The 282,501-nt window shown below is 42.5% G+C and overlaps 15 protein-coding genes and 1 long non-coding RNA gene across 29 annotated transcripts in view; 7 read left to right on the forward strand and 9 right to left on the reverse strand.

Moving 5' to 3' along the window:
• Window positions 1–5,423: 5,423 nt before the first annotated feature.
• Window positions 5,424–23,927, reverse strand: kif4 (kinesin family member 4). Its single transcript, XM_029769663.1, has 30 exons — window positions 23,663–23,927; window positions 23,205–23,366; window positions 22,977–23,091; window positions 22,679–22,869; window positions 22,345–22,443; window positions 22,083–22,249; window positions 21,776–21,870; window positions 21,454–21,576; window positions 20,470–20,645; window positions 20,302–20,363; window positions 19,452–19,584; window positions 19,200–19,258; window positions 18,806–18,911; window positions 18,376–18,498; window positions 17,999–18,172; window positions 17,707–17,810; window positions 17,350–17,494; window positions 16,996–17,106; window positions 16,768–16,851; window positions 15,976–16,089; window positions 15,474–15,629; window positions 13,125–13,222; window positions 9,733–9,862; window positions 9,230–9,511; window positions 8,902–8,979; window positions 6,807–6,908; window positions 6,485–6,652; window positions 6,217–6,342; window positions 5,966–6,085; window positions 5,424–5,744 (listed from the first exon to the last, which is right to left on the reverse strand). Exons 2-30 carry the CDS (start codon window positions 23,325–23,327, stop codon window positions 5,592–5,594), a joined length of 3,717 nt encoding a protein of 1,238 aa, XP_029625523.1. The 5' UTR covers window positions 23,328–23,366; window positions 23,663–23,927; the 3' UTR covers window positions 5,424–5,591.
• Window positions 23,928–24,054: 127 nt separating this feature from the next.
• On the reverse strand, window positions 24,055–25,637 carry LOC115204251 (28S ribosomal protein S12, mitochondrial). Its single transcript, XM_029769664.1, has 3 exons — window positions 25,504–25,637; window positions 25,323–25,373; window positions 24,055–24,743 (listed from the first exon to the last, which is right to left on the reverse strand). The coding sequence occupies exons 2-3, from the start codon at window positions 25,369–25,371 to the stop codon at window positions 24,358–24,360; spliced, it is 435 nt and encodes a 144-aa protein (XP_029625524.1). The 5' UTR covers window positions 25,372–25,373; window positions 25,504–25,637; the 3' UTR covers window positions 24,055–24,357.
• Window positions 25,638–34,568: 8,931 nt separating this feature from the next.
• LOC115202620 (neuronal PAS domain-containing protein 4A-like) lies at window positions 34,569–38,301 on the reverse strand. The gene is made up of 7 exons (XM_029766709.1): window positions 38,127–38,301; window positions 37,532–37,683; window positions 37,328–37,406; window positions 36,753–37,068; window positions 36,538–36,647; window positions 36,260–36,395; window positions 34,569–36,126 (listed from the first exon to the last, which is right to left on the reverse strand). Exons 1-7 carry the CDS (start codon window positions 38,299–38,301, stop codon window positions 34,569–34,571), a joined length of 2,526 nt encoding a protein of 841 aa, XP_029622569.1.
• Window positions 38,302–45,936: 7,635 nt separating this feature from the next.
• LOC115204252 (EGF-containing fibulin-like extracellular matrix protein 2) lies at window positions 45,937–55,069 on the reverse strand. 6 transcript variants are annotated; one of them, XM_029769668.1, is made up of 13 exons: window positions 54,617–55,069; window positions 54,415–54,525; window positions 54,070–54,269; window positions 52,056–52,322; window positions 51,752–51,800; window positions 51,278–51,490; window positions 50,272–50,394; window positions 49,289–49,405; window positions 48,978–49,097; window positions 48,685–48,804; window positions 48,317–48,455; window positions 47,975–48,170; window positions 45,937–46,878 (listed from the first exon to the last, which is right to left on the reverse strand). In XM_029769668.1, the coding sequence occupies exons 4-13, from the start codon at window positions 52,158–52,160 to the stop codon at window positions 46,717–46,719; spliced, it is 1,344 nt and encodes a 447-aa protein (XP_029625528.1). In that variant the 5' UTR covers window positions 52,161–52,322; window positions 54,070–54,269; window positions 54,415–54,525; window positions 54,617–55,069; the 3' UTR covers window positions 45,937–46,716. The 6 variants fall into 6 exon arrangements, with proteins under 6 accessions (XP_029625528.1, XP_029625526.1, XP_029625527.1 ...); XM_029769666.1 differs by having other exon boundaries at window positions 54,070–54,525; XM_029769667.1 differs by having other exon boundaries at window positions 54,415–55,069.
• A 666-nt stretch (window positions 55,070–55,735) lies between these two features.
• On the reverse strand, window positions 55,736–72,473 carry LOC115204253 (acidic fibroblast growth factor intracellular-binding protein B). Of its 4 annotated transcripts, XM_029769673.1 has the most exons (12): window positions 71,601–72,473; window positions 71,446–71,498; window positions 65,792–65,884; window positions 65,385–65,583; window positions 62,126–62,252; window positions 61,665–61,765; window positions 61,272–61,405; window positions 59,429–59,537; window positions 59,231–59,294; window positions 58,763–58,849; window positions 56,242–56,339; window positions 55,736–56,160 (listed from the first exon to the last, which is right to left on the reverse strand). In XM_029769673.1, exons 1-12 carry the CDS (start codon window positions 71,612–71,614, stop codon window positions 56,091–56,093), a joined length of 1,149 nt encoding a protein of 382 aa, XP_029625533.1. In that variant the 5' UTR covers window positions 71,615–72,473; the 3' UTR covers window positions 55,736–56,090. The 4 variants fall into 4 exon arrangements, with proteins under 4 accessions (XP_029625533.1, XP_029625532.1, XP_029625534.1 ...); XM_029769672.1 differs by lacking the exons at window positions 71,446–71,498; window positions 71,601–72,473 and adding an exon at window positions 66,388–66,698; XM_029769674.1 differs by lacking the exons at window positions 55,736–56,160; window positions 56,242–56,339; window positions 71,446–71,498; window positions 71,601–72,473 and adding an exon at window positions 66,388–66,698 and having other exon boundaries at window positions 59,470–59,537.
• Window positions 67,214–68,763, forward strand: LOC115204254 (coiled-coil domain-containing protein 85B). Its single transcript, XM_029769676.1, has one exon. The coding sequence runs from the start codon at window positions 67,594–67,596 to the stop codon at window positions 68,191–68,193; it is 600 nt and encodes a 199-aa protein (XP_029625536.1). The 5' UTR covers window positions 67,214–67,593; the 3' UTR covers window positions 68,194–68,763.
• Window positions 72,474–73,822: 1,349 nt separating the features above from the next.
• LOC115204256 (cofilin-2) lies at window positions 73,823–78,092 on the forward strand. Its single transcript, XM_029769678.1, has 4 exons — window positions 73,823–73,932; window positions 76,429–76,739; window positions 76,848–76,924; window positions 77,033–78,092. The coding sequence occupies exons 1-4, from the start codon at window positions 73,930–73,932 to the stop codon at window positions 77,143–77,145; spliced, it is 504 nt and encodes a 167-aa protein (XP_029625538.1). The 5' UTR covers window positions 73,823–73,929; the 3' UTR covers window positions 77,146–78,092.
• A 53-nt stretch (window positions 78,093–78,145) lies between these two features.
• LOC115204255 (transmembrane protein 151B) lies at window positions 78,146–85,949 on the forward strand. Its single transcript, XM_029769677.1, has 2 exons — window positions 78,146–79,216; window positions 82,376–85,949. Exons 1-2 carry the CDS (start codon window positions 79,157–79,159, stop codon window positions 84,038–84,040), a joined length of 1,725 nt encoding a protein of 574 aa, XP_029625537.1. The 5' UTR covers window positions 78,146–79,156; the 3' UTR covers window positions 84,041–85,949.
• A 3,048-nt stretch (window positions 85,950–88,997) lies between these two features.
• LOC115204258 (uncharacterized) lies at window positions 88,998–98,064 on the reverse strand. The gene is made up of 4 exons (XR_003880341.1): window positions 97,767–98,064; window positions 89,860–89,996; window positions 89,647–89,722; window positions 88,998–89,491 (listed from the first exon to the last, which is right to left on the reverse strand). It is a non-coding gene; the product is annotated as an uncharacterized LOC115204258 (long non-coding RNA).
• On the forward strand, window positions 97,082–102,612 carry LOC115204257 (4F2 cell-surface antigen heavy chain). The gene is made up of 9 exons (XM_029769680.1): window positions 97,082–97,405; window positions 98,244–98,487; window positions 98,612–98,802; window positions 100,092–100,265; window positions 100,391–100,485; window positions 100,597–100,733; window positions 101,035–101,350; window positions 101,491–101,553; window positions 101,639–102,612. The coding sequence occupies exons 2-9, from the start codon at window positions 98,270–98,272 to the stop codon at window positions 101,984–101,986; spliced, it is 1,542 nt and encodes a 513-aa protein (XP_029625540.1). The 5' UTR covers window positions 97,082–97,405; window positions 98,244–98,269; the 3' UTR covers window positions 101,987–102,612.
• A 1,550-nt stretch (window positions 102,613–104,162) lies between these two features.
• LOC115204259 (calmodulin) lies at window positions 104,163–108,141 on the forward strand. Of its 3 annotated transcripts, none has more exons than XM_029769683.1 (6): window positions 104,163–104,642; window positions 105,929–105,959; window positions 106,058–106,201; window positions 106,359–106,465; window positions 106,702–106,837; window positions 108,097–108,141. In XM_029769683.1, exons 1-6 carry the CDS (start codon window positions 104,640–104,642, stop codon window positions 108,123–108,125), a joined length of 450 nt encoding a protein of 149 aa, XP_029625543.1. In that variant the 5' UTR covers window positions 104,163–104,639; the 3' UTR covers window positions 108,126–108,141. The 3 variants fall into 3 exon arrangements, with proteins under 3 accessions (XP_029625543.1, XP_029625541.1, XP_029625542.1); XM_029769681.1 differs by lacking the exon at window positions 104,163–104,642 and adding an exon at window positions 104,786–105,028; XM_029769682.1 differs by lacking the exons at window positions 104,163–104,642; window positions 108,097–108,141 and adding exons at window positions 104,790–105,028; window positions 107,513–107,862.
• A 5,026-nt stretch (window positions 108,142–113,167) lies between these two features.
• LOC115204260 (pyruvate carboxylase, mitochondrial) lies at window positions 113,168–234,452 on the forward strand. Of its 3 annotated transcripts, XM_029769685.1 has the most exons (22): window positions 113,168–113,488; window positions 113,945–114,017; window positions 119,865–120,006; window positions 120,151–120,335; window positions 120,443–120,608; window positions 120,750–120,895; window positions 120,993–121,110; window positions 121,201–121,352; window positions 132,727–132,845; window positions 142,764–142,926; window positions 189,320–189,502; window positions 214,853–214,997; window positions 220,440–220,529; window positions 220,658–220,879; window positions 221,562–221,718; window positions 221,912–222,152; window positions 222,322–222,571; window positions 227,627–227,871; window positions 230,421–230,600; window positions 231,513–231,761; window positions 231,876–232,016; window positions 232,192–232,443. In XM_029769685.1, exons 3-22 carry the CDS (start codon window positions 119,865–119,867, stop codon window positions 232,441–232,443), a joined length of 3,546 nt encoding a protein of 1,181 aa, XP_029625545.1. In that variant the 5' UTR covers window positions 113,168–113,488; window positions 113,945–114,017. The 3 variants fall into 3 exon arrangements, with proteins under 3 accessions (XP_029625545.1, XP_029625546.1, XP_029625547.1); XM_029769686.1 differs by lacking the exon at window positions 113,945–114,017; XM_029769687.1 differs by lacking the exons at window positions 113,168–113,488; window positions 113,945–114,017 and having other exon boundaries at window positions 232,192–234,452.
• On the reverse strand, window positions 196,008–212,064 carry LOC115204261 (leucine-rich repeat and fibronectin type-III domain-containing protein 4). Of its 2 annotated transcripts, XM_029769688.1 has the most exons (3): window positions 211,275–212,064; window positions 203,745–205,446; window positions 196,008–197,442 (listed from the first exon to the last, which is right to left on the reverse strand). In XM_029769688.1, exons 2-3 carry the CDS (start codon window positions 205,421–205,423, stop codon window positions 196,350–196,352), a joined length of 2,772 nt encoding a protein of 923 aa, XP_029625548.1. In that variant the 5' UTR covers window positions 205,424–205,446; window positions 211,275–212,064; the 3' UTR covers window positions 196,008–196,349. The 2 variants fall into 2 exon arrangements, with proteins under 2 accessions (XP_029625548.1, XP_029625550.1); XM_029769690.1 differs by lacking the exon at window positions 211,275–212,064 and having other exon boundaries at window positions 203,745–205,460.
• Window positions 234,453–241,838: 7,386 nt separating the features above from the next.
• Window positions 241,839–246,043, forward strand: LOC115204262 (peptidyl-prolyl cis-trans isomerase FKBP2). The gene is made up of 6 exons (XM_029769691.1): window positions 241,839–241,983; window positions 242,450–242,607; window positions 244,083–244,195; window positions 244,394–244,440; window positions 245,166–245,201; window positions 245,328–246,043. The coding sequence occupies exons 2-6, from the start codon at window positions 242,452–242,454 to the stop codon at window positions 245,387–245,389; spliced, it is 414 nt and encodes a 137-aa protein (XP_029625551.1). The 5' UTR covers window positions 241,839–241,983; window positions 242,450–242,451; the 3' UTR covers window positions 245,390–246,043.
• Window positions 246,044–246,123: 80 nt separating this feature from the next.
• Window positions 246,124–250,602, reverse strand: LOC115204263 (protein phosphatase 1 regulatory subunit 14B). Its single transcript, XM_029769692.1, has 4 exons — window positions 249,882–250,602; window positions 248,181–248,264; window positions 247,938–247,970; window positions 246,124–247,738 (listed from the first exon to the last, which is right to left on the reverse strand). Exons 1-4 carry the CDS (start codon window positions 250,074–250,076, stop codon window positions 247,652–247,654), a joined length of 399 nt encoding a protein of 132 aa, XP_029625552.1. The 5' UTR covers window positions 250,077–250,602; the 3' UTR covers window positions 246,124–247,651.
• A 24,154-nt stretch (window positions 250,603–274,756) lies between these two features.
• Window positions 274,757–282,501, reverse strand: part of LOC115204264 (sodium/calcium exchanger 1-like) — a 64,837-nt gene continuing 57,092 nt past the window's right edge. Inside the window, exons 5-9 of the mRNA XM_029769693.1 lie at window positions 281,969–282,075; window positions 280,467–280,585; window positions 277,520–277,619; window positions 276,686–276,958; window positions 274,757–276,551 (exon numbers count right to left, since the gene is read on the reverse strand). Of these exons, the coding sequence (XP_029625553.1) occupies window positions 276,172–276,551; window positions 276,686–276,958; window positions 277,520–277,619; window positions 280,467–280,585; window positions 281,969–282,075 (979 nt within the window). The 3' untranslated portion in view covers window positions 274,757–276,171. The remainder of the gene's footprint in view (window positions 276,552–276,685; window positions 276,959–277,519; window positions 277,620–280,466; window positions 280,586–281,968; window positions 282,076–282,501) is intronic.

Here is a 282,501-nt window from a genome sequence, read left to right on the forward strand (position 1 = left end):
GGAGAACTTGCACAATTGGTGGCTGACTAAATACTTTTTTGCCCCACTGTATCCAGAAACAGATTAAACAGCATGATCATTACACAGGTGAACCTTGTGCTGGGGGGGCAATAAAAGACCATTCTAAAAGTTGTAGTTTTGTCACACAACGCCACAGATGCCTCAAGTTGAGGGAGTGTGCAAATGAGCATGCGGACTGCAGGAATGCCCACCAAGCTGCCTCCAATGTCATTTTAGAGAATTTGGCAATACGTCCAAACCGGCCTCACAACCGCAGACCATGTGTAACCACTCCAGCCCAGGACTGCCAAATCCGGCTTTTTCACCTGCAGGATCGTCTGAGACCAGCCACCCGGACAGTTGTTGAAACTGTGGGTTTGCACAACCGAAGAACTTCTGCACAAACTGTCAGAAATTGTCTCAGGAAAGCTCATCTGCAGGCTCATTGTCCTCACCCGGGTCTTGACCTGACTTCAGTTTGGCGTCATAACTGACTTCAGTGGGCAAATGCTCAACTTCGATGGCCACTGGCATACTAGAGCAGTGTGCTCTTCATAGATAAATCCTGGTTTCAAATACCGGGCAGATGGCCACTGAACTCTGGAGCTATTTTAAAATCCCCAAATGGCCTCATGGTGACATCCCTAAGTAGTGCCCTTCCTGTCCTGCAGATCAGTTCAGAAGGACGACTGCATCTTTGATGTGTCTGGGTGGTTTTATACGTCAGTGCTAAACCCTAACCTTACCCTTACCATTTTAAATTTCAACTTCAATGGGGTAGGGACGTTCCAAGGATTCTGGATAGCACGGACCATTTAAAACATCAACAGCATAATTATTAACTTGACCATGCTTAAAGATACAGTAAATGTTTGATTTGTAAAAAGTTCAAGAGGGGTGTAGTCTTTCTATATGCACTGTACATAATTTAAAAAAAGTATACTTGTCTTTTAAAAATGATAAATACAATTAATAGCATAGTCCCACTTGCTATTCACGTTAGGCTGAGCATCACACCATGAACATGCACACCCACACAATACGACAAGAGCAGTTTGAAAATGTGTGCCATCAGCATTCCTTCCACTTGACAGCTACATTCTTCTGTGCACAGGCTGCTGCCGCATTTCTCAATATTTCGAGCAGGGGTGTGGCAACGAGACTCAGCCGCAAGCCGATTTGTATCAGAGCGGATGGTTTGGGGCCAGAACATAATTATAATAATTTGTACCCAACATTTTGACCACAACTAAGCCCAACGAGAAAGAGCATTTGAAAAGAACAGTCATTTCATACCTTGATTACATGGAGACACTATCATGTCTCTTTTATTCCTGGGAATACTTGAACAGATTTCCTAAATTGAAACAAATTTGTAGCCGAATTCCTGGCGATTGTTTTCCTGGAACACTTGTTTTTTTATTAGCTAAATCAAGTTAAGTGGCCAAAACTGGCCATCTCCCAGAAATGTATTTACATCGTATGTCATCACCGTAAGTCAAAACTGGCCATCTCCCAGAAATGTATTTACATCGTATGTCATCACCGTAAGTCAAAACTGGCCATCTCCCAGAAATGTATTTACATCGTATGTCATCACCGTAAGTCAAAACTGGCCATCTCCCAGAAATGTATTTACATCGTATGTCATCACCGTAAGCCAAAACTGGCCATCTCCCAGAAATGTATTTACATCGTATGTCATCACCGTAAGTCAAAACTGGCCATCTCCCAGAAATGTATTTACATCGTATGTCATCACCGTAAGTCAAAACTGGCCATCTCCCAGAAATGTATTTACATCGTATGTCATCACCGTAAGTCAAAACTGGCCATCTCCCAGAAATGTATTTACATCGTATGTCATCACCGTAAGTCAAAACTGGCCATCTCCCAGAAATGTATTTACATCGTATGTCATCACCGTAAGCCAAAACTGGCCATCTCCTAGAAATGTATTTACATCGTATGTCATCACCGTAAGTCAAAACTGGCCATCTCCCAGAAATGTATTTACATCGTATGTCATCACCGTAAGCCAAAACTGGCCATCTCCCAGAAATGTATTTACATCGTATGTCATCACCGTAAGTCAAAACTGGCCATCTCCCAGAAATGTATTTACATCGTATGTCATCACCGTAAGTCAAAACTGGCCATCTCCCAGAAATGTATTTACATCGTATGTCATCACCGTAAGTCAAAACTGTGACAGTCACAGGAGACATGGGTTCAGCATTGTCATTCTCATGTGCAGTTGGAAGTCAGCATTCTCCATATTCCAGGAAGGTAGTTGATCCTCTGTTGCCTGCCAAAGGAATCTTTTAACAGTTGGATAGCTGCAGAGTGATAAACACCAGATTGTGCCAGATATAATTCAGATTTCATGTGTTGTACTCAAATTGGAAATATTTTTCATACATGACATTCAAGAAGTAATGTGCTGCATTACTTTATCCACACTTCTACAAGTTTAATGCCAGCTGTTTAATAAAGAAAGTGCCTCCAAGAACCTTATAAAAGTGCACTTGTGATCTATGTAATGGGCTCAATGATGGTTGTAATGGTAAACAATTCCAACATTATTAAAGGGCAAGAAGAGGAATTAAGAAACATTAGCTGGGGAGATATCTATGTTTTGGCTAGATGTGAGCGACAGGCCTCCAGGTGCTCTTAATAAGAAACCCATTTCTTCCAGACAGATGGATATGAGTCATACATCTTATTCCTTCCCAGGCAGAGGAGCATGGTCCTCACTGACAAATACACCAGACATTCAGGTCAGTAGAGATTTCTCTTGCAGAATTTTCCCCCCCCGATTAAATCAAACTGTTTGTACTCAAACATGTAGGCTACAAAATTATTGCCATATCCGGCAACCTGTCAACCAATTCATACTTATCATGGTGACATCTACCTCCATATCTCAAGTGAGCTCCATTTTACTGATGTGTATAAAAAAAAAACAGCAGGTTTGAAAACATTATACAAATTGCATGTTTGAATAAGCTATGATAAGAAAATATTTGGATCACAATTCAAGCATGCTTGGCCCAATCAGACACCGACAGAACAAACCAATAGCCCTAATCTACGGATTTCACATGACTGTGAATACAAATATGCATCTGTTGGCCAGATACCTGGATCAGAAAAAAAGTCAGTATCTGGTGTGACCATTTGCCTCATGCAGTGCGACATCTGGAATGTTGTCCCACTCCTCTTCAATGGCTGTGCGAAGTTGCTGGATATTGGTGGGAACTGGAACACGCTGTCGTACATGTTGATCCAGAGCATCCCAAACATGCTCAATTACATTTTTCAGCTTCCAGGAATTGTGTACAGATCCTTGCGACATGGGGCCGTGCATTATCATGCTGAAACATGAGGTGATTGCAGCAGATGAATGGCACGACAATGTGCCTCAGGATCCCATCACGGTATCTCTGTGCATTCAACTTGCCATCAATAAAATGTAATTGTGTTCGTTGTCCATAGCTTATGCCTGCCCATACCATAAACCCACCGCCACCATGGGGCACTCTTAACAACGTTGACATCAGCAAACCGCTTGCCCTCACGGCGCCATACACGCTGTCTGCCCGGTACAGTTGAAACCGGCATTCATTGGCCATCGAAGGTGAGCATTTGCCCACTGAAGTCTGTTACGACGCCAAACTGCAGTCAGGTCAAAACCATGGTGAGGACAACGAGCAAACAGATGAGCTTCTGACAGTTTGTACAGAAATTCTTCAGTTGGAGAAAACCCCAGTTTCTTCAGCTGTCCGGGTGGCTGGTCTCAGACAATCCCGCAGGTGAAGAAGCCGGATGTGGATGTCCTGGGCTAGCGTGGCTACATGTGGTCTTCGGTTGCGAGGCGGGTTGGGACATACTGCCAAATTCTCTTAAACGACATTGGAGGTGGCTTATGGTAGAGAAATTAACATTCAATTCTCTGGCAACTGCTCTGGTGGACATTCCGCAGTCAGCTTGCGAATTGCACGCTCCCTCAAAACTTGTGTTTTGACAGAACTGCACATTTTAAATTAGCCTTTATTGTCCCCAGCACAAGGTCCACCTGTGTAATGATCATGTTTAATTCAGCTTCTTGATATGCCACACATCAGGTGGATGGATTATATTGGCAAAGAAGAAATGCTCACTAACAGGGATGTAAACAAATTTGTGCAAACAATTTGAGCAAAATAAGCTTTTTGTGCGTATGGAAAATTTCTGGGATCTTTTATTTCAGCTCATGAAACATGGGACAAACACTTCACATGTTGCGTTTTGTTCAGTGTAATTTCTACTGAACATAGGACTCGTTTGAATTTTCTGCAGACACTGACTGCATTATAAAATCACCTCTGCTCAATTAGCTCAAAAAGAGCCATGTACAGATCCAACACAAACCTCACTCTGAATGGCCTTATCAGTCACATATCATATAGAACATATCCCTTCAAGTGGGCATTAATCATCAGATAACACAATCCAATTTTGGATGAACAATAAGGAAACTCAATTAAAAACAGTCTGGTCAAATATAAGAGTATTTGGGCAGGACATAAGCAGGGCCTCAGGCTAGGATATTAGTCATTTTTTGTCTCAACTTAAAATTTTCCAGACTTCATATCATCCAAACCACTCTGGGCCGTTGTCAATTTCAGCAAAAGGTATTTGGTTTCAAAGTGCTCTCAGACTCACTACCATTTTTAATTTGGGCCTATGCTGCGTTTATATGGGACAATCTTTTCACACTACTTCGATACAAAAGTGATTCTCGTAGCAGGTTAGGAAGGCATTTCCCTTAACCTTAACCGCGGTCTCCTAACCTGCTGCGTAAGTTCTACTTACCTGCTACAAAAAAAAGTCACTTCGGTATCGAAGTTTTTCTCCTCTATATAGTCACATTGCTTTGATTGAGTCTTAAAATGGCAGCAGTTCAGATTCAGAGTGGATGTCATGTTAACTCTGGACTGAAGCATTAAAAAGGTTGGGAGCGAAGTGTAAACACTGCAATAGTCTTCAATAGGAATGCTAAGAACAACGTTGCAAAGCTGGGTGATCATTTGATTTGTCAGAGGTTTTTTGTTAGATAACTGCAAGTTAAGAATGTTTGATTTATTAACTATGGAACAAAAACAATTTTCCACAGAAAATAAAAATCATGAATTATTAATTTATGATAACAAAAAAATGTGTATTAAAAATGATCAATTTCTATTGATAGAAAATCAGTTACATACAACTATTAAACGTTTATATGTCAAGTGACAAATAATTCCCTAGTATGATTGTCTAATTAAAAATTGTCTCGTTAAATGTATTTTAGCCCTCATAATTAGGCCATTTACTGCAGTTCACAGTAAGTGAATTTCTGTGTCCTCTAAGATTTAGACCGATAAAAGAGTGATGTCTCATTTAGAATCAATTGCTACACTTTATTACAAGGAACGTAAAAGAGGACATTTAAAAGACATTGAAAAATGACCAACAAAACACTGAAAAAACAAACAGATAAAAGGACTATCCTATAGCAGAGGCTAAGATCTTGCATGTCTTGTCTATACTAGCATGCCTTGCCCACCTTAAGACTCTTCCCTGATGGGTGTACATCCAGAGAAAAAGCTGTTCTGGAAGCTAGTAAGGACTCGTTTTTTCTTCTTCAAGAAGCTGGCCGTGTTCCTCTCTTCATCCTCCTCATCTTCCTCTTCCTCGACAGAGACACTCTTCCTCACAAGCTATAAGAACACAGCAAGGAAGATCGCCTTTTCAGCACAATAAGGACATGATCTGAAAACGCCAATACCCACCTAAGATGCAGCTTTGGGCAAAAGAATACCACCACAAAAGATCAACCATAACACTACCAAAGGCATAATTAAGCTTAAACAGTGATGTGTGATGAGTCTGTTACGGGTATGTCACCGCCCTGATGTGTTATTGGTATAGAGGAGCCTACCTTGGTGGGAGTGACACAGGGTGGTTTAAAGAACGTGGCGTCCCCAGGGCTAATGGCCGTGGGGTCTTGAGGAATAGAAACTAAATCTTTGGACCCATCGTCGGTGACCTCGCTGGAGTCCTGATTTTAGGAAGAGAGGAAAATGACTAAGAAAAATAAAATGCACAAACAATGAAATATTCTCCCACTAGTGAATGTAGGGAGCCTATGGTATACAGATATCTGACAACAGATGGACAATTTTAACTTACTATACTGGACGCCTGGTTATCCATGTTGCGACACTTCTCATGGTCACACTGGCAGTTCTCCCCACAGCTCATCTTTCCCTTACGGCACCGGCACAGCTTGTTGCCACAGCGACCCTTACAGGCACACTGAAGGAAGAGGAATACAGATGTGAAAACTCATTTAACATTACAAATACATAAGAATAGTGATCTGATCATCTCTAAACAACTAACAGTGTTGCCCCGGTCTCACTAAATGATTTCCTATACATCACGTCTATGTTCTCACCCCTGTAGCCTTGGGTTTTTTGACATTGGAGCTCTTTCTGTTCCGGCCGCTCTCATTCTTCTCAGGGCACCACTCAACCTCCTCTGACTCTGAGGGAGACTCTAGCGCCTCCATGTCAATGGCCATCTTCAGGGGAGCCTTGGCTGTAGTGAAACGCCGGCCTTTAGGCTGCAGGAGGTAAAGAACACCAGCCGTGAGATGGTGCAATCTCTTAGCACTGGTCTAAGTCAGGGTCATCTTCCCCTAGACTCGAACGGGGGACATTTCCACTCTAACAGTTGGATATCAAACAGACTGGTGAGGAAGCGTGCCAGTGGCTTACCTTACGCGGGATGTACTCAAAGGAGTCATCTGGGGACTGAGTGGATGATGGCAGTAGGTTGTTGATCTTTTTCCCACTGGCCAACTGGAGCAGTGTTAGTTTCTGAAAACAGAGCAAAAGTTGCTTGACATGGACAGTTTCAACAAATAGTAGACAAATGTTTAGAATTGTAATAATCTGTGCTTTTAGCACCTAGGGTGTGAGAAAAGCACTTTACAAATTACATTAATTAATATTAGGTTACATGTAGATTAGGTTTTGGCGATATATCGTTTATACTGTTGGTGTTGAAATACCAACGGTATCATTTTAAATACCTTACATTATTTAAAGAAAATAAACATTTGGGGTTGGGGGGACCCACGCATTGCGGGGGCTGCCTGCTACGCCACTGCTTATAAGTACACTCACGAGCCAGTTCATTAGGTACACCCATCTAGTACCAGGTTCAACTCCCCCTTTGCCTCCAGAACTACCTGAATTCTTCGGGCCATGTGTTCTACAGGTTGGAAACGTTACACATGGATGTTGGTCCATGCTGATGCAATGGCATCACGCAGTTACTGCAGATTGGGCTCCCTAGTGGCGCAGCAGTCTAAGGCACTGCATCTCAGTGCTAGAGGCATCACTATAGACCCTGGTTCGATTCCAGGCTGTATCACAACCGCCGGTGAATGGGAGTCCCATAGGGTGGCGCACAATTGGCCCAGCGTTGTCCGGGTTTGGCCGGGGTAGGCCAGCCATCATTGCAAATAAGAATTTGTTCTTAACTGAATTACCTAGTCAAATAATAAAATAAAAAGATTGGACGCCAGTACACCAGACACCAGCCTGTACTGTTTACACCAGGCAGGATAGGTCCATGGACTCATGCTGCTTACGCCAAATCCTGACTATACCATTCGCATGACGCAAAACAAACTGGGTTTTTTCTGACCAGGCAAAGATTTTCCACTCCTAAATTGTCCAGTGTTGGTGATCGCCTGCCCACTGTAGCTGCTTCTTCTTCTTGTTTTTAGCTGATAGGAGTGGAACCTGGTGTGGTCGTCTGCTGCAATAGCCCATCCGTGACCAGGATAGACAAGTTGTGCGTTCCAAGATGCCGTTCTGCACACCACTGTTATTTGTCTGTTTGTGGCCCGCCTGTTAGCGTGCACGATTCTTGCCATTCTCCTTCGACCGCTCTCGTCAAAGAGCTGTGCCCACAGGACTGCCGCTGACTGGATGATTTTTGTTTGTCGCACCATTCTCGGTAAACCCTAGACACTGTCGTGCTTGAAAAGCCCAGGAAGCCGGTTGTTTCTGAGATGCTGGATCCGGAGCATGGCACCGGCTATCATACCACGCTCAGTCGCTTAGGTCACCCGTTCTCCACGTTCTAACGTTCGATCGAACAGTAACTGCATGTCTCGATGACTGCATTATATAGCAAACCCCGGCCACGTGACTCATCCATTTTCGTGAACGGGATTGTGTACCTAATAAACAAACGTGCTCGACTCCACCTTATATAAACTTTCAAATCGGGTTTGGATCCTTGTATATAATGAAAAGAACAGTAATAGGACAGCACTCCGGTAAACAAAAGTAAATTGACATTTGTATTGCCGCACGAACGTGTCAGGTATGAGCCCTTCCTCAGCGTGCAAGGCAATGGCAATCAATGTCACGACAACAAGACTTCACAGGTGGGCATAATTATAAATTCAGTCAGTATAGGCCCAATTAAGAGATCCCAGCAGAGGGAGCTGTGGGGGAAACATGAAAAGCAAATAAAGATAGACACACAATACAAATACCTAATATCTGGCCTGTGAGTGTGTAAGTTAAGTATAACTATAAGAAATCTGAGATGTGAAATAAATTATATCCAGCTCAGGGCTACAGCAATGCATTTGGTTTGCTAAATGGATCAAGATCCCTATTGCCTAAATTGTTGTGCGCACTTCTGGTAATACCGTAGACCCCAGTATAGTACAGAAACAGTATGACTGTATGAAATACTGGATACCACCCAACTCTACTGTAGACCTTTGTTGTTGTACATACTTTAAAGTGTTCTATTGTCCTTGCACATGCTCATCTGGGCATTTACCTGTTTGTATTGTTCATTTTCATCCATCAGCCTCTGGTTTTGCTCATTCAATTCCCGCATCTTTTCAATCTCATCCTCCTGTAGAGACAGGTATTGAATTAGGAGCGGGGTTAGAATACCTATATTCACCCTGATCAGTCTTTGACAGAGTTTTGTCTAAAACACAACCTTTGAGTTGAACTTGAAGTCAAATCAACCTGCTTGGATAATGAGGATTAATAGCAGAAGCAAGTCCATAAGCACATAAATAGACCTGACTGTATGACCCTGATGAACATTCCTCCAGAATGTCAGTGTGCACAGTAGCTGAGAGGACAGTGTGACAGACCTGGAACTTGAGGCGCTGCAGAAGCTCCCGCTCTCTTTTTGAAGTCTCCTCCTGTTTTTTCTCCACTGACTTGCTCTCCTTGCTCTGCAGCTGACCCAGGAGGTACAGGACCTTGTCCTGGTGCATCTGCTCCAGCTCCACCAGGTGGTGCTGGTGCTCCATGTCCATGGTAGACATCAGTTTCCTCTCGTCACACAGCGTCTTCTGCAGGTCCAGCACGTTGCTTTTCTCCTGCTTTAGCTCGCTCTCCAGCGTAGAACTGGTCGTTTTGGCAGACACCAACTGCGGAGGCGGTGATATTAATTGTAAGTTGCTCTGGATAAGAGCATATGCTAAAAGACAAATGTCAAGTGAAATTTTGGGTTGCCATGTATTTTGTCAATAAACATTAGCTTACAAGGTAGGCTAATAGGCAGAGAATTACATTATTTTCAAGACAATGACATTTTTTTTAGACTAATAAGCTTGCAGTTCAACAATACGCAAATAAGCTCATGTCTTACCTCTGACATGAGGACCTTGAGGGCACACTTGGCCTCCACCATAGTAGTGATGTTGTCCCAGCGTTGCTTCAAGCGCCCCTCATTGTCTGCATCCAGAACCTTCTGTTGTAGGTCAGCTATCTGGGCACTCCTAGGAGGAAAACCATGGAACATTACATGTGAATGTTTGTCTATAAAAATACACATGAATGAGCTGGCGGGATTTTCAACGCACCGACAGAACAGAGACGCTGCGTCTGGTAAGATGAGGGGTGGGGGTGTGTGTCTATTTGTCAATAACAGCTGGTGCGCGATGTCTAATATTAAAGAAATCTCGAAGTATTGCTCGCCTGAGGTAGAGTACATTATGATAAGCTATCGACCACACTATCTACCAAGAGAGTTCTCATCTATATTATTTCTAGCCGTCTATTTACCGCCACAGACCGATGCTGGCACTAAGACCGCACTCAACCAACTCTATAAGGCCATAAACAAAGAAGAAAATGCTCATCCAGAAGCAGCGCTCCTAGTGGCCCGGGAACTTTAATGGGCAAACTTAAATCTATTTTACCTAACTTCTACCAGCATATGCAACCACAAAATATATATTTTTTAAAACGAAGTTGTTGTTTTTTAAACAACTCTAAACCACCTTTACACCACACAGCTCTCCCCCGCCCTCCATTTGGCAAATCTGACCATAATTCTATCATCCCGATTCCTGCTTACAAGCAAAAACTAAATAAGGAAGTGCCAGTGACTCGCTCAACACAGAAGTGATCAGATGACGCGGATGCTACAGGACTGTTTTGCTAGCACAGACTGGAATATGTTCCGGGATTCATCCAATGGCATTGAGGAGTATACCACCTCAGTCATCCGCTTCATCAATAACTGCATCGACAACATCGTCCTCACAGTGACCGTACGTACATATCCCAACCAGAAACCATGGATTACAGGCAACATCTGCATCGAGCTAAAGGCCAGAGCTGCGGATTTCAAGGAGCGGGACACTAATCTGGATGCTTACAAGAAATCCCGCAATGCCCTCGGACGAACCATCAAAACAGGCAAAGCGTCAATACAGGATTAAGATTGAATCCAACTACACCGGCTCTGACGCTCGTCGGATGTGGCAGGGCTTGAAAACTATTACAGATTACAAAGGGAAAACCGGACGTGAGCTGCCCAGTGACGCAAGCCCACCAGACGAGCTAAATGCCTTTAATGCTCACTTCGAGGCAAGCAACACTGAAGCATGCATCAGAGCACCAGCTGTTATGGATGACTGTGTGATAACGCTCTCGGCAGCCGATGTGAGTAAGACCTTTAAACAGGTCAACATTCACAAAGCCACAGGGCCAGACGGATTACCAGGACATGTAATCAAAGCATGCATGGACCAACTGGCAAGTGTCTTCACTGACATTTTCAACCTCTCCCTGACCGAGTATGTAATACCTACATGTTTCAAGCAGACCACCATTGTCCCTGTGCCCAAGGAAGCGAAGGTAACCTGCCTAAATGATTACCGCCCCGTGAAAGGCTAGTCATGGCTGACATCAACAGCATCCTCCTGGATACCCTACACCCACTCCAATTCCCATACCGCCCAAACAGAATCACAGATGACGTAATCTCAATCGCACTCCACACTGCCCTTTCCCACCTGGACAAAAGGAACACCTATGTGAGAATGCTGTTCATTGACTACAGCTCAGCGTTCAACACCATAGTGCCCACGAAGCTCATCACTAAGCTAAGGACCCTGGGACTAAATACCTCCCTCTGCAACTGGATCCTGGACTTCCTGACGGGCCACCCCCAGGTGGTAAGGGTAGGCAAGAACACGTCTGCCACGCTGATCCTCAACACTGGGGCCCCTCAGGGGTGTGTACTCAGTCCCCTCCTGTACTCCCTGTTCACACACACGACTGCGTGGCCAAACACGATTCCAACACCATTAAATTTGCTGATGACACAACAGTGGTAGGCCTGATCACCGACAAGACAGCCTATAGGGAGGAGGTCAGAGACCTAGCCGTGTGGTGCCAGGACAACAACCTCTCCCTCAATGTGAGCAAGACAAAGGAGCTGATTGGGGACTACAGGAATAGGTGGGCCGAACAGGCCCCCATTAACATCAACGGGGCAGAAGTGGAGCAGGTTGAGAGCTTCAAGTTCCTTGGTGTCCACATCACCAATGAACTATCATGGTCCAAACACACCAAGACAGCCACGAAGAGGGCACGACAACACCTTTACCTCCTCAGGAGACTGAAAATATTTGGCATGGGTTCCCAGATCCTCAAAATGTTCTACAGCTGCACCATCGAGAGCATCCTAACTAGTTGCATCACTGCCTGGTACGGCAACTGCTCGGCCTCCGACCGCAAGTCACTACAGAGGGTAGTGCGTACGGCCCAGTACATCACTGGGGAAAAGCTTCCTGCCATCCAGGACCTATATACTAGGCGGTGTGACAGGAAGGCCCAAAAAAATGGTCAAAGACTCAAGTCATAGACTGCTCTCTCTGCTACTGCATGGCAAGCGGTACCGGAGCACCAAGTCTAGGTCCAAAAGGCTCCTTAACAGCTTCTACCCCCAAGCCATAAGACTGCTGAACAATTATGTACATTGACCCCCTTTGTTGTTACTCGCTGTTTATTATCTATGCAGTCACTTCACCCTTACCTACATGTACAAATTACCTTGACTAACCTGTACCCCGGCACATTGACTCGGTACCAGTACCTCCTGTATATAGCCTCGTAATTGTTATTTTATTGCGTAACTTAGCATTTTTATTTTTTTTAGAACTCTTCTTAAACTGCACTGATGGATAAGGGCTTTATAAGTAACCATTTCACAGTAGGGTCTACACAAATAAAGTTTGATTTTCCTGCCCAAATGTAAATACTTTCTCACATATCATTACTCTGTTCTAAAGGACTTGCGTTTGGCAGCCGTCACAATATCCTATCAACAGGAATTAACGAAAGAACAGATGGGGAAGGCTTTGGAAGGTGTGAAAAGCTTTGGAGCAAAGCCTCACTATGACATCAACATTTCTCCAGGAAAGCCAAGGGGAGGTAGGCCAGGAACTCACAATGACAGTGCAAAAATGCATAGCAATGCAATGCAACGCAACTGAAAGACAAATTATGTGGATGCCTTTCACGTCAGTAGAGTCATGAAATAAAATCAAAACGCATTAGCAGTAAGGTGAGGTCAATGTTTAGTGTTTGGATAGAAGGAATCCCTCAGCTGCAGGAAGTAATATAGGTCAATGCTTAGGTTAAAAGGAATCCCTCAGCTGCAGGAAGTAATATAGGTCAATGTTTAGGTTAGAAGGAATCCCTCAGCTGCAGGAGGTAATAAGTAAGTTTTGTACTAGTCAGACTCACCTGAGGTTTATCTCTGTCCCCAGATTGTCCACCTGTTTGCTGAGAGACACCTCCAGCTCTCCCTGGCTCTCCAGCTCTGAGATGATGAGGGTCCGACGCTGTGGCAGTAGAGCAAGAGAGAAAGGGGAGAGAAAACACAGTAAAAACTGTTAAAAGTGGAATGGAAACACTTCAGGAAGTAAAGCTAAGCAAAGAGATGTATTCTGTCCACTAATACTAAACAATATGCATTTAACATCTCTATTTTTAGGGTTTTGATATTGAATGATTATTAGGAGGTATGGGTAGCGGCATCTTGAATTGCTATAGAAACAACTGACGCCAATGCGTCATTGGCAGGATTGAGCAAATTGTGAGTTTCGGCAGGGGACTGAAAGTGAATGCTTCCACCGGGAGGCGCCTTGCCTCCACTGGACCTGAAAGGGTTCTCATATCTCAGGGACAAAGCTGTCAAAGTTAAGGACAACAACATTAAGGTAAGAAACTGTATTCAATTTGTTTTTATGTTGGTAATTATAGTATTTTTTCAGATTGTCTTTTTATCAGTCAGTCAAAACGAGGAAAGGTAGCGAGCTAGCCATCTACTTGACTAAGCACTTCTCTTGTCTTTTTTACATTAAATGTTGTCTTTGATAACTGTACAAAATCAAATGCTCATACTATCAATTTGAAGAGCATTTGTCATTGGTATAGCTAAGAGCTAAAATGAACTGGCTAGAGCCTGATTCTACAGTAGCTGATAGCCAGCCACCCACAAGAGGGCTGCAGCAGGATTGATATTTCACCAGTAAAAAGTATGATACCCATATAATCATTAGTTAGCTAGATATTTCATTAGGTATCTGTTTATCTATGACTCCTAAAAATAATTAGGCTGGTAGTCAGCTCAGGCTGGTAGCTTGGTAACAAGCCTAAATCGTCCTGTTCTAACTGCTAATGATTTATTATTGTTATGTACTATTAGACCTTTACATACTATATATTAGCTCCCTCCTCCTCTAGCTTAGACCTTCATGAGGAGGACCACCCTGTAGACATGTCACCTGTGCACCAGGAAGTCAATAGAAGCTGTCCCAACAGTGTCAATGGCAGACAGAACAACATGCTGCGGAGGCTGCAGACAGGGCTGAGGGACAGTCACACCCTCACAGCCTAGGTGAACCTAGGTGAACTTCAATGTACTGCAGGACTACTCTAGAAATTGTTGGTTTTGTTAGAGGAAAGATAGGAGGAAATGGCATGGTTTGTTTGTGTTGCAACAGAATGCAAGGGCAAGCAGTTACGCATCGCAGGGGACCAATTATTTTTGTGATTAAATTATTTTATTAAATGTGACTCATTGCAGACATAGGCACTAGTAAACGTACTCCTAATCTTCACCCAGTAGCTCAGCTGGTAACTAGTCATTTCACCTCACCTGTATGCTTTTAAATTTGTTCCCATTTTGACCCCGTTAAAATGTATGCCTTAATCTTTCTTGTAATTCCAATTTGAGAAGTAACTTGCATTTTGTTTTCAGGTTTGAATGAGATGTATTCCCCTCAATAAAGGTACTTAAATAATGTTCCTGATTTATTAATATTACCTTGGTGTCTTTCCTTATCATAAGTAAAATCAAATGCTCTTGTAATGTTTTGGTGCAGATATGTAGTTAATATACAATCCAGATATGTTCCGTTATCAGAAACCTTCCTTAGAATTCTAGAAAAATGCCACATTCACTAAAACAGCTGTAACTCATTCACAATAAAAGGTATTACTATTCTGATTTTAGATTTTCAATCCTTGTAAAATAAGGAAGACTTAACATGCTCAGACCTTTACATACTGTATATTAGCTCCCTCCCCCTCTAGCTTAGACCTTCATGAGGAGGACCACCCTGTGGTCCTCCCATCGTCATTAGGAAGTTATGTAAATAGCATTTGTTTAGGGGACAAAAGCCTAGATTTTCCTCAGGTATTTCTTCTTGACTGATTACCATTTGATTCATGTGGTGCTATTATATGTCATATCATTTGAAATTGCTGTTTCTCAGCTTTTAAACTATTTATCATGTTTTCATATATGGTTAGACATTAGCTAAATTTGCTCATTATAATGCACGCAGAGTTCATGGTCTTTGAGACAGTTTTTGGAAATCCTGCCAGTGATGCAACAATGCCAATCTGGCGATTTAGTTAGCTGGTGTTCTAAAGCCTAGTGATTCCATTCCCCTTGAACTAACGCCTGTAGAAAAACAGAGAAGCATCATTTCCTCATGTAGCCTAGCAGTGGAAATTTCCACTGACACCTCATTTAGTAAAAGCTCAGATTGTCATTGATCTTTTTAAGACAAGGACTCCACTTACCCTGACTTTGGCAGCAGGCCGCTCCCCGGCCTCCATCTGTTGTTTGAGTTGGGAGATCTCCTCTGCCAGGATCTTCCTGTCCTCCAGCAGGTCCTGCAGGTGGCGCCGCGCCTCCCCTGTGCTCACCATCACCTCCACCTCGTTCAGGAGCCAGGTCTGCCCACACATTCAGGTAACAGCATACATTACTCAGTCATTCATACACAGTGACAGTACTAGGGTTGCAAAATTACAGAACCTTTCAATAAATTCCCTGGTTTCCCTCCGTATTCCACGAATCATACAACCAGGATTTTTGAAAAACATGGAATTTATTGAAATTTCACAACCCTAGGCAGCACATTTAAACCACACACACACAATCACTTAGACCACAGCATGCACATTCGCATAACACATTATGGCAATCAGTTCCTTTCTTGCAAACCAGGACCCCCTAAAAATCGCTGATCAATTAATTCACAGTACACAAACAGAACCAAACAAATGTAGTTGACCAGACCTTCACTCTCCCAGCTGCTCCCTCCGTCCCTCTGTAATGGACGTCCTTCCGTTTCTCTGCCACCTCACTCCTCTTCTGCAGGGCATCCTTCAGACGCTTATTGGCTGCTGCGGCCTGAAGGAGAACACCTGTAGAGTTAGAACTACCGCTCACCACAGTTCCAGCTAACAACAATTAAAGAATTGGCACAAAACATGTTTTCCTGGTCAATAAGGCCCAGTGGTGGAAAAAGTATCCAATTGTCATACTTGAATAAAAGATACCTTAATAGAAAGTCACCCAGTAAAATCCTACTTGAGTAAAAGTATTTGGTTTTAAATATACTTAAGTATCAAAAGTAAATGTAATTGCTAAAACATACTTAAGTATCGAATGTAAAAGTATAAATCATTTCAAATTCCTTATATTAAGCAAACCAGACAGCACTATTTTATTTTTTTTAATTTACAGATAGCCAGGGGCATGCTCCAACACTCAGACATAATTTACAAACAAAGCATTTGTGTTTATTGAGTCTGCCAGATCAGAGGCAGTAGATGACCAGGCATGTTCTCTTGATAAGTGCGTGAACTAGACCATTTTCCTGTCCTGCTGAGCATTCAAAATGTAATGAGTACATTTGGGTGTGAGGGAAAATGCATGGAGTAAAAAGTAACATTTTCTTTAGGAATGTAATGAAGTAAAAATAAAAAAGTTGTCAAAAATATAAATAGTAAAGTACAGATACCCCAAAAAACTACTTAAGTAGTACTTTCAAGAATTTTTACACCACTGAATAGACCCAGGCCTCACCTCCTCAGTTTTACGACGCAGGACATTAGCCTGCTTCTGGAAGTCACTCTCAAGCTTTACCATCTGAAACTGACGTTTACGGTCCTGAGAGAGGTGAGAAATGTATTGTTATTGAAAAATACTAAATCAATCATCTAAACCACATGGAAATGAAAGTGGTGAACAGTGTGCCTTATCTATGGACTGGTGAGTCCACCACAGAGTCGCTACCACACGTCACACACACACCTTCTCCTTGAGCTGAAGCACCTCCTTGTCCTTCTTGTTCTTCCACACTCTGAACTTCTCAGAGTCCTCCTTCATCTGCCTCATCAGCTGTACACGCTGACTCTTCATAGCCTACAGGGAAAGAGAGCAGACAATCAGAGAAGCCATCAACAACCTCGTCTTAGAGTACCATCATTAGATCACATTCAACCATTTCTTTTCAAAATCCCACTGACTGATCAGATCCAGACTGAAAGCCTCTCATTGTCCTGAAAAACAGTGCCCATTAGTTCAGAGTAACTGGTATATCCACAGCTCACAGTATACCCGCAGTGTCATGACAGTGACACACCAGAGGCAAGCACACTGTCATACCTGGATCTCATGGTTGAGCTTGGCCACGCTGCGAACAGAGGACTCTTTGACCTTGAGGAGTTTGGACTGCTCCTGGAGCTTCTTCTTCATGTCTGTGATCTGAGCCTCCAGCTCTTGCAGACGCTTCCTCCGTTGCTCACTCAGCCTGGAGAAAGATGGAGAGAGAGAGGGAGAAAGCCAGAAGGAAATGAGATTGATGATTCCATTCTACTGCAGAGAAATGCTTATACTAAACGTAAAGTTCTGTTACACACCAAGCTCGTGGCTATCAAAGAGGGAAACTCATGACAGATAACTATCATATGAATTGACTACACAGCCTGAACATAAAGACGCTATTCAAATACTTAGTCTTACTTAGCCTGATTGACATCCTTCTTGGCAGACTGGAGAGCCTGGATGAGGTCCTCCTTTTCCTTCTGCAGAGAGCCCACTGATGTCTGCAGGCTCTTGATGTTATTCTAGAGGGGAACCGTTAATGAGGAGTTCAGATTAAAAAGCTGCTCCAACAGTTCAGTTTGAAACCTTCCCAGTGGATAAGAATCAAAGTGCTGTGCTGGTGTTGCCCTCCCGTTTCAGCCCTCTGAACCTCCTTAACAGCCAACCCATATTTTCTCTTCCCTCTCCAGTCTGTCATCTCCAGCCCTACCTGGTGTTCCGTCTGCATAGGCTCCAGGTGGCTGTCGTTCTGGCACATCTTCCTGACAAACTCCTCCTTCAGAGCCAGAACGTTGTTGAGCTCAATCAACTCCTTGGACATCTGGGCCTGACGCAGGGCATGCTGGGTAGTGAAGGCCTCTGGAGAGTTCTTGTCAGCAGCAGCCTGTGAAGAGATGTATGCTTGTTTGTATGGTAACAAAAACACACCTGTTGTACAAAACGTAAAAACACACAACAATTCTATAGAATCGGTGAAAATACAATAATCCCAAAACACCTGCACAGAATCAGATGCATGTCAGGAAGAGTAAATCTGCAGCAGAAGCATTCCGCATTAGAGGAGTGGTTCTAGATGACCAGACTTACTGAAGGAGAGCCATCAGTTGGGGTCCCGCTGCCACTCCCTGGCCCATCAGAGCTCTCCTCTCCTTCAGCCCCACAGTCTGCAGCCAACGCCTCAATGGTGGCTGCAAGGCCAGCACTCTCATCCTGGAGGAAAAGAGCAGACATTATTACCCAGACAGGATGCAGAGCAGCTTCTTATGGGGAAGGGAACTAAAATATCCAGCCATTCAAACGTTGACACATGCAATGTGTACAATGAAACAGAATAAATCAAGTGTCCTTTATCCTTATGACTAGCATGATCAATAAGGTTATGACATTGCACAGAAACAGCTTAGCTACTATGAAATTCAGGGGGAAAATGCTTTGCTTGCTGAACACAGAGGACTGAATGGAGTCTGTAATGCATCAGTAGATCCAGCCTTGTGAGCGCTCCCTCGTCTGGCCGTACCTGGAGCTGCAGGATGACGTGCTGCAGATTCTGGATCACTTCCACATTCTCCTTTAGCTCCTGGTCCTCCAGAGTCTCCATCACCCTCTGCAGGTCCACCTTACACCTAAACGATAAGCCTTGTGTTTTAACACAAATAATTATGGTGCCAATTACCTAATCAGACAATGGGCACAGCACATGAAATTTAAATGTTTACAGCGTAGTCCTTAGAGTCTCCTATCCACAGCGACGTAGTTTGTGCATTCATCTTAAGATAGCTAGGTGGGACAACCACATATCACAGTCATAGTAAGTAAACTTTTCCTCAATAAAGTAGCTATCAGAAAAGTCAGAGCTCGTAGGTGGGGGATCAAGTGCGAGCGTTAGTTCACAAAAAGACGTTCAGACTTACGCTGCATGCTGCCTCAACTCCTCCAGTTTGCTTTGCAGCTTCTCATTTGCTTGATCTGTCTGTGGGTGGGGTGACAAAAAGGATGGCACACGTGACGACCATGGTAATACCTCCAAATATCTTTCCAAAGATGAATAACTAAAAAGGACAATTATATGTTTATGGATGGTCAGTCAGCGTTGCTGTGTGATGTTGGCATGGCCTGCAGTATGACAGAGCCAGTCCTAGACTAGTGCAGGCCCTCATCCTCACCATGATGATCCTCTCAAGCATCAGGGCAGTCTGGCCAGCTGCCTCGCTCAGCGCACGGCTCAGCTTGTTATTCTCATCCTGTAGGGTACGGGTCCGCTCCAGCATCTTAGACACATTCTCCGCTGGCTCAGGCCTTTTCAGAGAACAAATGTTCCCAGTACGGATGTTCAGTCATCATAGGTTGACAGACTCCTTGGCTCAATAAATGGAGGACGACATATAGTCTGGTCCAGGATTATTGGCACCATTGATAAGGATGTGCAAAAAGACTATAAAATAATCAAAATACTGAGCTATATTATATGCAAAAAAATATATTAAAAAAAACAAGGGGGAAATTATATTATTTGATAGTAACACAATTACTCTGAAACATTTGGTAAAAGAAAAAAAATAACCAAATATAAAAAAGGGAAGAAAACCCCCGTTTTCCTTGTTATCCTTCGTCTGTGCTTATGGACTGCCATCTTCAATTCAAACCAGTTTTTAATGGGGCTCAAGTCCAGAGACTGAGATGACCATTGCAAAATGTTTATTTTGTGGTCAATTAACCATTTATTTGTGGAACAATGTGGTCTCTAATCTCAAAAAACATTTTAGAAAAAGGCTCAGTGTCATTATCCTCCCAAAGGGAGTACTGAAAACAGGGATGCCAATCATTTTCACCCCCATCTTTGTTTGTTTGTATTACTTGTTAAACAAAATATTTTTCTCTGTGCATGCAATATAGCCCTGTATTGTTTTATTTATTTATTTTATTTGCTGATCTTTATCAAGGGTGCAAATAACTTTACACCTGACTGTATCTTAGTTCGAAAAACTATTCCAAAACAAATAGCATAGTAATTACCCAGAAAGCACTGGTGCCACACCTCCACGTGCATGCAGAAGCATCACCTGTAACTCCTGGACCTGTGTTCAAAAGAGGAAACATTCCCATCAAAACAATGGACACTTAAAATCATGTCAACTTCGCTAACACACAAATTGTACGGTCAATCAGTAGGGTGGTCACTACCTGCTGCTTCAGACGTTTCATTTCAGCAGCTCGAGGGTCCACGTTGACGACAGGTTTGTTTTTTATCTTGCGGGCTCTGTCAGCATAACGCAACGTGTTTATCGTCTCCTCAATGTTGGAGTCTGCAGGGCTGATGCAGGCGATCATCAAGGTGTGGCTGTTACCTCCCAATGAATCTGAAGGAGAGCAGTATTTATTATGTAACCCCCACTTTAAAACATGAAGTCTTAGTATAATATATATACAACCGATTCAGTCTCTAAATCTAAGAAAAACATGCTAGATTTTAATGAATGCTTGTTGTGTTGAATGCCTTAGGGCAGGGATGGACAATGGATGGGGGTGGGGGCCACAAAATCTGAAATCATCATGAGCGGCCGCAGGGGCTCACAGATCTGCATAACCACATCCACATATGCAGTCAAAGCCGGCACTGCTTTGACGTTTGCAGAGAACGACAGGGTGTTGTCAATGGTCACACCAAGGTTCTTTGCACTCTGGGAGTTGGACAAAGTGGAGTTGTCAACCGTGATGTAGGCCAGTTGCCCTTGTCTGCCTTAGGGTATATAACTTGACTGCTCCCTCAGTCATCTCTTGACTGCTCCCTCAGTCATCTCTTGACTGCTCCCTCAGTCATCTCTTGACTGCTCCCTCAGTCATCTCTTGACTGCTCCCTCAGTCATCTCTTGACTGCTCCCTCAGTCATCTCTTGACTGCTCCCTCAGTCATCTCTTGACTGCTCCTTCAGTCATCTCTTGACTGCTCCTTCAGTCATCTCTTGACTACTCTTTCAGTCATCTGACTACCACAAGGTCTTGTACCACATGACACCCTCTTTGTTATGTTAGGCTGCATTGTACTTATAAGCAAATCCTAAATTGATACTGGACCCAGAAAGATCCTATGGGCGGTAATCCTGGGATTTGGACTGCCCAAACACAGTTAGTGTCAATAACGTCTAGATCCATCCATTTGAGCGCTCACCCTGCAGCAGTCTGGTTAGTTTAGAGTCCCTGTAGGGCACAAAGCCGGTGCCTTTCTTGCTCTCGTCACCGAGGGCGCTGATCACGTTGCCCAGGGAGAGCAGGCCTCGGTTGATGCTGATGCCTGGAGCAGACAGGATGAAAGCAGAGAATCAATAAGACTCTGATACTGAACTAAATCAAACATTGAATTTGAACTGGGACTGTCATTTAAAACACGTAGATTGTGCTAATAATTGACCATAACAATACTAAAGTAAACAGATTAATACAGTCAGTGAAAGCTTGTTATATAAACGATTAGCTTCTGGTAATCAACTCACCTTCCTTCAGACGATCTCCCTCAGCTTTGGTCTTTTTCTGTCTCTCAGAGCCGGCCAGATCCACCAGATGTAGTTTTGACACCACATTGTCAGATCTAAACACACATTTGGAAACAAAAAGGAAGAACGGAGGACAAATCAACTTGCAGACAAACTTAAATAAAGTGAATTGAATTATCTATATCAAGAGATATTTGTCTATTAACAATATTTATGCTCCGCTTATCCGATACATTTAAGAACTGCAACGTTTCCTTGAAGAACATTAGAAGGTGAGATCTATGGGAGAAAGCAAGAGAAGACTGACTTGTCTGTCCCCCTGCGCTGCTCCAGGGTGATGGTGAATATTGCGTGGGAGCGAGACGAGGCAGCATTCATCGCAGTAGAGCCCACAGTGCGGGCTGAGTTCCCCAGCTCCAAGCAGCCTACCATCTCATGGGCAGACATCACCTGTCTCTCAGTCAGGCCCACAATCTAAGATGGGGAGGCAGATGGAGAATGGATTAAAACAAACGGTCCATTTAAACACATTAAGGCAACATGTTCAACGTTACAGACAGTTCACTCACCTTTATGCCCTCTTTGGGGTCCTCCCGAATGTTGATGGTTGATGGTTTATCTTTGGATGCCGATGGACAGAGCAAGTCCAGGATCTCTTCATTGTATATCTATGGCAAATAAAATGTAGACATAATGTTACAGAAAAACATGCCCAGGATACTTCCAGAACCAAAGAGATGTATTTCTTAATTAAATCAGAATACTCGCTTTTTTGGCATTTACAAATCCCTGTTTTGATTTTCTGAGAAGAGGAACGGAAAACAGATTTTGTCTGCTATTACAATCAAACTATGGCTTTGTGTTATGACAATCAAATAATACAAATAAGAGGTTCCCACACACCTCCAGATAAGACACTATAAGAGAGCTTTCACAATCTGTATGCTTCTCCCTTTCCTGGAAGATCATTCTGACCACCCTGGGGATGACTCCAACGGTGGGCTCATTCTCCTGGGCCGAGGTGTAGGTTCCTCCCATAGAAAAGGTCTTCCCTGAACCAGTCTGTCCATATGCAAGCACAGTAGCATGATAGCCTTAAAAGATAAGTAGAAACATACAGCTTATTGATCCCATCCCATTTTGTCGGCTTACTGGTTTTATGGGTAACACTGTGTGAAAGTAAAAGGTTTGTCTTCTGTACCTTTAAAAAGACCACACAATAATGGTGAGACAGCACTGTTGAAGACCTCCTCTTGTTCAGTTGTAGGATCAAATACATAATCGTATGTGAACGCCTTTTCAGTGCCAACAACCACCTGCAAGAGAAATTAATTATATTACAAAATGATTTTATTTATGTAGCTAGGTATGAAATCGGATACATAAAACATCAGGACAAGTGCTTTGTCTTGTGGCATAGATTGCTGACCTGTGGCTCCCCTGGCACGAAAGTAAGACAGGTCTGGCAACCCTCGTTGATTTCTTTAGCAACCAAAGGTCGACACCGCAGGGCAACCCGCACAGGGATCGACTTATCATCCTCCTTTGTCATGCTTCGAAATCAGGTGATTGACAGATCCAAAACAGGAGTCTGTGAAGGTGGCCAATTCTTTAAAGCAATGTTGTCATTGGAAGATTTGCACATCGGAAATGTATTTTCTGAAAGCTATTTTAACCTCATTGTGATTCTATGCACAACCGACCAAACCCCTCTGATAATAGTACGGACTGCGGCTGTTTGTGTTAGCCAGCACACTTAGCTAGCTACAGTACCTGTCTAGCTAACGTTAACTTGACTATATCATCGGGCTAGCTAACCCCCATTATGACTCATGCCCTACCCATCCAAATAAATTTAGTAGATAGCTAAGGAGGACGGTCACTTACCTTAGGGTCTGACAAGACGTTGGTCTTCACCCCTGCAATGAGCTGAACAGTGGCTAGCTAACGTTAGCTAAAATGTGTGTGCCTCTAGCTTGCTAAACGTTTCTAAAAAATATTTTTTCAGACGATAGAATAAGAATTGTCAGTTCATAAATCGCATATAACCACACACCAGTTGTCGTAAGAAATCTAAACTGAACGTTTGATTATTGTTATCTCAAAAGAGAATTTCGGTCGGTGCCCGCCACTTTCAAATGTTCTGCCCCGCCTCCACTACGCGTTTTGCGTCGCAGAGTTGCTGTCATTCGCCTGTTTCTCCAGATTGTAGTCTAATCGGGTGGTTTCTCAAATTTCAAAATCATTTTGACAAATACTGTACATATAATACACTGACATTGCAAATATTAATTCAATTTTAATGAAACAATATAAAATGCAGCAATATCAAGATCTGAAAATAATATAATCGTATTTCTTAACTAATTTGAATCGGGCAAATCCGCTTCGAGCTGACTGCTCCTCTCTGGAAACAGAGGGCCGGTTGCTGAAGTCCACAAAACAAAAAGGGAATTACTAAAACATGAGATAAATCACAAGAGAGAACAAACACTGGATCCAACTCATGTTTAAATTTACACATGTATTGCAAACACAACAAAAAACACATTCCCACCCCACCGCCCTCTCCCATGTCCACATTAGTTATTTTTCTTCTTCACAACATGGGCACAGTCATATTTCCCCCTGACCACAGTCAGCTTGACTCCTGGCAGGTCCTGTGTCCTGCCCCCCTGCACCAGCACTACGTTGTGCTCCTGGAGGTTGTGTCCCTCCCCAGGAATGAACACCACTGCCTCCTTGCCGTTACTGAGGCGGACTCTGGCACATTTACGGTTGGCCGAATTTGGCTTCTTGGGTTTCCGGATCATTGTCTTCAGGATTACTGCCTTCAGCTGGGGGCGGCCGAACATGGCACTGACGCTCGGGGGAGGGGGCGATGGCTTTCCACGGCGATGCATCTGATTCAGCGTAGCCATAGTTCTGGAGAGGACCGGTCCGGACCATTGGGAGACAGACTGAGACACTGTATTAGGGTACAAAGAGTGCATAAGAGATCTACTCCAATTTCTAATGTCGAGAGTAAAAACTGTAAACATAACTGGTGTTGGCTACAGATTTTCTAGAATCAACTCTTGTTGATTAAAAACATTGTCCCAGGGATGAGGTATCCCCACAGTCTGATAAATGGGCCTAAATAAGATGCTGAGGGTATTCTGAAGTAAGGATGGGCAATCATCTTCACAAAAGGTGCAGTGAGGGAGCAGGCTTTCACTCCAGCCAATGCAGTCCCAAACTTCATTCACCTTAACATTTAATCATCATCTGCTCTACAATAAATACTTATTTTTAGTGTAATCAACTGAGTTCATGGCTTCAAGCACACTGGCCCTAACAAGGTAAGATAACACACCCCTGCAGGTCTGAAGTCAAGTGCATGGAAAATGACTTTTACTGTCAACCGTCTGTGTGTGTGAGTGTGTAATATGATTATACTACTGTATTATGTGCCATTTAGCAGACGCTTTTACCCAAAGCAACTTTACAGTCATGTGTGCATACATTTTTTTGGTGTGTGTGTAATACAAATGCAGGAAGACATTACCTTGCAGAAATGATGTCAACGCTGGTCTCAGACTCCCCAATAAAGCCATTCCTGCAAATGAGTCAAAGACAGGATTTAGGGGGAACCTGTCTGTCACACTGGTAACCTTGCAGCTAACTATACCATTTACTCTAGTCTAGTCTAGTCTAAAACCGTGTTCTATAGTATTTTCAAATCGTACCTGCTGCTTTTCAGTTCCTGTCCAGGGACAAACCACCCACGTGTGTTTTCAAAGTATATAACAACTTGTAATAGGGAAAATAATTAATGTCAGACAAAAATCATAACCACTCTCACCCGGTTGACCTCCGGAAGTATATGATATATTCTTCCGCATTGAGTGCGACAGCTTCTGTTGCAGGTTTTTGTAAGAGCACTACTGCCACCTACTGGTCGGTTACACGAAAATAACCACAAAACACCATGCACATTATGCTGGCCACGAATAAGAAGTGCTTGTGGATCTGATGTTGATCATTTTCTAAATAAGCCCAAAGGTATCCTTATGTTATAACCCTTGAAGTAGACAGGGGGGGACTGGAGCAGGAGCTGTAAGCCAAAGCAGTGTCAAATCAGAGTTGAGGTCAATTCTGTTTAAAAATCCATCCCAAATTGATTATAGTCAAATTGTCCTTGAAATATTGTTAAACTCATGACAGTAGGCTACATTATTTCATTTTCTCTAGGGACTTAAAATCATCAAGTGGCTTTTCCAATCAGGTGGTATTTTACAGGCAGGTTATGAGTCTAGAAAATATGTTAAATGAAAGATGACAGATCGTGTGTCTCACACCGAGGTAAAGACAGTTTCAGGTTGGATATTCGACAGATATTCGCCTGTAGTTTTCCTTACGTCCACCAACAGCAGTTAGGGACCGTCAACATTGTGACAAATCAAACATTTCTAATTCCAATAGCTATTTAACCATTACTCCTAAAACTTTCAAAACTGGTACTAGCTAATCCGATGGCATAGACACACATTGCACACATTTTGTCGATTTACATCTCGCACTATTTTTTTATTATTTATTTACATTTTTGAATTTCAATAGCTCATTGGTCATATGACCTGCTGGACTCAAACAAGGTTCAGAATGTCCACTGATTACCCTTCTGTATTACACACCCTTTAGTTAGTCCATTTTCATCTCACAAGATTTTACATGAATTTTTCAACATTTAGAATTTCAATAGCTCCTTGGTCATGTGACCTAGTGACTTCAAACAAGGTTCAGAATGTTCACTCAGTGGGCCTACCTATTGCACACCCTTTAGTTTGTCTATTTTCATCTCACATGATTTGACATTAATTTTTCAAAATGTCAAATTTCAATAGAAATGGCTGAGGATATACTAAAAATGTCTGGTATGTAATGACATTTAATTCATAGTAAATGTAAATTCTTTATTTTTATGTAGTTGTGTGGGACAGCCATATGTTCAGTTCATGCCTATGATTTCAGAGTTCAACAAAGCCAACAACTGCTTCATGTGACAGGTTATTTTAGATCTGGGTTGGGCAGGCAGACTGAAGTAAAGACCAACACAAAGGACCAGTTTCAAAACATTTATTTATAAGGCATGGTTTTCGGTATCAGTTTCCTTCAGTTCAGTCTTACTTTAAAAACCATGCTATTTAAAACATAAACCCAAACAAAACAAAAGGGGCACAGAAAGTGGTGCAGCCCAGGAGGCAGGTGTCCATTTTCTAATTTCAAGCTCAACACAAGGATCCACCATGCTTCTGGACTGCATGCCAGTCCTGTTGGCAGTGGCCCGAGAGCACAAAAACATGAGGGAATCAAAGTCACATGATCAGATGAATTGTCCAATGGGAATGCTTGCTGAATTAACTGGGGCAATTAGTCACACCTGTGGGCTGTGAAAATACAATTAACCATCACTTAATAAACTACTAAAAACTGATAACTGCTGAACAAAAATGATGTAGTTCCAAGTTAACATATATAGTTTGATAACCGCTGAAACAGTGTACATTTCAATATTTTTACCACATAAATGTATCAATTTGACCTCAATTTATGTTGGAAGGTGAAACCAAATCATACATGGATGTTGCCGTGAATACTACATCATCATTCTCCATCAGCCAGTGTGCTTTAATAGGACAAAGTGGAAAGTCACTCTATGTTCTACCATTTGGAATTATAGTGTAGTGTACAATGCACTGCTGAAATACCTGGGTTATATATACCGGTAACAATATACTGTATTTCACTCATAATCTGAATTTACAGGGGTTTTTTGTATCACTTTGGTACTATTTTCACAAGCATGTGGTTTCCGCCTGGTACGGCAACTCCACCGCACGCAACCGCAGAGCTCTCCAGAGGGTGGTGTGGTCTGCCCAACGCATCACCGTGGCACACTGCCTGCCCTCCAGGACACCTACAGCCCCCGATGTCACAGGAAGGCCAAAAAGATCATCAAGGAAATCCAACACCCGAGCCACGGCCTGTTCCCCCCTGCTATTGTCCAGAAGGCGAGGTCAGTACAGGTGCATCAAAGCTGGGACCGAGAGACTGAAAAACAGCTTCTATCTCAAGGCCATCAGACTGTTGAATAGCCATCACTAGCACATTAGAGGCTGCTGCCCTATATACATAGACTTGAAATTACTGGCCACTTTAATAATGTTTACATATTTTGCATTACTCATCTCATATGTATATACTGTATTCTATTCTACTGTATCTTAGTCTACGCTGCTCTGACATTGCTCGTCCAAATATTTATATGTTCTTAATTCCATTCCTTTACTTTAGATTGTGTGTATTGTTAGATATTACTTATATATTACTGCATTGTTGGAGCTAGAAGCACAAGCATTTCGCTACACCCGCAATAACATCTGCTGAACACGTGTATGTGACAAATAAAATAACATTTTATTTTATTCACACCCCTTGACTTTTTCCACATTTTGTTACATTACAGCCTTATTCTAAAATTGATTAAATTAATGCTTGTGTTTCTAGCTCCAACAGTGCAGTAATATCTAACAAGTAATATCTAACAAGTAATATCTTACAATACACCCAATCTAAAGTAAAGGAATGGAATTAAGAACATATAAATATTTGGACGAGTAATGTCAGAGCGGCATAGACTAAGATACAGTAGAATAGAATACAGTATATACACATGAGATGAGTAATGTCAGAGCGGTGTAGACTAAGATACAGTAGAATAGAATACAGTATATACATATGAGATGAGCAATGTCAGAGCGGTGTAGACTAAGATACAGTAGAATAGAATACAGTATATACACATTTGAGATGAGTAATGTCAGAGCGGTGTAGACTAAGATACAGTAGAATAGAATACAGTATATACATATGAGATGAGTAATGTCAGAGCGGTGTAGACTAAGATACAGTGTGCAAGGCGGTATTACATGTGTCACTCACTATCAGTCACCTTGATTACTCAATTTTCTCTCAACCTGTGCATCTATGTTGTAAACTTTCATTAATAGGCTAGATTGTAGTAACCTCATGATGGGTATAGGGACAATTTGAGTATCATGTGTAGTAACCTAAATCTATCGATGTTACATTGAGCTGGCTGAATGGAATTTGATTGACAGTCATTCAATATGCTGTGATAGAAATAAGGTCATGCTCAAACAAACAAAAATCGTTCCCACCTCATCTTAGACGGCACCAACCGCCACGTGTGTGTGTGTGTGTGTGTGTGTGTGTGTGTGTGTGTGTGTGTGTGTGTGTGTGTGTGTGTGGTTCTGTGCAGAGCAGATGAAGTAGCGAGCGGATGCAAAGCTAGGAAGGAGAGAACAGGGATAGATGAGTATGGTGACAATTACCAATAAGGAGATGGTTTCCATGAATGAGGTACGGCTGAATGAACAAGAGAATACAGATGTGTAAAAAAGGGAAGATTAAAGGAAAACAAAATTGTGGGCGGAAAGGGAGAGGTAGAGAGAACAAGTGAGATGGTGGAAGGGAAAAAAAACCATCTCAAGTCTTCCTTGCGTGTCTTCCTACCCTTTCATCACTCTCCTGTTTTTCTCATTTAGGTCCAGTCTATTTTTGTCCCTCTTGAATTTTCACAAGGACGCAAGGGCAGGAAGGATAGAATGAGAGAGCGCTAGAAATAGGAACCTCTTTCATAGAATTTAGCAGTGCTACAAGATCCAGTGGCTGTCAAAGGGCCAGGAGGGTGGATGGCATTTATGCTTTTGTTATTTGTATTATTTGGTGCAATTTTCATGTATTACATTTTCACAACGCTTAGCACAAAACTCAAAACAGATCATCATAAAAGCAGCTGTTTCAACACTGTAAGCACATTTTAAATTCACTAAGTAAAACACACAATCATACAGTCACTTTTTCACCAAACTCAATCGTTGTTTCATCTAGAAATACATTTCATATTGCAATGCATGGTCATATAAAGTAATTGATTTTCACAATGTGATGCTCACATTACTTTTGATATGATTGTTTTCTCATTGTTGAAATATATTTTACTATTACTTAATCCTACTGATCTTAATTGATAATCGCTAAACCAACAAATTTTGATAACTACATCATGAAAATGTATGTTTATAAAGTATACTATATATACTCTAATGTACTATTATGATTTTACTTCACAGTGAGTAAAAAAATAAATAATATTGACAAGATCAGAGATATACTGTATGTAATGCATCTCCTATACACTAAACATGTATCCCAAAATGAAGTTGCTGGCCAATACAGTACTGTAATATACAGTAACATAGCATTACAGTAACATAGCATTACAGTAACATAGCAGGGGTTTGTATCCAAAGGGACAACAGTGAGTACACACATTTTTGTATGTGACCCCAGTGGGAATCAAACCCACAACTCTGGTGCTGCTAGTGCCATGCTCTTACTAACTGAGCCACACAGGACCACTACAATACATAAGTACAATACAATACTGTAAAATACAATACATAATTACAATACCGGTAGTAGGTATATGATTGCCATCCCCATGAGCATGCCATCCCCCTCCAGGCCATGGTTGAGGCATGCATTGACGGCAATTCAGACCTATTTCAGGCTTGGATTCACCATGCCAAAAGGTTTTCCCCCAGGTGCATGAACAATGAGGACATTTACTGAAATGTCGATGAGAACCTATGGCCAAATGCTCAAGACAGGCTTGATGCAAACTAGTGCCTGCTAAACATTTATGTTTCTTTCATTGATTTCATTTGTTTCATTTGATTACAATAAGCCTATGTCGTAGTTATATCCAAACAATACATTTACTTTTTGCATCAATGATTGTAATCTTGAATGATCATAACTTTTGATCACTCATGGGAAAGAAATTATGGAAAAAATGTCAAGTCCTTTTTTTATGGGTAATGCAAGTGTATTGCATAATGTGAAAAAGGTGTAATGTACTGTAATTTACAGTACTGTAGCATACTACATTCTAAGGACAATTTTGAAACATGTATTTTTTTCTATTGGTTTAGATGGTTGTTAAAACAATTAGATATCATACAATGGGTGGCAGGTAGCCTAGCAGTTAAGAGCATTGGGCCAGTAACCGAAAGGCTGCCGGTTCGAATCCCCAAGCTGTCTAGGTAAAAAATCTGATGTGCCCTTGAGCAAGGCACTTCACCCTAATTTATCTGGATAAGAGTGTCTGAGTAAAATTACGTTGTCTTTTGTTGAAAGATGTCTCCAAACAAAATGAATACACAATAAAAGGTTTTAATATACAGTGGGGGGGAAAAGTATTTGATCCCCTGCTGATTTTGTATGTTTGCCCACTAATAAAGAAATTATCAGTCTATAATTTTAATGGTAGGTTTATTTGAACAGTGAGAGACAGAATAACAACAAAAAAATCCAGAAAAACGCATGTCAAAAATGTTATAAATTGATTTGCATTTTAATGAGGGAAATAAGTATTTGACCCCCTCTCAATCAGAAAGATTTCTGGCTCCCAGGTGACTTTTATACAGGTAACGAGCTGAGATTAGGAGCACACTCTTAAAGGGAGTGCTCCTAACCGCAGCTTGTTACCTGTAAATAAGACACATGTCCACAGAATCAATCAATCAGATTCCAAACTCTCCACCATGGCTAAGACCAAAGAGCTCTCCAAGGATGTCAGGGACAAGATTGTAGACCTACACAAGGCTGGAATGGGCTACAAGACCATCGCCAAGCAGCTTGGTGAGAAGGTGACAACATCTGGTGCGATTATTCGCAAATGGAAGAAACACAAAAGAACTGTCAATATCCCTCAGCCTGGGGCTCCATGCAAGATCTCCCCTCGTGGGGTTGCAATGATCATGAGAACGGTGAGGAATCAGCCCAGAACTACACGGGAGGATCTTGTCAATAATCTCAAGGCAGCTGGGTCCATTGTCACCAAGAAAACAATTGGTAACACACTACGCCGTGAAGGACTGAAATCCTGCAGCGCCCGCAAGGTCCCCCTGCTCAAGAAAGCACATATACATGCCCGTCTGAAGTTTTCCAATTAACATCTGAATGATTCAGAGGACAACTGGGTGAAAGTGTTGTGGTCAGATGAGACCAAAATGGAGCTCTTTGGCATCAACTCAACTCGCCGTGTTTGGAGGAAGAAGAATACTGCCTATGACCCCAAGAACACCATCTCCACTGTCAAACATGGAGGTGGAAACATGATGCTTTGGGGGTGTTTTTCTGCTAAGAGGACAAGACAACTTCACCGCATCATTTGACGGGGCCATGTACTGTCAAATCTTGGGTGAGAACCTCCTTCCCTCAGCCAGGGCATTGAAAATGGGTCGTGGATGGGTATTCCAGCATGACAATGACCCAAAACACACGGCCAAGGCAACAAAAGAGTAGCTCAAGAAGAAGCACATTAAGGTCCTGGAGTGGCCTAGCCAGTCTCCAGACCTTAATCCCATAGAAAATCTGTGGAGGGAGCTGAAGGTTTGAGTTGCCAAACGTCAGCCTCGAAATCTTAATGAGTTGGAGAAGATCTGCAAAGAGGAGTGGGACAAAATCCCTCCTGAGATGTGTGCAAACCTGGTGGCCAACTACAAGAAACGTCTGACCTCTGTGATTGCCAACAAGGGTTTTGCCACCAAGTACTAAGTCATGTTTTGCAGAGGGGTCAAATACTTATTTCCCTCATTAAAATGGAAATCATTTTATAACATTTTTGACATGCGTTTTTCAGGATTTTTTTGTTGTTAGTCTGTCTCTCACTATTCATATTAACCTACCATTAAAATTATAGACTGATAATTTCTTTGTAAGTGGGCAAACGTACAAAATCAGCAGGGGATCAAATACTTTTTTCCCCCACTGTAAGACTTGTTGCGTTACAAGTGTTACCAGCTTGGATCACCACATACTTGTGAAAATAGCACCAAAACGATTGGAAAAAACTGTAATATTATTCTTGTCACACCCTGATCTGTTTCACCCGTCTTTGTGATTGTCTCCACCCCCCTCCAGGTGTCTCCCGATCTTCCCCATTATCCCCTGTGTATTTCAACCTGTGTTCTCTGTTTGTCTGTTGCCAGTTCGTCTTGTTTGTTTAAGTCAACCAACGGTTTGTCTCAGCGCCTGCTTTTTCCAGTCTCTCTTTTCTCTCCCTCCTGGTCTTGACTCTTGCCTATCCTGACTCCGAGCCCGCCTGCCTAACCACTCTACCTGCCCCTGACCCTGAGCCTGCCTGCCGACCTGTACCTTTGCCCCCCTCTGGATTACCAACTTCTGTCGTACCCTGGACCTGCCTGCCGCCCGGTACTGTTGCCCCACCTCTGGATTACTGACCACTGCCCGCCTTGACCTGTCTATTGCCTGCCCCTGTTGGAATATTCAACTATTGTTTATTCGACGTGGTCTGCATCTGGCTCTTACCTTTATACCTGATAGTTCTAGTTGATATATTAAAGGGTACATCTGTCAGGTTTGTGTGTGTCTGTGTGTGCGTGCGTGCGCAAATGCAGGCACATTCAGGCCTGTGGCTCAGTCTGAGCTGCTGATTGTGTGACAGGCGTCACAATGTACGTCAGAACTGTCCCTGACTCTCATCACACAATGGAGAGAATAAGGGAGAGGCAGATGGATAAAATGACAGTGTCTAAATGATCAGTAAAAGACAAACACTTCAAAATATATTTTAATAGAGTTGCTTTTGATTGGTACCCAAATACATCGACAACAAGAGAAAAATAAATCGACAACAAGAGAAAAATACATTAACAATCTCCATTACTCATTCGGTACAGTAGCTAATGTACTGGATGTAATTTAAAAAAATCTAATACAGAAATCAGAGTTATATAATATATGAATGTACAGCATACAGTGTATTATTGGTACACTGGTAATACACACGTTTCACTCCACTTTTAGAGTCATATATAGTCAATAGATCAGTCAAACACACTTAAAAATGTAAATGTATGTGAACAGCACATATATTTCCACATTATTCTATACAAACACAATTGTGTATAATATAATCATTTAATTTCTAAAACATAGAAATCAAACCTTTACTCTGCGGTAGACACATTAATGTGCACTTTGACACTAAAACAGAAGTCAGTCAGATAACTGCTGAAAGACAACCCATTATGATTTTCAAACCAAAATGCATCCATTCAACAAAATAAGACCAAGTTGACCAATGTGTAGATCAATGTATAAAACACTATCTATATAGAATAAAACCAAACAAAATCGCTGTGGTCTGTTACATTTTTACCATTTGATATTTTGTGCTCAAAGAAGCCTTCTTCCTCACTATGAGTGAATATAAACATGGCACTTTAAATGACCTCTATCATGAGGTTACTCAGCAATCAAATGTATTCAAAGTAATGCATGTACAACTGAATCATCAGAAAACAGTATTATACAATATTGAATTGTAAGTATCTTAAATATGTATAGGAGAATATACATTTTCACCGTTTTGAATATTTTGTATAGATGTTGCACTTTCAGCTTTTACAGGAAAAGCTTGAAATATGACAATATGCCATACTGAACGAAGTAAGTCACAGACTTATTTTAGAAGAGGGTCACGCAGGTTTCCATCTGAAATGAAAGAAAACAACAGACGAGTTAATTTAGTTCAGCAACCAATATTTATCACACTGAAATCTTAGTAGTGATGCATCTTATACTGTAAAATGGAAAATATCGGATGAAACTATGAAAAAAATGTACGTGCCAGTGGTTAAATGGCCTGTTCTCTTATCAATATATTAACATGACAGAAATGTCCCGCACCTTGGTGGAAGCTTTGTGAATGTACGGTTGAGTGGGAGTTGATACAACTCAGGTTGTCACCCCGAGACGGGTTGAAAGAGGCATCTGCCTCAAACACAGATTCCATGGTATCCAGTTCCTCCAGAAGGGACTGGGCATGGGCCAAACCGATGGTGGGAGCCGGATGGACAAAGGCAGGGGCACACTCCTGAAAGGCTGTGAGAGCGATGGCTGACGATGGTAGTGACAATAGAGGCTCCACTGACACGTCCGTATCCATCTCACTCTCAGATGACTCCTCCATGTCTCTCTTAATCCCTGCCCCGACGGCCATCATAGCTCCACCCACTGCCATGTAGTTACACTGCGTCGACTGGACGCTACAGAAGTGGTTTACACCAATTGAAGATTCCCCCTTGAAGAGGCTGGGGTTACACCTGCTCACTGGGATGAGTGGCCAGCATGGAGGGAAGGACTTAAAGGAGGAAGAGGGAGGAGAGGAGCATGAAGAGGGGGACAAAGGGAAAGTTGAGAGCTCCTCAATTAGGCTCTCTAGAGCTATACTCTCCTCATACAGAGAGATATCCTCTCGGCTAAGGGGCGGGTCTAGCCCCCTCCAGGGCGGACACTCAGCTCCGCAAAGAGGAGAGGGATTCTGGGATGTGGCCTGAAGACTGGGTGAAGATGAGAAGGTGGGTGGGGTTACTCTGGGTAGAAGAGGGTCACAATAGAATCCCTCAGCTAAAGAGCTAATATATTTAGCCAAGAGAGAAATGTCCTCCCTCTCTCGCTCCTGCTCTTTCTCTGTGGAGAAGAAGGAGCAGGGAGGATGTGTGGGGGAAGCCTCTGGAGTTAGGAGGAGCTCATTCAGAGGGCCATGGAAGGGCCTGTGGGGAACATCCACATACAAGGGACCACTAATCTGTGGCAGGCCCATGATGGAGCATTCATCTCCCCCAAAACTATTGGTGGTGGGGGGCAGCTTTCCATGGGGCTCTGCCGGGAAGAGTACCTGAGGATGCTCGGAAGAGAGGACCTGGGAGAAGGCTGGTGCACTATGTGCTGAGTTAATAACCTCATGGGCCACTGGGCAGGACACAGCTGCATTGAAAGGATCAAAACTGAGTTGCAGATTCTCCACAAAAGGAAAACTTCCAGTAGCAAGATGAGGGGTATACGGGGGAGTGCATGCACACTCCCCCATCTGTTGAGGGTGGGGCATAGTAAGAGGAGCGAGGGGCTTAATGAGGGAGGAGGGGAGGGCTTCTGACATAATGGTTAGGTGAGAGGGAATTCGTTGAGTCAGAACATCAGACTTAGTGTCCGTCAGTGAGGCAGGAGGGTACACAGTGGTTGGTCCAACAGAGAGAAGGCTGGTCTTTGGTTCCCACTGGTGTTGTCCTCCATGTGTCTGGGGGAAGTTCTCTTCATCCAGAGACGACAGGCTGGACCGAGGACCATAACCAACTGGCTGCATGGGCTCCTCACAAGAGCTCTGCTGGCGTATTGAACACGCCTCTGACTCACTAAGAGAGAGAAAGAGAGAGCGAGGAAAAGAGACAATAATTATGTATATCTCACATATACTGTATAGAGGTCATGGTTAAAGGTAAGAGACAAATGACACAGTGGTATTTCATAGCAGTGTAGCTGTGGTACCTGATGATGTAGTTGTGGCAGCTGATGGGGTTTTCGTCGATGTTCAGCTGGAGGACCATATAGAGCCAGACCCATGAGTGGTCTGCTGCCTCCACCTGCACCACCATGTCCACCTGCCTCCCCTCTCCTTCACTCACTACAGAGACAGGCACATTCCCATATTCAGCTCTCCTCACTGGTCTGTCTTCCTCACGTGTTTGTATTGTTGGTTGTGTTATGTTATGTTAGACTGTATGTTAAGTGGCTGCAGTTGAGTAGTTTATTGTGGATGTACTCACATAGGAGACAGTGCTGTGTAGAGGCATGGGAGAGATCCCTGGGATGGACCAGGCTGTACCAGGAGCGAGAGCGTAGAAACTCCACATCGTAGCCCAGGTACACACTCACACTGGAGGAAAAAGGGACGATAGAGTTGATAAAATACCCCATGTTCTCATGCCTATACACTACCAAAACAGTGTTATACTTCAGAATGAACCAGGCTCATCCTTACCTGTCCTGGGCATCCCAAAGCCTCATGTCCCTGTGGTGTTGAGAGTGGAAACAAGCCAGTAGGAAGGACTGTTCAGGGGGTGGGGTGAGGGGGGCACTCTTGGCAATTGTAAGGTAAGGCGTTTTTGTCTTCAGAGGGGTACAGAAACACACCCATACTGGGTTGGAGGTCCAGTATGCAGAGACAGGGCATGGTGGGGTGAGGCAACGAGCTCTGACCAGCATCAACTTGTTCCCCGCACCCTGTCGCCGGATGAACTTTGTAGTATTGAAACGACATCGAAATAACTTGTCTGTAGGAGGAGAAAAAGGAGGAAGGTTTGAAATTGATGTCATCTGTTGTCATTATAAGATATATATATATATATATATATATATTTGAGGAACAGTTAAATAAATGACATTTAATTCATTAAGTAAGGTCTTGGTTGTCTTTTGATAGATGATGTCACCATAGTCTAGGATAGGATGCAGCAGTTGGGTTACCAAGGTATTTCTAATGGATCCAGTAAAACAATTCTTAGATTAGTGATGAGAGATGTATACCTGTGTCAGTAGTGGTCATCGGTAGACCTGCAAGGTTGCTCCTTATGACAAAGTGGTCCATAGGATCAATGATATCATACACACTATCACTCTGGGCAACCAGGTCCACCTGAATGAGAAAAACAGGTTGCATAACATTGAATGAGACTTTCATAGGCCTATGCACAATACTTTCAGTGTATGATTTGTCAAAGTAACAACAACAGCCACCAGTTTGCAGCTTCGGCTACTCACCATGCAATGCCCGAGGTGGTCTGCGACGTTGTCTGATAGATACAGAAGTTTTCCATCGCTCGTTAGGAGTATCATGAAACCGGACAGTTCGTGCATCAGCCCTGACAGCTCCTGAAACAACATTACGTCCGTGGTCTCCTCTTGAAGAGCGGCTGTTTTGGCACAGAAAATAAAAGGTCTAACATTAGTTGTAAATATCGTCACTGAGACAAAAAGCATGAAATAAATTGTAGTATTTGCATTTTTTTCAACAGGGATCGTGTTCATCCTAAATATTACTAGTGTTATGCATCCAACAGATTGGAGTCAGGCGCATTTACTCGCTACAACAGACTAGTACCATGGACAGCGCCAAACATTTTCAGAACTTTAGACAGCGCAAGACGTGTATGGACATTATGTAAAAATCCATAACAAATCAAACTATTAGCCAACAAATAAATCAGTAGATCAACTTCTACATTACAGTGCTTCATAGGATGTAGTGCTTGTCGACCATGCACGTTAAACTTCAGTGCACCTGGTGACTAAAACCACAAGAGAAAAATCACACTTCGTGTGACCATATTTGAAATAACAAAAAGGTTAAGCCTACCTTGAGAGAAGAATACAGACTTTCGGGTGTACATGCAGGCAAGTGACATGATGTGTAGGTAGGAGAGTCGAGCTTTGTCCGAATCGGGAATGGGCAACAGTTCCTTGATGTTCCGAATCTCTGCGTTGATTTGATCCCTCCGAGCCTTTGAGGCTCCTTTTGTGGACCGATACATTGTCGCGTGCCTGTCTGAAACAGGTGTCTGTTCCGAGTTTGAGAGGATTGTAGAAGTCGCGGAGTTGTTCTGGCTCACTACTTCATCCTGATTCGGGCGCTGTAAATTGACAACGGAATTGTTAGAGTGAATATGAGTAGTTTAATAGCTGAGTTTGCATTGTCAATTCATTGTAATTTATCTCCCCGTGAGCAAGGAGCTGTTATGGTGGCTGTGTATGTTGACTAGTTGCGTCGTGATTATAAAGTACATGAAGGAGGATGTTCTTTATATAGGCTGATGGTGCGGTGGAGGGGTGCTGAGCAACAATACAGTAGATAGGAATAGAATGTGAACGGCGATGGGAGGGGGTGCTTAGCATTGAGGACTGCCTGCTGTATGATAACTCTCTCTCTCACTCCCTCTCCTAGAGAGAGAGAGAATGTGTGTGTGTGTGTGTGTGTGTGTGTGTTAACCAAAGCACGTGCAGTAAGTGTTGTTTCCAGGTGAACTAAGCAAACGCCTACACTTCCCTACTCTCTCTGGTGAGAATTCAGCCTTGTACATGTTCCTTGCTCTATTATTGCCTTGGTTGTTCAGTTTATTTTTAGAACATGGACTTGAGTGGATTGTTTTGATTGTAATGACACACTCTATTTTTTATCTGATTCTCTTCTTAGACTGAGTTGGAGGTCTGCACCAATTACAGCGAAAATACAAGTGGTCAAGATTACATTTGTTCATTTGTCATTTTAGATGTGGAGTTACATTAGAGTTAAGATATAGTAGGTATTTTAGTCAAACAGTATACTCCATTCAGATAATAACATTTTGTATACCTTTTTACCTATAAGTAAACTAAAACCACAAATGAGACTACAGCCACACACATTTTCACTAAACTGATGTACAACATCCTGTTGATAGTCTTTTATAATACCATATCACTACACTTAACTGATGTACAACATCCGGTTGATAGTCCTTTATAATACCATATCACTACACTTAAGACCAACTGGACTCTCCTTGAATTGTAAACCATTTTTTGTAAAATCAGATGACGTCAGATAGATTGAAATTTTACTGGCTTCAGTTTGGTCCGGGCCCATGGGACAGAGAGGGAACTGCTGTTTGACGTACTGGGCTCCCTGTGGTAATGGATGTTTTTATCGTGGGTGATGTGGCCATCTGTTGAAACCACAATGGTGTTGAGATATGGAGCATCTATATTCTCACTGATGGTGCAGGACTTTGATACAACACAGAATTAGATTTTCCCAACTCTTGAATTGCTATTTTTGCTATTTTGTGTATAGAGACATTTTTACATGCAGAGGTGTTGGAGAGTTGTTCTTTAACTCAGCATTTATTTCCCTCTCTTTCTATCTTCATTCATCAATCACAAGGTGCTTGTCTCTTGTTTGTCTCCATCTCCATCTCTTGCTTGTCTCCATCTACGTGTGACCATGGCAACAATACTGCTGTTACTTAGTAACCACATTGGTCCACAAATAAATAATTATTCTCAAAGACGCCATTTAAGCTGGTAGGTGATAACCACACTTTATTATTTAGAGGTGGATTGCAGATAAACGCAACTATTTTGTTTGAAATATAAGATATGATTATTGGATATGTAATTAAATGTATTGTAGAGCGATGTGATTACATGGACCACTGCCATATTTTCATCATAGGTTGAGTTTAGGAGAAGCACAGTATGATCTTTCTAAAAGTTATGTGTAACACAACCAAACATTTCATTCCTTATTGTTCCTTTGTAGTTTTATCAGGTAATGATGAGTCATTTGTCTCCAGTCATGATATCATTACATTTTCTCTAATGATATTCAAAATTGTATAAACAAGCTAAAAGTAAATAAATATAAAATCAGTGTCTCGCTCACACACACTGTCCTACACTTTTTTGAATTGAAATAAAACGATGATTCATTTCCTCTTTCATTCATGCATTTCCTCTCTCATGTCAGAGCCCCTTCTCCTAATGGACTGGTGAGGACTAGGGATTCATGAGGGGGTGGAGAGAAAATAACTCTCTACCTGATCCAGCTCAATTTCCTCTCTGGACAGAAATATACAAATACAGTTGAAGTCGAAAGTTTACATACACCTTAGCCAAATACATTTAAACTAAGTTTTTCACAATTCTGACATTTAATCCTAGTAAAAATTCCCTGTCTTAGGTCAGTTGGGATAACCACTTTATTTTAAGAATGTGAAAGGTCAGAATAATAGTAGAGAGAATGATTTATTTCAGCTTTTATTTATTTCATCACATTCCCAGTGGGTCAGAAGTTTACATACACTCAATTAGTATTTGGTAGCATTGCCTTTAAATTGTTTAACTTTGGTCAAACATTTCGAATAGCCTTCCACAAGCTTCCCACAATAAGTTGGATGAATTTTGACCCATTCCTCCTGACAGTGCTGGTGTAACTGAGTCAGGTTTGTAGTCCTCCTTTCTTGCACACGCTTTTTCAGTTCTGCCCACAAATTTTCTATAGGATTGAGGTCAGGTCTTTGTGATGGTCACTCCAATACCTTGACTTTGTTGTCCTTAAGCCAGTTTGCCACAACTTTGGAAGTATGCTTGGGGTAATTGTCCATTTGGAAGACCCATTTGCGACCAAGCTTTAACTTCCTGACTGATGTCTTGAGATGTTACTTCAATATATCCACATAATCTTCCTACCTAATGATGCCATCTATTTTGTGAAGTGCACCAGTCCCTCCTGCAGCAAAGCACCCCCACAACATGATGCTGCCACCCCCGTGCTTCACGGTTGGGAGGGTGATCCTTGGCTTGCAAGCCTCCCCCTTTTTCCTCCAAACATAACGATGGTCATTATGGGCAAACAGTTCTATTTTTTTTCACAAGGTCCTTTGCTGTTGTTCTGGGATTGATTTGCACTTTTCGCACCAAAGTACGTTCTTCTCTAGGAGACAGAAGGCATCTCCTTCCAAGGGCGGTATGACGGCTGTGGTCCCATGGTGTTTATACTTGCGTACTATTGTTTGTACAGATGAACGTTGTACCTTCAGGCATTTGGAAATGGCTCCGAAGGATGAACCAGACTTGTGGAGGTCTACAATTATTTTCTGAGGTCTTGGCTGATTTCTTTTGCTTTTCCCATGATGTCAAGCAAAGAGGCACTGAGTTTGAAGGTAGGCCTTGAAATACATCCACAGGTACACCTCCAATTGAGTCAAATTATGTCAATTAGCCTATCAGAAGCTTCTAAAGCCATGACATCATTTTCTAGAATTTTCCAAGCTGTTTAAAGGCCCAATCAACTTAGTGTATGTAAACTTCTGACCCACTGGAATTGTGATACAGTGAATTATAAGTGAAATAATCTGGCTGAAAACAATTGTTGGAAATATTACTTGTTTCATGCACAAAGTAGATGTCCTAACCAACTTGCCAAGACTATAGTTTGTTAACAAGAAATTTGTGAAGTGGTTGAAAAACGAGTTTTAATGACACAAACCTAAGTGTATGTAAACTTCCGACTTCAACTGTATCTTTATCCAGAGGAATAAATATGCTTAGAAACCATTTCAAGTCGGCATAGGTTAATATAATATGTTGGCAATGAAGCTACAGTATCATTGGAATATGTTGTGAGGATATAACAATTTATTGTAGATGTGTTATTATTATGTATGTATACAAATGAGTCATTGTAAAGTGTCAACAAGATTAATAATAACATTTTAAGTCCTCACTGGTAAGCTAATTCATGTTCAGGACAAACTTAACAATGTGCATTCATGAACTCCCTCTACCTCAGACTGAGCCTGAAATCCCTGTCCAATCCCAGGTGTAACCTGTCAACAAGACCCCCTGTACTACACAACATCCACACCCATAACATCACCCCCTGTACTAATCACCACCCATTACATTACCCCCTGTACTACCCACCCCCCATAAAATTAACCCCTGTACTACCCACCACCCATAACATTGCCCAATGTACTACATACCACCCATAACATTACCTCCTGTACTACACACCACCCATTACATTACCCCCTTTACTATACACCACCCATAACATTACCCCCTGTATAATCCACCACATATAACATTACCCACCACCCATAAGTGTACAATGTTCATTCATCCTCTACCTCAGACTGAGCCTGCTCTGTGAACCCTACCGCCCATGCCATGGCACCCTGGGTTGAAATCCCTACCCAATCCCAGGTGTGCCCTAACAACATTACCCCCTGTACTACACAGCACCCACACCCATAACATTACCCCCAGTACTACCATCACCCATAACATTACCCCCTGTACTACCATCACCCATAACATTACCCCCTGTACTACCCACCACCCATAACATGACCCACCACCCATACGATTACCCCTTGTACTACCCACCACCCATTACATTACCCCCTGTACTACCCCCCATAACATTACCCCCTGTACTACTTACCACCCATTACATTACCCCCTGTACTACCCACCACCCATAACATTACCCCCTGTACTACCCACCACCCATAACATTACCCCCTGTACTACCCACCACCCATAACATGACCCACCACCCATACGATTACCCCTTGTACTACCCACCACCCATTACATTACCCCCTGTACTACCACCCATAACATTACCCCCTGTACTACTTACCACCCATTACATTACCCCCTGTACTACCCATCACCCATAACATTACCCCCTGTACTACCCACCACCCATAACATTACCCCCTGTATTACACAGCACCCATAACATGACCCCCTGTACAACCCACCACCCATAACATGACCCACCACCCATAACATGACCCACCACCCATACGATTACCCCGTGTACTACCCACCACCCATTACATTACCACCTGTACTACCCCCCCATAACATTACCCCCTGTACTACTTACCACCCATTACATTACCCCCTGTACTACCCACCACCCATAACATTACCCCCTGTACTATCCACCACCCATAACATTACCCCTTGTACTACCCACCACCCATTACATTACCCCCTGTACTACCACCCATAACATTACCCCCTGTACTACTTACCACCCATTACATCACCCATAACATTACCCCCTGTACTACCCACCACCCATAACATTACCCCCTGTACTACCCACCACCCATAACATTACCCCCTGTACTACCCACCACCCATAACATGACCCACCACCCATACGATTACCCCTTGTACTACCCACCACCCATTACATTACCCCCTGTACTACTCACCACCCATAACATTACCCCCTGTACTACCACCCATAACATTACCCCCTGTACTACTTACCATCCATTACATTACCCCCTGTACTACCCACCACCCATAACATTACCCCCTGTACTACCCACCACCCATAACATGACCCACCACCCATACGATTACCCCTTGTACTACCCACCACCCATTACATTACCCCCTGTACTACCACCCATAACATTACCCCCTGTACTACTTACCACCCATTACATTACCCCCTGTACTACCCATCACCCATAACATTACCCCCTGTACTACCTACCACACAGAACATCACCCCCTGGACTAACCTCAACCCATAACATTACCCCCTGTACAACCCACCACCCATAACATGACCCACCACCCATACGATTACCCCGCGTACTACCCACCACCCATAACATTACCCCCTGTACTACTCACCACCCATAACATTACCCCATGTACTACCCACCACCAACACCCATCTGCTTCTTCCCCTGCCCACCTACATAACGTCTGTGCCTGGACTCCCTGCCTCTCAGCTCCCACACTGAAGATATCACAGAGGAATGCCCAACACTCTGGTACAAACACACCAAAACATACTCACACATTATCTCACAAGCAAACACACACTCTTCACTGCCCATTCTAATGTAAGGTATGAGTAAAGAATTTATTCTGTAATATTCTTGTTTTTTGCTCAAGTGAATCAGATTCAGGCTTCTGTTATTTCTGCCACTATGTGGAGACACTGAGGTACTGATACATCAGTCCACACTATGTGTGTGTGGGGCAAAGCTGAGAAAAACTTGTTTGTGTGAAAAAGAACATGATGAAGCGAGAATAACATACATTTAAAAAAAAAATTATTTTAGTAACAGATAGCTGTGAATTATGTCTTAGGTAAGGGATCATTCTACAGTGGAGCATTCATGTGGCTACCCCTTTTTTCGATGAATGTGAACTCTTGCACAGCTACAGAAAAAGCATTCAAGTTTGGTTGATATGTGACTGCATTGTTGATTTGAACCCTATTGTTGATTTTTGGTTGACATCTGGGTTACAATTAGACGAAAAGACTGCATGTTGATGACCTCATGCGAATTCTACCAACTAGCCACATTAAAGGAACACGTTGATAAAGTATGTTTAAATGACAAGGAGACTGGGGGCTCTATTCAGTCTGTATCACTGAAATGTTACAGATGCCAGATAGAGATGTAAAGGTAATTTCCTTTTGAGCCGACCTATGCAGCATTTGCCATGAATGCAGTCTCCTCTAAAGTGGGAACATTGCATTTAAATTCAGGCTGTAAAGCTGAACTTCCGTGATGCGGATTGAATAGGGCCCTTTATTGACTCAACCAATTTACCAACTTTTAAGTTACATTTAATACATTTAAAAGACATTTAAACCTGAAGTTACAGTAATTTGGCAATTTACATTAAGATATTAATCTACAGTAACTGCAGATATAAATATACTCCGCTCTGTCCACTGGCTTCCAGTTGAAGCTCGCATCCGCTACAAGACCATGGTGCTTGCCTACGGAGCTGTGAGGGGAACGGCACCTCCATACCTTCAGGCTCTGATCAGGCCCTACACCCAAACAAGGGCACTGCGTTCATCCACCTCTGGCCTGCTGGCCCCCCTACCTCTGAGGAAGCACGGTTCCCGCTCAGCCCAGTCCAAACTGTTCGCTGCTCTGGCACCCCAATGGTGGAACAAGCTCCCTCACGACGCCAGGACAGCGGAGTCAATCACCACCTTCCGGAGACACCTGAAACCCCACCTCTTTAAGGAATACCTGGGATAGGATAAAGTAATCCTTCTAACCCCCCCCTTAAAAGATTTAGATGCACTATTGTAAAGTGGTTGTTCCACTGGATATCATAAGGTGAATGCACCAATTTGTAAGTCGCTCTGGATAAGAGCGTCTGCTAAATGACTTAAATGTAATGTAAATGTACTCCAATGTGGTAGTGTATAGAAACAGTGTCCCTTGTATTGTAAGAGCGCTCTATGGCTTTTAATTCACTGTAGTGTAAATGCATTTATCTGTCTGTACTGAAAAGCAAATGTGGCAGAGTGAAAGAAAGAGTTTGAAAAAAGGTCAGCAAAGAACCCATTAATGGGCCTTAATTAAGCAGAATAGAACCCATTAATGGGCCTTAATTAAGCAGAATAGAACCCATGAATGGGCCTTAATTAAGCAGAATAGAACCCATGAATGGGCCTTAATTAAGCAGAATAGAACCCATGAATGGGCCTTAATTAAGCAGAATAGAACCCATTAATGGGCCTTAATTAAGCAGAATAGAACCCATTAATGGGCCTTAATTAAGCAGAATAGGAGGTAAAGCCATCAAAAGGAACACCATTCATCCAAATGTTGGTTTCATTTCTTTTAATTTTAGTAACATGTCAAAACAACCGTAAGTTGTAAAAAAAAGAAAAAAACGACATCCTTGATGGAGAGAAAGAGAACACAGTATAACATGGTTTGAAATGGTAGCCTTGAATGGATGTTTTTATCCATTTCCTTGGGAACAAGATAATGTCCCTCTATATAACTTAGCTAGTCTTCTGTGCAGCAACATATTATTGAAAATATGGTGAAGAGGCTAGATACCAACTATGGTGAACACAAGGTGATAATCTGTTAATCTGGTTAATCTGTTAATATAACTGTCTGGGAATATTACTGATTGAACTGTCTTAAACTATTGGGATGTACCCGTGTGCCAGCCATATACACCCTGTCCCAGTGTGCCATGCGTGTGTCCGTGTGTGTGTGTGTCAGAGGAGTCTGGTAAAGGGAGGGAATAATGTCTGGAATGGAATAAATGGAACAGTATCAAAAACAAGTTTGACTCAGTTACATTTATTCAATTCCAGCCATTATAATGAGCCTGTCCTCACATTTAAAGTGACACCAGCCACCACTTGTGTGTGTGAATGTGCGTGAGGATGTGTGTGGTGACTCACAGAATTATGGAAGAATGGTTTCACAACTAGCTTTTCCCCAGGCAGTTTTTTTAAAGATACATAGCAGTATAGCAGTAATGAGTCTGAGAAATGTTTGTCTCATGTCCTTAACAATTTTCCTCTTCTCATTTCTCTCCCACCTCTATTTCTGTTTGTGCTCTCTCTCTTTACTCCATCTCTCTCCTCAGAAGGTGTATGGTCCTACAAAGACAGACAGTCGTAGGGCAGAGCTGGTCTGGTAGCTGATGAGGGGGTTGACAGACACCATCTCCAGATCCAGGGTGTACTCTATTGGACCGGTCACAGCACGGGCCAGGACCAGCATGGCACTGATGTTGTTCATTTGCTGTGAAAAGATAGAGGGAGGTGTAGTGGCATTGTGTGAGTGTGCAGGACTGAATCATCATTTTAACTCAGTATTCTGTCTTCAAAATCAGTCCTTTTTGTTCCCCTACTACTGCAGTAGGCAGTATTAGATGTTAGGTCTTGGTAAGTATTTTTGTGTAATATGCAGACATCTAGACATTCTGTTTTGTTCTTGACATGCATCTAAGCCTGTGTTCTGGTACGTATAAGACCATGTATGGCTGAGATTGGGACCCGTTCTCACAAGTCTAACCCTGTGTTCTGGTACGTATAAGACCATGTATGGCTGAGATTGGGACCCGTTCTCACAAGTCTAACCCTGTGTTCTGGTACGTATAAGACCATGTATGGCTGAGATTGGGACCCGTTCTCACAAGTCTAACCCTGTGTTCTGGTACGTATAAGACCATGTATGGCTGAGATTGGGACCTGTTCTAACAAGTCTAACCCTGTGTTCTGGTACGTATAAGACCATGTATGGCTGAGATTGGGACCCGTTCTCACAAGTCTAACCCTGTGTTCTGGTACGTATAAGACCATGTATGGCTGAGATTGGGACCCGTTCTAACAAGTCTAACCCTGTGTTCTGGTACGTATAAGACCATGTATGGCTGAGATTGGGACCCGTTCTAACAAGTCTAACCCTGTGTTCTGGTACGTATAAGACCATGTATGGCTGAGATTGGGACCCGTTCTCACAAGTCAACCTTGTAGCCTTTAACTCCAAGTATTACAACACACAGGGATATTCAGGAGTTGGTGTTTCTACACTCTTTAAAAAAAGGGTTCCGAAAGGGTTCTTTGACTGTCACCACAGGAGAACCCTTGTTGGCTCCAGGTAGAACCCTTTTTGGTTCCAGGTAGAACCCCTTTGGGTTCCATGTAGAACCCTCTGTGGAAAGGGTTTTACCTGGAACCCAAAAGGGTTCTACTTGGAAGCAAAGGGGTTCTTCAAAGAGTTCTCCTATGTGGATAAGAGTGTAGTGTAGTGAATGAAACTGGTCTACAGTTAACACATGTAGTGGAGAGAAAATAGTTGATACTCTTAGAGCTGCCTGTATCTCCCACCCACTCACCCGTATGTAGAATTCCCCATTGTGGTCCCCAGAGCGGATGCGGAAGGTGTTGTAGACTCCAGGGTAGATGCGGGTGGCCTGGATCTGGAAGATGTCTGAGGGGAGAGAGCGCTCTGAGGTGATGCTCATGTAACGGTGGACGATGGAGAAGGGGAGGTCACGACACTCAGGCTTGATGACCGGGCAAACACAGCGGCTAGAAAGACAGGGAAGAGGGGGTTAAATAACCTGTCTAGTGCTGTCCGTGTGTCATTTCCTGGAGGGATTTTTAGACGATACGAGGTTGTGTGATAGTGAGGTTATGGTACTGAGTCTGAACGTGTGGAGGAGGATGCTACTCACTTGTCAGACAATAGGGCTCTCGACAGCACATAGGGCTCTCGACAGCGGTTGGAATCGGTGCACTGATAACCCCCATGGATGTTAATACAGGTCTGGCCCTCTCCACACTGGTCTATGTCTGTTTCACACTCATTCACATCTGGAGAGGGGGAGAGAAGGAGAGAGGGAGAGGGGTAGAGGGGGAGAGAGGGAGATGGGGAGAGGGGTAGAGGGGGAGAGAGGGAGAGAGGGAGATAGGGAGAGGGGTTGAGGGGGAGAGAGGGAGATGGGGAGAGATGGAGGGCAGAGGAGAGAAAGAAGAACATGGAGAAAGAGATTTAACTTCTCACATTTGTCAGTTATAAATAGCGTATTCTAACGATGTTTACCTTGGCAGAGTCTGGTGCCCTGTAGCTGGTACCCCTCTGGACAGATACAGGAGAACCTCCCTGGATTGTTAACACACTGGAACTGGCACATGTAACTGGAGTAGCTGCACTCGTCTACATCTGCACAGAGAGCAGGAGTGACAGACAGATAGAGAGAAAGACAGTCAGGGAAGGGCACAGATGTAACTGAAGGGCTGGATTTTAATAAACATTCTTTGTTTTCATGTTGGAAACCCTACAGCAATATAGACTGACAGACAGGAAATAGCCAAGGAGAAAATCAGGCCCTTTACCATTGCATGAGTGTCCGTCTGGTCCCAGCTCGTAGCCCGGTTCACAGCGACAAAGAAAGGTGCCATACGTGTTGTAACATTTCTGCTGACAGGGGGCGCCCATCTCACACTCATTCACATCTTGAGTTGGATATGGGATGTTGTAGGGTTAGGGTTATGTTGTAGTAGGGTGAGGGAGAGGCCAGCAGGCAGAGAAGAAGAACAAACAGTAACCATCATCAAATATATTGTGAGGTAATGAATTCTAGTTTAGTGTTTGAAGTTTGGATTTCAGCTGTTTCTGCCAGTTTTACTCATGTAAAGGGACTTACCCACACATGAACGGTTGTTTCCAGCCAACTGAAACCCAGGCTCACACTCACAGGAGAAAGAGCCAGGTGCGTTTACACAGCGATGCTGACAGTACCTGTATCTACACTCATCAATGTCTGCGAGGAGGGGACGAAAGAGAGGATGAAAGATTCTGAGGTTGCGTAGGGGAGAAGAGGAGAGGACGAAAGAGAGGATGTAAGATTCTGAGGTTGCGTAGGGGAGAAGAGGAGAGGAAGAAAGAGAGGATGTAAGATTCTGAGGTTGCGTAGGGGAGAAAAGGAGAGGACGAAAGAGAGGAAGTAAGATTCTGAGGTTGTGTAGGGGAGAAGAGGAGAGGAAGAAAGAGAGGAAGTAAGATTCTGAGGTTGTGTAGGGGAGAAGAGGAGAGGAAGAAAGAGAGGATGTAAGATTCTGAGGTTGCGTAGGGGAGAAAAGGAGAGGACGAAAGAGAGGAAGTAAGATTCTGAGGTTGTGTAGGGGAGAAGAGGAGAGGAAGAAAGAGAGGAAGTAAGATTCTGAGGTTGCGTAGGGGAAAAAGGAGAGGACGAAAGAGAGGAAGTAAGATTCTGAGGTTGCGTAGGGGAGAAAAGGAGAGGAAGAAAGAGAGGATGTAAGATTCTGAGGTTGCGTAGGGGAGAAAAGGAGAGGAAGAAAGAGAGGATGTAAGATTCTGAGGTTGTGTAGGGGAGAAAAGGAGAGGACGAAAGAGAGGAAGTAAGATTCTGAGGTTGTGTAGGGGAGAAGAGGAGAGGAAGAAAGAGAGGATGTAAGATTCTGAGGTTGTGTAGGGGAGAAAAGGAGAGGACGAAAGAGAGGAAGTAAGATTCTGAGGTTGTGTAGGGGAGAAGAGGAGAGGAAGAAAGAGAGGATGAAAGATTCTGAGGTTGCGTAGGGGAGAAAAGGAGAGGACGGAAAACAAACAAAGTAAAAAGCCTCAGAGGAATAAAGAAAGTGAAACGTGAGGTAGATAATGCTGTCTCACCCACACACTCAATACCAATTTTACTGTATCCATCTGGACACTGGCAGCTGTAGGTGCCCACAGTGTTAACGCACTGCTGGCTGGGCTGGCAGTCATGAAGATCGAGTACACACTCGTCCATGTCTGAAAACACACACACACACAGTGTAACCTTTGACTCAGTAGAACAAAGAGGGCAGGCGAGGTGTTCATAGTGAATCATTCCACCCTGATCCCTGTTCTTACTCACAGTGCTCCATAAAATAAACCAACACATACACACTCACACTGTCCCTTCTCCCACTCAACACTTATGGCCAGCCTTCCCAGTCTCTGTCCAGGCTTGTGACTCACCCAAACATCCCTCCCCTTGGACTCACCCACACAGCCCTCCCGCTGGCATCACCTACACAGCCTTCCCCCTTGGCCTTACCTACACAGCCCTCCCCTTGGGCCTTACCTACACAGCCCTCCCATTTGTCCTCACCTACACAGCCTTCCCCCAGGGTCTCACCTACACAGCCCTCCCATTTGGCCTCACCTACACAGCCTTCCCCCTGGGCCTCACCTACACAGCCCTCCCCTTGGGCCTTACCTGCACAGCCTTCTCCCTGGGCCTTACCTGCACAGCCCTCCCCCTGGGCCTCACATTCACAGCCCTCCCATTTGGCCTCACCTACACAGCCTTCCCCCTGGACTTCACCTACAGAGCACTCCCATTTGGCCTCACCTATACAGCCCTCCCATTTGGCCTCACCTACACAGCCCTCCCATTTGGCCTCACCCACACAGCCCTCCCCCTGGGCCTCACCTACACAGCCCTCCCATTTGGCCTCACCTACACAGCCCTCCCATTTGGCCTCACCTACACAGCCCTCCCATTTGGACTTACCTACACAGCCCTTCCATTTGGCCTCACCTACACAGCCCTCCCATTTGGCCTCACCTACACAGCCCTCCCATTTGGCCTCACCCACACAGCCCTCCCCCTGGGCCTTACCTACACAGCCCTCCCATTTGGCCTCACCTACACAGCCCTCCCCCTGGGCATCGTAGCCTACAGGACAGGGGCTGAAGGCCTCGTTGGACTCCACTGGCAGGATGGCCACTGATTGGCTGGATGGTTCAGGGGCGGTGATGACAGAGGCAGAGCGTGGGAGACACAGGTAACCACCATAGTGGTTAAAACACTTCATCTCCCCCTGGCAGGCCTCCACAATGGTCTGACACTCATTGATATCTGAGAGATGAGGTAAGAGAGAAAATGAGTGAAAGGCAAATTAAGGAGATGGAGAGAGCAAGAGATGAGGAGGAATGTGTGAAAGTGCAAACACGTGAGGAGTAAAAAAAACTCAAATGAGGGTTGGTGATGAATAGAACTGACAAAGGAAGCTTATTTACCATGATATTTTGGCTGTGACACCATCAGATCATAAGCACAGTGACATAACTTTCTCACACATCACTCTCTCTAACATTACAACCAAATTAATCCACCCACCTTTACAATGCTGACTCTCAATATCCCACTCATAACCATCTGTGCACTCCTGAGAGAGAGAGAGAGAGAGAGAGAGAGGTTGCAGTGTTGACTGTATGCACTAAAGTGCCAGAGCACGCATGCACATTTACAATATTAGAAGAGGGACTGACTCAGGTACATGGGGAATGAGCATTGTTATCGAGAGGTGTAAATGTTGCAGGGAGAGAGGCATAAAGTGGCTTTTAGAAGAGACAGAGTGAAAACTGAGGAATGAAAATGTAATAAGCAGGAAGAGGAGAAGTGAAGACTGACTCATCCTTACCGTGAGGCTGTCACCTTCAGGAGGAGATTGAGACTTTGTATGGTGGAAGAGGGACAAACTCACACACACACATAACAACACAAATGTTCTCCGCATACTACACATAAACACACACACAAACAAACAGAGAGCAGGTAGCAGACAGACAAACAAATGCTGTGGAGTCACTCGATCACAATCACACACATACACCTGAGTCAGTAGTACATAAATGTACGGGCAAAGACCAACAACACAGGGAGGGGAAGCAAAGTGATATTCCAGAATCTGTGACAAAGACAAGAGAGCGAGAGAGAAATTAAGTTTGACAATGGCACAAACAGTGATACTTAGTATTGGTATATCATGTGTGCATGTATCCCAGTTCAGACTGTGGATGGGTTGTTTTCCATGTGGTGACCTGAACACGACAGCATTATGTCAAATAGCTCCATTTAGGCCCATGCTTTTTTTATCCTGCGACACCAACGGTCACACTGGAAGACAGAGTAGACTGCCCCATGGTCTCATGCTTGAGTCATGTACTGCACAAGTAGAACAACGTGTGCTACTGGTCAAACGAGCACTTCAAAGAAAATGTGTCACACAATTATAATGGTTTGAATCGGTATTTCATAACTTGCCACATACCATGAAGTCCTCTGTTTCCACTTCAGTATAATGAGACTGAACCAGCATATCCAGTCACACGTGCTGATATTGGCAAATAACCACATCACCACTCTCTGAGAGATTAACGCAATTAGGCTGGCTCCAAGAGGGCTGTGAACTCCTTTCCTAAATTCCACACTACCATAGACTAATGGTGCCAGAGATATGACCTCAATGGCCTGGGAGGGCACAGGTGCAGGTATACAGACACCACATGAAGCTGTGCGTAACTGGATTCAGCTCACAGCTGTGCATAAGCTTTTATTAGTCCATGATACATTTTTCCAGAGGTTTTATTATTGTGCAATAATGTAAAACAGACTTGAGCTTAATATTAATCCATCCCAAAATCAAATGTGGAAATGTACACCTGTTTGTTGTGGCCATTCTTGTCCCTAAAGCCTGGCAGGTGACAAGATGAACAGATGAGCCTTCTCTTTCAGAAGGGTTTTAGTAGACAGATCTCTTTCCTGCAGTCAATGACCAAATGCGCCATCTAGTGTCCTCATGGATGGAACGTAGTTAAAAGTTGTCATCATTTCATAAAAATCTGCTGTTTCTATGTCAAACAGTTGTGTTATATTTCAGTCTTCTGAGATGTATATAAAGTGTAATATTGGGATGCAAACTCAAAATGTTATACATTTCAACATGGTACAGGTGTCTTCTTTTTGTTAAACCCATAACCATGTATGTGATGTGTACACTTTTGTTTCAAAGTAGATTTGTTTTAAGACTACCAAGAATCACTCTGTGTGATCCTGATTTAGCCCACTGCAGTAACAGGTTTTAAGAAGAGCTTATATTTAGCAATTGATCAATCATTTCAATAAAAGTTGCACTGCAGAACTACACAGTACATTTTATCCTCAAAGCCAAAAATAAAATGGCAGAAAACAACATAGTAGGATCTTTATTTGATCACCCTGTTGAAGGAGAAATTTCCTGCAATGCAGAACATGTTTAACTTGTAGTGTATTTGAGGTTTAAAATAGGCTTCTGAAGATTGTCATTTCCACTTCGAAATGTCAGACTTGATTTACAGAAAATGTATCAACCCTTGCAAAAGTGTCCATTAATTATAATTCACATAATAATTTACATTTCCTGTTTCTGCATGATTATTTTCCTGCTGTATCAAACTGGCTCAAATTAAGATCCTATATTTGTACTACAGCAGGTTCAAGGGAAAATTGAATGAAGAATGACGTTACAACCTACGGTTCTGTCTTTCTATGTAACGTATTGCATATTTGTTTTTACATTCTACATTCATAAATACAATAACATTTTAAAAATCTAATATTAAAACACATCAGACACAAATATAAAGGTAAATGCATTTTTTTTTTATCATACTCACTGATCAGTCTTCCTCTAGTCCTCAGTTCAGTTCACTTGTATAATGTTGTAAGTCCTTGACACCCTTACACAGTTTATGCTAACAGAAAATCTTCCTCAAGATGCAGGGCTATAGTACAGCTTCATGGGCTGTCTCTTCCTCACTTTCTCTCTCCTCTTTTTTCTTAGTGATTTACAGGTCCTGTCTTTTAGGTGTCTGTCCTACAAGTAGAGCAGTAGATTGCAGCAGTATGAAAATGTGTATGTGAAGCAGTGTGAAAGTGTGTTTGTGAAACAAAGTGTTTGGGGAGAAAAAAAGGGGGCTGAGCTAGAGAAAGGAAAGGGGGGAAGGACAGCCCATTCTTACCCCCTAAGCCACATCCTTGCTGCCCAGCCCTGAGCCTTATCCTCCTTCAGCCTCTTGTTTTGCCATGTCCTCTGTCTATTCCTCTCTCTATCTGGGATTCAAATTCCTGGTCTGCAGCATAAATTCAACATCCATTAATCAACCATGCAGGGACAATAGTGGCATGAAAAACCAACACTGCACTCTAGGGGAAAGGACATACCTGGATTCAATCAAACCCAGTCCTTAACTTATCATTCTTCCTCTGCTCCCTCTGTACCTCTGAGTGCCATCCATCCCTTCCCTCGCCTGCCCCCTCTTATTCTCCTTCTGACACAGTTGGATATTTACTGTCTGGGAAGAAGGGGGGCCCAGAGGAATGTGGAGACAAATTAACAAGCAGACACAAAGAAACAAGGTTTAACAGTTAAAGACTGCAGGCCACTGTTTCTCCAGCATACACACCAGTGTGCTCATGTTCAACATGAGAAATCCCTGTATTGCACCAGAGTGCAAATGCCTCTATTCAATCGAAAAGTGAGCTGATTCAAGGGCAAAGAAACTGTGATTCCATTCCCTAAGTCCAAGTTATCATTAGGAAAATGGGGACACTTTGTCAAGGGAATTTCCATGACCATTTGGCAGGATCGGGGCAGGACAGCTGTCCTAATGAAGGGGTTTTATAGGGCAGTAAAGTCTCAGTTCAGACCCGAATCCCCCTCTGAGACAACCCTGACCAACTGTAGCCCCCTTCTGCTAACCCACCCCCTTAAAACACACACACATGGACTACGACACACACACACACACACACACACAGACCCTCACATTTCCACAAACATATACCAAACAGCTGAAACATCTTTCTAAAACAAATATGTTTACTTCATTTAAGTCACAATTTACACATCAGAAAAGTATTCAGTTCATTCAGTATATTTACAGGGGGACGTGCTTGTTGCACCCTCGACAATTACTATGATTATTATTATTTGACCATGCTGGTCATTTACGAACATTTTAACATCTTGACCATGTTCTGTTATAATATCCACCCGGCACAGCCAGAAGAGGACTGGCCACCCCTCATAGCCTGGTTCCTCTCTAGGTTTCTTCCTAGGTTTTTGGCCTTTCTCAGGAGTTTTTCCTAGGGAGTTTTTCCCAGCCACCGTGCTTCTTTCACATGCATTGCTTGCTGTTTGGGGTTTTAGGCTGGGTTTCTGTACAGCACTTTGAGATTTCAGCTGATGTACGAAGGGCTATATAAATAAATTTGATTTGATTTGATTTGATTTGATTTGATTTGATTTGATTTGATTTGATTTTGATTTGATTTGACTGACTGAAGAGATAGAAGGAGATGGAGACAGATAGTTCATTTTGATCAGGGAGAGGTGGAGAAGTGGACTGCACTGGGCTGAGGTAGTTACGAAAAAATGCCAGAGGGAAGACAGATTCACAGTAAGATCAATACAGATCACAGGCGGCCGGTGGAACCTTAATTAGGGAGGATGGGCTATTAGTAATGGCTGGAACGGAATAAATGGAATGGTATCGAACACATCAAATAAATGGTTTCCACGTGTTTGATACAATTCTATTCACTCCGTTCCAGCCATTATTATGAGCCATCCTCCATTCAGCAGCCTCCTGTGATACAGCTCAATCAGGAGAGGAGGTCCAGACCAGGGATCTACCTATTCATGGTACATTTGGAGGATACAGCTTTTGATGACGCCCATGTATCTGTCCCAAATCATCTGGTGCCTGAAGAGAGAAGAGATTAAGTATTACAACAACATTAATGACTGTATAAACACACACACACACACACACACACACACTAACCTGAACGTGCCAAGACAGTGAGCAGCATTGGTGTAGTGAGTGAGGAAGAGTGTGATCTCTGCCACTGTCCATCTATCATATCGACATGGCTCTATGAACTAGGAGAAGAGGAGGAGGACATAAGGCTGTTAGCTGAGATTTCTCAATCTTATCAGGACAGGGGAAAATAAACTTAGTCATAGGATGATAGTCAATATCAGGGCAGTAGACACAGAATCTATTCCACAGAAAGGTCCAACTGAATACTATACCAACAACATTTTACCAATAAAAGTACATCAGTACATTACCAGATATACTTCACAGCCATCTTTACGATCATGTCTAATTTGTTTCTACAATCTATAATGCCAAACAGCGGAATACACTACAACAAGTTTTAGAAATATCTTAAAAGAGGAATTGTCACATACAGTACCAGTCAAAAGTTTGGACACACCTACTCATTCAAGGGTTTTTCTTTATTTTTACTATTTTCTACATTGAATGAATAATAGTGAAAACATCAAAACTATGAAATAACACATATAGAATCATATAGTAAGCAAATAAGTGTTTAACAAATCAAAATATATTTTATATTTGAGATTCTTCAAAGTAGCCACCCTTTGCCTTGATGACAGCTTTGCACACTCTTGGCATTCTCTCAGCCAGCTTCATGAGGTAGTCACCTGGAATGGATTTATATTAACAGGTGTGCCTTCTTAAAAGTTCATTTGTGGAATTTCTTTCCTTCTTAATGCGTCTGAGCCAATCAGTTGTGTTGTGACAAGGTAAGGATGGTATACAGAAGATTGCCCTATTTGGTAAAACACCAAGTCCATATTATGGAAAGAACAGCTAAAATAAGCAAAGAGAAACGATAGTCCATCATTACTTTAAGACGTGAAGGTCAGTCAATCCAGAACATTTCAAGAACTTTGAACGTTTCTTCAAGTGCAGTCGCAAAAACCATCAAGCGCTATGATGAAGCTTGCTCTCATGAGGACCGCCACAGGAAAAGAAGACCCAGAGTTACCTCTGCTGCAGAGGATAAGTTCATTAGAGTTAACTGCACCTCAGATTGCAGCCCAAATAAATTCTTCACAGTTCAAGTAACAGACACATCTGAACATCAACTGTTCAGAGGAGACTGTGTGAATCAGGCCTTCATGGTCGAATTGCTGCAAATAAACCACTACTAAAGGACACCAATAAGAAGAAGAGACTTACTTGGGCCAAGAAACACGATCAATGGACATTAGACCGGTGGAAATCTGTCTTAAATTTGAGATTTTTGGTTCCAACCACCGTGTCTTTGTGAGACGCAGAGTAGGTGAACGGATGATCTCTGCATGTGTGGTTCCCCCGGTGAAGCATGGAGGAGGAGGTGTGATGGTGTGGGGGTGCTTTGCTGGTGACACTCAGTGATTTATTTAGAATTCAAGGCACACTTAACTAAGCATGGCTACCACAGCATTCTGCAGCAATACACCATCCCATCTGGTCTGCGCTTAGTGGGACTATCATTTCTATTTCAACAGGACAATGATCCAAAACACACCTCCAGGCTGTGTAAGGCCTATTTGACCAAGGAGAGTGATGGAGTGCTGCATCAGATGACCTGGCCTCCACAATCACCCGACCTCAACCCAATTGAGATGGTTTGGGATTAGTTGGACCGTAGAGTGAAGGAAAAGCAGCCAACAAGTGCTCAGCATATGTGGGAACTCCTTCAAGACTGTAGGGGCCTCCCAAGTGGCGCAGTGGTCTAAAGCACTGCATCACAATGCTAGCTGTGCCACTAGAGATCCTGCTTCGAGTCCAGGCTCTGTCGCAGCCGGCCGTGACCAGTAGACCCATGGAGCGGCGCACAATTGGCCCAGCATCGTCCGGTTTTGGGGAGGGTTTGGCCGGCAGGGATGTCCTTTTCCCATCATGCTCTAGCGACTCCTGTGGTGGGCTGGGCGCATGCACGCTGACGCGGTCGCCAGGTGTACGGTGCTTCCTCCGACACATTGGTGTGGCTGGCTTCCGGGTTAAGTGGGCATTGTGTCGAGAAGCAGTGCGGCTTGGTTGGGTCGTGTTTCGGAAAAGACGCATGGCTCTCGACCTTCGCCTCTCCCGAGTCCGTACGGGAGTTGCCGCAATGAGACAAGACTGTAACTACCAATTGGATACCACGAAATTGGGGAGGAAAAGGGCAAAAAAATATATATATAATAAAAAATGTAAAATATCATAGACTGTTGGAAAAGCATTCCTCATGAAGCTGGTTGAGAGAATGGCAAGAGTGTGTCATCAAGGCAAAGGGTGGCTACTTTAAATAATCTCAAATATAACATTTATTTTGATTTGTTTAACACTTTTTTGGTCACTACATGATTCCATATGTGTTATTTCATAGTTTTGATGTCTTCACTATTATTACACAATGTAGAAAATAGTAAAAATAAAGAAAAACCCTTGAATGAGTAGGTGTGTCCAAACATTTGACTGGTACTGTATGTCATAACACGTTCATTGGCTATTAGAGATGTACCTTCTCCACAAGGTCGATGAATAAATCTCTGACATCTTTGGTATGTGTAAGTTTAGATGCAAGGTTTATCAGGGCTCTAGAAAGATTCTGTGTTCAGAGAGAGAGAGAGTGAGGTAGGAAGAGAGAGTAAAAATACATTCTTACAACCTAACAGATTGAAATTCCTTCCATTTTGTCTTGTTTCAGTAGGGGGAGGGATGTGGGATGTTCATTTCATTCTGAATAGGAATCAAAGTCTGAAATGTTAGACTATTTGATACCTATTACACTAGTTTCATATAACTTTGATATATTTTACTGTAACTTATTAATTAATCATAATTTAGACACTTTGAATTGAAATTAACTATTATTTTTCATGCATTGGCAATATTGTACTTCACTGCTGGTTAAAAACAACTCCAACTCTGATAAGTGCATTTCTTAGTCTCTGTACACATTAATAGCAATTATCAGTTAGTTGCTCACTTTAAAGTTAACCTCCATCAACTTGTAGACTTTGATCTTTCCCCGCAGAGCAGCACACACCAGGCTAAGAGAGCGAGGAGAGGAGAGAAAAAGAGTCAAGAGGGGGACCAGCAAAGACATCAATGGCTGAATTGTTTTTAGAACTCTCAACATTAACCCACACAAGCATTTTCCTACACGTGTTTACACCCATCGTACATTTTATGTTGGTCCATCATGTCTTTGTCATTAACCAAAACCTTGAGATCTTTCAGTTCATGCAGAAACTCTTTCTCCAGGTCAACATCCATATCCTCCACCATGCTATCTGTGAAGAGAGAGGGGGAAAAGGAATGAGATATGGTGCTAGAAAGCCAAGTACATCCAGCGTTGATACCTCATAAAGCAGGGGTCTCCAACCTTTTTTTTAGCATGAGAGATACTTAAACATTTTTTTTTAAATGATGTTGTGAGCTACTCATTTTTCTCTAACTTAAAAAAAAAAAAAAAATCCTCATTTCCCCTGCAACTCTTTCCGGGGTCCTTATTTGTATTTTTTTTCATTTACCCTTTATTTATCTAGGCAAGTTAACTAGGATTTGAACCAGGGACTGTAGTGGCGCCTCTTACAGTGAGATGCAGTGCCTTAGACTGCTGTGCCGCTCGGGAGCCAATTGTACAAGAGAAAGTAGTGCACTATGTTCTCTGTCAAAATACCTGGTAAAATAATGGTTAACAAAAAACTCTAAGGGGGTCCCTATAAAATCTATTTTTTTCCCCCCAAATTCAGTTGTGTATTTTCCTGGTTTGGGATTTTTGGGGGTTTTCACTCTCAACATTACAATTGTTCATAGAGAAACAACGACATTGGATGTTCTGCATTGATGTCAATGCTTAAATCACAAGATAATACCATTTTGTGGGGGTCTTGAAGAAAAGTAACATATTTAGATTTGTGAGTCTAATTCCCCTTTAAATGCGCATCTGGCCCTTGTTCTGTACTACTGCTGCTCATTTCATGGCAGAATTTACAAATAATATACAGTACTTACTCATGACATACCTCTGCCAGGTAAGCCTATATCACAGTTAACATTTATTTGAGAAGGTTTTGGGTAAAGTATTTCTGTCCAACCACAAGATGGTTATCACATCAACTGGCTACTAGGGATGGGCATTTCGAGTCTTTTCTGTGAGCCGAACCATTTGGCTTCTTTCACTTAAAATAGCCATTCATTTGGCTCCCAAATAATTTGAAGCCTAAAACGTTGCCTAGCATCATGCCATATCGTGAAATGTGAGTTCAAATAAATGTTTACCTGACCAAATTATTAGATTGCCTGCAAAAAAAATGTAAGATAACATTTTACGCACTGAAAAAATGAGCGTGTACCACAATGAGGCTTTCTCCTCACTATAGTGTTATTGCACTGAGGAATTACCATCTTCAGAGAACGTTTTCAGAATTTATCTGCAGATAATCGATGTCTGGAGCTCAAATAGTAAAAGTATGCAAATCAGGGAGCCAAATTAACTTATTTTTCACATATGTGACTCGGCTTCTGGCGTTCACCAAAAAGAGCTGTTCAAAAAGAGCTGTTCGTGAACGAGCCATCACTACTGGCTACAAAAGGAGTGATAGACAAATGCCGGCACCACATAGACCTAAAGGGGCAATATTGATGGAAATGAATTGGCAGATATTGTGTTAGGTTTGGCTTTTTAAGCCAATAGTGACTAACCAGGGGTGGGATCATTTCTATGTTAGATAGTAGCTGGAAGCTTGCGGTGTCTGATAAGTTATGACAGTTTGCGGTGGAACACAGAATTGTTTGGCGAGCTACTCATAAGCTACTGGTAGCTTGCAATCGATCTGTTGTAGACCCCTGTCATAACGTAACTACTTCCACGGGCCAAATAAAACAGTTTTTGACAAGAGCTTTGGGTTCAAATAATTATTTCTACGATATGATTTTTTCCCCCCGGGACTGACTTCTTTGCATTGTGTACTACATTTAGCTGCATTGTGCCATCAGTGACTGGTCAAAGAGTTGCATCTTACCCACTGCTCCTATTGTCCAGTAACTGATGAGCTGGCCTGCACAGAAGGCAAAGTCTTGGAATGAGAGGTACTGTAGCTTCCTCTTTCCTGTCTCAAAGCGGCTATTTGCAAAAAACACAATGGCAGCATAGTCCCTGCAGGGATAGAGAAAAAAGTGAGAGGGAGGCACAGTAGGTTGGCAGGCCTGAACCCAAGCAAACTAACACAGGCAATTATCCTTTTTTCATCCATCATTCTATAAACCATTAAGTCAATTAGTCTACAAACAAAGACCCATGTATGCTATTCCCTGTGAATATATAAATATTACTAGAGCTATGGTTGACAGATCTCTTTCGCTACACTATTTCTGTTTCTCCTTCCTTACTCCTCCCACTCTGTTCTTGTATCCACCTTGCCAATGTGTCGGAGAGCAAGAAGTGACGCTGTATGTTCTCCACTAGTGGGCCCTTGAGCTCCTCCACCACTTTGAACACCCGCTTGAAATTGTCAAACTGGAGAAAAAGACAGTAAGACGGACAAAGGGACAGAGAGACAGACAGACAGAAACAGAGATGTGCTTCGTGTTGGTATGCTCTATATCCAATGGCTTTTGTATTTCTGATCATGACCTCACTATAAAAGCCCCACGGTTGGCAGGCAAATCCCTCTGCATGACAGTGCTTAAACTGGACAGATAATTCAATTACAGAGCAGTGCTGTCCAGGTAAGGTCCTGGCCTGTCCTTTTGCATTTAAGCTGCTCTTGAGTGACAGGTTCTTCTCAAGCTGGGAGTTGTGTGTTAATACAGTCAGGAGTCACGCTATATTAATGTAGCCGCTTCTCAATGAGTGTGGTGTTTGAGTTAGTCTCACCTGTCTCCTGCAGCTCTTCAGTGTGATCGCTGTTTTACAGCTGATGTCATCCAGGTCCTTTTTGGTCCCTTTGGAGAGCTTTTTCCCCAGCACCTCTCTGGCAAACACACTGTCAAATTCATAGTACCTGCAGAAAATAACAACACACTGGTTAGCTCTAAAACATGGGGAGGAAGGGCTAATACACACACACACACACACACAGTATTTGCATATGGTCCTGAGCAGTGGAGGTTCCTCAGAGAAAGAAGGGGAGGACCATCCTACTAAGTGAATTTCACAAAAATAAAAATAGAGAAACATAAAAGCTTTCCTTTTTGGATAAAACTATACTAAATATATTCCCACCTCATCAAATAACTGATTAAAACACATTGTTTTGCAATGAAGGTCTACAGTAGCCTCAACAGCACTCTCTGGGGTAGCACCATGGTGTAGCTGGAGGACAGCTAGTTGACTTCAATACAAACCCTAGGAGGCTCATGGTTCTCAGTAATTACACTACATGACCAAATGTATGTGGACACTTGCTTGTCGAACAACATCCAAAATCATGGGCATTAATATGGAGTTTGTCCCCCTTTGCTGCTATAACAGCCTCCACTCTTCTGGGAAGGCTTTCCACTACATGTTGGAACATTTATGGGGGACTTGCTTCCATTCAGCCACAAGAGCATTAGTAAGGTTGGACAGTGATGTTTGGTGATTAGGCCTGGCTTGCAGTCGGTGTTCCAATTCATCCCAAAGGTCCTCGATAGGATTGAGGTCAGGGCTCTGTGCAGGCCAGTCAAGTTCTTCCACACTGATCTCAACAAACCATTTCTGTATGAACCTTACTTTGTGCATGGGGGCATTGTCATGCTGAAACAGGAAAGGGCCTTCCCCAAACTGTTAGAAGCACAAAGTTGGAAGCACAAAATCATCTAGAATGTCATTGTATGCTGTAGCGTTAAGATTTCCCTTCACTGGAACTAAGGGGCCTAGCCCGAACTATGAAAAACAGCCCCAGACCATTATTCCTCCTCCACCAAACTTTACAGTTGGTACTATGCATTCTCCTGGCATCCACCGAACCCAGATTCGTCCGTCAGACTGCCAGATGGGGAAGCGTGATTCATCACTCCAGAGTACACGTTTCCACTGCTCCACAGTCCAATGGCAGCGAGCTTTACACCACTCCAGCCGACGCTTGGCATTGTGCATGGTAATCTTAGGCTTGTGTGCAGTTGCTTGGCCATTGAAACCCATTTCATGAAGCGCCTGATGAACAGTTCTTGTGCTGATGTTGCTTCCAGAGGCAGTTTGGAACTCGGTAGCCACCCGGCACAGCCAGAAGAGGACTGGCCACCCCTCATAGCCTGGTTCCTCTCTAGGTTTCTTCCTAGGTTTTGGCCTTTCTAGGGAGTTTTTCCTAGCCACCGTGCTTCTACACCTGCATTGCTTGCTGTTTGGGGTTTTGGCTGGGTTTCTGTACAGCACTTTGAGATATCAGCTGATGTAAGAAGGGCTATATAAATACATTTGATTTGATTTAGTGAGTGTTGCAACCGAGGACAGATGATTTTTACGCACTTCAGCACTCGGTGGTCCCGTTCTGTGAGCTTGTGTGGCCTACCACTTCACGACTGAACCGTTGTTGCTCCTCCACATTTCCACTTCACAATAACAGCACTTACAGCTGACGGGGCAGCTCTAGCAGGGCAAACATTTGATGAACTGACTTGCTGGAAAGGTGGTGTCCTATGACGGTGCCACGCTGAAAGACACTGAACTCTTCATTACGGGACATTCTACTGCCAATGTTTGTCTATGGAGATTGCATGGTTGTGTGCTCGATTTTATACACCTGTCATCAATGGGTATGGCTGAAATAGCCAAATCCACTAATTTGAAAGGGTGTCCACATACTTTTGTATATATAGTGTATGATGACATCCAGAGGATGTCCTCAAACCTATCAGAGCTCTTACAGCATGAACTGACATGTTGTCCATCCAATCAAAGGATCAGAGAATGAATCTAGTACTGAAAGCATAAGCTACAGCTAGCTAGAACTGCAGTGCATAAAATGTGGTGAGTAGTTGACTCAGAGAGAGAAATACAATAGATGAACAGTTTTGAACAAATTAATTTCTTAAACAATGAAGGACAAACAGGAGAGAGAGAAAGAAATAAAGAGAGCGAGGGAGGGAGAGATATACTGTAGCTATATTTTGTAGTGTTTTTTTCTTCTTCATTTACCTTTCACTTCCTTAGCTAATGCAGCAAATTTTGCCTACTCAACAACCTGACTCAAACAGAGAGGAATGCTATTTATGTTAGCTAGCTGGCTTAGGCTATCCAACACGGCAACTCTTCCAATCAAGGTAAGGTTTCGGTTTTATAAATGTATTTCCAACGGGGCCCGCCAGTGTAACTACTAAACTGCTAGCTATAACATTACACTGTACTGCGTGATTGTACACATGGATTGGATTGTGGATTAACTAATGTGTTAGTTCTAGTTTGTTGACTATAACGTTAATGTATTGACAACGATGTAGGCTGTGTAGCTTTTAGCGGACATGGTATGAAGGTTTGGCTTGGAGAGTTTTTTTGCACCTGGTCACAGACAGTTGTTGTGTTGTGCCCTAAAGTCCACAAGCGAAGGGAAAAGGTGAGAGGAGGAGAGTACATAGATGCGAGAATGAATTATACAACGAGCAAAGTGATGATGCTGTATGTGGCTGCTTTGAAAGTGAACTGTGTGTGCGGGTGATCAGGGGTGTATTCATTCCGCCGATTCTGTTGTAAAACATGTCTTAAATGGAAGGAAACAGAATGAAACTGGGAGGAAACTACCTGAATTTGTCCAATAACTGTTTAGACTAATGATTACACCCCAGATCAGCTAGAAGCAGTATTGAATGAGTCACTGTCTGTCACCTTGATTACTCTATGTGTCTCTCGACCTGTACACCTATGTGATAAACGTTAATTTGTAGGCTAGGTTGTAGCAACCTCATGATGGGTATAGGGAAAATGTTTGTATCATGTAGTAGCCTGAACCTATCAATGTTACTTACACTGAGCTGGGTGAATGGAATATGAATGACAGTCATATGCTGTAATACAAATATGGCCATGCTCATTAAAACAAATAATATACCCTAATCTTGAATGGCACCAACCACCACTGGCCCTCTGTCTATTTCTAAGTTTCCACACAAATTGCCCTTGGCTTTGGGAACAATAACAATTTATGGAATTGAACACACACCTTTCAATGAGAATTCTCTGGTTCTGGGCCGGGATCTGATACAGCAGCTGACTGCCCAGTTTGGTGGGGGAGTGTAAGAGACGCTCACACATCTGGAAGGTTCTAAACTGGTCCATGGTATCGCTGGTCAGCACCTCTGCATTTGCCTCATATTCCAATAATGCCCCCTCATCCATCCTCACCTTCACTGCATCACTCACTGTGGGAGAGCAAGGCAGAGATGGGAGAGAGACAATAGGATGTAGATGATGTCACGGTCTGGTCATTGTCATTCTATTGTGTAGGCATCTGTGATTTCAAAACAAATAGGTAATATTCATACAGAAAAATCAATACATTCCTCTGTCACACAGTGTCACCACAGCCATGTCATTCCAAAGTCTCAACAAAATAGGATAGAGACAAACCTGTGAGGCCGTCCAACCAAAGCTGATAGACTTCCATATCCATGATAGTTGTGTTCCCCACAAACACATCCAGTTCCATAGACATCTTGTAGGCTAATGAGGAACCAAAAAGATTGCAGAGAGTTAATTTAAGAACGACTATGTCGAGTAGTTAAAAAGAGTAGTCTACACACAATCAGAATGATCTTGGTAGCCTTTTATATCTACAGAGCACCGGGTAACCTGGCGGTTAGAGCGTTGGGCCAGTAACCTAAAAGTCACTGGTTTGAATACCCGAGCCGACAAGATGAAAAATCTGTCAATGTGCCCTTGAGCAAGGCACTTAACCCTAATTTGCTCCAGGGGTGCCGTACAACTATGGCTGACCCTGGAAAAGAACACATTTTACTGCACTCATCCGGTGTATGTGACAATAAAAAAAATATATATACATTATGCCTCACTACTGATAGACTGCAAAGTGGATCCACTGAGGGTCATGTTTCTAGGTGAAGCTGGCACAGATGACCCATTTAAAAGGGTAGTCACACCGGGTCACTATATTGTGCCATTATGTAACATAGCCATTTTAGGGATAACAAATAATTATACTTTACCTTTAACTATTGTTATGTATCTGTCAAGTCGAGGGGAAACCGTAGCCAGCAAATATATTGCACCAGGCACCGTTTGGGTAAACAGCATCTGCAAACGCGTATTATTTATTGCGCAGTTAAAACGTTGGGTTCTGCAAAGAATTAGAGTAAAAACAGCGTATCGAATTTGCATAGACCTGCATTCAATAGAACACTAAACACTGCTTAAAAACGCTATCCTTATTGTAAAATAAAAAATAAAAGCGAAACGACAGATGGGGTCGCTGACAAGTAAATTGTATCTCCTCTCAAAATCCACAACAGAAAGCGCAACTTTGTTTCTCTTTGCTGGATATCTATAGAGAATAGCACATTGGATACAAGGCACTTTACTGCCATCTACTGCTGTGGAGAAATAGTTTTTTTCGGGGGTGGGTTTGTACTGTTTTCTAGCTAAATATCACTGGACGAGTTATTTGAAGGGAAGTCTTTATCGCACGCAATATGACGGGCACTGCCCATTGTCCTGAAATTGACACATTTATGGAACGTTCCATGGTTTTGAAATTAGCAAAATGCTGGGGCTGTCCATGGTGCTGAAATCAGCAACGTTCCTATGTAAACAGTTCGAGGTGGGAGTGTCTACTGCATGGGAGATAAGGTAGTGGGTTGAGAAGGCGGTCTAGGCCAATATTTATAGTTGTTCCATTATATTTGCCTAAACTAAACACTCTATGAGTACGATATATTTCTTAGGTGACTTGAGCTGGTTTGTTCCACAAATCTGTATGCGCATTGTTTCCTCTGTCCAAATATTACTGCGCGTTTATCTTTCTGTGGACTGGACTTGAGCGCCACCCTGGCGAAAGTGAGAAAATACAGTGTATTTTTACATCAACATTAGCCTACTGGTGACGAATTATGTTCTTAACTGGCCATTTTTAAGAGCCATTTTATTACGCGCTTCAGAAGAGGCATCGATACAAATCGCATAAAACGCTACATAAAACGCTCGTTTCACTTCGAATCGTGAAAATGACAATGGCAGAGGCAATGTGGGCAAAGGCTTGTTTTGCAAGACATACTCGGTAGCGTTGACGATCAGGGCACCACAATTTAAATCATCATTTTGTAAGCATTCCATTACCTATTTTATTACTGTTTATTTTATTCCAAATTGCCATATTTTCCATGCATAGTCGTTGAGCCGCACTCGCATGACACAAAATGTGCAGCAACAGCGAGATTGACAACCGAGAGCTCTCTAAAATGTCCGACGAGGATTTGATGTCATTCTCCAAAAAAGACATCTTGGCCAGGTTACGCCAAGAGGAGGCCAACAAGATGACAGCCCTTATACAGCGAGGGCGGTTAATTAAAGAGGTTAATAAACAACTGCAGGAGCATTTACTTGAAATCAGGGAACTCAAAGTAGTCAATAATAGGCTTCAAGAGGAGAACCAAGAACTGCGAGAACTATGTAGTTTCCTGGATGATGACAGAATGAAAATAAAAACGCTTTCCCGAGAGTGGCAACTTTTTGGACACAACGCAGCCAAAGTGATGCGCGAGGACGTGGGTGGACATCTGAAGAAGTTGGCTGATTTGGAACGAGTGCAAGATGGATTGGTAAAGGAGAATTTCGATCTCAAGGAACTGTGTGTTGTTCTGGAGGAGGGTTGTGTCAGCAGAGGTGATTCCAGTCCTGGCGGGTCATCCGAGTTGAGTTTACAGTATTTTGTGGCCCGGGACTTTGGAGACGGAAGTTCCAGCGCTGGGAGCATCGGTAGTCCAGATCCTCTTCTAGTCTGTTCCCCCGATGAATGAGATGGTATCAACAAACTTCTTCTATCAAATATAAAATATGTTGTTAATCTCACCTCAGGTCACATAAAAGGGGAATGGGTCGTTTTTATAGTCTATGTTATAGATTTCTAGCAAAATATCACAGGCCACGTTCTTATCGCGCATTGAATATGACGGAAGCTGACCATGGTGCTGAAATAAGCAACATACTGTACATCCGACATGGGAATGCTTTATCTCGAACTGTTTTATATTGACTGTTGATGGGAATTTGTATTCTTCAGTTCTCTTTTATTAGTTTGCATGGCACATGTTCAATCTTCCCTTGCAGTTTTCCGTATTGTTCTTCACACAAATAGTGTTTATTTTCCCTCCATTCATTCAATATCACTTTTCTCTCTGAATATGAAAGCATTATCTATCCTATCCTTGGAGCTGGTTAGCCTTTTCTAAGTCGTGTCTGTGCCCCTTATAGCATGTCATAGTATTTGTAATACAAAACAAACGAATTGTCCAAAACTTTATTGTAAATGTGAAAACCCTATTGTTTTTAGCCTGTTTTGATTAAAAGATGACAATAATGATCTGTAACAGCTTGTTGTTTTTACATGACCCCTATTTGGGTAGATTAGAAGCAATAATGCATGATGGTGATGTTTTGAAAAACCCAACTCCCAGTCTCCCAGTTGTAAGACTTTCTTAGGATGAAGTGGATGAAGGAGGCATTCATTATTGATCCAGGATCAACTTCAGGTGCAAGGTCTAGGCCAATACATGCAAGATATTGGGCCTGTTCAACATTGCAGCTGACTCTGCAGGTGACTGCCGACTGTTTGATCTACAAATGACCATGCATCATAAATAACTACTCATTATTATTTGTAGATCATTCAGTATGTTCAGTGACAGCTGTTGGAGGTGGAGTAAACGATGTGGAGTGGAGATTGCACTCAAAAGGGAGATGGGGGCAACTGCAGTAACTCCTCAATCTCAATGGGGATTGAGGGCAACTAGTCACTCCACCCGGTCTCAGTGAGGGGGGTGTGTGGGGAACTGAGCCAGGAGAGATTATCTAATGTTATATCAAACTCATAGCCAAGTCAAATATGTATGCCTTTTAAGATCTACACACTGAATAAGGCTGCAAAGCCTTTATGCAATATATTTTTGAGTGTGGATCCATCACACCTTTTTGCTAAAATCATCTACTATCAGATGCAGATTTTAGTTACAGTTACAACAATCTTCATCCCAGAGTAAAAATATTGACTGAAAATGTGTATTTTTGGTTTGGAGGTAGTGGATAGTGTTGAAAATGGTCCACTTCAATGCACTGGAAACATATACATACACACTACTCAAAAAAATAAAGGGAACACTTAAACAAAACATCCTAGATCTGAATGAAAGAAATAATCTTATTAAATACTTTCTTCTTTACATAGTTGAATGTGCTGACAACAAAATCACACAAAAAGAATCAATGGAAATTCAATTTATCAACCCATGGTGGTCTGGATTTGGAGTCACACTCAAAATTAAAGTGGAAAACCACACTACAGGCTGATCCAACTTTGATGTAATGTCCTTAAAACAAGTCAAAATGAGGATCAGTAGTGTGTGTGGCCTCCACGTGCCTGTATGACCTCCCTACAACGCCTGGGCATGCTCCTGATGAGGTGGCGGATGGTCTCCTGAGGGATCTCCTCCCAGACCTGGACTAAAGCATCCGCCAACTCCTGGACAGTCTGTGGTACAACGTGGCGTTGGTGGATGGAGCGAGACATGATGTCCCAGATGTGCTCAATTGGATTCAGGTCTGAGAAACGGGCGGGCCAGTCCATAGCATCAATGCCTTCCTTTTGCAGGAACTGCTGACACACTCCAGCCACATGAGGTCTAGCATTGTCTTGCATTAGGAGGAACCCAGGGCCAACCGCACCAGCATATGGTCTCACAAGGGGTCTGAGGATCTCATCTCGGTACCTAATGGCAGTCAGGCTACCTCTCCAGACTCTGTCACGTCTGTCACGTGCTCAGTGTGAACCTGCTTTCATCTGTGAAGAGCACAGGGCGCCAGTGGCGAATTTGCCAATCTTGGTGTTCTCTGGCAAATGCCAAACGTCCTGCACGGTGTTGGGCTGTAAGCACAACCCCCACCTGTGGACGTTGGGCCCTCATACCACCCTCATGGAGTCTGTTTCTGACCGTTTGAGCAGACACATGCACATTTGTGGCCTGCTGGAGGTCATTTTGCAGGGCTCTGGCAGTGCTTCTCCTGCTCCTCCTTGCACAAAGGCGGAGGTAGCGGTCCTGCTGCTGGGTTGTTGCCCTCCTACGGCCTCCTCCATGTCTCCTGATGTACTGGCCTGTCTCCTGGTAGCGCCTCCATGCTCTGGACACTACGCTGACAGACACAGCAAACCTTCTTGCCACAGCTCGCATTGATGTGCCATCCTGGATGAGCTGCACTACCTGAGCCACTTGTGTGGGTTGTAGACTCCGTCTCATGGTACCACTAGAGTGAAAGCACCGCCAGCATTCAAAAGTGACCAAAACATCAGCCAGGAAGCATAGGGACTGAGAAGTGGTCTGTGGTCTCCACCTGCAGAACCACTCCTTTATTGGGAGTGTCTTGCTAATTGCCTATAATTTCCACCTGTTTTCTATTCCATTTACACAACAGCATGTGAAATGTATTGTCAATCAGTGTTGGTTCCTAAGTGGACAGTTTGATTTTACAGAAGTGTGATTGACTTGGAGTTACATTGTGTTGTTTAAGTGTTCCCTTTATTTTTTTGAGCAGTGTATATATATTTTTTTACATCTACACAGTTTTTTATGAATATCCATATCTTATTTGTTGTCAAATTAATTACAAAAAGCCAACAAAGATTTTGTAAACTTAATGGTTTATGTTTAGAACTTTAGCCAACAGATTGTTGAATTGATTCCAATCAACCCCATTGTACTGACACAATGTTGCATTGACAATGGGGGACAAGTCACATTGTTATCTTGACACACCTAGAATAATCGATATGCCCCAACTGTAACATCAAACAGTTTGGGATTATTCAGTGTGCCTTCTCTGTCCAAAAGAAAGTAGAACTTGTGATCTTTCACCCTGAGGGGAATGAAAGTAGGAGACTCTTGTCTGTGGGCGTAACAGGCCACTTGTGACAAGGGTACAGTAATTCTCTGTCCCTTGTTTGGTCCCAGGGGTGACTGTGTCGACACGGTGACCATCCCACCCCCCTTATGTAGAATCACCTGGCTGACAGAACGCCGGCAGAACAGAGCACCAAGTCCCATGATCCCTCCACCTAAGAGAGAGAAAAGTATTAATACAATCACACACAGGTGCCTCAACTCATAATACTGCCAGTCTTCTGCACATTCAATTCTGACACTATAATGCCACATACCAATAACAAGGCATGCCAGTGTGAATCCATATCTCCAAGCATTAGATCCCAGGTTCATATCGAAACTCCAAAGTCCAGCCAAGCCAGTAGTGGAGACATGTCTCCCACCAGAACCACTTCCACCAGTGTCTCGAAGACCAGTAAAGGCGAAGTGGGCCAGGTATGTCCAGAAAAGAAACTGACCACCACAGAAGACTGCTAAGAGGCGAAAGAACCTTGTTCGGTCGTGCTCAAACAGAATCACGTCTTTTGCAACTGCTGTCGATGTAGAAAGAGGCACCTGTTGGTGCAGTTTCTTCATAACATGAAAGTACCGTTTTTGTGTGTTCACTCTTGAGCGGATTGATAACAGACCAAAACACAACGTATCTGTTGCCCATATAGCACCCTCTCTCCCCAAACTGTATGCTACTCTTATACGGCTACATAGGTGGCCATTGCTCATGCCAGTGCATGTCGACGATGGTGAATGTGATGGATGGCTCAAGATCTCTCTCGGTGTCACTTCGCTAAGGTTCCGCAATCGCGAAACGTTTGATAATCGATGACGTGCAAGACTAGACCAACACTTCGATATACCGCTAAACAAATACTGCAATCCCATTATTCTTACTGTCAGTTTTTTATGGAACCCTTGGATTTGTTTTCAATCAGAACATAGCTGGACACAAGCTACATAACTCGTTTGCAGGACGACGCCATGTTTAGATGTCTACGGAGACAGCAGTGGCACAAAAAGTAACGTCGTGGCGAGCAAGCATGATAGCTTCAAAGATGGTGGATACATAAAGATGCCTTACTCAGGCCGTTTACCGTTGAAAAAATTGTCACAGTTCCGGTCTACTTAAGGGGTGGTTCTCCCATTCACACCAATGCAATAGCTGCTGGGTCTGGTCTACTTAGTTCATTGACTGTATATAAGAGCCAGAAAAAATGGACTGAGGTGTTATCGCTTCCTCTTCCGTCTCTGATAGCGGTCTCATCGATAGGCCTACTGGTAAATTAGGCCATATCAGGCCTAATATATCAGGCCTTTGTCGTGAACAATCTTATATATCAACACAGCGAATTTAAAAGAATGTATTGTTTTATAGCAACAATTATCATCCCTTCATTTTATCCACAGAAAATGTGTCACAAAGCTATAGTCTTGCTCATCTCACTCAGTAGACTAGCCCAATGTATGGATGTGTGGAAAAACTGGTGTTGCTATAAGACAACGAATGAACACCTCCCGTAGTCACTCTCCTTCTCCTTCTCTCTCAAGTCAATTAAAAAAGCCATTATTGGCATGGGAAACATATGTTCACATTGTCAAAGAAAGTAAAATCGATAATAAACAATTGTGAAATAAACAATCCGAACTGAACAGTAAAGATTACACTCACAAAAGTTTCAAAATAATAGAGACATTTCAAATGTTATAATATGGCTATTTATAGTGTAACAATGTACAAATAAATATGGGTTGTATTTACAAGGGTGTTTGTGCTTCACTTGTTGCCATTTTATTGCTGCTGTGATGGCACACTGTGGTATTTCACCTAGTAGTTTATCCTCTCTCTCTCTCTCTCTCTCTCTCTCTCTCTCTTTCTCTCTCTCTTCCTCTTCCTCTTTTTTACTCGCTTTGCTCTGGTTTGAGTCTGTCGTTTATATTGCACAGCAAATACTCGTCTGTCTTGGTCTAGATTAGAACGAAATGCACTAATGGCCATATATGGAGATATAGATGCCGCGAACCGCAGGGTGTGCACGAGGCGCGCATAGGCCCTACTGCCGTTCGTTTCCTTATTTGGAAGTGAGTTTAGCCAACCTTCTCATTGCGAATGAATGACTGATGTATCGGAGAGAGAGACACGTCAGTCCCTGTGTCTGTCAAAAATGCATACAGTAAATTGATTGTAAGAGACAAGTTGGATTGGACATACTTTTTAAAAGCTGATTTAATGCGCGCAAACTTTTCTTTTCACCATATAGATCATTAGGGATTTCAAAAAGTATGTTCTTAATATAGTCTAGAGACGTAGCTATAAAGCTCAGTTTTCTTCTATAACGTTATTATACTCTATTCTATATGGACATTGAGTGTTACAGTCTAGATCTGTAGTTTAGCCTACTGAACGTCGTTCAAGTGCATACTGTGATTGTGTCAGTGTGTGTTCGGGGGAGGGTTATAATGAAAATACAATTCCCATAATACTTTGGGTTGACACTTGCTCCCTTTGTTCTGATGCCCGTCAGGCGCGTGTCCGCCGCTCAAGTGTGAGCTCAACAAGAAGAACGAACATTTCATTTTCGACTCAGACGCTGATACACGAAAGACCCAACCATGGTAATGTTACTTTTATGGTTCAAATAACTAATTTCGTTATCCTACATATACAACCCACAGTAGTTGTTTTGGGGAGGGGTAGTTAGCTACTTGGCCCGCTGATTATAAAATTAAGTTATTTATTTCCCCACCATAGTTTTACAGTCGATGAACATTGTCCACCTTGCTAGCTAGCTAACAGCCCACATTTGGTAACTAACTGTTTAACTTGGCTAACCTGCCTCAACAATTAGCATTTAACTAAACCGCCATTTGTCATTTATGGTCAGAGTTAACTAGGTATCACCTGGCCCCTCGGGATTTCCACTCAACCATGACCTAACAGTATCACTAGTATTAGCTAAGCTAACTCGGCCTCTTGCTAACCGGATGGCTAAATTAGCTAGCCAACTAGTTAGTATACGTAGTTAACTGTGCCATCTGAAGTCATCTAGCTATGTTAGCAAACGAACGGTACGCTATCCACCATTGGTGTTGATTGGAATTGACAATTGCTTTAACGTGACAATTGTATGTTTGAGTAAGACGGTGCTAGACGAGTGTCGGATAGGCTAACGCCTCACCCGCTAACATTTACTGCCAGCTAGCTAGTACCGGTAGCTAACGTTACCTCCCGTTCCAGCCGACCCCACCCTTAACTGCAAGTACAAGGAAGTGTGCCGTCAAAGCTTGCTAGCTACCTGGTAATGTTCGTAGATTATGACATGTCAATGGATTTTGTTCAATGGTATCTTATTGTTGACTGCGTATGTTTACTTTATCAATTTCGGCGACAGTTGTTGAGAATGATTATTGAGAATTGGTTAGCAGTTCCATCAAACTAGGAAGCCATGGCATTGAACCCTGACACAATTTCCTTCTCCCTTGACTTGCGCTGACAACGGCACGCCAGTGTGTTTCTAACACTCGAGTATGGGTTTCTGCTTCAGCACACCCACCATAAGAGTGAATGTACCAAGCGCTGTAACCACTGCTTTGGGGAAGTGGAAATGCAACAACTTCCCAATGCAAACACACTGTTCGTTTGCTAGTGGACATCCTGTTTCATATGCCAGGGTGTCAACCCACTCTGGGTGACATTTCACTTCCTTATGTTAAAAAATAAATGTTATCAAGACAAATGTAATTCTACATGTTCTGAATCGTTCAGTGGGGTATTTCTCTAACATATAATTAACATAAAAGTGCATCAGATTATAAGCACCGAGCTCTGTTTACAGAGCGGTGCAGCTTTATTGAAAAAACGTTTGACCATTTTGTGGTTGGTCACAAATAGAAAAATTAGCATGACACTAGCTGAATTAAATGTAAAAGGATTTCGGGTATGCACAGTGCTCTGTTGACATTTCGGAGATACGGTTTTCAAGAAGCCTTCGAAAAATACACGAACTTCTCGTTAATATGAACAAGCATATACTAAAATCTCTCAATCGATATCTGTCTTACCTCTTATTGTTTTATGACTAACAGATTTAAGAAAGATAACGAGTTCAATGGTAAACCTGTCAGGTAGCCTTAATTCTCACTCAGCATCCAGTCTGGCTAGCACGATGCTTTTCCCCCCTGATTTATTACCACTTTTTTTTCTCTGGCCTCCATTGATTTAGTTGCCATAATTTTGACCATCTTGTAAGGGTAATAACTCCCAATACATTTTGAATGGATTATGATAAGATACATGAGGTTTGGAACATTGTTTTTTTCAGAGGATTATCTACAACATTTTATCCATTGGTCAAAATATGTTTTTGATGGGACACTCTACATATGGTCTTAGTTTAGTGTATTCTTTCCACCTTGGTTATAACAACATTCTAGCTGGTTAGCTGCAAGCAACCAGATCATCTTCATACCACTGGAAATGGAACTGAAATGTATTTTCTTGAGATTAATATTCTCTTTTCAAAGTTTTCCCTGGCTCTTTTTAGAGATTGTTTTGGAATGCAAGTGGATGATTGTGAAAATGTAGACTATGTTTCGCTTAGTCAGTTTGTCCAAGGTATTGATTTCAGGAACAGTAACTGCACCCTCTGCTGTCTTTCTGTTTGCTTGATGAATAATTATCTTTTGTTCTGACACAACCCTCTGAGTTTTTTGTTTGTTTGACTTGTCTTTTGCAATTTTGAGGGAAAAAATAGAGTTCTTTTGGCACTCAACATCCTTACTTGTATTTCAATAATTCAAGGACTGTCCTGACTAACAATTGTTCCAAATGTTTTCTTTTAACTGTAAAGTCCACTCCTCTGAACAGTGCAAGTGTGAAATGATTATAGTGATTTATCAACATCCTTATCCCAGTGTGCCCACTAACAGTGTTTGCTTAATGATTAGTTGACAGGCTGAAGATATCAGCAATCGTTTAGTCTGGAAAAACAAGCCATTTAAAGCCCTGCAAACTGTTTTAAACTTCAGTCCAAACATGCAGACCAAAGCTGAGAGATCGCATTCATTAACCTCTTGGGTACATGATGCATTCAACTGTTTTTCTCCTCTTAGGCTTCTGGGGTGACAGTGACTGATGAAGTTATTACAGTCTTCAATGAGATGAAGGTCCGTAAGGCCCAGGCGAACGAGGATGAGAAGAAGAAGAGGAAGAAGGCAGTGCTGTTCTGTCTGAGCGAGGACAAAAAGCACATTGTCCTTGAAGCAGGTAAAGAGATTCTGACTGGTGATGTGGGTACCACCATCGCAGACCCTTACCTGCACTTTGTCAAGATGCTGCCTGCAGACGACTGTCGCTACGCTCTCTATGACGCAACCTATGAGACCAAGGAGACCAAGAAGGAGGACCTTGTCTTCATCTTCTGGTGAGTGTCAACTGTTAAGCACTGGGTTTAAGTCCATTTAATTTGATTACAACTAGTCAATTCTGCTGATATAAAGACCGAATATTTTCTGTTTCCTTTTTATCTCAGGGCCCCAGAAGGTGCTCCACTGAAGAGCAAAATGATCTACGCCAGCTCAAAGGATGCCATTAAGAAGAAATTCACAGGTGAGCTTAACTTTTTAGGTTGAAAAAAAATCTACCTGTGACGATGATTAGGGTGCTTTCATTTGTTTCGTTTTTTTTCTCACATTTGACCACTTTGCTAATTTCTAGGTATCAAGCATGAATGGCAAGTTAATGGTTTGGAGGACATCAAAGATCGGCGCACCTTAGCAGAGAAGCTTGGAGGCTCATCAGTGGTCACCCTTGAAGGTGGGCCTGTATAAATCCACTCTGTCAACTGAGGCCTACAGGGAAAGAAAAAAACAGAATTTAAGTCCCAGGTGTATGGCTGTTCATTCCAGAATGAGAAGGAATTGGGTGAGGGGGTTTTACAAATAAGATGGGGTGGAGGGTGTCTTGTTGTGGGGAGAAAGATCAAGTATGCTATTTCATGGTTTAAAATTGTGGTTATCATTCCACTTCTCACAATGAAGAACAAACATAGACAAGTCTCAATTTGTGATGAAGGATTATGACAAAATAGATGAAGATTTGTGTCAACATTTCCAAGATTGTCCTTGCAATTTCCAAACTAATGAAGAACAAAATGTGGTTTACACAATGAAATCATTAAGGATGATATTTTTTAAACAGATGAGGACTGGGTATGTCTCTTGTATGATGGTGTATGGATTAGGCAGAGCAAAGAGAAACTTGAGTGAAAAATCTAAGTTTATTGGTCACACAAACAGTTTAGCAGATGTCATAGCGGTGCAGCAAAAATACTTGTTACTAGCTCCCAACAATGCAGTTGTTGTGGGTAAACTTGTCAATTTATGCACTTTGTTCACACCTCATTTATTTGATGGTAATTCCTCTATTGACAAATTTGTTGTTCTTTAGCATATCAGTAGTTAAAACTAGGTTTATTTTCCAATATGCTTCCCGTACAAGTAGAATTCAAAAACGTAACATTATTCCAGGAAGTTATTATTTCTAAGACCTTTCAGCAAACAAATGCTGTGTACAAAAATGCATTCCTTTTTTCTTGATGAAATTTCAGAACAGCTTAAACATAAATTGGTTGAGGGTTTAACAAGATGGAGTCAGGGGTATGTAGTAATGTTGGTGGCTCCAGTTGGAAGAAGCCTATGAGAGAAAGTAAAGCGTGGATGGATATATTGTGGGTGTTTTTGTCTCCTTATGTCTAAATAAAGAAAATGCACTTACATTTACTAGCGTTGGCTGTTGCATTTTTTCCCTATGGTTAATTGTCCATTCCTGCATGCCTTTTTATATTACTTAAACCCTGATATAGCATGTTTGTAGATACATAAGTATACTTACACTTATTAGCCTATTCATAATGTGCATATTTTACATTTGACAGCACAATATAGCCAAAGCTAAGTGGAGGCGAAGCGCACGGGCATACAATTTTCAGCATAAGTGTCAGGTCCACACTTTCTTGGTTCTGTCCCGTTTCTGCACGTAGACCCTTGCCATGGAAGTAGTTGGTTGTGAAACGTGGGCGATGTGCAAGGCTCGTCAGACTGTTGAAGAAGCGGGATTTGCTCACAGAACTTATATCGGGAGTTAAATGACTACAATATTGCCACGGCAACAAATTCAAACGTAGGCCTTTTAGAAAATGGTGCGCGTTTATGTCCCTACTCGGTGACGTCAGCGCTAACCGTCGACGATTAAATGTGCAGGTGAAAACGGGAATAAACATGACCAAACGCGCGAGGAGGAGGGTGAACGAAATTATCTGCCAATCATAATTTCTAAATGGTGGGATGAGGATCTATTTACGCCTACGGATAAATAGCGTGCTATCGCACTTGACAGACCAGAGCTGCATCGTCAGGAGGTACATTGTGACTTAATGTACAGTATTTCCTCATCTTTCTTCCCCGCTGGATGGTCCATGTTGGAGCCTGGAGCTACTGTAGATAACAGCAATACATTAGCAATAAACCAACATACGGTGAATTAACGGACACCCGAGAAACTACACATGAAACGGGTTTTTGCCATGTCCCGCGGTCGTCGTGTGACAAGAACCGCAGGACAGGATCGAATCAAGCCGTTGGGGCAATGCTAGGAGCTGTGTTAATAACCTGGCAAGGGGAATACTTGATACCCGAAGACGTTTGCTTTCGGAGAATCGAATTCAGACATGGGGCTTGAGTTGTCATGCGGGGCGGTCCGGACACTGGACCCCCTGATCGTGGGAGTCTCGGATAGATCCCGATGCTCACGGTCAAATCGTAGCTTGTGAGGAACGAAAGAATGCCTGCGGTGACCGTGACCGGAGAAGCGCCCTTACTGAACGGGGGCAGAAGAGAAGAGGTAGTAGAGCATTGGCTAGGTTGTTTGGGGTGTGGGGGTGGGGGGGGGGGGTAAGTGCGCGCGTGCGTAATTGTTGTTTTGGCTGCTACTGAATGGCCTAGGCTACTATATACAGGCTAATAAAATGACAATGTTAATACCCATATAGAATGTGCGCTTGCAATGATATTATCCATATATTTAGATCTGCACTGCATGGTGAGCTCAAGCTCCGTTTTCACTCTTCTGTAACCAGAGGAGCTCACTCAGTTATCCACTCACTAACCAACATGTTGAGCACAAACATAACTCTGCGTCTCTGGTGCGTCCGAGTTTGATCAGAGGAACGCTGGTCTTTACAATAGGCTACGAGAGACCAGTCACGTATTTTTTTATTGCGTGTATACTACAAGGTTACTAGAAGTCACCTCTCACTAATGGACGGACGCAACTGCATTGCAGTCGAACTGGAGGTGAACGATTTAGCTCCCCCTCATCTATTTGCCTGGGCTGAGATATGAATGCCACATACAATTACTGACACGATAACAACATTCATTATTAAATAATTCCTCATGATTAGGAGACATCTTCTTTCGGGATTACTTATTAGAATGAACTGTACAGCACCAGGGTACATTATAGTCTAAGATCACTGTTCTGTCTGAGTAGTAGCCTAAACGTCCAAGGACTCTTATGTTAGAGTCCTCAGTTGCTGAGCTGTAAACTCAGCTCTTATGTTACAGAGAGATCAATAAAAAGAAGAGAGACAGATTGGCCAAGCACCAGAGAGCACTATTGAGTTTTTATGTTTGTGTTATACTGACACAACCATATCTACTGTTAAGTCGGCCTATTTCCATAAGTTACATGTCATAATGGCCTATTTTCCCATGAGCGTGGTTGGTATGTGCACATAATGATATCTGTGTGTCCTGTCAGGCAAAATCAGCACACCTCTGTGTGTTAATGTTTATTTCTGAGGTTGCTTTTCTACGTGGGCGGCCTCTGTGTTCCCTTGAATGTTGTGGGGTTTGAGAGAAGTAAGACAGATGTGCAGGCAGAACTGTAAGCCTGCCATCTCTACTTTCTCTCATCCTCTGAGTTTGCCGTTCATCTCAAAGTGAAGGTAAGACAGTGGAAGACAGGCTCCAACACACATAAAAACAAAGAAGGGAGGGAGATCTGTAGTATCATTACAGTTTGGACACTGGTTGAAGAAAACCTGCTTGGGTCAACCCACATAGAGCTGTGTGTCTTGTCTTCTGTTGTGTTTGCAGCCATCAATGGTCAGATTTCTTCCACGTACTTTGAGAATAATTGTACTCTTATGTAGTAAGGACTTGCATACTACAGGCTGACCTACTTGAATTTATACACACACAAACTCACATTATGTTTCCGCCTGCCTCTGTGAGAGGCATTCCCGATAAAACTGTCTCCCAGACCGGTAGTTCTTAGGCTTGATAAATAATTAACACTGGTTGAGTAAGACTGAAATGCTCTTTAGATACCTACTTAAACATACTATCCATCTCTCTCTGTCTGTTGTTGCATCAGAATAGGTTACATTTAGTTGGATTTGTTTCTATAACAAAAATACACTCCTTTACTCTGTCCCCCTTCTTTATTCATCTTCCCTGTACCATTATTCATTTAGGCAAACTTGCTCTGATAGTTGATAGGTGAAATATGTTGTCCTTGTCCTTATGACAGTAAGAAGGAGCACAAACAAATCTTCTACTGTGTGTGAAACTGAAGCAGTTTTTTCCATTCTTCTTTCAGCAACAGTTTTACACCCAAAGTAGTTTTACAGTGCTAATGTCAATACGGAGTGGGAAGAAAAGCGATCAAGTGGGAGGGAAAAAGCACAGTGGAAGAAACATGATGCTCCTAGTAAACTACCCATACCTCTCTTTCTCTTCATCTCTTCCTCTCTAATGGCCTTTAAGTGGGGGATGAGTACAGAGTTAGCCCATCATCATTAATATAGACACACACACAAATGTAATAAATGAGCAATTGAGGCACTTGGCTTTAGGTTTACGGTGAACTTAAATGGTCTCCCTTTTGACTCAGCGTGCTCCCTTGTCCTTGTGATGCAGGCACAATTAAATCCCGGCACCTCTGCCAACAGGAACACACCTCCTCACAGCTACCGTTTGGACAGCAGCCTGCCTTTTAGCAAAACAAACCTTCCCTGCAAGGTCACTGTCATGGCTGTGAGAGGCCCATTTGACTACATCAAAAGTGAAGCAGATAGATACTCTGATCTCAGGGCCCGTATCCACAAAGCATCTCAGAATAGAAGTGCTGATCAAGTATCTGTCCATATAATCTTATTCATTATGAGACTCTTTGTGGATATGGGCCCACCTCTTATCTATCTCTTTTTTTTGTTTTCCTTTTGGTTCGTTTTCTATGCTCTGTGTGGCCAAGAGTGACCCTGTCCATGTGCATCTCCCTATGGGAAGCAGGGATGGCCACAGTACCACTAACTTCCACTGGCAACAGAGAGCTGAATGCACTCTCTTTCTCTCTTGATGAGGTCTAAAAGCATCAACCTCTTCCAATGCCCACTAAAACCAAGTGTTTAAAATGGGCTTCATGGTTTGGGTTTCACTCTGCCAGGAAATGTGTTCATGCCTCCAGAGACTGGAATGTTCCATCTCTGGAAGAGAAGGGGAGCAAGAGAGGAGACAACATTGATGTTTATTAATGTTGTTTTGACATTAAGGCCATGGTGTGATTGATGCCCAATTGTCTGTATTCTTATGGAATACACTTAATATATGTTCTGTTTTTTCTGTTTCTGTTTCTTGCAGAAAAATCCAGTTTTAACACCGTTTCCTTTCCTTGTCTTTCTGCCTCCTGTTGTATGTCCTTCAATCCTGTTCCTCTCCTTTTTATCACCCCTCATACGTTCCATTACGCGTGATGTTTTATTATTGTTAAAACCCCATCCCCACTACTTAAACAATCATTTATCCAATGTCCTGTCCACCCTCACATCACTCCCTTTACCCAGATTTCAACCTGTGCTCCTGATCCCATCACGCAAACTCTGCTACCTTACTCCCATTTATATATCTAACAGAATTTCTACTTGTATTTGTGCCTGATCCTCCATCCCCCTCCATCATCTGCTTTACCTTGTCTCTTATCCCTTCCCCCCTGTAGCAGCGTCCCTGTAAACAGTCCCTTCCTGGGTCCCTATGCCGAGAGTCCCACTGGAAGTGCCTGCTCCTCACACTTCTGATGTTCGGCTGTTTCGCCACGCTGGGATGGTGCTCTTTTTACCGCGTCACTGTCATGGCTGCCGATGAACACGGCCTCTACTACGGCGGCCGCGCCCGCCTCTACCATGACAGCCCCTGCTCCAACGGCTACGTCTACATCCCGGTGGCCTTCCTGATCATGCTGTATCTGGTCTACCTGGTGGAGTGCTGGCACTGCTTCTCTAAAACATCCTCTCTGGCCAGGGTGAGGATCAGCAAGGTGTACAACAGGGTCCAGAGGCTGCAGCAGGCCATGCCCTGTATCTGGTGGAAGGCCATCAGCTATCACTATGTGAGAAGGACACGGCAGGTGACTCGATACCGCAATGGTGATGCTTACACCACCACACAGGTGTACCATGAGCGGGTCAACACACACACAGCCAGCTCTGAATTTGACTATACCCGACATGGTGTAAAGGACGTATCCAAGGAGCTGCTTGGCCTTCTGGAGCACCCGGCTGTACGCCTTCGTTTCACCAAGTGCTTCAGCTTTGCCAGTGCCCATGCCGAGGCTGCCTACCTCACCCAGCGTGCACGCTTCTTCGCAGAGAACGAGGGTCTGGATGACTACATGGAGGCACGGGAGGGCATGCATCTGAAGAACGTGGACTTCCGTGAGCACATGCTAGCCTTTCCTGACCCTGCGTGGCCGCCCTGGTTCTCTCGTCGGCGCATGTATTGGCTGATCTCAGCCCTGATGTTGTCCTGGCCACTACGTGTGGTGTCAGAGTACCGTACTGCGTATGTCCACTATCATGTGGAGAAGCTGTTTGGTGAGAACGAGGAAGTCAATGACAATGACAGCACTGAGATGGGCAACTACCGCTCAGGCCAGGAGAATGGGCAACGCGGTGGCCCCAGATTACGTGTCATATCGAGGGTCAACACTGTGGACATCACTGAACTGGAGTGGCACATTCGCTGCAACCAGCAGATGGTGCCCAGTTACTCCGAGGCCTTGCTGATGGATCTGAACACCAACAACACAACATCTTCGCCCTCTGCGTTTACCGGGGCAACGCGTGTCCCTATGAGGCGGAACTCTAGCTACGTCCTCCAGAGCTGCCCCCGCTGTCGCAGGTCCACCAGCAGCTCCTCGCTCCCCTCGCGAGTCAGGGGGAACGTGGCGATGGGGGCGGGCTCTTTGACATATGGGACAGTGGGAAGGATGGGAGGAGGAAGGCTAGCCCTCAGCCGCAGTGGATTCTCTCTTGGCCGTTTGCACACGGTGCGGCAGGCCTGCCTGTTTCACTCCCGGAGCCTTGGTGCGGGGATGGGGAGTAGAGTGGATGAAGGTGGTGGGTTTCTGGGACTGGGCCTCCGCCGGGCTAACGAAGAGAGCAGAGGGGTCCTGGAGGGAGAAGGATTTGAAGAGGATGAGAATAGTCTGCAGCTAGAGGAGGATAGAGAGCAGGAACTAGAGAGAGTGAGGGCTGAGATCATGCAGGGAGTGGCCTGTGTGACAGAGAGACCACCAGCTTATCAGGAAGCTCTCCACTTGCCTGTGTTGATCGTCCATGGTGAGGAGAGCTGCCATGGAGGGGAGGACCTTGACGCAGGATAGTCACTATGATTGGCTAGGGTGATGGAGAGTAGATAAGCAAATCTGCTCAGGATGATGCAAGAAATTAATGAGAGGAGGGCAAAGGAGAGGAAAATAGGGAAGGAAGAAAAATAAGTGGCAATATGGAAAGGATTGGTAAGGAAGGATAAAGAAAACATGGAAAAATCCTAGTTTCCAGACCTGTGACAAAGGACTACTGCAAAATGTGTAGGGAAACCAAACTATTGTGTCACGGTAGATTAAATTACAATTATGTAGTTTCTCTTGCTTAAGAGTGTGTAATATGTGTATCCCATTGTCCACAATGAACAACAATCGCTTTGTATCATTGTTCATCAATGTATGAAATGTATGTTCATGAATGTATGGATGTTTCAATGAGCTGCTGAGTTAGCGCTTAACGTCAGGAGTAGTAGTAGTCCAACAAGCTATTAGATTAATTCAAGGGGCACTGTATATTGTGTAAACTTACATAACTCCTGGGTGGAAGTGGAGCAGAACTCTCATGCCAATGAAATCAAAAAACGATTACCATTACACAAAGAGACTATAGTAATCCGATTTTATATTACTTTTAGATGTAAAACAAATAATACATTTGATCAAGGCACTGAAGTGATGCGGCTTATGTCACCTACTCACCTTCCTCTTGAGATAATGCAGATCCAAGCGGCCAACAATATTGTCCACGATATGACATCACAGATATAGTGAATAATGTTTTAAGAGTTAAGTGCACATATGGGTATGTTTGAGCAGAGATGCAGTAGTTGCTAAAAATCTAGCTACTTTATGAGAAACTTTATGATTTTATAAAAATGCAGAACAGTATACATTAACACAAAGGATTGTTTGTGTATGACCCACAAGGCCTTAAAAAGGCATGTCCTTGTTGCTCAGCCTTGTGACTCCCTGTCAGCCAAAAACACGCATTTGCCCCCTCACAGACAACAGGAATGTGGAGAAAGACACTCACTTTTTAAACCTAACATGGATATGGGGAACAGGAGATGGAATATGATAAGATAGAGTTATGGAGAGAGCAATTGTCCCATTTTATGTTTGTAAGATAAATCCCTTTATTCATCCAAAATGCCTCTTAGCAATTTGGCCTTAACTATGATTCTAAAGGGGTTCTCCCCACGTCTCAGTTCTGCCCACTGTTGTAGTTATACATCATGGTCAAGTATGGATATGATGCAGTAGAGTACATATCCACCCCCCCCCCCCCCACCCCCCCACTCAGCTGATGCCATTAGGATGGGATCGATGCTCGGAAGCCTTGGGCTCAAAGCCAAAACGGGTTATTAGGAATTAGAGCAAAATTCATAACACAATATTTATTTCAAGAAATGTATTATCTGCCTTTATGTAGATAATCAAACAACATGCAGACAGCACATAGTTGACATAACACACAGCATATTTAGCTCAAACACAACTTCCCAGAATTACAGAAAGACACGCCCATACAAAGACTGACAGCCAGGCGAAATAGCATGTCAGGACTTCCACTTCTATACATCAGCATATTCACATGTCATAGTAGGTGCACATTATTAAGCACAAATAGACCATCTTAATAACAGTAAAAGGATCCATGGATGTGAATGTGGACCTACTTTTCAAATAATGGCCATGTTAACATTCATAAGTACTGTATGAAGGTATTGACATGGTGACTTGTCCCACCAACACTTTAAAACCACTCCTTATCGTGAAAAGACTGCTGTATGTTCCCATTCTGTTGTATCTAATGTGTTACCAATACAAATTCAAATTGTTGAGTGTCAAGTACAGTAATTGTTTGAAATTGCATTAGGCCTGTAACTGTTAGGTCACGTTGTTGTTACCAGTGTTCTTGTAACTACATATTGTAACCAGATTCATAAAATCATTTTGTAAAGAATTAGAAGTGTTGGTTTTGGTTCTCAGTACATCCATGCATGACTGTCTGCATGCAAGCAAAGTCTCACTCTCCCTCCAACCCTAAGCTGGTTTTAAAGGAGGGCTAAGCACCCGTCACATTTCATATGACAAATGAGTCTGCACATCAACTGCATGGGAATCTACCAGTAATTGTTAAGTAGAGGTCAAAAACAACAACATTTGAGTGAAGAGGAGAGAAGAAACTGCTGCAGCACATTGCATTTGCAGATGTGAAACGTTTCTCACTGTGGTAAGTGGCCCTTCCAAGAAATGTCTGTAGACATACACTATTAGGAGTTTATATAAATCAGAGCAAAATGTTTAAACACTTACAGCAAAATGTTGTACTATGCAGTTATGCAAGAACGTTGGTAACCACAATGTAATTATAATCCAATAACTGCAGGTAGTTACACTGAAATATTGTATATTGTCACATACGTGTTATCCACAAATTACTTGTTGGCTTCCCTTATACTGTTTTACATCTATGTCTCCATATGTCATTTTGTTGTTCAGAATGTGGCTGAGTGGTGAAAATGTGTTGCCTGTTGTTGATAGCACTGTAGGTGAGAGATAAGCTCCATGGTAAGCTACTTGCAGTTGTCTCAGGGGCCGATGAATCAGACTGATGCTGCCACCATGAACATTTCAGTCTTTATTAACATTTACAGAAGGGTGGCTAATATCTTATCAAGTGGTTTTAAGATAGTGTTGATTCACTAGGGTACACCTCAGTGCAAATCCATGTCAGATGGTTTATGCTGTGCTTGGTGTTAATGCCAGACTAGTGTGTGTTTTGTGCCCCATTTGTACTGTAATATTTCACTTTTCACTTTCCCCCAGTCCATAAAATGTCTCAGGAGCAGGTGGATTCTGTTGTGAGGAATATGGAGATCCTGTTGGTGGAGGCAGCGCGGCTTAGGACCCAATGCAAGGCGCAGAGCACCCAGCTGGCCCTGGTGAGGTCACCTCAGCTGAGGGAGGAGGGCCAGGGCCTGCAGATTAAAGCAGTACAGCTAGACATATCCAACATACGCAGGCAGCTGGAGCAGCTCCTGGACACCAAGGCCCCATTGAAGCAAAAGAAAGACAAGCTCGCAAACTCAGCAAGCAATTGTATAAGATGGAGAGAAAGAGAGTGCTTGAAGAAAAGGGCAGAGAGGAGAGGGATGGATGGATGGTGAAAGGAGGCAGAGAATGATGAAGTGGTTGGTACTGAAGACTGTGTAGTTAATGCCATTTATAAAGGTTGTGATGGATTGAATTTTTCAATTGCAAACTTTTTTCACATAAAATGTAAAATTGTAACTCATTCAATACTAGAAAATAACTAGTAATGATCTGTACTTAATAATAATCAAATAAAGATTATGACAATTATTTTTTTAAATGTGTGTGTATATATATATATATATATATACATACATACATACATACATACATACATACAGTGGGGGGAAAAAGTATTTGATCCCCTGCTGATTTTGTACGTTTGCCCACTGACAAAGAAATGATCAGTCTATAATTTTAATTGTAGGTTTATTTGAACAGTGAGAGACAGAATAACAACAAAAAAATCCTGAAAAACGCATGTCAAAAATGTTATAAAATGATTTGCATTCTATTGAGGGAAATAAGTATTTGACCCCTCTGCAAAACATGACTTAGTACTTGGTGGCAAAACCCTTGTTGGCAATCACAGGGGTCAGACATTTCTTGTAGTTGGCCACCAGGTTTGCACACATCTCAGGAGGGATTTTGTCCCACTCCTCTTTGCAGATCTTCTCCAAGTCATTAAGGTTTCGAGGCTGACATTTGGCAACTCGAACCTTCAGCTCCCTCCACAGATTTTCTATGGGATTAAGGTCTGGAGACTGGCTAGGCCACTCCAGGACCTTAATGTGCTTCTTCTTGAGCCACTCCTTTGTTGCCTTGGCCGTGTGTTTTGGGTCATTGTCATGCTGGAATACCCATCCACGACCCATTTTCAATGCCCTGGCTGAGGGAAGGAGGTTCTCACCCAAGATTTGACGGTGCATGGCCCCGTCCATCGTCCCTTTGATGCGGTGAAGTTGTCCTGTCCCCTTAGCAGAAAAACACCCCCAAAGCATCATGTTTCCACCTCCAAGTTTGACGGTGGAGATGGTGTTCTTGGGGTCATAGGCAGCATTCCTCCTCCTCGTCCAAACATGGCGAGTTGAGTTGATGCCAAAGAGCTCCATTTTGGTCTCATCTGACCACAACACTTTCACCCAGTTGTCCTCTGAATCATTCAGATGTTCATTGGCAAACTTCAGACGGGCATGTATATGTGCTTTCTTGAGCAGGGGGACCTTGCGGGCGCTGCAGGATTTCAGTCCATCACGGCGTAGTGTGTTACCAATTGTTTTCTTGGTGACTATGGTCCCAGCTGCCTTGAGATCATTGACAAGATCCTCCCATGTAGTTCTGGGCTGATTCCTCACCGTTCTCATGATCATTGCAACCCCACGAGGTGAGATCTTGCATGGAGCCCCAGGCCGAGGGAGATTAACAGTTCTTTTGTGTTTCTTCCATTTGCGAATAATTGCACCAAATGTTGTCACCTTCTCACCAAGCTGCTTGGCGATGGTCTTGTAGCCCATTCCAGCCTTGTGTAGGTCTACAATCTTGTCCCTGACATCCTTGGAGAGCTCTTTGGTCTTGGCCATGGTGGAGAGTTTGGAATCTGATTGATTGATTGCTTCTGTGGACAGGTGTCTTATTTACAGGTAACAAGCTGCGGTTAGGACCACTCCCTTTAAGAGTGTGCTCCTAATCTCAGCTCGTTACCTGTATAAAAGTCACCTGGGAGCCAGAAATCTTTCTGATTGAGAGGGGGTCAAATACTTATTTCCCTCATTAAAACGCAAATTAATTTATAACATTTTTGACATGCATTTTTCTGGATATTTTTGTTGTTATTCTGTCTCGCACTGTTCAAATAAACCTACCATTAAAATTATAGACTGATCCTTTCTTTATCAGTGGGCAAACGTACAAAATCAGCAGGGGATCAAATACTTTATATGTAGAAGATACACTTCACATGAAATGTTTTGTCTTTCACAGATGTACATATCAGTACAGTATAATTTAAACAGGTCATCCTATATAACAGGAAGGGACTGAATTGTGTAACTAATTGATTTAAGTATACAAAAATGGAAGAGGTTACTTCCAAAGTTAATTGTACTTCCCACTATTCCATAGTGAAAACACGTAGTTAGGTTGCCCCATTGATGACCAAAACATCCTGTTTTACAAGCCCCTGTTATTTGATCTTGGGCCAATAATAGGTTCTTGCATGCAGGGAACTGGATCCAAAGACACATAATGGCACCCATCGGGCTATAGGTTAGGTCAGTGGGGTCAGACAGGTCGGTGGAAGAAGGGTTCTGTTTCAGACGTGCTCCATTCTGACCCTGACCTCTGATGTTTCTGGACAAACACCACCGCCACGATCAGCACCCAGAAGAAGAAGTTCACCCACACAGACTTCTGGGAAAGAACGAAATAGAGGACAGATGAAGAATACAATATATGGCTTTAAATAAAAATGTCAATACAAGGGACATAAAAAAAGTATCTGTGGTCTAATAAGGCAACAGCGTTTTGATGTGTCTTATCATGATATGGATAGTGTCAGGGCAGACCTCTGCATTATACACGCCTGTGTAGAACTGATTCCCATCGTAGAGACTGACCCAGGTTGTATGGTCTGCATCACGACTGAAATTAAAGAAGTCCTCCAGATGTAAAAGAACAGCATAAAATATTTCACATTTCATATACAGTATGAGGGACAAGAGGGCACTGAGCACAGAGGTGATATGGGAGAAGACGGAAAAACAAGGCAGCCATCTCACCTGGTAATTGGAGGGTACGCTTTGAAGGGCAGACAGAAAGAGGCGGTCCCTGACACCGCCAGTAAGAACAATATCTTCACACACACTCCCAGAGTAACATTCAGCCACAGTCTTTCCCTGGGGGTGCAGGATAGGAGCTAGGTAAAGAAATACAGTCAAAATCAAATCAACAACAAACAAGTAATTTCTGTTGATGCCACACTATTTGGGCATGGAAATCGATATTATTTACACAATTGCTGGGCCATACAGTTGAACCTCTCACCTCTTGACCTTCTCTTCCACACAGCTGGTGTAGAGCCAGATGGCCACAGATACAGAGATGGCTTACACAAAGTAGCAGAGGGAGAGATGGCTGGGGCTCTCCAGGACCAGGCCAAATGTGTTGTACTCAACAGTCCCATAAAGAATGCATTGGCCTGTTAAGTGGCCCTGAATGACATACACATTTTACAGATGCATTCAGTAAAACTATATAGTTTATTCTACAGTATGGAATTGAAATAATTGTATGCATGTTCCACAACCTAAAACTACACAGTCTGTCACACACGGGCCTCACTGTCTCCTGGCCTGGATAGGGAGCCTAATTCAACTTCAATGAAATGCTTTAGAAATTACATTCTTTAATTCATGTGCACAAATGAATAGTTCTATTCTTTTAGGACATTAGATGATTATCTTATGGTGCCACTGGGCCATGTGACAACAGGAAGATCTATGAATGTAGAACACATTTTTCTCAACACTTAATTTCAAACAGGCATTGTCATCTGTACTGTCAATGGTGCATTTAGGTGAAGTCAACTAAGACATCAAAATAATGTATTCCCTGAATTAAAAAGTCACATGATGATCTCTACTGATTTTCTCATTATTTGCTCCTATGGTTAGTCCCCATGTTTTGGGTTGTGTTATAAACTCTGAGAAAAAAATCTGGAAAATACAACATAATACTGTCTGGCAGAAAAGTTATTGAAAATCTGATAAAATCTTAATAAACTATTGGATGTAGCACCCAAAAGTTTAACCCATTGTTGAGAGGGTGATAAAAACATATTAAGTAGTCTCAATACCCAGCAGCTGTCCACTAGTAGCCTTGTGTCCATTTGAAAGTGGAAGTAGTGTGGCAGCGGACAATAGCCTGTCAGGCTATAGTTGCAGTCGGAAGTTTACATACACCTTAGCCAAATACATTTAAACTCAGTTTTTGATCATTCCTGACATTTAATCCGAGTAAAAATTCCCTGTCTTAGGTCAGTTAGGATGACCACTTTATTTTAAGAATGTGAAATGTCAGAATAATAGTAGAGAGAATGATTTTGTTCAGCTTTTATTTCTTTCATCACATTCCCAATGGGTCAGAAGTTTACATACACTCAATTAGTATTTGGTAGCATTGCCTTTAAATTCTTTAACTTGGGTCAAACATTTCAGGTAGCCTTCCACAAGCTTCCCACAATAAGTTGAGTGAATTTTGGCCCATTCCTCCTGACAGAGCTGGTGTAACTGAGTCAGGTTTGTAGGCCTCCTTGCTCGCACACGCTTTTTCAGTTCTGCCCACAAATGTTCTATAGGATTGAGGTCAGGGCTTTGTGCTAGCCACTCCAATACCTTGACGTTGTTGTCCTTAAGCCATTTTGCCACAACTTTGAAAGTATGCTTGGGGTCATTGTCCATTTGGAAGACCCATTTGCGACCAAGCCTTAACTTCCTGACTGATATCTTGAGATGTTGCTTCAATATATCCACATAAGTTTCCTTCCTCATCAGCCATCTATTTTGTGAAGTGCACCAGTCCCTCCTACAGCAAAGCACCCCCACAACATGCTGCCACCCCCATGCTTCACGGTTGGGATGGTGTTCTTCGGCTTGCAAGCCTCCCCATTTTTCCTCCAACATAATGATGGTCATTATGGCCAAACAGTTCTATTTTTGTTTCATCAGACCAGAGGACATTTCTCCAAAAAGTATGATCTTTGTCCCCATGTGCAGTTACAAACCGTAGTATGGCTTTTTTATGGCATTTTTTGAGCAGTGGCTTCTTCCTTGCTGAGTGGCCTTTCAGGTTATGTCGATATAGGACTCGTTTTACTGTGGATATATATACTTTTGTACCTGTTTCCTCCAGCATCTTCACAAGGTCCTTTGCTGTTGTTCTGGAATTGATTTGCACTTTTCGCACCAAAGTTCGTTCATCTCTAGAAGACAGAACGCGTCTCCTTCCTGAGCGGTATGATGGCTGCGTGGTCTCATGGTGTTTATACTTGGGTACTATTGTTTGTACAGATGAACGTGGTACCTTCAGGTGTTTGGAAATTGCTCCCAAGGATGAACCAGACTTGTGGAGGTCTTCAAAACATTTTCTGGGGTCTTGGCTGATTTCTTTTATTTTCCCATGATGTCAATCAAAGATGCGCTGAGTTTGAATGTAGGCTTTGAAATACATCCACAGGTACACCTCCAATTGACTCAAATTATGTCAATTAGCCTATCAGGAGCTTCTAAAGCCATGACATAATTTTCTGGAATTTTCCAAGCTGTTTAAAGGCACAGTCAACTTAGTGTATGTAAACTTCTGACCCACTGGAATTGTGACACAGTGAATTATAAGTGAAATAATCTGTCTGTAAACAATTGTTGGAAAATGTACTTGTGTCATTCACGAAGTAGATGTCCTAACCGACTTTCCAAAACTATAGTTTGTTAACAAGAAATTTGTGGAGTGGTTAAAAAACAGTTTTAATGACTTTAACCTAAGTGTATGTAAACTTCCGACTTATTTTATATTGTTCAATGTTATAACGGGATAAAAAAAAATGATGCTATCAAGTTGGTTCATTAGTGTTCTCAAGTTTAGAATGTCCCATATGCAGTTGAAAGATCCGACATTTCAATCATGAATGCGTCATACCTGGGTGATTGTCAGTGAGGCAGCAAACGTTATTCCACAGATGAAACAGCCTGCGTAAAGTACGAGCTACAAAACGAGCAGCCTCGGCAACGCCATCATGAACCTCTGCAAACCCATCCTATGATACCCATCGAGGACACCTATAATTGGTTGATTGTAAGATTGAAATGGAATACTTAAATTGGGCCTCTATGTGAGACAAAATAAATGGCCACATAATGGCGCTGTGTAACCTGTAGCCATATAACCGGAGCCCTAAATAGGTCTGTATAACTATCCACACAAACCAGTAGGTCTGTGCACTACTCCATTACACTGATGATGGCACAGGCAACCTTATTTGAATCACTTGATTTCAATCACATGATTGAGATTATGACAGTGGTGGAAAAAGTACCCTATTGTCATACTTGAGTAAAAGTATACATACCTTAATAGAAAATGACTCAATTAAAAGGTAAAGTCACCTAGTAAAATACTACTTGAATAAAAGTCTAAAAGTATTTTATTTTAAATATACTTAACTATTAAAAGCAAAAGTATAAATCCTTTCAAATTCCTTATATTAAGCAAACCAAACTGCACAATGTTCTTGTTTTTTGTTGTTGCCAGGGGCACACCAACACTCAGACATAATTTACAAACTTAGCATTTTAGTTTAGTGAGTCCACCAGATCAGAGGCCATAGGGATGACCGGGGATGTTCCCTTGATAAGTGTGTGAATTGGACCATTTTACTGTTCTGCTAAGCATTCAACATACAAGGAGTACTTTTGGGTGTCATGGAAAATGTTTTGAAGAAAAATTACATTATTTTCTTTTGGAATGTAATGAAGTAAAAGTAAAAAGTTGTCAAAAATATCAATTGTAAAGTAAAGTACAGATACCCCCAAAAACTACCTAAGTAGTACTTTAAAGTATTTTTACTGAAGTACTAATCTTCTCAGTAATCAGCATAGTTTCCCTCTAACCCTAATCCAGTTCAGAATTCCATGCACAGAAATGCAAAGCCAACTTTTTGGATCTTGTATTGTTCTCCTCTGAGACGGAAAACTGTGTGTGTGTCTGTGTGTGCATAGACGCTTAATTTTATCTCCAGTCTTACTGACAGTTGTGGCTGCTTCACGTGATGTATTGTTGTCTCTACCTTCTTGCCCTTTGTGCTGTTGTCTGTGCCCAATAATGTTTGTACCATGTTTTGTGCTGCTACCATGTTGTGTTGCTACCATGTTGTCATATTGTGTTTATACCATGCTGTGTTGCTATGTTGTTGTCTTAGGTCTCTCTTTATGTAGTGTTGTGGGGTCTCTCTTGTCGTGATGTGTGTTTTGTCCTATATTTTTGTTTTATTGTTTAATGGCCTTTTGGTAGGCCGCCATTGTAAATAAGAATTTGTTCTTAACCGACTTGCCTAGTTTAATAAAGGTTAAATAAAAATAAAGAAATAAAAATGTCAGTAGTGGTCCTCTTACTCTGGTGGTTTGTGATTAAAGGAGTGTGAAGAAGAAGTGTTCCTAAGTGATAACAGAACATTTAACAGCAGATGGTTTTTTTGCTGATTTGCTAAACGGAGTTACTGTTTAACTACTGTTTTAAGCTATTCCTTTTAATCCCAATAATGTTTTCATCAAATAAAATTGTATAAATACACCTTGACTTGACATACAAATGTTCTGGTTTACACAATGTAGCCTGAACCTGAGAGACCTGGAGGTGGATGTCTCAGAAATGTAATATCCTCTGTGCAGCACAATAATGAAAGGAACAAATAACAGGAGATCAATAGTTATGAAATGGGCAGATGGGAAACGTCTGGCTTAAAGCCAGATAAATGTGTGTCTGACTGTAATATCAAACCAATAATTCACCAGGTTGAGCAATCTGCTTGAATCAGATAAGTAAACGTTTTATGAAATGTTTGATTCAGTGGGGTTTTGTGCATTCTGTAACCTATCGCAGTCCTGTCAAGCTGGATAAGTGCAGGTTAAGCTGACTGAAAAAAAGATTTTAGCTTAACAGAGAACCATCTTACTTAATCCAAAGCCTTTAACACTGCTCTTGATTTGATCACAGTGTACTTCCATTAAATGTAATTACTGATCTGACCAATCATCATAGTCCTTTGATGAAGGACATCGATCATACTTCCATTGTTCTCTACTGTGCTCATTAATCGCAACTCTTGCGTAGAAGATTGTAGGCCAGGCCCACCCCTCTCTTAGACCTTTTCAGGAAAACATGTTGATCTTCCATCCTACAGCGTGTGTTTTTCAGGGAGGGCCTAAGGACACAAAGTGCTCAGCTCCGCTGTGTTTACATGATACCGGACACCCCTCAGCCTCTGCCCTCCAGAGGGAGGGACATGGGCTTATAGAGGGACTGTATTTTGTTTCGTGTTTTCCTGTATTGTATGTAATGTTATTTTACTGCTGCTCTTTAATTATTTGTTTCTTTTTTTTTAAGTTATACATTTTTTACTTAACACATTTTTTTCTTAAAACTGCATTGTTGGTTAAGAGCTTGTAAATCAGCATTTCACTGTAAGATCTACATCTGTTGTATTCAGCGCATGAGACAAATACAATTCGATTTTATTTGAAATAGGCCGTTAATCTAAAGACTGTGGCCTGGCGGACATTTTAGATGCATTAAAGCAAGTATGGTGACCTGGCTCCTGTGTGGCGCAGCAGTCTAAAGCACTACATCTCAGTGCTAGAGGCGTCGCTACAGACCCTGGTTCGATCCGGGGCTGTATCACAACCGGCCGTGATCAGGAGTCCCAGCGTCGTCCAGGTTAGGGGAGGGTTTGGAAGGGTAAGGCCGTCATTGTAAAATAAGAATGTGTTCTTAACTGACTTGCATCGTTAAATAAAACCCCTATATATACTGTATGTGGCCCCTTTTCAACACATTCCACCCTCGTACCGTTCCACCACTAGTAACTGTATTTTATGCAAAATCTTCAGTCACAAAGCACTTTTTGAAAGGTGTTTACATACTTAATGATAGTTCTTGATCAGCCCACCTCTAACTCTAACCTCCAACTAGTATACAACATTAATGCTGTTATAGGGTCAGGAATATACAGGGGTTTATAACACAGTTGGCATTGATCCAAAGGGACCAAAAGGCTCCTGAACAGCTTCTACCCCAAAGCCATAAGACTGCTGAACATGTCATTAAATGGCTATCCGGACTTTCTGCTTTTCACCCCATACCTACATGTACATAGTACTTTGGTCAATCACCTAACCAAACCTCCATGTACATATGACCTCAATCAATCACCGCAACTACCTCATACCCCAGTACACTGACTTGGTATACACTGACTTGGTATACTCCTTGTATATAGCCTGTATATAGCCTCGTTATTGTTATGATCCAAGACCGATCTGTTAGTGATCATCATGTCTGAGCTTGTTTTGATTTTAATCAAGAATGCCCCATGGCTATACTCTACCATACTGCAAATGGAAATAGGTCAAAAGTTCCATACTACCTCTGCCTACAACAGTTTCACTGCATTATCAGAGGATATACTCTGCTGAATAGTGACGTCTGTAATCTTGGGCTGTAACAAGACATTACTCTTATCACTGCAGAGTCTGTGAGGAGATTACAAGATGAGAATGTGTCTTGTAGATTGGACAGAACTGTGTCAACATAGAAAGATATGCAGAAACTTGATCATTAACAATATAATTTACATACATTGGCCTATAATTAATTCAAGTGGTGTTTTCTTCATCTCTTCTTTGTCTTAAAAATAGATGTTGTAATCAAGATTGTTTTTAAATGATTCTAGTCATTGCATTGATTGGTGGATGCGAATCAATACCGAAGAAATATTCCCTGAATTATCTTGAGAATAACACAAACAAGTCCAAGGAGTCTGGAGTCCAAAAAAACAAAGAGGGGTTATGAACACAGGAGATTTTTGCAGCAATTTAGGAAATACATTTTCTAGGTCAAAGGTTGTGGGCTATTTAATCAGATATTTTAGACTTTTGGTACAATATATCCAATTGGTAATATCTACTTTGGAACACAATCTTATCTTTTCTAGAAACTATAATTTCTGTATTTTTCAGATGTTCTAGCAGGATGGATGGAAATCATAACTAGACAATATCACAGAAATAGGATGAGTTTTATTATAGAGATCACACTGCCTATAATATGTTTCCCTATTTGTAAGTCCTACCCTCTGTTTTTCTAGACTAAAGCACAGATATATCTATTTCCGGTTAGTTGTTTGTGACATTTCTTGCCAACTCATGAAACATGAGAGGGACGCATGTCTGGCAGATGGCACCGCTTAAGGTGGACTTTCTTTATCAAACATTTCAATTCCCAAACCATGAAATGCAAGTCGACTTTAACTCTCAATATAGTACACTTGCAAAGTTAACGAATTTGTGTTAACTTGATCAAACTCATCATAATTGATCAATCTGCAAGTTGTGATGTTGGCCCTTCCTTAAAATTGGGCGGTTGGGAGGCTACTGACGCCTACAGTACTATATAAAGAGCGCATTACTGCGGCCGTGGATAAACCATTTTTCTCAGCAATAAGGTTAACCTGAAGGCGAATTGAAAACTACTTACACGACCAGTTATCTTCACCAGGTAAGAACGGATTGCTTATTACGTTCATGCAGGTGAATATCTGAAATTGCGGATGTAATCATTGGTTTGTTCAGTGACTGAACTTCAGTCCCTATTTCAACTGTTTGTACCCCACTAAATCACTAAAAGTGTCGTTACATTTAACTAATCTAGTGACAATTTAGAAAATATTTTATGGTATTACCCTTTCTGTTTTCGGTGTGCTTTAGCCCTTACTGGTGCCTTCACTAGAATAAAACTGGACCAATCCTCTAACGCACACGAGATTAGGCATAAACCTGCCATAGGCTACAATGTATACAATAATGTTGTCTACTGTAAAGATCAAACCAACGAACCATTTAATGAAGATATTACTTACATTCGTTATCTAATGAAATTGTTGGATAGGTGGCAATTGCTTTAACATTTAGCCCCCATATGCTCAATCCAAGCGATGTGAATGTAAACTCCTTTCGCCGTACTGGCTCAGAGTCCAGATATATTAGCCTATTTCTGTCAAAAATATATATATATATATAACATATTGTAATTTACATATTTGCCCGCATGGTCTTTGTTTAAAATTGAAGGGTGATGCAATGCTTAGTCAACTTGCAATTGTATTAGACCATCGTATGCGCATGTGCGTGACAGCTGTGTTCGAGAACGTCAAACACGTGATGTATCATGGGTAAATTATGACTGACTGATATACAAATAATGTGGAGTAGTTGTTTAGGATGAAAGGTGGTTTGTAGAGCAGTCAGTCTCAATTTACCTTTAAAGTCGTTGGCAGTGTCGAGCGTGGCCACAGACACTACTTACTCAGCAACACTCATCTTTCTTTTTTATAAAGAACATCTAAATTGAACCAACGTCACAATGAGTAAGGACACCGAGGTAGACATGAAGGATGTGGAGCTCAATGATCTGGACCAGGAGAAGCAGCCGATGACGGGCGGGGCAGCGAACGGTGATGCTGGTTCTCCCACCTGCACCGAGAAGAACGGCAGCGTTAAAGTGAAAATCCCCGAGGAGACGGAGACTAAATTTACCGGTTTATCCAAAGAGGAACTCCTCAGAGTCGCTGGAACACCAGGGTAAGAAATATTAAGATGTATGCAATAGACTAGCTTATTAAAAAATAGTTAATGGTTGTTCGCGATGTAAACATTTAGGGTATAATATTGCATTACTAAATCTTTCTCCCTTCATCACCTAAAGGTGGGTCCGGACAAGATGGGCCCTTCTGATTCTGTTCTGGCTGGGCTGGCTGGGGATGCTGGCTGGAGCTGTGGCCATCATTGTTCAAGCACCTCGCTGCAAAGACATTCCTGCCATGAACTGGTGGAATTATGGACCTCTGTACCAAATTGGAAATGTGCAAGCTTTCAGCGAGTCCCAGAATCTAAAGGGTAAGAGCCCCTGAAAGGGGTGAGGATGACTAAGATTAGTGATGAAACCAGTATATGTTTCACCTTGTGAAACTCACTAGTAGGTCACAGACAGTTCATATAACGTAGTGTGAATACAGTGAACCACATAGTTACCCCATTCAATTGCAACTTGTAGCCTAAGGCTGGGTTTCCAAAGGCAGCCCAAGTCTACCATTTTGCCCAATTATTGGCGAAGATCAGAATTGGGCTGCCTGTGTAAACGGCTTGAGAGTCAAGTTCTGGGGACACTGAAATTGGGTTTAGGGTGGTAGTGTGTTGAAGGGTCAGACCAGTGTTTATTCATCTGAGCAACAGAGCATGTGATGAGACATGAGATTTTAAAATCGTCTGCTTTAACTTCCAAGTGTGTGCCCATAGTATTCTCAGAATTGAGGTCACATTTATTTTATGTGAACATGTTTACTATTTCCTTGACTCCGCTCCAAGGGATTGTGGGGGGGGGGGGGGGGGGGGGCTCTTTAAGCATCCTTTTGAACCATCAGAATCCTCCCTCCTACACCCTAAGCTGACTGGTTTGGCATGTTTCTTGTATGGGGGGTATTAAGGTGTCTGCGTGCTTCAGTTCGACGGGTCGAAGTCGAACAAGTGTGCTCTCCTACTACCGTAAAAGACATTCGCTTTAAAAACGAGAAGTGCCAATCGTTCCATTTGTTCTATTTGAGATGCCGTAGCCAGTATACAGTTCCTCAACATAGTCAGAACTAATCTAATATATCTCAAGAAATCTGTCATTAATTTTGACATTTCTGCAGAGGAGAGCTTAGTTGTGCAATTTTACATATAACCAAGAATGGAGAAAATGTGCATGAAAACGAGTTCTCTCATTGAATGACTATAGACTTTATTGAAGAATCCCTACAGTTGCCCAATCATGGGTGTAGACTTCGGCTCCCAAACTTAGGCTGACCTTGAGGAAATAATGTGTGCCCGAACAGCCCAAAAAAACCTTAATGATGTCCAAATCATCATAATATATACACAAACTTTTCTGAACTGTTTCGGCTGGGAAGCATGCGGACACCTTTAGTCATATTCCAAGAACTGGACTACATGATGGCTGTCTGAAACAACTTGTTTTTGTTTGTGTGAGCGCAGCTACAATGCCAGTGGGTGGTTACACATTGAGAAGGATTTCGAGGATAAAAGTTTATTTTAATTTTATTTTTTTAATTCATATGTTGTATCTTCAATAAAGGAAAAACAGATGTATGGCCACTTTCAGTAAGCAGTTTTCTACTGTGTAACAGGTGTGGCGGACAAGATGAACCATCTGAGCCAGCTGAAGGTTAAAGGTCTGGTCATTGGGCCCATCCATGTTGCCCCCTTAGACAACCTTGTGAGCCTGAACTTTGAGGAGATCTCCTCTGACGCTGGCAATCTGGAACAATTCAAAGGCCTCATTACAGCTGCACACAAGAAGAGTGAGTATAGCCCCTCTTTTATTTTCTCTTCATTTGATGTCCTTTCAATTGTAGTCTCTTGAAACTACTCATTGGTTCGGCAGTGGTCTGTGGTTCAGATGGATTAACTCTCTCCCCTCTAACAGGCATCAATGTGGTCCTGGATCTGACTCCCTACTATCTGGGAAGCGGACCATGGTTCTCTAATGTTAGTGTCACAAACGTTGCTGAGAGACTCAAGGTAATAATTTGTAGCGTCTCTTCTCAGTGAACTCATTAAATCTACTCCGTCAGTCCCAATTGAATGTATTTGAGTTCATCAATCTAATGTGTGAACTGTGTTTCCTCCCAGTCTGCCCTGGTGTTCTGGCTGAACCAAGGTGTGGATGGGATCCAGCTGTCTGGTGTAGAGCGCGTGGCCAGCGTAGTTCCGTCTCTTTGGGCTGACATTCGAGCCATTGTCCAGAATGGGACTGAGGGAAAGAGAAGGTGAGCATATGTCCACAATTGCGTACATCACTCCCTTAGAACTCAACTGGGCATCTCAGTAAATTGTTATGCTTTAAAGCCACCTAGTGGTTTAATCATGGTATTGTTTCATCACTTTTTCATCCTCTACAAAATGGCTATTGGCTAACTTGTGGTGTAAGCTGCACTGACTGCTACTTAGAGCTGATACTGTATCTTGCTTCTATTACAATTGGTACATTAGACGTGTGTGTGTGTGTATATATATATATATATATATATATCTCATGAATTCCTTTCCTAATGTTGTCTTTTTGCTCAGGATTCTGATTGGCGTGACTGAGAAGACCTCTGCTGTTGAAGTCTCTGAACTGCTTAACTCCACTGGGGTGGACCTACTCCTATCCGGGGCCCTCAGGTCTAAGAGCATGACCCCTACGGATCGTGCGCAGACTGTCCAGCAGCTGCTTTCCTCTCACAACCAGACCCAGCTGGCCTGGAACATCGGGGACAGGAAGGAGGGTCACCTGGCCACACTGGTGGGCCCAGACATGGTGAACTTCAACCAGATGCTCCTGCTCACACTGCCCGGAACCCCAGTGTTCAACTATGGGGATGAGATTGCCCTGGCTGATGTGGTGAGCAGGGGTTTTCCATAACTAATGTATCACAAAACAAATGACAGCTTTAGCCTTGGAGAGATTCACACTTTTTTTTAAATAAAAGCTTGTCTTGATTTGTATGGGTACTTAATGTATTGATTGTCTTTCTATAACAGGATACAAAGTCCCCTAAGATGCTGTGGGATTCACTCGAAGATGAGACAAATGGAACTGCTAAGGTAAATAGGATGCTAATGACCATATTAATTAAACTGTTAGAAAGGCAAAGCAGTTCAAATAATATTTAATTCCTGCCACCCTCAGGAGGAGAAAGAACAGAGGCTCTCCTGCCGTTCCTTCTTCAAGACTCTGAGTGAACTGCGTGGAAAAGAGCGTTCCCTGCAGCATGGGGACTATATTCCCCTCTTCAATTCCACCTCTGCCCTTGCTTACCTCCGCCAGTGGGACCAGAGTGGGCGCTACGTCGCTGCCTTCAACTGGGGCAGCGACGCAGTGACCCTTCAGCTGTCCCACCCTGACCTGCCTGCTTGGGCTGTGGTCCAGGTGAGCACAGACAAGGTCAACCTGGCCCCTGACAGTACTGTTGCACTCTCTAAGTTGGAGCTAGGCCCAGGCCAGGCTGTCCTGCTACAGTTCCCCTACATAGCCTAGAAAGAGGAGCGATCCAGCACCATCTGTGTGGGCACTGATAAAGTAGTTGTCACTTATTTTTTTGTATTTACGTTTTTTTAGGGAATTCTGTTACTTTTAAGAAAAGGGAAAAAGTCTGATAAAGAGTCACTGTCATTCAAATGGCCATTGCATTTTAGCATGCACTCATCAATATATTTTACTTGAACTCCTAGAATATAGAAACTGCTGTGAATTAGTCCTGTATTCTAGAATACTGTGTTGGTCAGACATACAAACACCTGTGTACTCATCGCAAGCACCAGTCAACACTTCTTCAACTATCGGACTATCTTGCTGTTACTGAAAATACATTCCAGACCATGAAATGCAATGCTTGAATTTATAATTTTAAAAATGTATTTTATTGGCCTTTTTCTTTTTTTTTTAAGTTGTGTTTCTTTTCAGGCCATGGTTGGCCCCTTACTGAAATGTAATTGTTTTCAAAATGTTTCTTTAATGTTTCAAGAATGATCAATTATCTGATGTTGATTGCTTTGGCAGCAGAAGGTGTAAAATACATCAAAGGTGGAGGGGCTTAAACTCTTTCCTCCAACTAAATTAAATTGGCATGATATAAAATGGGGGAAATAAACAACTGAATACAACCTTTACTAGTCTGTTTATTTAGGCTAGCATGTGCTTCCAATGGTGTGGGGAAATCTAAACCTGAGGTTAAACATTAAAGCTAGCCCCCTCCGATCTGCACTTGGAACATCTCTTATTGGTATCAGGTGTCCCTTACAGGGCTGTATTTAAACATGGTACATGCAGGGAGCTCTGTCTCTCCTGACTCTTTTGACACTACTTAAACATTTATCTACCAACGCTGCTATAGACAGACAGTGACTGCTCCTGTTTGCACCCACATAAGTTAGTCAAGAGCTCATGATTGAGTACTGAACTAAATATATGCATTTGACTATTAATCTATAATAAAAATTAGCTGAGACTGGGGGGGGGGCACAATCATGTACATGCCATTGGCCTAGTTGCTTTCTATTAGAAAGGGGGGGAAAGATTATCCTTTGTGCACTCTCCATGAAGTGGTTTTAATTTTGCTGCTTGACACTATTCACAAAGTCGCAAAACCCTACACTATATACTGCTAGTGTGGTTCGTGTATAAACTACTAAACCTCTTGTATCACAAACACTCACATGGCAAACTACTCCTTACTTGGGTTTTAATGGTGCAGACTGTTGGAATACTGAAAAGCATTCTATGCTTTTGAATGGATGTCTGATCTAATCACTACACCGATCTCATAATGGTTTTAGTTGTCATGTAAGGATGAGTGATAGAAATGGGGGGGGGGGTGTTTAGGGGAGAATGCATCAGTCTGACAGAGGGGTATGAAAATGGAGCTTCATCACTGACACCAGATCTGCTGAACATACATTTCAGCAGAGAGATAAGACCTTGATGCTGAAAGCAACAATGGAGTCTTAAAAGGATTATTTATGAAGGCTTTTTCTTCCTGTCTGATTTTCTGTGTCAGGTAGTCCTGAGGGTGCTAGCTATCAACCTTGATGTAGTTCTGTCCTTGAGCTGTTGTCTGTTTTGTGTTGTGTGGACCCCAGGAAGAGTAGCTGCTGCTTTCACAACAGCTAATGAGGATTCGAAAATACCAATACCTTCCAGGAATTGCAAAGGGGTTTCTAGCTCTTCATTTGTCTACCTCAAACTCTTTTTCTTATTTGGGGTCACATTGGCTCTAAATTAATCTGTTCTGTGTTGAGTTGGACTTCAAAACTTACAAAGTCTCAAATTGTTCTCAAGAGCATTCTCATTGTTCTCTAGTCTAGACATGCACAGTTTAGGGCCTACAGGTATTCTATCCCTAAACAGGGCCCCTATAGCAAAAATGTCATCTGACTCTAAAGGGCTTAATTGACAAAATCCTGAACTATCCCTTTAAGATTGGAACAGCCTTTACACTCCCTGGGAAGATTTCTGGTCATCACTAGTTACCATAGCCACAAAGTCATAAACCCCGCCCATTTCTACAATTTATCGTAATGTGATTTTAAACCATACTGCAAATCTTAAATTAAGACCAAAACGCAAGTTTTTCTTTTCATGAATTTTTATGCTGTGGTAACTAGTGGAAACACTCCCTGACGCATTGCAGGTGGCTGAAAACCAATCTAGTCCGGTTTACTGGGTCAGCTGATGTGCGCCGTTGACCTCTCTCTCTATATATAACGTCCTGGGCTAGTTCATATAAACAAAGACATGAGAGAATTTACATTTCCAAAGAAAAAGGAAATAGAGAATGAGCATTATGTAGTTGGTTTTCAAATACAAAAGTTTTCGACGATTGGATACTTTAAAACGCGACTTTTAAGTGAAGGATAAAATTGAGAATAGTCCACGTTGCAGATAAATCAAAATTGTGCCGCTCGATCTTTAAAAAAAAAATATATATTATAATATTTATATTATATATATTCGGTGCGCGGACACTATAGTTGCTAGGGAGTGCAGTGTCCTGTTTAAAAGCTAAACCAAAGCGGATTGATACACAATTTGAAGCGGCAAAGGGCGCGTAGGACTGTGGAAAATTTGATTATCATATTTACAAAGTCGTTGTTAGGTACAGTAGATAGTAAGATCAAATCAACATAACAAAATGGTAAGTTCCATTTGCTGTACATTTTTTATTAAATACACATTTTGGATGAATATAATTGGCTCTAATGCCTGTCATTTGTTTAGACAGGTACAGTACTAGAGCAATCTAACTAGCAAGCTACACTACATGGCTAGCTAATGTGTTGGCTTGGTTGCTTTCTAACTGGGCGGTTGATTAGCTAGTTAGCTAAGCACAGCAGACTGTTGGTTACTCACAACATTGTGATGATGGCTAACGAGATACAGTAACGTTAAGTACATGTATAATCAATGTGGTAGCTAGTTAGATCTGCGTCAATCCAGTCGTTAATAAGGCTAATGTTAGTTGTGTCCGACATAGACAGCCAGTTCCGCTACGACGAGGAAACTACTGTAACGTTAGCTAAAGTTAGTATGGCTGTTTGTCAAAACTATCCACCTTGGCTTGGTGTCGTCTTTGTTCCACATTAACATTCGATAGTTTTCCAGGCTAGTTAATTTACCTGTACAGTCGCTAGTTAACTAGTTTTGTGTAGTTAACTATTTTGGCCAGCCAGGTAGTTAACGCTAGCTAGCTGGACCTGAGAGCTGGTCACGGCTAGAAAGTATCTAGCTTTCTTCAAATTAACGTCCATTGTGACTTTTCGTAACAAACTAGGATAATTTATGCAGGAGGTTCGGTAAATGTAAAGTAACGGGTTAGGATAATTAGATTAAGGTTAGGTTTAGCTAAAATGATTTTTTTACGTACATTTTATTATTATAGCTGGATCGCTTCTAGACATGAACGTAACATCTGGAATTTGTCTGTTAGCATTGTCTATTTAACAGTTGGGTTCCTCAAAATGTTGTAAACTAACGTTCGCTTCTTCAATGTCTTCCGAACTTGGTGAAGCAACGTTACTATATATTGTTCTGGCTAATTTCAGTTCCAGTGGGATATCCCCTGATCCAATGTGTTGCTTTCTAGAGCACTGTGCGGTAGCCTGATCAAACATTGGGGCAAATATGGTGCAAGACGGACTCATTTTTAGACAGAACATCACTCGCTAGCACGCTAGCTAGCTAATAATGCGATGTTGCAACTGAAGATGGACGTATAGGTAGCCATGTGTTCTACATTAGCTAACGCTCGTTACTTATACTTTTTCCTGAGGCTGCATAAAAATGACAATGATATTATAATTAACTATTTGGTTAGAATATTGTGGGTGGCATTTGAAAGAAATTAGTTGAAGTTCCTTCAAGTGCAAAAAAGGGGAATCCAAAATCAAAAGGTGTCATTCATGATATTTTTTTTGCTTTCAGGCAGACCAACTGACAGAGGAACAAATTGCCGGTAAGATGGCTGTATTTGCTTAAACATTACCAAGGTGTTTAGATGCTTTAGTCAGCATTATGGATGTGGAGAGTGACCTTCTAAATTTGTTCATTCAGAGTTCAAAGAAGCCTTCTCGCTGTTCGATAAAGATGGAGATGGCACCATCACCACCAAAGAGCTGGGCACGGTGATGCGCTCGCTGGGACAGAACCCCACAGAGGCCGAGCTGCAGGACATGATAAATGAGGTGGATGCTGATGGTGAGAGACTTACAAATGCTCTCCATCTCTCCCCCTCAGATTAACACACAAATGCAGACTATGCACACAATGGAGGGTGTTGATAATGTTCTGATGCAATATCTGATAAAAAAATAAACCACTTGTTCCTGTGACAGCATTTTTCTGTCATCCACAGGAAATGGAACCATTGACTTCCCTGAGTTCCTGACCATGATGGCGAGGAAGATGAAGGACACTGACAGTGAGGAGGAAATCAGAGAAGCTTTCAGAGTCTTCGACAAGGTCAGCTAAACTGAGGAATGGAAGTCTTTTCAATAATCTTAACGTGGCAAGTCATAGTACTGCAAATATTAACCAATGGGTTTCATCACTCCCAATAGTTCTGTCTCAAACCTCTCCAGAGTTTCAAAATTCATAATTATTTGACATTTAATATTCAGAAATTGCTCAGTAATAAGATCTGCATGTTGGTAAACACTGAATTCAAACCAAAAAAAAGATTTGATTTCTTGTTGCAGGATGGTAATGGCTATATCAGTGCTGCAGAGCTGCGTCACGTTATGACAAACCTCGGTGAGAAACTGACAGACGAGGAGGTGGATGAGATGATCCGGGAGGCTGATATCGATGGGGATGGACAGGTCAACTACGAAGGTCAGTTTTTCCGTCTTCTCTCTATCTAGTCTTAACAAACTAGGATCATTTATGCAGGAGGTTCGGTAAATTAAAGTAACAGGTTAGGAGAATTGGGTTAGCTAAAATGATTTTTTTACATTAATTTTATTATTAAAGCTGCATCGCTTCTAGACATGAACGTAACATCTGGGATTTGTCGGTTAGCATTGTCTATTTAACAGTTGGGTTCCTGTTAACCTGAACAACACTGTATATTAGTCAGACAATTTAATTGTCCGTTCACAAGCCAAGAAAAGTACAAAACAAATGCTGTCACCCAATTTAATCCATTCAACAACATGCATTGTAGCTTGCCTTATTTTGTCGTCATAGCAAAAAATATAGCAGGTTGTTTTAGGTATTAGTGCTGCAGTTAGACAACGTTGTTCTCATTCCTCTGTTTGGGCAAGATGGAGTGGCTGAGTCAATTGTTACTGTAAAAGGGAACATTTTATTTTTGACCACCACATCCCCTTTGATCATATCAGCGTTGGTAATCCTTCTGTTAGACAGGCGTTGCTCTGCTACTCATATTTCCTAGTGTCCATTTTGTGTAATTAGTTATTCTGTTTAATGGTTTTAAAAGGCAACAATTGACAAATGTCACTGCAAATTATATTGCAATAATTAAATGTTTGGAGAATGTCTCCATAGTATGAACTGTGTGCACAGATGGAGCAAACTGTCGGGCCATGCGCATGAAAAGGTAAAACATTGAAGAACGTAATGAATGGCACGCAGCTGCAGAAATACATTTGATCTTCACATCAAGATATCGAAGTGTCCTCAGCCTTGCTCTCAACCACCACTCGAGGGATGGACAACAGAATACAGCTCTGATGAAAAATTAAACATGGCATAATACCACACTTATTTGTGATACTAATGAACAGCCCCTTCAAAAACTTGCACATCAATTCGCAGTCTAGATTCTGTTAACTCGTGGTTGTGGAGATGGCTCCCAAATATTTGTAAAAAAATAAACTTTAAATCACTGTCTCAAATATGGTCAGGCTCAATTCCTGTTGGGTATTGCATTTCTTCTGTGCTTGATATTTTGGAGACACATTAGGCCACATTTTTGGGTCCAGCTGTTCTTTGGGATTCTCTTGTGCTGTGTGTCGATCACTTGTCAGCTAAGACACAAGTGGTATCTTATAGAATGGAGAACCATTTGCCAATGTAATGTATGCCTCCTCCGTCCTCCTCCAAATGTTGGTTCTAATCTTGTCTTTCAGAATTTGTGCAGATGATGACGGCAAAATAATACCGTAAACCCAAAAGAACCCTTCACCACAAGACCAAACAGTGGGCAACACACTCACTGTCAACACTCAACTGTCCTTTTATTTTTTGCTTTGCATTTGGTTGCTTTCCCCCTTTGTCCATTTTGCTTGATTCGGGCTCATCTGCATAATCTTTTCTTTCATTGTTGCTCTTTTCTTTGACATTTTTCTGTTTTCTCTCAAGTAAAATATTGAACAATTTCAAGCTAAAATGTATACGGGAAGAGAAAGGCTTCTTTGGGAATATTTTTGTGCTACTCTGCTTGCATTGTTTATTCCATGGTCTATTCTCATGCAATTTACGGTTGTAGATATTTGCTATCTTTTAGAAGTGCAAAAGATTAACATGATGGGAGGTGACAGGATTTGAACTATAAAATAGACTGTAATGTACTTCCATGTGTGTATGCGCATGTTTTGGTCATTTCTTTTGATATGTTAACAAACTTCATGTTTCTTTGAAATTGTAACACATTTCTATTTAATAATATACCCAGACTTAAATGCATGCTTACAAACTCATGATTAGTTGGCTGCAAAGTTGAATGTTTGGGTATAGCAGACATGGTTGTCCAAGCACTCCCCTGTGCAGTGCTGTGTGCATATCTCCATTATGACCTGATGTTAAACATTTTGGAAGATTTTCTTATGCTAGAGCAGGGACGTGTTCATTATGCTGTTTCTGTTGCGAAATGTTTTTGATTAAACTGCAAACAGAATAACTTGTTTTGGTTATCAAATGTTAATTGGTTTCCCTAATGAATATGCCCCTGGTCTTTCTGTTCAGCACCACCAGTCTTGTTTGAAATGATTTATGCTATTTTAACAATCAAATAAGGATTTCATGTACATAACACTTATGCGTAAAGATGTAAGGCATTACTATTTTTTTTTTTATGGTTATGACATAAGTGGCAATGAACTTCAAACCCGCTCTGAACAACTTCCCCAAGCAAATGCCACTCACCTTGTAATTGTGGTTTTAAAGGAACCCTGTACAAGAAAATGCATTTCCCTGTCTATTTTTGAAAATATGTTACCTGTGGAAGGGTGAATACAAGTTGTTTGAGTCTGCTGCTTGTGGTTTTGTACTGAACTTGTGTGTATGTGAAGTCATGGTCTGTTGTCGCTGTCCTATCTGATCATGCCATATTGCATATTTAACTTGACAACCTTTCATGTCATCCATATTTTAGTTTCCCCCTCCCATTCCTCAGTTTACTTTTTTACTGTCCATAAATGTCTTTCTGTTTAATTATCTTTGTTAAAAAAAAAAAATGGAATACTTTGCCTTTTCAGTTGTCATGTTCTTTCCCCTGCCCTTTAAAGTTGTGAGTTGTTTGGGGGAGAATGAGAGATTATGCATTCCATTGCTAATTAAACTCTTTGACCAGTGTTTCTATACCAAGATTCCTGCCTTTCATTTAAAGTGCATTTAGAAAGTATTCAGACCCCTTGACTTTTCACATTTTGTTACGTTACAGCCTTATTCAAAAATCTATCACATGTTTTTCCTCATCAATCTACACAATATCCTATAATGACAAAGCAGAATAGGTTTTCAGATGTCTTTTTTACATAAGTATTCAGACCCTTTGCTATGAGGCTTGAAATTGAGCTCGGGTGCATCCTGTTTCCATTGATCATCCCTGAGGTGTTTCTACAACTTGACTAGGGTCCACCTGTGGTAAATTCAATTGATTGGACATGATTTGGAATGGCACACACCTGTCTATATAAGGTCCCACAGTTGACAGTGCATGTCAGAGCAAAACCAACCCATGAGGTTGAAGGAATTGTCTGTAGAGCTTCAAGACAGGATTGTGACAAGGGATAGATCTGGGGAAGGGTACCAAAAATTGTCTGCAGCATTGAAGGTCCCCAAGAACAGTGGACTCCATCCTTAAACAAGTTTGGAACCACCTAGACTTTTCCTAAAGCTGCCTGCCTGGCCAAACTGAGCAATCAGAGGAGAAGGGCCTTGGTCAGGGAGGTGACCAAGAACCCAGAGTTCCTCTGTGGAGATGGGCAAACCTTCCATAAGGACAATCATCTCTGCAGCACTCCTCCAATCAAGCCTTTATGGTAGAGTGGCTAGACGGAAGCCATGCCTCAGTTAAAGGCACATGGCAGTCGCCTTAAAGTTTGACAAAAGGCACCTAAAGGACTCAGACTGATGAAACCAAGATTGAACTCTTTGGCCTGAATGCCAAGCGTCACGTCTGGAGGTAATCTGGCACCATCCCTACATTGAAGCATGGTGGTGGCAGCATCGGTTCACCTTCCAACACAAACCTAAGCACACAGCCAAGAAGGTGCAGGAGTGGCTTCGGGACAAGTCTCAGTATGTCCTTGAGTGGCCCAGACTTGAACCCGATCGAACATCTCTGGAGAGACCTGAAAATAGCTGTACAGTGATGCTCCCCATCCAACCTGACAGAGCTTGAGGACCTGCAGAGAAGAATGGGAGAAACTCCCCAAATCAGGTGTGCCAAGCTTGTAGCGCCATACCGAAGAAGACCTGAGGCTGTAATCGCTGCCAAAGGTGCTTTAAGAAAGTACTGAGTAAAGGGTGTGAATACTTTCGTAAATGTGATAATTCTGTTATATATATATATATATATATATACGCACACATTTGCAGAAATTTCCAAAAACAATTTTTGCTTTGCCGTTGTGGGCTATTGTTTGTAGATTGATGAAGGTGGGAGGAAAAAAAAATTCTACCAGTTTAGAATAAGGCTGTAACGTAACTGGAAAAAGTCAAGCGGTGGGAATGCTTTCCGAATGCCTGTATACTCGTACTGTGCAATGAAAGCAAGTGTTTGACAATTCTATCAAGAATATGGACAGACAGTATTTTACCTTCTCTATTATGTCAAGTTTTAATATCGTAACGTTTAGTTGCACATTTGCAAAAATATCTTTAGTTGGCAATGTTTACTGTGCAATAGTAGTGCATCTTGTGTTTATGCTCTGTACCTAGTTGAAAATCAATGTCTATTGGCTAGGGTCGGAGGACACACACAGAATGCTAACCTGGTAACTAGAGACTTTACAAATTCTAAGGATCTCTTCAATGCATAATGAATACCAGAAGTATACAGTGCATTTGGAATGTATTCAGACCCCTTTGCTTTTTCCACATTTTGTTACATTACAGCCTTATTTTAATATTGATTAAAAAAATTATCCTCAATCTAAACACAATACCCCATAAGGACAAAGTGAAAACAGGTTTTTATACATTTTTGAAAATGTATTAAAAATTTAAAAAAACATCTTATTTACTTAAGTATTCAGACCCTTTGCTAAGAGACTCGAAATTCAGCTCAGGGGCATCCTGTTTCCATTCATCATCCTTGATGTTTCTACAACTTGATTGGAGTCCACCGGTGGTAAATTCAATTGATTGGACAGGATTTGGAAAGGCACACACCTGTCTATATAAGGTCCCACAGTTGACTGTGCATGTTAGCCAAAATCCAAGCCATGAGGTTGAAGGAATTGTCCTTCGAGCTCTGAGACAGGATTGTGTCGAGGGACAGATCTGGGGAAGGGTACCAAAAAAATGTCTGCAGCATGGAAGGTCCCCAAGAACACAGTGGCCTCCATCATTCTTAAATGGAAGAAAGTTGGAACCACCAAGACTCTTCCTAGAGCTGGCCGCCCGACCAAACTGAGTAATCAGGGGAGAACGGCCAAGAACCTGATGGTGACTGACAGAGCTCTCTGTGGAGATGGGAGCACCTTCTAGATGGACAAACATCTCTGCAGCACTCCACAATCAGGCCTTTATGTTAGAGTGGCCAGACAGAAGCCACTCCTCAGTAAAAGGCACATGACCGCCTGCTTGGAGTTTACCAAAAGGTACCTAAAGACTCAAAGACCATGAGAAACAAGATTCTCTGGTCTGATGAAACTAAGATTGAGCTCTTTGGCCTGAATGCCAAGCGTCACCTCTGGTGGAGACCTGGCACCAGTCCTACGGTGAAGCATGGTGGTGGCAGCATCATGCTGTGGGGATGTTTTTCAGTGGCAGGGACTGGGAGACTAGCCAGGATCGAGGGAAAGATGAACGGAGCGATCATTGATGAAAACCTGCTACAGAGTGCTCAGAAACTCAGACTGGGGCGAAGGTTTACCTTCCAGCAGGAGAACGACCCTAAGCACACAGCGAAGTCAACGCAGGAGTTGCTATGGGACAAGTCTCTGAATGTCCTTGACTTGCCCAGCCAGAGCCTGGACTTGAACCCAATCAAACATCTCTGGAGAGACCTGAAAATAGCCGGGCAGCAGCTCTCACCATCCAACCTGACAGAGCTTGAGAAGATCTGCAGAGAAGAATTGAATAAACTCCCCAAATCAGGTGTGCCAAGCTTGTAGCTTCATACCCAAGAAGACTCGAGGCTGTAATCGCTACAAAAGGTGCTTCAACAAAGTACTGAGTAAAGAGTCTGAATGCTTATGTAAATATGATATTTGCAAAAAAAACAACATTAAAACGTTTTTGCTTCGCGATTATGGGGTATTGTGTGAAGATTGATGGGGGAAAAATAATTTTTAATCCATTTTAGAATACGGTTGTAATGTAACAATGTACAATAAGTGAAGGGGTCTGAGAACTTTCTGAATGCACTGTACATCTTTTTTTAATGTAGAATGAATAACAGCGCAATGTTGTAATTACTCAAAAATGTCACCATTTGTGTTTCACAGTGCTGTGTGGTATTAGCTGGCTGTTTTATGATAAACCCCTTGCACAATTCCTCTACCCCGTCAACCAATAGTTGAACAGGTGCGTGTGTGTTATTGATTGACGTTGGGTTTTACGAATAGTACAAACAGTTACAAAACGTTTCGTTTTTCAACTTAAAGGAGAGTTTCTATTGGACAAATTCAGGTAGGTTTCTCCCCGTTTCGTTTCGTTTGCGAAACGTTTTACAACAGAATCAGCGGAAAGAATACACCCCTTGAAACTAAATTGACGTAATGAATAAGCTAACCAATAGCTGGCAGCCAAGGGGTGGGCGAGTCATCTGAATGGGTTTAAATGTCTTATTTCAATAGACATCAAGCCAGTCATTCTAACACCAGACTTTCTTCAGCCATCAAGGAGGACAGTTAGCTAGGGTGCACAGAAAAATCATAAAAGCCACATACATGCACTGAGGTAGACAGGCTAGATCAAATTACGCTGATTGAAGAGAAGAGCCCACTGCCAGCGACAGTCAAAAGCGCCACACCAACACCCATGCTAACGTCAGATAGCCACTGAACGTTAGCTGGTAGACTTTAAAGCCTCAGTGATTCACGCGTTCTACTGTAGACTTGAGACCGAAAGGTAAGTTTTTATTTTTGCATTACAAGTCTTGGAGAAAAATAGACAATTTAGTTTTTTTTGTTGCTTATCCCGTGGTAGTTGGCCAATATCCATCCATCATACTATGTTTTTACATGCAGGTACAGAGCTGCTAGCTAGTTAACAGTTGGTTGGCTAGCTAGCTAGTTAGCTATGCCAGCTACTGTAGCCCTTTCTGCATGCATGTTAGTTAGCTGTGAGGTGGCTGCATACTAAGCATCGAGCAATAGTGGACAATGCAGCCGACAACTCCCACAAATGATGGTGACATTTCCACATAGCTAGCCATTTAGAATTATCCGCGACAATGCCCTTTTGGACTCTAGTAAAAACTAGTAATGCACGTATTCGCTATCTTCTGACTGACAAATAATACACCGAATGGACGTCAAACGTGAGAACATTGATTGAGATTGATTTGTTTGTTCTTTCTATCAGTGAAGAACCTTGACTTTGGTGTTGCACTGGTGAATCGGTCAAGAGTTCAGTGGAACAGCAACTGTCTGGACAGGTACAACATGCACATGAATGAATCTGTGGGAATGTCTGGAAAGGTTTCTCTTATAAAATCTAGTTTATAGCATGCAACAACGCGTAACTTTTGGACTCCTGTTGACTCATTCTGATATATAGACCTAGCAGTGTTTTTCAATTATTGTCCTCGGGACCCATGAGGTGTGTAGACAAGTCCGAGGTGCAGGCCAGACCCTTGGCTTGGGTATGCAGGACCAGTCTGAAGAATCCTGCGGTGGCATAGCCTTTATTGTGCATTAGTGTCCCAACCATCTATTGTGACATTTCCTTATGGTTTCTACTTTTTTTCATATCTTACCAACTGCTGTCCATGCCTAATAAATCAGACTGTGATACCAGCTTTCTGGTATACACTTAAGCAATAAGTCCTGAGGGGGTGTGGTATATGGCCAGTATTCCAGGGCAAAGAGCTGTTCTTGTGCACAACGCAGAGGGCCTGGATACAGCCTTTGGCCGTGATATATTGGCCATATACCGCAAACCCCCGAGATGCCTTATTGTTATTATAAACTGGTTACCAATGTAATTAGAACAGTAAAAAAATGTTTTTTGTCATACCTGTGGTATATGGTCTGATGTACCACAGCTTTCAGCCATTCAGCGTTCAGGGCTCTAACCACACGGTTTCTAATCTGAAATAAAGTCTACTTACAAATCAGATTGTTGAACAAAATCACATTTGTACTTACTCTGCCGGTTGTCTGTGCGCTTTGTCTTTATTCAGGTCAAAATTGGGAAAAAATAGCCAAAGGACAGTATTTTTAGCGTGCTGTTACTGCCATTGAAATTTCTATCACCTGACACATGTGCGAAACCATGTAAATATCTGCCAGACTTCAGTTAGTATGCATACATGAAGGCTACTTCTGTCTTGTGCACGTAACGTGCCTTAGGTGACAAGTCATAATAGCCACACACAAACACCTGCATTTTGAAGTTGATTTAATAATACTTTCTTGTGGATAAATTTCCACAGGCAGAAATCAGCTGACAATGGGTAGAGTAAGTTCAAATTTGTGTAACTTTTGCAACAGATGGGACATAGGTTTGCATCAATACAAAAAATATCTTAGGGACTATAGCTGTCCCTACATTTTCAGTCTGCAACATTGCTAGACTTGGTTTTTGAATGTCATGGTTACCAATGGCATTTAGGCCTAGGTTCAAGTTACCCTTGCCAGGCTTGCAGCTTACTAAACACATCGCTGGGAAAGAGACTATGTTCAAATATGGCATGCTCTTCGTGTTAGCCTATTTGTTTTCCACCTGCAGTGTATTTGCATGTACTGTGTTAAGTTTGATTCTGGTTGGTCAATCCCTTCAACAGCATACTTGAGGATTTTAGCAATGAAGCCCTTTATCTACTTTCCCAGAGTCGGATGACCTAGTGGATAACATTTTTATGTCTGGTAGTTGGCAACTTCAAACTGCACTTTCCTCATTGCCAAAATCTAGAAGTATCCCTTTGAAAGAGAATTTAACTTTACATTTTAACTTTCTTTAAATAATTTATTTTGGATGTATATGTTAGACACTTTTTTGGGATTTTACTTTAACTTTGAACTAATTTTTGCTTGTTCTGCAGTGCCAGGGTGTGGATAAAACATGCACAAAAGCTCCAAAAACACCTAAATACATCCTTCTAGAAACAGCAATGCTCTCAGTATAGTGATACAATATCTACAAGACCTGCATGTGAAATTGTCATTCCGAGCGGTATCTGCAATGTTATATTCCATTTTGTGCCATTCGAGTGATTATTATTAATTTTTTTTTCTTCCCCTATCCACTTGTGATACTTCTGTGTAGCATGAGTACTCAGAAAAGTATGGCTTGAGTCACACAAAATGGTATTTAACATTGTGGCTCAAGTTAGGAATCACACAATTTTAATATGTACAACATCTAAAGACCTGCATCACTACTGAGAGCGTTGTAGTTCTAAAATGAGATACTTGGGTGTTTTTGGAGCTTTTATTGTTTTATCCACTCCCTGGCACTGCAAAATGAGCATAAGGAAGTCCATTGCTGGTTGGGGTACATTCTTCTAAACCAAAAAAAAAAGTGTGTGGACTCTTCTATAACATTTACATCCAGAATGCAGATTTGGTTAATGAAAGTGCACTTTTCATATAGCTGGATCTATGCAACATGTCATAGAACTCCACTCAAGCTTAGATCTTTTGAGGTTTGAAAATGACTCTTCTGCAAGTATTGTTTAATTGAGCAGGAATTATTGTTATTGCAGAAATCTGTCCAGCTACCTTGTCAAAGGTAGGCTTCCTGCAATACTTCTATTAGGTTAGAGGTCATTCTCATATGTTTAATGGTAGTCTATGACATGGACTCCTTGTACTACAATTGTGTAGTTACTGTAAAGATTATTGCGGGCAAATCGTGAAGAAAATAAAATGCATTTAACCTACTCACCATGTTTCCAGAATCTAAAATGAATTGTTGATTGGTGTTGTGAAGACCATGTCGTATCTGTTCCAGATGAGTTGATAAAGTTGAGGCTTTGTTTCTTCAACACCGCTTCCATACCTCATGTATGTTTATAACTGCATGGTGGGGTTGTTTACCCAACAACAACCTCAACTTGCTACACTTGCACTCTGGTTATATTCAGTGCTATCAACACAAGTAGCCTAGGTCCTGGCTACTGTGTTCCAGAATGTTTAGGATTCAGCCTCTAAATTGAATAAAACTAAACTTGTGTAATGATGGTGGTAAACAGGCTACAACTTTATTTTTCTTAGTTGGCTATCAGCCAACTGGTAACCATTTACTATATGCCACATCAGTGTTTGTTGAACTGAGTGTTTTTATGCGTGTTCAGTCATCTGGTTTTAAGACCAATTAATTGCCCCAACATGTTCTAGTATATTGCCTCACCACTCTGGTATGTCTGTGTAGTGGGAAAGACCAGCACAGAGACTAAGCCTGTCTACACGTAGACTCATTGTATGGAACATGTCAACCTCCTTGTTCGGCCTGTCGTGGCCCATTTTCAAAGTCATCAGGGTATATATGGCCATGTTTAGGCCCATGTATTTATGTGAGTGACATATTGGCAGTATTTGGGTAAGAACAGTGAAAGGGTAGTAGTGAAACCTCGGAATGTCAATAGGGCCCTAGGTCTATGCTGTAGGTTGGGTTGTCACAGGGATTGACTTTACATTCTGAAAGGCAGTTGCCCATCGGTAAGTTGAAAGTCCTTTTTTTAATTTTTTATTAAAAAAAACATACAAATTGGTTGCCTGACGATTATGATCACTTGGTCAAGTAAATTAGCTATTTACATACAGATGTGCCATATAGCCTGCTTTTCACTTATACATGGGGAAGGAATCGGAAACTGAGAACCAAAATGCTAAGAATTCCAGTAATCAGTAAAAATCTCAGAACCAGCTAAACTTGCTTGACTGCCATAAATTGTCTTTCGCCTAATACAATAGGATGACCCAGAGCTCATAGATGGATAGATATCTATCTCAGGATGAACCAGAAAGGTCAGGTTTAGGCTACTGGAATTCTTTGCAGTTTGGTTGTTTTCAATTACCTGCCCAAATCGGGCATCTTCAGCGCAGGCTCAACTGCTCAATTTACTTTCCACAGGCAATAGGGCAACACCTTCAATATCAATCCCTGAAACTCAAAGTTCTCTGTGTAGTATTAACTCATTAGGTAGTCAACTTATTACAGTAGACATGTTTTACAATGTGAGGGCTAGGCTATTTCTCTTGTTTGGAAAGAAGACACTAGGTGAAAATGGAGAGGCTGTTCAAGGTCAGTCTGCTGATGTGAGGTTCTTGGTGCCAGACTTTCTCCATAAAGCAAACACACCCTTTCAGCCTGAATACAGAACACATTGAAATATGTTTGCAGCTCATTTTTGTAAGGAGGATACTGGGTAGAAATGGTTGACAGGTCAAATTACAGTTGAAGACAATGTACTAGGCTGTATTACAATAAGCTGCCTTTTAACATGTCTCTCAAATGATTGGACCAGAGGAATGTCAAGAATATCCTGTTTCATTTGGCCCACTTCCATTCATTCAGACTAGCCTCATTTCTTTTCTTTTTTGTGCCAACTCTGCTCCCTCTGTGCTTTATTTTCAAGTCATTTCTATTCATGGGAACATAGTGAAGTCTTTGGTTCGTTCACCTGCATTTATTGAGGATGTTATAAATTAAGGCTGTCACTTGCAGTAATGTACTAGGTTAGTGTTAAAATGGTTAGGGATTTCTTATCAATTGTTTGGTTTTATTCTAATGCCAACATGACAGTGCCATGAGAATTTCATAATAAATGGTATCGTTTGTCCACATGGCAAAACAAATATTTGTTATCAAGGGAATCTGACATCAAAAGAGCATTCCTGCAAACTGCCTTTTTTTTATTTTTACCTTTGAACCTGTTATTGCAATGTGCGCTTGGGCAGTATTTTGTTTGGTTTGGGCCAAATCTGTTTCGTTTTCAACGTGCAGTGCATGTACAGCTATAATGAAGTGCCTTCCCTGTAGCTCAGTTGGTAGAGCATGGTGTTTGCAACGCCAGGGTTGTGGGTTCGATTCCCACGGGGGGCCAGTACAAATTTTTTATTTTTTTTAAAAGGCATGAAATGTATGCATTCACTACTGTAAGTCGCTCTGGATAAGAGCGTCTGCTAAATGACTATAATGTAAATGCCTTTATGATACTGACTTACATTTGATGTCTTATATTTGGGATCACAAAGTACTGACCATGATATGGCTTATCAGTCTCTTGCTCCTGCTAATGCAGCAGTGGATGTGCCATTTCTGTTTATGCCTAGCATTTTTACTGTTTGAATTGAGTTCTGGTGTATCAAACCATATCCACCTCTTAGTGTTGATCAGTTAGCCTGTTCATGTGACTACTTATACAGATGAGGTATTTCCTTGATCTGTAGAACTGGTGGTCGGCCCATGGATAACTGAGCTTTGTTATGCTGGAGTTACTAGAGGTCACTAATGCTGCTGGTCCTCCGATAGTCTCATGATATTGTCACATCAACAGGCCGACACTCTTCGGATACTCTGAAGGGTTTGGATTGATTTGTGTGGCGTGTTAGAGGCAGTTGGACATTCAACAATTTTATATTTAATTCTTGTTAAGTTCAGACCTGATTTAATTTCCCATTGGCCTTTTCTAATGAATCAAGTATTACCTAATTGATCTCCTCTACAGGTCCTCTGAATTGGAGTGTTTTACTCTTTTCCCATCTGCGTCCCATGGAGCTTCCACCCCTGCTGTGTTCAGTCAGTCACTATTTGTTCAGATGGGAAGTGTTTACCAAACTATTTCTTTAAATTCCACTTCCTGTTTTCTTTTTTTTGTCACTGACCTCTGGGATGCACATGAATGCCTTGTTTAGTCACTTGGTATGGAGAGTCAGTGTACTGTCATAGAGGTTGAAGATGTCCTCCAGCAACTTTATTTTGTGTATTTTTTTTATGTAACTTTTACTGTTGAAATGTGATATCTCAAGTATAAATGCAGTGAAGTACACACTTAAGGCAAAAAATAAATATTTTTGGCGTGAATGTTTTTAGAGACAACTGATTTCTACAGGTATCTAGTATTCCCATATTCCTTCCAAGGTAAAGCAAAAGGAAGTGTTAGGCTTATTTTATCTGTTAGTGGTCTGCACCTTAATCGCATCTTATCTCCTTGACAAGTTTGACATTTTTACTGGCTAAGTCAGTCTCCATACTACTGTATCTAGGTCAGGACCTGTGTTGCATCATGAACGGGCTGTCTGTTTACTCCTTAACCACACCCTTCCTTCCTCTGTAGATGCTGCTGCACGTTGGAGGTATGCGTTCGGCCCTGGGGCTACTGGCTGTCAGGAGGGCATGCTGCCTGTCCCGCTCCACCCACAACTCCCCTCAGACACTGGAATACAAGCCCATCAAAAAGGTCATGGTGGCCAATAGAGGTACAGTAACAATTCTCCCACCCTGGTAATTCTGACACTAAAACACTGAAATGTCAGCCAAAGTGTTGTAGCTAGTTTCCTCTCACCACATGATTATTGTCCTGAGACTGCATGATCATAGCTGAGTAATCCAACTATTTGTAGGTGAGATTGCCATCCGTGTGTTCCGGGCGTGCACTGAGCTGGGGATCCGGACAGTGGCTGTCTACTCTGAACAAGACACCGGCCAGATGCACAGGCAGAAGGCAGATGAGGCTTACCTGATAGGGAAGGGCCTGCCGCCCGTGGCTGCCTACCTGGACATCCCTGACATCATCAAAGTTGCTAAGGTCAGAGATGTGAATATGTATTTTTGAAACTTTTCTGAACGAACTGTTACTGCACTTTAAGATCACACCTTTATGTTTTTCCCACATCGTTTTATTATTTTTCTCAGGAAAATGATGTGGATGCAATCCACCCTGGGTATGGCTTCCTGTCTGAGCGATCAGACTTTGCTCAGGCATGTGTCGATGCTGGGGTACGCTTCATTGGCCCTTCCCCTGATGTGGTGCGCAAGATGGGAGACAAGGTGGAGGCTCGATCCATCGCTATCCGTGCAGGTAGGCCGGACACCCACTGTCATGTTCAGCACTGTCTGATGGATGTTTCATGTTTTAAAATCATTTTTTCAGCAAAATCATCAAACATAAGCTGACATTGTGTACTGTTAAGCTCATATTGTTAGATTTTTTTGCTTCCAGGAGTCCCAGTTGTACCAGGGACAGACGGTCCCATCACTTGCCTATCGGAGGCCCAGGAGTTCTCCAACACCTATGGCTTTCCCATCATCTTCAAGGCTGCCTACGGTGGTGGGGGCAGGGGGATGAGGGTGGTCAAAGAGTACGAGGTGAGTAGAAATATCTGTGCCTAAGTAGATGCTCCAGTCTGAGTGTTTTGTCTTTGTGCTGGCTGACCTATTGATCCCCGTCGGTGGACGTGTGTAGGAGCTGGAGGAGAACTATCAGCGTGCGTACTCTGAGGCCCTGGCGGCGTTTGGAAACGGTGCTCTGTTCGTGGAGAAGTTCATTGAAAAACCCAGACACATTGAAGTGCAGATCCTGGGTGAGTTTGTTTGCTAGACTGTTTTTGTTGAGTCTTTTAAAAGGGTTGTATACAGTAGATCTAATCACATTGTCATCCCATCTCTCCCAGGTGATAAGTATGGTAATGTTATCCACCTGTATGAGAGGGACTGCTCTATCCAGAGGAGGCACCAGAAGGTGGTAGAGATCGCCCCGGCTGTACAACTGGACCCACACCTCCGGGACAGACTCACCGCTGACTCTGTCAACCTGGCCAGACAGGTACAGGATGCAACACACACAGGCGTGCACACACACTTTATGATACATTCTTTTAATAGGGAGTGTAGAGCTGAAACCTTGTATTCCTTTTAAAAAATGACAATGTTTAGAGTTTTGGCACTGCTGCCTTTAAAATGGCTGAGCTGTATGTATTTGCAGTTTTGAATGGAAATCAGATGATCATTGTTTGAACTGAGTGGCGTTTTAGTCTGTTTTATTGTGCAAAATCACTTCTCAGAGACATGACCCCATAAACATCAAGGATGAAAGTTGAGAAACCCTGAGTTTGTTCGTTCTGGCCTTTTGTTGAAAACTGGTCATAATGAAAAATGTTTTTTTTTTTTGTAGAAAGGCCCTCAAAGCGCAATGTGTTTTATATTCGTTTATAAGCTGCTCTGAGCCATTCAAAATGGGTGCTCTCATTGTGTTGTGCTCATATAGGCAATGGAGACGTGTGGGAGGAGGATGAAAACCTGGAAAGGAATCTTGCAGTTTAAGAAAGGGATTTAGAGACCGAAAGAGCCATTTCGATTCATAAGTGTCCTACAGGGAAGGAAGAAAGGATCAAACTAAAGGACTGGAGCCTAATTAAAGCGGTGGAAAGAAATTCCACCTGCAGGCTACCAATTGGCACACTAGATGGCAGCATTCAACAACACAGATGGCCAGAGGAGGCTGCCACTAGTAGTAAACTCCTGAGACTGCCACTCTCACAATAAATATCACCTGTAAGGGGGCTTTCACACCATTGCGTTTACTCCCTTAGTTCGTTTGGTTTGAACTGGTGTGAATACTATCCGCACTAAACCATGCACGGTGCTTCGCTCAAAAAGGGTGGTCTCGGTCCGATTTCAATTCGTACTGTTGTGCGGTTCGCTGCAGGTGACATGGCAGTCTGGACCAAACACGGGGAACAACAGTTATTCAGTATTATTGATTGTTTGACTGCAAACATTTGATGACATGCATGCTGCCTAGTAGATCTCTGAAGCATTCTGAGTAGGCCTATAGCAGCACATTTGAGTGCATCGGGGGGGGGGGGGGGGGGGGCGCTGTGGCGAGATGGGCTACTATATATAGCCTAGTCATGTAGCAGTTAGGGCAGCTATTGTGCTGTTTCATCCCGCATGTTGGAAGACCAAAGCGAAAGTAATGAAGATTGAGACACGCAAGTGATGTTTCATTATAATCATAGACATATTTAATGTTAGCAATTTCGTCCTATAAACAGATGACTTGCATAGACACGTGGTTTGTTTAGGCATGTTAGTTTGTTTGACTTTTGACAATGTGAAACCAACCAGACAAATTGGGGGGGGGGGGGGGGGTTATACAATGGAACAAGTGATCAAACTCTGATTTGAACTATAGCTCAGCACTGTGCTAAAATATCCTAACACATAATTGAAGAATTTCCTGATTGCAATCAAGCTGACTTTTGTTTTCTTGAGGTGGAAGCAATTACTTTGATCTGAAAACAGTTACTGGTGTTAGTGGCATCCCACCGATTTCCCATCCTGTGTGAGATAAGCTATTAGACGTTGTGTACACTAGCTGGTGTGCCTGTCATGTGCACCCTTGAGCTAGCTGTATTTTGCATGTGCTTGTATGACCTTTTTTGCTGTCTGTTTTCGGGATGGCAGGGGGTGGGACGAGTTTGATATGTTTGAGGGAGAGAAGAAAGACCTGTGTGCATGTTGAACTGCTTGAACTCGTCCATCCAACCTGGTACCCAGACATACACTACAGTGACCAGACATACACTAGTGACCAGTCTCCCACACCATCTGCTCTGTCAATAGTTTAACAGAATGGAAAATATTACTACACTAGCATTGGTCTCTGTGAGGGAGAGAAAGAAATTGGGTGTGATTGAGGGACAGAATTCCTCTCCATCTGTTCAGTCATATGGCAGTGAGAAATGAAGAGGCGTGGCGACGAGAACATTTGGCTATGCATGCACTTCTAGAAACCTGCTCACCTAACGAAAACAAAACCCTGCCGGTGGTGGTTCACTAAGACTCCTCCCACATGAGCACCTTGATTGAATATCAGATGTGAAGTCCTTCAGCATGCGTTTCCACAAGGGTCCAGCTTGTCATGTCAAAGAGATGTTCAAATTTTCCATTAAATAGTTTGTGGGTCTTATCTATAAGTGAATTGTACATTTTAATGCTCAATGATTCTCCTGTTGTATAATCCTATGATTATCTATGGATATCCCACATCTGAGAAGTCCATGCCTTATCTGAGGAGGATGTTCACCCATATACCTTTTTATATAGCACCTTCCCCAGACCCGAGTAAATTTTATGGTCACTTTGATCTGTCATTTACAGCTTTATTCATCTGCGGTAATTTTAGGAAACTTGATTCCAACTTCATTAAGAGGGTGGTCCAGCCCTTTATCTCAGGAGTAAGCTGTGGACCAAAATATCAGTGTGAAACATGCTTTGGGTAGACTTAGTTAGGATTTGAGATATGAAATAGATTTATTTTCTCTAGAATACTAGGGTAATAAATTCCTCCAATGATACATTACAATATTGATACATGTGCTTGTCAAGGCGTGGTTATATCGATCACTCTTATATCTGCAAACATTATGAAAACACCTGCTCTTTCCATAAGACTGACCAGGTGAGAGCTATGATCCCTTATTGACGGGTTAAAGAAGGATTTTTATGCAGTAACAAATCAACATATTTTGATGTGATTGTGGGCTGATAGTTGGTGGATAAGTGTTTTTACTCCAAACCCAGAAATGGTTGTTATTCAATTACAAAGCTACCACCGGGAGTTTTGATAAGGTCACAAAATAAAACTTGAATAACTGAAATTGCTAATGAAAAGACATCTCTGTCAAAACTAGTTTGTGTAATATATTTTTGTCTGGTTTCCATGGTGACCGCTCTACCCAGAGCCTCTTAAGAACATGTAGGGGTGTGGTCACAGCCTTGATACGGTCTCCTACTTCCATTCTTTTCTCTTCTAGCCCACATGCTCATTTAATTCATTTTACACCCCCAGCACAAATGCACTCTCTCCAACTGTCTTTGTTCTCAACTCAGCCAGCATTGACATATTTAACACAGCAGATTGCCTTAGTTTCTGAATTGTTGTGCTTGCATGTACAGTACCTGTCATTGGTGATGGAAGCCAAGTGTTCCTATCTGCCGGCGTCTACCACGTCTCGTCCACGCTCCAGGGTCTCGTTTCCCCCCCCCCCCCCCCGGTCTCGTCCCCTCTCCTCCAGAAACAGAAGGAACAACAGAAACAGATCCCAGTTCCTACATTTGAATAAAAAAAATTATTTTATCAAACAAAACTATGCTACATTTTATCTCTGGGACCCTCAGGATGACCAATCAGAGCAAGATTACTGAATGTAAGTACATTATTTACCTTCAGAGGTGAATGTATCAAACCAAGTGGCGTGATACATTTTGTTTGTTGTGCACTCACCTCAAACAATAGCATGGTATTTTTTCACAAATAGCTACTGAAAATTGGACGGTGCAGTTAAATTCTTGTTAATCTAAACGTTCTGCACATGTAAGACATGTCTTTGTCCTGGGAAGTTGATGTTACTTACGTCATTTCTAGTCACATTAGCGCATGTTAGTAACAGCCGTCCCGGTATAGGGACACCGATCCCGTAGAGCAGGTATTCCCAAACTGGGTTTTGTGCAATGCCATCAGGGGTACGCCAAATAAAAATGTGATTCACATAAAAAAATATTTCTGAAGAGGCAACTCTGGGATGCTCGCATTCTAGTCAGTGTCTGTTCTTTTGCTCATCTTAATCTTTTATTTTTATTGGCCAGGCTGAGATATGGCTTTTTCTTTGCAACTCTGCCTAGAAGGCCAGCGTCCCGGAGTTGCCTCTTCACTGTTGACGTTGAGACTGGTGTTTTGCAGGTACTATTTAACGAAGCTGCCATTTGAGGACTTGTGAGGTGTCTGTTTCTCAAACTAGGCACTAATGTACTTGTCCTCTTGCTCAGGTGTGCACCGGGGCCTCACACTCTTCTTTCTATTCTGGTTAGAGACAGTTTGTGCTGTTCTGTGAAGGGAGTAGTACACAACTTTGTACGAGATCATCAGTTTCTTGGCAATTTCTCGCATGGAATAGCCGTCCGTTTTTCAGAACAAGAATAGACTGACAAGTTTCAGAAGAAAGTTCTTTGTTTCTGGGCCGTTTTGAGCCTGTAATCGAACCCACAAATGCTGATGCTCCAGATATTCAACTAGTCTAAAGAAGGCCAGTTGTATTGCTTCTTTAATCAGGACAAATGTTTTCAGCTCTGCTAACATAATTGCAAAAGGGTTTTCTAATGATCAATTAGCCTTTTAAAAATGATAAACTTGGATTAGCTAACACACCGTGCCATTGGAACACAGGAGTGATGGTTGCTGATAATGGGCGTCTGTAGATGAACCACAACACATCTGCCGTTTCCATCTACAATAGTAATTTACAACATTAACAATGTCTACACGGTATTTATGATCAATTTGATATTTTAATGGACAAATGTGCTTTTCTTTCAAAAGCAAGGACATTTCTAAGGGACCCCAAACATTTGAACGGTAGTGTATATTGCGAGTTGTGCCTTTCCTCAGCCACAGTGTGTTTATGTGCTATCTCATAACTCAATGAAACCTTCACTCTTGCGCAGACATTTAGAAGGAAAACAATCAGAAAAATAAGCCCCTGGAGTTTTTTCATTGAGAATTAAGATGACTTTTGAGTAGTAGGGCATGTATAACAGCAACCATTTTAATATGGAGGGGCTAGAAGCATCTTATATGGTGTGTGGCTAGGACAGGCAAGCCCCATACTATTGTGGAGGACTTAATTCCTTCCTGCTGCCGTGGATATGGCTGGGACAATGCTGGGGGAAAAGGCCAATAAAACTATACAGACGACTTCTTCATCAAACAACACGTTCATGACGCATCAGTGACATGGCAGGAGATTAAGTGCTTTGAGACTTGTTAAGGTTCATATCACTTCCACCTTACCAGCCACCCTAGACCCACTCCAGTTTGCATACTGCCCCAGCAGGTCCACAGACGATGCAATCGCCTGCACACGGCCTTATCCCGTCTGGACAAGAGGAATACCTATGTAAGAATGCTTTTCATTGACTACAGCTCAGCATTCAATTATGAGCTTAGTACCCTTCAAGCTCATCAAGCTGGAGGCCCTGGGTCTCAATCCCGCCCTGTGCAATTGGGTCCTAGACTTTCTGACGGCCGCCCCCAGGTGGTGAAGGTAGGAAACGTCTCCACTTCGTTCACCGTCAACACGGGCCCCACAAGGGTGCGTGCTCAGCCCCCTCCTGTACTCCCTGTTCACCCACGACTGCGTGGCCATGCACGCCTCCAACTCAATCAAGTTTGCAGACGACACAACAGTAGTTTGCTTGATTACCAACAACAACGAGACGGCCTACAGGGAGGAGGTGAGGGCCCTCGGAGTGTGGTGTCAGGAAAACAACTTCTCACTCAACGTCAACAAAACAAAGGAGATGATCGTGGACTTCAGGAAACAGCAGAGGGAGCACCCCTCTATCCACATTGATGGGACCGCAGTGAAGAAGGTAGACCGTTTTTAAAAAATTCCTCTGCGTACACATCAGACAAACTGAAATGGTCCACACACGTAGACAGTGTGGTGAAGAATGTGCAACAGCGCCTCTTCAACCTCAGGCGGCTGAAGAAATTTGTCTTGTCACCCAAAACCCTGACAAACTTTTAGATGCACAATCGAGAGCAGCCTGTCGGGCTATATTACAGCCTGGTACGGCAACTGCACTGTCCTCAACCGCAAGGCTCTCCAGAGGGTGGTGTGGTCTGCACAATGCATCACTGGGGGCAAACTACCTGCCCTCCATGACACCTACACCACCCGCTGTCACAGGAAGGCCAAAAAGATCAAGGACAACAACCACCGAGACACTGCCTGTTCATACCGCTATCATCCAGAAGGTGTGGTCCGTACAGGTGCATCAAAGCTGGGACTGAGAGAAGCTGTTTTTCAATCTCAAGGCCATCAGACTGCTAAACAGCAATCACTACCTCAGAGAGGCTCACTGGCCAATTTAATAAATGGATCACTAGTCACTTTAAACAATGCCACTTTAATAATGTTTACGTGTCTTTCATTACTCGTGTATATACTGTATTTTGTACCATCTATTGCACCTTGCCTATGCCGCTCATCCATATATTTATATGTACATATTTTCATTCACCTTTAGATTTGTGTGTATTCGGTAGTTATTGTTAGATATTACTGCACTGTCGGAACTGGAAGCACAAGCATTTCACTACACTCGCATTATCTGCTAACCATGTGTATGTGACCAATGTGATGTTTTGAAACAATTACTGCTTTGCATACAAGCCAGTGAATTCTATGCATTACAGCTGGATGAGTCAACAGACTTGGCGGGCCTGGCACAGCTCCTGGTATATGTTCTTTGTTTTTGGAGGGTCAATTAAGGAAGACATCCTCTTCTGGAAACCAGGACAACAGGAGAGGATATTTTTAAAGTACTGGACAACTTTGTGACATCAAATGGACTTTGGTGGTCAAGATGTGTTTGTATCTGTACTGATGGTGCAACAGCCATGACAGGGAGACATAGTGGAGTGCTAACGCGCGTGCAAGCAGTTGCTCCCGATGCCACTTGGGTACGCTGCAACATCCACTGAGAGGCTCTTGCTGCCAAGGGAATGCCTGACGGCTTGAAATGCATTTTGGACACTACAGTGAAAATGGTTCATTTTGTTAAAGCAAGGCCCCTGAATTCTCGTATTTTCTGCACTATGCAATGATATGGGCATCGACCATGTAACGCTTTTACAACATACAGCGCTGATTATCAAGGGGCAAAGTATTGACGCTTTTTTGAATTGAGACAAGCCTTTACTGAGCATCATTTTCACCTGTCTGATCGCTTGATGACGAGTTTCTCACACAACGGGCCAGTCTGGGTGATGTTTTCCTCGCCTGAATGAGCTGAATCTAGGATTACAGGGACTCTCCGCAACTAGATTCAATGTGCGGGACAAAATTGAGGCTATGATTTAATAAGTTGGAGCTCTTCTCTGTCTGCATTAACAAGTACAATATACAGGTCTTTCCATCATTGTCCTTAAGCTTGTTCATTTGTACACAAATCATACAATATGTGATATAGCGACGCACCTGAGTGAGTTGGGTGCGCAATTACGCAGGTACTTTCCCGAAATGTATGACATAAACAACGAGTCGTTATCACTTTCATGCCCTGCCTCCAAATTGCAACAAGACGTTATGTGAAAATTGAATTTAATCAGAAGCCACTGCCAGATTTCTGGATTGGGCTGCGCTCAGAGTATCCTGCCTTGTCAAATCACGCTGTTAAGGCAATGATTCCCTTTGCAACCACGTATCTACGTGAGAGTGGATTCTCGGCCCTCACTAGCATGAACTAAATACAGGCACAGACTGTGTGGAAAATGATTTAAAACTGAGACTCTCTCCAATACAACCCAACATTGCAGAGTTGTGCATTCTTTCAAGCACACCTTTCTCATTAAACTGAGTTCACAATTTTCGATGAACAAGTTGTCGTGTCTTTGGGGTACCATTAAACTGAAGACATGTTTATCAATTAACTCGCTGTAATTATCATGCGATTAAACTGATTAATCGTTTAATTGTAATTAACTAGGAGATCGGGGCACCAAGGAGAATATTCAGATTACAAAGTTATAATTTTCCTAATATAACTTTCCTATATTATAATATAGGCCGATTTATCTTCTATTTTCAATGGCGTATTTTACCTCTCCAGTCTCATTCCAAACGTCGTAAATTGTTGTATCTGCACGAACCCAGTCTTTACTAAAATAATCCATACATCAATTGTCTTAAATCATTTATTTACTACACTAAGTAATTAACAGAAAACATACAAACAGTAATTATCGTCACAAAGGATTGGTAGCGTAATGGGCTAACAGGCAGGTCGGCCTGTTGAACAATGGATCATAAAAGTCAGCTGAGGATGCACACCTACAGAGTTCATTAATATTACAATTGACAATTGAACGCTCACTCATTCGGGAACAAATGCAATCAATATATATTTGCGCTCAGTGTCGTCGGGATCCTTGTTTGAGCGTCGTTCTGATGGAGAGTTCTCTCTCTCTCGGTTAGAATGGATCTTTCAAAGCGACATTCATTAATGTCGTCATAGAATGGATCTTTCGTTGGTCTTCGCGTTCGATGATATAATTTTACTTAGCTGCAGACTAATAATTAATATCAAAGACTTGTTCTTATTCTGTCGGTCTCGATAGTAAAAGTTAACCACGTGGTATAGTTCACTTTCAGTAGAGGAATTGGATGGTAAAACCTACTGGCCCACTCGAAATGGAGTGGAGGCCTGGTCTGGAGAAATGTAAATCAGGGTATAGTTTTATAGTGACCCTAGAACAGGCTTGTCAAATGACGCCTGGTCCTGTCTGTGTCCCTGGGGGGCGTGCCGATGGCTGAGTTAGAATTGGATTTCTGTACCAAGCTTATCACATTAACATCAGTACATAGCATCTCAATGTATTACAAATAGCTTTATCCTTATTAATACATTTTATACAACCATTATGATGCAAGTCTCATCGCTGAGGCTATTATATAAACAGTTTATGGTAATATGGCTATATTGTCTCTTCTGAGTATCACAAAATTGTACCAAGCGGACCAGTTCGTAGCTGGATTCTTCACCAATCTTCCATACCTTCTCCAGAACACACGTCGCTCGGTTCTCCAATTCTATGAGTTGGAAGAATTTCCTTTGTCTCTCTATGAAACATGTGGTAGGAGATTCTCCTCTTAGAGTTTTTACAACCCTTTCACACAGGGCCTGGGTTGGGGGGAAGGTGGTTGGGGGATGGTACAAAGGGGAGGGGGCCAACTGTCCTCCCTGTACCCAAAGAGGCCAACGTCATGACAAAGTAAAGATGGTTAAATAAAGAGCAAAATTATTTATTTGTGCCTTGGTGCCTATAAGAGCCCTTTGTCACAACCCGGCTCGTGGGAAGTGACAAATTCACACTGTGTGGCAGGCTTACAATGATGGCAAAAAACATTTGAGAGTGCGCTGACCCTGGTGCTGGAGGGGATATGCAGCTGGAGGTTGAATGTTTTGAAGGGGTACGAGACTATAAAAAGTTTGGGAACCACTGCCATAGAGGATGAGGATAAGTATACAAACAAAGCCCATAATGGAATGCAGCCTGTTCTATGCAAATGTGAGAATCAGATTTTCTTTTGGGGGGGGGGGGTAATATATGGGTGCAAGCAGCTCTCCCCCTGGCTGGGGTTGTAATTGGATTGAAATGACTGATGCTATTTGCTGTGGCACTCCATTTTAAAAGAAGAGAAAAAAAGTTGTATTGCCAAACATTGTTTGTAATAAAGTTTTCATACCCCTTATTCCATATTTTGCTGTTACAGCCTGAATTAAAAATGGATTCAATATTTTTTTTCTCACACGTCTACACAATACCCCATAATGACAAAGTGAAATGTTTTAATTTATTGAACATTACATATAGAAACATCTAATTTACATGGTGTTTCACATCCCTGAGTCAAATGTTAGAATCTACTTTGGCAACGATTACAGCTTTAAGTCTTTCTGGCTAGGTATTTAAGAGCTTTCCACACCTGAATTTTACAATATTTGCACATTATTATTTTAGAAATTCTTCAAGCTCTTCCAAGTTGGTGGTTTATCATTGGTAAAGATTTAAGCGGTTTTCCTCAGATTTTTTTTCCTGTGCTTAGCTCTATTCATTTTTTATTTAAAAAAAAATAAATAAAAAATGATCCCCCCCAAAAATTCCCATATCCTTGCAGATGACAACCATACCCATAACATGATGCAGTCACCACCATGAAGTTGTACGCAGTAATGTTTTTTGCAATTTTACTTTAGTGCCGTATTGGAAACAGGATGCATGTTTTGGAATATTTTTTTCTGTTAAAGCTTCCTTATTTTCACTCTGTCATTTAGGTTAGTACTGCGAAGTAAGTACAATGCTTATCCATCCTCGGTTTTCTCCTATCACAGCCATTTAACTCTGGAACTGGTTTAAAATCCCCATTGGCCTCATGGTGAAATCCCTGAGTGATTTCCTTCCTCTCCGGCAACTGAGTTGGCAAGGACGCCTGCATCTTTGTAGTGACTGGGTGTATTGATACACTTTGGATGGTGTAATTAATAACTTCACCATGCTCAAAGGGATATTGAATGTCTTTTTTTTTTTTTTTTTTAACCAGTCGGTGCCCTTTGCGAGGCATTGGAAACCCTCGCTGGTCTCTGGTTGAATATTTGTTTTGAAATTCACTGTTCAACTGAGTGAACTTATGTGCGTGATACAGAGCTGAGGTAGTTATTCAAACATGTTAAACACTATTGTACACAGTGAGCCCATTTGAACTTTATTTGACTTGTTAAGCAAATGTTTACTCCTGAACTTATTTAGGCTTGCTGTAGCAAAGGGGTTGAATACGTATTGACGGAAGACATTTCAGCCTCTTTGTTTACCCAAAAAGTGTGTGTGTGTGTCTCTAAACCTTTTACTTTGACATTATGGGGGGGGTGATGTGTGTAGGCCTGTGACCTAAAATCTCAATTTAATACATTTTAAATTCAGGCTGAAACACCTTGGGAAAAATCAAGGCGTGTGAATACTTTCTAAAGGCACTGTACATACACAGCACTTATCCCGTGTGTGACATGAACTGCCTAGCCATGAGCCTGTACCTTCACGTGGGTGACTGAATGAATGAGAGGGCGCCTGCCTAGCTGGCGGAGAATAGTTTTGGGCAAGGGATGATTTTTAGAGTGGTTCAGATTTCAGAGAATTTGGCTAGTGCTATTTTGACACCCCGCAGCGCTGTGGAGGGGGAAATGGTCTGATATATTAAATCCTGCTTCCTCCTTGGCTGAGCTCTAGTAAGGCTGTCTAAAAATGACTATAATCACAATGGGATATCGCAGTCTTTAGTAGATATTAGCTGTCTTGTCGTTTCCCCTTTTTAGTAGATTTCGTTTTCTGTAGTAGTGGGAAAAAAATAAATAAACGGATTCAGTTGGTGTGAGTGAGAGAGACTTGGTTTATTCATTGTATGAAGTTAATTTTAGCTTTTGAAACACAGAACTTGTAAGCTCTTCCAATAGAATTCAGAATCTGAGAATTTGCCAAGAAATCCAGTCATACTTATTTCTTCAAATATCTTTCCATGTCCTCAGGTAGGTGAGGAATTAAGAGGTTTGCATCTAATTGCATTTGTCTGTGTGTACAGGTGGGCTATGAGAATGCTGGCACGGTGGAGTTCCTGGTGGATAAGCATGGAAGGCACTACTTCATCGAGGTCAACTCCCGCCTGCAGGTGGAGCACACCGTTACCGAGCAGGTCACAGAGTAAGTCACAGCCGTTAACGAGCAGGCCATGGCCGTTACCTGGCATTACAATATCACGTCTCTGACAAACTGTAAGACTGTTCCCTGTCTGGTCAAATTATGTCTGTTCATGGTAAGTGTCAACACTGTCCTTTTACTCACTGTCTTTATAAAGGTTGTGTCCCAATACTTCTAAATGCCTTCATTGTGTCAACTTATCTGAAAGCAATATGTAGGTAAAAACAACATGGCAAACCCATATCCATGTAGGTATTCTACATCCAGCCAAGCGCATATAGTCAAGTAAAGGTAATCCACATTCAGTCAAACTTGGCTGACGGTCATGAAATGTTGGATGACCGTAATTGGCCATTCGAATAGCAAAACACAGAACGGGCGTCAGCATTCGAGTAAATTATGGCATAATGGGTGGACCGGCAGCCATTTGTGAGGTGTACCCATAGGTGCAAAACGGGAAGTAAAAGCAGGAAGTGTACTCACCAATATGTGCTGTGATTTGTTAATTCATCTCAACTGAGAATGTGGTAGCTGCAGCCCAATATGACGACCAGTGTATGGAAAGGAGTGGGTGTATGGAAAGCACTCTGCTATAGTTTACTGTCTTTAGCTGTTTCTTACCACGCCAACTACTGTACCGCAAGAGTTTGGACTTCTGTTTTGAAGCCAGAGGATGAGTTTGAGTTGTATTTCACTGTTAGTTTTACACAATTTTAAATGTTCAGTTATAAAACTGACGTTTTATTTTTGAAGTATTGATGGGAGGACTGTTGTGTTGTATGCTTATACTTACTGTGACTGTCAAATTGATGTTGGCTACTAGGTAACTACTTCCCATGCTCCTGCTGGACAGTAGTGCTTGTTAAGCGGGAGCGAAGGGCACTGTGTCCTGTTGCTGATAACCACAGAAAGGAAAGCAAGCCTTTTGGAGTGCGAGTCTAGCCAATGAATGAGTGTTTTAGTTAGTTCAGTTTTTTGATGCTTTGTCTGCTTGATTGTTATGGTTGACTTGGGCTTCTTCTGCTTGGGAACTTGATTGAAGAGTTGATGCAATTTATCATGGAGGAAGAAAATGAGCCAGATGGGAAGACATGATACTACTTAGTCAAGGACTGAACATCTTGCCTTGTGATAACGCAAAGGAACCCTACAGAAGTGTCGTAACGATGAAGTAAATGGACTGCTATAGCAGATGCTTAAGAACATTATGTTCTTATGCCGTTTTCCTTTTCCATATAAATCACAGTCCAGGAGGTTGTATGAGTTCTACATTCAGAGCCAGAATCCTAGTCCACAAATGGCACAGTGAGACTATGTCATTTGGACTTCCTACTCTGGACACTAAAGATGATAGAATGTCTAATCTCACCTGTCATATGCATTTAGAGGTGAAACACTGACAATTGCATGCACTTATCAGATGCAGCAAAGTCCTCTATTTAATCATTCAGGAGGGATGAAGGCAAAGCAGCATCATTTTTTAACACTGACTCACACAGATTGATTTGAATGCTTTTTTTTGTGTGTTTCTCCTGTGCTCCTGGCACATACTTCTGTATTTGTGCCTGTCTGGTCGCGTGGAAGGAATGTAGGTTCATTCATTATAAATGTCCATCTTGTCACATGAAATTGAAACTGTCAAACTGCAATTGGCATTCAGCGGGAGCGCTCCTCTGAGTGATTGGGTCTGGAAATGCACTTGATTCTTTTTTTCGGAAACTCACCAAAAAGGCATTCGAGCCACCAGCCGCTGGCCATGTTCTCCTCCAGCTGGGTTGAATTCTCAGGTCTGAATATAGTGCTCTAGTGAGTAGGTTATTACACGACAGCTCTATTTTTGGCTGTCTGCCTCCACCTTTTATCATGACTTTCAATTGGTCACATTGATTAAGACCAATTAAGGTCCCCTTCTGTCACTTCCGAGTAAGTTGTGTGGTAATGGGAATCACTGGAAATGGCCCATGACATCGCAATGTGTTAACTCCTCAAACTCTGACTTCCCCAGTCTCATAACAGCTATTTTTCCTCCTTTCATTTCAGTCAATGTACATCTGTCCTTCTTTGGCGCATTCATCCTTTTTTCTTGCGTTGCCATAACATCACCTATCTAGGAACAGTATCCTGCTGTATGGAGCCCATGTACAGTGCATTTGGAAAGTATTCAGACCCCTTCCACTTGTTCCACATTTTGTTACCTTACAGCCTTATTCTAAAATTGATTGATGAAGAAAAACATGTATTTAATCTACCCACATAATGACAAAGTAAAAACTGGTATTTAGAAATGTGTGTGTATATATATCTAACACATTTACATAAGTAATCAGACCCTTTACTCAGTACTTTGTTGAAGCACCTTTGGCAGCGATTACAGCCTCGAGTCTTGGGTATGACACTACAAGTCACACCTGTATTTGGAGAGTTTCTCCCTTTTTTGTTTTTTTTCTTCTTTGCAGATCCCCTCAAGCTCTGTCAGGTTGGATTGGGAGTGTATTTTCAGGTCTCTCCAGAGATGTTCAAGTCCGGGCTCTGGCTGGGCCACTCAAGGACATTCAGAGACTTGTCCTGAAGCCACTCCTGCGGTGTCTTGGCTGTGTGCTTAGGGTTGTTGCCCTGCTGGAAGGTGAGCCTTCGCCCCAGTCTGAGGTCCTGAGTGCTCTGGAGCAGGTTTTAATCAAAGGATCTCTGTACTTTTCTCCGTTCATCTTTCCCTTGATCCTGGCTTGTCTCCCAATCCCTGCCGCTGAAAAACATCCGCGCAGCATGATGCTGCCACCACCATGCGTCACTGTAGGAATGGTGCCAGGTTTCCTCCAGACGTGATGCTTGCCATTCAGGCCAAAGAGTTGTTGGTTTCATCAGACCAGAGAATCTTGTTTCTTATGGTCTGAGAGGCATCTAAAGGAATTTTAGCAAATTCCAAGCGGGCTGTCATGTACCTTTTTACTGAGTAGTGGCTTCCGTCTGGCCATTCTACCATAAAGGCCTAATTGATTGAGTGCTTCAGAGATGGTTGTCCTTCAGGAAGGCTCAGTTTTGTTTGTTTGAAAGTATATTGGAACGTTCTTGGTAGCTACCTAGCTTATGTTGGCTCCCGAGACGCAGTTGGCGTCAGTTGCTGGGACTGCTTGTATCTTTCCAGTGATCCTGCTGACCAAGGACAGGTCTGAGGAGCTATTTGGCGTCACAGCTAGCCTAGCAGCTAGCTAGCTGGACATCAAGCTGGCAATGTGTTCTTGAGCGCAGCCCACAAAGCGGTTATCCATTGTGGCTGGGACGGCAGATTGTTCCGGGTTTGTGGCTGTCTAGATCCCTGCTGTTTGTTTTTAATTTTCCCGTGACCTTCCCTGTCTGGAATTGTGAGGAGTAACAGCTTAACATGCGTTGATAGCTACCATAAGCATAAGCATTTGTTACAACATAAAAGTAAAGTGTTTTGTCCAAATACTCGGATTCTACTAATAAAAGAATGGACGACCTGACCAGAGAGGTCCAGGACCTGAAGAACAGTTAGCAGAACAGTGCACCAGAAGAGGGAAGAACTGATACCAGCCATGAAAGCTGCCAGAGCTCGTGGAGACATTGCGTACATCCACTACGACAGGCTCATTGTCCACCCTCCCTCCCAGAAGCCTAGAAGGGATGAGCGAGCCAAGCCTATGGGTTTGTAGTCTCAACCCCGCAGCGCGCACACCAATTTATTAATGGACTTCTTAATGTATATATTTTTTTTCTCTTGCTTGGTCTGCTCTTTTCAATATTATGTCTGTCTCTGATAAGCTACCCAGGAAAGGGCTGAAAATGGCCCATATTAATACAATGTAGCCTTAGCAAGTTACTGATTTCATGAACCTTATTTCTAACATCTGATATCAACATATATTAGCCATTTCTGAGACTCACTTAGATAATTGTGATTTATACAAGTAGCAATACAAGGATATAACATCTATAGAAGAGACAAATGCTTATGGGGGGGGAGTTGCTGTATATATTCAGAGCTATATCCCTGTAATGCTTAGAGCTTGTGTCAAGTGTTATTGAAGTGTTGTGGTTGCAGGTTCACTTGGCACATCTAAAGCCTTTTCTTTTGGGGTGTTGCTATAGGCCACCAAGTGCTAACAGTCTGTATCTAAATAATATGTGTGAAATGCTTGGTAGTTTGTGATTTAAACAGAGGTCTACTTTCTCGGGGACCTGAATATTGACTGATGAAAACCAAGCTGTCTGCTCAAGAGGAAGCTTCTTAATGTAACCAGTGCCTGTAATCTGGTTCAGGTTATTAATCAACCTACCAAGGTGTTTACAAACACTACAGGAACAAGATCATCCACATGTATCGATCACATCTTTACTAATGCTGTAGAACTTTGTTCTAAAGCTATATCCGTACCCATTGGATGCAGTGATCACAATAAAGTGGCTATATCCAGGAAAGACAAATTTCCAACAGCTGGGCCTAAAGTAGTACATAAGAAATCATTCACAAGAATTTGATGTGACTCTTATGTGGATATCAAATATATGTTGGTCTGATGTGATTAATGAGGAGCATCCAGACGCTGCACTTGATGAAATTGCTTCTTCCAATTATTGATAAACATGCACCTGTTAAGAAACTGACTGTTAGAACTGTTAAGGCTCCATGGATTGATGAGGAATTGAAAAACTGTATGGCTGAAAGAGAGGCTAATAAGCCTGGCTGCACATCTGACTGGCTGACACTGCAAATTGAGAAATTATGTGACTAAACTCAACAAAAATAAGACAAAACTGTATTATGAAGCCAATATCAAGTACTTGAAATTAAATAATGGGCAGAAAGACATTCAACTACATCCCTCATCGAATGATGGCTTGTTCATCACAAAACCATTTGATGTTGCAGAATTTATTTGAATGATTACTTCATTGGCAAAGTGGGTAAACTTAGGCAGGAAATGCCTGTGACAAATAGTGAGCAATTATTTTCATGCATAAAAAAAATAAAATTAATTTAATGAAAGAGCAGTGCAAGTTTGAATTTTGGTGGAAAAATGTATTAACGATCAGTAATGACAAAACCTCCTGGCATTGACAACTTAGATGGAAAGCTACTGAGGATGGTAGCTGACTATAGCCACTCCTATCTGTAATATCTTTAATCTGAGCCTAGAGGAAAGTCTTTGTCCTCAGGCCTGGATGGAAGCCAAAGTCATTTCGCTACCCAAGAGTGGTAAATCAGCTTTAACTGGTTCTAACAGCAGACCTATCAGCTTGCTGCCAGCTCTTAGCAAACTGTTGGAATAAATTGTGTTTGACCAAATACAATGCTACTTCTCTAAACAAATTAAGACTTTCAGCATGCTTATAGAGAAGGGCACTCAACATGTTCTGCACTGATACAAATGACTGCTTGGTTGAAAGAAATTGATAATAAGAAGATTGTGGGAGCTGTAACATTAGATTTCATAGCAGCCTTTGATATTATTGACCGTAACTTATGTGTTATGGTTTTTCAAACTCTGCCATAGCTCTGAATCCACGATATCTAATAAATCTGAGCGGTTTCTTAAATGGAAGCTTCTCATGTCAAACATGTGAAGTGGGGTGTACCGCAGGGCAGCTCTCTAGTCCTTTTTTTATTTTTTTAACCAATGACCTGCCACTGGCATTAAACAAAGCATGTGTGTCCATGTATGCTGCTGATTCAACCATATACGCATCAGCAACCACAGCTAATGAATTCACTGAAACCCTTAAAGAGTTGCAGTCTGTTTTGGCCAGTAATAAACTGGTCCTGAACACCTCTAAAGTTAAGAGCATTGTATTTGGTACAAATCATTCTTTAAGTGGTAGATCTCAGCTGAATCTGGTAATGAATGGTGTGGCTGAACAAGTTGAGACTAAATTACTTGGCGTTACCTTAGATTGTAAACTTTCATGGTCAAAACATATAGAGTCAATGGTTTCAAAGATGGGGAGAGGTCTAGCCATAGAGATGCTCTGCTGTTTTGACTACACAAAGCAACTACTGCAGGCTCTAGTTTTGTCTAATCTTGATTATTGTCCAGTTGTGGTCCAGTGCTGCAAGGAAGGACTTAGTTAAGCTGCAGCTGGCCCATAACAGAACAGCACGTTTTGCTCTTAATTGTGATCAGAGGGCTGATATAAATGCTATGCATGCCAGTCTCTCTTGGCTAAGAGTTGAGGAGAGACTGACTGCATCACTTCTTTTTATAAGAAATGTGTTGAATCCCAAATTGTTTGCATAGTCAACTTACACACAGCTCTGACATACACTTATCCCACCAGGGGTCTTTTCATAGTCCCCAAATCAGAACAAATTCAAGAAAGCGTACAGTATTTTATAGAGCCCTTATTGCAGGGAACTTCCATCTCATATTGCTCAAATAAACAGCAAACCTGGTTTCAAAAAACAGAAACCCCTCGCAGCACATCGCTTCTCCTCTTTTTGACCTAGATCATTTGTGTATGCATTGATATGTAGGCTGCTTTTGCAACAGCTAATGGGAATCCTAATAAAATAACAAATTCCATCGCCACAGAGAAACTCTGTCAGAGTAACCATCAGGTTCTTGGTCTCCTCCCTGACCAAGGCCCTTCTCCCCCGATTGCTCAGTTTGGCCGGGCGGCCAGCTCTAGGAATGGTCTTGGTGGTTCCAAACTTCTTCCGTTTAAGAATGGAGGCCGCTGTTTCTTTGGGGACCATTTCACTGCTGCAGAAATTTTGGTACTCTTCCCAGATCTGTGCATCGACAAAATCGTGTCTCGGAACTCTACGGACAATTCCTTCGACCTCATGGCTTGGTTTTTGCTCTGACATGCACTGTCAACTGTGGGACCTTTTATATCCCTTTTCAAATCATGTCCAATCAATTGAATTTACCGCAGGTGGACTTCAATCAAGTTGTAGAAACATCTCAAGGATGATCAATGGAAACAGGATGCACCTGAGCTCAATTTTGAGTCTCATAGCAAAGGGTCTGAATACTTATGTAAATAAGGTATTTCAGTTTTTTCTTTTAAATAAATTAGCAAACATTTCTAAACCTGTTTTTGCTTTGGTATTGTGTGTAGATTGAGAAACAATTAATTTAATCAATTTTAGAACAAGGCTGTAATGAAATGTGGAAAAGGGGAAGAGGTTTGAATACTTTCTGAATGCTGTATGTGTGTATTACATTACACACTCTGGGTGGAGTGCGTTGTGCTTTCCCTTCTACATATTCAGGCTTATGGCAGACCTCAATTCTCTCAGCATTTGCACTACTCCAATTCTCCTTCCCACTCCTCTCCCTCAATTAAATTCTCTTTCTGCAGTGTGTGTCTACAGCTCAGTCATTATATGCTGTCTGTCACTGACCCTATAATGGGTTTCTAATCACTGCGTTGTGGCTAGATTGCAGCTGCACATTTGTCTAGTCTGCGAGAAATTAGGAATGGGAAACGAGAGCGGGGTGAGGGAGAAGGGTACTAAACTGGCACACGGATGAGGAAAGCTTGTCAACGGATTGATGTGTTGGGGCTGGTTTAAAGATGACCTGGATCTTATCCATATAGCGACGGGGTAAAGCGGGGTAAAGCGGAGAGACTTTCAGTGGAAGGATTTTAGGTTATTATACGGAGAGGGGCATTTTCCCCCACACCAGTGCCACATGCGCCGCATGGCATCAGCAATTAGTGGAAAAGGAAATCAGACTGTATATAGGAACCCCCCCCTCTTCTGTCTCCCCTCCCTCCCTCTGCTTCCAGCTCATATCACATCTTTGGTTTTGTGCAATGCAGTCTCCTCCGCCTCTCCTCTGTCCTCGTTTCCTTCGGTATTTTTCTTATTGTCCACCTCCTTTTCTTTCTTACCACCCCAACACTGTTTGGAACTGTAGCAGAATGGCCATCTTGTGGTCTCTGGATATAGGAGTTAGATTAGATAACAGTAGAACAAAGCAGGGACTCACTGTTTACAGCATGTCTGACATGTTTAAAGGGATTACTGCCCCCATTTGTTGTCATGTGCTACAGAGACGTTGGTTAAGCTAACACAGTTGTGCATCTTAGGCATTGTGAAATATCTAAGTCGAGAAGAAACGTACGAGGCAGTAGCTGCTTACCCCCCCCCCCCCCCCCCCCCCCCCAAGTGATCTCACCAGATGAGCCCTATGCCTGTTGACTTTTTATTTATCAAGTTTTAAATGTGGCCACTTACTACTAAATGAAAGAAACCTCATCAAGTAGATAATGTTTGACCGGGTACACGTCTAAAGAGCCATGTTGAGAATGAACATCACTACATAAATGTCATGTTCCAGGCTGCAACTAAATTATAGAATTGCGCAATTATCGTACAATGAACACTTTTTAGTTTGACACTGTTTGTAGAAAAGTACTTTTTGTCTTATTTTGTAAGTGCTTTTTCTACATCAAATGTATCGCCTGGTGACGAGTATTCCTGTTTTAGATTGAACGTACACAGGTTTGTATTAGGTTATTCATTAGCTTATGATTATATTTGTACATTTTGGTGATGGGGAAACTTTGCCAATAAAGAAATAATGGTATAAATTAAATGCAAGTATGGAAAATATTGTGTCCAAGTTAGTCAGTTGTTGGTCTCGGCCTGTACAGTTCGTCCTACGTTTGTTTCTGTCGGTTTGGAAGATATTCTGTCTTTATGACACAAACAGTATCCAGTCTACTCCAAGGCCTGAAGTTATCTTTGTCTTGTATCAAAACATTTGGCCTGTGTGTGTTTCAGAGTTCATAAAGTTTCACTACCAGCCAAAATAATTACATTTCATAGCTAGGTTTCCATTGAACTGGTGACAAATTTTCAAACAAATATTCTAAAATCCACATAAAGAAAATATGCACATTTTCCCACCGTTGGTGTGAAGACTTAGTGCACACAATGTACTTTTTCGCTTATGTTTTCATGTACTGAATAAAAATGTTAAGTTCAATGTGTTTCCATTGCATTTTAATTAACTTTTTTTTTTTTTTTTTGTCACATAGTCAAGCATCGATCATGTCACCAGAGTCAGACCCTCAATGTTTATTGGAAAGGAGCATAAAGAACGTGCACTTTCACCACCCTGTGAAGTTAATCATGTATCTTTAGCCAAATAAATTGCATGGTTTCCAGAGTCAGTGGGAGGACCACACACCATTTCATCGTGTGACTCCAAGTTTACTTTGATATGATGGGCATTACCACCGCCATTTCACTCAGAATTAATTTTTACCGACACTAAGATCCCACCATGTCGAACAAATAAATGCTTTGTGGGCTTTTATTAAATTGTATCGAAACGACCTGTTTCAATTTTTTTTTTTTGGTACGGTATGACTTAACGCGCATAACTGGATGGAAATGTGGTTTGATACAACAACTTCCAGCCAAGACACTTAGTTACTTTTTAATGTTGACCCTCACTAATTTAAGTAAAACTGTGTCTCTTCATTTAGTAAGAACATATTCCCTCAGCCTGGAGGCACAGACATGCACACATGCTTTTTAGCCAGTCAAAGTGCAGTAAAAAAGTGGTATCAGACTTGGCTTTGTTTTCTCTATGACCAGTAAAAAAACAATCCTGCATGTTGTTTGGAGCCCTAAAGTTCAAATGACCAGAATTGATTCTCTACACACCTTTTTCTTAATTAGAATGTAATGGGCAATCATTTCTGTAAATGTAACAAGTTCATATTTTTTTCTTCAACCTCACTGAAGGCGTTTCATGAACCCAATATCACGTTTTGAAATGAGAAATGTTTTGAACTCACATCTTCACATGTTGTGAAAGTCACCACCACGTCTGCATCATGTAGGGGAATAGACATGGTAGGGTGGTTACTTTAGGCACAACGGAGTGCTTAAAAAAATATATATATATATTTTTACTCTCCCCTTCTTTCTCCTGTCAGTGTGGACCTGGTTCATGCTCAGCTGCGTGTGTGTGAGGGGCGTAGCCTGCCGGAGCTGGGCCTAAAGCAGGATAAGATCCGGATCAATGGCTTCGCCATCCAATGCCGTGTGACCACAGAGGACCCTGCTCGCGGCTTCCAGCCTGACACTGGACGGCTTGAGGTAAGCAACACCCCTCCACTTCCCCAGCAGGCTACTGCCACTCAGTTATAATGGGCTGCATTCTCTCACTCTGTAGGGCCAAAAGGTTTCCTAACCATGAGCCCTGACAGAATTATTGGCCAGAGTTTTTCCTGTTTGGACTCATATCACGTGGGCTGGAGGAAAAACTCCTGGCCCTAGTTATGCATGTCCATTTTAGGGTAGTGTTTATTTATTTATTTATTTTTTTTTTTTGAATGCAGGTGTTTTAGTGGAGGCTCTAGACTGGGCCAACTCTGCTCTAAATGTTTGTTAGGGATGAGTTGCTTTTGGAAATAAATAATTGAACAAATATTGACATCAACCTCTCCCTCTTGGTTATGTTTGACATGTAGGCCTTGAATTAGTCCAAAATACTTGGCGGCTGTAGATTGTCTGTCTGGTCGTCTTTCTGATTCACACTGAGGAGCTGGATTTTCTCTTAATGCATTGAGTAGAGTCTCAGAACTGCTCTGACTGCCCTCGGTGGGGGGTTGGTCTACCTGACAAAGTTTCCGCTCAATTGCCAACCTTAAGGTCAGTCTCTAGCTCTCAAATGTAAGCGCCCTCACAAACTCATGCTGTCTGGTTCTGTTTGTACAGTGGTTTTCCGTACTTGTGATTTTCAAAGTTATCGATGGAAGTTGTCAAGTTCATGTCAGGTCTGGTGATGTTCAATACAGATCAACACTAGCACCCCTACTACTGTAATTGAGGATTAATCCTCTCACCTGAGGCTGCATGCATTCACGTAATCACCCCAGTTTTTCTAAACAGGATTTTAGAAATGTTAGCAAATGTATTAAAAATAAAACCTGAAATTACATTCACATAAGTGTTCAGACCCTTTACTCCCTACTCTGAAGCACCTTCGGCAGCAGTTACCGCCTCCAGTCTTCCTGGGTATGATGCTACAACCTTAGCACACCTGTATTTGGAGTTGCTCCCATTCTTCTCTGCAGATCCTCTCAAGCTCCCAGGTTGGATGGGGAGCTTGAGCTGCACAGCTATTTTCAGGTCTCCAGAAATGTTTGATCGGATTCAAGTCCGGGCCACTCAAGGACATTCAGAGACTTGTCCCGAAGCCACTCCTGCTGTGACTTGGCTGTGTGCTTAGGGTTGTTGTACTGTTGAAAGGTAAACCTTCGCCCCAGTCTGAGGTCCTGAGCGCTCTGGAGCAGGCTTTCATCAAGGATCTCTCTGTACTTGGCTCTGTTCATCTTTCCCTCGATCCTGACTAGTCTCCTTGCCACTGAAAAACATCCCCACAGCATGATGCTGCCACCACCATGCTTCACCGTAGGGATGGTGCCTTGTTTCCTCCAGGTGCTCTGACATGCACTGTCAACTGTGTGTATATATATAGACAGGTGTGTGCCTTTCCAAATCATGTCCAACCAATTGAATTTACCACAGGTGGACTCCAAGTTGTAGCAACATCTCAAGGATGATCAATGGAAACTGAGCTCAGGTGCATCCTGTTATGTAAATAAGGTATTTCAGTTTTTATTTTCAATACAATTGCAAAAATGTTAGCTTATGTCATTATGTGATGTGGTGTGTGTGTAGATTAAGGGGGAACATTTTTATCAATTTCAGAATAAGGCTGTAACGTAACAAAGTGGAAAAATGGATGGTATGAATACTTTCCGAAGGCTCTTTTTGTAAGCTTAAGAAGTTAATTTCAGAAATATTGTGGACCTGTTTGCCGCCTTCATTGGCTATGTACACGGTAGACTCATTGGCATACCTTACTACCCTAGCTAGTGTTTTCTAAAACCCACAGCACAGTGATTTACCAGTAAAACCTGAAAAGATAAGGGGCCCAAAACAACTCCATTGTGGAACACTGCAGTGCACATACAGTAAGTATGTCATATTGATAAAAGGTTTATTTTGTAGTTTCTCGCTTTGACCTATTTGATGACATACTTCTCAGGCAGCAGATGTAAATCCATGACCAGTGAGTTTTCAGACATTTTGTGTTAAATCAATGACATCAAATGCCACATGGAAATGTAGAATGATGGGTAGTCCTACACAGTGTGTGTATGTCTGACTGTATTCGACAACTAGTCTAACCACGTGCCCTAATTCCTGAGACTAGTCTGATGACATATCAATGTGGGCAATTATTACATCATTCCTCAGTAATTTGAGACTGCTAGATTTTTTTCCTTCCATGAGAATGGCATTCTCCTTGAAATTAAAGGTCCAATGCAGCTGTTTTCATCTCCATATCAAATCATTTCAGGGGAACAATTCAGTACCTTGCTATGATAGTTTTCAATTAAATTGTTCAAAAAGAAAAAAATTGCTTCATAGTGAAGAGCAATTCTTAAGCAAGAATTTAGCTAGGACTGTCTGGGAGTGGGGAGGGGAAAACAGAAAATTAGCTGTTATTGGCAGAGGTTTGCATCTTTCTTTATTGGTCTAAGTAATTTACTGCATGGTGGTGTCCCCACGGAAGACCAACTCCATCTGACCACAACAGGCTGAAATTGCAGGCGTTCTTTCCAAACAGCTCTAACACTAAAAGGGCATTATCGTTTTCACAGTATTATTCCAAACTCATGTGGAAATATAAAAACAATCACAGGAATTATGTTTTTGACTGCATCAAGGTGCTGGGAAAGTGGTAATATTACTTTCTAATTCCACAGTTCTGACAGTTAAGGGTGTATCAAAGCCATTTAAAAATGGTAAAAAAAAAATATATTTTTACTTTCATGACTTCAAAGAATTTCTCAAAGCACCCTGTAGGATTTGGAGAACTGCCTGTCTGAATGTAGGGAGGAGGAGAGAGTTTGAAATGCAGTTTCGGCCTTTGCTATCCTTGCCTCTAATGAAAGGCAATATTATGTAGCCATAATTATTGTCCATTAGAGATTTAGGAGACTATTGGCTAGATTAAAGGGGTTGCAAATTGCAGTTCGAATGCAGCAGGTGATGGGTAGAGCATAAATATCGACAGATGCGTTATGGATGGGCATCAAGTGAAATCAATAGGTGTGGAGTGGACACTGATGGGTGAATGTCTCAATGCTGGCCAGGGACAGGCTGGTAGATGAGGTAAACACTACAGACAGGTTCTCCAGTCACTCTGTCTCTCTCTCTCCTCTACTCTGTGTTTGTCTGAGGGCTGGCTTTGATCCCTCTCCAGTCTCTGCAACTCGGTGTCACCATTTCTTTTTTCTTTTTTTCTCACTCTGCTTTCCTAGACATTGACAGGAATAAGAATGTTTGTGCAAAAAGAATGAAACAGAACAACTTGTAAGCAACTTGTAAATGGGAATGTGACATCTAGTAAAGACTGGGTAGGGGTGCAGGTTTGTCTCTGGAATCTTCCCGGTGGTGTTTCTCCTTCAGAAGTGGAGAACCATCATTTAACAGGAAGGGAAAATAAGTACTAAAGTAACTGTCTAGTGCAAATCTCATTTTTAAAAGCTCATGCTGTTAGGTATGAACAATCTTTTTGACTAGTCCTTTTACTTGTAGTTGTCCTTTTACTTGTAGTTGTGACCAAGTCATACAAGACTAGGGGAGGCTCAGGAGTGCACCCTTTCTGCACACAAGCTAGCTAGCCAAGCAATCCACAGCTGGTGTTAGGAAAAAGGACAAAGCCTATACAACAACTATCTCGCCAGGCACTTATATTTCAAAGCTGGCTAGCCAACAATAAAGCAAGTCAAAGCAGTCCGATCCTACACGCAACAACCGTCTTGCCATTCCCTTCTATTTTAAATCCTGTGATTTGTAAGTAAAAGTTGTAATATGAAGAGGCAAGCTAGTTAGCTGTTGACTGATATACAGTCCGGTCCAAAATTATTGGCACCCTTGATAGGCAAAAAATACTTTATAAAATATAAATATTACTGTACTATATTGCAAAAAAACAATGCAAAGTGTATTACACTAATACAATTGTTAAACAAAATCTCTATCTGAGCAAATTTATATATTTTTTCCTCAGATTGCAGTCAATTATCGGCACCCCTGTTTTCAATAGCGCACCCTGGGAGGATAACAACACTGAGCCTTTTTCTCAAATATTTTGAGATTGGAGAACACATTCGGAGGGATCGTAGACCATTCATCCATATAGAATCTTTCCAGATCCTTTATATGCTTCATCTGTGCTTGTGCATTGCCCCTTTTCAATTCAAACCACAGGTTTCCAATGGGGTTCAAGTCCAGAGACTGATATGGCCATTGTAAATGGTAGATTTTGTGGTCAATTAATCAATTCTTTGTAGCTTTTGATGTGTGCTTGGGGTTATTGTCTTGCTGGAATATCCACTCCTGGCAGAGGCAACCAGGTTTTTGGCTAAAATTATGTTGTACTGGGTAAAGTTAATCATGCTGTTGACATTGATAAGGGGTCCCAGGACCAGCAAAATAGCCCCATAACAGCAAAGATCCACCACCATATTTTACAGTAGGTATGGGGTACTTTTATACTTATGCATCCTTATTTTGATGCGAAACCCACCACTGGTGAGCGAGAACTAATTTTTTTGTCTTTTTTGCTCAGCTTTATCAAGGGTACCTATCATTTTTGACCTGACTCTAGGTAGCAGCAGTAGCCAGAGTCAGGATGAACTAGCTAGTTAGTTAGCTAACCAAAAAATATCAGGAATGGTAATAATCAATTTGCATTTATTGCTGTTATAGTAAAGTGCCCTATTTGTTACATCGTGTGGTTCTAAATCCTGAATCAATCGATACTTCACTGCTCAAAAAAATAAAGAACACTTAAACAACACAATGTAACTCCAAGTCAATCACACGTCTGTGAAATCAAACTGTCCACTTAGGAAGCAACACTGACAATACATTTCACATGCTGTTGTGCAAATGGAATAGACAACAGGTGGAAATTATAGGCAATTAGCAAGACACCCCCAATAAAGGAGTGGTTCTGCAGATGGAGACCACAGACCACTTCTCAGTTCCTATGCTTCCTGGCTGATGTTTTGGTCACTTTTGAATGCTGGCGGTGCTTTCACTCTAGTGGTAGCATGAGACGGAGTCTACAACCCACACAAGTGGCTCAGGTAGTGCAGCTCATCCAGGATGGCACATCAATGCGAGCTGTGGCAAGAAGGTTTGCTGTGTCTGTCAGCGTAGTGTCCAGAGCATGGAGGCGCTACCAGGAGACAGGCCAGTACATCAGGAGACGTGGAGGAGGCCGTAGGAGGGCAACAACCCAGCAGCAGGACCGCTATCTCCGCCTTTGTGCAAGGAGGAGCAGGAGGAGCACTGCCAGAGCCCTGCAAAATGACCTCCAGCAGGCCACAAATGTGCATGTGTCTGCTCAAACGGTCAGAAACAGACTCCATGAGGGTGGTATGAGGGCCCGACGTCCACAGGTGGGGGTTGTGCTTACAGCCCAACACCGTGCGGGACGTTTGGCATTTGCCAGAGAACATCAAGATTGGCAAATTCGCCACTGGCGCCCTGTGCTCTTCACAGATGAAAGCAGGTTCACACTGAGCACATGTGACAGAGTCTGGAGACGCCGTGGAGAGCGTTCTGCTGCCTGCAACATCCTCCAGCATGACCGGTTTGGCGGTGGGTCAGTCATGGTGTGGGGTGGCATTTCTTTGGGGGGCCGCACAGCCCTCCATGTGCTCGCCAAAGGTAGCCTGACTGCCATTAGGTACCGAGATGAGATCCTCAGACCCCTTGTGAGACCATATGCTGGTGCGGTTGGCCCAGGGTTCCTCCTAATGCAAGACAATGCTAGACCTCATGTGGCTGGAGTGTGTCAGCAGTTCCTGCAAGAGGAAGGCATTGATGCTATGGACTGGCCTGCCCGTTCCCCAGACCTGAATCCAATTGAGCACATCTGGGACAACAGGTCTCGCTCCATCCACCAACGCCACGTTGCACTACAGACTGTCCAGGAGTTGGCGGATGCTTTAGTCCAGGTCTGGGAGGAGATCCTTCAGGATACCATCCGCCACCTCATCAGGAGCATGCCCAGGCGTTGTAGGGAGGTCATACAGGCACGTGGAGGCCACACACACACTACTGAGCCTCATTTTGACTTGTTTTAAGGACATTACATCAAAGTTGGATCAGCCTGTAGTGTGGTTTTCCACTTTTAATTTTGAGTGTGACTCCAAATCCAGACCACCATGGGTTGATAAATTTGGATTTCCATTGATTATTTTTGTGTGATTTTTGTTGTCAGCACATTCAACTATGTAAAGAAAAAAAAGTATTTAATAAGATTATTTCATTTAGATCTAGGATGTGTTATTTTAGTGTTCCCTTTATTTTTTTTTGAGCAGTGTATTTGACTTGGTGCAGCTGGGCTTGGGCCGTGTGCCCTAGGTAGAAGTTAATTTGAATAGCCAGGTGCATGTGTGTCTCATTGGCTGAGCTGGCAAATCAGCATTCTTTCTGCAGTATGCCCAAACCACTCTGTTTCCCAACAAATTTTTTTATATATATTTTTTAACTAGGCAAGTCAGTTAAGAACAAATTTTTAGTTACAATAACGGCCTAGCAAAAGACCTGAGGGGACGGGGACTGGGATTAAAAATATCTAAATATAGGAGAAAACACATCACGACAAGAGACAACACTACATAAAGAAAGACCTAAGACAACACAGCCTGGTAGCGACAACATGGTAGCAGCACAACACATCGTACAAACATTATTGGGCACAGACAACAGCACAAAGGGCAAGAAGGTAGACAACAATACATCATGCAAAGTAGCCACAACTGTCAGTAAGAGTGTCCATGAGGGAGTCTTTGAATGAAGAGATTGAGATGAAACTGTCCAGTTCGAGTGTTTGTTCTAGCTCGTTCCAGTCGCTAGCTGCAGCAAACTGAATAGACGAGCGACCCAGGGATGTGTGTGCTTTGGGGACCTTTAACAGAATGTGACTGGCACAACGGGTATTGTATGTGGAGGATGAGGGCTGCAGTAGGTATCTCGGATAGGGGGAGTGGGGCCTAAGAGGGTTTTATAAATAAGCATCAACCAGTGGGTCTTGCGACGTAATCAGAGATGATCAGTTTAGAGGAGTAGAGTGCAGCGACGTTTCCTATAAGGAGCATTGGTGGCAAATCTGATGGCTGAATGGTAAAGAACATCTAGCTGCTTGAGAGCACCCTTACCTGCTGGTCTATTAAATTGTGTCCATAATCTAGCATGGGTAGGATGATCATCTGAATCAGGTTTAGTTTGGCAGCTGGGGTGAAAGAGGAGCAATTTACGATAGAGGAAACCAAGTCTAGATTTAACTTTAGCCTGCAGCTTTGATATGTGATGAGAGTAGGACAATGTACTGTCTAGCCATACTCCCAAGTACTTATATGTGGTGACTACCTCATGCTCTAAACCCACAGAGGTAGTAATCACACCTGTGGGCAGAGGGGCATTCTTCTTACTAAACCACTTTACCATTGTTTTGGAGGTTTTCAGAACAGGTTAAGGGGAGAGAAAGCTTTTTGGACAATAAGAAAGCTTTGTTGTAGAGCGTTTAACACAAAATCTAGGGAGGGGCCAGCTGAGTATAAGAATATCATCTGCATATAAATGGATGAGAGAGCTTCCTACTGCCTGAGCTATGTTTTATGTAAATTGAGAAGAGCGTGGGGCCTAGGATCGAGCTTTGGGGTACTCCCTTGGTGACAAGCGGTGGCTGAGACAGCAGATTTTCTGACTTTATAAACTGCACTCTTTGAGAGAGGTAGTTAGCAAACCAGGCTAAAGATCCCTCAGACATCAATACTCCTTAGCCGGCCCACAAGAATGGAATTGTCTACCATATCAAAAGCTTTGGTAGCACAATATTGCTTAGAATCAAGGGCAATGGTGACATCATTGAGGACCTTTTAAGGTTGCAGTGACACACACAACCTGAGCAGAAACCAGATTGCATACCAGAGAGAATACCATAGACATTAAGAAAGCCAGTCAGTTGATTGCCAAGTTTTTCCAACACTTGATAAACAGGGCAAAATAGAAATAGGCCTATAACTATTAGGATTAGCTTGAATTCCCCCTTTTTTTAAATAAAGGACGAACCGTGGCTGCCTTCCAAGCAATGGGAACCTCCCCAGAAAGGGGAGGTTTGAAAGGTCGGACATAGGCTTGGCGATGATAGAGGCAGCAACCTTAAAGAAGAAAGGGTCTAAACCATCTGACCCAGATGTTTTTTTGGGGGTCAAGTTTCAGGAGCTCCTCTAGCACCTCGGACTCAGTTGACTGCCTGTGTAACAGTGTAGGTTCCGTCCCTCTTTTCGCCGCAACCCGGGCTCGAACCAGGGACCCTTGCACACATCAACAACTGACACCCATGAAGCATCGTTACCCATCGCGCCACAAAAGCCGCGGCCCTTGCAACGCAAGGGGAAACCCTCCTTCAAGTCTCAGAGAGTGACGTCACCGATTTGAAACGCTATTAGCGCGCACCACCGCTAACTAACTAGCCATTTCACATCGGTTACACCTGCAGGGAGAAACTTTGTAGCGGGGCAGGGGGGATAAGAGGGAGAAGCATCGGGGATAGTCACATTAGAAGGGGTGGGAGATGAGGAAATGTTGGATGGGCAAGGAGGAATGGCTGAGTCAAATAGGAATCCTGACTTAATGAAGTGGTGATTTTAAAGCGCTCAGCCGTTTGCTTCTTGTCAGTAACAACCACTATAAGGGACATGGGCAGCTGTGAGGAGGAGAGTTTATTCTCCAAGCAGGGGCACAGAGAAACGCTGCTTTTTAACATCCTTTAATTATAATTTTAGAATTTAAATTATTTTTTATTTTCACACTGGATGGATACTTCAATATTTGTTAATGGTTCTATAGGAAATTACTGCCATTGGATCAGTTTACTTTATGTTGTCAGTACTCAAGTCCAGGACTTGAACTCAAGTCACAATTTTTGTGATTCGTGATTCGACCAGTGGTGACTTGGACTCTGACGTGACCAGTCAAGAAAGTCTCTCTCTATTGGATAATTCACGGCAATAGGTACTGTATTAGCTAGCCCTACTAATTTGGAACGCTGTAAGTCAGCTTACTTCCTACATTATGAAATGTAGCTTCAAAGATTGTTGGATGGCAGCTTTTAGTCTGCCATGGGTCTCGCGACTTGGCTAAGACTGGCCCCGTGTTCACACAGGCATTTGTTAACCACGGTAAGATTTATTTTTAAAAATTTTTTTAAGAGCTGGGCTAAGGATTCACACTTGTATTCCAAAGCCCTGGGCTAACGGACAAACGCACATGCGACCAACATTCCATCTCTGCCCACGACCAATATTATAAGCAATAAGGAACACATTATTTCCTCTTGCTTCCAGCCTAGCATTTGATTTCCAACATTGATGGTCTGTATAAACCTTGCTGTCTGCCCCTACGACCTTGGAAACAATGTTTCACTTTTGAGATGTGATCTCGCCCCTGTACAGAGAATGCTGTGCAAGGACGAGAAACTTTTCTGATCCAGGCAAAATCATGCAACAATATTATTATGGATAGTTTGGACACACCTACTCATTCAAGGGTTTTTCTTTATTTCTACTATTTTCTACATAGTTGATGTCTTCAATACTGTTCTACAATGAAATAACACATGGAATCATGTAACAAAAAAAGTGTTAAACAAATCAAAATATATTTTATATTCTTCAAAGTAGTCTTGCTCCTTTTCTTGATCTCCAGTATTTTCCACTACTAGTAAAATTTATTTTTCATGTCTGACTTCTCCTTTTACCTCCTGAGCAACCAGTGAACATTCCCCCATTTTGAATTTTTCACATCCTCTGCATCCATTTTGCTGTCGCATTTGGAGTTTATAACCAATTTATTAATGTGATTATATGCTATAGGTCAGGCCCTATTGGTCACGTGCATGCGACGCATTCATGTGTCACGTTAAAAGAGCTAGGGAATGTTTTTCCTGAAACAAATTAGGGATTTCGGTAACAACTTTTTGGTCAGTAATGGCTGTAATTATGTTGCAGCTTCAGCAACACGGACAGAGCGATACACACCGATGTTCTGTGGTGGTCGCTACAGCAGGGAGGAGAGGGAGACAATGGGTGCTAGTCGCGCCGCAAGTAGGACACCCTCTAGTCACGTGTCTTAAACAGAGCGCTTAAAGTGTCAGACAAGCTTAGTGCATATAGTTGATTTGATTAAAACACATAGGATGTGTCTATATATGGAAAAATACACACTTTAAAATTTCGACCAATCTATTTGTCAAAAAAACACGCCTCTTGGTCGAGTAAGATCATTTTTTTTGTCTGTGACAGCCTGATCACGTCACATAAATGTACAGCAGAACACACAGCCTCAGTTTATGATAGTGCAACATTAAATCAAAGTACAGATGAAAAATTCTGTAGAAAGGATTGTTTAAAAAAAATTATAGGTTGGAACTCTTGCTGTTAAAATACAATGCATTGTTATTCTTAACTGGAATGAACTAATTGATCACATCACACAGATGTAGACCAGAAAACAGCGCGCACGCACACACAGTCCTAATGAGAGCTATGTGGCTGGTTGAAGTTTTCAACAAGCATGTCTATTCTGGGCTCAGTTTGAGGGTGCAACCCCAAGGTCAGGCTCAGTACTGAGTCTGTTCTGTACTTGGTTTTTAAGTATGCCAGAGTTGAGAACCATGACTCACATAGGTATGTGGTGCAAAACTGGATCAGAAGATCTACTGCTTTCTCAGTCAGGCAGGAGACTGCTTCCTGCTGTAGATAAGCAACCCAGAATTGTGAGTGCGTTTGCCTCAAAAAGCATTTTGTTTCAATCAGTTTATTCCAGTTCAGAATAAAAAACAACTTGTATTTTAACAGCAACAGTTCCAACCTAGACTCATTTCTACAGTAAGTTGTATAGCAGGCCTGCTCACTGTTACTCAGCTAGCTAGCTTTGGCTAATGTTAGCTAGCTAGCTCTTAGCTGTACACAAGGGAAATGCTTGAAATCGACTCGCATACATTACTATGAGAGAGTACTTCCTTATTTCTGTTAATCACCTGTTATAAAATGACGACAATTCCTTGCTAGCTGACTTTCTCTTCCAATGTTTAAGCACTGTTTCCTGATGCATTCTGCCCCTGTTCTGAAAACTCCGATGTTTGGTCAGGATGTGATGTTTTAATTTGTTCGTTTTGAGATTCATTACTAAGCACTTCCCCACACAAAACACATTGGGCTCTCCTTGTTATTTGTCAAAGTTTGTATGAAATCAAGAGAAACTCATCGCTGTATTTGCATTTTCATGACGATTGAGCTCAGTTAGAACTTGTTGCTAGCTAATTTGTCCTGGGATAGAAACATTGAGTTGTTACCTGAAATGCACAAGGTCGTCTACCCCGACAATTAATCCACACATAAAACGGTCAAACGAATCGTTTCTAGTCATCTCTCTTCCTTCCAGGCTTTTTCTTCTCTTGACTTTATTGTGATTGGCAACTTTCATGAATTAGGGGCATTACCGACCTCGTTCGTCTTTGTCACCCACGTGGGTATAACCAATGAGATGGCACGTGGGTACCTGCTTCCATAAACCAATAAGGAGATGGAAGAGGCGGGGCTTGCAACGTGATCTGTGTCAGAAATGGAACTGATTTCTATTGTAGCCCTTGGCAACACAGACGCTCTTGAGCAGTGTGGGTGCAATAATTAAATAATATAGATTTCTAAATTTATTTTGCAGCGCACGCGACGCGAGCGGTGTAGTCAGCCTGTGAGAAGGACTGCAATAATGATATGTTGTGTGCGCATCCGTTTTGGGAATCAAGCAAGAGTTGATTCCTTTCAACTCCAATCACAGGAGTCGAACTCGATTGGAAGAAGTTAGCCAGCCTGCATAGCAACCGCTGTTGCTATGAGGGCTCAGGAGTGGCGTAGCAATCTAAGTCACTGCATCAAGTTTTATTTTATTTTTTTTTGTCCTTGGAGAAAATTATATAAATGTACTTCAAATTGCTTGCAGAACGCATCACAAGCATTTGCAAATTAAGTTTAAGTGTAGCTTTTGTGATTGTAAAGTTCCCCCCCTCTTGACCATGTTTCACACTGGCTATTTTGGAAGTGTTTCTGGGGCTAGCCCCAAAGTCAGTGCTAATCCGGAGCATGACGAGCTAGTCCCGGGCTAAGGTTGGCACCAGCCCACTTTACAATGTGCAAGTGTGGACACTTGCTTAGCCCCGGGATAAAATCTCCTTTAGCCAAGGGCAAAGGAGGCTCTTAGCCCTGGGCAAATAAGGAGGCTCTTAGCCCTGGGCAAATAAGGAGGCTCTTAGCCCTGGGCAAATAAGGAGGCTCTTAGCCCTGGGCAAATAAGGAGGCTCTTAGCCCTGGGCAAATAAGGAGGCTCTTAGCCCTGGGCAAATAAGGAGGCTCTTAGCCCTGGGCAAATAAGGAGGCTCTTAGCCCTTGGCTAAAGGAGATTTATATCCTTAGCCCAGGGCTAAGAGCCTCCTTAGCCCCCCTGGTGGGCTAAGAGGCTCCTTAGCCCCCCTGGTGGGCTAAGAGGCTCCTTAGCCCCCCTGGTGGGCTAAGAGGCTCCTTAGCCCCCCTGGTGGGCTAAGGAGGCTCTTAGGCTAAGGTGTGAACGATGACTTGGACTCTAACACTTGGGACTTGACTCGCGGTTTAGGGACTTGACTACAACACTGTCTCCATTGTATGGGCAAAATGGTTGAATTTAGGCAAATTGCTACAATTTATGCAATAAATGGAATTGGAACAGTATCTCCTTAACCATGTCAACATTCCAAACGGAACTTTGCCTGCTGTGTTATTTGTGGCGTAAGAATGTAGGCGATCACCTGAGAATTATACCTGAAGTGACATTATGCTGGAAAGAACATTTAGATTGATTCATGATCTCATATATTCCCCACCATGAAATGACGGTAGAAAAAATGTGAGCTGTGAATGAATAGAAACTGCAACCAATGACACAACCTGCGGTGTATTCATTACTTTCACATGTAACAAAACATTTTGCACTGTAGCAAGACATTTTGCAACTGAAACCATTTACTCCAAACAGAAAACATGTTGCCCTGTTTGTCACACTTGCTCGTCTCCCCACCCACTGGTGCCTACTGTCAAGTAAACTCTTGTTGCTCATACTTGAAAGCACAACTTTGGCTATATCATTGATTTAGGTTATAGGGAAATTAATCGTGGAAAGACTACATAAACATAATCTGACCATATTGAGAGATTTTAGTTAAGAATTAACTGAGATTATTGACGAACTGACCCGATAAGAACTATTTCACAAATATTTAATTATCAAGAATCCATTGTAAGGGTGAAGGGTTTAAATTACTCAAATTGCTACAGTTTATGTAATAAAAGGGAATTTGAACAGTATCCCCTTTTTTTTTAAGCATGTCAATGTTCCTAACGGAACTTTACCTGCTGTGATCTTTGTGGCATAAGAATGCAGTTCATTACCTGAAAATTATACCTGCAGTGACATTATGCTGAAAGGAACATAAGTCTTTGGTATTGCTCGGCTGGGGATCAAACTCCTAATCTTTTTTTTTTATTATGTTTTGTCACACACAGGATAGGTGCAGTGAAATGTTGTTTTATAAGGTCAGGCATAGTATTGCAGTGCTCCTGGAACAAATTAGGGGTTAAGTGCCTTGCTCAAGGACACATTGAAAGATTTTTCACCTTGTCGGCTCGGGTATTCGATCCAGCGACCTTTTGGTTACTGGCCCAAAGCTCTACCTGCTGCCCTAATCTGGGTTGGTAATGTGGAAATCTGGAAACTAACCACAAGACCACAGAGTTAGTAATGTGCAACACTAAATCAGCTTGCTTTCTACATTATGAAATGTAGCTTCAAAGACTGTTGGATCACAGCTTTCAGCCTACCGAGGGACTATTGACTCGACTTGGGACTGAAATATACTGAACAAAAATATAAACGCAACATGTGAAGTGTTGGTCACATGTTTTGAGGTAAAATAAAACATCCCAGACATTTTCCATAAACACAAAAAGCTAGTTTCTCTCAAATTTTGTGCACACATTTGTTTACATCCTTTTTAGTTCCTCTTTGCCAAGATAATCCATCCACCTGACAGGAGTTTGTCAGCTGAAGCATAGAGGTAATTGTAATTACCACAATTTGATAGGTCATTGCGGTTAAATGAGCGTTCAGTGTATTGGCAGCAAAGAGGGCGCATTGATTGACTGACTGATGTTCCTGCTTTGGAAGCCAGTGAAGGCCTAAGTGGCGGGAACCACACTGATTTACTTTAATGTATTATCTGGCATGTCTCCCACATACAATAGATTAATACAATATGTTTAACAACAATGTTTCATTGTATTTGTGCTGACAGCATCTATAGATGCCTACAAACGCAACATGTGAAGTGTTTCATGAGCTGAAATAAAAGGTCCCTGAATTGCTCCATATGCACAAAGCTTATTTCTCTGATTTTGTGCACATGTGCTTACATACTTGTTGGTGAGCATTTCTCCTTTGTCAAGATAATCCATCCATGTGACTGGTATGGCATATCAAAAAGCTGAGCAAATGGCATGATCATTACACAGGTGCACCTTGTGCTGGGGACAAAAGGCCGCTCCAAAATGTGCAGTTTTGTCACACAATACAATGCCACAGATGTCTCAAGTTGAGGGAGTGTGCAATTGGCATGCTGACTGTAGGAATGTCCAACAGAGAAATACATTTCTCTACCATGAGCCGTCTCGAATGTCGTTTTGGAGAATTTGGCAGTACATCCAACCGGCCTCACAACCGCAGACCATGTGTAACCAAGCTAGCCCAGGACCTCCACATCGGTCTTATTCACCTACGGGCTCGTCTGAGACCAGCCACCTGGACAGATGATTAAACTGTGGATTTGCACAAATGAAGAATTTCTGACCTCCCCAAGGTCTTGACCTGACTGCAGTTTGGCATCGTAACCCACTTCAGGCGGCAAATGCTCACCTTCGATGCACGCTGGATAAGTGTGCTCTTCACGGATGTATCCCGATTTCAACTGTTACGGGCAGATGGCAGACAGCGTGTATGGTGTCGGCAAGTGGTTTTTGACGTCAACGTTGTGAACAGAGAACCCCACTACCCCCTTGGGGCAATGGTATTGGCAGGCATAAGCTACGGACAACGAACACAATTGCATTTTATCGATGGCCATTTTATTTAAATGCAAAAGATACCGTGACGAGAGCCTGAGGCCCCTTGTCGTGCCATTCATCCGCCGCAATCACCTGATGTTTCAGCATGATGCTCGACCCCATGTCGCAGGGATCTGAATACAATTCCTGGAAGCTGAAAATGTCCCAGGTCTCCCATGGCATGCGTACTCACCAGACATGTCACCTGTTGAGCATGTTTGGGATGCCCTGGATTGACGTGTACGACAGCAGCGTGTTCCAGTTTCTGCTAATATCAGCATCTTCGCACAATCATTGAAGAGTGGGACAACAGGCCACAGTCAACAGCCAGTTCAACTCTATGCGAAGGAGTTGTCACACTGCACGAGGCAAATGGTGGTCACCCCAGATACTGACTGGTTTTCTGATCCACGCCCCTACTTTAAAAAAAATATATATATTTTTTTTTAAAGGCATATGTGACTGAGATACAGTGGGGGGAAAAAAGTATTTGATCCCCTGCTGATTTTGTACGTTTGCCCACTTACAAAGAAATGATCAGTCTATAATTTTAATAGTAGGTTTATTTGAACAGTGAGACAGAATAACAAAAAAATCCAGAAACGCATGTCAAAAATGTTATAAATTGATTTGCATTTTAATGAGGGGAAATAAGTATAACATTTGACATGCTTTTTTTCTGGATATTTTTGTTATTCTGTCTCTCACTGTTCAAATAAACCTACCATTAAAATTATAGACTGATCCTTTCTTTGTCAGTGGGCAAATGTACAAAATCAGCAGGGGATCAAATACTTTTTTCCCCCACTGTATGTATGACTGGGAAAACAGATACGTGAAATCCATTGATTAGGGTGTAATTTATGTTCTTTTTTTTTTTTTTTTGTACTTTCAACAAAAAAAAATGTGATCTTTGAAATTGTTGCATGTTGTATTTATTTTTGTTCATTGGTTATGACTTGGACTCCAACACTAGGGTCTTGGTACTCGAGTTTGACGGACTTGGCAAGAAAAAGTATCAACCTTTTGGAATTTCCTGGCTTTCTGCATGGTCATCAAATTTGATCTGATCTTCTAAGTCACAACAATAGACAGTGTGCTTAAACTAATAAAACAAATTGTTGTATTTTTCTTGTCTATATTGAATACATCATTTAAACATTTAGTGTAGGTTGGAAAAGGTATGTGAACCCCTAGGCTAATGACTTCTCCAAAAGCTAATTGGAGTCAGAAGTCAGCTAACTTGGAGTCCAATCAATGAGACGAGATTGGAGATGTTGGTTAGAGCTGCCTTGCCCTATAAAAACACTCACAAAATGTGAGTTTGCGATTCACTTGAAGCATTGCTTGATGTGAACCGTACCTTGAACAAAAGAGCTCTTGGATTAAGAATTGTTGATTTGCATAAAGCTGGAAAGGGTTACAAAATTCTCTAAAAGCCTTGATGTTCATCAGTCCACGGTAAAACATTGTCTATAAATGGAGAAAGTTCAGCACTGTTGCTACTCTCCCTCGGAGTGGCCGTCCTGCAAAGATGGCTGCAAGAGCACAGCGCAGAATGCTCAAGGTTAAGAAGAATCCTAGAGTGTTAGCTAAAGACTTAGAAGTCTCTGGAACATACTAACATCTCTGACGAGTCTACGATACGTAAAACACTAAACAAGAATGGTGTTCATGGGAGGACACCACGGAAGAAGCCACTGCTGTCCAAAAAAAACCATTGCTGCACGTCTGAAGTTTGCAAAAGTGCACCTGGATGTTCCACAGCGCTACTGGCAAAATAGTCTGGACAGATTAATCTTCAATTGAGATGTCTGGAAGGAACACACAACACTGTGAAGAAACAAGGCACAGCACACAAACATCAACCTTATCCCAGCTGTAAAGTATGGTGGAGGAACCATCATGGTTGTGGCTGCTTTGCTGCCTCAGGGCCTGGACAGCTTGCTATCATCGACGGAAAAATGAATTCCCAAGTTTTATCAAGACATTTTGCAGGAGAATGTTAGGCTGTCTTACCGCCAATTGAAGCTCAACAGAAGTTGGGTGACGCAACAGGACAACGACCCAAAACACAGAAGTAAATCAACAGAATGGCTTCAACAGAAGAAAATACACCTGGAGTGGCCCAGTCAGAGTCCTGACCTCAACCCGATTTTGAGATGCTGTGGCATGACCTCTAGCATTTCACACCAGACATTCCAAGAATATTGCTGAACTGAAACAGTTTTGTAAAGGGGAATGGTCCAAAATTCCTCCTGACCGTTGTGCAGGTCTGATCCGCAACTACAGAAAACTCTTGGTTGAGGTTATTGCTGCCAAAGGAGGATCAACCAGTTAATAAATCCAAGGGTTCCCACCCTGCACTCAATGTTCACACGGTGTTCCTTAAAGACATGAAAACGTATTATTGTTAGTTATTATTTTAAGCAGACTGTTTGTCTATTGTGACCTAGATGATCAGATCAAATCTGACCAATTTATGCAGAAATCCAGGCTTTTCCAAAGGGTTCACATACTTTTTCTTGCCACTAACTACATCAATGGTCAACGGTTCCTTTTGAAGTATTTTGACATCAGTCGATGTTTTTTTGCGTTCTGTTCACTAATTGGACAGGTAGTATATGAAGTAACTACACATGAAAATTATCGAAGTTTCATTGTAAGTAGAGGTAAATCCCTCTGGCAAGGAAATGTTCAATATGCCAAGAAATTGACATGCTTTATCTTTCTTATCACTGCGTCGTCATGATCATTATAGTCATTCTTTATAAACGTAATTACCGTGATGAATGTTGAACTGATAAATTCCAGTCTGTTTGAAATGTGAGCTCCCCATTCTACTGATGAGGTGCTGGAGGGCACCAATGATCTCACTTTTTATTGTTCTGATTAGCTGTACTTTAAACTCCATGCATACCGCTCTTCCTGCAGATATTCTCAAGGGCATGACCAATACCTTGGAGACAGTTGGGCATCTGAGAACACTAAACCAAAGTTCAGGTTGCAGCTTTATATTTAACGAGAGTTTTGCTGAATTGGTCCATTAAGACTTCCATGTTTTGAATTTGTTGGCTTTCACAGCACTATCAGCCTAACTTGTGAACAAGGTGTGCCATTTTGTTTTTATTGCGTGTGCTTTTCAGATGGCCCAGGGAATAAAGGGAAAGCCGACCATTACATTAGTATTCTGTATTAAGCCCTGGGTTGGCCCCCTGTTTACAAAACCCTCAATGTGGAAAGTGCCAGGATATTCCCAAGGAGCGATGTCGTAGAATGGAACATGTACTTGTGAATTCCAGGCAGAGAACAAGATTACTTGCAGACGTTCTATAAACATGCAAAGTATGATTGTGGTGGCTGGCTTTCTAGGCTCTCTGGCAGTGTGATATGTCTAATAGGGTGGTCCGAGACGATAGTTACTGCTCTCATGGTTTTTTTGCACCAGAATTGGATGTGGTCTCTGCACTCTGAAGACCAGCTTCCACATTAATCAAATCACTGTTGAATTAAGAATATTACTATTGCCATACCCTGTATTGTAGACTGACTGGACTAACTGCACAGGGATCATTTGATATGCTTCATTTATTCATCTAGATGCATGTTTTATGTAAGCAGTTAATTTAGGACTGCATCCCAGCCACATCCCAATCTCAGCACAGTGAGACGTCGCCAGCTCCCTCCACTTCTGAATATGTATTAGTACCGGTCCTGTTCTCTTCATCCATAGGGGGACGACTACTTGATTCAATGTACAGAGCAGTGCAGGTTCCAGGAGAACATTCTGTCTGAGTGTTCTGACATCTCCTGCTCAGACTAAATTATACTGGCAGGCACATTTATTCATGGTTTTAATACCTTTTTAGATACCCAAAATCAAATGTATTTATATAGCCCTTCGTACATCAGCTGAAATCTCAAAGTGCTGTACAGAAACCCAGCCTAAAACCCCAAACAGCAAGCAATGCATGTGAAAGAAGCACGGTGGCTAGGAAAAACTCCCTAGGAAAAACTCCCTAGAAAGGCCAAAAACCTAGGAAGAAACCTAGAGGAACCAGGCTATGAGGGGTGGATATTATAACAGAACATGGTCATGATGTTAAAATATTCATTAATGACCAGCATGGTCAAATAATAATAATCATAGTAGTTGTCGAGGGTGCAACAGTACGTCCGGTGAACAGGTCAGGGTTCCGTAGCCGCAGGCAGAACAGTTGAAACTGGAGCAGCAGCATGGCCAGGTGGACTGGGGACAGCAAGGAGTCATCATGCCAGGTAGTCCTGAGGCATGGTCCTAGGGCTCAGGTCCTCCGAGAGAAAGAGAGAGAATTAGAGAGAGCATATATAAATTCACACAGGACACCGGATAAGACAAGAGAAATACTCCAGATGTAACAGACTGACCCTAGCCCCCCGACACATAAACTACTGCAGCATAAATACTGGAGGCTGAGACAGGAGGGATCAGAAGACACTGTGGCTCCATCCGATGATACCCCTGGACTGGGCCAAACAGGCAGGATATAACCCCACCCACTTTGCCAAAGCACAGCCCCCACACCACTAGAGGGATGTCTACAACCACCAACTCTACAACCACCAACTACCCCTAGAAAGTCCTTGTCCTCAGACAGGTTTTTAACTTCTCATCCAATTCTTAGAATAGTAGAAATATTTTTATAAGGTTGTGTTTACAAAAAAGTTGCCCATTTCTATAAGTGTTTCTGTCAAACCAGGAAGATTACCCTTTTGAAATACTTTAATCTTGTCATTTCTCTTCCCTGCTTTGGTTAGTTGGGCAATCTTTCACTTGTAACCAAAGTATTTAATGACCTGGCATTAGACAGAAGGCAGCTCAAGGCAGTGCTGATGTCGAGACTGCTAGTCTCAGCCACATTCAATACTCACTGAGGAATTTGTCATCCCGTTGCACTGGGTCTCTATTGTTCCTCTGCTGTTTTCTTCTGACAATGTGCGAACAGCTGACCTCAAACTACTGCATTGAGGTGAGATTAGAAATGGAAATGATGGATTTGAATATTTCATGTGCTCGAGTTTGTCTGGCTGTTTTTGCTGCAATATTGATAATGTCACTAAGCAAAGAGATGGATTTTTCATGTCCCTAAGTTGGCATTAGTGGCCTTCCAACCCTGTGTGTAATGACTATTGTGGTTTAGGTTGGAAGGTAGGGGGAGGAGGAATTGAATCAGTCCATGACTGTGTATATAGAGCAGTAAAGTTGTGCTGATTTGGCCTCAATTTTCGGCTTGGTGATTAAGAAATGCAGCTGCCATGACTGAAGCCAAAACGAGTTGTCTTTTTAGTGTCTGTGTGTTCGCACGTGGCAAGTGTTTGTACTTTCACTCTCCCAAAACAGTAAACAGTCACTCATCCTTCAAGAACTTGAAACCATCTAACCAGGGATTGTGTTGAAGTTGCCTAGGCTAGAGCTAGACAACCTCTTTAGCCAATTAGCTTCAGTCGGCAGGTGTGCAACCGAGGCGATGTTGGTTTGAAATTGGTTGGCATATCTCTGGGGCTAGTTAAGGACTGTGAATAAATTACACAAAGTACAGTGCATTCGGAAAGTATTCAGACCCCTTGACTTTTATCACATTTTCTTACGTTACAGCCTTATACTAAAATGTATTAAATACATTTTTTCCCTCATCAATCTACACACAATACAACAACCCTAATCAAACAGCCAAGACGATGTAAGAGTGGCTTCGGAACAAGTCTCTGAATATCCTTGAGTGGCCCGTACTTGAACCCGATCGAACATCCTCGAGAGACCTGAAAATAGCTGTGCAGCGACGCTCCCCGTCCAACCTGACGGAGCTTGAGAGGATCTGCAGAGAAGAATGGGAGAACCTCCCCAGATACAGGTGTGCTGAGCTTGTAGCGTCATACCCAAAACTTGAGGCTGTAATCGGTGCCGAAGGTGCTTCAACAAAGCACTTAGTGAAGGGTCTGAATACTTATGTAAATGTGATTATTATATATATTTTTTTATTTTTACATTTACAACATTTTCTAAAAACCTGTTTTTGCTTTGTCATAATGGGCTATTGTGTGTAGGTCGATTTTAAACAATTTATTCAATTTTAGAATAAATGGAAAAAGTGAAAGACTGGAAACTTTTCAAATGCACTGGACATGGGACAATTTTCATGTTGCTCATCTTTAGTTGTCTTATTAAATGCTTTTGATATTTGTATATGAATGTCTATAATTTATATTTGGTTTGAGGTTTTTAAGTCATTGAAATTTGGCGCTATTGACATTTTTAAGATGTCCCATGTACATTGTGTAATTTACTGATGGTCCCTGACTAGCCCCAAAGGTATACCGAATGTCGAGCCAAATGAGCCATGGGGATTATGATCTGGTCACGTGCAGCTGTGCTCTGAATTGATTATTTACTTGGGTGCTGCCAGCTGTGGGCAGGGTTGAAATAAACCCAACCAATGAAATTTTACGGTACCCTTCATTCCATGACATACCATTTCCCCCCCCCCCCCCCCCACCCACCGACCGTCTGGCAAATCTCAGTTTTGGACAAGAATGACTATGACCCAAATTATCCTATTTACACTTTGTAGTCAATTTTGATGTTTTTGACTCATAGATGCCACAGGCTCTTTTTAAAATGAGAAGTTGGTTTTCAGGGTAAGTTGCTCATTAACGAAAAGCCATTTGCTGTCTGTTCTGTCCTCTACTGATCGTGTTCATGTCTTCAGCAACCATTGAATAGAGGTTCATGGCCAATGAAATGTAAGGGTTTGAAATGAAGCCATACACCCACCCACTAAATGACTGAATGAATGTCTCTGCTTGCTTGACTCCTCTTATTCTGTCTCTCCTGCTGGGACTGCAACTTACCAACATCTCCCATGTTTACTTATACCTTCCATTCTTTCGTCTTTATCTTTTTTATTTACTGTTCTAGTTGGTGTTAGGCCACTCTTCTGTGACTTATCACTACTAGATATTTTATCATTTGTTTAACTTTGAATGGATGGAATTCAGGGAGAGTAGGAGCACCATTTTTAATAGGAAGGGAAAATAAACATTCATACTTGTTATCGGTATAATAGGATTTCACTGCCATTGGATGAGTTTAGTTTGTTAGGTTGTCAACAGTTCCTTAGAATTATTTTGACATCAGTCAAGATGTTTTTTGTATTCTGTTCACTAACTGGACAGGCGGTAAATGAAGTAACTACACATAAATGATCAAAGTTTCAAAGTAAGCAGAAATGTTCAGTATGACAAATTGACATGCTTTATTTTTCTTATCGCTGCGTTGTCATCGTGATCATTATGGTCTTGATAAACATAATTACTGTGGTGAATGTTGAGCTGATTAATTCCAGTCCTTTTGGAATGTGAGCTCCCCATTCTACTGATGAGGTGCTGGAAGGCACCAATGATCTCTTTATTTATCCGATTAGCTGTACTTTAAACTCCATGCATACCGCTCTTCCTGCAGATATTCTCAAGGGCATGACCAATACCTTGGAGACAGTTGGGCATCTGAGAACACTAAACCAAAGTTCAGGTTGCAGCTTTATATTTAATGAGAGTTTTGCTGAATTGGTCCATTAAGACTTCCATGTTTTGATAGGCTGATATTTGTTGGCTTTCACAGCACTAACTTGTGAACAAGGTGTGCCATTTTGTTTTTATTGCGTGTGCTTTTCAGATGGCCCAGGGAATAAAGGGAAAGCCCACCATTACATTAGTATTCTGTATTAAGTCCTGGGTTGGCCCCCTGTTTACAAAACCCTCAATGTGGAAAGTGCTGGGATATTCCCAAGGAGAGACGTCGTAGAATGGAACATGTACTTGTGAATTCCAGGCAGAGAACAAGATTACTTGCAGACGTTCTATAAACATGCAAAGTATGATTGTGGTGGCTGGCTTTCTAGGCTCTCTGGCAGTGTGATATGTCTAATAGGGTGGTCCAAGACGATAGCTACTGCTCTCATAGGTTTTTGCACCAGAATTGGATGTGGTCTCTGCACTCTGAAGACCAGCTTCCACATTAATCAAATCACTGTTGAATTAAGAATATTACTATTGCCATACCCTGTATTGTAGACTGACTGGACAGGGATCATTGATATGCTTCATTTATTCATCTTGATCAGGGGTGAACAATTCCAGTCCTCGAGGGCCTGATTGTCACCGTTTTGCCCCAGCTACCACACCTGACTCGAATAATCACCTAATCATGATCTTCAGTTTAGAATGCAATTTGATGAATCGGCTGTTTGCTAGGGATGGAGGAAAAGTGTCACACCAATCAGGCCCTCGAGGACGGATGGGAGTTGCCCACCCCTGATCTAGATGCATGTTTTATGTAAGCAGTTAATTTAGGACTGCATCCCAATCTCAGCACAGTGAGACGTCGCCAGCTCCCTCCACTTCTGAATATGTATTAGTACCGGTCCTGTTCTCTTCATCCATAGGGGGACGACTACTTGATTCAATGTACAGAGCAGTGCAGGTTCCAGGAGAACATTCTGTCTGAGTGTTCTGACATCTCCTGCTCAGACTAAATTATACTGGCAGGCACATTTATTCATGGTTTTACATTCAGAAATACCCCTAAATTACTTTAGATGCCCCTAGAAAGTCTTTGTCCACTTTTAAATATGACTTCCTCATCCAATTCTTGGAATAGCAGAATTGTTTTTGTATTAAGGTTGTGAATCTACAGTGGGTGTTTTTTCTTTGTTTTTTTTATTGTAGGAACACAAAGTAAAATAAAAGAACAAAGATCTGGCAGTTATAGTGCACGTCATACCTTCATCATATTAGTTATATTGATATCTTTTGAATTAGATATTTTAAGTATGAAACCCATTTTTCCCAGTATTCCTGACCTCTCCTCTTGTGTTCTTAAAGCAAAGGTCATACGCTCATGTGGTGTATTTCTTTTACAATGTCTATCCATTGTGTCACTGTAGGAGGGTCTTTTTGTAGCCATTTCCCAGTTATAGCCTTTTTACTGGCTGCCAGTAGGACCTTCAAGAGGTACTTTTCTCTATTGTAAGTTATCAGGTATTTCACCCAAGTACAAAGAAATTAATGTTTGTTCTATGTCAAATCCCATTATTTTTCCAATGTTAGAGCTTATTTTTCCCCAGTAACTTTCGATTGCGGGGTTAAGTCCAAAAGATATGAATGATCCACTCTCGATAGACCGCATTCTCTCCAACAAGGATGTAGGGAGCCAGTCTGTTTTGATTTCAGTTTAGGTGTTATGAAGAAACGTACAGAATTCTCGCCATGTCCTTGAGTTGGCGGAGCTTTGTTGAGTCTATGTTCAGCCTTGTTTCATCAGTTATTTCAATGTTAAGTTCCTCCTCCCATTTCTTTTTAATAGTTATAGTTTGTAGAATGTTTATTTTGAGGGTTGAATGCCAAAGTAGAGATTTGAGTTTTTGGTTTTGTTACTCTCCAAGTTGTATGCGTTAGTGAATACTTGGATTAATTTTGGAGGTGTTTGAGGGTCAGTCACTTTTATCTCCCTTAAGAAATAGTGTCGAACTTGTAGGTATCTGTAAAAATCTTGTTTATCCAAGCCATGTTTTTTACTTAGGTCCTGGAAGTTATCTAGTTCCCCATTTCCTTATTGTACTGAATGATGTGATGCCTTTCTGCGTCCATTGTTTAAATCTGCTGTCCTGAGTTGCAGGGATGAAGCTGGGGTCGTATGCGGGCCAACTCAGCAGGTTGATCTCTGTCTAAATTATTTTGCTGAACTACCCTAAACCATGTCTTCAGAGAGAAATTAATCCACAGATTTGTCTGCTGTATATTTCTATTACCATGTCCTTATTTCCCAAAACTGACTGTATGGGTATCTCTGTCAAAGTAGTCTCAATGTCTTTCCGTTTGGATTCGTATTCTGAATTGCACCAACACACCAGAGGTCTCATTGGGCTGACACATAATAATCTTTTAGGTTTGGTAAGGCCATACCCCCACAGTGTTTTGGTAATTGTAATGTTGTATATCTAATTCTTGGTCTCTTACTGTTCCAGATAAACCTTGATATCCTTTTATCTCTGAACTGTTGAGGTGGGATTTCTATGGGCAGTGATTGGAACAAATACAGTAACCTCGGCAGGATGTTCATTTTGATTGTTTCAATTCTACTAAGATCTAAGGGAAGTGAATTCCACCTGTCTAGGTCATTTGTTTTCTTGTTGATGTGATCGTAATTCATGCAATAAAGTTTGGGTGTATCTTTTGGTAGATATACTCCAAAATATTTAATGGATGAAGAGGTCCAGTGGAAGTTATACCTGATCTTCAGCTCTTCCTGTGGGGTATAATTATATACTAGGGCTTGGGTCTTCCCTGTGGCTCAGTTGGTAGAGGATGGTGTTTGCAACGCCAGGGTTGTGGGTTCGATTCCCACGGGGGGCCAGTACAAAAACAAAAAATAAAAAAATATATGCATGAAATGTATGCATTCACTACTGTAAGTCGCTCTGGATAAGAGCGTCTGCTAAATGACTAAAAAGTAAAAATGTCTTGTGTATGTTAAGCACACCCTGAATATGTTTGTCAAACATCCATCAATCTATGTACACTTGAGCCTGGGTCTTTAAGGAATAACAGAACGTCATCAGCATACATGCATATCATAGGTTCACTGCCCCTTATTGTTATTCCCTCTAAGGTTGGGTCCTGTCTTATTGTTATCCCCTCTAAGGTTGGATCCTGTCTTATTGCCTGTGCTAATGGTTCGAGGTACCACGAGAAGCGCGTGGGTGAAGGATTACAGCCTTGTCTTGCCCCTCGCTCTAATTTCATCGTTCATGACAAATGTCTTATCTTTATTCTAGCGGTCGGACACAAATACAGTGTTTTGATGCACTGTATCACTTCTTTGTTGAAACCAAATCTTTCCGTAACTTGGAATAGGTAATCCCATCAGTTTTCAATGCTCTAGTCGCTAGTTTCTAGGGTTGTCTTCGACCCCAAAAAATATTGGTCTACCAAGAGTCATCTGTTTGAATAAAGTCAGCTATATGTAGGCTACTTTTGTCTGATGCTGTTAAGCACAACAATTAAAAATTAACACAAATTACTAAAGAGGGAGCAAGAGATCAATATAGCCTAACCACTCCCCTCCCCCCCATCCCCCCCAGCTGCTGGATTTCGCACATTCTTCCATTACGCTCCTGAAGTTTACATTTACATTTAAGTCATTTAGCAGACGTTCTTATCCAGAGCGACTTACAAATTGGTGCATTCACCTTATGATATCCAGTGGAACAACCACTTTACAATAGTGCATCTAAATCTTTTAAGGGGGGGGGTTAGAAGGATTACTTTATCCTATCCCAGGTATTCCTTAGAGGTGGGGTTTCAGGTGTCTCCGGAAGGTGGTGATTGACTCCGCTGTCCTGGCGTCGTGAGGGAGCTTGTTCCACCATTGGGGTGCCAGAGCAGCGACCAGTTTTGACTGGGCTGAGCGGGAACTGTGCTTCCTCAGAGGTAGGGAGGCGAAAAGGCCAGAGGTGGATGAACGCAGTGCCCTTGTTTGGGTGTAGGGCCTGATCAGAGCCTGAAGGTATGGAGGTGCCGTTCCCCTCACAGCTCTGTAGGCAAGCACCATGGTCTTGTAGCGGATGCGAGCTTCAACTGGAAGCCAGTGGAGAGAGCAGAGGAGCGGGGTGACGTGAGAGAACTTGGGAAGGTTGAACACCAGACGGGCTGCGGCCTTCTGGATGAGTTGTAGGAGTTTAATGGCACAGGCAGGGAGCCCAGCCAACAGCGAGTTGCAGTAATCCAGACGGGAGATGACAAGTGCCTGGATTAGGACCTGCGCCGCTTCCTGTGTGAGGCAGGGTCGTACTCTGCGAATGTTGTAGAGCATGAACCTACAGGATCGGGTCACCGCCTTGATGTTAGTGGAGAACGACAGGGTGTTGTCCAGGGTCACGCCAAGGTTCTTAGCACTCTGGGAGGAGGACACAAGGGAGTTGTCAACCGTGATGGCGAGATCATGGAACGGGCAGTCCTTCCCCGGGAGGAAGAGCAGCTCCGTCTTGCCGAGGTTCAGCTTGAGGTGGTGATCCGTCATCCACACTGATATGTCTGCCAAGAAGGTCATTCTGAGAGAGAGATAGCAGGAGAGCTGGCCAAGGACGGCACCTTCAAGAGTTTTGGAGAGAAAAGAAAGAAGGGATACTGGTCTGTAGTTGTTGACATCGGAGGGATCGAGTGTAGGTTTTTTCAGAAGGGGTGCAACTCTCGCTCTCTTGAAGACGGAAGGGACGTAGCCAGCGGTCAAGGATGAGTTGATGGGTGAGGTAGAGGAGAAGGTCTCCGGAAATGGTCTGGAGGGGATAGGGTCAAGTGGGCAGGTTGTTGGGCGGCCGGCCGTCACAAGACGCGAGATTTCATCTGGAGAGAGAGGGGAGAAAGAGGTCAAAGCACAGGGTAGGGCAGTGTGAGCAGGACCAGCGGTGTCATTTGACTTAGCAAACGAGGATCGGATGTCGTCAACCTTCTTTTCAAAATGGTTGACGAAGTCATCCGCAGAGAGGGAGGAGGGGGGAGGATTCAGGAGGGAGGAGAAGGTAGCAAAGAGCTTCCTAGGGTTAGAGGCAGATGCTTGGAATTTAGAGTGGTAGAAAGTGGCTTTAGCAGCAGAGACAGAAGAGGAAAATGTAGAGAGGAGGGAGTGAAAGGATGCCAGGTCCGCAGGGAGGCGAGTTTTCCTCCATTTCCGCTCGGCTGCCCGGAGCCCTGTTCTGTGAGCTCGCAGTGAGTCGTCGAGCCACGGAGCAGGAGGGGAGGACCGAGCCGGCCTGGAGGATAGGGGACAGAGAAAATTAAAGGATGCAGAAAGGGAGGAGAGGAGGGTTGAGGAGGCAGAATCAGGAGATATGTTGGAGAAGGTTTGAGCAGAGGGAAGAGATGATAGGATGGAAGAGGAGAGAGTAGCGGGAGAGAGAGAGAGCGAAGGTTGGGACGGCGCAATACCATCCGAGTAGGGGCAGAGTGAGAAGTGTTGGATGAGAGCGAGAGGGAAAAGGATACAAGGTAGTGGTCGGAGACTTGGAGGGGAGTTGCAATGAGATTAGTGGAAGAACAGCATCTAGTAAAGATGAGGTCAAGCGTATTGCCTGCCTTGTGAGTAGGGGGGGGGAAGGTGAGGGTGGGGTCAAAAGAGGAGAGGAGTGGAAAGAAGGAGGCAGAGAGGAATGAGTCAAAGGTAGACGTGGGGAGGTTAAAGTCACCCAGAACTGTGAGAGGTGAGCCATCCTCAGGAAAGGAACTTATCAAGGCGTCAAGCTCATTGATGAACTCTCCAAGGGAACCTGGAGGGCGATAAATGATAAGGATGTTAAGCTTGAAAGGGCTGGTAACTGTGACAGCATGGAATTCAAATGAGGAGATAGACAGATGGGTCAGGGGAGAAAGAGAGAATGTCCACTTGGGAGAGATGAGGATTCCAGTGCCACCACCCCGCTGGCTCGATGCTCTAGGGTAATGGGCTACACCAGCGGTCTGCAACCTTTTCCATTTGGAGTGCCAAGTTATCCTACCATTGATCTGCATGCCAGTTATGATTTTCATATGCACATTTTCATGGAAGAGTTTCATTTTAATTTATAATCGTCTTCATATCTTTAAATGTCATGGTTAATCGTATTTATATCTCAATGAAAACTATACAAATCTAAAAATAATTGCTATTGCCAATATGTAAAAATAGCATACATAAAGCCTACAAAATAAAAATGCTGCAGTGTAGAAAATGCCCTGATTTTAAAAATTAAAAAAATTATAATAATAATAAAGAAATCCTATAAATCACATTGGCTATGCTGTCTGCAACGAACTTGAAACATTAACTTGGTCAGCCTGAAGCTTGCACTAGCAAACTTGTAATATTGTATAAAGTATTCCGGGCCCTCAGTTTCCAGGACCAGTGAGCTCTGGTCAGGCCGACACAGCTGTAGGCTATTTGCTCAAGGGAAAGAAGTAATCAGGTATTTTTTTCTTAATGACATTTCCACCGGATCATAGCATGACACTTTTTTTTTTTTTTTTTTTTTTCCTCCTCTCTCCTGTTTCATGCTGAATGCTTATGGAAAGGGGGAGGGCTGGGAAGATTTTTGAAATGGGCTACTTTGAGGAAGTATTGTCATTCTCAATGGATGTAAAAACCGAAAAAAATCACTTTGAGAAGCTCCACAGTGAGGGTGAGTTAAGACAATCAGAAATGGTGGAAACCGTGAAACCAGAAACCGTGGATTGATGGCAGCGTTCACGCAAAACTGAAAACGCTAACCACTGCTTTTAATCAGGGCAAGGTGACCGGAAACATGACCGAATACAAACAGTGTAGCAATTCCCTCTGCAAGGCAATCAAACAAGCTAAGCGTCAGTACAGAGACAAAGTAGAGTCGCAATTCAACGGCTCAGACACGAGACGTATGTGGCAGGGTCTACAGTCAATCACGGACTATAAAAGGAAAACCAGCCCCGTCGCGGATCAGGATGTCTTGCTCCCAGACAGACTAAACAACTTCTTTGCTTGCTTTGAGGACAATACAGTGCCACTGACACGCCCCCTACCAAAACCTGCGGGCTCTCTTTCACTGCAGCCGACGTGAGCAAAACATTTAAACTTGTCAACCCTCACAAGGCTGCAGGTCCAGACGGCATCCCCGGCCGCGTCCTCAGAGCATGCGCCGACCTGCTGGCTGGTGTGTTTACGGACATATTCAATCAATCCCTATCCCAGTCTGCTGTCCCCACATGCTTCAAGAGGGCCACCATTGTTCCTGTTCCCAAGAAAGCTAAGGTAACTGAGCTAAATGACTACCGCCCCGTAGCACTCACGTCCGTCATCATGAAGTGCTTTGAGAGACTAGTCAAGGACCATATCACCTCCACCCTACCTGACACGCTAGACCCACTCCAATTTGCTTACCGCCCCAATAGGTCCACAGACGACGCAATCGTAATCACACTGCACACTGCCCTAACCCATCTGGACAAGAGGAATACCTATGTGAGAATGCTGTTCATCGACTACAGCTCAGCATTTATCACCATAGTACCCTCAACTCGTCATCAAGCTCGAGACCCTGGGTCTCAACCCCGCCCTGTGCAACTGGGTCCTGGACTTCCTGACCACCCCGCTGATCCTCAACACTGGGGCCCCACAAGGCTGCGTTCTCAGCCCTCTCCTGTACTCCCTGTTCACCCCACGTGAAGGCGTGCATGTGGCCATGCATGCCTCCAACTCAATCATCAAGTTTGCAGACTACACTACAGTGGTAGGCTTGATTACCAAAAACGACGAGACGACCTACAGGGAGGAGGTGAGGGCCCTCGGAGTGTGGTGTCAGGAAAATAACCTCACACTCAATGTCAACAAAACAAAGGAGATGATCGTGGACTTCAGGAAACAGCAGAGGGAGCACCCCCCTATCCACATTGATGGGACAGTAGTGGAGAGGGTAGAAAGTTAAGTTCCTCGGCGTACACATCACGGACAAACTGAAATGGTCCAACCACACAGACAGCGTGGTGAAGAAGGCGCAGCAGTGCCTCTTCAACCTCAGGAGGCTGAAGAAATTTGGCTTGTCACCAAAAACACTCACAAACTTTTACAGATGCACAATCGAGAGCATCCTGTCGGGCTGTATCACCGCCTGGTACGGCAACTGCTTCCCCCATAACCGTAAGGCTCTCCAGAGGGTAGTGAGGTCTGCACAACGCATCACCGGGGGCAAACTACCTGCCCTCCATGACACCTACACCACCCGATGTCACAGGAAGGCCAAAAAGATCATCAAGGACAACAACCACCCGAGCCACTGCCTGTTCACCCTGCTATCCAGAAGGCGAGGTCAGTACAGGTGCATCAAAGCTGGGACCGAGAGACAGAAGCTATTTTTCAATCTCAAGGCCATCAGACTGTTAAACAGCGATCACTAACATTGAGTGGCTGCTGCCAACATACTGACTCAAATCTCTAGCCACATTAATAATTAAAAATTCGATGTAATAAAAGTTCCACTAGCCACTTGAAACAATGCCACTTTATATAATGTTTACATACCCTACATTACTCATCTCATTACTCATCTCATATGTATATACTGTACTCTATACCATCCACTGCATCTTGCCTATGCTGTTCTATACCATCACTCATTCATATTTTTTTTTTAATATACATATTCTTATTCATTCCTTTACACGTGTGTGTGTGTGTGTGTGTGTGTGTGTGTATATAAGGTAATTGTTGTGAAATTGTTAGGTTAGATTACTCGTTGGATATTACTGCATTGTCGGAACTAGAAGCACAAGCATTTCGCTACTCGCATTAACATCTGCTAACCATGTGTATGTGACAAATAAAATTTGATTTGATTTGGTATCAGATCCCCAATGGGCACATTTATAGGCCTACATTTGCACGCAGGCCAGGTAGCCTAGGCCTAGTTCTATGCGTAATTATGTGTGTGTCCGTACTGAAGATTGACAGGAGCGCTCCAAACAAAAGACAATGAATAAGTTGACAACTTGTAAATGGAATGAAATTAACTAAGTGTAGCTTAGGTTGTGTGCTCAGCAAACAAGCTGCCCACTCCTACAATGACAGCAGTAAGACTGTAATAATATATTGAATGCATTAACAGAAATTACCATGACCAACCAAACATTGTAGATTAGAAATGATTACAGTTAATGGTAAATGTACTACTGCTGAAACTGGTGTGCTATCCCTGCAGCCTACGCGATGGATTAGTCCATTCGTACAGGCATGAGTCAGACAAGTGTTTTAATGAAGGTTAAATAAACTACAAATATAGGTGTCTCGTGTGCCATAATTCTTATATATATTTGCCACTGCTTGGAAAAAAATACAGTACTAATCTGTGACCAACAGCCGACCTACTAGTTTCACACTTTGTCAACCCAGGAAGATTACCCTTTTGAAGTACTTGAATCTTTTTAGACGTTTCTCTTCCCTGCTATGTTGAGTTGGGCAATTTCTCACTTGTGACCAAAATGTTTAATGACATAGCTAGCTGATGTTGGGTAAGGCAGATAACGGCAGTGCTGAGGTCTGGACCAATTCTCAGCCACGTTCAATACTCCCTGAGGAGTTTGACATCCTGTTGTACTGTCTCTGCTGTTCTTCTCCCATAACAATGCGTGAACAGCTCACCGCCAACCACTGCATTGAGGTTAGAAAAGGAGATGTTCCTCCACGAGTTTGTCTGGCTGTTTTTGATGCCATATTTTATACTGTCACTAAGCAAGGAGATGGATGTTTCTTGTCCCTCCGTTCTCAGTTGCCATTAGTGGTCTTCCAACGCTGTGTGTGAAGTGACTGTTGTGGTGTAGGTTGGAAGGTAGGGGGAGGAGAAATTGAATCAGTCCAACTGTATATACAGCATTAATGGAAGCTGAAGGTAGGGCATGAATAATTTAATCATTGCATTGAAAGACATTTTGCTTCTTGTTCCATCCTTCTAAACTGATCAAGTTCACACCTTCATCAACCATTGAATAGTGGTTCATGGCCAATGGAATTAAGTCTAAGGGTTTGAGAATGCTCTACACCCAGCCACTAAATGACTGAATCCACTGAATGAATGCCTCTGCTTGCTTGATTCTCTTTTTATTCTCTCTTGCTGGGACTGAAGCTTACCAACATCTCCCATGTTTGCATTTATTTCTACAGTACCTTCCATGTGTTCCGTCTTTACCATTTGAATTACTACTCTAGTTGGCGTGAGGCTGCTGTTCAGTGTTGTCGTCATTGTGATGTTAACAATAGCAAACCAGTCTGGCTTCATTTTAAACCATGTTTAACAGAATTGTGCCTTGGTTAAAATCATGTATTTTTATTTATTTTTATTTTATATCTATCTTATCTGTATAGCGCCTCTGTTTGTTTAATATTCGCAGTACAGTGTATTGTCTACCCTGTTCAGACAGGCACTCATACAAGTGTTGTTCATGGGAGGAGAACCCAATCTGTTGCAGAACCCAAAAATAACCTCTCAGAAACCAAATCTATCCCTGCTGTCCCAAATGAAATAGAACATTTCCCATTGGCTGATAAATGGAAATTACGATCATTGCTCATCCCCCTTGGTCCTTCACCATCTAAAAAAAACAATTCATTAACTATGATTGACATTCTATTCCTTATTAGTCTTTTATAGGTAATAAAATCATCCCCTTCTCTCCACTGTTCAATAACCCATACCTATTTAACCAGGTTTTCCTTCCCCTTCCAACCACATGCTCCGCCTCCTGTAATCATCCCCTTTTCGTCCTCCTGTTTACTTTCTCTTCTCATTTGTTTGCTTCACATTATTCTTTCCTCCCTCCCCAATCCTTGTCGACTCTTGTTTGCGCTTTCTAATTTTCAATTTTGTTTTGCTCTCCTGAAATAATTTAATTCTCTTATCTCATCCACTCTGTCGCTTCATTTCACCCCCTCTTTCACTATCTTCCTCTTGCCGTCTCGCTTGTACATTTAGTTTAAACACGTTTTGTGGGGGTTCCCTAACTCCACAATCTCTCCATCTGCTTGACATTTTATTTTCTCATGCAATTTAATTCCCTCCTATTCCAGTCTCTTAAGTGTTTGTTGGCTCTTGATGAGTCTCCTACACCCCCCCCCCCCCCCCCCACACACACACACAGCACTACTCCACCTGCCTGGGCATCGCTCTGTCCAGTCTAATGTGATTGAGTCATATTTGCAGTTTCTCTGTATGACTGACTGCTGCGTGTTCCAGTATCAGTGCTGCTTAATCCCCCTCTGCTCTCCGCTTCACCTCAGTGTTCTCCTCTGACCTGGCTCGGTTTCCTCTGAGATCCCATCTAAATAACGGGTCATATTTCATACTGCTCTGGTCTCCCAGGCACTGATCCCTGGCTCATTAGTCTGCCTGTGTGTGTATGTTAACATGTGTGAATGTGCATTTGTTCTCGTAACGTGTTGTCTCGTAACGGGTGTCCACTGAGTGGAGCAGTTTGTCTGCGTCTCTGTGTGCTAGGGTTGGGCGGTGTGCAGATTGTCATTCCGTGATAGTTTCTGTACCATGTTGGGCGTGCACTTGAACAAATAATATGATTTATACGAAAGGGGTCTTGAGCCAGGAGGAGATTGGATGTCTGTGCTGTAACCAATGAGCTTTATCTTGACATCTAGGCGCTGAGCAAGCCAGTTAGCAAACCAAATGCATTGCCCTGAGCTGGATATCATTTGCAGTGGTGTGAAGTACTACTTAAGTCGTTTTTTTGGGGTGTCTGTACTTTTTTACTTTTTATATTTGTCTACTTTTACTCCATTATTTTCTTAATGAAAATAATGTACTTTTTACTCCACATTTTCCACACCCACTTTTTGTAATTTTTTAAATAATATATATATCTATATTTTTTGTCTTATTCACTCCCCTATAAAGATCATCCCTACTGCCTCTGATCTGGCGGACTCACTAAACACACATGCTTCGTAAATGGTCAGGTTTGCTTAATATAAGGAATTTTGAAATAATTTTTACTTTTGATACTTAAATATATTGTAGCAATTACATTTACTGCCTACTTAAGTATATTTAAAACCTTATACTTTTAGACTTTTACTCAAGTAGTATTTTACTAGGTGACTTTCACTTTTACTTGAGTCATTTTCTGTTAAGGTATGTATACTTTTACTCAAGTATGACAATTGGGTACTTTTTCCACCACTGATAATTTGACACATCTTAGATTTATTATAGTTATAAGCAGTTGCAGAAATATCTAGAAGCAAAATCCTTGTTCCCCTAGCTTGAATGCAAAGGCAGTTGTCTCGTCATAGTTGGATACAGTGGTTGTAATTCCACTGCTGTGTGATGTTGGAGAGGTCTTTAGAAGGGTGTAATCCCTTGTGCTGTGTTAAGTAGACATGCTGAACATAGTATTCCTCAAGGGGACCCCACTGCTGTTATAGAAGTGCTCTACACAGCCGTGTAATGCATTTTTTTATTCCCTATAGCATGGGCAAAACCTCGGTTCAACATGTCAAACAGACAACGTGTTTGAATTTGTCTGAGGTAGGGAGGAAGGGGAGATGAAGTTGGGATGTTAGTTTGGATCAATAGTTTGTGGTACTGGTTCATGCTTGACAAGGATGTTTTAGGCTGTTAGGGAATGAGTGGAGGTGTTGTGACCTACTTTTGGAAAAGGGTTGCGCTGTCTGAGGGGGAGGAGGGGAGTTGGATTGGCAAGCCGCCATCTTTATTCACCCTGTTGCCTTGGCGACAGAGGTTGAAGCATCACACTTGGATCCTGACTGAAATGAGCACGTTTCCCCCTTCAGCCTCCCTCCCATGATGTTGCATGTGCTCAAAAATCAGAGCGCATTAAACATCAGATCAGTTTATTCTCCCAGACTGAGAGCGAGATGGAGGACACACACAAATTGCATCCACAGACACATGCGCGCACACACACACACACACACACGCACACCAGGGCTGACCCCAATTAGTTGATTGTTTGGTCGTTAGGCTGTTGGTCAACTGAGATTGTGTTTGTTGAAACAGTAATATATTTATTTGGTTTGCTAAGTGGCTATATACAGTACCAGTCAAAAGTTTGGACACTTTATTATTATTTAAAAATTAAGAAAAACCCTTGAATGAGTAGGTGTCAACTTTTGACTGGTACGTTTTTTTTTTTTTTTTTTTTTTTATGTTAAGGTGCTGAATGAACTGTGTTTGCTCCGCTGATAGCCAGGTGTAGAAGTGGTAAAGTGTTGGAACTCTCCTGTTGGGACAGCTTTATGTATGTCCTAACAGTTTGTGGGCACAGTTTGTCACCATTATACTGCAATTAATGTATTGTTTAGTGTTGTGTGGTGGTTTTGCTGGAATTGATCTACATTTTTTATTTTTTTTAATGGCTCCATGAGGTAGTCACCTGGAATGCATTTCAATTAACAGGTGTTCGTTAAGTTCATTGGTGGGATTTCTTTCACTCAATGCGTTTGAGCCAGTCAGTTGTGTTGTGACAAGGTAGGGGTGGTATACAAAAGATGGCCCTATTTGGTAAAAGACCAAGTCCATATTATGGCAAGAACAGCTCAAATAAGCAAAGAGAAACGAAAGGCCATTACTGTAAGACATGAAGGTCAGTCAATACGTAACATTTCAAGAACTTTGAACCTTTCTTCAAGTGCAGTTGCAAAAACCATCAAGCGCTATGATGAAACTGGCTCTGAGGACCGCCACAGGAAAGAAAGATCCAGAGTTACCTCTGCTGCAGAGGATAAGTTCATTAGTTACCAGCCTCAGAAATTGCAGCCCAAATAAATGCTTCAGAGTTCAAGTAACAGATACATCTCAACATCAACTGTTCAGAAGAGACTGTGAATCAGGCCTTCATGGTCGAATTCCTGCAAAGAAACCACTACTAAAGGACACCAATAAGAAAGAGACTTGCTTGGGCCAAGAAACACAATCAATGGACATTAGACTGGTGGAAATCTGTCCTTTGGTCTGGAGTCCAAATTTGAGATTTTTGGTTCCAACCTGTGTCTTTGTGCGACGCGGAGTAGGTGAATGGATGGTCTCTGCATGTGTGGTTCCCACCGTGAAGCATGGAGGTGGTGGTGTGATGGTGCTTTGCTGGTGACACGGTCTGTGATTTATTTAGATTTCAAGGCACACTTAACCAGCATGGCCACCACAGCATTCTGCAGGGATACGCCATCCCATCTGGTTTGCGCTTAGTCCCACTATCATTTGACAGAATTCAGATCATGGGCTGTGTTCTCTTAGTGTTCTCCCTGTACATCATGTCAGATCTGTAGGATAAATAAAGGGGGCATATAAGCAGACGGTGAAAGCTCTTACAATATTCAATGATTACATTTCTCTAAAACAGGCTATAGGCTACATGTATATTTGTAAACAGCTGGTGCACGATATCTAAGGAAGTGGCTACGTTTTGCTCGCCAGAGGTAGAGTATCTCATGATAAGCTGTAGACCACACAATCTACCTTGAGTATATCTGGATTTTTCGTAGCTATCTACATACCACCCCAGACTGATGCTGGCACTAAGACCGCACTCAATGGGCTGTACTCCGCCATTAGCAAACAGGAAAACGCTCTTCGAGGCGGCGTTCCTAGTGGCCGGGGACTTTAATGCAGGGAAACCTAAATCTGTTTTACCAAATTTCTATCAGCATGTGAAATGTGCAACCAGAGGGGGAAAAAACTCCAGACCACCTTTTCTCCACACAGAGACGTGCACAAAGCTCTCCCTCGTCCTCCATTTGGCAAATCTGACCATAATTCTATCCTCTTGATTCCTGCTTACAAGCAAAAATTAAAGCAAGAAGCACCAGTTACTTGGTCAATAGTGGTCAGATGAAGCAGATGCTAAGCAGGACTGTTTTGCTAGCACAGACTGGAATATGTTCCGGGATTCTTCCGATGGCATTGAGTAGTACACCACATCAGTCACTGGCTTTATCAATAAGTGCTTAATTGACGTTGTCCCCACAGTGACCACACGTACATACCCCAACCAGAAGCCAGGCAATATCCGTACTGAGCTAAAGGCTAGAGCTGCCGCTTTCAAGGAGCGGGACGCTAACCCGGAAGCTTATAAGAAATCCTGCTATGCCCTCCGACGAACCTTCAGACAGGCAAAGCATCAATACAGGACTAAGATGGAATCGTACTACACCGGCTCCGATGCTCGTCGGATGTGGCAGGGTTTGCAAACCATTACAGACTACAAAGGGAAGCACAACCGAGAGCTGCCCAGTGACATGAGCCTACCAGACGAGGTAAACTACGTCTATGCTCACTCTGAGGCAAATAACACTGAAACATTCATGAGAGCACAACCTGTTCCGGATGACTGTGATCACGCTCTCCGCAGCCGATGTACGAGCTTTAGACAGGTCAACATTAACAAGGCCGCAGGGCCAGACGGATTACCAGGACGTGTACTGCGAGCATGCGCTGACCAACTGGCAAGTGTCTTCACTGACATTTTCAACCTCTCTCTGTCCGAGTCTGTAATATCAACATGTTTTAAGCAGCCCACCATAGTCCCTGTGCCCAAGAACACTAAGGTAACCTGCCTAAATGACTACCGACCCGTAGCACTCACATCTGTTGCCATGAAGTGCTTTGAAAGGCTGGTTATGGCTCACATCAACACCATTATTCCAGAAACCCTAGACCCACTCCAATTTGCATACCGCCCTAACAGATCCACAGATGATGGAATCTCTATTGCACTCCACACTTCCCTTTCCCACCTGGACAAAAGGAACACCGATGTGACAATGCTGTTCATTGACTACAGCTCAGCGTTCAACTCCATACTGCCCACAAAGCTCATCAATAAGTTAAGGACCCTGGGACTAAACACCTCCATCTGCAACTGGATCCTGGACTTCCTGACAGGCTGCCACCAGGTGTTAAGGGTAGGTAACGCATCAGCCACGCTGATCCTCAACACAGGGGCCCCTAAGGGTGTGTGTGCTCAGTCCCCTCCTGTACTCCCTGTTCACTCATGACTCCACGGCCAGGCACGACTCCAACACCATTAAGTTTGCCGATGACACAACAGTGGTAGGCCTGATCAACGACAAGACAGCCTATAGGGAGGAGGTCAGAGACCTGACTGTGTGGTGCCAGGACAACAACCTCTTCCTCAGTGTGATCAATACAAAGGAGCTGATTGTGGACTGCAGGAAAAGGGGGACTGAGCACGACCCCATTTTCATCTACGGGGCTGTATTGGAGCAGGTTGAGAGCCTCAAGTTCCTTGGTGTCCACATCACCAACAAACTAACATGGTCCATGCACACCAAGACAGTCGTGAAGAGGGCACAACAAAACCTATTCCCCCTCAGGAGACTGAAAAGATTTGGCATGGGTCCTCAGATCCTCAAGGTTATACAGCTGCACCATTGAGAGCATCCTGGCTGATTGCATCACTTCATGGTATGGCAACTGCTCGGCCTCTGACCGCAAGGCACTACAGAGGGTAGTGCGACCGGCCCAGTACATCATTGGGGACAAGCTTCCTGCCATCCATGACCTCTATACCAGGCGGTGTCGGAGGAAGGCCCTAAAAATTGTGGTACCCGAGTGCCAAGTCTAGGTCCAATACGCTTCTAAACAGCTTCTACCCCCAAGCCATAAGACTCCTGAACATCTAATCAAATGGCTACCCAGACTATTTGCATTGCCCACCCCCCCCTTTTACGCCACTGCTACTGTTATTATCTATGCATAGTCACTTGAATAACTCTACCTATATGTACATATTACCTCGACTAACCGGTGCAACCCGCACATTGACTCTGTACCGGTACTCCCTGTATATAGTTTCACTATTGTTATTTTACTGTTTCACTTTTTAATTACTTGTTCCTTTTATTTCTGTTTCATATTTTTTAAACTGCATTGCTGGTTAGGGGCTTGTAAGTAAGCATTTCACTGTAATACCTGTTGTATTCGGTGCATGTGACTAATAAAATTTGATGTGTAATGTGTATGACCGATGAGTACCGATACAATTTATCTATAATTTCTCTTCATGTGACAAGGATGGAAAGGATTTGCCAGTAGATTGTCGACTTGATTCATGACGATGACTGCTAGCTAAGGTTTTGAAAGTATGATGCTGACATGATTAGTTCAATCAAAGCCACTGTAGATATAACGTGGTTTGATGTAATTTTGTATGTGGCCTTCTTGGATGGGCACTTCTAATGCAACGCTATGGCAGCACCCAAGGGGCTTGAATTTGAGCTCTACCTTTTAGAGTTTGAGGTGATGTAGTGTTTCCATGAGTGACAGAACACTGTGCCAATCACGGCGCAACTAGAGAACATTACCAACCCATTCGCTCCGTATTTTCCGCTTGCTGCCCCTCTGCATTACTCAAGAAAGCAAAAAAGAGACCGTATTAAAAAAAAAAAATATGCATTCAATATTATTATTCCTGTCTTCCCGTTGTCATTGTCGGAGTGGACACACAGGTTGTGCACTCCGCAAACAATGTTACACTTGGTAACACAAGTGGTCTTATTTCATTCCATTTACAAATTCTGACAATTTAGTCATCTTTGGTTTGGAGAGCTCCTGTCAATGTTGTGTAAGGAGGTGCACGCATAGAAGTAGACCTATAGGCTACCTGGCCTGATTATACATAGAAGTAGGCCTATAGGCTACCTGGCCTGATTATACATAGAAGTAGGCCTATAGGCTACCTGGCCTGATTATGCATAGAAGTAGGCCTATAGGCTACCTGGCCTGATTATACATAGAAGTAGGCCTATAGGCTACCTGACCTGTGTGTAAATGTAGGCATATAAATGTGCCCATTTGGGGATCTGATAGTTTTCACTTTTGGCGTAACGCACCACCACTGTTGAGCTTCTCAAAGTAATGTCTTCACCTCAAACAGCAAGCAAACAGTCTGTTTTTACATCTGTTGAGAATGACAATAGTTCTATGTATTTGAAAAATCTTTCCAGCTCTCTCCCTTTCGATAACCACTCAACGTGAAAAGGAAGAATAATTCTCTGATTAAATGGAAACGGCATGAAATAGGCCTACCTGATTTACATCTTATCAGTGCTTGACTTGGACTGGAATAGGTTCCGGTACTCATTTTGGCTACTGGTACTGTTTATATTTAGGTGCAGGAGCTCCACAATACTTTTGAGCTAATATTCTATAAGAGGAACAGGAGCTCAAGCAGTAGAACATTTGAGGTGCTGGTACTCAGCTCTGGTGAGATCCTGTCCAAGTCAAGCACTGCTTCTTATCCCTTGCACAAATAGTTTACATGGCCGGAGCTCACTGGCTTGAAACTCAGAAGGCCCAGAATATTTTATACAATGTTGCAAGTTTGCTAGCCTAAGCTTTGGATGACCCAAATTGATACAATGTTTCAAGTTCATTGCAGACAGGCCATGTGTAGTGTTAGGTTCTTATTTTTCAGAGTAAATAACTCACGGACACTAGAGAAGCTTAACCAAGTTTAATTCTTCCCAAAGGGTCTTTACAGCTGTAATTCAGACAGACAAGGTAAATATATGCCACTTAAGACACTCGTCCTTCCCTCCAATCCTTACATCTTATGGTTCCACAGGAAGAGGATAGTAAACCCTTATTACTCCCTTCAGGAGATCTGAGCTCACCTTCTGACCTCAACCCCTCCTTCACCTAATCCACAGATGCCCATCTGCCTCCCCTATAGCAATCACTTGATCTCCTCCCGTCCACCCAGCACATTCCACAGATGTCCATCTGCCTCCCCTATAGCAATCACTTGATCTCCTCCCGTTCACCCAGCACAATCCACAGCCACTGTCTTTCTCACTCCTTATATTCTATGCTTCTGATCTATCATTTATTTAATATCTCAATGTTCAAAGTTTAGCTGACTGTGTTGATTCCAACAGCCAATGTGATTTATAGGATATTTATTTTGATCAGGATATTTTCTACCTGCAATGTTTTAGTTTTCTTTTTTTACGTAGTTACTAGAAGTGACTTTTTAGGTTTGTTTAATTTTCATTTAGATTTGGATAGAATTGATTCACCACATGACAATGATTTTGAGATATGAAGATGTTGTTATAAATTAAACTTGAATGAAAATGTGCATATGTAAACCATAACTGGCATGCAGATTGGTAAAATGGTCATATAAATTGACATTCCACATGACAAAGGTTGCCGACTCCTGTAGCCTGTTACCGGCAACATCAGGAGAGTGACGGCAGAGTCTGAAAGCCTGCGGGAGGATAATAGTTGGGTCAGGTTACGTTTATTCTTTTTCTGGTTATCTAGATCTCTGGCAACCTCATGAGCCATTTGTGTTATTTCATCAAACCATGAGCTTTAAGCATCAGACAAGCTCAATGCATATAGTTGATTTGATAAAAACGCATAAAGTGTGTCTATAAATGGAAAAATGCACGTTTTTAAAAATGTCTACCAATCCATTGTTCGAAGGAACAGAAGACTTTCGGTCGACCCAAGTTGTGTGGGACAGCCCTAGCGTGTGCGCACACAGTGATGAGTCTGGCCCATGTTGTCTTGGAGCCATGGGGTGATCTCCTCTCTCTGCAACAAACACGGCACGTTGGATTTTCTGCCATTGTCTATTACTGTGTAACTGTTGCTGTGGGCTCCATCCCTCCCGGTAGATTCTATTCATACTGTGGTAATAACTTTTATCAGAAAGGGCCCACTGTTAAGTAGACAATCAAGCGCAAGCATAGTTGTAACTTCATTAGGTTACTTTTCGATATTTTGGTACATCTATATATCAAAATGCTAATTTGTACCGTAAAACATTCTAAGGATCAGATTGTCATATTGTATTCATATCTAATTGAGCGATTTTTAAAGAATGTTAAATGTGAGTGCTACAAATACGCAGCTGCACCAAGGGTGGGAGCAGGCAGCACGCCATGGAACAGATCATCTCTCCGGCTCACCACGCAGGAGCTGGGGCTCTTGCACCGCAGGTGGACGTGTTTTTAATTGTTGGGAGGCTGTTCGGCTGTGATTGTTCTGATTTGTGTGGGAGTCCTCCCTGCAGTGCATCTCACACAATGAGAATAGGGCTAACAGTGTTTTAATCCCAGTGCTGGAAGGCACATGAAGGCACAGCGGTGGGGGCTTGGAGGATAAGAGTCTGACCCTTGTGGAGCTAAACGTGTAGTTTCTAGGAGTCACTCTGTCACTAGTTTTTGTTGCCTTATGTAAGGAAGCATGTTTTATTTCACACACATCCACTGTTTGCTGTTGAAAGCGTCTTCTGTCTCGTCTGTTTTAGTTGAATTTTTTTATACTTTTTTTTAATCGCTGCCATGTCCCCACAGGAGGCCTTTTGCCTCTTGCCAGGCCATCATTGTAAATAATAATTTGTTTAGAATTGACTTACCTGGTCAAATAAAACGTTCAGTTTTTACTGGTGTTTAGGCTGTATTTTCAGTTTGCCATTTTATACCAATAATGATATCAGCACAGCACGGTAATACTGAGCTTGAATAATTCAGTGATTTGTGTTTTCGGAAGCCAACACTGTCACCCATCAAGGGCAGTATCTGCTGATTGAAAGGCTAGCTTTTGTCTTTGGTCTGTTCTGACATTGCACAGAACCTAGCCTAAAACGGATTGAAACGACCCCTATTTGTGCATCATTTACATCAAACCTTTTCATTTGGAACGTTACGTTTACAGTCACCTGGTGTGTTTTGAATCAAAAATAACTTAGTTTTCAAATCAACTGTCTTTGAATCTTTAATTGGACCATGAAAATGGAGATTGTTAAAGGATATGAGTGAATTAAACATCCACACCGCTGCAGTCGAGACTACTGCTGACTAATTGGGTTTGAACACCTCCCTCTGCAACTGGATCCTGGACTTCCTGACAGGCAGACCCCAGGTGGTGATGGTGGGCAAAATCACCTCCACCCCACACAACTAACACCATCGTTGATTTTCCAGACAACATGGCGGTGCTGGGCCTGATCGGCGACGAGACAGCCAACAGGGAGGTTAGAGCCCCGACAGAGTGGTGCTAGGGAAACAGCCTCTACCTCAACGTCAGCAAAACCAAGGAGCTGATTTGGGGTCTCTGGGAAACTGGGAGGGGAAGAGGGCTATTGACGTGTGTTTACTTTATAATGTGAATAGTCATACTTGACATGGCACATTTATCTCTTCTGTATATCCTATTGTGTACACATCAGGCTATTACTAGGCATGCTACCACTTCTATTACTAGGCATAATCAAATGTATTTATATAGCCCTTCTTACATCAGCTGATATCTCAAAGTGCTGTACAGAAACCCAGCCTAAAACCCCAAACTGCAAGCAATGCAGGTGTAGAAGCACGGTGGCTAGGAAAAACTCCTTTAGAAAGGCCAAAACTTAGGAAGAAACCTAGAGAGGAACCAGGCTATGAGGGGTGGCCAGTCCTCTTCTGGCTGTGCCGGGTGGAGATTATAACAGAACATGGCCAAGATGTTCAAATGTTCATAAATTACCAGCATGGTCAAATAATAATAATCACAGTAGTTGTCGAGGGTGCAACAAGTCAGCACCTCGAGTAAATGTCAGTTGGCTTTTCATAGCCGATCATTGAGAGTATCTCTACTGCTCCTGCTGTCTCTAGAGAGTTGAAAACAGCATGTCTGGGACAGGTAGCACGTCCGGTGAACAGGTCAGGGTTCCATAGCCGCAGGCAGAACGGTTGAAACTGGAGCAGCAGCACGGCCAGGTGGACTGGGGACAGCAAGGAGTTATCATGCCAGGTAGTCCTGAGGCATGGTCCTAGGGCTCAGGTCCTCCGAGAGAAAGAAAGAGAGAATTAGAGAGAGCATACTTAAATTCACACAGGACACCGGATAAGACAGGAGAAATACTCCAGATATAACAGACTGACCCTAGCCCCCCGACACATAAACTACTGCAGCATAAATACTGGAGGCTGAGACGAGGGGTCAGGAGACACTGTGGCCCCATCCGATGATACCCCCGGACAGGGCCAAACAGGCAGGATATAACCCCACCCACTTTTCCAAAGCACAGCCCCCACACCACTAGAGGGATATCTTCAATCACCATCTTACCATCCTGAGACAAGGCCGAGTATAGCCCACAAAGATCTCCGCCACGGCACAACCCAAGGGGGGGTGCCAACCCAGACAGGAAGACCACGTCAGTGACTCAACACACTCAAGTGACGCACCCCTCCTAGGGACGGCATGGAAGAACACCAGTAAGCCAGTGACTCAGCCCCTGTAATAGGGTTAGAGGCAGAGAATCCCAGTGGAGAGAGGGGAACCGGCTAGGCAGACACAGCAAGGGCGGTTCGTTGCTCCAGAGCCTTTCCGTTCACTTTCACACTCCTGGGCCAGACTACACTCAATCATAGGACCCACTGAAGAGATGAGCCTTCAGTAAAGACTTAAAGGTTGAGACCGAGTCTGCGTCTCTCACATGGGTAGGCAGACCATTCCATAAAAATTGAGCTCTATAGGAGAAAGCCCTGCCTCCATCTGTTTGCTTACAAATTCTAGGGACAATTAGGAGGCCTGTGTCTTGTGACCGTAGCGTACGTGTAGGTATGTACGGCAGGACCAAATCGGAAAGATGGGTAGGAGCAAGCCCATGTAATGCTTGGTAGGTTAGCAGTAAAACCTTAATCAGCCCTTGCCTTAACAGGAAGCCAGTGTAGGGAGGCTAGCACTGGAGTAATATGATCACATTTTTTGGTTCTAGTCAGGATTCTAGCAGCCATATTTACTAACTGAAGTTTATTTAGTGCTTTATCCGGGTAGCCGGAAAGTAGAGCATTGCAGTAGTCCAACCTAGAAGTAACAAAAGCATGAATACATTTTTATGCATTTTTGGACAGAAAGTTTCAGATTTTTACAATGTTACGTAGATGGAAAAAAGCTGTCCTTGAAACAGTCTTGATATGTTCATCAAAAGAGAGATCAAGGTCCAGAGTAACGCCGCGGTCCTTCACAGTTTTATTTGAGACGACTGTACAACCAAGGTTAATTGTCAGATTCAACAGAAGATCTCTTTGTTTCTTGGGACCTAGAACAAGCATCTCTGTTTTGTCCGAGTTTAAAAGTAGAAAGTTTGCAGTCATCCACTTCCTTATGTCTGAAACACAGGCTTCTAGCGAGGGCACTTCTATTACTAGGCATACTACCGCTTCTATTACTAGGCATACTACCGCTTCTATTACTAGGCATACTACCGCTTCTATTACTAGGCATACTACCGCTTCTATTACTAGGCATACTACCGCTTCTATTATTGGTTATTTTTTTGTTGACTTTACTCTTATTGCTGTAGGTTTTTCTACTGCGTTGAGGGAGCTAGCAAACAAACATTTCGCAGCATTTTTTTATGCCTGCTTTAGACTGTACATGACAAGTCAAATGAGTGAATTGACAAATGTGAAACTTGGAAAAGGTTAAGTGTTGTCAAAGGATATGTATTGCTGCATTTGTAAATGTACATGTTTTATATAGACGGGCTTACTTTCTTCCTGACTCATGTCTTAACAGCTCTATCTGCATACCCGTAATTCCTCTCTCCCAATTCCTCAGGTATTCCGAAGTGGCGAGGGCATGGGCATCCGTCTGGACAGTGCGTCTGCGTTCCAGGGAGCTGTCATCTCTCCCCATTACGACTCCCTTTTGGTTAAAGTCATCGCCAGCGGGAAGGACCTGCCTGCTGCCGCCGCCAAGATGAACAGGGCGCTGGCGGAGTTCCGTGTCCGCGGGGTCAAGGTAGGGTCATTCATTACGGCACATTGTCACATTATGTGACCACATTAGGCTTTTTAGTCACCCGCTACACGACTCAAGTGACTAATCCAGTCAGCAAGAATTTTTTGAACTTATCAAATAACCTTTTTTCGAAAGTGCTTGGAAGTGCAGCTTCTGAAAGCACCCCGTTTTATCCGCACCTAAAACTGTCTACATGTGTCATTACTGTGTAATGGTCAGATGTTTTTAGCACAAGACCCTTACTACGGGAAAAGCGGCATAGTGAAAAGTGCTGAAAGTGGCAACTCTGGAGAAGAGAAGTGGAAAGCATCCTTTTCTGACATCCATGAAAAGGATGTCAGAAGGCTAAGTGGGCAGAGAGAAGGGAGCTGTGTAGAGGCCGTTAAGGCCAGACAGGTCATCAATGCATTTATGATTCATCTGATCCTGATGATCAAAGACATTTGTAAATGATAAACATTGTAGAGAGCTGAATTTTTCTCCCCTCAAAGCCCAGATTTTCTTTCTTGCAAGTAGTGCATCTTTTAAATGGCACCGTTTTTAATTGGTAAATTATTTAGTAGTAATGGGAAGTAGAAGCTAAATATACAACGGACTGGATGGCTTGTCTACGCATGAGACGGAGAGGATAAAAGACTAGCAGATGGGAAAAATGCAGGTAGGTTTCTACTTTCAACTTTGTATCGAAGAGGGCTTTGGTTTGGAATTGTTAAGTAGAGAATCAGAGTGGCAATACTAGTGTCAATAACATATGTTCACATGAAAGCACAGTATGAATGGCAGTAATGGCTGTATATATGTGTTTTTGTTGGTTTGAAGGGAGGGAGTTCTTGTTCTGTCAGCCCTAGTTTTCCATGGCTCTGAATGAAACCTTTGATTGGTGTGTGTGTGTGTGTGTGAGAGAGCGAGGGTTAGGGGCAGCAGCTGCAACATGGCCAGCTGCGCTTTTGAAGGGCATGCAGCAGGGGAACGCTCCAACATCTTATGACTGTCCAACCCCACACACACACTTACCTTTCCTGCATCAGCTTCTGCAAACCAGCGCCAACATGATTCTATTCTCTTGATTGTCCTTTTTCTTCTTCCTTTCCGCTTGTCTAGTGTCCCCTCCTTGAATTCCTTTCCTTATTCTCCTTTTCTTGTTGACCTGATACAGTGTGACAGACTGAGACGACTGCCCTGTGTAGTTGAGATTTCATTTATCTTATATCCCTCTCCCCTCTCACCCTCTCCTTACCCCTCTCGTTCCCCAAGTTAATGCTCTCTTCAGCCCCGGAGGTATTTTGTTGGCATGATTATTTGCAGCGCTCTAAAATATTAAAGCTGCTCCAGATCATCCCCTCTCTGCTCCACAAGAGCACTAACTAGCGAATTGTCACATGTTTTTTAATGATGACTCATTATCACTTCAGGATGGGTGAAGAGGTTCAAACCATGTTGGTCGCACAATTGCCTCCCTCCATTTCCTTGCATGTTTGATTAATTTCCCTCACTGCATATACTAAACTCATTTTCCCCCTCTATCATGCATCCATCCTTTCCCATGTCTAAATCTCATTCGCTCTCACGCTGTTCCTCCCAGCAGGGTTAGGCCACTCGAGCCCCATTGGACCACAGCAGTGCCTCCTTTTTTATTTATTTTTTACTACCCAGCTTCAAATGGGTAGTTTATTTAGCACTGACGCCACCAGAGATGTAATTACCTGTTCAAGTAAGAGTACAGCCAAGTGATTTCCCCCAGCAGCACCATTAGGTGTTAGAGAAGCAGAGGAAGTGCTGCTAACATCTGCCCAGATTTACACAACATATTGGCTGAAAAAAACGATCAGAAAATGTGATACCATCCTAGCCATAGGCAGTGCTGGTTTGAAAACCTGAGCCGACAAGGTGAAGAAATCTGTTGATTTGCCCTTGAGCAAGGCAGTTAACCCTAATTTGCTACAGTGGTGCCCTACCACTGGCTGACCCTGTAAAACAACACATTTCTCTGCACCTATCATACTATTGTGGCTGACCCTGGAAAACAACACGTTTCTCTGCACCAATGCGGCTGTGTGTGACATGCTTTTCCAATTCCCTCGTGATTTAATGGTGTTGTAAACATGTTGAAATCCTTTTTAAAGGTAATCCCACAGTCATTTATCGGCGTAGCAACAGACTCGGAGCTTCCCAAGTTCAACGTCAACAAGATTTGTTATTTCAGCGCTCATGTTACCCACTGTGCTGTTGTGCTAATATCTTCGCAGTGTACTGTAGTGGTGCATGCAGATACACCTTGGAAAGACTAACCAGCATTACCAGCCCAATATCCACTACATGTAGCTGTCTCACTCTACAGATGGACTATGAATTGGCTTTTAGTTGTGTTTTTTTTTACCCCTCGCTCACCCGCAGATAGAAATTGTACCTTAAGTGGTCTGGGAAATTACTCCTTTGGGTACTATGCAATGATTCCTGTGCCCACCATCAGTTATCTTTTGTATGTCCCTTTTTCTTACCACCTCCTCCCACAGTTATGCATTTACTGTACACATGAGCATGAGAGCAAAGACAAGGCTCTTAATCAATTGAAATGGGAGCAATAAGTTGTTGCCAGCTTATATACCTACTACATTCCTTTACAAGTAGAAACGGAGATGTAGTGCTCCATATGAAACGGCAACACATTCACTGCCACTGTGTAGCGCAAAAAAACTGGTCTTTGAAGCCCTAATCTGCACTGAATGGTTCCCAGAGGTGTGACTGGCTTTAGAGGGAGATATGGCGAACTGAAGCAGGGTGTGGGGAGATATGGAGAGGAGTTGTGTGAAATCGAGATGAGTGGGAGGCTGCTTAAAGATGTAGTGTGCAGGCAGGCTGGGTGCAGATTGTTCCCTTTATTTCAGATCTCGCTCAGATCAACACATCTGATTTATTATTATGCATGGATACTTTTCAGTCATTAGAATTTGAAAGCTTTGCTGCACTCTGCTTCGAAGTGGGATAGTGAATTAGGGACGTGCATTAAGGATTTCACAGCTGTGATACTCACTGTCATTATATCCCCCTCTGCTTTGCTCCCTTCCACCATAGCACCCCACACCCACTCCTCCCCAAACTGCCTCTCTATGCAGTTTAGTGACGAGGAGACATTTTGTAGGACCAAGGTAGAAGATAAACAAGGATTTTAATGCTGTATGCAGCAATCTGTTAATGACCACTTAAACATGCATGTACATGAGTCATTTGCATGAATAATACTCAACCCCCTCCAACGCTCATTCTCTCCCTCACGCTCTCCCTCACGCTCTCCCTCTCTTCTGCCTCCCATATTTATCCTTCACACACAAATAGAATTGTTTGTTCGGCTAAATTAATATTGCAGCACTATTTCCCACTTTGCATCTGCTGATTTACTTTTGCAGCATTTGCTTCTAGGAAAGGAAATACTTCCCTCAAGGAACAAACACAAAACGACCAGAATTCTGGCCGTTTTAAAAAAATGTAGACAACTGATGGTGGATGAAAGTGCCTTTTTAGGAATTTTGATTAATGTTGGTCGTTTTATGTGGATTGAGTGTTAGTCTTATCCACTTTCTCTAGCAACACATTCACCCACACACTCCTATCTGCTGATCATAGTGTGTGGTTGGGGTAGAGGTGCTTCAGCGTAACGGGGAGTGGATTTGGTGATTTAAAAAAAAAAATTCAAATGGGTGGGTTAAAATGCTGGTCTAAGAGATTTTGTCAGGTTAAATCACCCTGTTTTTCTACTCAAATATCTAGTCGGGAATGGAAAAACCTTGGCTCTACATCTGAGAGGAAAAAGTCAAAGCACTCACTTAAAATCCTATTCTTTCTGGCCGTCTCAAAGCTGGGGTAGGGTTTTAGATGCAGGGGCAGAGAACAGCCAACCATGGTGAATGAGTTGGATGGTACGAGGTTAAATGAAATCAGGACTGGCTAAAAGAACTCTGAGCCTTTTTTTATTTTCTTATCCTACAACTTGGAGACCTTAGAGCTATTTCTGAGACGGGGAACTCCTGAACTGGTCTAAACTGCTCAACTTTATCCACAGCCAACCAGATCTGATATTAATGGGACTTGTCAGCAGAACATGACATATCTGACCTCTACGATGTGAACAGTGGTTGGTTGCAGAACTGCAGGTCAGTGGTTTGAGCACCGCTGGGCAGAGTTCACAATGTGTTTGTGTGAATTCACCAATCAGCACTTTTTAATTGGGCGAAATAGGGCACCAGTTTGCCTCTGGCAAGAAAAGGGGAAACTGCTGCATGCCCTTCTCTCACTATCTCCTCTCCCACTCCATCACACAACTCATGCTAATTGAGTTCAGAGGGCCTTTGTGGGTATGACTGTACACTACAGAGTAGTATTTAATATGACAAATGGCACCAATAGACATGTAGCCTATCTCTGTGAACTGGTTTATCTCAGAGCTCCTCCCCCAGCCACCTTCTCTGCCCCTCTTTCTCCCCATATCTCTCTTCCTCTCTCAGCTCGAAGACAAACTCATCTGTGTTAGCCGATAGGCTGCTTCCTGCCCTTCTCAAACAAACACATGATCACTGACTGGCATCTGATTGTCACAGTTTTCATATGATCCATTTTGATGCCTGATCTACTCAGCGGTTTGCAATTCAATGTCGAGTCATGCTGCTGTTGCGTAGCGGTTGATTTATTTACTGTAATTCATTCATTGTTTTATTTATCTTGTTGAAACAGAAGTCTCAGGTTGTAGTCAGTCTCTTACAGCATTAAAGCAGACTGTACTTTTTTTATTTTTTATACTTGTCATCACTCCCGTCTGCCCACACCGTAGGTGGCTTATCTTCTTCACCATGTGCTAGGTTCCTTGTGCAATCCACTTTGTGCTTTTAAATGTATGTCCTTGTCTTTTTTAAGAAATCTAGAATCATTGGTTGCTACATCCATTTCGGACATCAAAATAAATGATATACACCCATTCCACTCTATATTCTTCAAGAATCATTTTAAAATTGATTACATATTTTTTTCCCTCATCAATACCTCATAATGACAAAGGGGGAAAAGTTTTTTTGACATTTTTGCACATTTATTAAAATTAATTAACAGGTACCTTTTTTACAGAAATATTCAGCCCCTTTGCTATGAGACTCGAAATTGAGCTCAGGTGCCTCCTGTTTCCATTCATCATCCTTGATGTTTCTACAACTTGATTGGAGTCCACCTGTGGTAAATTCAATTGATTGGACATGATTTGGAAAGGCACACACCTGTCTAAATAAGGTCCCACAGTTGACAGTGCATATCTGAGCAAAAACCAAGCCATGAGGTCAAGGGAATTGTCTGTAGAGCTCTGAGACAGGATTGTGTCGAGGCACAGAACTGGGGAAGGGTACCAAAAAATGTATACAGCATTGAAGGTCCCCAAGAACACAGTGGTCTCCATTCTTAAATGATAAAGAGCAATCGGGGGAAAAGGGCCTTGGTCAGGGAGGTGACCAAGAACCCGGTGACAGAGCTCCAGCGCCTCTGTGGAGACAACCCTCTCTGCAGTACTCCACCCATCAGGCCTTTATAGTAGAGTGGCCAAACTAAATCCACTCCTCAGTAAAAGGCACATGACAGCCCGCTTGGAGTTTGCCAAAAGGCACCTAAAGACTCTGACCAAGAGAAACAAGATTCTCTGGTCTGATGAAACCAAGATTGAACACTTTGACCTGAATGCCAAGCGTCACATCTGGAGGAAACCTGGCACCATCCCTATGGTGAAGCATGGTGGTGGCAGCATCATGCTGTGGGGATGTTTATCAGTGGCATTGACTGGGAGACTAGTCAGGATTGAGGAAACGATGAATGGACCAAAGTACAAATCATTTTATTTGTCACGTGTTTAGCAAATGTTATTGCAGGTGTAGCGAAATGCTTGTGAGAGATCCTTGATGAGAACCTGCTCAGGACCTCAGACTGGGGCAAAGGTTCACCTTCCAACAGGACAACAACCCTAAGCACACAGCCAAGACAATGCAGGAGTGGCTTCGGGACAAGTCTCTGAATATCCTTGAGTGGCCCAGCCGGAGGCTGGAGTTGAACCCGATCGAACATCTCTGGAGAGACCTGAAAATAGTTGCGCAGCAACGCTCCCCATCCAACCTGACAGAGCTTGAGATTCTGCAGAGAAGAATGGGAAACAGTCCCCAAATACAGGTGTGCCAAGCTTGTAGCATCATACCCAAGAACACTTGAGGCTGTAATCGCTGCCGAAGGTGCTTCAACAAAGTACTGAGTAAAGGGTCTGAATACTTATGTAAATGTAATATTAAAGTTTATTTTTTATTTTTAATGAACTTGCACAAATTTCTAAACCTGTTTTTGCTTTGTCATTATGGGGTATTGTTTGTAGATTGAGGGAAAAATCCTATTTAATCCATTTTAGAGTAAGGCTTCAACAAAATGTGGAAATAGTCAAGGGGTCTGAATACTTTCCGAATGCACTGTAACCTAAATTCCTCGAGCTTAGTTCAACTGTTGTACCCCTTCAAAACCCCAAATATAAGCTTGTTTTACTCCAATATTTGTAAATAAATGTAAGCAAACCCTGTATAGCCTTAAAACATGGTTAAAACTATACATTTGATATCATGGTTGTTAGTCCTTGTATCCATACCTCTATGAATTTGAGTGGTTACATTTATCCAGGCCCGTCCCTAAGCTTTTTGGCTAAAACGGGCAGGGTGAACACTTTGTTTCAATTAAGGATTCTAGCTTTAAAGCCAAATGGCTTGTATATCTTTTACATCCACCATTTTGTCAGTTTCAGTCTTTGTTTCCATTATGTCCCTCTCTCCTCCTCCTCTCCTCCCTACACAACACTCTCCTCCAGGTCTCCAGCTTTGGCAGCCACTCTGGTGTTAGAGTTAGAGTTGGAGGTGTTGAAGGCGTGCAGGTAACCATGTGTGAGGGCAGGGGGCTGTTGGTCGCTGCCCATGCTGCTCGCTGAACTGGCCGTTGAGGCGCACTGGACCAGCATGCCGTGCACCGACTGGCTCCTCCTGGTCCATATCACACTCAGTCGCTTGGCATAGCTGTAGCAGGTTGTCGTGGTGATCTCGCCCACATCAAAGGAGCAGCTGCGTGTCCTCCCGAGTGGTGGACGATCGCCCCTCCTCCAGTCCTTCAACCGCCCCTCCTCCTCCCCCTGGGCCCAGGAGTCCAGGCTGCATCTGGAGCCCACCATTTTGTCCAAGTCGCTCTCCCTCTCCTCAGAGTGGCGCAGCTTGAGCTTGCCTGAGTGTCTCAGAGCCTTGTGAGCTCTGGGATGGGGTAAGGTCTGGGAGGTGTTGGCAGGGGAGTAGTACAGTGTCACTCTCTCACTCTCGGGGGTGAAAGGGGGGAATCTTTTCCCCCTCACGCCTACCTCCAGGCCCTGCTTCTCAGCCTTTCTCTCTCCACTGAGCTGGTCAGAGTCAAGTGTTGTCCTGGGCTTGTTCTTGGCTTGGGGTTTGGTTTTCGATGGCAGGGGCTTAGCCTTTTGGCCAAGAATGCCTTTGGGCAGAGCCACCATCATCACTCTCCCGTTCCCATTGGTCTGAGCGTAAACGTCCACTTCTCCCTTGGAGGGCAGGAAGTTGTCATGGTGATGGGCAGGGTAGTGACCCTCATCTCTGCAGTCTCCACAGACACGGTGCCTCACCATCATCGCCACGGTGAACACCAGCAGCATCACCACGATGACCCCACCCACCATGATTGTCAGTGTGCCGCCCAGGAAGTGCGCCTGCAGGGAACGGCACTCTGGGAAGTCCTCCTTGGTGCTGAACTGGGTGCAGCCCAGGACCTTGGTGGTGGCCAGGGTGGACAGCCCGTCGTCAAAGATGGCCAGGACACAAAGGCTGTAGTCGGCTCCAGACACAAGGTTCTTTAGCAGGAAAGCGTTGCTTGTAGGAGGCAGAATCCTAACAGACAGGGAAGGGGAGGGGGGGGTTGAGGAGTAATAAAAGAAAAAAGGATATTGAGTCATTTTCTGAGGAGAGAAAGAGGATCTCAGAGAGCAGCTAGGAGAGGGAGACGAATCAAATGAAATGCAATAAGCTACAGTACAACTCCTTAGTGCTAATGATGATGATGATGATGATGATGATGATGATGATGATGAGCAGCCAGCTAGAGGGAGGAGGAGTCAGATCTGCTCATTTGTTGTGGAAATGGTCTTATCAATAATACTCTGCTGTAGAGGGAGAAGGGCAATAGAAAGGGTGAGATTTGATATTCAGGGAAACGGGAGGCGGACTGAACATGGCGCCGGAGAACAAGGCTAACGTTTTACGTATTCCTAACCAATTTTTTTTGTTTGTTTTTTGTTTCTTTGTTAAACTTATTTTTGGACTTCTTTTGTACATAATTTTGCTGCTACCGTCTCTTATGACCGAAAAGAACTTCTGGACATCAGAACTGCTATTACTCACCATGGACTGGCAGAATCCTTTTTCCTTTAACGAGTCCGACGAGCCAGACGTGAATGATAGTACTGCTTTCCCGGGAACAGGCCTAGATCCCCATAATTTGCATGAAGAGAAGGCAGAGAAAAAGGGATCAGAGGGCAGGCTGCCTTCTGAGAATTCGTTGGCGATCGAATAAACCCCCACTGCCTTCCATTCTGCTAGCAAACGTGCAGTCTTTGGAAAATAAAATCGATGACCTACGCGGAAGATTAAACTACCAGCGGGACATTCAAAACTGTTATGCTTCATGGAGTCGTGGCTGAATGACGATATTATCAACATACAGCGTATAACCAGCCAGCTGTATTGGCAGGGCAGAACAGCGCCGTCTGGTAAGAAAAGGGGCGGGGGACTATATGTTTTGTAAAGAACAGCTGGTGCACAATATCTAAGGAAGTCTCAAGGTTTTGCTCACCTGAGGTAGAGTTTCTCATGATAAACTGTAGACCACACTATCAACCTAGACAATTTTCAACTGTATTTTTTGTAGCTGTCTACATACCACCACAGACTGATGCTGGCACTAAGACCGCACTGAATGAGCTGTATTCCGCCATAAGCAAACAGGAAAACGCTCACCCAGAGGTGGCGTTCCTAGTACTTTAATACAGGGAAACTTAAATCCGTCTTACCAAATTTCTATCCGCATGTTAAATGTGCAACCAGAGGGGAAAAAACCCTGGACCACTTTTACTCCACACACAGAGACGCATACAAATCTGACCATAATTCTATCCTGATTCCTGCTTTTCAACCTCTCCCTGTCCGAGTCTGTAATGCCAATATATTTTAAGCAGCCCACCATAGTCCCTGTGCCCAAGAACACTAAGGTAACCTGCCTAAATGTCTACCGACCCGTAGCACTCATGTCTGTACACATCACGGACAAACTGAAATGGTCCACCCACACAGACAGCGTGGTGAAGAAAGCGCAGCAGTGCCTCTTCAACCTCAGGAGGCTGAAGAAATTTGGCTTCTCACCAAAAACACTCACAAACTTTTAGATGCACAATCGAGAGCATCCTGTCGGGCTGTATCACCGCCTGGTAGGGCAACTGCTCCCCCCATAACCGTAAGGCTCTCCAGAGGGTAGTGAGGTCTGCACAACGCATCACCGGGGGCAAACTACCTGCCCTCCAGGACACCTACACCACCCGATGTCACAGGAAGGCCAAAAAGATCATCAAAGACAACAACCACCCGAGCCACTGCCTGTTCACCCCGCTATCATACAGAAGGCGAGGTCAGTACAGGTGCATCAAAGCTGGGACCGAGAGACTGAAAAACAGCTTCTATCTCAAGGCCATCAGACTGTTAAACAGCGATCACTAACATTGAGTGGCTACTGCCAACATACTGACTCAAATCTCTAGCCACTTTAATATTTGATGTGTCACTTTAAACAATGCCACTTTATATAATGTTTACATACCCTACATTACTCATCTCATATGTATATACTGTACTCTATGCCATCTGCTGCATCTTGCCTATGCCGTTCGGCCATCGCTCATCCATATATTTTTATGTACATATTCTTATTCATTCCTTTACACTTGTGTGTGTGTGTGTGTGTATAAAGTAGTTGTTGTGAAATTGTTAGATTACTTTTTAGATATTACTGCATGGTCGGAACTAAAAGCACAAGCATTTCGCTACACTCGCATTAACATCTGCTAACCATGTGTATGTGTCAAATAAAATTTCATTTGATTTGTAGCCATGAAGTGCTTGGAAAGGCTGGTCATGTCTCACATCAACACCATTATCCCAGAAACCCTAGACCCACTCCAATTTGCATTCCGCCCTAACAGATTATGCAATCCCTATTGCACTCCACACTGCCCTTTCCCACCTGGACAAAAGGAACACCTACAATACCATTCAAAAGTTTGGGGTCACTTAGACATTTCCTTGTTTTTTAAAGAAATAACATCAAATTGATCAGAAATACAGTGTAGACATTGTTGTAAATGACTATTGTAGCTGGAAACGGCTTTTTATTTTTTTAATTTATGGAATATCTACATAGGGGTACAGAGACCCATTATCAGCAACCATCACTCCAATGTTCCAATGGCACGTTGTGTTAGCTAATCCAAGTTTATCATTTTAAAAGGCTAATTGATCATTAGAAAACCCTTTAGCAATTATGTTAGCACAGCTGAAAACTATTGTGCTGATTAAAGAAGCAATTAAACTGGCCTTCTTTAGACTAGTTGAGTATCTGGAGCGTCAGCATTTGTGGGTTCAATTACAGGCTCAAAATGGCCAGAGACAAGTCTATTCCATCCGAGAAATTGCCAAGAAACTGAATATCTCGTACAATGCTGTGTACTACTCCCTTCACAGAACAGCGCAAACTGTCTCTAACCAGAATAGAAAGAAGAGTGGGAGGCCCCAGTGCACAACTGAACAAGAGGGCAAGTACATTAGTGTCTAGTTAGAGACAGTTTGCGCTGTTCTGTGAAGGGAGTAGTGCACAGCGTTGTATGAGATCTTCAGTTTCTTGGCACTTTCTCGCATGGAATGGCCTTCATTTCTCAGAACAAGAATAAACTGACGCGTTTCAGAAGAAAGTTCTTTGTTTCTGTAATCGAACCCACAAATGCTGATGCTCCAGATACTCAACTAGTCTAAAGAAGGCCAGTTTTATTGCTTCTTTAATCAGGACAACCGTTTTCAGCTCTGCTAACATAATTGCAAAAGGGTTTTCTAATGATCAATTAGCCTTTTAAAGTGATAAACTTGGAATAGCTAACACAACGTGCCATTGGAACACAGGAGTTATGGTTGCTGATAATGGGCCTATATAGATATTCCATAACAAATCTGCCGTTTCCAGCTACAATAGTCATTTACAACATTAACAATGTCTACACTGTATTTTTGATCAATTCTAATGTTATTTTAATGGACAAAAAAATGGCCTTTTCTTTCAAAAACAAGGACATTTCCAAGTGACCCTAAACTTTTGAACGGTAGTGTATGTGAGAATGCTATTCATTGACTACAGCTCAGCGTTCAACACCATAGTGCCCTCAGTTCATCAATAAGCTAAGGGACGAAACACCTCCCTCTGCAATTGGATCCTGGACTTCATGATGGGCTGCCCCCAGGTGGTAAGGGTAGGTAATGACACATCTGCCACGCTGATCCTCAACACGGGCCTCTCAGGGGTGTGTGCTCAGTCCCTTCCTGTACTTCCTGTACTTAACTCATGACTGTACGGCCAGGCACGACTCCAACACCAAGTTTGCCGACGACACAACAGTGGTAGGCCTGATCATCGACGAGACAGCCTATAGGGAGGAGGTCAGAGACCTGGCCGTGTGGTGCCAGGTCAACAACCTCTCCTGCAACGTGATCAAGACAATGGAGATGATTGTGGACTACAGGAAAAGGAGGACCGAGCACGCCCCCATTCTCATTGACGGTGCTGTAGTGGAGCAGGTTGAGAGGTTCAAGTTCCTTGGTGTCCACATCACCAACAAACTAACATGGTCCAAGCACACCAAGACAGTCGTGAAGAGGGCACAACAAAACCTATTCCCCCTCAGGAGACTGAAAAGATTTGGCATGGGTCCTCAGATCCTCAAGGTTATACAGCTGCACCATCGAGAGCATTCTTACTGGTTGCATCACTGCCTGGTATGGCAACTGCTCGGCCTCCGACCGCAAGGCACTACAGAGGGTAGTGCGAACGACCCAGTACATCACTGGAGCCAATCTTCCTGCCATCCAGGACCTCGACACCAGGTGGTGTCACTGGAAGGCCCTAAAAATTGTCCAAGACTCCAGGCACCCTAGTCATAGACTGTTCTCTCTGCTACTGCATGGCAAGCGGTACCGGAGTACCAAGTCTAGGTCCAAGAGGCTTCTAAACAGCTTCTACCCCCAAGCCATAAGACTCCTGAACATCTAATCAAATGGTTCTTATCTATGCATAGTCACTGTAATAACTCTATCTACATGTACATATTACTTCGACTAACCGGTGCCCCCGCACATTGACTCTGTACCGGTATCCCTGTATATAGTCTCGCTATTGCTATTTTACTGCTGCTCTTTAATTACTTGTTACTTTTATTTCTTATTCTTAATCATATTTTTTTTAAACTGCGTTGTTGGTCAGGGGCTCATAAGTAAGCATTTCACTAAGAATACCTGTTGTATTCAGCGCGTGTGACTAATACAATTTCATTTGATTTTAAACCAGAGTCTGTTTACGTATGTTTTTTTCCTCTCCTCAGAAACGTGTCTTGCCAAGCGATGAGCTATTCAAGACAACTCCGAGGCAATGACACATACTCGCACCCCAATTACCACCACCCCCGCCCAAACGCTGTACGCCAGGAAGAGGACAAGACGGCAAACACTTCCATTTTTAAAGTCTTTCACCCCTCCGTCTTCCAACCGACTGCTCGTGTCAAATCTCTTGTTAAATCCTGCAGCTTATCGTATGGATTCAGACTGCTGTGTATATAAGTGTAGAACACTATTGAACATTTATTGGAAGGTGTAAATGAGGCTGATGAATGCGTTTACCGCTGAGAGGTAATTGCGAGCTCTCGAAGGCAGACCTTGAGCAATTTCTAATTTCATCTGGTGGGCAGTTGACCTTTCTGGCGCCCTTGCTCTCCCTCATTCCTCCACACTATCCTCAAATTATCTCCAGCTTTGGGTTACAAATTACTTTGTTGTTATTACATTTAGTTGTTTACATGCAGGCTTCGTAATAAATTGGAAAGATGGGCTTTACGCGGAACATTAACTCAGAATATGCAAGCTATCTCAATAGGCTTATATAAGGTGAATAACTGCATTGTAAGCTCTACTGAAAACCTGTCAAAGGGATATGCTGTTTAAACAAATTAGCCATGGAGTCCCAGAGACGGTAGAAATTAATGCTTGCCTTCATCCATCTTATTTAGCTATGAAGACTACATATACCTTGGCATATATTAGTCATCCAAATGTGTGTATTTGCATACTTATTCTTTGATCTTGGAAGGCTTAGCAAGCAGTTCACCTGTCCTTATTGGGACACCAGGGAATTATGTGATGTTATGAGGCATCAAATGTTTAGAGTATGAGACTAACCATCACTTGCTGACTTAGTAGGGGATGAAAGCTGTAAATGTCGAATTGGGCGGCGTTCTTCCTGTTTTTCATTCTGACAGCTGTGTGCGCACACATTAGTGTGTCCTGACAAGTCCTTGAGAATCGTTCAGTATTTGATATAAAACACTGCATGTCTATTTAGGTGCCTCTCCCTACCTCCACAAACTGAAGTGGGTTCAGTGTTCCCTAGACCCAAACCCACCATCTCCCTATTTATCTCCATTTCAGACTGACTGATGGGATGTGACACTGTCCTCAGATCTGCGGCTTGTACTTTTTTATAAGGACTTCATCCTCCTTTTCCCACAGTCTTCTATCTCCCTTCCATCTCTTTCCTTTCCCTCTCTCAATCACCCGTTCATACTTTACAGTCCACTACGCTTGCTCTCCTTTAATTCATGTGTCAGTTTTCATGTTCATCACTCCTGGTCCCTGTCATTCAAGGACACTCTGTGATAACTCAGATCAATTGTAAAACCACTGGGGTGTTTTGTACATGACAGTATTACAATGGAAGACCACACAGAGGTGTTTGTTTTGCATCTAGCCTTCTGATTGATCTATTCATGCTTGCCCAGTTGGAACTGTCTCTCAGGTTCTGTAGGATGGCTATGTCGCTGAGGGGAGCTTACCTGTACACCAGGGCGTCATCTGCAGTGCAGTTGTACTGGATCTGGTACATCCACACCAGGTATGGCCCAGTGGCCCGGCCAAGGACCCAGCGCACCTGGGCAGAGGTGGCAGTCACTCCCAGGACTCCCACCAAATGCTCACTGGCATCTCCATCTCCACTCTCCCCCTCTGTGGCATTCTTGACAGTCACCACCCCTCCACCACCCTTCCCGTTCCGGCCTGCCCCTCTTCTCCCACTGGAGATATCTGATGACCCGGGGTCCCCTCGAGGGCTGGTTAGGGGGACAGTGTTGTTACCGCGGTGAGGGAGGGGGATGATCTTCAGGTTTATCAGGGCCGTAGCCTCCCCAGCAGCGTTGATGGCAATGCAGGTGTAGGACCCATCGTCACGGGCACGGGTCACCAGCACGTCCAGGGTGCCGTTGTAGTATGAGTGCACACGGCTGGAGTTGGCTACGATGCGGTCGTCTGGGGAGATCCAGTGGATGATTGGCTCTGGGTCTCCAATGGCACGGCACCTCAGCGTGGCCCTCTGGCCCTCCAGCACCCACAGCTTGTTGGAGTGGCGCGTGATGAGCGGAGGCTCGCAGGTGAACTCCTCCTCTGGGATGGACCAGAAGTAGCGCCCGGCCAGGTGAACGGGGGTGGCACACGTCTCCATGTCGTCCCCGCGGATCAGCCGCCTCAGCCACAGCAGCTCACAGTTGCAGTGCAGGGGGTTCCCCCCGAAGCTCAGGCTGATGACAGCATTGTAGGGGGTGGGGCTGACCACGCCCATCTGAGAGCGGGAGAACAGGGGGTCGGGGGGCAGAGTCTGCAGCCGGTTGGACGTCATGTCGAGACGAGCCAGCTTGTAGAGTTCTCCGAAGGAGCCCTCGGCGATGTGGTCCAGGAGGTTGTGGTCCAGGTTGAGGGTGTGCAGGCTGGCCATGTTCTGGATGGCCTCCCAGGGGACCTTCCTCAGGTTGTTGTAGGACAGGTCCAGATCCTCCAGCGTCTGCAGGAAGTCATCAAATGCCTCGGTGGAGACGTTGGTCAGCTGGTTGTTGTTGATGATGAGGTGCTGCAAGTTAGTCAGGCCGGACAGGTCTTTTGGCCCCACCACGGTCAGCCGGTTGGTGTCCAGGTGGAGTGAACGCAGGCTCTCAAGGTCAGCGAAGGCCAGAGGTTTCAGGGCATGGATGGTGTTCCTGGACAGAGTTAGCTCTACCAGGCCTGACATGTTGGCAAAGTCCACTCTGCCCACCTCCAGGATGAAGTTGTCAGCCAGACGGAGCTCCACTGTGCGCCGGTCAATGTCGGGAGGGACGAACAGCAGGCCCTTGTTGACACAGAGCGTGCTTAGAGACTCTGAGAGGTTTCGACACACACAGTGGAAGGGACAGATGGAGACCATGCCCCAGGTCTCTCCAGCGGACACGCCCGGGCCCAGCAGAACAGAGAACACACAGGAGCAGGTCACCACGGCCAGCCAGACTAGAGTCTGTGGGTTCATAGAGCAGGCAAGGGGTCTCAGGGAAGGACTGGTGACTTTTGGCTTGAGTTCAATAGGAGATAACAGGTTTATTTCCGGGTGGACACCTTTTAGAGAGTGTTGCTTTGGAGAGGGCCTCCGAGAGGATTTTGAGTGGGGTGTAGCTGAGTATGGGAGTGATAATTGTGATTTGGATTTAGGCATTGTTGAGCTGGTTATCCATCGACCTACGGAAGTACAAGTGGGGAATCGTTATCGCTCATTTCCATTGGTTTTGCCATTCAGTGGCTTTTACATCCAACAGTGCAGTAGTGGTATTGGATTGTACAATTGTTATTTGGAGTTTTAGATATAAAACAAATTCCACAAAAGTTCAATACTGATTTTGTAAACTGATGTGGTTATGTTTGTGTAGGCCTATGTATATAGTTTCAGTGAGATATGAGTGAGGCTAGATTTGATATAAACCTCCAAACCTGGGTGGTTTTCCTTAGACCGGTCACTGTTCTGGGGTGCTGGCCATGACTACTGGGTTCCACTGTTACTGGTTCTGGGGTGGTGGCCATGACTACTGGGTTCAACTGTTACTGGTTCTGGGGTGGTGGCCATGACTACTGGGTTCAACTGTTACTGGTTCTGGGGTGGTGGCCATGACTACTGGGTTCAACTGTTACTGGTTCTGGGGTGGTGGCCATGACTACTGGGTTCAACTGTTACTGGTTCTGGGGTGGTGGCCATGACTACTGGGTTCCACTGTTACTGGTTCTGGGGTGGTGGCCATGACTACTGGGTTCCACTTACTGGTTCTGGGGTGGTGGCCATGACTACCGAGTTCAACTGTTACTGGTCCTGGGGTGGTGGCTATGACTACTGGGTTCCACTGTTACTGGTTCTGGGGTGGTGGCCATGACTACTGGGTTCCACTGTTACTGGTCCTGGGGTGGTGGCCATGACTACTGGGTTCCACTGTTACTGGTCCTGGGGTGGTGGCCATGACTACTGGGTTCCACTGTTACTGGTTCTGGGGTGGTGGCCATGACTACTGGGTTCCACTGTTACTGGTTCTGGGGTGGTGGCCATGACTACTGGGTTCCACTGTTACTGGTTCTGGGGTGGTGGCCATGACTACTGCGTTCAACTGTTACTGGGGCCTTCTTGTTCTCACCCTCCACTGCCCACTGTTCTGTTATTGCCCCATTCACCTGATGCATTTGTGTGTGTGTGTGTGTGTGTGTGTGTGTGTGTGTGTGTGTGTGTGTGTGTGTGTGTGTGTTGAGCATGAACGTTGACCCACGTTCCGTCTCATGGGAAGGAATGACATTGGGTTAAAAGCCAAACTACAAAAGGCAGGTCCTTGATAAAGCAGAATAGTGGTTTGTAGGGTGACTGAGTCTCCAGGTCATGAATGGAAGCCTAGTCGCTTGAATTATCTGTAACATTACAGGCCTGATTAATGTGACTGTGTTGTGCTTTTCCATGGCTGCTGTGTTTCACTGGGTTGAGAATATTACATTTGTGCTCGTTTGAGCATTATGTAAGGCCAGCTTCTTCTCCTGTCACGCTCACAAAGCACCGTTTGAGTGTGTGAGGGAGAATGAGAGGGGGAGATGAAGAACCCACTAGGGGAATGATGGATACAACCTATAAAAAACTGTGTAATAGTGTAAACTGTGTTTGTCTCTGTGCATGCACTGTGCAATGATACACACACACCTACAAGAAATGTTGTGGTGTGTAAGGTGGGTTTGGTGTGTGTTTTATGCTATGATAAGACACTCTTCACTGCATCATGGGAAATCTGTGTATGGGGTTAACCTTTTGGACCTGTATGTCTGAGTTGGGAGGGAGGGAAGATGGAGGCATGGTAACAGGGTTAGATTCTAAGCTTGACATTCTATCCCATATCTTTTCTGTATGAGTTGGCTTAGGGTTTGAATGGATTGCACATCCCCCTTAGTTCATAATCACAGTGACTGAGGACTGCACAGTAATTGTTCCTACCTTAGTGGGTGAATATCCTGTTCTCCCACAGAACAGAACACAGAGGCCCTCATCTACAGTGCCTTGAGAAAGTATTCACACCCCTGGCCTTTTTCCACATTTTGTTATAACCTGTATTTAAAATTGATTACATTTCGATTTGGTGTCACTGGCATACATACACACAATACCCCATTATGTCAGTCGAATTAAGTTTTTAGAAATGTTTACAAATGAATAAAAAGCTGAAAGTCAGTAAGTATTCAACCCATTTGTTATGGCAAGCCTAACGTTAATGAGTAAACATTTGCTTAACAAGTCACATGAGTTGCATGGCCTCTCTGTGGGCAGTAATGGTGTTTTAACATGCTTTTTTTTAATGACCCCCTCATCTCTTTACCCCAACCATACAATTATCTGTAAGGTCCCTCAGTCGAGTGGTGAATTTCAAACACAGATTCAACCACAAAGGACAAGGAGGTTTCCCAGTGCCTTGCAAAGAAGGGTACCTATTGGTAGATGGGTAAACAAGCAGATATTGAATATCCCATTGAGCCTTGTTTAGTTATTTATTACACTTTGGATGGTGTATTAATACACCCAGTCACTACAAAGATGCAAGCGTCCTTCCTAACGCAGTTACCGAAGAGGAAGGAAACCACTCAGGGATTTCACCATGAGGCCTTTTTTAGTTATTTATTTTTTGTATCACCTTTAATTAACCAGGTAGGCTAGTTGAGAACAAGTTCTCATTTACAACTGCGACCTGGCCAAGATAAAGCAAAGCAGTGCGACACAAACAACAACAGAGTTACACATGGAATAAATAAGCGTACAGTCAATAACACAATAGAAAAAAAGAAAGTCAATATACAGTGAATGCAAATGGCGTGAGGAGGTAAGGCAATAAATAGGCCACAGTAGCGAAGTAATTACAATTTAGAAAATTAACACTGGAGTGATAGATGAGCAGATGATGTGCAAGTAGAAATACTGGTGTGCAAAAGAGCAGAAAACTAAATAAAAACAATATGGGGATGAGGTAGGTATATTGAATGGGCTATTTATAGATGGACTATGTACAGCTGCAGCGATCGGTTAGCTGCTCAGATAGCTGATGTTTAAAGTTAGTTAGGGAAATGTAAGTCTCCAGCTTCAGCGATTTTTGCAATTCGTTCCAGTCACTGGCAGCAGAGAACTGGAAGGAAAGGCGGCCAAAGGAGATGTTGGCTTTGGGGATGATCAGTGAGATATACCTGCTGGAGCGCGTGCTACGGGTGGGTGTTGTTATCGTGACCAGTGAACTGATATAAGGCGGGGCTTTACCTAGCATAAAGTTATAGATGACCTGGAGCCAGTGGGTCTGGCGACGAATATGTAGCGAGGGCCAGCCGACTAGAGCATACAGGTCGCAGTGGTGGGTGGTATAAGGGGCTTTGGTAACAAAACAGATGGCACTGTGATAGACTGCATCCAGTTTGCTGAGTAGAGTATTGGAAGCTATTTTGTAGATGACATCGCCGAAGTCGAGGATCGGTAGGATAGTCAGTTTTACTAGGGTAAGTTTAGCGGCGTGAGTGAAGGAGGCTTTGTTGTGAAATAGAAAGCAGATTCTAGATTTGATTTTTGGATTGGAGATGTTTGATATGAGTCTGGAAGGAGAGTTTACAGTCTAGCCAGACACCTAGATATTTGTAGTTGTCCACATATTCTAGGTCAGAACCGTCCAGGGTGGCGATGCTAGTCGGGCGGGCGGGTGCGGGCAGCGAACGGTTGAAAAGCATGCATTTGGTTTTACTAGCTTTTAAGAGCAGTTGGAGGCCACGGAAGGAGTGTTGTATGGCATTGAAGCTTGTTTGGAGGTTAGTTAACACAGTGTCCAAAGAAGGGCCTGACGTATACAGAATGGTGTCGTCTGCGTAGAGGTGGATCAGGGAATCACCTGCAGAAAGAGCTACATCGTTGATATATACAGAGAAAAGAGTCCGCCGAGAATTGAACCCTATGATACCCCCATAGAGACTGCCAGAGGTCCGGACAACAGGCCCTCCGATTTGACACACTGAACTCTGTCTGCGAAGTAGTTGGTGAACCAGTCGAGGCAGTCATTTGAGAAACCAAGGCTATTGAGTCTGCCGATAAGAAAACACGTGATTTACCAAGGTGAACGAAGTGGCCAGTCGATGAAGACGGCTGCACAGTACTGTCTTTTATCGATGTCGTTTATGATATTGTTTTGTACCTTGAGCGTGGCTGAGGTGCACCCGTAACCAGCTCGGAAACCGGATTGCACAGCGGAGAAGGTAAGGTGGGATTCGAAATGGTCAGTGATCTGTTTGTTAACTTGGCTTTCGAAGACTTTAGAAAGGCAGGGCAGGATGGATATAGGTTTATAACAGTTTGGGTCTAGAGTGTCACCCCCTTTGAAGAGGGTGATGACCGCGGAAGCTTTCCAGTCTTTGGGGATCTCGGACGATACGAAAGAGGTTGAACAGACTGGTAATAGGGGTTGCAGCAATGGCGGTGGATCATTTTAGAAAGAGAGGTTCCAGATTGTCTAGCCCAGCTGATTTGTACGGGTCCAGGTTTTGCAGCTCTTTCAGAACATCTGCTATCTGGATTTGGGTGAAGAAGCTGGAGAGGCTCGGACAAGTAGCTGTGGGGGGTGGCTAAAACAGTTAAATGGCTGTGATAGGAGAACTGAGTATGGGTCCACAATACTAACCTAAATAACAGGGTGAAAGGAAGCCTGTATAGAATTAAAAACATTCCTAACCATGCCTCCTGTTTGCAAAAAGGCACAAAAGTAAAATGCAAAAAATATGGCAAAGACATGTACTTTATGTCCTGAATACAAAGCATTATGTTTAGGGCAAATACAACACATCACTGAGTACCACTCTTTATATTTTCAAGCATGGTGGCGGCTGCATCATGTTATATGTATGCTTGTTATCGGCAAGGATTAGGGATTTTTTTTTAGGATAAAAAGAAATGGAGTAGAGCTAAGCACAGGCAAAATCCTAGAGGAAAACCTGGTTCAGTCTGCTTTACACCAGACACTGGGAGACAAATTCACCTTTCAGCAGGATAATTAACCTAAAACACAAGGCGAAATATACTTTAGAGTTGCTTACCAAGATAACATTGAATGTTCCTGAGTGGCCTAGTTACAGTTTTGACTTAAATTGGCTTGAAAATCTATGGCAAGACTTGAAAATGGCTGTCTAGCAATGATCAACAACCAACTTGAAGAATTCTAAAAATATTAATGTGCAAATATTGTACAATCTAGGTGTGCGAAGCTCTTAGATTAACCCAGAATACTCACAGCTGTAATCGCTGCCAAAGGTGATTCTAACATGTATTGACTCGGGGGTGAAATACTAATGTGATAGAGATTTTGATTTCATTTTCAATAAATGTTTTCGCTTTGTCATTTATGGGGTATTGTGTGTAGATGGGTGAGGGGGAAACATTTTATATTTTAATCCATTTTGAATTTAGCCAACAACTCAAGGTGAATGAATACTTTCTGAAGGCATTGTACATGGCAGTATTTATTTAAAATCACTATCTGGCTGTAACTGCTAGTATTTAAATCTATTCTTATCCCTAGTTATCCTCTTGGCTTGGATATGTTTCACTCTTCTCAGTGTTTTATGATCGTTGGCTAAACGCACAGAGGAAAGACCTAGTAAACCTTTTCCATGTTGCATTACCTTATCTCTCTGTCCACCTATCCATATTTACTTTGACTTAAGCTCATCCTCCAAATCAACAAGCGTATGAGCAATTTGTTGCTTGTCAGTTTGTCATTTATATTTTACTCAGTCATTCCTGTTGTTAATATCCTTGTTTTCTGGGATTCACTCAGAATTGTTGCTAGGTCAGTCCATTGTATACATCCTCCAGAATATGAAGAGAGCAAGGATTAGCAGAGTGACATGGGCACAGATAATCATATTTCCTCCACAATGTGCAATACAGTCAGGACAGACCAAGTTAGATGCGCTATTAAAAGAAACACAGGGTTCTATTCTAGTGTGAAGAAAACAAATGAATATTAACTTACAGAAGTTTGCTGCTTATGCTGTTCAGGATGCCAAGTCCATTGATTCGTTCTGGTAACTGGAGCATGAATCGAAATAATCAGATGTAGTTTTTCAAGCATGAGCCCCGAGGCTTTCAGAGATGACAAGCTTATGTTTCCTAGATAACAAAATATTTGAAATTTGTGAAACATTTCAGTCTGCTTCATAGCGTTTATCCTCCATCTATTCACTAATTGCAGCCTTCAGTCTTCTCCCAGGACAGTATCCAGTCTCTTCTCTTTACTCTGCAGTTATTGGTATTCAGACCCCTCTTTCCTCTCGCTGCGCATCTGTCCTTTGCAGAATCAGTGCGGCTCTAGAACATCCCCAAGTCTGTGTTTTATCTCTGTGTGAGAGCAGCTTTAACCACCTGACCTCCAACCCCCTTTCTCCTCCCAGTTCCCCCACTGTGTGGGAAGGGTAACAATTCCTTTTCACTCGCTTGTTCCTTCCGTCATGCTGCCTTTTTGTTTTTTGTTTTAGTCGTCCAGACGAGCCCAGGGAAAGGAACAGTGCTGTTAAAGTAGGTTATTAACCGTAGACGTCAACAACCTATTACGGTCGCATGTTTCACCTCTGTGGTCGCCGTGCTTATTCACAACTCAATCGCTTGTTTTGACGTTCTTTTCCCCTGCCGTCCGGTGCTGTACCAGTCTGAATTGTGGCTTCTGCTGCAGCAAGCGTGTGTGTGAGCGAGGGAGAGACTGCAAAGTGTGTCTGCTACTGAGATGTGAGAGGGAAAGGGAGGGAGGAGGGAGAGCCTTGAGCAGTCCTGGCTTTCGATAGAAGGGGGGAAAGATGGAATTGGAATGGCTAGGAGAAAATGCAGAACATTTGCGTTGGATAAATTTGCCAAAATGAAGAGAGGAGGCTGTTGGAGGTTTTGGAGGAGGGAGAGGCAGCAGCCCCACCCCCGTCTTTATCATTTATTAGCCTAACAGTTGGGCCAAAGTAAGGGATGGCTTCATTACTGCTGTGATTAAAGCAGTTATCATTCTATTTATACAAGCCCTTAGCAGACTGTACATTCAGCTGGTTAGCAGTTGGTGTTTTCCTGTCTGCAGTCGCCTGTAGACCACTGCTCCAGTGAGAAACATTATGGAGACACTGTAGCCTAATAAAGTAGCTTTATGCTGAGGTGTTTGAAATGGGATATTGCAGCGACAGTCCTGGTTGGTTACTATCAAGAGGCATGTTAAATCAGCAATTTTGGGTTTAAAAGTCCTTTCATCAATTATTCAACGTTTGATTACTACACGTTGATCGCAATGGTCCCCAATGTACGCTGAATGTTAAGTGTGGTCGCGGGGGTGGGGAGTTTGTGATTGTTCAGCAGGTTTTGGAGTGAATAAAGTCTGATTGGAGTGCTTTCTTGTCTTCCCTGCTGTGGTCTGGGGGTGTAGAGAGAGAGAGGGAATCCGAGAGAATCAATACGGATGATGAGAGAAACACAGATGACTTACACTAGGTTTCTCAACCCAAACAGAAGTGATGAAGGTTAATACAGGTCAACACCAGCACCATGGCTGAATCTGACAGCGTGGCTTTTTGCCCTGGAGTTTGAGGGAACGAGACAAAGGAGAGAGGGGAGGCTTAGCCCCTCTTCATCCTCCTGGTTCCTTTCATCCCTCTTGTTTCTATTCCGATCTGGGCTAGCTGTGTGGTTTTTTTTTTTTAGGTGAGGAGGACTGAGTGACTCACCCTCAGCCAGACACAAACTGGGGCTTTTTACAGAGAACTGAGTCCAGCCATGCTGGAGTGTTACACGCACCCTACAGGAACACTGTTGTATGTGTTCAACCAATAAGTGCTAGGTAATGCTGCACTCCTGATACATACATACATACATACATACATACATACATACATACATACATACATACATACATACATACATACATACATACATACATACATACATACATACATACATACATACATACATACATACATACATACATACATAATGATTATTCAGCCTACTGATTTTCTAATGTGTTTATCTTTCACCACATGGGAACCCTCATTTTGACTATTGTGTATAATTTAGATGGAAAATGGGTTAATCTATCTGCAGGAAATTTGAGAAATGATTTACCTGGGGAAGCTACAGGGGAAAATGTTCATTTGATTCAATCCATAGCTATTCAGAGTCTGGACAATGGAGGATGTGCGGCCAATTGCAGAGAGGCTCTCTTCAGGACCAAGGACAGCAGCACTCTGAGCCTTACAGCACAGAACAGTACTGTCAGAGAGCAGAATAAACTCGCTAGGGCTGGCCATCTTGACCATACTGTCAGAACTCTGCCAGTTGACAAATTGGTCAATATTTTGAAGCAAACAACCCTGGCTTTTTGTGCCTTTCTCTTAATCATGAATGGCTAATTTGGAAGTGGTGTCATGGATGCATAATTTATCACCCGGTCCAAAGAAGAGGCCTTGAAGCATTTCCCAGATGCATTGTGCTCAAAAGTATTATTATTTTTTTTTTTTTTTTTTTTTTTTTCACCCCCTCTTTCCTGCCCACTTGATGCAGTCATTATTAAAACGTGGTGTTAAAAAACGAGGTTAGTTAGCTGTGATTGATGGTTTCCCAGAAAGTTTGTAACAGTAAGTAGAGAGCAAGGAGTGTCAGGGCACAAGCTATATCCTCTCTTCTTACATAACTAGAGAACAAGAACGATCTGATTTGTACGTTTTATTTATATCGACATTCCATACAAAATGAATGAATTGCACCGTACTGTAATCATAACCATCATACTGACAATGATGCAACCATGAACTAATTTGGCTCTTCTCAGAAAGAAGCTAATCTTATTTAGTTTCTGAATTAATATTGCCAATGCAGACTTGCACATATGTTATTTATTAACTTCCTCTGTAATGTTCTTAGTTTGCTTTGGTCTTTTGCTGAGGGTTGGTTCTGTTGTAAGACCTGTAATTGGGTCTACATGTAGAGGAATCTGGGTCAGAGCGCTGGTGCTGTGTAGGCTTACTAGGCTATTTGCTGCTGTTTGAAGTGTGTGGTAGAAATGGACTAAGGACTTGAGCAGTAGCCTATAGCTACTATCTCAGTCATTTCTATTATCTTATTAGCTCTAATTTCTCTGTGCCTCTCATTTCGTCTCACTTGCTCTGGCTTCCTGCTTCTCTCTTTCTGTGTGTGTGTACCCCAGTGCACCTGGCTGAGACAGATGTGCAGCATGGCACAGAGGAACATGCTGGGATTGTTTTGCCTGGTGATCACACTGGTTTCTGCTCTGTGTGTTTTGGCCTGATGATTGCTCACAGAAGAAGGGACTCAGTGTGGCGGTATTGAGTGTTCGAAGCAATTTGATTCGGGACCACAAAATGACCTCCCAGCCCTCCAAGATCATTTGCACTTGAGCTGTGTGTTTGCATGTCCAGGCACTTTGCCCTATATCTCGGTCCCTAGTGTTATGTATCATGCAGACTGTCTTCTTGACCATTTTGTCATTTTAACAGAGATCTCTCGCCCCCTCCCTCTTGTTTTTTTCCATTTCTCGCCCCCTCTTATTTTTTTTTCCCTGCACAGACCAACATCCCCTTCCTCCAGAACGTTCTGAGTAATGATCAGTTCCTGTACGGCACCGTTGACACCCAGTTCATAGATGAGAACCAGGAACTCTTCAACCTCAAGCCGGTCCAGAACCGAGCCCAGAAGCTGCTGCACTACCTGGGTAAAATGATGTCTTCAACTCACTGAAATTAGATTTGTTATTTCATAAACTGTGCTTCTTGTACTCAATTTAAAATAATTTGTTTCGGAATCTCTCTTTGTTGGTATAAATTATTTGAACTTTAGACACCACTTATTCAGTCATCTGATGTGTAGCTGATGATTGTCTTGATTTGTTGAACAATTGAAGCTTCCCTTCCTAGATCAAGTGGTGAGTTAGTTGAATTCATACCTGGCTGGAATTAAAGCCTGTTTACGGCGCAACTGGTTTTTTTGGCGGGGTTTTAAATGTCTTTTTTTAGGGGGTGGATCAGCTTAATATTGCGCATAGATTGTTGCTTCCATCAATGTAATTGTCTGCATCATTTCCAATCCCCCATATATTTTTGGGATAAATATATAAACTCAGCAAAAAAAGAAACGTCCTCTCACTGTCAACTGCATTTATTTTCAGCAAACTTAGCATGTTATGTTCATACAAATATTTACAAAAAAGATTCAACAACTGAGACATAAACTGAACAAGTTCCACAGACATGTGACTAACAGAAATGGAATAATGTGTCCGTCAACAAAGGGGGGTCAAAATCAAAAGGAAGTCAGTATCTTGTGTGGTCTCCAGCTGCATTAAGTACTGCAGTGCATCTCCTCCTCATGGACTGCACCAGATTTGCCAGTTCTTGCTGTGAGATGTTACCCCACTCTTCCACCAAGGCACCTGCAAGTTCCCGGACATTTCTGGGGGGAATGGCCCTGGTCCTAGCCCTCACTCTCCGATCCAACAGGTCCCAGACGTGCTCAATGGGATTGAGATCTGGGCTCTTCGCTGGCCATGGCAGAACACTGACATTCCTGTCTTGCAGGAAATCACGCACAGAACGAGCAGTATGGCTGGTGGCATTGTCATGCTGGAGGGTCAGGATAAGTCTGCAGGAAGGGTACCACATGAGGGAGGAGGATGTCTTCCCTGTAACGCACAGCGTTGAGATTGCCTGCAATGACAACAAGCTCAGTCTGATGATGCTGTGACACACCGCCCCAGACCATGACAGACCCTCCACCTCCAAATTGATCCCGCTCCAGAGTACAGGCCTCGGTGTAACGCTCATTCCTTCGACGATAAACGCGAATCCGACCATCACCCCTGGTGAGACAAAACCAAGACTTGTCAGTGTAGAGCACTTTTTGCCAGTCCTGTCTGGTCCAGCGACAGTGGGTTTGTTCCCATAGGCGACATTGTTGCCGGTGATGTCTGGTGAGGACCTGCCTTACAACAGGCCTACAAGCCCTCAGTCCAGCCTCTCTTAGCCTATTGCGGACAGTCTGAGCACTGATGGAGGGATTGGTTATACCCACGTGGGTGATTGAAAGACGAACTGTGTTGCCGGTCGGTGTAGTAATACTATGAAAGTTTAGATGCCAATCCCCATATAAGTTCAAAGATGAAAAAGCCTGGAAGGAGGAGAGAGAACTAGAAACGATTCGGTTGACCGTTTTATGTGTGGATTAATTGTCACAGTAGAGGACCTTGTGCATTTCAGGCAACAACTCAATGTTTATATCCCAGGACAAATTAGCTAGCAACAGCAAGCTAGCTAAATCGGACAAACTGGCTAGAAAATGCAAGCTAACTAGCAAAATTGCCATAAATGTTTAATGCTTTTTGTCTCCTAGAGCTGAACGTACTTTGGTGTGCGAAAAGTGCAAATCAATCCAAGAACAACAGCAAAAGACCTTGTGAAGAGACTGGAGGAAACAGGTACTAAAATATCTATATCCACAGTAAAATGAGTCCTACATCGACATAACCTGAAAGGTCGCTCAGCAAGGAAGAAGCCACTGCTCCAAAACCGCCATAAAAAAGCCATACTACGGTTTGCAACTGCACATGGGGACAAAGATCGTACTTTTTGGAGAAATGTCCTCTGGTCTGATGAAACAAATATAGAACTGTTTGGCCAAAATGATCATCGTTATGTTTGGTGGAATAAGGGGGAGGCTTACAAGCCGAAGAAAACCATCCCAACCGTGAAGCATGGGGGTGGTAGCATCATGTTGTGGGGATGCTTTGCTGCAGGAGGGACTGGTGCACTTAGGAAAATAGATGGCACCATGAGGGAGGAAAAATCTGTGGATATATTGAAGCAACAACTCAAGACATCAGCCAGGAAGTTAAAGCTTGGTCGCAAATGGGTGTTCCAAATGGACAATGTCCCCAAGCATACTTCCAAAGTTGTGGTAAAATGGCTTAAGGACAACAAAGTCAAGGTATTGGAGTGGCCATCACAAAGCCCTGACCTCATCCAATAGAACATTTGTGGGCAGAATTGAAAAAGTGTGTGTGAGCAAGGAGGCCTACAAACCTGACTCAGTTACACCAGCTCTGTCAGGAGGAATGGGCCAAAATTCACCCAACTTATTGTGGGAAGCTTGTGGAAGGCAACCTGAAACGTTTGACCCAAGTTAAACAATTTAAAGGCAATGCTACCAAATACTAATTGAGAGTATGTAAACTTCTGACCCACTCGGAATGTGATGAAAGAAATATAAGCTGAACTAAGTCATTCTCTCTACTATTATTCTGACATTTCACATTCTTAAAATAAACTGGTGATCCTAAGACAGGCAATCTTTACTAGGATTAAATGTCAGGAATTGTGAAAAACTGAGTTTGAATGTATTTGGCTAAGGTGAATGTAAACTTCCGACTTCAACTGTGTGTGTGTGTGTATATATGTATGTGTTTTATTTATATATCTATATATATCTATATCCTGTGTGTGGGTGTGTAAACATTCTATTGGTTGCAAGAATTTTGTAATTTAAATTGAAAAATTCGAAGTTTTGAATCCGGTGTCGTTTTGTGTAAACTGTGTGCCGTGGAATCGGTACATCTGAAAAAATACGGCACAACTGTGTGTTCAAGCATTGCCTACCCATGGAGTCTATAGTATTGTACATGACTTCCTTGACTCTACTGAACACTCTGACAACATGAGTTCAAACAAATGACGCCTTTGCTATTTAACTTGAATATACAGTGTGTTCAGAAAGTATTCAGACCCCTTTTTCCACATTTTGTTACGTTACAGGCATATTCTAAAATTAGATTTTTTTTAAATCCCTCATCAATCCACACACAATACCCCATAATGAATAAGCGAAAAAACGATAAAAAAAAAAAATACAATTTTGCAAATGTATTAAAAATAAACAAATACCTTATATACATAAGTATTCAGACCCTTTGCTATTAGACTGGAAATTGTGCTCAGTTGCATCCTGTTTCCATTGATCATCCTTGAGATGTTTCTACTACTTGATTGGAGTCCATCTGTGGTAAATTCAATTGATTGGACATGATTTGGAAAGGCACACACCTGTCTATATAAGGTCCCACAGTTGACTGTGCATGTTAGCCAAAATCCAAGCCATGAGGTTGAAGGAATAGTTGTAGCCGGCATGGAATTTGCCAAAAGGCACCTGAAGGACTCAGACTATGAGAAACCAGATTCTCTGTTCTGATGAAAACAAAATTGAGCTCTTTGGCCTGAAAGCGTCACGTCTGTAGGAAATCTGACACCATCCCTACGGTGAAGCATGATGGTGACAGCATCATGCTGTGGGGATGTTTTTCTGCGGAAGGGACTGGGAGACTAGTCGGGATCAAGGGAAAGATGAACGGAGCCAAGTACAGAGAGCCTTGATGAAAACCTGCTCCATAGCGCTCAGGACCTCAGACTGGGGCGAAGGATCACCTTCCAACAGGACAACGGTCCTAAGCACACAGCCAAGACAAAGCAGGAGTGGCTTCGGGACAAGTCTCTTAATGTCCTTGATTGGCCCAGCCAGAGCCCGGACTTGAACCCGATCGAACATCTCTGGAGAGGCCTGAAAATAGCTGTGTAAGCGACACTTCCCATCCAACCTGACAGAGTTTGAGAGGATCTGCAGAGAAGAATGGAATAAACTCCCCCAAATACAGGTGTACCAAGCTTGTAGCGTCATACCCAAGAAGATGCGAGGCTGTAATTGCTGCCAAAGGTGCTTCAACAAAGTACTGAGTAAAGGGTCTGAATACTTATGTAAATGTGATATTTCAGTTTATTTGTAAGAAATGTGCAAAAAAATGTAAACCCAGTTTTTGCTTTGTCATTATGGGGTATTATTGTAGATTGATGAGGGGGGGATAAACATTTGAATCAATTTTAGAATAAGGTTGTAACGTATAAACATTTGGAAAGTCAAGGGGTCTGAATATTTTCCGAATGCACTGTACACTATCTGGAGTGATTTAGTATGCTTTTCTCCCATATAATGTAACGCTGGGTGTTGCCAGGGACCTCACAATACGATATTATCACAATACTTAGGGGCTGATATGTATTGCGGTTCTCATGATTCTATATGTATTCTGAATGCAATTCGATAATGCTATTTGAGTCCAAACATACTGCTCACTATATGTCTGCTGCAGAGGGACAAGAGAAAATCTAGATTTGATCAGTCAAGGAAATAAGTGCTGAAAACATGTTAGTTCACTATTTTAAAACGTCTTATGGATCTGCCCCCTTTTTTTCAATTTTTGCTTAAAATGACATACCCAAATCTAACTGCCTGTAGCTCAGGCCCTGAATCAAATATTCTTGGTACCCTTTCAAAGGGAACTCTTCTGAAGTTTGTGGAAATGTGAATGAATGTAGGAGAATATAACACACAGATCTGGTAAAAGATAATACAAAGAAAAAACCAAATGTTCTTTTGTATTTTTTTTTTTGTACCATCTTTGAAATGCAAGAGAAAGGGCATAATGTATTATTCCAGCCTAGGTGCAATTTAGATTTTGGCCACTCGATGGCAGCAGTGCATATGCAAAGTTTTAGACTGATCCAATGACCCATTGCCTTTCTGTTCAAAATGTTGTCAAGACTGCTCAAATGTGCCTAATTTGTTAATAACTTTTCATGTTCAAAACTGTGCACTTTCCTCAAACAATAGCATGGTATTATTTCACTGTAATAGCTACTGCGCATTGGACAGTGCAGTTAGATTAACAAGAATTTAAGCTTTCTGCCAATATCAGATATGTCTTGTTACTTACAACCTCATGCTTATCGCATTAGCCTACATTAGCCCAACTGTCCCATGTACGGGACATTGATCCCGAAGAACTTTTAAAAGAAGACGGAGAACAAGCTATAGGATGAAAAATACCATAGTTTTGGCACAGGTATAGCTGATTAGCGCCAGCTAATGCAACCTAGCAAACAAAATCGATACTTTGAGTCAAAGTTAAAATGTAATATCATCCAAAATAATATTGCAATATGTAACTATGGATCCCCCCCCCCCCCATCGTTAATATAATGTATTGGTAGGTTTCAAATGCCTATGATGATGACCAACTCTGGTTTTCTGATGCTCTCCTGCTGTCCTGTTTCAGGTCATGTGATGGTAAACGGACCCACCACTCCCATACCAGTGAAGGCCAAGCCCTCATCTATCGATCCTGTGATCCCACCCGTTCCTCTGGGTGAGACTCCAAACTACAAAATCTACCAGCTTTCTGTGAAACCTCTATTTGTTTTTTCTTGTAGCAGCCCATTTTGTCTTAATCCAGTCAGTACAACATAGTAAAAGCTATGTATTGATGTGGATTAGGTGAGCCTCCGGTTGGGTTCCGTGACGTCCTCTTGAGGGAGGGTCCAGAGGGCTTTGCCAAGGCGGTGCGTGCCCACAAGGGTCTGCTGCTCATGGACACCACCTTCAGAGATGCCCACCAGTCTCTCCTGGCCACCCGTGTCCGCACCCACGACCTCAAACAGATCGCCCCCTTTGTAGCCCACAACTTCAACAACCTCTTCAGCGTGGAGAACTGGGGAGGTGAGTTGTTTACCACCAGTGCTCGCACTCAATTTCTTGAATGTATTTTCTATTGCCACACATTTTCCGATCTCAATCTGCACTTTCTGCTTTTCTCTGGGCCGATTTTGCCGCCTGCCTATGATTCAATGGCCTCATTATAAACATTATGTTTTCAAATATCCCAGTCTGAGTTGAAAGGTCAAATATAATTAACTGCTAGGGTAAATTTAAAATGTGACACCGCTTCAGGGCCGAGTTCACATCATTGAGCGGAACAAGTTAGTGTACTGTATCTGGGTTATTCGGGGGGCGTTCTCCTCTCCTCATGTCTCTGAAGAAAAAGGACGGCACACTTTTGAGGTTGATATGGATAGACTGACAGTATGTTTCTAAATAGAGACTGAAGAAAGGCTCGGTCTCATCTGTAGCAAAGTGATGTATGAAAATAAGCTACAGGAGATCACCTTAGCACCCTGAAAAGAAAATCTACTGTGACTGTGTCCAAAAACATTTTGATGTTGAGGGAGCTGGACATCAGACTAGGGAGGTAGTCCTTCCTTCTCTGGATGAAGAGGAGAGATTCATAGTCTTTTCAGGAAATCTGTCCATTTACTGCCTAGTAGATACATAAGCAGTCCAAATGCTGAGGTTTATGGAGTCTGTTGCTATGGCAGTTATTGATCGTTCCTCTTCTGTGCAGGTGCCACCTTTGATGTGGCAATGCGTTTCCTGTGTGAGTGTCCATGGAAACGGCTGCAGGAGCTGAGGGCTCTGCTGCCCAACGTGCCCTTCCAGATGCTGCTCAGAGGAGCCAACGCTGTGGGCTACACCAATTACCCCGACAACGCCGTGTTCAAGTCAGTACCTCTGCCCTGGATCATGCACCCCTGGATCATGCACCCCTTAATCCTTATTCCAACCAGAACACGTATAGTGTCAACCCAGCCCTCACGGTTTATAAGGGTTATGCATGCTATTTTTAGAAAGCATCACCCTTGAACCCAAGGTCTCTTCACTTGTACTCATCCATCTTTTAATTGTTCTGACCAGGTTCTGTGAGGTGGCCAAGGAGAACGGCATGGACATCTTCCGTGTGTTTGACTCTCTGAACTACCTTCCCAACCTGATGCTTGGCATGGAGGCTGCTGGGGCTGCCGGGGGCGTGGTGGAGGCCTCCATCTCCTACACAGGAGATGTGTCTGACCCCATGAGGCAGAAGTACTCTCTGGAGTACTACCTGAAGCTGGCTGATGAGCTGGTCAGAGCTGGAACACACATACTGAACGTCAAGGTACTTTAGGGTGGCTCTGAACCAAACCCACTGATGTGGTTTATCTCAACCACTTACATGTTCTATTTATGTTGCGCTATATAGAAATATTTTGATTAGTGACTCGGTCATAAACAACTAAAGAGAAGGGAGTCTGTCATGTTGTTGTGACTCCTCTATTCTTCTGCAGGACATGGCAGGGCTGCTGAAGCCTGAGTCCAGCCGCATGTTGATTGGTGCTCTGAGGGACCGTTTCCCTGACATGCCCATCCACGTTCACACCCACGACACGGCAGGCGCCGGCGTGGCTGCCATGCTGGCGTGTGCCGAGGCCGGGGCCGACATCGTAGACGTCGCTGTGGACTCCATGGCTGGGATGACATCGCAGCCCAGCATGGGAGCTATTGTCGCCTGCACCAAGGGAACCAATCTCAGCACAGGTGAGCTGCCAGCCAGTGGAGGGCAAATAAAGTGAGCTGCCAGCCAGTGGAGGGCAAATAAAGTGAGCTGCCAGCCAGTGGAGGGCAAATAAAGTGAGCTGCCAGCCAATGGAGGGCAAATAAAGTGAGCTGCCAGACAATTTTTATTTTACCTTTATTGAACAAGGCAAGTCAGTTAAGAACAAATTATTATTTACAATGACGGCCTAGGAACAGCGGGTTAACTGCCTTGTTCAGGGGCAGAAAGACCGATTTAAAAAAAAAATATATATATTTATATTTATTTATTTTGTTTTCTACCTTGTCAGCTCGGGATTTGATCTAGCAACATTTTTGGTTACTGGCCCAACGCTCTAACCACTAGACTACCTGCCGCTTCTCTGAATGGAGGGCAAATAAAGTAAGCTGCCAGCCAATCAAGAACAAATATAAAAAGCTGCGGGCCAAGGTCTTCTATTGCAAACCGGTTGTATTCACACACGGGGGGAGGGAGCAGTGAACCATTTTTTTTCCTTCTTTGTTGCCATGTTGGAGCATTTAAAAAGGTAAAAGGCTGAGACCTTTAGCCCCATGAAAGGATGCTACAGTCAACAAAGGGCAAAGAAAAGCAACAGAGAAAATATATATATATTTTTTTAACCTTTTTATTTAACCAGGAAAGTCAGTTAAGAACAAATTATTATTTACATTGATGGCCTACCAAAAGGCAAAAGACCTCCTGCGGGGACGGGGGCTGGGATTAAAAAGAAATAACATATATAAATATAGGACAAAACACACATCACGACGAGAGACAACACAACACAAAGACAGACCTAAGACAACAACATAGCAAGGCAGCAACACATGACCACATGCAGTCATGACAAGTCATGAAAATGGAGCTACTGACTCAAGCTGTTTATGGCTGTAGAAGTGGGTAGTTAATTGGCATTTTTGCCGCCTCGATGTGCATATGACATCCAAGTGTTTTTAGAGATCCATTTTCTGTTTGTGATGGAGGTTACTCTGCCTAGATGGCTCTGAATAACACTTAAAAATGTGTTTGTAGAACCGACTGCAACAGCTAGTGACAATTTAATTATGCTGATGCTTAGTGCATATTTACACTGCGGTTGACTTAAAAACAAACTGTCTTAATGGATATAACCCAGAGAACATGGTACACATGGGAGGTGATACTGTACATGTGTAGACGGTAATGTAAAAAGGGCCAAATTAAGCATGATTGTTGCAGGGAAGCGGAGAGGGAACTAGAGGAAAAGGCAGGGGGAGAGTGGCAGAAGGAAGTTCACCACACAACCGTCATTTCACAGCTCACATACAACCCTGCGACCTTCAGTTAATTGAGACATTACAGCAGCCGGAAAGTCTTAACCCGCTGTAATGACCTTGGCCTGCAAGCCTCCGTGAAGCTCTGTCTCTGCGTGGGAACAGGATTGTGGTCAGAACCAAGTTCCCCTGGCTGCAGCCAGCCATGTTGTTGCTAGGGGAACGGTGGTGAGACCAGATCATTGCCCTTGTGTTATTCAGGACGGAATCTGTCAGCTGCAGGCTAGTGTTGCCTGTTATCACGCTGCCACCAGCCGTGACTGACGGTTACCGTGCGCTTTGATTCATGAACGATGGCGGACAAGGTGAAAGGCTGTTCTTCATTCATATTGTTTCGATGAACAAAGAGCAGCAGATGAAATGGCAAATTTTCTCACAATTGATGAGCATTTAATCTAATCCTGCCATATGATACAAGGGTTTAATAACTACATATTTTGTTTGCAATGAATCAGGCTTTGATTAGCTGCTTGTAAGCCCTTAATTACTGAAATAAAGTGGCTGAAAATAAAAGAATGGAGTTGCTGTTTGTTTTGAATTGAACAACACTTGAGAATATAATGAATTTGTCATGAGGAGCATGGAGGTAGCAGCTGCTCTGAAATGACTTGACCATATACTGGTGTACTGTTGGGGAATACTTCGCTACCTGAGCACAAGTGAGCACTTAACAGCTAGTTCATTGTTTCTCATTCTAATCCAGTTATCTAAATGTCCTCTTTAGAAAATGAAACGTGGCAGGACAGAATTAGAAGTTTTTCAAAATGATATAACCCAGACATTGTTTTGTTGGATGCGAGTCGTTGAAAGCATAGACAGCCGAGAGATGCAATTTAGCATCTTTCTTTTGCTGGTTCCTATGTTCCGTTTCAGGACTTGTGCATTTAATATATATATTTAATTTGTATTGAACCTTTTTATTTAACTGGGCAAGTCAGTTAAGAACAAATTCTTATTTACAATGACGGCCTACTGGGGAACAGTGGGTTAACTGCTTTGTTCAGGGGCAGAACGACAGATTTGTCCTTGTCAGCTCTGGGATTCGAACCAGCAACCTTTTGGTTACTGGCCCAAAGCTCTAACCACTAGACTACCTGCTGCCCCATCTATGGTCTCCAAATGCCCTCATTCTGGTAATTACTGTTCAAGGTCAAAAACAAAACTAGAAGATGTGTGTGTGTGTGTGTGTATGATCATAGTCAGAATCCCATCAGAATGCTCACATTCAGGGGAAAAAGACATGTTATTTTTGTTTATTTCTCTTAGTCTCCCCCTCCTGCTCCTTTTCACTGAATACAAGGCTGCCTAGGTAATTGAAATGTCAGGCGGATGTCATTTGCCCAAGAAAATTTGGTGTCTAGTTACAATTCCCTTCCCTCTTTGCAATGTTGCGCTTTAGTGCCATATATGCTATACAATTTTTATCCATTTATTGTAAAATAACTTCCAAATTAATTTCAAATAAGCTACTATTTGGGCATTCATGCATGAGATAGGATGACAAGACTGCTCTAATTCATAGTTCTTCCCACTCATACCCTCGCTTACTTGTCGAAGCGCTCTCTGACCTACTACTGCCTTGGTCATATTTATTATCAGCTGTCTGAGCAGAGTACCGATTCGCTGCAGATGTACACAGCCCATCTGTAAATAGCCCATCCATCTACCTACCTCATCCCCATATTGTTTTAATGTACTTTTTTTGCTCTTTTGCACACCAGTATTTCTACTTGCACATCATCATCTGTACATCTCACTCCAGTGTTAATTTGATAAGCTGTAATTACTTCGCTACTATGGCCTATTTATTGCCTTACTCCATTTGCACACACTGTATATATATTTTTATGTTGTGTTATTGACTGTATGTTTGCTTATCCCATGTGTAACTCTGCTGTTTTTTGTCGCACTGCTTTGCTTCATCTTGGCCAGGTCACAGTTGTAAATGAGAACTTGTTTTCAACTGGCCTACCTGGTTAAATAAAGGTGAAATAAAACAATTAAAAATTGGAAGTACTTATTGGTACTTGTTTGCTGAAAATCCTCAAGTGCCTCATTTAATCTTGCTCTTTCACCTTTCCTCTTTTCCATGGTCCCTTCTCATTCACATACTTTTGCTCTTAAATTACGTCTGAGCTCTTCACTCCTTTAATCTTTCCATCCATATTTGATCTCTGCATCATGAGTTCTCCTCTGGCAAAGGTCCATTGTTCTCTCCCGTGATACTTATAGATCATCTTTAAGTCGGCTCTAGTCCTCTGAGGGACAGGAACTCTGGTCAATATCGCGCTCTCCCCTTTGCTCTCTTGCTTTCTTGTTCCTTTGCTTTTCTTTTTTCATTTGCCTCCTCTCTGCTGATGTTTACACATCTATGTACCAATAGATGTGTATGGATGGAGTGGGAAGCTTGATGCTAATATCCATGCTTAGAATTCTGTTGTCTCTGAGATGGATAGGATAGGCAGAATGTGTGTGGGTCTGTTTGACTTATGTCTTGTCAGCGGAAGCATGGAGGTAATTGTCATTACCGCAATTTGATAGGTCTTCTGGGTAAATTAGCATTCACAGTGTATTGGCAGCAAAGAGGGCGCATTGATTGACTGACTGATGTTCCTGCTTTGGAAGCCAGTGAAGGCCTAAGTGGCGGGAACCACACTGATATACTTTAATGTATTATCTGGCATGTCTCCCACATACAATAGATTAATACAATATGTTTAACAAGAATGTTTCATTGTATTTGCTTGGTATTTGTGCTACCAGCATCTATAGATGCCTATATACACACTGAACAAAAATATAAAGGCAACATGTGAAGTGTTGTTTCATGAGCTTAAATAAAAGCTCCTGTAAATGTTTCATATGCACAAAAAGCTTATTTCTCTGAAATTTGTTTACATCCCTGTTAGTGAGTATTTCTTCTTTGCCAAGATAATCCATCCACCTGACAAGTGTGGCATATAAAAAAGCTCATTAAATGGCATGATCATTACACAGGTGCACCTTCTGCGGGGGACAATAAAAAGCCACTAAAATGTGCAGTTTTGTCACTATGCCACAGATGTCTCAAGTTTTGAGGGAGTGTGCATTTGGCATGCTGACTGCAGGAATGTCCACGAGCTGTTGCCAGATAATTTAATGTTAATTTCTCTACCATAAGCTGCCTCCAACTATGTTTTTGAGAATATGGTAGTACGTCAAACCAGCCTAACAACCGCAGACCACGTGTAACCACGCCAGCCCATGTCCTCCACATCCGACTTCTTCACCTGCAGGATCGTCTGAGACCAGACACCCAGACAGCTGATGAAACTGTGGGTTTGCACAACCAAAGAATTTCTGCACAAACTGTCAGAAACCGTCTGAGGGATGCTCATCTACGTGCTCGTCGTCCTCACCAGGGTCTTGACCTGACTGCAGTTCGGCGTCTGCCTGTATGAGGCAAATGGTGGTCACCAGATACTCACTGAATGATTTTCTGATCCACACCCCTACTTTTTTTTGGGGGGGGTGTCTGTGACCAACAGATGCATATCTCTATTCCCATAAATTCATAAATTAGGGTCTAATGAATTTATTTAAAGTTACTGATTTCCTTATATGAACTAACTCAGTAAAATCATTGAAATTGTTAAATGTTGCGTTTTTTAAATATTTTTGTTCAGTGTATTTATCCCTGATACGTCAGTGTCATTATTCTCTGTCCTGCCCTCTCTTTGACAGGGATATCCCTGGAGAATGTTTATGACTACAGTGAGTACTGGGAGGTTGCTCGCGGGCTCTATGCACCCTTTGACTGTACAGCCACTATGAAGTCTGGCAATGCTGATGTGTATGAGAACGAGATCCCTGGAGGCCAGTACACCAACCTGCACTTCCAGGCTCACAGCATGGGCCTGGGGCACAAGTTCAAGGAGGTGAAGAAGTCCTACACAGAGGCCAACAAGCTGCTGGGTGATCTCATCAAGGTGAGGCGACCAGCCACCTATTCAAATTAAGTGATCAAACACCTTTGTAATTTTCTCTCTGAAAGTGGATTTTAAAAGTATTCTGATTTGTGGAGGAAAGTCTGTTTGAACTGCTGAATGAATTGCCCACTTAATTCCTTCACTCACCATCCTCCTTTCACTCTCTCAACTGTGTGTGTGTGTGTGTGAGGGAGGCTCTACTGTCTCTAAAACAAAATGGGAATACGTTTGCAGAAAGGAGAGCCGGTGATCTCACCGCAGCCTAAAGTCAGATTAACCAAGGAGCTTTGAGCAAGCTTATCTGTTATGTTCTGCAAGCTTCTGTCTGATCTCTCCAATCAATGGCATCTTTTAGCGTTTAGTCTCGCCTTGCTGGTTTTCATTTCCTAGGGCTTAATTAAATGATCAGCGATAGTTGACTTTCTGTTCTTGTCCTCCTCCATTTCCTTTGTTTCCGTCTAATATTGTCCATAAAACAGGCACAGTGGATCAGTCTGAGTGTCTGTTCAATAGCAGACACGCTTACTTTGCTTTCATTATGCCTCTCTATTCATTCGCTCCTCTCTGCTACCCCTTGTCTTGTATTCTTAGCTGCAAAAAATCATGTTTCTCAAACAGTTTCCCCCTCTTCACTACCACACTTCTGTTCACCCCTCGCACCTCTCCTGACTACCTCACTTCTGTTCACCCCTCGCTCCTCTCCTGACTACCTCACTTCTGTTCACCCCTCGCTCCTCTCCTGACTACCTCACTTCTGTTCACCCCTCGCTCCTCTCCTGACTACCTCACTTCTGTTCACCCCTCGCTCCTCTCCTGACTACCTCACTTCTGTTCGCCCCTCGCTCCTCTCCTGACTACCTCACTTCTGTTCGCCCCTCGCTCCTCTCCTGACTACCTCACTTCTGTTCGCCCCTCGCTCCTCTCCTGACTACCTCACTTCTGTTCACCCCTCGCTCCTCTCCTGACTACCTCACTTCTGTTCACCCCTCGCTCCTCTCCTGACTACCTCACTTCTGTTCACCCCTCGCACCTCTCCTGACTACCTCACTTCTGTTCACCCCTCGCACCTCTCCTGACTACCTCACTTCTGTTCACCCCTCGCTCCTCTCCTGACTACCTCACTTCTGTTCGCCCCTCGCTCCTCTCCTGACTACCTCACTTCTGTTCGCCCCTCGCTCCTCTCCTGACTACCTCACTTCTGTTCGCTCCTCTCCTGACTACCTCACTTCTGTTCGCTCCTCTCCTGACTACCTCACTTCTGTTCGCTCCTCTCCTGACTACCTCACTTCTGTTCGCTCCTCTCCTGACTACCTCACTTCTGTTCGCTCCTCTCCTGACTACCTCACTTCTGTTCGCTCCTCTCCTGACTACCTCACTTCTGTTCGCTCCTCTCCTGACTACCTCACTTCTGTTCGCTCCTCTCCTGACTACCTCACTTCTGTTCGCTCCTCTCCTGACTACCTCACTTCTGTTCGCTCCTCTCCTGACTACCTCACTTCTGTTCGCTCCTCTCCTGACTACCTCACTTCTGTTCGCTCCTCTCCTGACTCCCTCACTTCTGTTTGCCCCTCTCCTGACTCCCTCACTTCTGTTCGCCCCTCTCCTGACTCCCTCACTTCTGTTCGCTCCTCTCCTGACTCCCTCACTTCTGTTCGCTCCTCTCCTGACTACCTCACTTCTGTTCGCTCCTCTCCTGACTACCTCACTTCTGTTCGCTCCTCTCCTGACTACCTCACTTCTGTTCGCCCCTCTCCTGACTACCTCACTTCTGTTCGCCCCTCTCCTGACTACCTCACTTCTGTTCGCCCCTCTCCTGACTACCTCACTTCTGTTCGCCCCTCTCCTGACTACCTCACTTCTGTTCGCCCCTCTCCTGACTACCTCACTTCTGTTCGCCCCTCTCCTGACTACCTCACTTCTGTTCGCCCCTCTCCTGACTACCTCACTTCTGTTCGCCCCTCTCCTGACTACCTCACTTCTGTTCGCCCCTCTCCTGACTACCTCACTTCTGTTCGCCCCTCTCCTGACTACCTCACTTCTGTTCGCCCCTCTCCTGACTACCTCACTTCTGTTCGCCCCTCTCCTGACTACCTCACTTCTGTTCGCCCCTCTCCTGACTACCTCACTTCTGTTCGCCCCTCTCCTGACTACCTCACTTCTGTTCGCCCCTCTCCTGACTACCTCACTTCTGTTCGCCCCTCTCCTGACTACCTCACTTCTGTTCGCCCCTCTCCTGACTACCTCACTTCTGTTCGCCCCTCTCCTGACTACCTCACTTCTGTTCGCCCCTCTCCTGACTACCTCACTTCTGTTCGCCCCTCTCCTGACTACCTCACTTCTGTTCGCCCCTCTCCTGACTACCTCACTTCTGTTCGCCCCTCTCCTGACTACCTCACTTCTGTTCGCCCCTCTCCTGACTACCTCACTTCAAATTTGCACACCAACCTGGAAGTTACTAGTGTGAAATACCATGGTCAATGACAGATGGGCTGTAGCACCAGTAATGTTGTGGATAACATCTGTCTCTCTCCACCTCTCCCCGCATGCAGGTGACCCCCTCCTCGAAGATCGTGGGTGACCTGGCCCAGTTCATGGTGCAGAACTCTCTGACAAGGGCAGAGGTGGAGGAGAGGGCTGATGAGCTCTCCTTCCCCCTCTCAGTGGTGGAGTTCCTGCAGGGCCACATTGGCATCCCACACGGAGGCTTCCCTGAGCCCTTCAGGTCCAAGGTAACACACACACACCACACCCACTTCACACATTCCCAATAGGTCCTAGTTCAAGGCCCTATTTTATTTTTTTCAGCATCCAACAACATTGTTCTTTTTAACACACTGATGGGCTAATGCTTTCAATTGAGAACAGTCGGTGCATCACAATCTGCATCTCTCATTGGGCAGCTGCACTTACAGAAATCAATAGCTTGCCCTTGGGAATGGGGTACAGAGTGTATATGGAAAACATTCTATATCTGCCATTTCAATGCCAACCATGATGGCAGGATTTGTATTCCCACATTCTATATTAAAGGATTATTAGGTTTTTGTACTCTATGGATTTAACATTGAGAGTACATTATACTCCACTTAAATTTCAGTATTTGTAAAAAAAATGTATAGAGCAGAAAAGGCCTTTTTAATAGGGCACATCCCCTTAAGTCATAGGAATACTTGAGAAGTTTGCCTGTTTTTGTCTCCACTGTCCCTGGATCTCTATCACACACATGTTTCTGTTTGAAATTTGAAGAAATATAATTTCTTTCCCCATCTCTAAGAGAACCTCAATTACCCAGAAGCATTTCTCTGGAAGATCAATTATTTTCTAGGACACATTTGTGCCTCACATCACCAGTGCACAATGCAGTTCCCCTTCTTGTTTTGTTTTCCATTGGACGCACAGTGGCACTTGAGTCATTTATTTTTCAGTTCATAAATAAATAGGCCATCTGCTTAGCATACATCATGTATAACAAAGGAATGATACAGCCATTATGGAGCAGCTATTTCTCATTTCCAACAGATGCCTAGCATTATCTTTATTCATTATTACATTCATGTTTACTTGTGATGTTCAAACGTTGCTTGTAGCCTGCCTAGCTCCCTTTGCCCTGTTAGTGGCTGATTTATAACCTCTGCCCACAGGTGCTGAAGAATATGCCACGTGTAGAGGGCCGCCCGGGTGCCTCTCTGCCCGCCATGGACTTCCAGGCCCTAGAGAAACAGCTGCGAGAGACGCACGGAGATGACATCACTCCTGAGGATGTGATGTCAGCAGCCATGTACCCCAAGGTGTTCCAGGAGTTCAAGGAGTTCACCAATCAGTTTGGCCCCGTAGACTGCCTCAACACACGCCTGTTCCTCGATGGACCCAAGATCGCTGAGGAGTTCGAGGTCAGTCTCAACATTTGCGTGGATGAGAAGGGATTCATTTGACATGAACTGACTGATTACAATATAATTGCTTATGTTCTGTTTTCCTTGGATCACACTTCCTGTGTCTGTCAGGTGGAGTTGGAGCGAGGGAAGACCCTCCACATCAAAGCCCTGGCCCTGGGAGATCTCAACAAGGCTGGCCAGAGGGAGGTGTTCTTTGAGCTGAATGGAGCGCTCAGATCTGTCCTGGTCAAGGATACAGTGGCCATGAAGGTACAGTACGTAGTTACATGCTTAAAACGCATAATGACAAATAACACATTTAAGCTATTCTCATTGCTTTAAGTTGTTTAACCTCCCCATTAGATATCTCAATCGACACATTGGTGTTCCTGCAAACTCACGAAGTGTACACTCTGCCCCCCCCCCCCCCCCCCTCCCCCTCCAGGAGATGCACTTCCACCCCAAGGCGCTGAAGGATGTGCGTGGCCAGGTTGGGGCTCCCATGCCGGGTAAGGTTGTGGAAGTGAAGGTGAAGCAGGGCCAGACGGTGGAGAAGGGCCAGCCTCTGTGTGTGCTCAGCGCCATGAAGATGGAAACAGTGGTCAACTCTCCCCTCTCTGGCACCGTGGTCAAGATCTACGTCAACGCCGACAGCAGCCTGGAGGGAGACGACCTCATCCTGGAGGTCACCGAGTAGGATAGGAACCATTCATTTGAGCACAACCTTAACCCCTTCAGTGGCACACGCTAAAGTACAATTCCAACTGTTGAAAAGAGGCAGGCAGGAGAGAAATCTATCTATTTTTGAAATTCTGGGAAAAAATATATAGTATGATTGTAATAAATTAATGAACTAATGTTTGTTTATTGGAGCGCTTCCTGTGGTGATTGCACTTGTGATATGTACGGTAATCCACTGTCACTTTAGAAACTGAAAAGCACAATCATTAACCATTAATCATGACTTGGAAGGGAATTAAACCTAGGAGTTTTCATATTAATATGTTAATCAATATACGTCATTCTCTAACGCTTTCCTGTAGAGTTGTATTGCTGAGGCTATGCCAATATGAAGATGAATGATGCAATAAATAAGTGTAAAGCAATTGATAAGCCGTTGACATTCTGGTATTTAGTGTAATATAAACTCTTAATCTTGGCTAATCATGATTTAAATTGTACGGTACCCTTTAGGCCATCCCTGTACGAGCATCACCTCCATGAGTGTCATCGTCTGATATGTTTAAATAGAAAAATGAAAGTTAACATCAATAAACCCAGTAATAATATAGGTGTTCAAGCATAAAAAGTGTTTCCATCCTAATTGTCCTCTCACTCACTCTTCCCTCCATCTCACTATATTGACTGGGTAAATATGTTCTAAGCATCTGCTCTCATCACTGATAACTGCATTACTTTCACTCATTTCCCCCAACCCATGCTTTTACTTTCCTTTGCATCTGAAAGTGGATAGCCTATGAATTTTTGAAGCACAAGTGACTCAGTTGACCAAAACTCTTCTTTTAGACACAGAACCTAAAATAACAATTTTTTTTGACCAACTGCCTTGCTTTGTACATGAACGCAAATATACTTGATATTGATACACGCTTGATATTTTGGCAACTTGTTGTGACTTTTTAAAATAGAAATGAATCCTACTTAACTGGACATATTTAGTTATTCTGGTACTCATTGGGACTGACTGGACTCTAGTGAGATTTACAGGCTGTAGGGGGTAGTTTAATGTTCTCAATCTGTGGTAATAGATTACTAAGGGGCCTTAGTTTGTAGAATACATATGTTTACTGTGCAACTTTCTTGCCCCAAGCGTTTTGTTTTGCTTATTAGTCCCCCCCCCCCAATTGTAAACTTTGCTTGTTAGACCCCATAGGAACTTGACCCGAATAACCGATGACAAAATAATTGGTCTATGTTTTCAGTGTAGAGATTAAAAGTAGTTGAATGTTACTGCTGTATATGGTGTGTCCTTGCAGTACATGAGGCTACTGTCTGAGTGTTAATTGTTTTGTCAACTGTCATGGTAACCACTTTGTGACTGTTTACATCCGGGGTGTTGATAATCATGAGCACACTAGGCATTGTCATTTAATGCAGTATTTGCAGTGCAAAGGGAAATGTTATTGATTGGGGTGTTTTTTTACATGAAAAATCATAGCCTTGTCATGATTAAGTAACATCTATAAAATTACAAATCATCTCTTGAGAATTGTTTAACAAAACCTGTTGTATCAAGCCATAGTAATCAGATGTTTCTTACTCTTATAACACCTGTATGTGAAACATAGGACTTAAGCCCAGTAATGCAACCATTAATGAATGTAACAATTGAGCCTGTTATCTTACGAGCAGACATTGATACTGTGCGTAAAATATCATTTTTGCGTGCAGTACGCACAGTTATCTAAGGCAAGTAGGAGACTTCTACATAGGAAAAACAAATGTTAATGAGCTTTATACGTAGATGTCTTGTAAGCGTTAACATTACTACCGATATGTTGAATAGCAATGTCATTTGTATTCTAGAATCTTGCTGGGGATCTGTGGCATTTGTTATGTCATCCTTCTCATGTCTGTCTGTTTTGATGATCAGTTTTAAAATATGCAAATACTAATTCTGTGTAACCTCATGTTCTTTTCAATGTGACAGAACTTTGAAAGAAATTAAAAGAGCATTACAGAGTTGCCTCGCTCTTTGTCATTTTAATGTTTTGATAATAGAGCTTGTGTGCAATGGTGCATCTAAGACTTAGTGTGCGGCTCTGTTCAAGTGCTCTATTCTTATGAAGAGTAGTGTGAAAAATGAATCAAAATGGCAGACAAATGTTTCTACATAAACAATTCAATAATTGTGACAATTTGAGAGTCGACACTCGATAGGTAAAAATAATGTACATATTCAGTTGCAGGGGTGTAAAAGGCAGATGATCGATAGTTGATAAGGCCCACTCTAATGGAAACGGACAGGAACGGCCCTAACCTCCCCAATCAGTTGGTGCACATTGATTGGTTGCCAATAGCGTAATCCCCTAATGGATGCACAATGATAGATATGAGGACAACTCGTGTGTGTCCATTCGTTCACATGCCACACTGTTAATAATTTTGACATTTTGAGTCAATAGTTACTCAAACAGTTACATCTCTTCTAAAGCCTGCAATGCATGCATTTGCACAGCCTCACAGTTTAGATACTGAGTAGTGTACTATTCTGTAGCATTACTGCACTGATGGATGATGGGCCTCAGTGCTGCCATATGCTCGTTTAGATGAGAATGGGGGTGTGTTTTCAGGCGTTGATTAATTGCTCTGTATGCACCAGGGTAGTCTACCTGTAGGTGCTGAACATGGCCATGTGATAGGTTGATGTGCAGCCAGGACTGGGGGCAGAGGAAATGTAGGAGGCTGAATGAGAAGAGCCTGGGAGCCCGTATTGCTCACTGAGTTGTGGATGGGTTGTAAAGTGCATGTTTCAAATGTTCTATTTTTTAACCTCTCTTGGGTAGGGGGCAGTATTTTCACGGCCGGACGAAAAACGTACCCAAATTAAACGGCCTACTACTCGGGCCCAGGAACTAGAATATGCATATTATTAGTAGATTTGGATAGAGAACACTCTGAAGTTTCTAAAACTGTTTGAATGATGTCTGTGAGTATAACAGAACTCATATGGCAGGCAAAAACCTGAGAAAAATCTAACCAGGAAGTGGGAAATCTGGTGCTTGTAGTCCTTTCAAGTCATTGCCTATCCAACACACAATGACTTAGGGTTCATTTTGCACTTCCTAAGGCTTCCACTAGATGTCAACAGTCTTTAGAAAATTGTTTGAGGCGTCTATGGTGAACAGAGAGCTTTTTTGAAATCTGTCACAGCGGTTGCATAAAGGAGATGTTCATCTATAATTCTTTGAATAACAGTTTAATATTTTATCAACGTTTATGATGAGTATTTTTGTAAATTGTTGTGCTGATTCACCGGCAGTATTGGAGGCAAAATATTGTCTGAACATCACCGGCAATGTAAAATGCTGTTTTTGGATATAAATATGAACTTGATCGAACAAAAAATGCATGTATTGTGTAACATGATGTCCTAGGAGTGTCATCTGATGAAGATCGTCAAAGGTTAGTGCATAATTTTAGCTGGTTTTCTGGTTTTTGTGACGCCTGTCCTTGCTAGGAAAATGGCTGTGTGGTTTTTCTTGTGTTGGAACTGTCCTAACATAATCTAACTTTATGCTTTCGCCGTAAAGCCTTTTTGAAATCGGACAATGTGGTTACATTAAGGAGACGTGTATCTTTAAAATGGTGTAAAATAGTCGTATGTTTGAGAACTTTGAATTATGACATTTTGTGGTTTTGAATTTGGCGCTCTGATTTTTCACTGGCTGTTGAATAGTGTGAACCGTGGGTGGACCTCCCCAAGAGAGGTTTAAGGAGGGAGTTAACCCCGGAGATAATCATACCTCATGAGTGTGCTTCCTTGCTATTAGAAATGTGCCTGTGTGGCAGTCTGTCATAAATGTTTGATTCAGTGTCCCCGCCCTCCTCCCATTCAGACCTAATGTATCTGACATCGCTCATCTCTGGCTCCTCTCCATCACCTAGGCTCTCTGCCGTCCTCCCAGAAGAAAACGGTGCAGCCACTTTTGCAGAACATTTCAGCAACATAATTAGTTTATACAGGTGTGGCTCAGGCTCTCTCCCAGTAACAAAGCTAATGATCGCTGGTCCTCTCCCCTCAGTTTTTTGCTCCCTCATAATCCCCTTAATTTGTGATGTTTGGTGAGCTTGCTGTGACGAGGGGGTTCACCGTGGGTTAGTGTATGCTCCCAGCATGACAGAACACTAGTGGGAGGAGAACACGTAAGTTCCCACAGAATGAGGTCAAGTACTTAACTGGCATTAGTATTCTTCATAATTTTAATATCAAGCCATTAGCCTAATACCTTAGTGTTAAGTCTTGTTAATTAAATGAAGCCCAGGTTTCTTTAGAGAAGAAAAATGCCACCTTGGTGCAAAGAGCTGAGATTTGTCCATTAGTACGATCATGTTTGTGGTCTAATGAGAGGAGTGGGAGTGTTAGGAGTGTTTATCAGACAAAATTGGTGATTGGAGCATGGCTTTGATACACAGAACTTTGCAATAGGATATGTTAGAATATAGAAATATAGGACTTCTGTCAGACTTTGTAAACGTTGGCATTGTAAATATTCCACTTTGTGCAATTGCCTAAAGATTTTTTTTAAACATGCATGACTCTTGATGAACAATATCACCTACAGCCTTATTTCAGACTTTCAAACAGCCCTCAAATCCCAGACTCGTAATTAGTCACCAGGGAAGTTATTAATAAAGCTTAACTACCATCATAAATTCCCCGCTTCTTTTTTATTTAAGAAAAAAATTGATAAATACCACAACAGGCTAATAGATATTAGAGATGATTGACTCTTATGTCTCGCTACCATTGAATACTGAGTCAATCCAATCTCTGAACTTAATGAATCGTTCTTAATATAACATATTTACTATGTTTGAAGTACATTTTATAAAGCTATATATACTGATATAATATAATCCCTCAAGGTCTGTGGGATACTTGCAGCTTTCCTATTACGTGACCTGTTTTGATGGGATTTGTCTTGCCACTGTGCCGTACAATACTCTGTGTGGCAAGTCTGTGTTTACAACCAAGGTGTGCTTGTTTCCTGGATACTGTTTCTAATAATCCTCTGATTTAGAAATGAAGACGTTACTCTGGATTCCCCCGGGGAAGCCTGAAGTCAAGTCTATGAATTACTCACCTGTAATGTCAGCTCTCTGCGCTCATGCAAAAACAGAAGCCACAAACACACCAACAATATGAATAATGCAAGTATCCCAGCTGTCAAAACAAGGATCTTAAGATTCTGACATAGGGTTGAGGACTGAATTTGTTTTGGTGGTGGAAAGGGCTTGTTTAAGTTATTAAAGTATATGTCAGGCTACCCACAAACTCTAATTTCTAAATGAAAGCAGTTCGCTGCACATTACGAATGGCAGTGGAGGACATGCATATAAAATGCATGTTATCAGTCATTTATTTTCCTGTTTAGGTCAAATGTTTGTATCTATTAAAAAGTAATGATAGACATAAAGAAACATTGACAAGCGAGAGGGAGATCAACAAAGAGAGTAAATTGGTAACGCGTAGAAATGGAGTCTGAATACCGAGGTAAAGACAGTTTCAAGTTGGATATTCGATGGATATTCACACTTTCAAACCTCAATAGCTTTCAAACCACTTCAGCCACAGACTCCAAATAAGTGTCATGATGTTGGAAAAATTGCACACAACATTGCACAGGTCTTATTTTCACGATTTTGACATTAATTCGCTTTCCAAAGCTAATAAACGTAGAAATGTGAGCAGCATTTTGGATTCCGAGTTGAATTAGTTAGGGAGCGTAAACAAAGCACAAAGATTTTTTTACATTCAAATTTCAATAGCTCCTTGCTCATGTGACCTACTGACTTCAAACAAAGTTCAGAATGTACACTCAGTGGGCCTACACATTGCACACCCTTTAGTTTGTCCATTTTCATCTCACCCGTTTTTACATTAATATTTCAAACTTTCACATTTCAATAGCTCCTTGGTCATGTGACCTACTGACCTCAAACTACTTTCAGAATGTCCACGGACTGGCGGAGACGGGCGCCGTGAGGCATCCAGTGCGGTAATGCGACCGATCCTGGAGAAGCTGGCGGGAGCCCCGGGGAGAGTTCTCTTTTCTTTGTGATGGGCAGGGTGCCCTGGAATGTGTCCGCCCCGAGAGAGTGGCCCAAGCCCTGGAAAGTGTTGCAGTTTCGGCATCGTCTGGTGGGCTATCCCTGGCCCTTGAAAATCTGGGGGAGAGGGTGTAAATCTCACACCGGGCCGTACCCGCAGCAGATCTCCAAGGCAAACAGCCTCTGGCATGTTATAACAATGTAGGTAAGGGAAGTTGGCAAAAAAGAGACGTAACTTCAGGGATAAGGATTGGCTCGTCGGGCTGGGTCAGTCGGGCTGGGTTGCGAAGTGGGGCTGGGCTCAAGCTGCGGCTTGGGGAGCAGTCGCTCCATCGCCCTCCTCTCGCCACTATTGGAAGTTCGCTGTGCGGCTCATCTCGCGGTCTCTCGTCCATGGTCTCGCAAGGGGCTGTGTGTGGGGGTTTGTCGGGGTGGTGTCCGTCGGCGGGCCGAAGGCAGACCGGTGGGGGTTTAGGCTGGCGGCGGCAACTCTGGACGTGCGCCGGGCCCTTCTCGCGGATCTCCCCAGCTACGGCACTCGCCAGCCCCACACATTGTAGGTGGGGTGGTCTCCTTTACGCTCACTAGACTTGAGGCGGAGACTAAAGCCATTGGCCCCGCAGTGATGGAGCATTGCATGGATCTGGCTCATGCCCTACGGAGTGGGGAGAGGTATCTCCAGCTTCTCTGGGGAGGGAGGCATACATCTGATGTGGGTAGTACCATCCACGCCCATTGATTTGCTACGGAACCATAAAATGGACGGAAGAAGTCTAGGTTCCCACTGGGCACGGATCACTGAATGTCAACTTGATGAAATTCAAACGAGCGTACCCACCTGTCGCGGTCGCACTCAAATCACCCGTGGGGTGACTGTGACCACCTCATGTCAAAGTGCTGGTAAAGGTGGTTCCTATGGCTCTGTCCCGGAGGGCTGACTAGGCAAGCAAATGATTAAAAGGGGATGATTATTTTCTGTTGCTTCTTCCGAACACCCGGTCGATGGTGCCGCTAGATACAGCGAGGGGTATTTGGTTCTCAAGCCTATAAGTATTGCGCTGGCACTTGATGTCGATTGAGTGTAAAAACCAAGTTAAAGTCTGCTGAAGGTTTGTCGCGGGCAACTGATGTCCAGTTTGTAAGACAGAAAAACCTCTGATACCACCGGGCGTGACTTGAATGGATGTCAATTTGATGATATCTGACTGTAGCATGCTACCCTTCGCGGTCGGACTCAAACCACCTTTGGGGTGGCTGTGACCCCCTCATGTCAAAGTAAGGAAATTTGATGAAGCGGGGGTAAACGGCGGAACATAATTAAGAGTCTCTTGAGGTAGCCAAATGACGCGCATGAATGGATGAACGAGAAACGTGTGAGATGAAAAGGGACAAACTAAAGGGTGTGCAATATAGAAGGGTAGTCAGTGGCACTAGTGGTTCTGGGGGCAGGGGGGGCCAGTGCCCCTGTGACAACAATTTTGGACCCCCTTGTGGCCCCCCTAAATGTGGAGTATGAAATCATTTTTACATAACACATTTTGCTATCGTTCTATTTTTACATCCGTTATTAGACAGTGGCAACTCGGAACACTAATTTAATCCACACATTTTCAAGAGGGACGGCTTTAGGCGGAACACAACAGTATCATACCACATGCATCTGCATTATGAACATGGTCTTTTGCCTGCTAATGTCTGCAATGCAGTGAAGAAAACGATATGACAACAATAACGTCTAATGTAACTGGCCCCTCTAACAGTACAACTGGCCCCAGCTTGGCCCCCCCAGTTGAAATGGTCTAGAACCGCCACTGGTCAGTGGACATTCTGTACCTTGTTTGAAGTCAGTAGGTCACATGACCAAGGAGCTATTGAAATTCAACAATTTGAATAAATAATTTAAAATAGTGCGAGATGTAAATCGACAAAAAAAAAGTGTGTGTGTGATGTGTGTCTATGCCATCGGGTTAGCTAGATCCAGTTTTAAAAGTTTTAGGAGTAATGATTAAAGAGCTTTTGACATTAGAAAAATTTGATTTGTCACTATGTTGACGGTCCCTAACTGCCTTTGGTGGACGTAAGGAAAACTACAGGCGAATATCCGTCGAATATCAAATCTGAAACTGTCTTTACCTCAGTAGTCTGAATGTAGAGAGAGAATGAGGCATGCTGTATATATTTGGTGTGCATGGCAACGATAACCTTTATAATGGTTTCTCTCTGTTTCTCTGTTTTTCACACACACAAACTGTGTCATATGAACCCTAATGGAAAACCTTGTTGGAAAATAATGCCGTAATTACGGTTCAATCGTGTACAGGCTCGATTGGTGGGAAGGTGGGTAGTTGTTGAAGACAACTTAGTAAAAAGGTTTCCAAAAGGGTTCTAAGGCCGTTCCCATTGGAGAACCCTTTTGGGTTCCAGGTAGAACCCTCTGTGGAGCTGTTCTGGAACCAAAAGGGTTCTACCTAGAACCAAAAAGGGTTCTTCAAAGAGTTATCCTATAGGGACAGCCAAATAACCCTTTTAGGTTCTAGAAAGCACCTTTTTTTTCTAGGAGTGTAGGTTAAATGGCAAGCTTGAGGAATGTGCATTATTTTGCTGTGCTAATAGTCTATAAGGTAAATAGGTGATTGACATTCCACTAATAGGAAAGAGAAGAAACAAGGTGCTATGCTGATGATGAGACGTGTGTATTCATTCCCACTATGCCTATAGAATAGGAAACAAAAGTGAATTATGTGATGCTTACTGGATTAAGTTAAATTGGCATTCAGACCAACCTCCTTGATTGAACTTCTGTAACCTAGGTTACAATGGATGGCTCTCATCTGAAAGGAGGCTAAAAGTGTCCAGGAGGACTTTCAGTCAATATACTGCTATAGATCATACACAGGTAATCACATTCCTGCATAGCTGCATTTTGTGTGTGTGTGTGTGCACGCATGTGAATGTGTGTGTGCACAACAGCGTGGTGGGAGAAGCTATAGGAGGACGAACACATTGTATTGGGTGGAATGGAACAGCGTCAAACATGTGGTTTCCATGTTTGATACAGTTCCATTCCAGCAATTACGATGAGCCCGTCCTCCTATTGCTCCTCCCACCAGCCTCCTCTGGTGTGCACGCATGAGTGTGTGTGTGTGTGATGATAATTGTGTGTCAAATGATCATTCAAAATTGTGCTCCTGTTTGTTGTTATTAATATAATGTAGCTACAACATAGCGGTCTGCTTTAGTGTCTTTATTCCATCACATACTTTGGCACTACCTGCTGGGCAGTTTAAGATGAGCTATTTTCTCTGCTAGCTCTGAGAACGGACCAATAGCAGGACAGAAAATCATTGCGTAGACATATCTGGGACATTCATTCAATCACTCGGCTTCGGAAAATTTGGAAGCACACCGACCATCTTTTGTGTTTTATTAAATTAAAACGCTGGTAAGCTTCTTGAGAAATTATTAGTGACTAGCTTTTTGAAACGCATGAAGGCTCAATACATTTTTTGAGGAACCTAGCTAAAGTAATTGGCATAACGGATATCAGATACTGGCACAACAGATACTAGCTAGCTAACGTTCGCTAGCTAACGTTAAGTTAACTAGTTTGCCCCAATCGTCAGGTTTGAGGCATATAGTTCTGTGTAGCCATATAACTATTAAACATATGTTTATGTTTTGATAATGACAATGAAACTTACACACACATGCTCCCATTTATGATTGAATCACAAATAGATGTATATATGTAGTTAGCTCAGCTACACAGCTTCCATTTTATTTTTCCTATCATGCGCCCATTGATGATGACGTGTAGCAAGTTTATAAACTACGTTAGGTAGCCAAATGGAAGCCTATCAGATTTGCGTTTACTCTGTCTTACATTAACTCTCTCATGTGTACCCCAGATATGAGGTTTTGTCTGCTGTTTGTGGTCACTCTGGTGTCCCTGGCTCCGGCAGTTCGCGGGGGCGACAAAAAGAAGCTCCAAATTGGTATCAAGAAAAGAGTTGACAACTGCCCCATTAAGTCCCGTAAAGGGGATGTGCTGAACATGCACTACATCGTGAGTAAAAATTGAGATGCTCCTCCATTTAGACACTGAATGAAAAACAACATGTCCTAAAGCAGTATATATTTTCATTTTAGGACAAGATGTACTGTTAAGGAGTGTAGGCTAGCTTTACTAGCCTACTTCTTTGACGTCTAAGAACCCATTTTATGTAGGGCTGGCTCTGGCTGCCAAAACAGTAAAAAAACAACAACAGCCAAATACTTCATTTAAACGTGAATTGATTCTCAATTGTGGTAAGGTTCTAGAAACATAAAGCCCTCTACTTTCATATCACATCAAAATAATTGTACAAATGCAAAATATACACTTACTGTGCAGTGGCGGTCAGTGCTGTTTAAGATCCGATCATTTTTTTTAAATAATCATGAGCATGGCCGCCTTTCTATTACAGCATATTGGATGACTGTCATTCATATTCATTTCACCTAGTTCAATTTAACAGCGATAGGTTTAGGCTACTACTTGATACTCTGATTTTCCATATACCCATCATGAAGTTGCTACAACCTAGCCTACGAATGCAAGTTTACAATGTAGGTACATACAGATCTAGAGAGAAATTTCAGGTGACAGACAAACACATGGACAGACAGTGACACATTCAATACCGCCTTGCACACTCTGCCTGCATCTAGCTGATATAGGGTGTAATCAAAAGTCCAACAGTTGTAAACGAGAGTTTCGATAGGACAAATTCAGGTATGTTTATCCCAGTTTTGTTCCGTTTAAGAAATTGGTGGAATGAATACACCCCTGATCACGCATAAACACAGTTATATTTCATAACAGCCATGTTGTAGTCCTTTTCATATCTAAGCACTCTCCTCCTCTCACCTTTTACTTTTGCTTGTCGACTTCAATGCACAACACATCAGATGTATGTAACCAGAAGAAAAACTTTTTCAAACCATATCATAACCGCTACACACAGCCTACATCGTTGTTACCATATTAGCTAAAGTAACGTCATAGTCAACATAGCTAATAGAACTAACGTGTTAGTAAACTCGCTACAATCATGCAGTAGTGTACAGTCAGTAAGCAGTTTAGCACTTACACCAGCGGCTTACCCTGACTTGGAAGAGTTCCAGTGTTGTGTTGGATAGTCATAGCCAGCTAGCTAACGTAGCATCCCTCTGTTTGAGCAGGGTGTTTGAGTAGGAAAAGCTAGCTAGCTGCATTTGCTAGCAAAGTAAGTGAAACTGAAAGTTTAAAAAAATGGGCACAGCGACAGATTTCCACTGATGATTCGAACCAGTGACATTTGGTTACTGGTCCAACGCTCTTAACAGCTAGGCTATCTATTAAACTATTATCTTGCTCTCTTTTGAAGTCAACTACTCACCACATGTTATGCACTGCAGTTCTAGCTAGCTGTAGCTTATGCTTTTAGTACTAGATTCATTCTCTGATCCTTTGATTGGGTGGACAACGTGTGTTTAGTCAATAACTGTGTTTGTCTGCAGGGAAAGCTGGAGGATGGAACAGAGTTTGACAGCAGCATTCCAAGGAACCAGCCTTTCACCTTTACTCTGGGAACTGGACAAGTTATCAAAGGCTGGGACCAGGGCCTGCTCGGGTTGGTGCCTGTTTTTTACTTTCCCCCTGTTGATTACTAGTGTCCTCATGCACTGGATGACTTGTGAGGACTTACATTTGCAGACAGTGTCAAAACTATATAGTGATGTTCTTTTGGATATAAGGTGTAAAAAAAACATTGATTTCTGACCCCTGCATGCAAGGTTCTTAATCCATCAATCCCACTTTCTCTCTTTAGAATGTGTGAGGGAGAGAAGAGGAAACTGGTCATCCCTTCAGAGCTCGGTGAGTTTGCCCACTGATACTTCACATTTCACCGTCCCAATGACCACTGATACTTCACATTTCACCGTCCCACAGACCACTGATACTTCACATTTCACTGTCCCAATGACCACTGATACTTCACATTTCACCGTCCCAATGGCCACTAATACTTCACATTTCACCGTCCCAATGACCACTGATTCTTCACATTTCACCGTCCCACAGACCACTGATACTTCACATTTCACCGTCCCAATGACCACTGATACTTCACATTTCACCGTCCCAATGACCACTGATACTTCACATTTCACCGTCCCAATGACCACTGATTCTTCACATTTCATCGTCCCACAGACCACTGATACTTCACATTTCACCGTCCCAACGACCACTGATACTTCACATTTCACCGTCCCAACGACCACTGATACTTCACATTTCACCGTCCTACAGACCACTGATACTTCACATTTCACCGTCCCAATGACCACTGATACTTCACATTTCACCGTCCCAATGACCACTGATACTTCACATTTCACCGTCCCAATGACCACTGATACTTCACAGGCTTCTCCACATTACTGCTGACTGAATCTAGGTAATTTTTTATTTTATTGCACCCGCTTAGATTTATATAAACCCATCCATTATTACGCAAGATAAAAGTCCTGCCTTGTAGTCCATTTTCCTACACTCCCACTGTTCTGACCTCTCCATTCACATTCCTTCTTTTGTAGGATACGGAGACAGAGGAGCACCTCCTAAGATTCCAGGTATTTCGGATATTTCTCTAGGTCTCCCACTGGCTTGCTCTACAAGTCAGTCTCTGAGGTAACCATGTCTTTATTGTGAAAAGCTTTCCACCATATTAGTTTGTAACTACCCTGTGTCTCCAACAGGTGGTGCCACTCTCATTTTTGAAGTGGAACTACTTGGCATCGAGAGGAGGTCTGACTTATAGTGAACATTAACTTCAAACAAAATAAGCTGCCTGTTAGTGCTGTTTTTAAGTCACTGTGCCGTACCATAACTTCTTCCTTAACTCCTACTTACCCAAGACAACGTACAGGGTGACGGTTTCTCTTTACCATTAGTCGTTGCACTGAAATACTGTATAGTGCTAAAAGCTGTTGAAGATCCTACATAATATAGATACTATTCAACTATAGCTAACATATGTAACTGTGGTACTCCATGGTGAATTTGAACTCCAATGCCTTAAACATTATACATTTTTGTAAGCAAATAATAATTTTTGTTCCGCATTCAAAGTTGCCCCTTCCATCATTCCAGTGTTATGTTTTTCTGAATGTGAGACCAACTAGCTCTTTGACTTAAATGAATCGTCATTTTTGAGTATTTTACTAGCCTTATAAGTGTAACTTACAGGGTACGTATCATGCTGAGGGAACTAGTCGAACAACACACATGCAACATGGTAGCACAAGATAAGCGATAGTGCACTGTTCAATGGGTTTTTAGGCTCTATTGAATGGAGTGTTTGTAAATGAATTTTAGTTCTGGAATTCCAATTTCACTTCATTGGTATATAAGACTTGACCAATGTTCATGTTTCAGTTTGTTTAAATTGATTAAAGATATTTGGATTTTCAAAGTGACTGCTAGTGTTTTTTTCCTGCAAGATATTTAGCTATAGTACATTACAATAACATCTAAAGTGCACGCAAGTCAAAGTAGGTAAAACACGTATTGAATTTTAATAAAAATGTAACAAATTGTTAAACAGCACCATTAAGTATTGCTACATTACGTCACTACAGTTTTGCAATCACATCTTAAACACACACACCACAGATTATGCAGTTGCCTACTGTACCTCCAGCACTCTAAATGAACGCAGTAACCCAGTTCATGATTTGATTCAGTCTTCAACATGATGCAGGTTCTAGGAGATACACTGCGAATCTGGTAGTTAAAAGCCTGCCCAAAATAACATCTCAATGGGGTCCAAAAGATTAAGGAATTATAGTAATGAGGTGTACACACGCGGGCGCAGAGAAATGCAGGACCAATTGTCATACTTTTCAAAGACATTGCTTAATCCACAATAGTCAATACAATCATTGCTGTAGTCTTCTAAGGCCGAAGTCCTTTTCGCAGTGCTTACTGTATGGTTAATGACTACGTTTTTGGGGTTTGAGAAACAAGTAGAAAGGCCTTCGCTTTATATAGCTTTTTATCTACTTGGGTCAGGTCTGAGAAACAGACCCACCCCGTCACTCTCAGGCACCAGGGTGGAGGATATGGAGGGGAAAACAGTTGAACCATATGTTATAGTAGGACTCAAAAGCATTCACTGTAGTGACAGTTCATGTCATGGATTTAAATGGGCCCTAACCCTAATTTGCAAATGTTTTCCTGTGTTTTATAGAGTCAGTCATGCATTACTCCCAAAATGTATATTTAACAATAAATGTGTGCTATGAAAACGCGTAGACTACTGATGTTATTACAGTACCTTGTGTGGCATGCTGGTGTTTGTCTTTGATAACTGTCCACACTTGCTCATGTCAAAGGTATAACAAAGAAAAGCATAATGTTCACTCCCAGTAGTACAGTGTGAAATGTTGAAAAGCCCTTCATGCTTCCCTTTCAAAAAATATATTAGACAGATGATGACAGTGCTCGGCTTGAAATCATTACATAGACTTAACTACTGTTTCCCCAAATAAACCATTCTCGAGTAACACTTTGCTTCTCTATAAATCCTAGTTAAATTGGCATCGTACAAATGACATGGCTCCAACTATTACCAACCAATGATAGCTCACTATTTCTAGCTGTTACTATACATACAGTGATGTTGACTAATCAACTAACCAAAGAGTTACATTTGTTGGACTGCATAAAGTTGCATCTGTCATGACTCACTATGAGCTGTCATGAGGTTTATGTACTTGTCATGCTTTGCTGGTGACTTATAGCTCAAGTTAAATGTTGTCATGTTCTTCCTCCGTGTCATCAGTTTACCAATGCTGTACTATATTCTGATATATGAACACTCATCACTTACTACTGTATATGTATAACATGATTATAAATCCACAACAAGTTTAAACAAAGACAGAGACATAGTAATCCCTGCTGGTCGATCTTCTTCCCTCTACCAATCCTGCTGATTGAAGGATTCTAGGTGCTGAGGGTTTCTAGCTGGGTGTCCCTGTGTAGAACTGAGTTATAATCGGTTGGGGTTGTTCTGAGGCTATGGAGAAGATTTTTCATTCTTTTTGGGTGGAGTGCTGAGTTTCTGCAGACCTTTAACTTTCTCTAGGAGAGCCGTGACAAAGTCCTGCAGTAAATGAACAATGGAGGGTGATGTGAGACTGAACAACTGTTATCATACATATTACTCATTTATTTGAGAAACTCAGTCAAAACAATGGATGGGAAGTTGGTTCCAGACAGTTATTTTCAATTGATCAGTCACTATAAATGCTGGGTTTAAAGCTTAACAGGAGCAGATAATCTTATTCTAATTTTGAACTTACATCTGTAGGTTTGTAACAGTCAACCAGCAAACCCTGAAAAACAGTAGGAAGTGAAAGAGGAAATTAACTCCATTAGAAGAGCCAAATCCTAACTTGAAATCCACATGGGTAACTGTTGTAAATGCATGTAATGATATGGCAGATTTCCCATCAAATTTTGAGATTGACCTAAAGTAAGGATTCAGCCCTCGAGATATATATATATATATATGTATTCAATATAGAATAGGGTTTAGCGGTCACCTTGACCCTGGATGCCCGGTCTCCATCAGTGGGCATATCCAACAGCTCATCCACATCAATCTCCAACTCTGGAATCTCCTCCTCCTGAGAGAGGCAAAGGCAGTGAGAGACAGTGATGGTGATAGACAAAGACATGGACACAGAAAATATAGGGACAACAGAGAGGGGAGAGTAGAAAAAACTGTAATGAATATATCAGACAGCCTAATGATCAAACAAAATATTTTTGCACAGCTTCCTCCCTCTGCTTCTCAACACAACAGGATGGGCTGAACCCCCTATGTGGTGTGTACTGATAACAATACACACAGACTTCCTGACTGCTGTCTACTCAATTGAACATGACTGTTTAGAAGTAGCCATCCCTATAGAAATACATTACAATACAATCTCCTGTTAGTACATTGTATTGCTGTTTACATGCCTATAATCTACAGCCCAAGGACCTAGTCAGGAGGTCAAATAGTAGTTACAAGAGCCCACACTCACATAGGCCAATCAGAAAACACTCAGCATCTCCTCTGACCCTGGCACAACCCTGAGGACCAGAGTTGCCTAAATCAAAACACTAATAAATCACATTCATATCTCCCACTATATGTCACCCTCTGCTCCAGCCAAGGTCATTATTAGTCCAATTAGCACTTTACTAGTCCAGTTGGTCTCTCTGAGGACCACTTGACATAAGTAATGGTCAATGTCATTACAGTCCAATAATGCGTAATGTGCCGGTGCTGCATGTTACTTCTCAACCTATAATGTTAACCACGTTGTTCCCAACTTATCTGATGCAAAGGTGCTGCTGCAACACTTTTATGGGAATAGTTCATGTGTTATTGTGTGTCAAAACACCTGATCAATTCAGTGGTCAAGACCAGTTGTTCCCAACTCTGGTTCTCTAGTTCCCCCAACAGTACACATTTTTATTGTAGCCCCCTGACAAGCACACCTGATTAAACTAGTCAACTAATCATCAGGCCCTCAATGAGCTGAATCAGGCATGTTTATCCAGGGCTACAACATACATGTGTACTGTCGGGGTACTGGAGGACTGGAGCCAATGGACTCTAGACATGTCTAAGGGGTGCTGTAAAAATATGTTGTGTACAGGGGTCATTCATGAAGATGATCACCTCATACTTGTTCATGCAGAATACATCACAAACATGTCATGCAGTATGTGCCAACGCATTTCCATGGAGAAGCAGAGAGGGTGGGGTGGGATATCTATCCATAGTCAATGATATTTCCTTTGTTAAAGACAACCAGGCATTGCCATTATGTAACATTTGAAGTGGTCATCACATGCTAATCCAACAGAGTAGGCAGGCGGTACTGTAATGGCTTTGCAGGTACAGTGGCCATAGTACTCAGTGCCAACCGGCCTATCCTCCTACTTATCAATACATTATGCACACATTTTATTGAAACAGCACATTCTGTCCCTCGCTACCTGAGCAGACACCTAATTTATTCAATTGTTTAGTACAGTATTACAATTATGTGGCCACGCCCTACATTGTCTCTGTAATTCCCACTCATATTTTATTTATTTATTATTGTAGCCCCTTGGTTTTAATATTACTGCAATCCTATAGCCTACATCAATCCCAATCAAGGTAGAGATCATTGAAAATAAAAACAAAAAACGAATGGGGAAAATTCTACTGCAGACAAATAATAGATTGTGTCATTGCCTACCTCACAGTCGTATAAATCCGTTAACTGCTCAATTATCCACTCCTCCAAATTGAGTCGCTTCCTCAGCTCTTTTCTATCGTATTTCACGGTTACCCGGCCTTGCTTCTGGACGACTTCTGAATCCTCGGTACCGGGAGGCGTTTGGAAATAAACCCGCGCTTGAGCGGTTGAGTCCTGGCTTGTTAACGTCGCCATTGTCCTATGCCCGTTTAGATAAGACCGGTTCGAAATTAGATGCGGCTATTCGACGTTTATTTCTTATCAGCAGTTTAAATACTGGGTATGCAATACGCTATTGTTCTCTCTGACCGAAGTTGCATTGTATTTTCCAAAATTACTGAGCTACTCATTAAAATAATTTAAACTAGAATACTCACGCAAATACTTCAAACAGATTAAATTACAATTATCGATTACAAAAGATTACAGGCAGGTAAAAAATAAGTGAGCATACAGCACATTCACCTCCTTCAACTGTAGGCCTACAGTCCTATACTGGTATAGGCTAAATTGTTGCACAGTCCAAATCCGGTATTAGGCCTTGTCACTTGGTACATTCTAACAACACGTCGTTATTTACCAAGTTAAATATAATATGCATTTAATTGTACCTGTACCCGACCAAATTCGTATAGATAAATCACATGGAAATAACTCTTACGTAATGCATCATTGTTAACTCCCAATCGCCATATTTCTATTTTGGACTATCCCATGTACCAAATGTCAATGATTATGAATCATGCACCTTTACTTCAGCTTTTTATGGATAGGCCACGCCATTGTGACCTATATTGCATTCGGAAAGTATTCAGACCCCTTGACTTTTTTCACATGTTGTTACGTTACAGCCTTATTCTAAAATTGATTACATCGTTTTTTTCTTTCATCATTTCTTTCATTCTACACATAATACACCATAATGACAAAGCAAAAATAGGTTTTTAGAAAGTTTGGCAAATGTATAAAAACAAGAAACCTGAAATATCACATTTACCTAAGTATTCAGACCCGTTACTCAGTACTTTGTTGAAGCACATTTGGCAGCAATTACAGCCTCAAGTCTTCTTGGGTATGATGCTACAAGCTTGGCTCCTGTATTTGGGGAGTTTCTCCCATTCTTCTCTGCAGATCCTTTCAAGCTCTGTCAGGTTGGATGGGGAGAGTCGCTGCACAGCTATTTCCAGGTCTCTCCAGAGATGTTCGATCGGGTTCAAGTCCGGGCTCTGGCTGGGCCACTCAAGGACATTCAGAGACTTGTCCTGAAGCCACTCCTGCTTTGTCTTGGCTGTGTGCTTAGGACCGTTGTCCTGTTGGAAGGTGATCCTTCGCGCCAGTCTGAGGTCCTGAGTGCTCTTGAGCAGGTTTTCATCAAGGATCCTGACTAGTCTACTTGTACCTGCCGCTGAAAAAATCTCCACAGCATGATGCTGCCACCACAATGCTTCCCCGTAGGGATGGTGCCAAGTTTCCTTCAGACGTGGGGCGCTTGGCATTCAGGACAAAGAGTTCAATCTTGGTTTCATCAGACCAGAGAATCTTGTTTCTCAGGGTCTGAGATCCTTTAGGTGCCTTTTGGCAAATTCCAAACTGACTGTCATGGGCCTTTCACTGAGGAGTGGCTATCGTCTGGCCACTCTACCATAAAAGCCTGTTTGGTGGAGTGCTGCAGAGATGGTTGTGCTTTTGGAAGGTTCTCCCATCTCCACAGAGGAACTCTAGAGCTCTGTCAGAGTGACCATCGGGTTCTTGGTCACCTCCCTAACCAAGGCCCTTCTCCCCCGATTGCTCAGTTTGGTCGGGCGGCCAGCTCTAGGAAGAGTCTTGATGGTTCCAAACTTCTTCCATTTAAGAATGATGGAGGCCACTGTGTTTGTGGGGACCTTCAATGCAGAGTTTTTTTGGTACCCTTCCCCAGATCTGTGCCTTGACACAATCCTGTCCTTTGACCTCATGGCTTGGTTTTTACTTTGACATTCAATTTCAACTGTGGGACCTTATATAGATAGGTGTGTGCCTTTCCAAATCATGGCCAATCAATTGAATTTACCACATGTGGACTTCAATCAAGTTGTAGAAACATCTGAGTTGTCAACTAATGTGAATTCAACATGAAATCAACCAAACATTTCAACCTGTCATTGGATTTAGGGGTGGATCGAAATGTACATAATTGTTACCTGAAGGAAATTGGGGAAGGGTCATGCTTTTTCAATTTCAGTCAAGGGGAGTGTTTAGTATTTTTTGTATATAGTCCAGGGGAGGGTCATGCAATTTGTAATTGATGAAATTTCAATATTTGTCAGTTTTTTCGAATGAGTTGCTTAATAGGCTGTATCGATGTGTGCCCAATTCCGCCCCTCATCTCTGATTCTCAGCTGGGGATATATCAAGTGCGCCTGTAGGCTATTTAGTGTGGTCTCAATCAAATGATCCATAGCCTATAAAGTGCGTTCTCGGAGAAGCACAGAGCAAAGTTATATTTCTAAGATAGCTGCTGGGATGGTGTAAATAAAACTAGGCTGCATAACACACGGCAAGGGACATTCCACCCCTGATCCCTGACCTGCTCTGCTCTTGCTGAACAAAACCTTTTTGTGTGCTGCTTAACCAATGGTTGTACTGTGTAGGCCTGAGGTGGCAGTTCAGGAGGAAAGTCAAAGGCTTCTTCCAAAATGTTGTATTTATTTGGCATAGTCCAAAAAATCTTGCCTGTGAACTGACCTTTAGCGACCTATGTTCTGTTCAGTTTGAAAAGGAGAGCGCAAAGATGAGGAGGACCGGAGGTCAACTTTGATATCTTGCTACTACTATAATAGATTTTTTTATTTAAAAAAAAAAAGTTTATAAATAAGTTTCTTGCCCCGGATGTAGTCCTATTTATAGGAGTTATTGATCTCACAATAAGCCAGATTCAAGTAACTTACATTGTGGTGCTGAGACTTGAAGAAGCAGCCGTGGAACAATTAATCGGAAATGGACAGCGCATGGTGCTGAAATTAAACAAATTCAAGTATGCATAATTCATTTCAAATGTCTTAATTTTAATTAGACTTTACTGATAACAAGAGGGCTTTGTGTTGGAGCCTGTTTCTTCCTATTTAAGAAAGAATAGGTAGGTCTACCTGTTTGACAGAAGAAATTAGGCTGCTGCTATATCCATACATTTGTCAGTCAATTCCTCCACTCTTTAAATTACCTACCTCCGTGTCATTGAAGGGCTGTTAAGTTAATACCAAGACTTGAATTGAGAGGTTATGCCATATGTCTACTTTTTATTAAAGAAAATGGCAAATAGCACAGGCCTACCCCTAGTTAGCTTAAGATTCTGAAGAAAATAAAACGTATTTGATTATGTAAAGTGCTTTGGTTCACAATGCTTTATGCTAGAAATAAACTGTAAAATACCCGGAAAAGACGTGATTCCGATGCATATTAGGATATCATTGTTTTGTTTCTTTGACATTCAGAGGCTGAGCTACATACAACCTTCTATAGCTGAGGAGACAAAAATGTACTTTGCCTGGGAAGTAATCTAATTCTGTCACTATCAATTTATTAAGCTAATCACTTTCTGTACAATATAAGAGGTTTTAACACAGACAGCTTCTAGGGAAACACTTAAGACATTCTCTCATTGGGTTAAGCCATGGAGGAAGAGTAGCCAGCAGTTAACCTTCCATTTTTCTGCGTCATAATCTGTCTGGAGTGGAAAGGTAGGCCTAACTTTTGAAAGGACCATGCCCAGATTCCTAATGATGTCTCAGATTTATTTATTTGCATTCAGGGACAGTTTCGTTGCAAACAAAACACACTGATTTGGCATTGGAGAAATATGATAAAATGAACTCTCTGTCCATTCTTAGCCTGTAATTTCAGTAATTTGTGCGGTATTATTTAGGCTGGGTTTCTGTATTGCACTTTGTGACATCTGCTGACGTGAAAAGGGCTTTATAAATACACTGATTGATTAAAAAACATTCTGCTTATATGTGAAATCATGTAGAATTGCATGAAATGTTTACAAAACTCAACATTTTCTCAGACCTGCAAATCCAATGATTGATTCATGCAATGCTTTTACTATAAAATAGATAATCCCATTTCTGCTCAACCTTCTGTCACGCAGGCCTGTGCACTATCAAAATCCCTGCGTTGCCATGTAATGCTTACAGGACGGATTCTAACAGTGCATATCTAAGGCTCTGGTCTGTCCAGGAAATGAGGATAAACAGTATACATGGTCTCTGCTATCCACTTTATGTTTTAATTATTATTTGGGTTATAGGGAAGGGTCACTTTTTTTTTCAAGCGTTCAGGGAGGGTTTAGGTCAAATCTATTTTGCTGAAGGGAGGGGCATCCGTTTTCATTTCAGAGGTCCGATTTTCTCCAAGTAGCCCTTATTATCAATAACGTTCACTCCCTTAGGTCAAATTGGGTGAAAAAAAAGACTAAATTCCCTTACATTGATTACTTTTTGCAAATCCAATCAGTTTTCCACGTTGATTCAACGTCATCACATGTACTGTTTTGGTTGAAATTATGTGGAAACAACGTTGATTCAACTCGTTTTTTCCCAGTGGATATTAACACAATTGTAATGTGAAATCAAAGCTATGAAGAAAGCAAGATAAGTGAGAAAGGTCATTGTGAAAAAGGTAGGCCTACCACCAGAGGTCAGACAGCAACCATTATTCCGATCTACAGTACCTGGGAAGCAATGCCTCATCCGTTACCATTGTTGACAGTGTTGTCATTCCACCACTGGAGGGCCAGAACAGTGGCATGAATGATACTGTATCTATGAACACAGAGGCCATGGGGATAAGGCTGGCTGATATTGAAAGAATATTAAGACTCAGATTAAATGAAAGTGGTGAGGGAAGCAGGGGTGAAGGTCAACCGAAGCAGGGGATTTAGTCATGCTTGGAGCTTGGTGAAGGGCAACTGTAATGTTTGATAAGATGAAAACACTTCTCTGGAAATGTGGTTCCAAACCACATCTTCTATCATCATACCATATCAATATGACATGGTCCCAACGGTTACTGAGATACCGTCTGGCCAAGAAACACCTACTTTGTTGAGCCTTCAGATGGCATCTTTTCTTTCCAGCCGGGCTGATGGTTGACAGTGGAGCCAGCGGAGTATCCCAGCTGTACAATATCCTGGCTGAGAATGTGCCCGAGCAGGACCTGCAAATTCTATCTGTTTATTGCAGTCTGGGGGGATTTCAGAGTTTGTGTACCTCATCCCTTCATCCCTAATGCAGCATGTCATTGGCTCAGTGGCCATGTGTATCAGTGATCTAGATTAGAGCAGTATGGTCCTCCATGGCACAGTTTCCTCCTCCCTCCTCATTCTCTGTGAAAGCTCTTTGTCAAGGGAAGATTGCACTGTCCTACAAAAAGCCAATAAAAAATACATGAGAATTTCACAGGAGTGGCTTGGTTGTTTAAAAGTTAATTAGCAAAATGTAGCAAAGTGTAAAAGCTCTTCCTTAAGTGTGTGGAGGGGGTTGAGGGTAAAATCTACCATAACAGAAAGCCTTTTAGCTTTAATATTTTCTCTCTTTCACTCTCCTCTCTCAAGTAAAAAAAAATACACACAAACATGAACTTTCTAAGCAGAATATCAATTCCAATTTCAACGATCTGACAGGCGTGAAGAGCTGTGTTGTCTTACTGTTCAAGGGTTATGCTGGTACTGATGTGATTATCATGAAGTGTGTGGAACTCTAGCAGGGCATTTTCACTTGATTTAGGCACCAGACATTTGGGAGGATGGGGATGGATTTAATCCGTAGCGCTGAAGTTCAGTGTTACAGTGTGATTGAAATTTAAAGGCAATGTTCCCGCGCTATTGGAGACTGCATTCACGGTAAACGCTGCGTATGTCGGCTCAATATGAAATTTCGATCGCACAGTCTTTAATGCTTCAGCGAGCCTCCTCTCATCTTACCTGAATAATTTGTGCTCTATTGCAACACACCCACCAATATTACTTGTATTATTAAAATGGAAAACACTGGATCAAGTGGTGCTACATACAGTAGCATAGCTGTGTATCAGAGTAAATCAAGTGGGGTAACATTAGCCATGTCTTTGGGTTGCTTTTCTCTGGGTCTGATTCATCCTCACTCTTGGAGGTGACATTATGAGGACGACTAACAAGATTCACTATGTGACTCATTGTCCAAAACAGCCAAGTTAGTTTGGATGAATTCTATTGTATTTACAGTGCCTTCTGAAAGTATTCAGACCCCTTGACTTTTCCACATTTTGTTACGTTACAGCCTTATTCTAAAATGGATTATGTAAAAATAAAATCCTCATCAATCTACACAAAATAATCAATTATGACAAAGCAAAAACAGGTTTTTAGAAATGTTAGCAAATTTATTCAAAATAAAAACAGAAATACCTTATTTACATAAGTATTCAGAGCCTTTGCTATGAGACACGAAATTAATCTCAGGTGCATCCTGTTTCCACTGATCAACCTTGAGATGTTTCTACAACTTGATTGGAGTCCACCTTTGGTAAATTAAATTGATTGGACATGATTTGGAAAGGCACACGCCTGTCTATATAAGGTCCCACAGTTGACAGTGCATGTCTTCTCTGCAGATCCTCTTAAGCTCTGTCAGGTTGGATGGGGAGCGTTGCTGCACAGCTATTTTCAGGTCTCCTCAGAGATGTTCAATCAGGTTCAAGTCCGGGCCACTCAAGGACATTCAGAGACTTGTCCCAAAGCCACTCCTGCGTTGTCTTGGCTGGGGGGGTCGTTGTCCTGTTGGAAGATGAACCTTCACACCCAGTCTGAGGTCCTGAGCACTCTGGAGCAGGTTTTCATCAAGGATTTCTCTGTACTTTGCTCCGTTCATCTTTCCCTCGATCCTGATTAGTCTCCCAGTCCCTGCCGCTGAAAAACATCCCCACAGCATGACGCTGCCACCACCATGCTTCACCGTAGGGATGGTATTGGCCAGGTGATGAACGGTGTCTGGTTTCCTCCAGATGTGGGGTGTCATGTGCCTTTTACTTTTATTGGTGGAGTGCTGCAGAGAGGGTTGTCCTTCTGGAATGTTCTCCCATCTCCACAAAGGAACTCTGGAGCTCTGTCAGAGTGACCATCGGGTTCTTGGTCACCTCCCTGACAAAGGCCCTTTCCCCCCGATTGCTCAGTTTGCGTGGGAGACCAGCTCTAGGAAGAGTCTTGGGGGTTCCAAACTTCTTCCATTTAAGAATGATGGAGGCCACTGTGTTCGTGGGGACCTTCAATGCTGCAGACATGTTTTGGTAGATCTGTGCCTCGCCATAATCCTGTCTCAGAGCTCTACGGACAATTCCTTCGACCTCATGGCATGGTTTTTGCTCTGACATGCATTGTCAACTGTGGGACCTTATATAGGCAGGTGTGGCCTTTCCAGATCATGTCCAATCAATTGAATTTACCACAGGTGGACTCCAATCAAGTTTTAGAATCATCTCAAGGATGATCAATGGAAACAAGATACACCTGAGCTCAATTTCGAGTCTCATAGCAAAGGGTCTGAATACTTATGTAAATAAGGTATTTCAGTTTTTAATTTTTTATATAGTTGCAACAAAAAAAATGTTTCGCTTTGTCATTATGAGGTATTGTGTGTATATTCATGAGATTTAAAAAAATATTTTATCCATTTTAGTATAAGGCTGTAAAGCCACAAAATGTGGAAAAAGTGAAGGGGTCTGAATACTTTCCGAATGCACTGTATAGGGTAATTCAAAGGCTCTGTGCATCTACTGACATCCACTTTTGATGGAGAATAATATGTGATGAGTAATAGACCGATATATTACTGTACTATTGATATTTAAATTACTGTATGTGCTGGGTACATGCTATTTTTACAAAACAACTCAAACTCATGTCCCCCCAGCAATATCCATGTTCCAATTGCATAAGTCATTATATTAAATTGTTTTCATTTGTGACACTGAACAAAATTGTCATTGAGCAAAAAGTGTGTCCTTCATGTGTCAGATGACCAACACCTTCAGTTTAGATACATGAAACATGACAAGCATAATTGAACAGAATGGAATCAATTTCCAATAACAACTATGTGCAAGTGATCCACTGACCATTAAGCTGAGTCATGCATGAATTTCTGCCGTGGCAACTGCGATGTGTGATGGATGACAGTGAATTATAGTGGAGGAAGTTGTTACTGCGGTGCACAGGAAAATACAGCTGGCAATAACAAAGTCTGGCTCAGGTCACTGTATCATAAAAACAATGTTTCAATATTTTCATCTTATTTAGCGCCCTCTGGCAGCCATCATCAGGCTCTGAGTCGCAAGGTTCTGTTACTTTAACTGATTGAGCTCAACAAAGCATAGACATACGGTACACATAATGACATCCCGCTGGGCACACACTGGTTGAATCAACGTTGCTTCCACATCATCTCAATGAAATGATGTGGAACCAACTTGAAATAGACATTGAATTGATGTCTGTGCCCACATTTCTCCAAGCCCATCCCTTAGCTATTTACAAAAACAGAGGCGGGGTGTGCACCTTGTTATTTTTTCAACTGCGGATTGGCACTTTCAAGACAGCTACATACCCAGATGGAGGACCACATTAAACAGTTACAACTAAGAGCAGATGCATGTAACGAATCCTCACGGAATCCATTCAAACTACAGGCGAGAACCAGAAAGTTTCACTTGAGGTAGAATCCTTTTCTCAGGATGAGAGGCTTGTGGCAGGTGCGGAGGAGGTTTCCCCCAGACTTTTTTCAACGACAAAAATAAAGTGTTGCATAACAATACTAATCCTAAACACAAATCCTGTGAGACATCTATGTGGATTAGGTGCGCCAGTGTTGGGGAGGGGTACACTGCACGCTGAGAGGGAGGAAGGATGGGCAATCTCCCATGCAGAGGCAGCCGCAGGGTTTTAGACACACTTGACAGTCCAAAGACGCTTAGCCATCACTGAGAAAATGCTGCTTTTCCTTTGGGTGAAGCCGAACATTAATATGCAGAGAATGTGATTCAGCTCAAATGCATTATTAACTACCAGCCCTACATCTATGTTCAAACTTGTCCAGCTCTAGTATTTGATGTGCCTGAGCTCGCGATCATCCCATCAGTATGAATATATACACTATATATACAAAAGTATGTGGACGCCTTCAAATGAGTGGATTTGGCTATTTCAGCCACACCCGTTGCTGACAGGTGTATAAAATTGAGCACACCGCCATGCAATCTCCATAGACACACATTGGCAGTAGAATAGCCTTACTGAAGAGCTCAGCGTGGCACCGTCACAGGATTCTACCTTTACAACTAGTCAGTTTGTAAAATTTCTGCCCTGCTAGAACTGCTCCGGTCAGTTATAAGTGCTGTTTTTGTGAAGTGGAAACGTCTAGGAGCAACAACGGCTCAGCCACGAAGTGGTAGGCAACACAAGCTCACAGAACGGGACAGCCGAGTGCTGAAGCGTGTAGCCCGTACAAATCGTCTGTCCTCGGTTGCAACACTCACTACAGAGTTCCAAACTGCCTCTGGAAGCAACGTCAGCACAAGAACTGTTCGTCAGGAGCATGAAATGGGTTTCCATGGCCGAACAGCCGCACACAAGCCTAAGATCACCATGCGCAATGCTAAGCGTCGGCTGGAGTGGTGTGAAGCTCGCCACCATTGCACTCTGGAGCAGTGGACACGCGTTCTCTGGAGTGATGAATCACGCTTCACCATCTGGCAGTCCGATGGACAAATCTGGGTTTGGCAGATGCCAGGAGAACGCTACCTGCCCCAATGCATAGTGCCAACAATTATTTTGCTTTTATTTCCTTATCATCCTTGCCCAGTCATATCGCTTTAGAGTCCCTGCTTTAGAGTCTCTGCTGCAATTTTTTTTAAGTAATTGAATTATTAGGGGTATTTACGGCAGCTCTATCTGTTTTCCCTGCGAGGCCTCAATTCTCTGTTTTCTTTGTCTTTCTGCACTTCAGATTTTTTTTATTCTTCCTTGTCTTTCCCTTTCTCTCTTTAATGACTGTTTTGCACTGCTGTGCAGTTCTCCTGTCTTTGGGGGAATATGTCTGGGTCGGGAACCATCTGTCAGACATTCTGGTAACACCGGATCTTAGAAAGCAATGTCTCTCCCCATGAATTCATTTATTTGATTTTCATTAAAACTTAGTTTCTGCCATTTTGGAACTTGGAAGATGAATGTTCATTTTCAAAATGAAGAAATTGTGAAATTCAATTAAGAAACGTAATGCATTAGAGAACAGCAACAAATGTATTACAAAACATTCTTCGTCATTTCAACATGACTGTGCAATTGGAATATAAGAATGCTTGGAAAGAGATACTCTCTTTCATGTACTCTCGCGCTCACTCATTCACTCACTCAAACACTCACTCATGCACTCACTCATGCACTCATGCCCACACGCACTCTTTGTTGGGACGTATACGCAACCGTAGACCAGAATACAAGACAATAGTACTGTAGAACAATTACTGCATTTTTAGATGAGTGCAGTAGGTGTTGGGTCGTTCCACCAATTTGGTACCTTTTGAGATGTGTAACTTGGTTTAAAAAAACAAGCATTTGATTTCATCAAATTCTGTCATAAAGAGAATTTAATAAAAAAACAAGTTTCCCCATCTCAAGAGGTAAATGAATAAAAGAGTATAGTAAGTGCCAAATAAAGTAACACAGTTGACCGTAACACAGTTGATGGTTTCATCTTAAATCAGCCATAAATCATCTTGTGACAGGGGAAATTAAAGTTTGTGTGCAACAGGGAGAGGGGCAATTGGCTGAAAGCGTCACAAAAAAAAGAAATAGTTAAAATAACGTAGCCTGTCTATCTATTGGTAACAGGACTGACGTGTTATGCTCGACCTGCTCAGTTGTCCACCACAAAACACCCAAAATAGTAGATCCAGCTCACCTGCTTTTACACTATGATTTGGCTATTAGTTGTTCAATGTTTATTTTGATGAATTTTTTTAAAATTACAATAGTTTCATCATATTAAAACGAGAGTTCAGTTGACGTAACAGGGTTGACCTTAAAATGAGAGACAGTTTTTTTAATAATAATAATAATAAATAATAATCTTCAGAAAGGACTGTGAAATCAACAAAATAACCAGGGCTTTACAATGATGCTGAAAACTTGAGGAAATTGTGGGATTAAGTGGTTTAAAATCTTCCTGGAAGTCACAGAGGGTGTACTGAGGGACATGTCAAAATGCAGAATTTTGTCACTTTAGCAAGTCTTTATTTATTTTCATAATCATATTTATTGAATTCTCCATGTGGTTTATATTAGGGGAACTTCACTAAATATAACAGGCTTTTCAAATTCTAAATTGGTGGACAGTTTCTAATTAAAATATCAAAGGGACACTAAAGGCACTCATTTCGTGGAACAACCCAGATATTACTGTCAAATAGTATTTCATTTAAAACCAATCACAGATTGTCGAAGGATTGCTGAAAATACAAACTGGCCAGAGTAATGCATCAACTGAGAGACAGTTTAAATCACAGCACCATACAAACATCATGCAGAACACAACTCAAACAGTGCGTCTCTCAAAATACTTTTTACATAGGAAGTTGAATCATATAAATACATACACCAACAAATCATACAGTAGTTGTGTTGCTAAACTTTCCTCATGGCGTAGGGGCTCTATCATGACTCACTATCCTAGGCCATGCCCGCTAGTCTTTTCCTGAGTGCTCTCTCTCTCTCTCTCTCTCTCTCTCTCTCTCTCTCTCTCTCTCTCTCTCTCTCCTTCCCTCCATTTGTTTGAATAAGATTAACTCTTTCACAATAGCTAATTTACTTTATAGTGAGTCAGCGAGACGAGGAGAATGACCTTAAATGGAAATTACAACCAACACGCCCACCTAACTCCAACGACAACAGACAACAAAATGACAGAAAGACAATGACTCTTTGAGAGGTTGCCTAGCAACAAGAAACACTAAAAATACATGCAGAGGTGCACACTTTATCTCGCCTCTATTTGCTACAAGTATATGAATAAATGTATTAAACACACTTCGAAATATGAGCACATGAACTTTTGTTACAGCCCAAGGACCAGAGAAATCCTTTTGAAGCTGCACAGCAGAAACTTCCCTCCCAGGGCTGCCCATACCTGAAAAACATTCCTTTCCTATTTCTGGTGATTTTGCAAAAAACAAATCAGATTAAGGACAATATCAACAACAAGGATGTACTGTGATTTTTTTCTGTGATTTATGTTTAGTGTTCAATAGACCAGAATGAATAATACATAGTATATTATAGAATATTGATTGTTCATATTGACTATACATGCCCTTGAAATTGAATTGTGATCTTTATCCTCCTGTGCTATGCTTGGTGTCAAACCAACTCTTGATACTGAAAACTGTCTGGAATAACAATTGAGCTGTGACATTTGACATCTGGCAAGGCTTACGACAGGTCAAGCGTCTAAATTATTTAAATTCACTGCTACTCTCATAGATAACAGATCAGAAAATATCTTTCTACTGCTGAAATACTACAGTAACCAGCCTCAACTGGGTAATAGGAGAAAAGTTCAACGGATAAAGAGGGGATTGGGGGAAGAGGAAATGCCTGGTTCTGCAGGGTACAAGGGTGGCATAGTTTCACTCCAACAGTCATAATTGCCCATTTGAAGTGTTTCGTATAACCTTGACTTTGGATTGCTCTTTAAAGCAAGCCTGGTCCCTGGCCATACAGTAACTGGTATAAGATACACAGGCATTCAGTAGAGGCAGACCTTCTACCAGAATTGAGGACCATGGTAGAAAGTCAGACTTAGTCACACCTAAGGGCTCTTTTCAATCCGTATCCCGGAAGGACAGCGTTACAGCTGTGTATATAACCAGCTTCTCAGGCTCCATCTCAGTGTGCTTCATTCTAGAGGTCGACCGATTAATCGGAATGGCCAATTAATTACGGCCGATTTTAAGTTTTCATAACAATCGGTAATCGGCATTTTTGGACACAGATCATGGCCGATTACATTGCACTCCATGAGGAGACTGCGTGGCAGGCTGACTACCTGTTATGCGAGTGCAGCAAGGAGCCAAGGTAAGGTGCTAGCTAGCATTAAACATATCTTATAAAAAACAATTAATCTTAACATAATCACTAGTTAACTACACATGGTTGATGATATTACTAGTTTATCTAGCTTGTCCTGTGTTGCATATAATCGATGCGGTGCCTGTTAATTTATCATTGAATCACAGCCTACTTCGCCAAACAGGTGATTTAACAAGCGCATTCGCGAAAAAAGCACTGTCGTTGCACCAATGTGTACCTAACCATAAACATCAACGCCTTTCTTAAAATCAAAACACAAGTATATATTTTTAAACCTGTATATTTTGTTAATATTGCCTGCTAACATGAATTTCTTTTAACTAGGGAAATTGTGTCACTTCTCTTGCGTTCTGTGCCACAGAGTCAGGGTATATGCAGCAGTTTGGGCCGCCTGGCTCGTTGCAAACTGTGTGAAGACCATTTCTTCCTAACAAAGACAGCCAACTTCGCCAAACGGGGATGATTTAACAAAAGCGCAGTTGCACGAATGTACCTAACCATAAACATCAATGCCTTTCTTAAAATCAATACACAGAAGTATATTTTTTAAACCTGCATATTTAGTTAAAAGAAATTCATGTTAGCAGGCAATATTAAACTAGGGAAATTGTGTCACTTCTCTTGCGTTCATTGCATTACATTTACATGTAAGTCATTTAGCAGACGCTCTTATCCAGAGCGACTTACAAATTGGTGCATTCACCATATGATATCCAGTGGAACAACCACTTTACAATAGTGCATCTAAATCTTTTAAGGGGGGGGGGGGGTTAGAAGGATTACTTTATCCTATCCTAGGTATTCCTTGCACTCAGAGTCAGGGTATATGCAACAGTTTGGGCCGCCTGGCTCGTTGCGAACTAATTTGCCAGAATGCTGCGTAATTATGACATCACATTGAAGGTTGTGCAATGTAACAGTAATATTTAGACTTATGGATGTTACTCATTAGATAAAATACGGAACGGTTCCGTATTTCACTGAAAGAATAAACGTTTTGTTTTCGAAATGATAGCTTCTGGAATTTACCATATTAATGACATAAGGCTCGTATTTCTGTGTGTTATTATATAATAATTAAGTCTATGATTTGATAGAGCAGTCTGACTGAGCGGTGGTAGGCAGCAGCATGCTCGTAGGCATTCATTCAAACAGCACTTTCCTGTGTTTGCAGCTCTTCGCAATGCTTCAACCATTGTGCTGTTTATGACTTCAAGCCTATCAACTCCCAAGATTAGGCTGGCAATACTAAAGTACCTATTAGAACATCCAATAGTCAAAGGTATATGAAATACAAATGGTATAGAGAGAAATAGTCCTATAATAACTACAACCTAAAACTTCTTACCTGGGAATATTGAAGACTCATGTTAAAAGGAACCACCAGCTTTCATATGTTCTCATGTTCTGAGCAAGGAACTTAAACTTTAGCTTTTTTACATGGCACACATTGCACTTTTACTTTCTTCTCCAACACTTTGTTTTTGCATTATTTAAACCAAATTGAACATGTTTCATTATTTATTTGAGACTAAATTGATTTTATTGATGTATTATATTAACCTGTCTTGGCTAGGGGGCAGTATTTTCACGGCCGGATGAAAAACGTACCCAATTTAAACAGGTTACTACTCTGGCCCAGAAATGAGAATATGCATATTATTGGTAGATTTGGATGGAAAACACTCTGAAGTTTCTAAAACTGTTTGAGTGGTGTCTGTGAGTATAACAGAACTCATATGGCAGGCAAAAACCTGAGAAAAGGTCAACCAGGAAGTGGAGGATCTGAGAATCGTAGTTCTTCTGCCTAGTCCCTTTCGAAACTACAGTATCTGTGGGGTTACGTTGCACTTCCTAAGGCTTCCATTGGCTGTCTAAAGCCTCAGAAAGTGGTTTGAGCATTCTCCTGTCACTGGGCAGAGTATAGGAGCTCAGTTACTGAGTGGTCTGCCTGGCAACAAAGGGATTGGATATGCGCAAGCATGCTGTTCCTTCTTTTTCTCCTTGAATGAATACGCTATTGTCCGGTTGGAATATTATCGCAACTTTACGTTAAAAATCCCATAAAGATTGATTTTAAACAGCGCTTGACATGCTTCTAAGTACGGTAATGGAACATTTTGACTTTTCGTCTCTCGTTCCGCGCTCACGCGTTATGCCTTTGGATAGGTGATCTATACGCACGAACAAAACAGAGGTATTTGGACATAAATATGGATTATTTCGAACAAAAACAACATTTCTTGTGGAAGTAGCAGTCCTGGGAGTGCATTCTGACGAAGATCAGCAAAGGTAAGAAAATATTTCTAATACTAATTCTGAGTTTAGGTTGCCCCGAACTTGGCTGGTGTCTGAATAGCTCGCCGTGATGGCTGAGCTATTTACTCAGAATATTGAAAAATGTGCTTTCTCAGTAAAGTTATTTTAAAATCTGACAGAACGGTTGCATCCAGGAGTAGTCTATCTATAGTTCTTTAAATATTTGTTATTTATTTTGTCAACGTTTATGATGAGTATTTTTGTAAATTGATGTGCACATTCATCTGACGTTTTGGTGGGAATACATTTTCTGAACATCACGCGCCAATATAAAATGCTGTTTTTGGATATAAATATGAACTTTATCAAACAGAACATACATGTATTGTGTAACATAATGTCCTAGGAGTGTCATCTGATGAAGATCGTCAAAGGTTAGTGCTTCATTTAGCTGTGTTTTGGGTTTTATTGACACATGTCCTTTCTTGGAAAATGGCTGTGTGATTATTTTTGTCTATGTACTCTCCTAACATAATCTAATGTTTTGCTTTCGCTCTAAAGCCATTTTGAAATCGTACAATGTGGTTACATCAAGGAGAAGTGTATCTTTAAAATGGTGTGAAATTGTTGTATGTTTGAGAAAGCTGAATTATGACATTTTGTTGTTTTTGAATTTGCCGCCCTGATATTTCACTGGCTGTGTCCCGCAGGCCCATAGAAGTTAAGTTAAAATAAAAGTGTTCATTTTTCATTCAGTATTGTTGTAATTGTCATTATTACAAATATATATATAAAAATCGGCCGAATAATCGGTAGCCGCTTTTTTGGTCCTCCAATAATCAGTATCGGTATCGGCGTTGAAAAATCATAATCAGCCGACATGTACTTCATTCAATATCTAGAGGACTCCAGATATCTCCAGGAGTGATAAAAATCATTTTTGTCTTAATCTGTTGTTGTCTAGTATGGTGTTTTTGCTAGCTAGGGCCATCTACTTTAAGTGCTTCCTGTCTTCCCAGTAGACTATTTGGTGTGTGAACTGCTGACTGCTCATAACTTGCAGATGATTGCTGACACAACAACCAGGATTAAGGGGCAGGGCAATTTGTGACTGTTGTTTTGGTAATCAGCGGCTGTATCGGAGGGGGAGTGGTTTCTCCTCTCTTAGGCAATCAGCAATTAGTACCGGGAGGTGTGCTCTTCACCTCTGCAAGGCAATTTGCAATTATTGTTAGTACTTTACTCTCAGCGGTGGTTGTGTTAGCGGTGGTTTCGGCACTTAAACTAAAACCGCTGCTGTAACAAAAACGGTTCTGCAGAGTTGTTTGAGGAAGGAAAGAGAGGAAGGCTCCACACCACTCTCTCACTTGATTATCTTACATGGTAATTTATGATGATCTAATTTTGCTCTTTTGTAGCTTTGACAATTGTGTGTTTTCTATATCTGTTTGCTATTCTCCCTGTAGGCTTTAGATGCTTCCCACCCCTTGGTTTCAACCCTTCTAATTTAGTATATGGTCTCTGGCAGTGTAGTTCATCTCAGCCTATGCTGCCCTTCAGTCCCTTGACTTTTTGGCCCTGACGGAGACATGGATCACCCCAGAGAACACTGCTACTCCAGCTGCGCTCTTCATCTGATTACATTTCCTCTCATAGTCCGAGAGTATCTGGCCGCCGCGGTGGTGGCACAAGGCTAGACATTTCTCTTAAGTGGAGATTTTCTATTTTCTCCCTCTCTCACTTGTCTATCTCCTCATTGAAATGCCATGCTGTCACTGGTCCACTCAAGCTTAGCATTGTTGTCATGTATCACACACCATGTGCCCTTAAAGAGTTCCTCAATGAACTTCAGACCTTTCCTGATGATGGCTCACTGCTCTTCATACTTGGCGACTTTAATGGCAGGTAGTCTAGTGGTTAGAGGGGTTACCCAGCAACTAGAGGGTTGCCAGTTTGCATCCCGGGTCCGATGGGAAAAATCTGTCAAAGTGAGCTGGCAACCAGAGGGTTGCTGGAATCAAATCCCAAGAGCCGTGGTGCCGTTAAGCAAGGCACTTAACCCCCACAACAACAGCTCCCCAGGCACCCAGTGTGGCAGCCCCCCGCACCTCTCCAAAACATGTATGTGTCTTTTTCGGAGGGGTTAGGTTAAAAGCGAATGTCAAATTTTGTTCGGACCTTGTGTGCAATTGACCAATAAAGTAATCTTAATCAACCACCCCGACGTCTGCCTTTGATTCATTTCTTTCCCGTCCCTACCCAGATGGTCATGCTCCGTCGCAATTTTCGCTTGCTCTCTCCCAATACTCTCTCCTCTTCTATCCTATCATCTCTCCCTTCTGCTAAATCCTTATCCCTCCTGTCTCCTGATTCTGCCTCTTCAACCCTACTCTCTTCCCTTTCCATATCCGTAGGTGAATCCTGTTTCCATTGATCATCCTTGATGTTTCAAAAACTTGATTGGAGTCCACCTGTGGTAAATTCAATTGATTAGACATTTATTTGGAAAGGGGCACACCTGTCTATATACAGTGCATTCGGAAAGTATTTAGACCCCTTGACTTTTCCACCTTTTGTTATGTTACAGCCGTATTCTAACTGGATTAAATCGTTTTTTCTACACACAATAATGACAATACACCATAATGACAAAGCAAAAGCTGTTTTTAGAAATGTTTGCAAATGTATAAAAAAAAACTGATATGACATTGACAAGGGTATTCAGACCCTTTACTCAGTACTTTGTTGAAGCACCTTTGGCATCAATTACAGCCTTGGGTCTTCTTGGGTATAACGCTACAAGCACTCCTGCGTTGTCTTGGCTGTGTGCTGAGGGTCCTGTTGAAAGTCGAACCTTCGCCCCAGTCTGAAGTCCTGAGAGCTCTGGAGCAGGTTTTCATCAAGGATCTCTCTATACTTTGCTCCGTTCATCTTTCCCTCGATCCTGACTAGTCTCTCAGACCCTGCCGCTGAAAAACATCCCCACAGCATGATGCTGCCACCATGCTTCACCGTAGGGATGGTGCCAGGTTTCCTCCAGATGTGACGCTTGGCATTCAGGCCAAAGAGTTCAATCTTGGTTTCATCAGAACAGAGAATCTTGTTTCTCATGGTCTGTGAGTCCTTTAGGTGCCTTTTGGCAAACTCCATGCAGGCTGTCATGTGCCTTTTACTGAGGAGAGGCTTCCGTCTGGCCACTCTACCATAAAGGCCTGATTAGTGGAGTTCTGCAGAGATGAGTTCAGTTTGGCCAGGCGGCCAGCTCTAGGAAGAGCCTTGGTGGTTCCAAACTTTTTTCATTTAAGAATGATAGAGGCCACTGTGTTCTTGGGGACCTTCAATGCTGCAGAAATGTTTTGGTATCCTTCCCCAGATCTGTGCCTCGACACAATCCTGTTTTAGAGCTATACGGACAGTTATTTCGACTTCATGGCTTGGTTTTTTTGTTGTTGCATTGGATGTGTCTCAATCCACCGCATCCGCCGATGTTGCATTTACGCATCTGCGGTGAAAGTGGCAGAGCTACAGCGGTGTTTGACAGACCTTGAGACATCCAGAAAATCGGTCTTCTCACGAATACCTCAGGAGGCTAAAGAAATTTGGCTTGTCACCTAAAACCCTCACAAACTTTTACAGATGCACAATTGAAAGCATCCTGTCGGGCTGTATCGCCACCTGGTACGGCAACTGCAAGGCTCTCCAGAGGGTGGTGCGGTCTGCCCAACGCATTACCAGGGGCAAACTACCCGCCCTGCAGGACACCTACAGCACCCGATGTCATAGGAAGGACAAAAAGATCATCAAGGACATCAACCATCCAAGCCACTGCCTGTTCACCCCGTTATCATCCAGAAGGCAAGGTCAGTGCAGGTGCATCAAAGCTGGGACCGAGAGACTGATTAACAGCTTCTATCTCAAGGTCATCAGACTGTTAAACAGCCATCACTAGCACATTAGAGGCTGCTGCCTATAGGCATAGACTAGAAATCACTTGCCACTTTAAGGAATGGAACACTAGTCACTTTAATAATGTTTACATATCTGGCATTACTCATCTCATATGTATATACGGTATTTTATACTATTCTTCAGTATCTCATTCACTTAATGTTTACATATCTTGCATTACTCATCTCATATGTGTTTATACTGTACTCTATACTATTCTACTGTATCTTAGTCTGTTCTGTCCATATGTATATAGTCTTAATTCATTCCTACTTAGATGTGTGTGTATTGAGTATATGTTGTGTAATTTGTTAGATATTACTTGTTAGATATTATGGTACTGTCGGAGCTAGACGCACAAGCATTTCGCTACACCTGCAGTAACATCTGCTAATCACGTGTACGTGACCAATAAAATTTGATTTGAATACGTCTGTAGTGTCCAAACCATTTATCTATTATTAACGATTCTCACGTTTAGCTCTACGACCCCCACAAGTGTCCCGGAACTCATCTGAAGGTCACCGGTACCAGTTTAAAGAAATAAGTTTAAAGGAAGGGAAGTATAAAGGTAGTTTTGTGCACCAAAAAAGGGGTGAAATGCGTAAAAAGGTCAGTACATCAATAAAAACAAACGTATTTCCTGAGCTTTTTTATATCCCTTAGATATAGGACAGACAAACCTTGTTTCTCATGAGTTGTTTAGGTTGTCTTTTTTGCCATTTATGAATGTTATTCAATGCATTTCTATGGGCTATAGTAGTAAAGGCCAAATTCAATATTTATCCAAAAGGTATATTTTTTTATACCTAAAGGGGTCCTAAAATTAAATAGCTGAATGATCCATAGTATCATCATCTTAAAACAACTACATATGTCAGCTTAGAACCCCTCCCCCCCTTTTCAATCACGCTATGGCATTCAATTTCAGCGATACGGATTGAATAGAGACCTTAAAGGCAATGTTCCCGGGTTAGAGGAAATTGCATTCACGGTCGGCTCAATTTTAAATGACCTTTAACTTCTATGGGCTAGGTGGGACGCTAGCATCCCACCTGCGGGACACAGCCAGTGAAATATCAGGGCTGCAAATTCAAAAACAACAAAATGTCATAATTCAGCTTTCTCAAACATACAACTATTTTACACCTTTTTAAAGATACACTTCTCCTTGATGTAACCACATTGTCCGATTTCAAAAAGGCTTTACAGCGAAAGCAAAACATTAGATTATGTTAGGAGAGTACATGGACAAAAATAATCACAGCCATTTTCCAAGCAAGGACATGTGTCAATAAAACCCAAAACACAGCTAAATGAAGCACTAACCTTTGACGATCTTCATCAGATGACACTCTTAGGACATTATGTTACACAATACATGTATGTTCTGTTCGATAAAGTTCATATTTATATCCAAAAAAAGCATTTTACATTGGTGCGTGATGTTCAGAAAATGTATTCCCACCAAAACGTCTGGTGAATGTGCACATCAATTTACAAAAATACTCATCATAAACGTTGACAAAATATATAACAATTATTTAAATAATTATAGATAGACTACTCCTGGATGCAACCGCTGTGTCAGATTTTAAAATAGCTTTACGGAGAAAGCACATTTTTCAATATTCTGAGTACATAGCTCAGCCATCACGGTGAGCTATTCAGACACCCGCCAAGTTCGGGGCAACCTAAACTCAGAATTAGTATTAGAAATATTCTCTTACCTTTGCTGATCTTCGTCAGAATGCACTCCCAGGACTGCTACTTCCACAAGAAATGTTGTTTTTGTTCGAAATAATCCATATTTATGTACAAATACCTCCGTTTTGTTCGTGCATATAGATCACTTATCCAAAGGCATAACGCTTGAGCGCGGAACGAGAGACGAAAAGTCAAAATGTTCCATTACCGTACTTAGAAGCATGTCAAACGCTGTTTAAAATCAATCTTTATGGTATTTTTAAAGTAAAATTGCGATAATATTCCAACCGGACAATAGCGTATTCATTCAAGGAGAAAAGAAGGAACAGCATGCTTGCGCATATCCAATCCCTTTGTTGCCAGGCAGACCACTCAGTAACTGAGCTCCTATTGTCTGCCCAGTGACAGGAAAATGCTCAAACCACTTCCTGAAGGCTTTAGACAGCCAATGGAAGCCTTAGGAAGTGCAACGTCACCCCACAGACACTGTAGCTTCGATAGAGAATCAAAAGAAGAACTACAATTCTGACTTTCCACTTCCTGCTTAGATTTTTCTCAGGTTTTTGCCTGCCATATGAGTTCTGTTATACTCACAGACACCATTCAAACAGTTTTAGAAACGTCAGAGTGTTTTCCATCCAAATCTACTAATAATATGCATATTCTAGTTTCTGGGCCAGAGTAGTAACCTGTTTAAATTGGGTATGTTTTTCATCCGGCCGTGAAAATACTGCCCCCTAGCCCAGACAGGTTAATTACTATTGTGCAATCTCTAGCGCTTCAGCAATACAGATTTAATAGTGCGCTAAATTGCAAAAATACAGACTATGACTTCAGATCTGACTCAGATTTGTGCTTGATGACTCTGACATTAACTTTTCTGAGACGGAATTGAAATGTTAGTGTCCTAATAATGTTCAGTTGATTCAATCCAAAGTCCAACTAAGGTTAATTAACTACATGTAACTAATCAACTACAGGAATTCCTGTAGATTTTTTTCCTGTAGGATTCCTGTAGAACTCTCTCTACTTAAAGCTGCTGTCGCAGCACAAGGATCTGCATCAAAGAAACTTTTTTCATGCCAAAGACTTCCCTCCTTGCTACAGACTGACGTGACTGTTTTAGCAACCTGGAAAATGTCTTGTTTGTGGAGAAACAGGGACTCTACTTAAGGGGTTAGAGAACAAAAGCTATAAATTCCCTGCTTGTGGTGTGTGATCCATTGAGATGCCAAACAACAAGCATCATGAAAACCTCCTGAAGCATATGTCCCAGGTTGATCAGAGCAGATGGAGGACAAGGAAATGAGGGCACAGAGACTACGCTTAATGATTATGTAATGTAAGAAAAGTTATTTAAGGAGACTTTTACACTGAACAAAAGTAAACAGTGAGAGAGTAATGAATGTGCAGCGATGGGTCAGTTGTGGCAGTAACTGGATTACTGAATCACAGTAACCAGGATCTGTCAAGCACATTGTTTTACACTGACAAATGCAGTTCAGATTCAATAAAACAATGTTTACCCGTGTGAATCAATAAGAAACAGCATACTGATACAAACATGCTTTCTCGCTGCATGGGAAGAATTAAATTTTTTATATATCCTGTAAAATCAGCCACCAGTTATGATTAAAAAGGGCTCCAAGTCCTGACTAAGGAATAAAAAAAACTATATTTTGAACAATAATAAATGAACAACTTTTATTTCCACTGATCATACATTAAGCGTGCATATAAATCCAAATAAAAGCAGCAATGATCATGTAATTATAAATACATCTAGAAATAATAGGATCTGAGGATCCTACATTTCAAAAACAAAGTCTACACACTATCCTTATGCAAATTATAGTAAGGTTTGGCAATCATTTGCTTTTGGTATTTTTTTCATTACAGTACAGTATCGTCATAGTTTTGTTTATTTGTTGCCATTTCAAAAACTGTACACCGTACGTGCTATGTTTAGGAAATAAACTAACCATTAGGTTTTAAAACCTTTTTTCTCCTCTATGCAGTGCTTTGACATAGTCATCTAGGTGAAATATGTTCAAAGCCTGAATGTGACAGAGGATAATGCAAAAAGATTTGTGAGGACTCAGAAGTGTAGACATTTCATCATTAAAATAACCATACCCCCATGTTGAGTAAACATTTAGGATGGAATAAAGCCATGCCTTTCATCAAACTCTGAGGACAAGGAGTACATATACAGTGAAGGAAAAAAGTATTTGATCCCCTGCTGATTTTGTACGTTTGCCCACTGACAAAGAAATTATCAGTCTATATTTTAATGGTAGGTTTATTTGAACAGTGAGAGACAGAATAACAACAAAAAAATCCTGAAAAACGCATGTCAAAAATGTTATAAAATGATTTGCATTTTAATGAGGGAAATAAGTATTTGACCCCTCTGCAAAACATGACTTAGTACTTGGTGGCAAAACCCTTGTTGGCAATCACAGAGGTCAGACGTTTCTTGTAGTTGGCCACCAGGTTTGCACACATCTCAGGAGGGATTTTGTCCCACTCCTCTTTGCAGATCTTCTCCAAGTCATTAAGGTTTCGAGGCAGACATTTGGCAACTCAAACCTTCAGCTCCCTCCACAGATTTTCTATGGGATTAAGGTCTGGAGACTGGCTAGGCCACTCCAGGACCTTAATGTGCTTCTTCTTGAGCCACTCCTTTGTTGCCTTGGCCGTGTGTTTTGGGTCATTGTCATGCTGGAATACCCATCCACGACCCATTTTCAATGCCCTGGCTGAGGGAAGGAGGTTCTCACCCAAGATTTGACGGTGCATGGCCCCATCCATCGTCCCTTTGATGCGGTGAAGTTGTCCTGTCTCCTTAGCAGAAAAACACCCCCAAAGCATAATGTTTCCACCTCCATGTTTGACGGTGGGGATGGTGTTCTTGGGGTCATAGGCAGCATTCCTCCTCCTCCAAACACGGCGAGTTGAGTTGATGCCAAAGAGCTCCATTTTGGTCTCATCTGACCCCAACACTTTCACCCAGTTGTCCTCTGAATCATTCAGATGTTCATTGGCAAACTTCAGACGGGCATGTATATGTGCTTTCTTGAGCAGGGGGACCTTGCGGGCGCTGCAGGATTTCAGTCCTTCACGGCGTAGTGTGTTTCCAATTGTTTTCTTGGTGACTATGGTCCCAGCTACCTTGAGATCATTGACAAGATCCTCCCGTGTAGTTCTGGGCTGATTCTTCACCGTTCTCATGATCATTGCAACTCCACAAGGTGAGATCTTGCATGGAGCCCCAGGCCAAGGGAGATTGACAGTTCTTTGTGTTTCTTCCATTTGCGAATAATCGCACCAACTGTTGTCACCTTCTCACCAAGCTGCTTGGCGATGGTCTTGTAGCCCATTCCAGCCTTGTGTAGGTCTACAATCTTGTCCCTGACATCCTTGAAGAGCTCTTTGGTCTTGGCCATGGTGGAGAGTTTGGAATCTGATTGATTGATTGCTTCTGTGGACAGGTGTCTTTTATACAGGTAACAAGCTGAGATTAGGAGCACTCCCTTTAAGAATGTGGTCCTAATCTCAGCTCGTTACCTGTATAAAAGACACCTGGGAGCCAGAAATCTTTCTGATTGAGAGGGGGTCAAATACTTATTTCCCTCATTAAAATGCAAATTAATTTATAACATTTTTGACATGCATTTTTTTGTTGTTATTCTGTCTCTCACTGTTCAAATAAACCTACCATTAAAATTATAGACTGATAATTTCTTTGTCAGTGGGCAAACGTACAAAATCAGCAGGGGATCAAATACTTTTTTCCCCTCACTGTACCTTGAATTATGATTCACATCCACACACTCACACACTCATACAAAACCCTTGAAAAAAATGTGCTTCTACAGTACATCATCTCAAATTAAAATTGTAAAGCACACTTTAAGAAGCTGGAATTCTCTGGCAGAGATTGTCTCACATAGATTAGTGTCCTGTATAAAAAGTATCTTGGAAGAAGTCCTTATGAGTCTGAGGTTGTCCTCAGACAGAGTGTGGATCAGGGAACCAGGCAGTGATATATTCACATGTTACTGTGTTCAGCTTGGATTCACATCTAGACTTTCACTCATGAGGATAGCCGTATTAAAATGTTACATACAATACTTCAAAATGTTTCTATCATACAATTCTTAACTCAATACAACAAAACACACTCACGCTCCCACATGTACACACCTAGTAGTAATATTATTCTTTGCCATGATATACAACAAATAGTTTGAGATAAATATTAATATTAATCTTATTAACAAACACCAACAGCTTTTTCAACTGATCACCATTTCCTGAATAACATGTGACATTATGTTTTGGCCTCAGTGGCTACTAATTGTAATGCAGTACCATGCCAACTGTAGTTATCCTATTAACTCCTATCACAAGTTCTTTTTAGACCCTGTTCAAAGAGAATATGGCACTGTTTTATCTACAAACACTTACACTGTTCAAACATCTTGACTATCTTGACTTTTCAAAAACGAAAATCCTTTTCTAAAATGTCCACAACACAAGCGCACAACGTTGTTGAAAAAGAAGAGGGTTAGGATGGGCTGAGGGTAGTAGTCAATGTTCAGGGCAGAGGCTGAGAACCTTCATGGGAATGACTGTGCTTGGTGGGCATCAGGGGTTACATAGTTGGTCAACCAGGAACCATGTTCAGACATGGGGAGAAGGAGGATCTGAGTCAGCTCTTCTGAGTCAGTGTGCATCATCTCCAAGAAATTGACTGATTGATTAGGGTCATCCTCTATCTGAACAGAGAGATGCAGGAGACGATCAGTGGGGCTAAAAGAGCTAAGTGTTCAGGATAGACAATAAACAAAATAGGAGCATTCTCAGAGTCAAAGGTCATTTAATTTCCCTCGTTTTGTGCAGACAGCCTATTTAGATAAAGCTATGCCTCAAGGCATAAGTCCTCTGAAAACATACACCAAGTCATTAGCTGGTACCAGTACGCTTCCAACAGAATGGCTAAGGCTGCCATCCATGTCATTGTAAATGGGGTAAAATTATTCAGAGTCAAGCATCCACGGTAGCAATAATAATAAACAATATAAATACTTTAAAACACTCAGAAAAGTACACAAAAAGGAGAGGGATAGACATGTAAACAATAGGAGACAAGCTTTCTCCTCTCTCTCTCTTGCTCTCTCGCTTTCTCTCGCTCTCTCTCTCTCTCTCTCTCTCTCAGAAGCCTGGCACGTGGCAGTAGGCCTCTAGGGAGGCCAGCATGATGTAGAGGAACCAGAGGGAGAAAAAGAAGAGAGAGGTGAGGAGTTTCGTGTTCCGCGGGCCCCCCAGTTCTCCCCCTGCCACGCCGGCCCGGCGGCGGTACATCAGCACCAGGACACACACAAACGCCATGATGGTGAACAGGGTGACGGAGAATGCCAGCGAACCAGGCTCTACAAGAAACTTCTTGCCCTTGGTCTTCCAGTAGACGGCCGCAATGGTCCATGCCACGCCGATGCCCAGGAACACGTTCACTGCATTACTGCCCGTTACGTTGCCGATGGAGGCGTCAGCGTACTGGTCCTGGATGGCCGCCACTTTACTGGCAAAGGTGTCTTTGTGAACATAAAGTAAGCAGAAATAGATGGTTAGAAATAGGTAACTGATTCTGACACGGACAAGAGACGGATACAGCCCAGAGAAAGAGTGACAGACAGAGAGAGTAGGCTACATAGAGACAGGCACCCACCTGGAACGGAAGTCCCCAGGGCCACAAATACTACGGCAGTGACAGAGTCCTTAAGCCCCACTGTGCAGCCGAAATGAGAGGCCAGGTCCCCGGTCACAGCCGTCAGAACACCAATCAGGGAGATGGACACAAAGAAGCAGGCCCAGCCATTCCAGTACTCTGTGGGCGGGACAAAGGCGAACAGAACCTTCCAGAACACTGTGAGGAAGTGCATGATGTAGTCAAAACAGGATGGGAGGCGCTCCTCCCCACTCTCCTCCTCATCATCATCCCCTGGGGGAGAGAACGAGAGGTGTTTACACATATAGTACAAATCATTCTGATGAGATGCAGCGTTTTATTCAACTTTTACGTGGTGCAAAATTACAGTTACATTTTACATTTGAGTAATTTAGCAAGCAGACACTCTTATCCAGAGCGACTTACAGTTAGTGCATTTATCTTAAGATAGCTAGGTGAGACAACCACAAATCACATATTGAGGGCATTTTTCCTCAATAAGGTACAGCAGTTATCAACAAAGTCAGCGCAAGTAGGGAAATAAAAGTGTGAGTGTTAATTGTGAATGTTGGTGCAATGATATAGTTTCAAAATTCATTACACCTTTATTGCTTTGCGTGGGATAAAGTTGAACTTGACACTGCTTCTTGCATCTATACATTTTCAAACAGCAACTTTGCGTGTCTGTGATTTCATTACTGTTACCTCCCAAAGTAGAGAGTGTGATTTCTCTGCCCTGAACACCACTCCTCTGACTCTCCGTTAATGCAAGAGCATGCAGTGTTAGTGAGTCTGTCCCAGAGATTTAGGAGTGAAGGAGAAAGAGGCACTCACCTGCACTGACAGTGACAGCATTGACAAACTGCTCTCTCCAGCTACTGCTGCCCACCACCAGAGCAAGGTTCGTCTTCTTAATCAGCTTATCTACTGTGTTCTGAACAAACAAACAAAAAAAACACAATCAGATTTCAGCCTAGACTAGAGTTATCAATACATAGAATGGATAGAAGTGTAATATTTTGAGTGGAAGGGGTAAGGGTTGGTCTGATGTTTCCAATTTGTGTGGTAAACAATGTAATCTCGCCCAGTTTGTTCTTCATTTGTTAGAGGGTAATGACCCATCCATTTTTTTCAGTTGCTCCACTGAGCGGGTGACCTGGCTGGCCTCTCTGTCCAGACAGTCTCCTCACAGGAAGAGGGAGGGCAGACATCGACAGGAGTAACAAGACAGTGACCTCTATCACTGGCGAAAGACATGCTTTTAATAAATGTGACCCATTTCAGGAACTAGGCATATGTTAAGATGGCGCCGACAGATATGGAAGCTCTGCTTCTAGCTCCTAAGCAACTTTGCAGTATTTCATTTTTTTGTGTCTTATATTATTAGCCCAGAAAGTTTTTTGTGTTATTACATACAGCCGGAAATAACTTTTGGATATTACATTTACATTACATTTAAGTCATTTAGCAGACGCTCTTATCCAGAGCGACTTACAAATTGGTGCATTCACCTTATGATATCCAGTGGAACAACCACTTTACAATAGTGCATCTAAATCTTTTAAGGGGGGGGGGGTTAGAAGGATTACTTTATCCTATCCCAGGTATTCCTTAAAGAGGTGGGGTTTCAGGTGTCTCCGGAAGGTGGTGATTGACTCCGCTGTCCTGGCGTCGTGAGGGAGCTTGTTCCACCATTGGGGTGCCAGAGCAGCGAACAGTTTGGACTGGGCTGAGCGGGAACCGTGCTTCCTCAGAGGTAGGGGGGCCAGCAGGCCAGAGGTGGATGAACGCAGTGCCCTTGTTTGGGTGTAGGGCCTGATCAGAGCCTGAAGGTATGGAGGTGCCGTTCCCCTCACAGCTCCGTAGGCAAGCACCATGGTCTTGTAGCGGATGCGAGCTTCAACTGGAAGCCAGTGGAGAGAGCGGAGGAGCGGGGTGACGTGAGAGAACTTGGGAAGGTTGAACACCAGACGGGCTGCGGCGTTCTGGATGAGTTGTATCAGGATATCAGAGCGGCGGTAACTCACCAGCATTACGACCAGGAATATGACTTTCCCAATTTGTATCCTTTGTTCGTACCCCCCAGGGCAATTGAACTTATCCCAGAGGCTGCTCCAAGATACCGCCGGCGGAGAAAAGGTTTTCGGAGTGGACTTCTAGTCCGAATCAGGAGGCATGCACACCATTCACCGCTTCCGAGTATATTACTTGCTAATGTTCAGTCTCTGGACAATAAAGTAGACGAGCTCAGGGCGAGGATCTCCTTCCAGAGAGACATCAGGGACTGTCAACGGACTGTAACATATTGTTTCATGGAAACATGGCTCTCTCCAGATATACTGTCCCTGTTCACACAGCCAGCTGGGTTCTCAGCACATCACACAGACAGGAATAAAGAACTCTCTGGGAAGAAGAAAGGCGGTGGAGTATGTTTCATGATTAACTACTCATGGTGTGACTGTGATAATGTACAGAAACAAATTGGTTTAGCTACGGAAACGACAGGAACCTTCCCGCTAGCCATTGACTGAGATAATGGATGGACTGGACATGCCAAGAGATACGTTTGGATTGGTCTGCCATGTAGCATGTAGATAATCCTTGATACTCAGCTTTTTCGAAAGATATAACGTGAGCCATGGAGAACTGCAAAAGTGTTGCTACTGCTCTCAACAACATTGCTGCCCTGAATTTAGCAGACACTATCGACAAAGATCAGAGGGAAAAAGTTGTTTTCTGCACACGGTCAATACAAACCAGAGTGACTTGACACAATGTGGGGCAAACAAGCTTTACAAACAAAACAGAGTTAAAGGGGTTCCAGTCGGCTGTGAAGCGTCCGTCCATGTATATGGGTAAGAGTCTAGCTACATTTTCAGATATTATATGTTTATAATTTAGTCAGAAAGTCATTTTCATTCAAAATTAAAGGGTACTGTTAGCTAGCTAGTGAACCTTAGCTTGCTAGCTCGCTAGCTAACGTAACATGTAGGATCTTTGTAGTAATATTATTTGTATTTCAGAAATCCATTTGCATTGCTAGTTATAGCATAATGTTAGCTAGCTAGCTAACATTGAACCTAGTAGGTTAGGTTTAGCTACCTGCAGATTCATATTCATATTAATGCATTCTTTCACATGACCCATCCATTTAGACAAGTGTCTGGGTAAGCATCATCTAATCATTATAAAATATTTATAAAATATTTTAATCTGGACACTGTCTATTTTTATATTGCTACTATGCAAATATGCAAGTAACTACTTCGCTGTACCATTTACACCTTCTGTATCCTGTGCATGTGACAAATACATTATTTCATTTGATATATTGTTTGTTCACAGTAATGTGAAGAACAACAGGACCTGCACCAAAGTCAGATTAGGATATAAACCAAGGACTATATAACGTGTATTTTTATCTGGAGATTTTCCTTATTATAGGCTACTACTTTCACCACTTTTGTCTTATTCTTTGGTTGTTTACAACACTACCTTACTCACTCTGTTTACGACATGGCCTCACATGTGAATTCTTAAAGAGATGGGTGAGGTTAAGGCTAAAGAGGGTGTGGAGAAAAAAAACACAATTTCAAATTCTGCAACATAAGACCGAATCTAGGTGGTCGGTCACAAATATGATGCTGCAGGGACAGAGGGAGACAGAGGAGACAGTGGGGGACAGAGAAGAGAGGAGGATAGGGTGGGACAGAGGAGAGAGGGGCACATATGAGAGAGGGGTATGTCTGTGGGGGTTTGTTTGTTTGTTTTTGTGGGTTACCTTAAACTCGTAGGATTCCTCTATCACCACCTCCAGCTTGGTGTGTTCTCCCAGGCTGGGACAGCCCATCTTGGACACCTCCTCCTCATCATTGGCTGGCTTGTTCTCATTGGAGTCTCCTGTGAAGCAGAGAACATTTCAATGTCAAATATCATACCCCCCCAAAAAATGCTAACCTCCCCTGTTATTGTAATCTTGAGAGGATAGCATGTCTTGGGGGTATGATATAAAATGCTAACCTCCCCTGTTATTGTAATATTGAGAGGTTAGCATGTCTTGGGGGTATGATATTTGTGCATCTGTATTTACGATTCATTCAGGATGATCCGTAATCATGGTAGCATCCACATTCATGTAGAAGTGTTTCTTATTTACAATAAAAGTGACTCCAAAATTACACAATACATGATTTACCACTCATTTCTATTGGGCACAAAATAATCTGAAACACAACCAAAGCAAACAGCAAATGCATCCAACGAATTTGTAGAGTCACAAGCTTGATGTAGTCTTTGCTTGCTATGAATATGGGACCAAATACTAAACGTTCTACTACTTTAATAGACATATAAGTGAATTTGTCCCAATACTTTTGGTCCCCTAAAATGGAGGGATTATGTACAAAAAGTGCTGTAATTTCTAAACAGTTAACCCAATATAGATGAAAATACCCTCAAATTAAAGCTGACAGTTTGCACTTGAACCTCATAGTTATTGTGTCATTTTAAATCCAACATGCTGGATTACAGAGCCAAAACAACCAAAAATGTATCACTGTCCCAATACTTTTGGAGCTCACTGTATACAAAAACGCAATGTAATTTATTTATCAAATTAATTATCTGTGAATAAACTGTATACCAATGTATCAATATACAGAGTTTTGTGAGGAGGTAAATTCAAATATTTTTCTCATGCGTATCAACAATGCAGGAATAATTGAAATGCACCAAAAACATTACATTAGTGTAAAATATTATAATGAATGTGCAGTGAGAAGAATAGCCTGGAGAAACAGCTCTAACATGGACCAACTACTCTCAGTCTTGATGAAATCCCCCGCAAGTCACTAATGCCGTTTAATGTGCAACTACAGCATAACCATTGGTACACTCAGGGACATATCCTGGCCATAAAATACATTTTGGTGATGTGTTTGTTTTTCAATATATATTTCTTAATGTTACCAATCCCCACTAATGGGTTTATGAAAGCAACGTAACACCTATATTTGGAATAAAATAAATTACAGGTTAAGGATATAATGTGTTGTAATTCTATGTGCCGCAACCTCATCACTTCCAACATGGATCTGCCAGGGGCAACAACAAAACAATTAAAGCACTTCCAGAATTACCATTCCATCCTTCATATACAGCTGTTGTGTTTTTCCGATAACTGATCGTGTGAAATACAACATTTAAGACTGTTAAATATGACAGCGATAACATGAGGCTGCTACAGTAAATGGCAGCTTTGCACCCGCAGGGCTCTGCACTGACCATGTTTCCGTCCAATCTCCAGCAGCACAGGCTCCCCCAGCTGGATGATGAAGGTCTTGTTCTTCTCATACTCCTCATCATCAATGACCTTCACCTCCAACAGCTTCCTGCAGATGGGGAAAAACATACATGTTGGGTCAGAGACAGAACCAGATAGCTCTTTAGAAGGATACAGAGATGGAGACAAAGAAAGAAGCTCTTCAAAAGGAGAGCGAGATGGGGACAGAGAAGAGAGAAGCTCTTCAGAAGAAGAGAGATGGGACAGAGAAGAGAGAAGGTCTTCAGAAGAAGAGAGCGATTGGGACAGAGAAGAGAGAAGCTCTTCAGAAGAAGAGAGACTGGACAGAGAAGAGAGAAGCTCTTCAGAAGAAGAGAGAGATTGGGACAGAGAAGAGAGAAGCTCTTCAGAAGAAGAGAGAGATGGAGACAGAGAAGAGAGAAGCTCTTCAGAAGGAGATAGATGGAGACAGAGAAGAGAGAAGCTCTTCAGAAGGAGAGAGCGATGGAGACAGAAGAGAGAAGCTCTTCAGAAG

Source organism: Salmo trutta, chromosome 12 (assembly GCF_901001165.1).
Source record: "Salmo trutta chromosome 12, fSalTru1.1, whole genome shotgun sequence".
Classification (NCBI taxonomy): domain Eukaryota; kingdom Metazoa; phylum Chordata; class Actinopteri; order Salmoniformes; family Salmonidae; genus Salmo; species Salmo trutta.

Bases quoted from the DNA above. Each gene is read 5' to 3' on its own strand.
- LOC115204251 (XM_029769664.1), bottom strand. From the start codon at position 25,371: ATGGCTTTATTGGGGAGTCTGAGACCAGCGTTGACATCATTTCTGCAA. The intron at 24,744-25,322 runs GTAATGTCTTCC...ACCCTAATACAG, and splicing joins GTTGACATCATTTCTGCAAG to TGTCTCAGTCTGTCTCCCAA.
- kif4 (XM_029769663.1), bottom strand. From the start codon at position 23,327: ATGACAAAGGAGGATGATAAGTCGATCCCTGTGCGGGTTGCCCTGCGG. The intron at 16,852-16,995 runs GTGTGTGTGTGA...CACCTCTCTCAG, and splicing joins TGCTTCAGCTCAAGGAGAAG to GACCGTAAACGTCAGTTTCA. The intron at 13,223-15,473 runs GTAAGTGGAGTC...CTACTGCCACAG, and splicing joins GGCCTGCTGCCAAAGTCAGG to CGTCGGACCCTCATCATCTC.
- LOC115204259 (XM_029769681.1), top strand. From the start codon at position 104,960: ATGTTAGTTGTGTCCGACATAGACAGCCAGTTCCGCTACGACGAGGAA. The intron at 106,202-106,358 runs GTGAGAGACTTA...TGTCATCCACAG, and splicing joins AAATGAGGTGGATGCTGATG to GAAATGGAACCATTGACTTC. The intron at 106,838-108,096 runs GTCAGTTTTTCC...CTTGTCTTTCAG, and splicing joins TGGACAGGTCAACTACGAAG to AATTTGTGCAGATGATGACG.
- LOC115204262 (XM_029769691.1), top strand. From the start codon at position 242,452: ATGAGGTTTTGTCTGCTGTTTGTGGTCACTCTGGTGTCCCTGGCTCCG. The intron at 242,608-244,082 runs GTGAGTAAAAAT...GTTTGTCTGCAG, and splicing joins TGCTGAACATGCACTACATC to GGAAAGCTGGAGGATGGAAC. The intron at 244,196-244,393 runs GTTGGTGCCTGT...TTCTCTCTTTAG, and splicing joins TGGGACCAGGGCCTGCTCGG to AATGTGTGAGGGAGAGAAGA.
- LOC115204260 (XM_029769685.1), top strand. From the start codon at position 119,865: ATGCTGCTGCACGTTGGAGGTATGCGTTCGGCCCTGGGGCTACTGGCT. The intron at 214,998-220,439 runs GTAAAATGATGT...GTCCTGTTTCAG, and splicing joins GAAGCTGCTGCACTACCTGG to GTCATGTGATGGTAAACGGA. The intron at 220,880-221,561 runs GTGAGTTGTTTA...TCTTCTGTGCAG, and splicing joins CAGCGTGGAGAACTGGGGAG to GTGCCACCTTTGATGTGGCA.
- LOC115204255 (XM_029769677.1), top strand. From the start codon at position 79,157: ATGCCTGCGGTGACCGTGACCGGAGAAGCGCCCTTACTGAACGGGGGC. The intron at 79,217-82,375 runs GTAGTAGAGCAT...TCCCCCCTGTAG, and splicing joins ACGGGGGCAGAAGAGAAGAG to CAGCGTCCCTGTAAACAGTC.
- LOC115204254 (XM_029769676.1), top strand. From the start codon at position 67,594: ATGTGCAGCAACAGCGAGATTGACAACCGAGAGCTCTCTAAAATGTCC.
- LOC115204253 (XM_029769672.1), bottom strand. From the start codon at position 66,559: ATGCAAATTCGATACGCTGTTTTTACTCTAATTCTTTGCAGAACCCAA. The intron at 61,406-61,664 runs GTGGATACAAGA...CTATCCCTGCAG, and splicing joins CTCTCCGACACATTGGCAAG to GGACTATGCTGCCATTGTGT. The intron at 58,850-59,230 runs GTGAGCAACTAA...CTCTGAACACAG, and splicing joins TGATGGAGGTTAACTTTAAA to AATCTTTCTAGAGCCCTGAT.
- LOC115204252 (XM_029769670.1), bottom strand. From the start codon at position 52,160: ATGTGTAGTATGCGGAGAACATTTGTGTTGTTATGTGTGTGTGTGAGT. The intron at 49,406-50,271 runs GTGAGACAGCAT...CCCTCCTCGCAG, and splicing joins AATTGGTATTGAGTGTGTGG to ACATTGATGAGTGTAGATAC. The intron at 48,456-48,684 runs GTAAACATCGTT...CCCCCTCTCCAG, and splicing joins GGGCACCAGACTCTGCCAAG to ATGTGAATGAGTGTGAAACA.
- LOC115204257 (XM_029769680.1), top strand. From the start codon at position 98,270: ATGAGTAAGGACACCGAGGTAGACATGAAGGATGTGGAGCTCAATGAT. The intron at 100,734-101,034 runs GTGAGCATATGT...CTTTTTGCTCAG, and splicing joins GGGACTGAGGGAAAGAGAAG to GATTCTGATTGGCGTGACTG. The intron at 101,351-101,490 runs GTGAGCAGGGGT...TTTCTATAACAG, and splicing joins AGATTGCCCTGGCTGATGTG to GATACAAAGTCCCCTAAGAT.
- LOC115204261 (XM_029769688.1), bottom strand. From the start codon at position 205,423: ATGCCTAAATCCAAATCACAATTATCACTCCCATACTCAGCTACACCC. The intron at 197,443-203,744 runs GTAAGCTCCCCT...CCTGTCTGTTAG, and splicing joins GATGACGCCCTGGTGTACAG to GATTCTGCCTCCTACAAGCA.
- LOC115204263 (XM_029769692.1), bottom strand. From the start codon at position 250,076: ATGGCGACGTTAACAAGCCAGGACTCAACCGCTCAAGCGCGGGTTTAT. The intron at 248,265-249,881 runs GTAGGCAATGAC...TGCCTCTCTCAG, and splicing joins CGGATTTATACGACTGTGAG to GAGGAGGAGATTCCAGAGTT. The intron at 247,971-248,180 runs GTGACCGCTAAA...ACTGTTTTTCAG, and splicing joins ACCGGGCATCCAGGGTCAAG to GGTTTGCTGGTTGACTGTTA.
- LOC115202620 (XM_029766709.1), bottom strand. From the start codon at position 38,301: ATGTATCGGTCCACAAAAGGAGCCTCAAAGGCTCGGAGGGATCAAATC. The intron at 37,069-37,327 runs CAGGTCTACCGA...CAATTTCAAACC, and splicing joins TGTCATAAGGAGCAACCTTG to TTCCTCCTTTTTCTCCTCCT. The intron at 36,127-36,259 runs GTACCACAGCTA...TCTCTCTCTTAG, and splicing joins TGCCACAACTACATCATCAG to TGAGTCAGAGGCGTGTTCAA.
- LOC115204256 (XM_029769678.1), top strand. The intron at 76,740-76,847 runs GTGAGTGTCAAC...TTTTTATCTCAG, and splicing joins GACCTTGTCTTCATCTTCTG to GGCCCCAGAAGGTGCTCCAC. The intron at 76,925-77,032 runs GTGAGCTTAACT...GCTAATTTCTAG, and splicing joins CATTAAGAAGAAATTCACAG to GTATCAAGCATGAATGGCAA.